Here is a 204471-nt window from a genome sequence, read left to right on the forward strand (position 1 = left end):
TTCACACCCAAGGAACAACAGACGGCGTTGAAGGGGTATCTTAAAACCCACGGAATAGCCGGGCAGAGAGGTTACGACCCCAAGACATTCATCGCCAGAATCAAACCGAAAGTCTTAGAGCTCATCAGTCAACAAAAAAAGCCTATCAAAGTGAAGTTTATCTTTACTTGCGGGTTTATAAAAGAGGATCCGGCTACAGCTCAGATCGAAGAAGAACTGGGATATTTTCATACAGAAAAGCCCGAGATTGTGACAGAGTCGACTGATCTCTCTGATTTGTTCGATACGATGACAAATTATTTACTCGGATTAGTTGAGCTGTTCCAGAAGCAAGGCTCCGGATGGCAGTTTGACCAAGTGGAATACTTTGACATCAACATAGATCCCTTTGAACCGCTTTCTGGGTCTTCCTATATTCCGCTGCCGCCGAAACTAGCGTCTAAGAAGGCGATCATCAATGTTAAGAACGAGAATGATCACGAATGTTTCAAGTGGGCAGTAACCTCTGCTGTGTATCCTAGGGAGAAAGATCCTCAAAGGTTCAGTAAACAAATGATAGAGAACTCTGAGAAATTCGACTGGTCAGGGATAGAGTTCCCCGTCTCACTAAAACAGATTGACAAGTTCGAGAAACAGAACCAGTATACGGTTAATGTGTTTGGATACGAAACCAAAATATATCCATTGAGAATCAGTGAGAAGGATCCAGATAATGCGATCAACTTACTTCTCATCTCGGATGATGAGACGAATCATTACTGCTGGATAAAGAATATGATGAGATTAGTATCTACTCAAATTGATGAGTTTCATCATACTCGTTTTTTATGCTGTAGATGTCTGAACTCGTTTCGGTGCAAACAATCATTAGAAAAACATTCTGAATGCTGCGGCAATCATGAAGCGGTTGGAATAGAGATGCCTAAGATAGATAAGGATGGAAATCTACCCCACATTAAATTCAAAAACTACAACAGAAAAATGCGTGTCCCCTTTGTTGTCTATGCCGACTTTGAGAGCTTCACAGAGAATATAGACACATGCTCCCCAGATGGGAGTAAAAGCTTCACTAAGCAATACCAGAAACACAAACCGTCTGGTTTCTGCTATCTCATCAAGTGTTTCGACGGAGATATATCCCCACCCGAGCTTGTACGATACACAGCTGAATCTCCAGACGAAGATATCCCACAGCTTTTCGTAGAGTCTTTGGAGTCAGACATTAAGAAAATTTACGATAAGTTCAGGTTCCCTAAGAAGGTGAAAATGACTCCGAAGGACAAAATCGCCTATAACGACGCCACTCACTGCCACATCTGTGAGGGTGGATTAGGGGAAGACAAGGTTTTAGACCATTGCCACCTTACAGGGAAGTACAGAGGTGCTGCTCACAACGCATGCAACTTAGATCACAAAATTCCAAAGTTCTTTCCTGTTATCTTTCACAATCTGTCTGGGTACGACAGCCATCTATTTATCAAGAACCTTGGTACATCGGAAGGTAAAATAAACTGTATACCTAATAACGAGGAAAAGTATATTTCTTTCACAAAACAGATTGTAGTCGACAGTTTCACGAACAAGGAGGGCAACAAGATTGATGTTAAACGTGATATCAGATTTATCGACAGTTTCAGGTTTATGTCGGCCAGTCTCGACAGTCTAGTGGGTAATATGTCAAGGGAGTGCTTCAAAAACCTGGCGGAGTACTATGAGGGGGAGGAGCTCCAGCTGTTGTTGAGGAAGGGTGTTTTCCCTTACGACTGGTTCGACGGCTTTAGCAAGCTCGACGCAACACAGCTCCCACAGAGAGAGGCATTCCACTCCAAACTTAACGACACCGACATATCGGAGGAGGATCACCTGCACGTGCGGAGAGTGTGGGAGGTCTTTGGGATGGGGACCATGAGGGATTACCACAATCTGTACCTAGAGTCGGATGTGTTGCTTTTAGCTGACGTTTTCGAGAACTTTAGGGACGTTTGTCTCAAGAATTACGGTCTGGACCCCGCTTGGTACTACACAGCGCCAGGGTTGGCTTGGGATGCAGCGTTGAAGACCACCAAGGTGAGGCTAGAGCTTCTAACGGACTATGACATGTTGCTCATGATTGAGAAGGGCATCCGTGGGGGTGTCTCCATGATAAGCAACAGACATGGGGAGGCAAATAACCCTTACATGAAGGAGTATGACCCTGACCTACCCACAAAATATATCACCTACCTTGATGCTAACAATTTGTATGGCTGGGCGATGAGCAACCCTTTACCGACTCACGGTTTCAGGTGGATGGGTGACCAAGAGATGTCAGGTTGGAGAGACCGCCCATGCATTCTGGAGGTTGACTTGGAGTACCCTCACCACCTACATGACTTACACAACGATTACCCACTAGCCCCGGAATCTATCGGGCTAGGTAATGTGGACAAGTTGGTCCCCAACCTTAACGACAAGACAAAGTACGTTATCCACCATGAGACTCTGAGACTTTATGTGAGTTTTGGGCTAAAAGTCACTAAGATTCACAGGGGTGTCACTTTTGAGGAGTCTGCTTGGCTGGGGCCCTACATTGACTTGAACACCGATCTGAGAGCCAAGGCGACAAACGATTTTGAGAAAGATTTTTTCAAGTTAATGAACAACTCCGTCTTTGGTAAGACTATGGAGAACATTAGGAACAGGGTGGACATTCGGTTGGTGACGGACGAGAAGCAGGCCAAGAAGCTCATATCAAAGCCGAACTATCAACATCGCACCATCTTTTGCGAGAATCTAGCCGCCATCCACATGAAGAAGACAAAGCTGATCTTCAACAAGCCTGTCTACTTGGGCATGTCCATTCTGGACCTGAGTAAGACGCTCATGTACGATTTCCACTACAACTTCGTCAAGCCCAAGTACGGTGAGGATGCAAAGCTCTTATTCACTGATACTGACAGCCTGATGTATGAGATCGAGACGAAAGACTTTTACGAGGACATCAGCGGGGATGTGAGGTCCACGTTCGACACCAGCAACTTTCCGAAGGGTCACCCATCTGGTATTGAGGTGGGTGTGAACAAGAAAGTCATCGGAATGTTTAAAGATGAGGCTGGGGGTCAGCAAATCACAGAATTTGTAGGACTGAGGGCCAAACTTTACTCGTACAAGATGGATGAAGGTAAAGAAGAAAAGAAATGCAAGGGCGTCAAGAGAGCAGTCGTCAAGAAGAGCATCGGTTTCGATGACTACAAGGATTGCTTATTTGGTAAGAAACCTCAGATGAGACTTATGAATGTCATCAGAAGTCATAAGCATGATGTTTACACTGAAACGGTGAACAAGGTCGCTCTATCTCATGAGGATGATAAACGGGTCATCTGTGATGATGGTATTCACACCTTCGCTCACGGTCATTTCAGAACGCTATTAGGTGGTGGCTCAGTATCTTCAGGGACGACTTGAAGTTCTTCCCTAACGAACGACCTCCTTGGAGCGCCTTCGGAGAGGTAGTACAACACAGGCTGTCCAACTGAAACAACACTGCGTGATAGATCAAACACTTTTAAACTCCAAATAGGATCTGTGGCTCGTCTGCGTTCACCTCCTTCCTCTTCTCCAGGAGCTAACAGATATCTAACTCTAACCCCTGGTGGTAGTCTAACTTCATCAAGTCCAACAGGCCGCTTATACGTTGGAGGGTCAATATCAACCTCTTTCAAACCAATAGATTTTGCAGGCTCTTTGCCAGTAATTCTTATGGGTTGACTATTCAGAGTTTTCAAAACATCTGGCAATCGTTTCACCCAAACTCTAGACCGATCATCGCTAATCATTTCTTGAGCATACTGATGAGAAAACAACCTCTCCGCCAGTGTTCTATTGGCGCGTTCGACAAAAGCCTGTGCGCGATGGTTCCCAGCTTCGCTTCGCTGGATGGTAACCCCCTTCTTTTTCATAATCTTCGTTACCTCTCCCCTAAATTCTGTCCCCGGGTCGACAATCACCGTATGAGGCCATTTAAGTTTTCTGGAGTATATCTTTTCAAACCCTCTAGCAATTCCACTCGAATCCTTGGTAGTCAGTGCTTCTGCATCTTTATATCTCGAGGCAATATCAATCACGACCAACGCGTAACGGTAGGTTTTTCTGCCTACGTTATCGTGGGGCATAAACAACAGATCGGCTTGGTGAATCTGATTAGGTTTATTCACAGTCCAATGCGGTCTGGGGACATACTTTGGGGCTGGGAGGTAGATCTGCCACAACGCCTGTTTTTCAAGCCACCTCTTAGCCTCGGCTTCACTGACTTTAGCGACACTAGCTAACTTAGAAATAGCTGAATACCCTTTCCAGTATCCATCGGTGGAATAGTATATTTTTGATAACCTGCTTTCGTTACTCATTTAAAGATTATCTCTCTTTTCTTAAAATAAAAGATGGCACAAGCGATATCAGAAAAAATTAACCCAAACAGGATCCCACGGGAACCCTTCGGCCTGAAAGCGGAATCGTCGCTGAATCGGATTACATTCAATCCCTCATCAGCAAGTCCTGGAGAAACCCTCTATATAAATATTCCAAAACTTGCTGAAAATGTAGTGATTGTTCCAGGTAGTGTATCCTTACTATTTGACTTAGACGTCGCAGGACACGCGAATAATACTCTCGTCAACAACGTTGGCCGGAACCTAGTGTCAAGACTCAAGATTCTTTTCGGTGGAGAAACACTACAGGATACTCAAAGATACGATCTCTTCCAAACCTATCACGACTTATACTTACAAGCTGAAGATCGTGAGGATAGAATAAAACAAGGTATCTCCTCTGAAAACATGAGGAAGCTCAGGACAAATGCAGGTGACAAAGCGACATCAGATGCTAAGGAAGTAGCTCTTGCAGCGGTTCACAACACCAAGTACTGCATTCCACTCGACCATCCTATTCTCGGCGAGCATGGGGTCTTTTATCCAAAGGCGTTACCTCATCCGCTAATCTTTGAAATTACTCTAGCCCCAGTTTCCGACGTCGTTGTTTATGCTGACACGGTCAAGACTCCAACGTACACAATCACAAACCTCGAGTTGGAATATGCTTGCATCTCAAGTGAATACTTGGCTCGTGAGGCGTTGTCGGCTTATCAGGTTGGTAGAGGATTCTTTTACGAGAACGTCATTCTCCACAAAACGTTCACCATCTCCAAACCTAATGATGGTGTCATAAACGAGCACATTAATCTGCCGAGGAGGTCAATGACAGGGATATTGTGCCTGTTCACAGAGAGCTACACCGGAGGAGCAAGGGATTCCGAAAAGTTTGTCAATCCAAGCATCACATCGATCAACATTAATGTGGATGGCATGCCAAACCGTCTCTACTCCAAGGGGATGACACCGCCGGACCTCTGGGAGTCGGTAAAGAAACGTTTCGGTAGAGAGGGTGTTAAGCAAAAGGATTTTTACGCTAATAACAAGTTTGCTCTGTGGGTCGACTTGAGGGCACATCCAGATAACAGCATTCACGGAGGAGGTCTGGTCTTGAACAACACGCGGGACGGAGTAAAACTAGAAATGAAACGGAAAGTTGGAGGAACGGGAAACATCACCTGCTACATGTTTGTAGTAGCCGACGCGTTGATGGAGGTTATGAACTCGAATTTGAGAGCAATCATGTATTAAAAAGGACTTGTGTGATAATACAAAAAGAATGGAAGAATTACGGGAAAAAGTTCCTTTTCATTGTATTATCACAGGACCTACTAATTGTGGGAAGACAAAGTACCTCACGGAACAGCTCCGAGGGCCGTTCCGGCATGTGTTTGAATACATTGTGTTGATTTGTCCGACTTATGCGAAAAACAAGTCCTATCGTAGATTTGCTCACGGAGATAAACGTTTCTTGGTATTATCGCCGGATGCTAGTAACACCGATGAGATTAACGAGTTACTAACAGATTGTGCGGTGCTATTTTCTGGTACAAATACGTTACTCGTTTTGGATGACTGTGCTGTATCGAAAGATCTAAAGCAACGCTCGAACAAGTTTATCAATCTAGCGTTCTCAGGGAGACACGAAGGATTATCAGTGTGGGTATTGACGCAACAATTAACATCCATAGCAAAGCCCTTCCGTGATAACGTCGCCTGTGTGGTTACATTCCATAATCCATCTCAAATCGGTACCAAAACACTGTTTGAAGATTATGGGGGTGACTTAGACGTCGAGACTCGTAAAAAGTTTGTAGAACTGCTGAAAACTGAAAAGTATTCCAGACTCTGTTTCTGCCTACGACATCCATTCCAACGTTATTTGGAGATTCCTGCCACGCGGTGAGAGCTCGAGGGGCTGACCCCTCGAAGTGGTTTAAAAACATCTTGGTCTACTTACAAAATAAGATGGCAAGCATTGAGGATTATATGGAAGAGGAGCCTAAGTCTAAGGGGAGCTCGAAGGGTGAGCCTCTCGAAGACGATGTTGAAGTCAAACGAGAATCGCTGGCTATTCTCGCATCTCTTGGGACTACGAAGGAATTTCTTGGTGTGGACATGAGTTTAGGGGATATCAAGAAGCTCTCGGCGAAAGACGTCGAAAAGTACTTTGTTCGCTACCAGACTGTCTTAGGCAAACAAGTTACTGATGGATTAGTAGAATCAGCACTTCAAGTGGTGTCTCAAGTCATTTCCTACGTGGTTCCTGTAGATGACACCGAAGCGCTTAGCAAAGACTTACAGAACGACGAGTTGGTTAAACGCGAATTGTCAAACTTTGCAGGTCTCTTGGTATTGAAGGGAGGAAGGATGGTAGCACTTGCTAGTGCCCTCTTTCGGGTCGCTAAGCATGTTAAACTAACACCTTCACAGGAGACTTCCAACAAACTTCAAGAAGTTTCAAGCACAACTGAGCAAACTCTTGACCACACCTGAGCACACCTAAGCAAGCTCTTGAGCACACCTGAGCACGTCTAAGCAAGCTCTTGAGCACAACTGGGCAAGCTCTTGAGCACACCTGAGCAAGCTCTTGAGCATGATGTGATTTAAAGATTCTTTATCCAGAGTAAAGAATCATGTCTGACGAAAATCAAGAGGTTGAGCAAATCACAAAGGACCCTCCCCCCAGGAAGAAGAGTGCCGCTAAGGAGAAAGATCCTATAAAAGTCGCTTCTGGTAAGAGAGTTGCCGAATATAATAGGAGGTGTAGAGAAGCACTTGCTAGGGAGATGAAACGCGAGGCGGAGGCGAGTTCAGAAGACGCTGCACGAGCAGAGACACCCCACCAAGAGGGAGCTCGAGGGGATAGCCTCTCGGACGCTTGGATTCCAGAGCTATCGTTTACAACTGTACTGGCTCTAGTCGGAATAGGGCTCACCGCATTGGATATGTATATGCGTTTTTACAAAAAGACGCCTAAGATCAACGCCAACGAGACTGAAACTTTCGAGAGGCCTGCCGCCCGAGGGGCTAGCCTCCCGAACGCGACGCCAAAAATAGGAATGTTGTGATTTAAAGATTATCTGAATCTGTAATAAATAAAATCATGTCAACTGAAAACAAACTTGTGAAAACGATCACCGACTCAGCAGTCATCATCGGATTAGCCGCCGGTATGGGTTATGTTGCTAAAAAGGCTATGAAAGAGTCATTCATCAGCGACCCTTCGTCAAGTGTTACAAACTACGCTAAATGGGTTGCTGTCCTGTCCGGTAGTATGTATCTGAAAGATTATCTGGAAACACAAAAGATTTTGCCAAAACCGCTGTAGGTGACTTAAAGATCTTATAGATTGATTAATAAATGGCGAGTATAGCATTTATGATTGGTGGAGCTATTCTTAATGCGACGGCATTCGTTGGAGGGAGTTACCTAGCGAGATACTTATCTTCTGACGCTACTCATGTTGATAAAGAAAAAATAAGACACGATAAAGCGCTTGAAAAGTATCAACAAGCAATGGGTGATTGGCAGAAAAAACGACAGGAATATCAGGATTGGTTGGGGGAAGAATATAATAATAAACTTCGTGCAGACCAGAATGATAAGGAGACCGATCAGGCTTTCAAACTATACGCTCAAACACATCCAGATTTTGATTTGAAAGAGCCTGAGCTCTCAGATTACTACAGACCAAGTAGCAACCAAAAGATGGGAGAGATGGCATATGTTGGAGGTGGAATGTTAGCTCTTGGCTATGTAGCGAGTAGGTGGATATGAGCCGGCACGACTTAAAGATTTCTTATTTTCAAACAAAATAAGAAATGGATATAGATTTTGATCCCACAACAGAAGAAGGTAGAGAAGATTTGAATACTACCGTGGACGAAGAATATGATTCTCTTCTTCCAAACGATGATGAGGGAGTAGAACCATGGATTAAAAGGATCTCAACTAGATTCGGTAGAGCTACAAGCCACGTGATAGGGAGGTTGCGTGATTTATGGAAAACACGAAACCCTGGGAAGGCTGTCCCCGAGTACATGGAGTTACAGAATATGGGGGGTTCTTCTTCAACGGACGCACTTAGGGTAGACCTTTTGTTATCGAAATATCCAGATCTTGATGAAAATTTAGTTCAGATTTCAACGGATGAAAGAGGGAAACAATTCATTTCCTTCTATTCTGCGAGAAAAGGTGGTTGGACTAGACCAGAAAGGTTGTATAATGAGGATAGAACGGTGCGGAAGAGTGTTGACGACAAAATCAGATCCGGAAAGTACAAGCAAATTCAGATTCAACTCGATGAACTAGACGCTACAGGTAATACACTCAGAGAAGAAGAAGAGAGAAACACCGAGCAAATGAGAAAAAATAATGAGGAACGAAGTGAAACAACTAACCAAGAAAGACTAAGAGCTATAGATCGTAAAAATGAAGAGCTCAGCGAAAGAAATTCTGTCATAGATGAGACTTTGGAAGAGAATCAATTGGAGAGAGAAAATCTTGAAGAGAGAATGCCGTTGAAAGATCGTGTCAAAGCGATTTTTAAGAAATACGGATTTACAGTCGCTGCTGTCGTTACCGCTGTGGGTGTTGTTATCGGTGTTATCGTCTCTAACCTGAAGACGGGTTTGACAAGTGTTGTAAAAGGCGTTGGAGACGGTCTTAAAACAATAGGCAAGAAATTAGGAGAAATACTCCCAGGAATGGTTGGTGCGATAGCTAGTTTCATCTTTAGAACGGCAGGTGAAGTTGTTGGCTTTTTAGCTAAAAACGCATGGCTTCTCATCGTCGCTGTCGTCCTGTATTTCGTAGAACGATTTAAAAGGAGACGGAAATCATAACAAATGGTATTACTCTACATTGAAGGGAACGTTGGTGACTTTACCGTCTATTTAGAACACCCTATTGAAAAGCCGCGGTTTATCGCGCTGCGAGGATGTGCGTTTCATAATCGTTGTAACAGTCTCTCAAGCGAGGGAACGGTCTCCAACGGTGAGAACATTATCCTTAGGATCCCCGCGGGGCAGTATACGATCGAGACGCTAAAACGTCAAATAGATGGGGGTATGCGTCTTGGTGAAAAGTCAGTCTCTATTAGAGACTCGTCACTCGAAGTTCATCGGAACGTCGTGTTGAATGAGCCGCTCGCCTGCCTGTTAGGACTCAAGACCAGGGAGCTGGAAGCAAACACTCGCCACGAGATAAAGATGATAGGTCACGAGGCTATTTTTATCCACTGCGATCTTGTGAACGCGTCCGACTCCCTCCAACAAGGGGCGCCCTCACAAATCCTAGCAAGTGTAGAACTTGATGAAGGAAAGATATACCTCAATCCAAGCGATCCGGTACGGATTAGTACCACATCAGTCGGTTACGTGAGTAGTCTCCGTCTTAGTATAAAGGGCGGTGACGGAAACACAATAGAGCGCGGTCTCTACCCGATACGTCTAATCTTAGAAATTACTTAAAGAATAAACTCTCCCCATAATAAAGCTATGGAAGAGTACAACTCGATCTACCCGAACGTACCCCGAGGGGTCAGCCCCTCGGGTGATAACTTCAGACTCCAAAAGACCCACGATGTTTTGGGAAGTTTGGAGCAAGAAGTTAAACATTACGAGAACGTGAGGAAAAAGTATAAACGAGGGCAGAGCGTGTTTTCAAAGTTAAGTGTGGTCTTAGGACTCTTATCCGTCATTCTTGGGTCTAGTGGTTTGGGGACTTCTCTGTCAGGTTTGGGCATCATCGTTGGAGTTCCGTTGGGTGCTTTGGCTGGTGTTTTCGGTCTCACCTCTGTAGGCTGTGCGGCGGTTTCTAAACGGCTGTCGCAAAAAGTCTCCAAGCACGACCAAACAGCGGCGATGGCAAAGGCAAAAGTAAATAGCATACGCGACCTGGTCTCTAAAGCTTTAAAAGACAACAAAATATCAGACGAAGAGTTCTCTTTAATCTTGAACGAGTTGGACAAGTTTGAGGCTCTAAAGCTCCAGATCCGTCAAAAGTCGGTAAGAGAGGACGAAAAAAACGTAAACATTACCAAGCTGAGGGAAACAGTAAGAGAAGAGATTTTGAAAGACCTGGCGAGTCGACCCGCTCGGTGAAATTTCTGTACGAGAGAACTCCCGTCGGATGGATCTATGAATTGAGATGCGTAAAGGACTGATTTAAAAACATCTTATATGTCATATAAGATGAAATTTACAGAATTTGTGAAAAGGTACCCCTACTACTCACGCTTAAGGTTCTCTGCCGACGAGCACGGCAATGCGCAATTCGTTTTCAATGGGGACGAATACGATCCATTCGACAAGAATGGGAATCTAGTCAAAACGTTATATCACTTCCCTGGTAATAGCTGGAAACCCGAGAATATCCAGGATTTTCTAGTCGCCGACGACACACAAGCATACAAGGAAACGATCCAGCAACTGTTTGGGTTCCCAAAACAATACAGACTAGACGCGCGTGCAGAGTACAAGATATTGCCGTTGGACGAAAACCCTACGAGAAATAATTACGTCTCTTTTGATGTTTTTATAACACCAAAGGTGAAGACACACTTTGTTTTTAGGGACATATTCACCGACAGCTTGCTAGTATTCAGAACAGCAAAGGAGGCTAGTAGGTGGCTCGACGCCCCGAACCTCAGTTATTGGAGTCAAGCCTTAAATTTTGCTATGTTTTGCGCGACTGCTGGATGTGGTGTGACGCGTGACATGATTGACGGCTCTCAAGTGGGGTCATTCTACAGATTTCACATCATTTTCACTATCAGACGAATATTAAACGAGCTACAATGCCCTCTTCCAAAAGATAGGCTCTTTAGTTGGAATAAAAACTTCTACAGCGAAGCGGCTTACCAAAAACTAAGAACAGAATTCCGAACTGGTGACGATTTCCGGTTCCTCGGACCGATAAATCATGGGTTAGGGAACGTTTATAATTATGATTATCACGGCTTGTCATCTTCTAACGACAAGTATAAGCCTTATGACACCATTGATCAATTACACGACGAATGGGACGCTGCCAAAAGCGACCACGAACACATGAATCACTTTGAGATCGAATACCTGAAAGATCTTAGAACTGGGTTTCAGTATGAGTGGTTCTTTCCGGAAAAATCAATGGGGTTAACCAAAGCTGGGTTGTCTAGGATAAACCAGAGCATCGAAGCCTTTGTTTACTGTATTCTAGGCGCGCAAGTTCAGACCCGGTCGTCAATCGTTGGTGATAGCGGTTCAGCTCAGGAAACGAAACAGGTCTTTTCGAAACTCTTTGAAAGCGCGGTGGTGGAAAACAGTATATCGAAAAGTATACAACGGTATCAGTTTGCTTTACAACAGGCGAGACAAAAACTAGACCTGGCTTTCGCCCTCGGCTGTTGGTTAAGTCCATCGTATCTTGTGATAAATAACAACACTTCGATCGCTGGCTATAATAACAAGTTACAAAAAGCCACCACAGATATGAAACTGGGGTTGAATCCGATAAATAACGAGATAAAAACGATCCCAAAACATAATATGGGTCATTCAAAGATTGTGTTACCTCATACCGAGTCAGTCACGGCTCACAAACCGGAACCGGAGGCGAAAACTAACCCAAAGCCGGACGTGATTAAACCCACGAACACACAGCACGAAACTAACCTTGCCACGATCACAGCCTTTACGGCTGGTTTAGCTTGGTATCTATTCCGGTAACATGCGGGGTGCATGTGGACGGATGTGACGTACCGCAAGAAGACAATACCTGTTCACGTGCCAAACAATAGACTGCATACCAGACCACCCTGGCGACCGCGAACTCCCAATGTAAATACAAAACCTATTTTCAGAATCGCTAGTTGTTAGGGCGATTAGGAATGTATGTGTTTTGTAACGTGAGACGCGTTACAAAACTGAGTGGGTCAATGCTAATTTCCGTTACACGTTCTGCAATGGTGCTTTTGTCTATCGTGTTCGCATATTTGAGACCCTCCGCATAACTTACAAAAGGGTCTCTGTTTGCCGTGTTCACACATCCCTTTCCCCTTGCAGTCTTTACAGACATATCTTGCTCGTCTGTGCTCACAAATGCTACCGCCGTTACATTCTCTGCACCGCGTTTTTCTCCGGTTGTGAGGGCAGATTTGCGATCCGTGACAATCTTTGCAATAATATTTCACTCTGCCATGAAGACACTTATAATCCGTTGTTCGCTTTACGGGGGATACTTTCGGGTCTTTCACCGTTTGGTTCTCCATTTCTATCAAACCGGTCATGTCCTTAAATCACTTTTCAATCCAACACGCGATACCCGCCTTCTAGCCGGTCAGCGTCTACCTGGCGAAGCATTCTCCCAACATTTCCTTCTCTTGCTCATCCATGCACCAATCCCAAAACCTGTCCGGATGCCAAGCTACTGGCATTAGTTCGTCCTCCAGCTTTCTACGGAATCTCACCTTGTGTAGCTTCTCCGGGAGCTCCTCATGCACGAGACCCCACCTCCACGCCGCACGTAGCACCGCGACAATTTCGTGTAGACCCAAAAACCGCGCGTAGTTCATATGTACAATGAGATCGGTCGCGCCCCACTCCAAGCACAACCTCACAATCTCGAGGTTTCCAGATTCGGTGGCCGGTGTTATAGCATAGTCCGGGTCAAACTCGCTGAAGTTTTCTCTCAGCAACTCTAGAACCTCAACGTGACCGTTGTACGCCGCCTCGGCGGTGAACCAACCAAGCTCCTCGTCGAGGCCAAAATGATCTAAATCTATCAGCAGCCTAACAACCTCCACCTGACCCCTCTCCGCCGCGACGCCCATAGCCTCTATCCAGGCGCACATGTCATCACAATACTCATCCATCACCTTCAAAACCTCTACGTGCCCGCCTTTCGCGGCCATGGACGCTGGATATACGAAGTCACAGGCGCCCGACTCACAACACATCTTAACGATCTCGGTGTGGCCGTTCATTGCGGCCCTGACCATCGGCTTTTCGAAATCCGTCGCACCCCAACTCTTACACAACCTCACGGTCTCGACGCACCCCTCCCACGCCGCGCGCTCCATAACGGCGTCAAAGTCTGCGGCTCCCCACCTCGCTAAGGTGGCGGCTTGATCCTCCACGGTGAGATTTGTAAGACTTCCAGCACTTTGCATATCCATTTTGTTATTACATCCACGTCTTTAAACCACTTTTTTCGAATTTTTTTAGACGTGTTAATTCACATCTACTCCGAACTGACAGTTTTCTGGAAATCCTGATTTCTCTGGAAATCAGGAAATATCATACCACACCAGGCGTACCCAGGACTGTGGCCACTTCTCTCGCTTTCCTACTGATGGTTAACTCGGAGACGCCCGTCCTTTCGGAGAATTTTTTAAGTGTAATATCGACCCCCTTTAGCCGTACCCAGTAATAGGTTAAAGCGACCGCAAAGGATTGTGGGCGAGCGCGATTCAACTCAGACGAGCGGTTCTTAGATCTGTAGTAGAGCTGGACCACCTCTCCCTTCTGTGCGGGGGACGCCGAGAATCTATCCATCACATCGCGAATGTGGTCCACGACGGTGGGAGACGTTCCGTGTAGTAAGTAATCTTTAGGCGCGTTAATACTAAAGATTTTTAGACCCTTAAGGCAACTCTTCCTGCTCAATCCAAAAGTTTCCATCAAGGTTTTCGGTGTCTGACACTTACCGGACATCTTGTAGGCGTAGTAGATACACGCAAAGACGATCGCCTTCCGTGGGTCGCCGCGAAAAATCTGGCCTTTCGTCACCTGAGTGTATATCTCGTTAGCTTTGGATACAATTACCCCGCTAAAACCCATGTTCTCCACATCCTTGTCAATATTTCTATCCTCAGACCTACGTACCTGGACCCGACTTAGGTCCGAAGACCGTTTGCCGTCGGAATGTCCGTAAAAACCCCACTCCCTTTCGTGTGCGATCACGCGCTGCATCTGTTCCCCGCACTCTAAGCAACTAGTGACCCCGTCTTCTGTGACTAGGTCGTCATGATTGCAAAGGGTGTTACTACTATCCTCGTCTCCCAAGGAGGCTCTACTAGTCTCGTATTCGGTGAGGGCTCGGTCAAACAGTGCAAATTCCGGTATGAGGGTGGGGACGTCAATCTCAGGCACCGGTCCGCCGGGGATATTATATGGTGGTGGTGACCGATCTTCAACCGTGCGTTCAACTGTTCGTTCCTCCATTTTATTAAACTGTTCATGTCTTTAAACCACTTTTCAAAGGCTTTTCAGATGTGAAGCTGAGAGGCTATCCCCTCGAGCTCCCCCTAGGTGGGGTCTAAAGTCTCCACACCACATCTGTGGACTAGTATCTCACCCATCTTTTTTCACCATACCGTGGCATGGAGACTAACATTGCTAAAACACCGAGGACAATTGTCGCCGCTCCGGCCACAAACCCAACGGGGTCGAAGCTTCCGTATTCTGAGTCTTCATAGTAATCAGCGTCACAACAGCAGTGTTCAGGCCCCGCATCCGCAGTGTTACTCACATTCACCTCCAGCACCGGACAACCGCCGGCTGTAGCCGCATCGTTTTTAATCTTCACCTCCGTCTTTAATGTCATTTTATCTATGACCCCATTCGTCTTTAGACCAGAATAGCCTCCCGAGCTCCTCCTAGGTGCGACACGTGACAAAGTGATTGACAGGTGGGCTTGGCTATCACGTGACAAAGTGATTGACAGGTTTTTGACAAAGTGATTGATAGGTTTTTTACAAAGTGATTGACAGGTTCTTGACAAAGTGATTGACAGGTTTTCGACAAAATGATTGACAGGTTTTTTACAAAGTGATTGACAGGTGGGCTTGGCTATCACGTGACAAAGTGATTGACAGGTGGGCTTGGTCGTGCAAGAGATCTCTGGCAAACTCGCGCATGCGCAGGTCGCGAGGCTTGGCGGAGGTGCGCGGAGACTTTTGCGCCATCCTGGAATGAAATTTGGGGAGATCAAAAAGTTGCGCCAGCTGCGCCAAAACCCTACTACTACAGAGCGTGCAAAACGTTCGGCTTCGCTGCCAGAAATTGTATGATCAGCATTAATGCATGTTAGTAGAAGCAGGGAGTTGGTTAGAAGGTACTTTAACCCATCACAATACCCGTTATTTGAATGTTCATTGTTATTTATTAGTTAGTAGCAATAGTTGAGGTAGCGAAATAGAAACGATAATTCAAAAAAGGAAGGGAGACTCCTTTTTTAGCCTAGTTTCAACGTTAACTTCCCTGCTAGCAGAGGCCTCTTTTCTCTGTCATTTGCTGGGCTGATCTAGCTTTTCGCTAAAGGGGGGGGGGGGGGGGCTGGCTCAGTGATGCAGGGGGGAGGGGGTAATTTTTTTGTTACATATGGCTTTCTGGCAGCCCAACAAAGGGAGGGGGGGGGGGGGTTCAACCCCCTAGATCCGCAACTAAAAAGGAGAAAAGATTGAACGAAAGACTCTATCGATTATAGCGACCATGCTCCCGAGAGGTACTTTGATATTAGCGAACAAACAACTTTTTGCGTTGAAAACGTCTGCGTTTTTTTAATTAATTGTTGTTTTTCGTTGTAACCTCATGAGAAAATTAGTATCGTTATAACTATCTATGCTCATAGGCATAATTTTGGACTCAACATTTTGCGTTAGAGTGGCCGTGAAGTGATAAACACTCATCAAGGACGTTCTATTGACCAAAGATGGTCAGAACCATGAACTTGCTCTTTCAATTCGAATATAGTTTACGGTGCCCCTTGTAAATCAAATGACAAAACCTGCAGGTGTTCCATAGCCGTAGCAGACCTCGAAATATTGGGGGGGGGGGGGGGCACGATACAGAAACATTAAGTAATAAATGGGTGTCACAGCCACGCGTGTTTTGTCAGTGTTCTACGTTCTAAAATACAGAATCATATTGTATATTCATATTCAAAATATAACAACCATAAATACCATCGTTATTGATCTTCGTATCATTTTTTCAAACACTGAAATTTTTAAATTCAAAAAGATCATTTTCTGCCTTAAAATGCTCGGTGAATAAGGACGGTCCAGTCTCAGCTGAAAATTAGAAGGTCCGCGAAATTTATCAGACATAACAGACAGACAGGAGGAGCCGAGGCTAGCTGTGTGTACCGTTTGCAGGGACTGGGTCTGCGCCGGTGAAGGACTGGGTCCAAGCTGGTGAAAGTCCTCCATCTTGGCAAAGAAACAAACGTGCGGTGACACACACGTCTAGTTTTTACCTAATTTAACTTCATTCTAGTTCTGCTGCACACCTGAAGTAAATCAAGATGTTTAACCAAGCATTGAACATTGCAAGGAGAGGTATTTTCAGACGGACTATGACGACAGGACGTATGCCAGAGCAGATCGGCGAAGGAGGCAAGGATATGGTGAGAACACAAACTGGCCATGAGTCAGCAGTCACTTTCCTCCTCACTCTCCTTGTGATTATATGGCCTACTTGTCAGAAATATTTTAACCTAAAACGACAATAACCTTGGAAATTGGTCTTTTTCACACACTTTTGTTATTTTGATTACATACTAGTGTACATAGTGAAAGTTACTCTTGGCTTTGCCAAGCCATCTTGTTTAGGTACGGTAATACGAGCAGCAAAATCACAACTTTTATGGCAGCATTGCTCCGAAAAAAGTTCGTAAGTGAAGTTTTTTTAATTTTTTTTTTTTTGCAAGTTAAAATAGTTTGCTACAGAAAGTAGAAGATGGTTCTACTTTTTGCAGCAAAACTCGGAGATGCTGCCCGTATTTCTACAACAACCAAACTTGTCTTGCAGCAAAGTGACGTTAGAAATACACAAGCAGTTGCATTAGCGTTTGTGATTGGCTGAACGAAAGTCACACTGAACGAAAGTCACACATCATTGTCACGCAGAAAGTAGATGGCGGACCATCAGCAGGAATCGGTCTATCCTTTGCTGTGACAAAAGTTGGTTTGCCAGTAGTATAACAAACAACATTGCTTTCAAACTTTGCTGCTCTTATTACTGTACCTTTAGACGCGAGTTTTAGAAATAGTTGTACAGTTAGTTAACGTACAGTAGTAAGGTATCCGCACCTCAATTTCTCTGTTCAAAACGGAATTGACTCTTAGGAAAATCACTAATTGCACAAATAAACACCTCCCTTGAATAATCTCCTTGCCTACAGTACTGTAAGGGGAAAAAATTGAATATTAGCCTCCCCTGAATAAGCACCACTCCGATGTTCGATTTTAGTTTCAAACTCATTCGTCTTGTGACAAGCAATTCAAAATTCATGTATCATGAAATTCTGATAAGACAAATTTACATTGAATTGTTTGATTGCCCAATAATACATGCTAATGGTATCTCAACTCAAGCTATCCCAAAGTATGTATAGAAATGAAGGGCATCCTCTATCTAATCACCTCAATTTTATGATGCAATTTCTTTTTTTCTCAATGCACCATAAAGCATATTGAAATCCAGATTCAGCTGTAGTGGTATTGTTTTTATGAATACATATGGTTGCTAGCATTGCTGCAGTGGTATTGTTTACATGAATGCATAGGGTTGCTAGCATTGCTGTAGTGGTATTGTTTTTATGAATACATATGGTTGCTAGCATTGCTGTAGTGGTATTGTTTACATGAATACATTGGGTTGCTAGCATTGCTGTAGTGGTAATGTTTACATGAATGCATAGGGTTGCTAGCATTGCTGTAGTGGTAATGTTTTCATGAACACATAGGGTTGCTAGCATTGCTGTAGTGGATATTGTTTAAAAAAAACATTGGGTTGCTAGCATTGCTGTAGTAGTAATGTTTTCATGAATACATATGATTGCTAGCATTGCTGTAGTGGATATTGTTTAAAAAAACACATTGGGATGCTAGCATTGATGTAGTGGTAATGTTTTCATGAATACATAGGGTTGCTAGCATTGCTGTAGTGGTAATGTTTTCATGACTACATAGCGTTGCTAGCATTGCTGTAGTGGATATTGTTTTTAAAAAAAAACATTGGGTTGCTAGCATTGCTGTAGTGGTAATGTTTACATAAATGCATAGGGTTGCTAGCATTGCTGTAGTGGTAATGTTTTCATGAATACATAGGGTTGCTAGCATTGCTGTAGTGGTAATGTTTTCATGAATACATAGGGTTGCTAGCATTGCTGTAGTGGTAATGTTTACATAAATGCATAGGGTTGCTAGCATTGCTGTAGTGGATATTGTTTAAAAAAAAAATTGGGTTGCTAGCATTGCTGTAGTAGTATTGCTTTCATGAATACATAGGGTTGCTAGCATTGCTGTAGTGGTATTGCTTTCATGATTACATAGCGTTGCTAGCAATTCTGTAGGTGTATTGTTTACATGAATACATAGGGTTGCTAGCATTGCTGTAGTGGTATTGTTTACATGAATACATAGGGTTGCTAGCATTGCTGTAGTGATATTGTTTACATGAATACATTGGGTTGCTAGCATTGCTGTAGTGGTATTGTTTACATGAATACATAGGGTTGCTAGCATTGCTGTAGTGGTATTGTTTACATGAATACATAGGGTTGCTAGCATTGCTGTAGTGATATTGTTTACATGAATACATTGGGTTGCTAGCATTGCTGTAGTGATATTGTTTTCATGAATACATAGGGTTGCTAGCATTGCTGTAGTGGTATTGTTTTCATGAAAGCATGGGTCGTTAGAGTCGCTCCAGCAAAAAAAAAGAGTTATAACAATGCTTATTTCAGTTCAAACACGGAAGAAAAGTCGATATTTAGAAAATATATATATGTATATATATCACAACAATTGTATTAGTAACCAGGCTTTATCACATTATTCAATTTTGCATGCGTAGATGATACTACTTTCGGTTTGCATTTCTTACTCTATAATCTTTGCAAAGAATGGATGCTCCATGATTTCTTTAGGCAGAGAATGTTTACCTAATTTCCCTCTGTAAAACTATGTATCAATTTCCGATATTTTGAGAATTTAAGAAATTAAAATAAAAAATAACATTGTGCGAAAATTTTATTATTTGGAAGAATAGAAAACGCATTACTTTGTAGGCACCCTATAATGTTATAAAGCTACATTTATCATCGCAGATACTTCGGCAGGTAAGATTATATAATTTCACCGCCTGATGATGTCATCAAAATTTAGGGATTCATAATCAATGATTCTATGCCTATATTCATTCCATTTAACAAATGTTTGGCGGTTTATAACGTCTTAAAGTTTCCTAGCAACAGCCCTCAGAGAAATGTCCTAACACCCTTGAGTAATTGAATTTTTTGTCTAATAGACTCCTGCACACCAGTTGGGGGCTTTTGTGTTTATAGCCATTGGCCTGCTTGGTCCTGGAATTTGGATGATGCTAACAAGACCAAAGCCTTCTCAAGAGCACTGAAGGATCCCCATCTCAAGCATAAGAACTCTTCTAATGTGCAGAAGGATAACTTGAATAACTAACTGAAGACTTGTGACTTGTATGCAACCATTTGCTTTGTAATAGCTTGTATAAATGTTCAATATAATACAAGTCTTTTTCTAATCTGTAATGTAAAGAGTGAATAAATATTGTTCATTTGGTGAAAACACTGCTGTTGGATTACTACAGGGCATTACCATGGGGATCCTGTGGTTTATGTTTACATGGCATTACCATGGGGGTCTTGTGGTGTATGTTTACATGGCATTACCATGGCAGGACCCCCATGGCTTTACCATGGGGGTCCTGTGGTCTGTTTACATGACATTACCATGGGGGTTCTGTGGTGTATGTTCACAGGGCATTGCCATGGGGGTCTGGTGTATGTTCACAGGGCATTACCATGGGGAACCTGTGGTGTATGTTTACATGGTGTTACCATGGGGGTCCTGTGGTGTATGTTTACATGGCATTACCATGGGGATCCTGTGGTGTATGTGACTGGTACTGGTAGGGAGGAGTGAGCCCAGGCAAACCCCAGGAACAGTAAATTAACTCACTAGTAAGCAGACGAGGTACTGGTAGGGAGAAGTGAGCGAGAGGTCATTGCTATTCAGAAGGGAAAGGGCATTTAGGCTCACAAATTTTATATTCTCCCTTTTTTAAGAAAATTGCAGATTTTTTTTCATTGGCATACCTCAGAGCTGCCTGTTTTATTTTTTTTAACAATTCTTTGGTGTTACCTTACAAAATAATGGTCATTGTCATGAGTAAGCTTGTTAAAGTAAACAGGGCTCTTTTTACATTAAAATATCCTCAGATCAATAGCAAGGAAGGTTTAGTACATTCTGAGATTGTTTTTTTGTTTTCCAGCGTCTTTCCTAATAAAATATTTATTTTCAGATTTTTAAATTGTCACAAACCTAGTACACACCAGAAGATTTATGAACACATATATTAAATAAGGGTTTTACTAGGCCCCAGTGGCAGGCAGAACTGCCAGTAGGCGTCGCTCGCTGCCTAAAACGCCTGCAAGGGAGGCTAAACTGCCAGCTATTTTTCACTGAGCAATAAAAAAAAAAGTTGATTTAAGTGTTATTTGAGCAAATAAATTCCACCCCCTACTTATCAAGCGCCACTGCCTACTCTGAAACATAATAAAACCCTGGTTTATCTTGTGATTTTCAAATACAAACTCTTCTTCAAGGGTAAAGACTAATATTATTCTCATTATACAATGATTATTACCCCTCAATTTTGGTTCTTCATCTCAAAGATTTCTTGTGTGTAGTGAGGAAAACAAAGATGTCTTTATTCCCTTTGAATGTTCAGGGTTTTGTGGTTTGTCACTATTCCCCATGGTAGACAATGTGATCCTTTTTTGGGAGTAGGACTATCTTTCTTTAGGTATTGGGGGAGGAGCCAACTGTAACTTGAAGTTCTCATCCTGGAAAATACTGCGAGAATATTGTGATCTTGATCCATAGTTCAAAGTTATGGCACCATCGTCTCTTGATCGAGAGAGCTCAGACAGAATTGCCAGCTGAAAAAAAATTCAAGTCTAGATCAAGGAGCACAAAAAAGGCAGCCAGCATCCAATAATTATATATGGAGGGCTTTTATTATCGTTCCTGGATTTTTTTGTGCAACATTTTTGGTGTAAACAAAAGTAATATAACTCTTGGTATACACAGTTATAGTTCCTCCTGGAAGTTGCTATTATTGAGTGCCTTGAGATATGATCTAATAGCCTTCAACGACTGTATGTTGGTTCCAACAATTATCACTTCCATTAGGCATGCTGTTTAAACAACAAAAGATTACACATTTTTTGTATTTGCACTTACCCGAGAAGGCGTTTTGTTGAGTCTCCTGAAGCGTGAGATGTTCTCGAACTGCTGACTTGAGAGACCTTGAGATTTGTCAGGCTAGAAGCAAAGTCAACAACCAAAAAATGGTGGTAAACAGCAGCAACATTGAGAGGTCAGGAATGTTAGCACAAGCGACATCCTCACCCTTGACACCATATAACCATTAGCGACATCCTTACCCTTGACCCCATATCACCACTAGCGACACCCTTACCCTTGACCCCCTATCACCACTAGTGATATCCTCACCCTTGACCCCATATAACCACTAGCGACATCCTCACCCTTGACCCCATATCTCCACTAGCGACATCCTTACCCTTGACCCCATATCACCACTAGCGACATCCTTACCCTTGACCCCATATAACCACTAGCAACATCCTCACCCTTGACCCCATATCACCACTAGCAACATCCTCAGCCTTGACCCCATATAACCACTAGCAACATCCTCACCCTTGACCCCATATAACCACTAGCGACATCCTTACCCCTGACCCCATATCACCACTAGCAACATCCTCACCCTTGACCCCATATAACCACTAGCAACATCCTCACCCTTGACCCCATATAACCACTAGCGACATCCTCACCCTTAACCCCATATAACCACTAGCAACATCCTCACCCTTGACCCCATATAACCACTAGCGACATCCTTACCCTTGATCCTATATCACCACTAGCGACATCCTTACCCTTGACCCCATATCACCACTAGCACCACCGTGTCTGTTAAATCTTGAAGGTGCACTCTTCCTACTAGACTGGTTGCTATGTTGACAAAATGGACAGATCACTGTCGTGGTGACATCACTTGTTCCGGTTAGACATTCAGTGTGGAACATATGGCCACACCTAGAACAAAGTGAATCAGGAAGACATGCATAAAACACAATATGAGCCACTGAGGGCAGGGTATATGTAACATATGACTACACCTAGGGCACATATGAGTCGTGTTAATTGCCCTGTTTGCACAAGATCAGTGCTTACCTTAGTATGGCTACTTTTTCTTAGTCATGTTTATTGCCCTGTTTACACGAGATCAGTGCTTACCTTAGTATGGCTACTTATCCTTAGTCATGTAAATTGCCCTGTTTGTGCGAGATCAGTGCTTACCTTAGTATGGCTACTGTTCCTTAGTCATGTTAAATGCTCTGTTTGCACGAGATCAGTGCTTACCTTAGTATGGCTACTTTTCCTGTCTTCCTGGCATCGCTGCTGGAGCTGTGGTGACACATGCCGCACACAGTGGAGACTGGGGCAAGGCCTCGGTTACGATTGGATCTAAGGGCGCTCATAGACGAGTGCAGATCCTTGGCTAGAAGTTGATTGGTGGTTTTCAACAATGTCTGGCCAATAAGTGAATACATCAAGTTACAGAAATGAAGACCGACATAAAATGGGGCAAATAATTTCATTCAAACAAATTTAGTTTTGCTAAAAGTAGCATAGAAGGGTTAGCCTATAAATGCAAAATAATATTTTACCAATGACTATATAAACACGTTTCAACTGCTACAGGATCTACAGAGGATTTTGTTATGAACTGTAAACACAAGGTTAGAACACCGCCCACTTGGTGAAAAAAAAACTACTCACCGACTCATAGTTGTAGGTATTTAACATCCCCAGAATGAGCTCCTTAATTTCACCAAACTTCCTTGTGCTATACGTAGGGTCCTACACAAGACACATTCTCTCAGTTACTTCTATAGAAGCTGTAGTCATAGCTAAAAACACGTGTCTGGGGATGGTCTCTCAGTTACTGTTCTTCTATAGAAGCGGTAGTCAGCTAAAAACATGTGTTTGGGGATGGTCTCTCAGTTACTGTTCTTCTATAGAAGCTGTAGTCATAGCTAAAAACATGTGTTTGGGGATGGTCTCTCAGTTACTTCTATAGAAGCTGTAGTCATAGCTAAAAACACTTGTCTGGGGATGGTCTCTCAGTTACTTCTATAGAAGCTGTAGTCATAGCTAAAAACACTTGTCTGGGGATGGTCTCTCAGTTACTTCTATAGAAGCTGTAGTCATAGCTAAAAACACTTGTCTGGGGATGGTCTCTCAGTTACTGTTCTTCTATAGAAGCTGTAGTCATAGCTAAAAACATGTGTCTGGGGATGGTCTCTCAGTTACTGTTCTTCTATAGAAGCTGTAGTCATAGCTAAAAACACTTGTCTGGGGATGGTCTCGCAGTTACTGTTCTTCTATAGAAGCTGTAGTCATAGCTAAAAACACTTGTCTGGGGATGGTCTCTTAGTTACTTTTATAGAAGATGTAGTCATAGCTAAAAACACTTGTCTGGGGATATTCTCTCAGTTACTGTTCTTCTATAGAAGCTGTAGTCAGCTAAAAACACGTGTCTGGGGATGGTCTCTCAGTTACTGTTCTTCTATAGAAGCTGTAGTCATAGCTAAAAACACTTGTCTGGGGATGGTCTCTCAGTTACTTTAATAGAAGATGTAGTCATAGCTAAAAACACGTGTCTGGGGATGGTCTCTCAGTTACTGTTCTTCTATAGAAGCTGTAGTCAGCTAAAAACACGTGTCTGGGGATGGTCTCTCAGTTACTGTTCTTCTATAGAAGATGTAGTCAGCTAAAAACACGTGTCTGGGGATGGTCTCTCAGTTACTTTAATAGAAGATGTAGTCAGCTAAAAACACGTGTCTGGGGATGGTCTCTCAGTTACTGTTCTTCTATAGAAGCTGTAGTCAGCTAAAAACACGTGTCTGGGGATGGTCTCTCAGTTACTGTTCTTCTATAGAAGCTGTAGTCATAGCTAAAAACACGTGTCTGGGGATGGTCTCTCAGTTACTGTTCTTCTATAGAAGATGTAGTCAGCTAAAAACACGTGTCTGGGGATGGTCTCTCAGTTACTGTTCTTCTATAGAAGCTGTAGTCATAGCTAAAAACACGTGTCTGGGGATGGTCTCTCAGTTACTGTTCTTCTATAGAAGCTGTAGTCATAGCTAAAAACACTTGTCTGGGGATGGTCTCTCAGTTACTGTTCTTCTATAGAAGCGGTAGTCATAGCTAAAAACATTTGCCTTGGGATGGTCTCTCAGTTACTGTTCTTCTATAGAAGCTGTAGTCATAGCTAAAAACACTTGTCTGGGGATGGTCTCTCAGTTACTGTTCTTCTATAGAAGCTGTAGTCATAGCTAAAAACACTTGTCTGGGGATGGTCTCTCAGTTACTGTTCTTCTATAGAAGCTGTAGTCATAGCTAAAAACACGTGTCTGGGGATGGTCTCTCAGTTACTGTTCTTCTATAGAAGCTGTAGTCAGCTAAAAACACGTGTCTGGGGATGGTCTCTCAGTTACTGTTCTTCTATAGAAACTGTAGTCAGCTAAAAACACGTGTCTGGGGATGGTCTCTCAGTTACTGTTCTTCTATAGAAGCTGTAGTCAGCTAAAAACACGTGTCTGGGGATGGTCTCTCAGTTACTGTTCTTCTATAGAAGCTGTAGTCATAGCTAAAAACACGTGTCTGGGGATGGTCTCTCAGTTACTGTTCTTCTATAGAAGATGTAGTCAGCTGAAAACACGTGTCTGGGGATGGTCTCTCAGTTACTGTTCTTCTATAGAAGCTGTAGTCATAGCTAAAAACATGTGTCTGGGGATGGTATCTCAGTTACTGTTCTTCTATAGAAGCTGTAGTCATAGCTAAAAACACTTGTCTGGGGATGGTCTCTCAGTTACTGTTCTTCTATAGAAGCTGTAGTCATAGCTAAAAACACGTGTCTGGGGATGGTCTCTTAGTTGCTGTTCTTCTATAGAAGCTGTAGTCATAGCTAAAAACACGTGTCTGGGGATGGTCTCTCAGTTACTGTTCTTCTATAGAAGCTGTAGTCAGCTAAAAACACGTGTCTGGGGATGGTCTCTCAGTTACTGTTCTTCTATAGAAGCTGTAGTCATAGCTAAAAACATGTGTTTGGGGATGGTCTCTCAGTTACTGTTCTTCTATAGAAGCTGTAGTCATAGCTAAAAACACTTGTCTGGGGATGGTCTCTCAGTTACTGTTCTTCTATAGAAGCTGTAGTCAGCTAAAAACACGTGTCTGGGGATGGTCTCTCAGTTACTGTTCTTCTATAGAAGCTGTAGTCAGCTAAAAACACGTGTCTGGGGATGGTCTCTTAGTTGCTGTTCTTCTATAGAAGCTGTAGTCATAGCTAAAAACACTTGTCTGGGGATGGTCTCTCAGTTACTGTTCTTCTATAGAAGCTGTAGTCAGCTAAAAACACGTGTCTGGGGATGGTCTCTCAGTTACTGTTCTTCTATAGAAGCTGTAGTCAGCTAAAAACACGTGTCTGGGGATGGTCTCTCAGTTACTGTTCTTCTATAGAAGCTGTAGTCATAGCTAAAAACATGTGTTTGGGGATGGTCTCTCAGTTACTGTTCTTCTATAGAAGCTGTAGTCAGCTAAAAACACGTGTCTGGGGATGGTCTCTCAGTTACTGTTCTTCTATAGAAGCTGTAGTCATAGCTAAAAACACTTGTCTGGGGATGGTCTCTCAGTTACTTTAATAGAAGATGTAGTCATAGCTAAAAACACGTGTCTGGGGATGGTCTCTCAGTTACTTTAATAGAAGATGTAGTCATAGCTAAAAACACGTGTCTGGGGATGGTCTCTCAGTTACTGTTCTTCTATAGAAGCTGTAGTCATAGCTAAAAACACTTGTCTGGGGATGGTCTCTCAGTTACTTTAATAGAAGATGTAGTCATAGCTAAAAACACGTGTCTGGGGATGGTCTCTCAGTTACTGTTCTTCTATAGAAGATGTAGTCATAGCTAAAAACACTTGTCTGGGGATGGTCTCTCAGTTACTGTTCTTCTATAGAAGATGTAGTCATAGCTAAAAACACGTGTCTGGGGATGGTCTCTCAGTTACTGTTCTTCTATAGAAGCTGTAGTCATAGCTAAAAACACCCTGTCTGGGGATGGTCTCTCAGTTACTTTAATAGAAGATGTAGTCATAGCTAAAAACACGTGTCTGGGGATGGTCTCTCAGTTACTTTAATAGAAGATGTAGTCATAGCTAAAAACACGTGTCTGGGGATGGTCTCTCAGTTACTGTTCTTCTATAGAAGCTGTAGTCAGCTAAAAACACGTGTCTGGGGATGGTCTCTCAGTTACTGTTCTTCTATAGAAGCTGTAGTCATAGCTAAAAACATGTGTTTGGGGATGGTCTCTCAGTTACTGTTCTTCTATAGAAGCTGTAGTCAGCTAAAAACACGTGTCTGGGGATGGTCTCTCAGTTACTGTTCTTCTATAGAAGCTGTAGTCATAGCTAAAAACACTTGTCTGGGGATGGTCTCTCAGTTACTTTAATAGAAGATGTAGTCATAGCTAAAAACACGTGTCTGGGGATGGTCTCTCAGTTACTGTTCTTCTATAGAAGATGTAGTCATAGCTAAAAACACTTGTCTGGGGATGGTCTCTCAGTTACTGTTCTTCTATAGAAGATGTAGTCATAGCTAAAAACACGTGTCTGGGGATGGTCTCTCAGTTACTGTTCTTCTATAGAAGCTGTAGTCATAGCTAAAAACACTTGTCTGGGGATGGTCTCTCAGTTACCTTAATAGAAGATGTAGTCATAGCTAAAAACACGTGTCTGGGGATGGTCTCTCAGTTACTTTAATAGAAGATGTAGTCATAGCTAAAAACACGTGTCTGGGGATGGTCTCTCAGTTACTGTTCTTCTATAGAAGCTGTAGTCATAGCTAAAAACACGTGTCTGGGGATGGTCTCTCAGTTACTGTTCTTCTATAGAAGATGTAGTCATAGCTAAAAACACGTGTCTGGGGATGGTCTCTCAGTTACTGTTCTTCTATAGAAGCTGTAGTCATAGCTAAAAACACCCTGTCTGGGGATGGTCTCTCAGTTACTTTAATAGAAGATGTAGTCATAGCTAAAAACACGTGTCTGGGGATGGTCTCTCAGTTACTTTAATAGAAGATGTAGTCATAGCTAAAAACACGTGTCTGGGGATGGTCTCTCAGTTACTGTTCTTCTATAGAAGCTGTAGTCAGCTAAAAACACGTGTCTGGGGATGGTCTCTCAGTTACTGTTCTTCTATAGAAGCTGTAGTCATAGCTAAAAACATGTGTTTGGGGATGGTCTCTCAGTTACTGTTCTTCTATAGAAGCTGTAGTCAGCTAAAAACACGTGTCTGGGGATGGTCTCTCAGTTACTGTTCTTCTATAGAAGCTGTAGTCATAGCTAAAAACACTTGTCTGGGGATGGTCTCTCAGTTACTTTAATAGAAGATGTAGTCATAGCTAAAAACACGTGTCTGGGGATGGTCTCTCAGTTACTGTTCTTCTATAGAAGATGTAGTCATAGCTAAAAACACTTGTCTGGGGATGGTCTCTCAGTTACTGTTCTTCTATAGAAGATGTAGTCATAGCTAAAAACACGTGTCTGGGGATGGTCTCTCAGTTACTGTTCTTCTATAGAAGCTGTAGTCATAGCTAAAAACACTTGTCTGGGGATGGTCTCTCAGTTACCTTAATAGAAGATGTAGTCATAGCTAAAAACACGTGTCTGGGGATGGTCTCTCAGTTACTTTAATAGAAGATGTAGTCATAGCTAAAAACACGTGTCTGGGGATGGTCTCTCAGTTACTGTTCTTCTATAGAAGCTGTAGTCATAGCTAAAAACACGTGTCTGGGGATGGTCTCTCAGTTACTGTTCTTTTATAGAAGCTGTAGTCATAGCTAAAAACACGTGTCTGGGGATGGTCTCTCAGTTACTGTTCTTCTATAGAAGATGTAGTCATAGCTAAAAACATTTGCCTGGGGATGGTCTCTCAGTTACTGTTCTTCTATAGAAGCTGTAGTCATAGCTAAAAACACGTGTCTGGGGATGGTCTCTCAGTTACTGTTCTTCTATAGAAGATGTAGTCATAGCTAAAAACATTTGCCTGGGGATGGTCTCTCAGTTACTTCTATGGAAGCTGTAGTCATAGCTAAAACACTTGTCTGGGGATGGGGAAAACTATTGTGCTATTCTGACTCTCCCTCGCTAGAAAGGGTCCTCAAGAAAAAAGTCAGGAGGAATGGGTGATAATGTATTATGCCTCCTCTCCAATGGATATGATCTTCTAGGGTGCGTCTCAAATACAAATATAGTCAAGCTTTATATACTTCAGAGATGAAAATCTATACCATCTGGGGAAATATTTAATTGAATACTCTTTGTCAATATGATATACATAGACATACCTGCATTATCTTCTGGAGGATTGCTGGGAGGGCTATGTATCCCATCATGCCATTCATGACATGCCGTGTAAGATCTTTGAATGCTGCAAGTAATGGCAAGATGACTCATTCATGTCTTCTTCAAAACAAGTAATCAACGCTTTGTGTCTGTAGGGTTTTACTTTCTAAGACAACTCATTCACGTTTTGTGTCTGAGGTGTCAGGTTTACCTTTGAACTCCTCGCTGGATGTGTCTTTCCACTTCCTCTGAGGGGCCATGACAGTCTCGAGCAGCGGAAACCACAGTGCCTGCGCAATGTCAACAAGTTGTGTGTTTTTATCAATCGAAGAAAAGAGAAAGAGAAATAAAAGTGTGTTTCTGCGTTCTAACCTTGTCTTTCTTGTTCCTTACTATCCATATATTGTATATGTAATATGTAAATTTGTTTGTGATAAAAGCACAATACCTCTCGATCCGACTCGTCCATTCGCGCTGAGTTCCTCTGACACAACTGAGTGATCACAACCATCACAGACCACAGTTCTGTGCTACATATGCGCACTTCTGTAATGACACAATACAACTTGTGATTAACACGTGATACCGATCACATACACTCTCACACAGATAATGATCACATACACTCTTATACATGTACACTGTGTTACAAACAACAGCTTGTGATGTTACACAATAATCACCAAAATAACAGGATTTACACAAGATAAAGATCACAAGCATTCTTATACATATGCACTTCTGTCACAGCACAGTACAACACGTGATAATTATGGGATTAACATGTAATAATGATCACCAGCTTTAAGTTAGTTCTAACCATTAAAACTTCGGCTTTTTTCGAAAGCTTCAACATTTTTCATCACCTTTTCCTTGAGTTTCTGAAAAAAACAAGATGATTTCTAAGTTGAAACACAGTATAACAGTATTTAGTATTCCTGTCACATGAAATACCTGCACCATTTAATAACACATTTCTTTGATTGCATACATACATGCACGGGGTACAGAATAAACATTGGCATATAGGGAAAGGGGGCTAGAGAGGGAATTTGATATGAGCATCTGCCATTAACATGAATCGGTAAAGGGGAGGGAGAGGGAGGGAGTATAGCACAGGTACTAGCATACCTCTAGCAGTAACTGGAAGGCCCCCTGCACGTCTCCCGCTTTCTCCAGCAGATAAGCAGTAGCATACGTCAGACCGCGCCCACGGACCATCTACAGCAAAAACAATATAGCTTCATCCAACAATTCCCTACCCTCTTTTTCAGCCATAGCTCTGTACATTCAGTTCATCACAAAACAATAAACATTTCCTTACTGGGATTCAAATTGTGTGAGCACTAATATATGCAACCGACAACAAACTTGTTGAACAGTTTAAAATCTCGTGTATCCCGTGCATTATCCCCAATGTTTATAAATAGCGCTTAAGAATTTGAAACCACCAACCACCCCTCCTCCCTGAATCCACCACCCACCCCTTCCCCTGAAACCACTACACACCCCTCCCCCCAGCTTTTGCCCCCTCCCCCCACTTATGGGACCACTCTGCCACCCCTGATCTTCAATCTCCATACAATAAACCAATCTTAATCCAATGAACCGATCAAGTGCCTGAATAAAAACTAACTTATCAAAGGAAAAATCAACACCAGCAGTGAAACCACAACAAATACCTTGTGTAGGGTGTTTTAAAAAAAAAATACCGTAAAGTTAGAAAACTCACCGACAATGTTTCTTCTATACGATAGTTGTCTGCCGTGCGCAAATAGTTGTATACTATCTCATCAGTCTCGTAGTTACACATCAGCTCAATGTACCGCTCATGGATGTTTGCATCTGGTGAAAACTCTGGCTTAGACATCAGGGTTCTAGGCCAAATAAGGCATAAAAAAGTAGAACATTAGACATAAAGTTTAGAGCAAGAACAAACAAAATCATGTATAGTGAATTGGATATAATGCTATGTAATATTATGTTTGAGATTTGCTTTTACACTTCAATGAAAAAAAGAGTTGCGCTGTATTTACCTGCCATCAAACACTCCCTTGAGAAATTCATATTGCACGGATGGATTGGTCTATGAGATATAAAAAGATGAGACTGATGGATTAGTCTATGAGATATAACAAGTCACGTGAGACTGATGGATTGGTCTATGAGATATAACATCTCACATAAGACTGATGGATTGGTCTATGAGATATAACATGTCACGTGAGACTGATGGATTGGTCTATGAGATATAACAAGTCACGTGAGACTGATGGGTTAGTCTACGAGATATAACATGTCACATGAGACTGATGGATTGGTCTATGAGATATAACATGTCACGTGAGACAGATGGATTGGTCTATATATCAAGTCACTTGAGACTGATGGATTGGTCTATGAGATATAACATGTCACGTGAGACTGATGGATTGGTGTATATGAGATATAACATGTCACGTGAGACTGATGGATTGGTGTATATGAGATATAACATGTCACGTGAGACTGTTGGATTGGTCTATGAGATATAACATGTCACGTGAGACTGATGAATTGGTCTATGAGATATAACATGTCACGTGAGACTGATGGATTGGTCTATGAGATATAACAAGTCACCTGAGACTGATGGATTAGTCTATGAGATATAACATGTCACGTTAGACTGATGGATTGGTCTATGAGATATAACATGTCACATGAGACTGATGGATTGGTCTATGAGATATAACATGTCAGGTGAGACTGATGGATTGGTCTATGAGATATTGTCACGTGAGACTGTTGGATTGGTCCATGAGATATAACATGTCACGTGAGACTGATGGATTGGTCTATGAGATATAACATGTCACGTGAGACTGATGGATTGGTCTATGAGATATAACAAGTCACTTGAGACTGATGGATTGGTCTACGAGATATAACATGTCACGTGAGACTGATGGATTGGTCTATGAGATATAACAAGACACTTGAGACTTGGTGTACCTGGCATACCTGAGGTGGTCCACGTTGAGTGATGTATTTGACTAATCCTCTTACCTCAAGGCGTGCCACCACGGTCACTAGGGTATCTGGGAAGTCGAAGATGATGAGGTTGGCAGACATAGTGCAGCTAACACTGACCAATTCCTGAGAAGGAATAATAGTATGTCAGAATTATAATGAGCCTTCCATGTTGTGGTGATATGGTTTATGTAAGTTTTGTTGTCTGCGTCACAAATCATGATTCCAAAGATTACATTAGATTCCATTGGATAAGACGAGAGAAACTATTTCATGGTAACTGAAGAACTGTTGAATTATTGCTTGTAGAAGCTGACAAATGAATTGTCAAAGTTGATTTTCTCATTTGCAATTCCAATATAGCTAAAAAGAGAATCTTGATGTCAAGAGGTTGTCAAAGTGAAGATGAGTCCTGGCTGCAATGTTCAATAAAGTTTAATTTTCAAACATACAGGTGTGCACAGCAGTCTATTTTGCTCACATTTCAGTATCTCTTTCTCCACTAAAAGAAGGCATTTTCATGGTAAAGGTGTTAATATGATGACAGTTTGCTTACTAGAGCAAAGGAATTTCATTTGATATGACTTTTATGGAGTAAGAATGTGATCCTTTCCCAGTCGGGTTTCCTTTAAAATGCCCAAGGCTTCTCACAGTAATTTATTCTCCGACGTAAGCAATGCAATATTCAATGAGCAATGTTCTTATAAATGTGTTACAAATGTGGCCAGAAGTGATGATCAACTATGATCATATGTGTTCTGAAATCTCGTGATTGATGGACATCATATGTGTTAGGACTGAATATGACTAAGTAAATTGGTAAGGCAAGTTAAAAGGAGGAACGGTCCACTAAGACGACCGTTCCACATGTAGACATTCAATAATGACCTGTAAAGCATCAAGAGCAGCTGCTTTGACTTCTTCTCGCTCCAGATCAGTGTAGGCATCATCTGTCATTGCTGTATGGATATACAAAAACGCTTGTTCCTACAGACACATATTAACATGGTTAGAACCTCTAGCACATAAGCCCAGTACAGCCAACTTTTCCTTGGTGATTTAGTATCAATGACAGCTAGAGACTGTTAACAAGAGGGGTTAAATTCAATCATTTATTTGTGTTGGAAAATTTTTACATCTATTAACGAGGCCTACTAGTAAATTGTAGTTCTAAGACCAATAACTGTGATTGGTTTTGACAATTTTTAATATTTAGAATTCAATAAGTTATCCATATTTTCCTGCACTCAGACAAGTACCATGATTTTTTTTATACTGGACCGTTATTGGGAATCGCTAATTGCCGGCGTATTTTGAAATAGGTGTACATACATACCCTGCGAGCTGGATCCCTCAAGTAACATGACAAGATCTTGGGGAATTGTCTTGTCTTTTCATACAGCAACTCACACACACGATAGCTTTAATTAAAACCACAAAGTCTTATTAAGAACTTTTTTGATTTCATAAGGCACAAACCAATGGGTCTCAATGTAATAACTTACAATTTTGCATTTTCAGCCAAGACAAGGATCCGCTCATCATCGAAATGGTTAAGACCACCAGCAGCAAGAAGTTCCAGCAATGCCTAAAGAGAGAACAAGATACAAAAGATATAGATACAAGGCCTGCCATGTACATCACAAGACCTGTCACATATATTACAAGACCTGTCACATATATTACAAGACCTGTCACATACATTACAAGACCTGTCACATGCATCACAAAACCTGCCACATACATTACAAGACCTGTCACATATATTACAAGACCTGTCACATATATTACAAGACCTGTCACATGCATCACAAAACCTGCCACATACATTACAAGACCTGTCACGTACATTACAAGACCTGTCACGTACATTACAAGACCTGCCATGTACATTACAAGACCTGTCACATACATCACAAGACTTGTCACATACATTACAAGACCTGTCACGTACATTACAAGACCTGTCACGTACATTACAAGACCTGTCACATGCATCACAAAACCTGCCACATACATTACAAGACCTGTCACGTACATTACAAGACCTGTCACATACATTACAAGACCTGCCATGTACATTACAAGACCTGTCACATACATTACAAGACCTGTCACATGCATCACGAAACCTGCCACATACATTACAAGACCTGTCACGTACATTACAAGACCTGCCATGTACATTACAAGACCTGTCACATACATCACAACACCTGTCACATATATTACAAGACCTGTCACATGCATCACAAAACCTGCCACATACATTACAAGACCTGTCACGTACATTACAAGACCTGTCACGTACATTACAAGACCTGCCATGTACATTACAAGACCTATCACATACATCACAAGACCTGTCACATACATTACAAGACCTGTCACGTACATTACAAGACCTGTCACGTACATTACAAGACCTGTCACATACATTACAAGACCTGCCACATACATTACAAGACCTGCCACGTACATTACAAGACCTGTCATGTACATCACAAGACCTGTCACGTACATTACAAGACCTGTCACGTACATCACAAGACCTGTCACGTACATTACAAGACCTGTCACGTACATCACAAGACCTGTCACGTACATCACAAGACCTGTCACGTACATTACAAGACCTGCCACATACATTACAAGACCTGTCACATACATTACAAGACCTGTCACGTACAATACATGACCTGCCACATACATTACAAGACCTGTCACATGCATCACAAAACCTGCCACATACATTACATGATCCGTCAAGTACCTGCTGTCTCTCTTCATGACGTGAGTCATCATCTGGATTAGCCAGATACTCAAGAACCTGACAGAAAAGCATGTGTAGCATGATGACGAAACCATTATGCTGGTAAAGTTATGAAGATGATGGTATAACAATGCTGATGCTGCAATGGGTAACTCCAGAAAATATCAGTACCCGAATAATGGGCGGCATTTTGGAATTCCGAAAGCACGGGGGTTTGGCAGTTTTGGAATTCCGAAAGTAGGGGGTTTGGCAGTTTTGGAATTCCGAAAGTAGGGGGTTTGGCAGTTTTGGAATTCCGAAAGTACGGGGGTTTGGCAAGAAAGCACGGGGGTTTGGCAGTTTTGGAATTCCGAAAGTAGGGGGTTTGGCAGTTTTGGAATTCCGAAAGTAGGGGGTTTGGCAATTTTGGAATTCCGAAAGTAGGGGGTTTGGCAGTTTTGGAATTCCGAAAGTAGGGGGTTTGGCAGTTTTGGAATTCCGAAAGTACGGGGGTTTGGCAAGAAAGCACGGGGGTTTGGCAGTTTTGGAATTCCGAAAGTAGGGGGTTTGGCAGTTTTGGAATTCCGAAAGTAGGGGGTTTGGCAATTTTGGAATTCCGAAAGTAGGGGGTTTGGCAGTTTTGGAATTCCGAAAGTAGGGGGTTTGGCAGTTTTGGAATTCCGAAAGTAGGGGGTTTGGCAGTTTTGGAATTCCGAAAGCACGGGGAGGTTGCAAAGCATAGAACTCCTGGGGTGTGGGAGGTTGAGATGGAAATCGGAACGCAATATGCATCTTACAGAGTCTTGAACTTACTAGTTTGAAGTCGCAGGAAGAAACTAATTAGCATCCAAGGGTAATAAAGTGGTTTGGAATCTTTCTTGTTTTTATCTCTGATTTGTTTACGAAAGCTTCAACAATTAAACCGTATCCTTGGAAAGAGTGGATGGGAAGCAATGCCTGGGACTATTTTTATCTTGATTGGGATACCTACATATATTGTCTTCTCCTGTGGGATTGGCGGCACGTAAGGCGCCAATGTTTTGTTATTCAAAAAGAAAAGCTTAACTGCGAAGACTGCATAGATTGCTGTTTAAATCTCTATGTGTCTTTGCCATAACATATGACTAGACTGGTTTAGAAACGAAATATATACTATTAATAAGACTGAAGCAATGTCTATCAATCTCTCATGTCAGGGCTCAAAATAAGGGTTAGCCTGCATAGCCACGGTTTGTTTGTTTAATGTAGCAGCCGTAGGCCGTCTTGCTTTCGGGCAAGCTTGCATTGTTAAAAATAAAACAAGTTTTAGTTTGTAGCTCGTTCGATTTTAAATTATAAAAAAAAAAGATTTCCGGAGGGCAGGGGGGGGGGGGGGGGAGGGGGAGGGCTGAGCATTTTGGATTTTCCAGAAGCATATGGGTGGTAAAAAATACAAGGCCTCCTTTTGTGGGGGTACGGATATTTTCTGGAATTATCCAATAGAAGAAGTCATTATTAAAAAAAATAATCATCAACTTTAGCTATGTTAACATTTGTGGTGTTATTGAATGGTACCTGTTCAAAAAGTATTTTGTCTACTTGGAAAGAATCATGCTTCGCCAACTGACGTGCAAGGAATGTGAACAAGCTCCCCACTTGCTTGGGCTGAAAGAAAAAAAATAAGCGAATACTTCCAAGGGGCTATCAAATAAAGAATATATTCTTGTGAAAGACTCACCGAAAAGCCAGTTCCCTGAACCATTACTTCTAGAAGAATGTTCACTACGTACTGACGTCCTGCCACTCCACTTGGTCGCCTGGAAGACATAATAAGAAGTCATGTAACACACTACAATGAGGGTCAGATTTCACATATTACAATCAGCTAACATTGATCATAGTTTGGCCAAATAACAACTGCAACATTCCCCTTGCATTAGACAAAAACTGTTCTCATGTGATGACTTTGTATTCAGTGAATTAAATCAGTTTAATTCCAAAGTTCCTCAAAGGTGGGAAAACACTTAAATGCTGACTACACTTTTGGTTTTTGCACTGTTACTATACAGTGGGTACTTCTGAAGTGCCAAATTGAAGTACTGTACCTACCCAATAGAAGTACCTATTAGACAAATCAAAATTTAATAGAAGTACCAGGATAGACATTTGGTCGAAATTTATATTCAGCACTTCAGATACCCTGGGTACCAGAGGCTATGTAAAGTATGTCAAAATTTTTTATGTATGAACTGGTTTTATAGTTGGAACAAGAGAAGATGACAGAGGAGCGGTACCTGAAGTCTTGGTCAAATTCATTTTCCTCAAATGCCTGTAGATGAAAGCAGGTATTAAGCATATGTTCTCTACAACAAAATGACAAAATGCAGAAAATGTGGGGCATTAAGGTCTTTTTACTGAAAAAAAATACAGAGACAGGTTAGTTGGCCCTTTTGAAGTCACTGACTCTGGTGCTGTTGTAATGGTTTTATTTTGAACAGTGGAAATTGTCGTTTTAAGCACATCAAGTGGATTTAGTTCACTACACTACATACAATATGAGTAAGTAAAGTGTGAAAACTTCCTATAATTTTTCACACTTACCATGGAAAGGACGTTCAGAAACTCTTGAGTATTAAACTGGAGCAGCGTGCGCACATAGGGGTAGGGGCTTTCAGCTGAAACACAAGAAACATTAGCAACATGTGTCTGGTAACATCTTCCACTAGTAATGCTGGTCGTGATGACATAACATGTGTCTGGTAACATCTTCCACTTAGTAATGCTGGTCGTGATGACATAACATGTGTCTGGTAACATCTTCCACTAGTAATGCTGGTCGTGATGACATAACATGTGTCTGGTAACATCTTCCACTAGTAATGCTGGTCGTGATGACATAACATGTGTCTGGTAACATCTTCCACTAGTAATGCTGGTCGTGATGACATAAAATGTGTCTGGTAACATCTTCCACTAGTAATGCTGGTCGTGATGACATAAAATGTGTCTGGTAACATCTTCCACTAGTAATGCTGGTCGTGATGACATAACATGTGTCTGGTAACATCTTCCACTAGTAATGCTGGTCGTGATGACATAACAAACCAAGCCTCCTACCCTGTGTGCGAATTATGTATATAGATGGACTCTGTGTGGGCATTATGCGTACTGCAAGGCCACTTATGTGTATTGTAAATGAGCACTCTCATCAAGGGAGGCCACTGCAAGACGGTTATTGCATCCTTAGTGCTTCTTTTAGGTCCCATCGATGGGATTAGTGCAGTGCAACTTGAAAAGATGGGATTTTCTTTAAACACAGTATTTGTTTAAGTAATTTATAGACTGACAATTTGTACTGGAAGTCCTTTCTGTATCCAAAAAGTCTCTTCCTACCTTACCAGCTAAAACAAAACAACAAAGGTGGGTGCAAGTAAGCCAGGACTTACTTTCAAAAGCATCGCGTGTGTTGGCAGCTGTCACACAGTTAAAAACCTAGAAAAATGATAAAGAATTTGTTTTCGTGTTGCATGCTCAAACAACTTAAATAAAGTAACTCGAACCCTCGGTAACTTGAATGTTACCCAAACTAAAAACTATCAATCTGTTTATATCATATAGACAGTGATATGCCGACTATCCATAAAGGTTTGTCTTTTTTAAGGTCAACTTTGACCTTGCTTGTGTGACTATATCTGTGGAATCTCTACAAAAGGGGGTGGCTAGCCCCCCCCCCAGGAAATAATGTTACCTGTGACTTCACTTGTGTGACTATATCTTGTGGAATCTCTACAAAAGGGGGTGGCTTGTCCCCCCCCCAGGAAATAATGTTACCTGTGACTTCACTTGTGTGACTATATCTTGTGGAATCTCTACAAAAGGGGGTGGCTTGCCCCCCCCCCCCCCCCCCAGGAAATAATGTTACCTGTGACTTCACTTGTGTGACTATATCTTGTGGAATCTCTACAAAAGGGGGTGGCTAGCCCCCCCTCCCCCCTAGGAAATAATGTTACCTGTGACTTCACTTGTGTGACTATATCTTGTGGAATCTCTACAAAAGGGGGTGGCTAGCCCCCCCCCTAGGAAATAATGTTACCTGTGACTTCACTTGTGTAACTATATCTTGTGGAATCTCTACAAAAGGGGGTGGCTAGCCCCCCCCCCCCCCCCCTAGGAAATAATGTTACCTGTGACTTCACTTGTGTTACTATATCTTGTTGAATTTCCCCAACAGGATAGGCTCTGCCGGCCAGACAGCAACTGATGTACACCAAGAGTCTGTATCCAAGAGCCTGGTCAGTGTCTGAATCAAATAATCAACATGCTAGCTTACACAATCAATACAATGTTAGGTCACAGGTCATGCACTCACCCCATGTGAGGTAACCCAATCAACACATGTTAGGTAACATAATCACCACATGTTGGTCACACAATCACCACATGTTAAATAACACAATCATCACATGTTGGATGATGCAATCAACACATGTTGGTCACACAATCACTAAATGTTAGGTCACACAATCGTCACATGTTGGTCACACAATCACCACATGTTAAATCACACAATCACCACATGTTGGTCACACAATCATCACATGTTGGTCACACAATCACCACATGTTAAATCACACAATCATCACATGTTGGTCACACAATCGCCACATGTTAAATCACACAATCACCACATGTTGGATCATGCAATCAACACATGTTGGGTCACACAATCATCGCTTTTTTCTCACACAATCAATAAAATGCTAGGTCACACAACCACCACATATTGGGTCATGCAATCAACACATATCAGGTCACACAATCAACACATGTTTGGTCACACAATCACTACATGCTAGGTCACGCAATCGCCACATGTTAGGTCACACAATCACCACATGTTAGGTCATGCAATCGCCACATGTTGGGTCACACAATCACCACATGTTGGGTCACACAATCAACACATGTTACGTCACACAATCAACACATATTAGGTCACGCAATCACCACATGTTACGTCACACAATCACCACATGTTGTTCACGCAATAGCCACATGTTAGGTCACACAATCGCAAAATGTTAGGTCACACAATCGCCACATGTTAGGTTATGCAATCAAAACATGTTAGGTCACACAATCAACACATGTTAGGTCACACAATCAACACATGTTAGGTCACGCAATCACCACATGTTAGGTCACACAATCATCACATATTAGGTCACACAATCACCACATGTTGGGTAACACAATCACCACATGTTAGGTCATGCAATCGCCACATGTTGGGTCACGCAATCGCCACATGTTAGGTCACACAATCGCCACATGTTGGGTCATGCAGGTAAAGTAAAAAGTCCTAGACTCACATTCTTCAGACAGCTCACAGAGGAACTTGATAAAAGGTGGTTGATAAGAACAGATATATTACAAGTGAGGATCCACTAAGCGGTTCAAAAGGCTTTCACTTACAAGTCTATACAATGTATTATGACAATGGCACATTACCATTCAGAGGCTTGTCTGAGTTGATTGAGCTTTTGAGCACTGCCAGGAGTTCCTGATAAAATACAACATCTATCATTACTTACTGTTCATCTTCTTGTAACATGGGAATTTTTCAGAGGAAATTTGTTTTGAGGTTTTCATGTCTAGGGCTGAGCAATGGATAGAATAGTAGATGTACCTCTAAAGGCGTGGTGTAGTCCCTCATGCCGCGGTTATAGACATACAAGATAGCATCGTACAAGCAATGTGACCAGCACAACTTCACCATCTGTGGATAATACAAACATGGATGTAATCCTCTTTGGTTGAGATACACCGTAGGTGGAAAGATAGGGAGGGGTCAGTAGGTGGGTAATTATTAGTTGGTAAGGTTATTGAGTAGAAGGCATATACACCATGGTTTATCAGGTCAGGGCTTCTGGATTTACTCGCTTGTGCGGAAGCGCGTAATTTGGCTTTTTCTGAGTAATCCGCGTAATCTACAAATTTCCGCGTAATCCCACGTAATTGGGCAAAAGACAAAACATTTAATTGCACAGCTGATGTGTTCTTTTAGGGTTTTTACCTCTATTTCTCGTAAAAAAAAGAGTTATTCTTTGAAAGAGTGCGATATTTTGAACTATATTTTGAAAACAAATAAAATGACTAGGCATTCTTTGCTAAACCGCGAAGGCCTGGGACTAATAATAAAATACCTTTTTTAATTGTCTGGTGGCTAGGAGCCAATGAAAACTCGCCTAAGATATTTTCACGCAAAAAATTAACCTTTTCAAGTTATTTCGTGCTTTCCTTAGGTACAAAATTTAGTTTGGGCATAACAGTTGATATTCCGTGTAATTTAGCGCGTAATTCAGTAAAGAATCCCGCAAAAGTTTGATTTTTAAAGAAAAATGTATTGCAAAATCCTGCGTAATTTAGCGCGTAATGATTGATTTTGTGCATAATTTAGCAAAGAATCCCGCGTAATTTTGAGTTTTTTTCGCGTAATACCAGAAGCTCTGTCAGGTTTAGAAGGGGTTTATACCTGATGTATGTCCAGGTTCATCACATCTAGATGAAGGAGGCAAGCTTCTACTTCCTTGAGTCTTCCCATTTCTTGGTAATGCTCTATGACATTTCAGCAAAACTATGAATAATATAGCAGGCTGTAGGTTTAACACTACTACTGTACAAATCCAATAAAGGCATGGAAAACAATGCCAAGCAAGGTGCATTAGGTATAAATTGGCCAGTGCCGCAAGATGATATTGATAAAAAAAAAACAGCAACATGTAATGGTGGACACATGTTAGGAAGGGAATAATATACAAAGGATACCTTAACAATGATGGATGAAGGGGAGTAAAAATTAGACAATCATAAGAGCGCTATAAAATATGGCACACAAAATTGTGGGTTTACAGACGAAACATCTGCCTGCACAAATAGGCCATTCTTATTGACGGCTTCATGATTCTGGAATTATTTCTCTATGTTTGGGTCATTATTGCAAGGTCTCTAATATAAAGGTAATGAATCCCTGAGCATTGTAACAGCTAATAAGTGAATATAATTTTGACTGTTACTTGTAGTTTGTTGCTGGCTTTTGAATTGCCCACAATTGTACAATAACAATGACAATGACAATGACAATGACAATGACAATGACAATGACAATGACAATGACAATGACAATGACAATGACAATAACAATAACAATAATAATAATAATATGATAATGACTATAAAAAGCTTACCTATAAAATCCTTCATCACTATAGGACTCAGTGATGTCAGTCTGCAACAAATTTTTTTGCACAAAAAATAGAACAGTTAATAGCATTGCCTTTTTAGGTTCAGTTTCGAAGCATTGGCCTCTGTTATTTGTATTCAACAACCCAGGGAAAAGCAAAGATAGAGTTTCTGCTAGCATAAAACAGTCTCTATAATTAAAACTACACATGTATCAAATAGGCACTGCCAACTGCATGATTTCATGGTCCAATTTTATACAGCTAGCATATTCATGTTATTTTGTGCCATCTAAATGTTAAATTATTACTACTAAAGAGTAGTTATCTGCATTGTAACAGGTTGTCAAATATATTACTGACCTGTCAGAGAGAATGTAGGGCTGCAAACATTCCAGGAAAACTGTCTTCCCAATTGAATCCTCACAGAATTTATAGTAGATATCCCGAAATAACAAGTCCCTAGAGATAAACAAACAAATGACCATCACACAGAATAATAAAATATAAAAGTATATTGCTTACGTTTTTTGTATAGCAAGGGTGAGGTGTATAAGAATTACTTACGTTTTTTGTATAGCCAGAGTGAGGCATATAAGAATTACTTACGTTTTTTAAATAGCCAGTATGAGGTGTATAAGAATTACTTACGCTTTTTGTATAGCCAGGGTGAGGTGTATAAGAATAACTTACGTTTTTTGTATAGCCAGGGTGAGGCGCATAAGAATTACAAACGCTTTTTGTATAGCCAGGGTGAGGTGTATAAGAATTACTTACGTATTTTGTATAGCCAGGGTGAGGCGTATAAGAATTACTTACGTTTTTTGTATAGCCAGGGTGAGGTGTATAAGAATTACTTACATTTTTTGTATAGCCAGGGTGAGGCGTATAAGAATTACTTACGTTTTTTTGTATAGCCAGGGTGAGGCGCATAAGAATTACTTACGCTTTTTGTATAGCCAGGGTAAGGTGTATAAGAATTACTTACGTTTTTTATATAGCCAGGGTGAGGCGCATAAGAATTACTTATGTTTTTTGTATAGCCAGGGTGAGGCGTATAAGAGTTACTTACGTTTTTTAAATAGCCAGGGTGAGGTGTATAAGAATTACTTACGCTTTTTGTATAGCCAGGGTGAGGTGTATAAGAATAACTTACGTTTTTTGTATAGCCAGGGTGAGGCGCATAAGAATTATAAACGCTTTTTGTATAGCCAGGGTGAGGTGTATAAGAATTACTTACGTATTTTGTATAGCCAGGGTGAGGCGTATAAGAATTACTTACGTTTTTTGTATAGCCAGGGTGAGGTGTATAAGAATTACTTACGTTTTTTGTATAGCCAGGGTGAGGCGCATAAGAATTACTTACGCTTTTTGTATAGCCAGGGTGAGGTGTATAAGAATTACTTATGTTTTTTATATAGCCAGGGTGAGGCGCATAAGAATTACATACGCTTTTTGTATAGCCAGGGTGAGGCGTATAAGAATTACTTACGTTTTTTGTATAGCCAGGGTGAGGCGTATAAGAATTACTTACGTTTTTTATATAGCCAGGGTGAGGCGCATAAGAATTACTTATGTTTCTTGTATAGCCAGGGTGAGGCGTATAAGAGTTACTTACGTTTTTTGTATAGCCAGGGTGAGGCGCATAAGAATTACATACGCTTTTTGTATAGCCAGGGTGAGGTGTATACGAATTACTAACGTTTTTTGAATAGCCAAGGTGTAATGAATGAAGACTGGGACAGTGTCCTACAACAAAACAAGAGGGAAAGACCCCAAAGGCAAGTTAACAAGTGTCAGAAAACATGGTTAGCAATAAGATAATTGTCCTTGTGTTCAGTATAGACAATGGTTTCAGTACTGTGTGCATATATTATGGTTTCAGTTGATGACTACACACCTCAAAGTACTTTATTTGCAGTGTTCTTTCCCCTGATTTAGGGCAATTGTTAAATACAACAATATCAGCATATGCAACCAGAAGTTCTTCCATCTAAATGTAAAGCAAAACCATGAAGTCAGGACTTAGTCTTACAAGACTTACTGATAAAACCTTTAGTGCTAAAAGAGTTACATACTTCAGTAGCAACTTGATACCTTCTGGATTCTATACTTCCAACCAAACCTAAGAGAGAAGAAAGGTCAAGGATTAAGATAAAGATATAAGGCCAAAGTTCCCATGGTTTGGGACTTACCGACAACAGCTTTGGCAGTTCCATTATAGAATGACAAAGCCAAGTCTAATGCTTCAGTGAATCGATTAAGTCGGACAAGCAATGAAAGCCTCTGTTAAGAAAAATAACATAAATTATTGCAATTACAGAAAAAAGGAAAATTTATATATTGTTAAACTTACATCTGTCCAGGTTCGCATGGTGAGCACATGAATTGCCTGAAAGAAGAGAGCACACTTAAAATTATTTCTTGTTCCATCTTTTAATATCTCCCAAATGACCCTTAACTAATTTAACATACTGTGATAATTGTAAGCTGCAACAAGAAAGTAATAATCTCTGGATGAAACAATTGTCAACAGCTTTTAATTTTGTTTCTTTATAAAAGCATGGGAGATGTATTATAATATAATTAAGGAAATTCACTTCTCCCTATCTAACATATGATGAAAATACCAACATTACCTTTCTTCCAAGTACAAGCATCTGTCCATTGAACACAGCTATTGTCTGGTAACAAGCATGCTCACTAGCAGCCACCTGTAACCGAAAGCTCTATTTAAAAGGCCAACTGGAGCAATGATATGTACCTTCAAAGCTCTATTCAAGAGGCCAACTGGAGCAATGATATGTACCTTCAAAGCTCTATTCAAGAGGCCAACTAGAACAAGTACATGTACCTTCAAAGCCCTATTCAAATGGGCAACTGGAGAAAGCACATGTACCTTTGAAGCCCTATTCAAAAGGGCAACTGGAGCAAGTACATGTACCTTCAAAACCCTATTCAAAAGGGCAACTGGATCAAGTATATGTACCTTTAAAGCCCTATTCAAAAGGCCAACTGGAGCAAGTACATGTACCTTTGAAGCCATATTCAAAAGGCCAACTGGAGCAAGTACATGTACCTTTGAAGCCCTATTCAAAAGGGCAACTGGAGCAAGTACATGTACCTTCAAAACCCTATTCAAAAGGGCAACTGGATCAAGTATATGTACCTTTAAAGCCCTATTCAAAAGGCCAACTGGAGCAAGTACATGTACCTTTAACACTCTATTCAAAAAGGCAACTGGAGCATGTAAGTATACCTCAAAAGCTCTATTCAAGAGGGCAACTGGAGCAAGTACATGTACCTTCAAAGTTCTATTCAAGAGGGCAACTGGATCAAGTACATGTACCTTCAAAGCCCTATTCAAAAAGGCACTTGGAGCAAATACATGTACCTTTAAAGCTCTATTTAAAAGACCAACTGAAGCAAGTAAGTATACCTTTAAAGCCCTATTCAAAAGGCCAACTAGAGCAAGTACATGTACCTTTAACGCTCTATTCAAAAGACCAACTGGAGCAAGTACATGTACCTTTAAAGCTCTATTCAAAAGACCAACTGAAGCAAGTAAGTATACCTTTAAAGCCCTATTCAAAAGGGCAACTGGAGCAAGTAAATGTACCTTCAAAGCCCTATTCAAAAGGCCAACTGGAGCAAGTACATGTACCTTCAAAGCTATATTTAAAACGGCAACTGAGGCAAGTAAGTGTACCTTCAAAGCTGTATTTAAAAGAGCAAAGCTCTATTTAACTTACCAAAGCTTTGCTAACATTTCCACCAGTTGACAATGACTTGAAATAGCTGCTGCTGTATACCAACTGGACACTGCTTAAATCTACTATCTAAAAAAAGAAAACTAGTTATTACAGTATTGGTTCTGTTATGTAAACATGTGTTTAGCCAGACCAATTCAAAATTACCTTTTTTATTTGGTTTGACTGTTCAAAAAATTTTAGCACACTCACATAACATATAGGAACACAAACCTCAAGTTCTTCCATTGATCGAACGTCCAATACATGAAGCCTTTCTAGAGAGTCTATGGCAGCCATCACATGCGGGTTGAGCCACTACAACCACAAGTACGGTTTGGAGCAAACACATTTATCAACAATGAATTGAAAAGTACCACACTACAATCACACAGCAATGAACAGTGACTTACAAAAAATGGACTTTGCTCTAGTAAATTTAATTTTATTGCAGGTAAAACTGCAGATTGACAGGACTTTGTGCCCCTTTGTTCAATTTCACTATGTTTCCATGAATGAAGGTGATCTCATTGAGATCTTACGAGTTAGGTCACACTGATGTACTCACATTTAGAGCAATCAGTTTGTAGTCCACCTCTACCCTCTGAAGGAACATGAACTTGACATCTTTTTCACTACGGCAATGAGCCTTTGAAATAGATAAAAAAAATAGATTAACAAGATAATTATTATATTATCCACATTGGCTCACATGGCCTATCAGCCTGAATGGAATCAATAAATAAACAGGATATATTCCATACCTCAGGGTAACAATAAGCCGTTGCAAAAAATTAATGATCCATAAGCCAGACATTCCCAGTCATTGCCATTTTGCCTAAAATCTCTAGGCATAAAATGTGTTTGGCTTCATCTTGATGGGACAATGTCAGTCAGCCACAACCTCAGTTTTAGCCATCACAGGTGGCCCAGTGTGTTAGTGTGACAGTTCATGGGGCCTCTAACCTATACTAAGACAAGCTTCCTGGTCGAGACATGGGTAGTATGTGTCTCTCTTGTTTTTCGGTACTAATTTAAACTTATTGAACATATGTGAGCTTATTAGCAGCTTGTTCTCCTCAGTTCCAGGATGAGCCATTAGGGTTTTAAATATGAAATGCTTAGAACAAGGTTGATACTGTTTACCATAATGCTAAATAAAAACTATCATATATTTTATAATAGATATTCATAAATCTCAATTTTTTTTTTGGATACAAATGCACCTTGCCCTGAGAACAACAACATACCTGATAAAAGTAAATACAACCCCCTCTGCCAAATGCCAGCACCTAAAAAAAAGCCATCTTATTATGACATGTATAAAGCTCTTATTGAGCAAGTGTGCAGGCCGTACAGTAACTTAAGACACAATAACTTTTCCATCATTTAAAAGCCCAAGAGTGTAGCACTTCGAGAATTGTTTTGTTCGTGAGCGAGCAGTAGGGAGATGAAAGACTACTAAATCAACCAATGAGAGTACACACAGCATCATAGCTGTTTGATAACATATATAATATAATATAATATAATATAATATAATATAATATAATATAATATAATATAATATAATATAATATAATATAATATAATATAATATAATATAATATAATATAATATAATATAATATAATATAATATAATATAATATAATATAATATAATATAATATAATATAATATAATATAATATAATATAATATAATATAATATAATATAATATAATATAATATAATATAATATAATAGAGAAGATAATCATCATGCTGACGTCAATATTACCACACAGTATTGTTGCTAATGTTTTAACTGCCAAAAAAACCTGTCGGTTTGCTAAGTAAAATGCCTCAGTAGTAAGCTACAGGCTATTCATAATTTTCAGATTTCTATGTCTCATGCGTGCTTCCAGTAGGTAATGTAACAATGAATATCACAGCATTTTCAGCCATAAACATTTACTGCCCTGTGTTTAGACGAATTTCAACAAATCAAGTCACCTAATACTGTATATAACACAAAATCATATTTCACACAAAGATATTTACCGGGTCAATGACTTTATGAGAGGCCACCTGGATGATGGCGAATTGCCAGGAGAGGAGAGGCAGGGAGTCTGATGGACCCTGCGAAACATGCACACTGCGTGTTAATACACTTTATCATCTTATTATCTACAAATATCAAGTATCTAGAAAACTCATACTAAAAAACATACCTGTAAGCGATGTGTGAATAACACCTCCATTGTTGGTTTAAGAGTCAAAACAAGAACCTGTAGTAAATAGAAGGAGATGCTTCGCACAAAAAAAAAAGAAAATGTATCAAGAGAAAGCATTGTATAGCCTGTAAACAACTGATTCTTTTGAGTACAGCTAGTGGCATACAGTACACTAAGAACAGCATAAGAACATTACTGTATATTATGGTTTTTATAAGAGACATATTTTGCACATTGCATACTGTAGGGAAGAACGGCCATTGACTGGCAAAAAAAACACAAAGCAACAATCAGCTTTTGGCCTCACAGTCTAGATTGAATCATAGACCAATCGGCCTCAAGGTCTAATTGATAAAAACATTGTGTAACAGGGCTGTCAGTTTGTCACTACCTAAAAGTGGGGTACAGGCAAGTAGAGGGAGAGGTCCAGGGGGCATATCCCCTTCCCCTTCCCAAATTCGCTATGCTTCATGTTTATTTTAAATTCTAGCTATGAAGTCACAATATACACTAAAAAACTTCTAAAATTTAAGGATCAGAGACATTGTGGAAATAAAAATGCAAACTGCCCATTTGTAGCATGGCAAGAAGAAGGCGTAAGCTCTTAGAACCTTTGTGAGAGTTGCGAGGGCCAGCATGGAGAACTCGTACATAGGGTGGTCCTTCATTCCTTGATGCATATGCAAGGGAGCAAGAGTGCAGACTTCTCCTCGGCTGGGAATGAAAAAGATCTGAGTATCTCAGTCCTGGGGAGTACTTTAAATGCTTCATGATACACTACTCAATTATAAACCTAGTTTCAATCAAATCAACTTGTTTTGTTCAGTCTGTGTTGCCATGTGTAGTTGTGCTATTTGATATTTTAGGAAAAATACTGCACTAAACTCTCAATGACTTGACAGTACCTTCCAGAAAAAAGACATGTTGATTCATAGCTCCTGACGCCAATCAACCTCCTATCAGGCATTCAATAGAAGACATTGCAGAAAAACAACATAAGTGTCAGCAGAAAGTGTTATTTTGGGAGGAGAATTTCTTTAAATCATATTTTAAAAACAGTTTTTTTTGGGGGGGGGGGGGGTGGCATGCGTAAGCCCTTTCTCTCTCACACTCCATGCTGCTAATGCCAAATACAGTATGAATAGTTTTTTTTGTCTCAATCAGTTCAACCTGACTCAAATACATAATACTATCGATATATGATGTAATGATAAAATGATATAACATGATATGCTATGTCAATGACAGAACCACTCACTTGAAGCTAAGCACAAACACAGATATAACATGATATGTCAATGACAGAACCACTCACTTGAAGCTAAGCACAAACACAGATATAACATGATATGTCAATGACAGAACCACTCACTTGAAGCTAAGCACAAACACAGATATAACATGATATGTCAATGACAGAACCACTCACTTGAAGCTAAGCACAAACACAGATCCGCCACTGTAACTACAGAAGGCAACAGTTGGGTCATCTGTGAACTGAACATTAAAAAAAAATAACAAACAGTCAAAAGAAAAAAAAATATATTTTTTTTGTGCTTTGCCTGCACAATTTTTGAATGCGCCTGATTGAATAAACAAAAAAGTTGCATGTGTATTTGTGTTGGGCCTTATAGGAAGCATCAGCTATAATAATACCCTAACATGAAGAACAGCAGAGCCAATAGGATGTGCATCTAAGATAGTCCTTAGGAAGCATCAACTATAATAATACCCTAACATGAAGAACAGCAGAGCCAATAGGATGTGCATCTAAGATAGTCCTTAGCAACTTGCCAGACTGAAGATCCCACATACATATCTGAAAAATTACAATAATAAACAAGATTAGAATAAAACCTTAAATGATTGATATCTAATTGTTATTTTGTCAACTACCCCCTACAAAGTAGAGAGCACCGTAGCATACAAGTAGACATAGAATAACAGCACTCTATCATCAGGGCTTCTGGAATTACGTGGAAAAAACTATCTCAGGACCCGAAATTATCCCCAAAAGTACCCCAACTGATCCCGGGACCCGAAACAATCCCCAAGAGTCCCCGAAATGAACCCCAAGGAATTGCAAAAATGGACAAACAAAAGGAATGTGGAAGGATTGGCTTTCAGTTTTAAAAACATATGAAACATTAGCGTCATTTTTGTTACTATCCAGAAATTTGAATTAACTAAAACCATAGTATTAAGATTTTTATATACGACTGCGCGGGAAATACAGCTTTCGACAGCTTGGTTAAGTCAGCAATTGGGGTCAAATAAAGATTCCCGTGATGGTAATTTGAAGAACCAGGCGTGAATAAATAATTTATACATAACAAGCCATAAACGAATGTCTCCACAGATTAGACATGCATCTGCTTTCCCGTAGGAAAATGTTTTTTTGTGTTCGGTGAATGAAAGACCTATCATAAAGAGAGATAGAGAGAAATCATGCAGTGGTGTACGCACTACTACATAAGGAAATTCAAAACTCACATATTGCTTTCAACAAAAGCCACATCTCTTAATATTTTGCAACGGTAGTAAAAGGGTTGTCCGAGTGCATTACTCAGTGAGCTTTTGTCATTCCATCCATTCCATCTTCTCGGCCAAACCGGCTGTCGGTAAATATTCGCTCGTGTGAACATGGATTTTGTGGTGTAAAACACATTTGGTTGTCAAATGAATATAGATTTTTAGGGGTGATGTTTACCGGAAACGAGATTTATATTGTCAGAGTCATGTGTTGGAACTGCAAATGTTTCGAAAGTCAAAAGTTTGGCTGTTCTGAGCAAGGCTGTGCTTTGGCTGTGCTATGCTTATGTTGTACTCCTTTCAGTAGCAATTAAAAGTTGTGTATTTGTTTTGGACTCTGTTTATGGGTTTACCGCCGGGGCAATGTAATAAATGAAGTATTGTAATGGAATTTAAGTTTTTTATGTAATGTTATTTAGAAATAGATTCGCTGTCAACCCTTAATTATGCTTTAAGAATTGGAAGTGCTTTCTTCTGCTTTCCCTTTGTCCATTACCGAAATTCTGTGGGGTTGATTTCAGGGACTCCTCGGTATCGTTTCGGGTCCCGGGATCAGTTGAGGTACTTTTGGGGATAATTTCGGGTCCTGGGATTGTTTTGGGTCCTGGGATCATTTCGGGTCCTGTACAGGATTCTTTGCTAAATTACGCGCTAAATTACGCGGAAAATCAATCATCAAGTGCTAAATTACGCTGGATTCTGAAATACATTTTTCTTTAAAAATCAAAGGGATTCTTCACTAAGTTAAGTGCTAAATTACACGGAATATCAATTGCTACGCCCAAACTACATTATTTTGTACCGAAGGAAAGCACGAAATTACTTGAAAAGGTTTTTTTTTCGCGAAAATATCTTAGGCAAGTTTTCATTGGATCCTAGCCACCAGCCAATTAAAAAAGGTATTTTATTATTAGTCCCAGGCCTTCGCAGCAAAGAACGCCTAGTCATGTTATTAATTTCCGAAATTCAGTTCAAAATATCGCACTCTTACGAAGAATATCTGTCTTTTTTTACGAGAAATAGAGGTAAAAACCCTAAAACAAAACACATCAGCTGTGCACTTTAATGTTTTGTCTTTCAAAATTTAGCCAAATGACGCAGGATTATGCAGAAATTTGTTGATTACGCGGAGAAAGCCAAATTATGCACTTCCGCACAAGCGCGTAATCCCTAAGAGTACACAAGCGTGTAATTCCCTGTATCACGTACCTGCCCCCTTGCATGTCCACAAGCGTGTAATTCCCTGTATCATGTACCTACCCCCTTGCATGTCCACAAGCGTGTAATTCCCTGTATCATGTACCTGCCCCCTTGCATGTCCACAAGCGTGTAATTCCCTGTATCATGTACCTGCCCCCTTGCATGTCCACAAGCGTGTAATTCCCTGTATCACGTACCTGCCCCCTTGCATGTCCACAAGCGTGTAATTCCCTGTATCACGTACCTGCCCCCTTGCATGTCCACAAGCGTGTAATTCCCTGTATCACGTACCTGCCCCCTTGCATGTCCACAAGCGTGTAATTCCCTGTATCACGTACCTGCCCCCTTGCATGTCCACAAGCGTGTAATTCCCTGTATCACGTAAATGCCCCCTTGCATGTCCACAAGCGTGTAATTCCCTGTATCATGTACCTGCCCCCTTGCATGTCCACAAGGCGTGTAATTCCCTGTATCATGTGCCTACCCCCTTGCATGTCCACAAGCGCGTAATTCCCTGTATCATGTACCTACCCCCTTGCATGTCCACAAGGCGTGTAATTCCCTGTATCATGTACCTACCCCCTTGCATGTCCACAAGGCGTGTAATTCCCTGTATCACGTACCTACCCCCTTGCATGTCCACAAGCAAGTAATTCCCTGTATCACGTACCTACCCCCTTGCATGTCCACAAGCGTGTAATTCCCTGTATCATGTACCTACCCCCTTGCATGTCCACAAGCGTGTAATTCCCTGTATCATGTACCTACCCCCTTGCATGTCCACAAGGCGTGTAATGCCCTGTATCATGTACCTGCCCCCTTGCATGTCCACAAGCGTGTAATTCCCTGTATCATGTACCTGCCCCCTTGCATGTAGCGCGTAATTCCCTGTATCACGTACCTGCCCCCTTGCATGTCCACAAGCGTGTAATTCCCTGTATCATGTACCTGCCCCCTTGCATGTCCACAAGGCGTGTAATTCCCTGTATCATGTACCTGCCCCCTTGCATGTCCACAAGCGTGTAATTCCCTGTATCATGTACCTACCCCCTTGCATGTCCACAAGGCGTGTAATTCCCTGTATCATGTACCTACCCCCTTGCATGTCCACAAGCGTGTAATTCCCTGTATCATGTACCTACCCCCTTGCATGTCCACAAGGCGTGTAATTCCCTGTATCATGTACCTGCCCCCTTGCATGTCCACAAGCGTGTAATGCCCTGTATCATGTACCTGCCCCCTTGCATGTCCACAAGGCGTGTAATTCCCTGTATCATGTACCTGCCTCCTTGCATGTCCACAAGCGTGTAATTCCCTGTATCATGTACCTGCCCCCTTGCATGTCCACAAGCGTGTAATGCCCTGTATCATGTACCTGCCCCCTTGCATGTCCACAAGGCGTGTAATTCCCTGTATCATGTACCTGCCTCCTTGCATGTCCACAAGCGTGTAATTCCCTGTATCATGTACCTGCCTCCTTGCATGTCCACAAGGCGTGTAATTCCCTGTATCATGTACCTACCCCCTTGCATGTCCACAAGCGTGTAATTCCCTGTATCATGTACCTGCCCCCTTGCATGTCCACAAGCGTGTAATTCCCTGTATCATGTACCTACCCCCTTGCATGTCCACAAGCGTGTAATTCCCTGTATCATGTACCTACGCCCTTGCATGTCCACAAGCGTGTAATTCCCTGTATCATGTACCTACCCCCTTGCATGTCCACAAGGCGTGTAATTCCCTGTATCATGTACCTGCCCCCTTGCATGTCCACAAGCGTGTAATGCCCTGTATCATGTACCTGCCCCCTTGCATGTCCACAAGGCGTGTAATTCCCTGTATCATGTACCTGCCTCCTTGCATGTCCACAAGCGTGTAATTCCCTGTATCATGTACCTGCCCCCTTGCATGTCCACAAGCGTGTAATGCCCTGTATCATGTACCTGCCCCCTTGCATGTCCACAAGGCGTGTAATTCCCTGTATCATGTACCTGCCTCCTTGCATGTCCACAAGCGTGTAATTCCCTGTATCATGTACCTGCCTCCTTGCATGTCCACAAGGCGTGTAATTCCCTGTATCATGTACCTACCCCCTTGCATGTCCACAAGCGTGTAATTCCCTGTATCATGTACCTGCCCCCTTGCATGTCCACAAGCGTGTAATTCCCTGTATCATGTACCTGCCCCCTTGCATGTCCACAAGCATGTAATTCCCTGTATCATGTACCTACCCCCTTGCATGTCCACAAGGCGTGTAATTCCCTGTATCATGTACCTACCCCCTTGCATGTCCACAAGGCGTGTAATTCCCTGTATCATGTACCTGCCCCCTTGCATGTCCACAAGCGTGTAATTCCCTGTATCATGTACCTACCCCCTTGCATGTCCACAAGGCGTGTAATTCCCTGTATCATGTACCTACCCCCTTGCATGTCCACAAGCGTGTAATTCCCTGTATCATGTACCTACCCCCTTGCATGTCCACAAGGCGTGTAATTCCCTGTATCATGTACCTACCCCCTTGCATGTCCACAAGCGTGTAATTCCCTGTATCATGTACCTACCCCCTTGCATGTCCACAAGCGTGTAATTCCCTGTATCATGTACCTACCCCCTTGCATGTCCACAAGCGTGTAATTCCCTGTATCATGTACCTACCCTCTTGCATGTCCACAAGCGTGTAATTCCCTGTATCATGTACCTACCCCCTTGCATGTCCACAAGGCGTGTAATTCCCTGTATCATGTACCTACCCCCTTGCATGTCCACAAGGCGTGTAATTCCCTGTATCATGTACCTACCCCCTTGCATGTCCACAAGCGTGTAATTCCCTGTATCATGTACCTACCCCCTTGCATGTCCACAAGCGTGTAATTCCCTGTATCATGTACCTACCCCCTTGCATGTCCACAAGCATGTAATTCCCTGTATCACGTACCTGCCCCCTTGCATGTCCACAAGCGTGTAATTCCCTGTATCACGTACCTGCCCCCTTGCATGTCCACAAGCGTGTAATTCCCTGTATCATGTACCTGCCCTCTTGCATGTCCACAAGCGTGTAATTCCCTGTATCATGTACCTACCCCCTTGCAAGTCCACAAGGCGTGTAATTCCCTGTATCATGTACCTACCCCCTTGCATGTCCACAAGGCGTGTAATTCCCTGTATCACGTACCTGCCCCCTTGCATGTCCACAAGCGTGTAATTCCCTGTATCATGTACCTGCCCCCTTGCATGTCCACAAGTGCATAATTCCCTGTATCATGTACCTGCCCCCTTGCATGTCCACAAGCGTGTAATGCCCTGTATCATGTACCTGCCCCCTTGCATGTCCACAAGGCGTGTAATTCCCTGTATCATGTACCTGCCTCCTTGCATGTCCACAAGGCGTGTAATTCCCTGTATCATGTACCTGCCCCCTTGCATGTCCACAAGCGTGTAATTCCCTGTATCATGTACCTACCCCCTTGCATGTCCACAAGGCGTGTAATTCCCTGTATCATGTACCTACCCCTTGCATGTCCACAAGCGTGTAATTCCCTGTATCATGTACCTACCCCCTTGCATGTCCACAAGGCGTGTAATTCCCTGTATCATGTACCTGCCCCCTTGCATGTCCACAAGCGTGTAATGCCCTGTATCATGTACCTGCCCCCTTGCATGTCCACAAGGCGTGTAATTCCCTGTATCATGTACCTGCCTCCTTGCATGTCCACAAGCGTGTAATTCCCTGTATCATGTACCTGCCCCCTTGCATGTCCACAAGCGTGTAATGCCCTGTATCATGTACCTGCCCCCTTGCATGTCCACAAGGCGTGTAATTCCCTGTATCATGTACCTGCCTCCTTGCATGTCCACAAGCGTGTAATTCCCTGTATCATGTACCTGCCTCCTTGCATGTCCACAAGGAGTGTAATTCCCTGTATCATGTACCTACCCCCTTGCATGTCCACAAGCGTGTAATTACCTGTATCATGTACCTGCCCCCTTGCATGTCCACAAGGCGTGTAATTCCCTGTATCATGTACCTGCCCCCTTGCATGTCCACAAGCGTGTAATTCCCTGTATCATGTACCTGCCCCCTTGCATGTCCACAAGCGTGTAATTCCCTGTATCACGTACCTGCCCCCTTGCATGTCCACAAGCGTGTAATTCCCTGTATCATGTACCTACCCCCTTGCATGTCCACAAGCGTGTAATTCCCTGTATCATGTACCTACCCCCTTGCATGTCCACAAGCGTGTAATTCCCTGTATCATGTACCTACCCTCTTGCATGTCCACAAGCGTGTAATTCCCTGTATCATGTACCTACCCCCTTGCATGTCCACAAGCGTGTAATTCCCTGTATCATGTACCTACCCTCTTGCATGTCCACAAGCGTGTAATTCCCTGTATCATGTACCTACCCCCTTGCATGTCCACAAGGCGTGTAATTCCCTGTATCATGTACCTACCCCCTTGCATGTCCACAAGGCGTGTAATTCCCTGTATCATGTACCTGCCCCCTTGCATGTCCACAAGCGTGTAATTCCCTGTATCATGTACCTACCCCCTTGCATGTCCACAAGGCGTGTAATTCCCTGTATCATGTACCTACCCCCTTGCATGTCCACAAGCGTGTAATTCCCTGTATCATGTACCTACCCCCTTGCATGTCCACAAGGCGTGTAATTCCCTGTATCATGTACCTACCCCCTTGCATGTCCACAAGCGTGTAATTCCCTGTATCATGTACCTACCCCCTTGCATGTCCACAAGCGTGTAATTCCCTGTATCATGTACCTGCCCCCTTGCATGTCCACAAGCGTGTAATTCCCTGTATCATGTACCTACCCCCTTGCATGTCCACAAGCGTGTAATTCCCTGTATCATGTACCTACCCCCTTGCATGTCCACAAGCGTGTAATTCCCTGTATCACGTACCTGCCCCCTTGCATGTCCACAAGGCGTGTAATTCCCTGTATCATGTACCTACCCCCTTGCATGTCCACAAGGCGTGTAATTCCCTGTATCATGTACCTACCCCCTTGCATGTCCACAAGGCGTGTAATTCCCTGTATCATGTACCTACCCCCTTGCATGTCCACAAGCGTGTAATTCCCTGTATCATGTACCTACCCCCTTGCATGTCCACAAGCGTGTAATTCCCTGTATCATGTACCTACCCCCTTGCATGTCCACAAGCGTGTAATTCCCTGTATCACGTACCTGCCCCCTTGCATGTCCACAAGCGTGTAATTCCCTGTATCACGTACCTGCCCCCTTGCATGTCCACAAGCGTGTAATTCCCTGTATCATGTACCTGCCCTCTTGCATGTCCACAAGCGTGTAATTCCCTGTATCATGTACCTACCCCCTTGCATGTCCACAAGGCGTGTAATTCCCTGTATCATGTACCTACCCCCTTGCATGTCCACAAGGCGTGTAATTCCCTGTATCATGTACCTGCCCCCTTGCATGTCCACAAGCGTGTAATTCCCTGTATCACGTACCTGCCCCCTTGCATGTCCACAAGCGTGTAATTCCCTGTATCATGTACCTACCCCCTTGCATGTCCACAAGGCGTGTAATTCCCTGTATCATGTACCTGCCCCCTTGCATGTCCACAAGCGTGTAATTCCCTGTATCACGTACCTGCCCCCTTGCATGTCCACAAGGCGTGTAATTCCCTGTATCATGTACCTACCCCCTTGCATGTCCACAAGGCGTGTAATTCCCTGTATCACGTACCTGCCCCCTTGCATGTAGCGTGTAATTCCCTGTATCATGTACCTGCCCCCTTGCATGTCCACAAGCGTGTAATTCCCTGTATCATGTACCTACCCTCTTGCATGTCCACAAGCGTGTAATTCCCTGTATCATGTACCTGCCCCCTTGCATGTCCACAAGCGTGTAATTCCCTGTATCATGTACCTACCCCCTTGCATGTCCACAAGCGTGTAATTCCCTGTATCATGTTCCTGCCCCCTTGCATGTCCACAAGCGTGTAATTCCCTGTATCATGTACCTGCCCCCTTGCATGTCCACAAGCGTGTAATTCCCTGTATCATGTACCTAGCCCCTTGCATGTCCACAAGCGTGTAATTCCCTGTATCATGTTCCTGCCCCCTTGCATGTCCACAAGCGTGTAATTCCCTGTATCATGTACCTGCCCCCTTGCATGTCCACAAGCGTGTAATTCCCTGTATCAAGTACCTACCCCCTTGCATGTCCACAAGCGTGTAATTCCCTGTATCACGTACCTGCCCCCTTGCATGTCCACAAGCGTGTAATTCCCTGTATCATGTACCTGCCCCCTTGCATGTCCACAAGCGTGTAATTCCCTGTATCATGTACCTGCCCCCTTGCATCTCCACAAGCGCGTAATTCCCTGTATCATGTACCTGCCCCCTTGCATGTCCACAAGCGTGTAATGCCCTGTATCACGTACCTGCCCCCTTGCATCTCCACAAGCGTGTAATTCCCTGTATCATGTACCTACCCCCTTGCATGTCCACAAGCGTGTAATTCCCTGTATCACGTACCTGCCCCCTTGCATGTCCACAAGCGTGTAATTCCCTGTATTATGTACCTGCCCCCTTGCATGTCCACAAGCGTGTAATTCCCTGTATCATGTACCTGCCCCCTTGCATCTCCACAAGCGCGTAATTCCCTGTATCATGTACCTGCCCCCTTGCATGTCCACAAGCGTGTAATGCCCTGTATCACGTACCTGCCCCCTTGCATCTCCACAAGCGTGTAATTCCCTGTATCATGTACCTACCCCCTTGCATGTCCAAAAGCGTGTAATTCCCTGTATCAAGCACCTGCCCCCTTGCATGTCCACAAGCCTGTAATTCCCTGTATCATGTACCTACCCCCTTGCATGTCCAAAAGCGTGTAATTCCCTGTATCATGTACCTACCCCCTTGCATGTCCACAAAGCGCGTAATTCCCTGTATCATGTACCTACCCCCTTGCATGTCCACAAAGCGCGTAATTCCCTGTATCATGTACCTGCCCCCTTGCATGTCCACAAGCGTGTAATTCCCTGTATCATGTACCTGCCCCCTTGCATGTCCACAAGTGCATAATTCCCTGTATCATGTACCTGCCCCCTTGCATGTCCACAAAGCGCGTAATTCCCTGTATCATGTACCTGCCCCCTTGCATGTCCACAAGAGCGTGTAATTCCCTGTATCATGTACCTGCCCCCTTGCATGTCCACAAGCGTGTAATTCCCTGTATCATGTACCTGCCCCCTTGCATGTCCACAAGTGTGTAATTCCCTGTATCATGTACCTGCCCCCTTGCATGTCCACAAGGCGTGTAATTCCCTGTATCATGTACCTGCCCCCTTGCATGTCCACAAGAGCGTGTAATTCCCTGTATCATGTACCTGCCCCCTTGCATGTCCACAAGCGTGTAATTCCCTGTATCATGTACCTGCCCCCTTGCATGTCCACAAGCGTGTAATTCCCTGTATCACGTACCTGCCCCCTTGCATGTCCACAAGCGTGTAATTCCCTGTATCATGTACCTGCCCCTGTGCATGTCCACAAGGCGTGTAATTCCCTGTATCATGTACCTGCCCCCTTGCATGTCCACAAGCGTGTAATTCCCTGTATCATGTACCTACCCCCTTGCATGTCCACAAGGCGTGTAATTCCCTGTATCACGTACCTGCCCCCTTGCATGTCCACAAGCGTGTAATTCCCTGTATCATGTACCTACCCCCTTGCATGTCCACAAGCGTGTAATTCCCTGTATCACGTACCTGCCCCCTTGCATGTCCACAAGCGTGTAATTCCCTGTATCATGTACCTGCCCCCTTGCATGTCCACAAGTGTGTAATTCCCTGTATCATGTACCTGCCCCCTTGCATGTCCACAAGTGTGTAATTCCCTGTATCATGTACCTGCCCCTTGCATGTCCACAAGGCGTGTAATTCCCTGTATCACGTACCTACCCCCTTGCATGTCCACAAGGCGTGTAATTCCCTGTATCATGTACCTACCCCCTTGCATGTCCACAAGCGTGTAATTCCCTGTATCATGTACCTGCCCCCTTGCATGTCCACAAGTGTGTAATTCCCTGTATCATGTACCTGCCCCCTTGCATGTCCACAAGGCGTGTAATTCCCTGTATCAAGCACCTGCCCCCTTGCATGTCCACAAGCGCGTAATTCCCTGTATCATGTACCTGCCCCCTTGCATGTCCACAAGGCGTGTAATTCCCTGTATCAAGCACCTGCCCCCTTGCATGTCCACAAGCGTGTAATTCCCTGTATCATGTACCTGCCCCCTTGCATGTCCACAAGGCGTGTAATTCCCTGTATCATGTACCTGCCCCCTTGCGTGTCCACAAGCGTGTAATTCCCTGTATCACGTACCTGCCCCCTTGCATGTCCACAAGCGTGTAATTCCCTGTATCACGTACCTGCCCCCTTGCATGTCCACAAGCGTGTAATTCCCTGTATCACGTACCTGCCCCCTTGCATGTCCACAAGCGTGTAATTCCCTGTATCATGTACCTGCCCCCTTGCATGTCCACAAGGCGTGTAATTCCCTGTATCATGTACCTACCCCCTTGCATGTCCACAAGCGTGTAATTCCCTGTATCATGTACCTACCCCCTTGCATGTCCACAAGGCGTGTAATTCCCAGTATCATGTACCTGCCCCCTTGCATGTCCACAAAGCGCGTAATTCCCTGTATCATGTACCTGCCCTCTTGCATGTCCACAAGCGCGTAATTCCCTGTATCATGTACCTACCCCCTTGCATGTCCACAAGCGTGTAATTCCTTGTATCATGTACCTACCCCCTTGCATGTCCACAAGCGTGTAATTCCCTGTATCATGTACCTGCCCCCTTGCATGTCCACAAGCGTGTAATTCCCTGTATCATGTACCTACCCTCTTGCATGTCCACAAGGCGTGTAATTCCCTGTATCAAGCACCTGCCCCCTTGCATGTCCACAAGCGCGTAATTCCCTGTATCATGTACCTGCCCCCTTGCATGTCCACAAGGCGTGTAATTCCCTGTATCAAGCACCTGCCCCCTTGCATGTCCACAAGCGTGTAATTCCCTGTATCATGTACCTGCCCCCTTGCATGTCCACAAGGCGTGTAATTCCCTGTATCATGTACCTGCCCCCTTGCGTGTCCACAAGCGTGTAATTCCCTGTATCACGTACCTGCCCCCTTGCATGTCCACAAGCGTGTAATTCCCTGTATCACGTACCTGCCCCCTTGCATGTCCACAAGCGTGTAATTCCCTGTATCACTACCTGCCCCCTTGCATGTCCACAAGCGTGTAATTCCCTGTATCATGTACCTGCCCCCTTGCATGTCCACAAGGCGTGTAATTCCCTGTATCATGTACCTACCCCCTTGCATGTCCACAAGCGTGTAATTCCCTGTATCATGTACCTACCCCCTTGCATGTCCACAAGGCGTGTAATTCCCTGTATCATGTACCTGCCCCCTTGCATGTCCACAAAGCGCGTAATTCCCTGTATCATGTACCTGCCCTCTTGCATGTCCACAAGCGCGTAATTCCCTGTATCATGTACCTACCCCCTTGCATGTCCACAAGCGTGTAATTCCCTGTATCATGTACCTACCCCCTTGCATGTCCACAAGCGTGTAATTCCCTGTATCATGTACCTGCCCCCTTGCATGTCCACAAGCGTGTAATTCCCTGTATCATGTATCTACCCTCTTGCATGTCCACAAGCGCGTAATTCCCTGTATCATGTACCTGCCCCCTTGCATGTCCACAAGCGTGTAATTCCCTGTATCATGTACCTGCCCCCTTGCATGTCCACAAGGCGTGTAATTCCCTGTATCATGTACCTGCCCCCTTGCATGTCCACAAGCGTGTAATTCCCTGTATCATGTACCTACCCCCTTGCATGTCCACAAGCGTGTAATTCCCTGTATCATGTACCTGCCCCCTTGCATGTCCACAAGGCGTGTAATTCCCTGTATCATGTACCTGCCCTCTTGCATGTCCACAAAGCGCGTAATTCCCTGTATCACGTACCTGCCCTCTTGCATGTCCACAAGCGCGTAATTCCATGTATCATGTACCTACCCCCTTGCATGTCCACAAGGCGTGTAATGCCCTGTATCATGTACCTGCCCCCTTGCATGTCCACAAGGCGTGTAATTCCCTGTATCATGTACCTGCCCCCTTGCATGTCCACAAGCGCGTAATTCCCTGTATCATGTACCTGCCCCCTTGCATGTCCACAAGCGTGTAATTCCCTGTATCATGTACCTGCCCCCTTGCATGTCCACAAGCGTGTAATTCCCTGTATCATGTACCTGCCCCCTTGCATGTCCACAAGGCGTGTAATTCCCTGTATCATGTACCTGCCCTCTTGCATGTCCACAAAGCGCGTAATTCCCTGTATCACGTACCTGCCCTCTTGCATGTCCACAAGCGCGTAATTCCCTGTATCATGTACCTACCCCCTTGCATGTCCACAAGGCGTGTAATGCCCTGTATCATGTACCTGCCCCCTTGCATGTCCACAAGGCGTGTAATTCCCTGTATCATGTACCTGCCCCCTTGCATGTCCACAAGCGCGTAATTCCCTGTATCATGTACCTGCCCCCTTGCATGTCCACAAGCGTGTAATTCCCTGTATCATGTACCTGCCCCCTTGCATGTCCACAAGCATGTAATTCCCTGTATCATGTACCTGCCCCCTTGCATGTCCACAAGCGTGTAATTCCCTGTATCATGTACCTACCCCCTTGCATGTCCACAAGGCGTGTAATTCCCTGTATCATGTACCTGCCCCCTTGCATGTCCACAAGGCGTGTAATTCCCTGTATCATGTACCTGCCCCCTTGCATGTCCACAAGGCGTGTAATTCCCTGTATCATGTACCTGCCCCCTTGCATGTCCACAAGCATGTAATTCCCTGTATCATGTACCTGCCCCCTTGCATGTCCACAAGTGCGTAATTCCCTGTATCATGTACCTGCCCCCTTGCATGTCCACAAGCGTGTAATTCCCTGTATCATGTACCTGCCCCCTTGCATGTCCACAAGGCGTGTAATTCCCTGTATCATGTACCTACCCCCTTGCATGTCCACAAGCGTGTAATTCCCTGTATCATGTACCTACCCCCTTGCATGTCCACAAGGCGTGTAATTCCCTGTATCATGTACCTGCCCCCTTGCATGTCCACAAAGCGCGTAATTCCCTGTATCATGTACCTACCCCCTTGCATGTCCACAAGCGTGTAATTCCCTGTATCATGTACCTACCCCCTTGCATGTCCACAAGCGTGTAATTCCCTGTATCATGTACCTGCCCCCTTGCATGTCCACAAGCGTGTAATTCCCTGTATCATGTACCTACCCTCTTGCATGTCCACAAGCGCGTAATTCCCTGTATCATGTACCTGCCCCCTTGCATGTCCACAAGCGTGTAATTCCCTGTATCATGTACCTGCCCCCTTGCATGTCCACAAGGCGTGTAATTCCCTGTATCATGTACCTGCCCTTTTGCATGTCCACAAAGCGCGTAATTCCCTGTATCACGTACCTGCCCTCTTGCATGTCCACAAGCGCGTAATTCCCTGTATCATGTACCTACCCCCTTGCATGTCCACAAGGCGTGTAATGCCCTGTATCATGTACCTGCCCCCTTGCATGTCCACAAGGCGTGTAATTCCCTGTATCATGTACCTGCCCCCTTGCATGTCCACAAGCGCGTAATTCCCTGTATCATGTACCTGCCCCCTTGCATGTCCACAAGCGTGTAATTCCCTGTATCATGTACCTGCCCCCTTGCATGTCCACAAGCATGTAATTCCCTGTATCATGTACCTGCCCCCTTGCATGTCCACAAGCGTGTAATTCCCTGTATCATGTACCTACCCCCTTGCATGTCCACAAGGCGTGTAATTCCCTGTATCATGTACCTGCCCCCTTGCATGTCCACAAGGCGTGTAATTCCCTGTATCATGTACCTGCCCCCTTGCATGTCCACAAGGCGTGTAATTCCCTGTATCATGTACCTGCCCCCTTGCATGTCCACAAGCATGTAATTCCCTGTATCATGTACCTGCCCCCTTGCATGTCCACAAGTGCGTAATTCCCTGTATCATGTACCTGCCCCCTTGCATGTCCACAAGGCGTGTAATTCCCTGTATCATGTACCTGCCTCCTTGCATGTCCACAAGCGTGTAATTCCCTGTATCATGTACCTGCCCCCTTGCATGTCCACAAGCGTGTAATGCCCTGTATCATGTACCTGCCCCCTTGCATGTCCACAAGGCGTGTAATTCCCTGTATCATGTACCTGCCTCCTTGCATGTCCACAAGCGTGTAATTCCCTGTATCATGTACCTGCCTCCTTGCATGTCCACAAGGAGTGTAATTCCCTGTATCATGTACCTACCCCCTTGCATGTCCACAAGCGTGTAATTACCTGTATCATGTACCTGCCCCCTTGCATGTCCACAAGGCGTGTAATTCCCTGTATCATGTACCTGCCCCCTTGCATGTCCACAAGCGTGTAATTCCCTGTATCATGTACCTGCCCCCTTGCATGTCCACAAGCGTGTAATTCCCTGTATCACGTACCTGCCCCCTTGCATGTCCACAAGCGTGTAATTCCCTGTATCATGTACCTACCCCCTTGCATGTCCACAAGCGTGTAATTCCCTGTATCATGTACCTACCCCCTTGCATGTCCACAAGCGTGTAATTCCCTGTATCATGTACCTACCCTCTTGCATGTCCACAAGCGTGTAATTCCCTGTATCATGTACCTACCCCCTTGCATGTCCACAAGCGTGTAATTCCCTGTATCATGTACCTACCCTCTTGCATGTCCACAAGCGTGTAATTCCCTGTATCATGTACCTACCCCCTTGCATGTCCACAAGGCGTGTAATTCCCTGTATCATGTACCTACCCCCTTGCATGTCCACAAGGCGTGTAATTCCCTGTATCATGTACCTGCCCCCTTGCATGTCCACAAGCGTGTAATTCCCTGTATCATGTACCTACCCCCTTGCATGTCCACAAGGCGTGTAATTCCCTGTATCATGTACCTACCCCCTTGCATGTCCACAAGCGTGTAATTCCCTGTATCATGTACCTACCCCCTTGCATGTCCACAAGGCGTGTAATTCCCTGTATCATGTACCTACCCCCTTGCATGTCCACAAGCGTGTAATTCCCTGTATCATGTACCTACCCCCTTGCATGTCCACAAGCGTGTAATTCCCTGTATCATGTACCTGCCCCCTTGCATGTCCACAAGCGTGTAATTCCCTGTATCATGTACCTACCCCCTTGCATGTCCACAAGCGTGTAATTCCCTGTATCATGTACCTACCCCCTTGCATGTCCACAAGCGTGTAATTCCCTGTATCACGTACCTGCCCCCTTGCATGTCCACAAGGCGTGTAATTCCCTGTATCATGTACCTACCCCCTTGCATGTCCACAAGGCGTGTAATTCCCTGTATCATGTACCTACCCCCTTGCATGTCCACAAGGCGTGTAATTCCCTGTATCATGTACCTACCCCCTTGCATGTCCACAAGCGTGTAATTCCCTGTATCATGTACCTACCCCCTTGCATGTCCACAAGCGTGTAATTCCCTGTATCATGTACCTACCCCCTTGCATGTCCACAAGCGTGTAATTCCCTGTATCACGTACCTGCCCCCTTGCATGTCCACAAGCGTGTAATTCCCTGTATCACGTACCTGCCCCCTTGCATGTCCACAAGCGTGTAATTCCCTGTATCATGTACCTGCCCTCTTGCATGTCCACAAGCGTGTAATTCCCTGTATCATGTACCTACCCCCTTGCATGTCCACAAGGCGTGTAATTCCCTGTATCATGTACCTACCCCCTTGCATGTCCACAAGGCGTGTAATTCCCTGTATCATGTACCTGCCCCCTTGCATGTCCACAAGCGTGTAATTCCCTGTATCACGTACCTGCCCCCTTGCATGTCCACAAGCGTGTAATTCCCTGTATCATGTACCTACCCCCTTGCATGTCCACAAGGCGTGTAATTCCCTGTATCATGTACCTGCCCCCTTGCATGTCCACAAGCGTGTAATTCCCTGTATCACGTACCTGCCCCCTTGCATGTCCACAAGGCGTGTAATTCCCTGTATCATGTACCTACCCCCTTGCATGTCCACAAGGCGTGTAATTCCCTGTATCACGTACCTGCCCCCTTGCATGTAGCGTGTAATTCCCTGTATCATGTACCTGCCCCCTTGCATGTCCACAAGCGTGTAATTCCCTGTATCATGTACCTGCCCCCTTGCATGTCCACAAGCGTGTAATTCCCTGTATCATGTACCTACCCCCTTGCATGTCCACAAGCGTGTAATTCCCTGTATCATGTTCCTGCCCCCTTGCATGTCCACAAGCGTGTAATTCCCTGTATCATGTACCTGCCCCCTTGCATGTCCACAAGCGTGTAATTCCCTGTATCATGTACCTAGCCCCTTGCATGTCCACAAGCGTGTAATTCCCTGTATCATGTTCCTGCCCCCTTGCATGTCCACAAGCGTGTAATTCCCTGTATCATGTACCTGCCCCCTTGCATGTCCACAAGCGTGTAATTCCCTGTATCAAGTACCTACCCCCTTGCATGTCCACAAGCGTGTAATTCCCTGTATCACGTACCTGCCCCCTTGCATGTCCACAAGCGTGTAATTCCCTGTATCATGTACCTGCCCCCTTGCATGTCCACAAGCGTGTAATTCCCTGTATCATGTACCTGCCCCCTTGCATCTCCACAAGCGCGTAATTCCCTGTATCATGTACCTGCCCCCTTGCATGTCCACAAGCGTGTAATGCCCTGTATCACGTACCTGCCCCCTTGCATCTCCACAAGCGTGTAATTCCCTGTATCATGTACCTACCCCCTTGCATGTCCACAAGCGTGTAATTCCCTGTATCACGTACCTGCCCCCTTGCATGTCCACAAGCGTGTAATTCCCTGTATTATGTACCTGCCCCCTTGCATGTCCACAAGCGTGTAATTCCCTGTATCATGTACCTGCCCCCTTGCATCTCCACAAGCGCGTAATTCCCTGTATCATGTACCTGCCCCCTTGCATGTCCACAAGCGTGTAATGCCCTGTATCACGTACCTGCCCCCTTGCATCTCCACAAGCGTGTAATTCCCTGTATCATGTACCTACCCCCTTGCATGTCCAAAAGCGTGTAATTCCCTGTATCAAGCACCTGCCCCCTTGCATGTCCACAAGCCTGTAATTCCCTGTATCATGTACCTACCCCCTTGCATGTCCAAAAGCGTGTAATTCCCTGTATCATGTACCTACCCCCTTGCATGTCCACAAAGCGCGTAATTCCCTGTATCATGTACCTACCCCCTTGCATGTCCACAAAGCGCGTAATTCCCTGTATCATGTACCTGCCCCCTTGCATGTCCACAAGCGTGTAATTCCCTGTATCATGTACCTGCCCCCTTGCATGTCCACAAGTGCATAATTCCCTGTATCATGTACCTGCCCCCTTGCATGTCCACAAAGCGCGTAATTCCCTGTATCATGTACCTGCCCCCTTGCATGTCCACAAGAGCGTGTAATTCCCTGTATCATGTACCTGCCCCCTTGCATGTCCACAAGCGTGTAATTCCCTGTATCATGTACCTGCCCCCTTGCATGTCCACAAGTGTGTAATTCCCTGTATCATGTACCTGCCCCCTTGCATGTCCACAAGGCGTGTAATTCCCTGTATCATGTACCTGCCCCCTTGCATGTCCACAAGAGCGTGTAATTCCCTGTATCATGTACCTGCCCCCTTGCATGTCCACAAGCGTGTAATTCCCTGTATCATGTACCTGCCCCCTTGCATGTCCACAAGCGTGTAATTCCCTGTATCACGTACCTGCCCCCTTGCATGTCCACAAGCGTGTAATTCCCTGTATCATGTACCTGTCCCTGTGCATGTCCACAAGGCGTGTAATTCCCTGTATCATGTACCTGCCCCCTTGCATGTCCACAAGCGTGTAATTCCCTGTATCATGTACCTACCCCCTTGCATGTCCACAAGGCGTGTAATTCCCTGTATCACGTACCTGCCCCCTTGCATGTCCACAAGCGTGTAATTCCCTGTATCATGTACCTACCCCCTTGCATGTCCACAAGCGTGTAATTCCCTGTATCACGTACCTGCCCCCTTGCATGTCCACAAGCGTGTAATTCCCTGTATCATGTACCTGCCCCCTTGCATGTCCACAAGTGTGTAATTCCCTGTATCATGTACCTGCCCCCTTGCATGTCCACAAGTGTGTAATTCCCTGTATCATGTACCTGCCCCTTGCATGTCCACAAGGCGTGTAATTCCCTGTATCACGTACCTACCCCCTTGCATGTCCACAAGGCGTGTAATTCCCTGTATCATGTACCTACCCCCTTGCATGTCCACAAGCGTGTAATTCCCTGTATCATGTACCTGCCCCCTTGCATGTCCACAAGTGTGTAATTCCCTGTATCATGTACCTGCCCCCTTGCATGTCCACAAGGCGTGTAATTCCCTGTATCAAGCACCTGCCCCCTTGCATGTCCACAAGCGCGTAATTCCCTGTATCATGTACCTGCCCCCTTGCATGTCCACAAGGCGTGTAATTCCCTGTATCAAGCACCTGCCCCCTTGCATGTCCACAAGCGTGTAATTCCCTGTATCATGTACCTGCCCCCTTGCATGTCCACAAGGCGTGTAATTCCCTGTATCATGTACCTGCCCCCTTGCATGTCCACAAGTGCGTAATTCCCTGTATCACGTACCTGCCCCCTTGCATGTCCACAAGCGTGTAATTCCCTGTATCACGTACCTGCCCCCTTGCATGTCCACAAGCGTGTAATTCCCTGTATCACGTACCTGCCCCCTTGCATGTCCACAAGCGTGTAATTCCCTGTATCATGTACCTGCCCCCTTGCATGTCCACAAGGCGTGTAATTCCCTGTATCATGTACCTACCCCCTTGCATGTCCACAAGCGTGTAATTCCCTGTATCATGTACCTGCCCCCTTGCATGTCCACAAGCTTGTAATTCCCTGTATCATGTACCTGCCCCCTTGCGTGTCAACAAGCGTGTAATTCCCTGTATCATGTACCTGCCTCCTTGCATGTCCACAAGCGCGTAATTCCCTGTATCATGTACCTGCCCCCTTGCATGTCCACAAGCTTGTAATTCCCTGTATCATGTACCTGCCCCCTTGCATGTCCACAAGCGCATAATTCCCTGTATCATGTACCTGCCCCGTTGCATGTCCACAAGCGCATAATTCCCTGTATCATGTACTTGCCCCCTTGCATGTCCACAAGCGTGTAATTCCCTGTATCATGTACCTACCCCCTTGCATGTCCACAAGGCGTGTAATGCCCTGTATCATGTACCTGCCCCCTTGCATGTCCACAAGGCGTGTAATTCCCTGTATCATGTACCTGCCCCCTTGCATGTCCACAAGCGCATAATTCCCTGTATCATGTACCTGCCCCCTTGCATGTCCACAAGCTTGTAATTCCCTGTATCATGTACCTGCCCCCTTGCGTGTCAACAAGCGTGTAATTCCCTGTATCATGTACCTGCCTCCTTGCATGTCCACAAGCGCGTAATTCCCTGTATCATGTACCTGCCCCCTTGCGTGTCAACAAGCGTGTAATTCCCTGTATCATGTACCTACCCCCTTGCATGTCCACAAGGCGTGTAATGCCCTGTATCATGTACCTGCCCCCTTGCATGTCCACAAGCGCGTAATTCCCTGTATCATGTACCTGCCCCCTTGCATGTCCACAAGGCGTGTAATGCCCTGTATCATGTACCTGCCCCCTTGCATGTCCACAAGGCGTGTAATTCCCTGTATCATGTACCTGCCCCCTTGCATGTCCACAAGCGCATAATTCCCTGTATCACGTACCTGCCCCCTTGCGTGTCCACAAGTGCGTAATTCCTTGTATCATGTACCTGCCCCCTTGCATGTCCACAAGGCGTGTAATTCCCTGTATCATGTACCTGCCCCCTTGCATGTCCACAAAGCGCGTAATTCCCTGTATCATGTACCTACCCCCTTGCATGTCCACAAGGCGTGTAATGCCCTGTATCATGTACCTGCCCCCTTGCATGTCCACAAGGCGTGTAATTCCCTGTATCATGTACCTGCCCCCTTGCATGTCCACAAAGCGCGTAATTCCCTGTATCATGTACCTGCCCCCTTGCATGTCCACAAGCGCGTAATTCCCTGTATCATGTACCTGCCCCCTTGCATGTCCACAAGCGTGTAATTCCCTGTATCATGTACCTGCCCCCTTGCATGTAGCGCGTAATTCCCTGTATCATGTACCTGCCCTCTTGCATGTCCACAAGCGCGTAATTCCCTGTATCATGTACCTGCCCCCTTGCATGTCCACAAAGCGCGTAATTCCCTGTATCATGTACCTGCCCTCTTGCATGTCCACAAGGCGTGTAATTCCCTGTATCATGTACCTGCCCCCTTGCATGTCCACAAGCGCGTAATTCCCTGTATCATGTACCTGCCCCCTTGCATGTCCACAAAGCGCGTAATTCCCTGTATCATGTACCTGCCCTCTTGCATGTCCACAAGCGTGTAATGCCCTGTATCATGTACCTGCCCCCTTGCATGTCCACAAGCGTGTAATTCCCTGTATCATGTACCTGCCCCCTTGCATGTCCACAAGCGCATAATTACCTGTATCATGTACCTGCCCCCTTGCATGTCCACAAGGCGTGTAATTCCCTGTATCACGTACCTGCCCCCTTGCATGTCCACAAGCGCATAATTCCCTGTATCATGTACCTACCCCCTTGCATGTCCACAAGCGCATAATTCCCTGTATCATGTACCTGCCCCCTTGCATGTCCACAAGCGTGTAATTCCCTGTATCATGTTCCTGCCCCCTTGCATGTCCACAAGCGTGTAATTCCCTGTATCACGTACCTACCCTCTTGCATGTCCACAAGCGTGTAATTCCCTGTATCATGTACCTGCCCCCTTGCATGTCCACAAGCGCGTAATTCCCTGTATCATGTACCTGCCCCCTTGCATGTCCACAAGCGTGTAATTCCCTGTATCATGTACCTGCCCCCTTGCATGTCCACAAGGCGTGTAATTCCCTGTATCATGTACCTGCCCCCTTGCATGTCCACAAGCGTGTAATTCCCTGTATCATGTACCTGCCCCCTTGCATGTCCACAAGCGTGTAATTCCCTGTATCATGTACCTACCCCCTTGCATGTCCACAAACGTGTAATTCCCTGTATCATGTACCTGCCCCCTTGCATGTCCACAAGCGTGTAATTCCCTGTATCATGTACCTGCCCCCTTGCATGTCCACAAGCGTGTAATTCCCTGTATCATGTACCTGCCCCCTTGCATGTCCACAAGCGTGTAATTCCCTGTATCATGTACCTGCCCCCTTGCATGTCCACAAGCGTGTAATTCCCTGTATCATGTACCTACCCCTGTGCATGTCCACAAGCGTGTAATTCCCTGTATCACGTACCTACCCCCTTGCATGTCCACAAGCGCATAATTCCCTGTATCATGTACCTACCCCCTTGCATGTCCACAAGCGCATAATTCCCTGTATCATGTACCTGCCCCCTTGCATGTCCACAAGCGTGTAATTCCCTGTATCATGTACCTGCCCCCTTGCATGTCCACAAGCGTGTAATTCCCTGTATCACGTACCTACCCTCTTGCATGTCCACAAGGCGTGTAATTCCCTGTATCATGTACCTGCCCCCTTGCATGTCCACAAGCGTGTAATTCCCTGTATCATGTACCTGCCCCCTTGCATGTCCACAAGCGTGTAATTCCCTGTATCATGTACCTACCCCCTTGCATGTCCACAAGCGTGTAATTCCCTGTATCATGTACCTGCCCCCTTGCATGTCCACAAGCGTGTAATTCCCTGTATCATGTACCTGCCCCCTTGCATGTCCACAAGCGTGTAATTCCCTGTATCATGTACCTGCCCCCTTGCATGTCCACAAGCGTGTAATTCCCTGTATCATGTACCTGCCCCCTTGCATGTCCACAAGCGTGTAATTCCCTGTATCATGTACCTGCCCCCTTGCATGTCCACAAGCGTGTAATTCCCTGTATCACGTACCTGCCCCCTTGCATGTCCACAAGCGTGTAATTCCCTGTATCATGTACCTGCCCCCTTGCATGTCCACAAGCGTGTAATTCCCTGTATCACGTACCTGCCCCCTTGCGTGTCAACAAGCGTGTAATTCCCTGTATCATGTACCTGCCCCCTTGCATGTCCACAAGCGTGTAATTCCCTGTATCATGTACCTACCCCCTTGCATGTCCACAAGCGTGTAATTCCCTGTATCATGTACCTACCCTCTTGCATGTCCACAAGCGTGTAATTCCCTGTATCATGTACCTACCCCCTTGCATGTCCACAAAGCGCGTAATTCCCTGTATTATGTACCTGCCCCCTTGCATGTCCACAAGCGCATAATTCCCTGTATCACGTACCTGCCCCCTTGCATGTCCACAAGCGTGTAATTCCCTGTATCATGTACCTACCCTCTTGCATGTCCACAAGGCGTGTAATTCCCTGTATCACACACCTGCCCCCTTGATGTCCACAAGGCGTGTAATTCCCTGTATCATGTACCTGCCCCCTTGCATGTCCACAAGCGCATAATTCCCTGTATCACGTACCTGCCCTCTTGCATGTCCACAAGCGTGTAATTCCCTGTATCATGTACCTGCCCCCTTGCATGTCCACAAGCGTGTAATTCCCTGTATCATGTACCTGCCCCCTTGCATGTCCACAAGCGTGTAATTCCCTGTATCATGTACCTACCCCTGTGCATGTCCACAAGCGTGTAATTCCCTGTATCATGTACCTACCCCTGTGCATGTCCACAAGCGTGTAATTCCCTGTATCATGTACCTACCCCTGTGCATGTCCACAAGGCGTGTAATTCCCTGTATCATGTACCTACCCTCTTGCATGTCCACAAGGCGTGTAATTCCCTGTATCACACACCTGCCCCCTTGATGTCCACAAGGCGTGTAATTCCATGTATCATGTACCTGCCCCCTTGCATGTCCACAAGCGCATAATTCCCTGTATCACGTACCTGCCCTCTTGCATGTCCACAAGCGTGTAATTCCCTGTATCATGTACCTGCCCCCTTGCATGTCCACAAGCGTGTAATTCCCTGTATCATGTACCTGCCCCCTTGCATGTCCACAAGCGCATAATTCCCTGTATCATGTACCTACCCCTGTGCATGTCCACAAGCGTGTAATTCCCTGTATCATGTACCTACCCCTGTGCATGTCCACAAGCGTGTAATTCCCTGTATCATGTACCTACCCCTGTGCATGTCCACAAGGCGTGTAATTCCCTGTATCATGTACCTGCCCCCTTGCATGTCCACAAGTGCGTAATTCCCTGTATCATGTACCTGCCCCCTTGCATGTCCACAAGGCGTGTAATTCCCTGTATCATGTACCTGCCCCCTTGCATGTCCACAAGCGTGTAATTCCCTGTATCATGTACCTGCCCCCTTGCATGTCCACAAGCGTGTAATTCCCTGTATCATGTACCTACCCTCTTGCATGTCCACAAGCGTGTAATTCCCTGTATCATGTACCTGCCCCCTTGCATGTCCACAAGCGCGTAATTCCCTGTATCATGTACCTGCCCCCTTGCATGTCCACAAGCGTGTAATTCCCTGTATCACGTACCTGCCCTCTTGCATGTCCACAAGCGTGTAATTCCCTGTATCATGTACCTGCCCCCTTGCATGTCCACAAGCGTGTAATTCCCTGTATCATGTACCTACCCCCTTGCATGTCCACAAGCGTGTAATTCCCTGTATCACGTACCTGCCCCCTTGCATGTCCACAAGCGTGTAATGCCCTGTATCATGTACCTGCCCCCTTGCATGTCCACAAGCGTGTAATTCCCTGTATCATGTACCTGCCCCCTTGCATGTCCACAAGGCGTGTAATTCCCTGTATCATGTACCTGCCCCCTTGCATGTCCACAAGCGTGTAATTCCCTGTATCATGTACCTGCCCCCTTGCATATCCACAAGGCGCGTAATTCCCTGTATCACGTACCTACCCCCTTGCATGTCCACAAGCGTGTAATTCCCTGTATCATGTACCTGCCCCCTTGCATGTCCACAAGCGTGTAATTCCCTGTATCACGTACCTGCCCCCTTGCATGTCCACAAGCGTGTAATTCCCTGTATCATGTACCTACCCTCTTGCATGTCCACAAGGCGTGTAATTCCCTGTATCATGTACCTGCCCCCTTGCATGTCCACAAGCGTGTAATGCCCTGTATCATGTACCTGCCCCCTTGCATGTCCACAAGGCGTGTAATTCCCTGTATCATGTACCTGCCCCCTTGCATGTCCACAAGCGCGTAATTCCCTGTATCATGTACCTGCCCCCTTGCATGTCCACAAGCGTGTAATTCCCTGTATCATGTACCTGCCCCCTTGCATGTCCACAAGCGTGTAATTCCCTGTATCATGTACCTGCCCCCTTGCATGTCCACAAGCGTGTAATTCCCTGTATCATGTACCTGCCCCCTTGCATGTCCACAAGGCGTGTAATTCCCTGTATCATGTACCTGCCCCCTTGCATGTCCACAAGCGTGTAATTCCCTGTATCATGTACCTGCCCCCTTGCATATCCACAAGGCGCGTAATTCCCTGTATCACGTACCTGCCCTCTTGCATGTCCACAAGCGTGTAATTCCCTGTATCATGTACCTGCCCCCTTGCATGTCCACAAGGCGTGTAATTCCCTGTATCACGTACCTGCCCTCTTGCATGTCCACAAGCGTGTAATTCCCTGTATCATGTACCTGCCCCCTTGCATGTCCACAAGGCGTGTAATTCCCTGTATCATGTACCTGCCCCCTTGCATGTCCACAAGCGTGTAATTCCCTGTATCATGTACCTACCCTCTTGCATGTCCACAAGCGTGTAATTCCCTGTATCACGTACCTACCCTCTTGCATGTCCACAAGCGTGTAATTCCCTGTATCATGTACCTACCCTCTTGCATGTCCACAAGCGTGTAATTCCCTGTATCATGTACCTGCCCCCTTGCATGTCCACAAGGCGTGTAATTCCCTGTATCATGTACCTGCCCCCTTGCATGTCCACAAGCGTGTAATTCCCTGTATCATGTACCTACCCTCTTGCATGTCCACAAGCGTGTAATTCCCTGTATCACGTACCTACCCTCTTGCATGTCCACAAGCGTGTAATTCCCTGTATCATGTACCTACCCTCTTGCATGTCCACAAGCGTGTAATTCCCTGTATCATGTACCTACCCCCTTGCATGTCCACAAGCGTGTAATTCCCTGTATCATGTACCTACCCTCTTGCATGTCCACAAGCGTGTAATTCCCTGTATCATGTACCTACCCCCTTGCATGTCCACAAGCGTGTAATTCCCTGTATCATGTACCTGCCCCCTTGCATGTAGCGCGTAATTCCCTGTATCATGTACCTGCCCTCTTGCATGTCCACAAGCGCGTAATTCCCTGTATCATGTACCTGCCCCCTTGCATGTCCACAAAGCGCGTAATTCCCTGTATCATGTACCTGCCCTCTTGCATGTCCACAAGGCGTGTAATTCCCTGTATCATGTACCTGCCCCCTTGCATGTCCACAAGCGCGTAATTCCCTGTATCATGTACCTGCCCCCTTGCATGTCCACAAAGCGCGTAATTCCCTGTATCATGTACCTGCCCTCTTGCATGTCCACAAGCGTGTAATGCCCTGTATCATGTACCTGCCCCCTTGCATGTCCACAAGCGTGTAATTCCCTGTATCATGTACCTGCCCCCTTGCATGTCCACAAGCGCATAATTACCTGTATCATGTACCTGCCCCCTTGCATGTCCACAAGGCGTGTAATTCCCTGTATCACGTACCTGCCCCCTTGCATGTCCACAAGCGCATAATTCCCTGTATCATGTACCTACCCCCTTGCATGTCCACAAGCGCATAATTCCCTGTATCATGTACCTGCCCCCTTGCATGTCCACAAGCGTGTAATTCCCTGTATCATGTTCCTGCCCCCTTGCATGTCCACAAGCGTGTAATTCCCTGTATCACGTACCTACCCTCTTGCATGTCCACAAGCGTGTAATTCCCTGTATCATGTACCTGCCCCCTTGCATGTCCACAAGCGCGTAATTCCCTGTATCATGTACCTGCCCCCTTGCATGTCCACAAGCGTGTAATTCCCTGTATCATGTACCTGCCCCCTTGCATGTCCACAAGGCGTGTAATTCCCTGTATCATGTACCTGCCCCCTTGCATGTCCACAAGCGTGTAATTCCCTGTATCATGTACCTGCCCCCTTGCATGTCCACAAGCGTGTAATTCCCTGTATCATGTACCTACCCCCTTGCATGTCCACAAACGTGTAATTCCCTGTATCATGTACCTGCCCCCTTGCATGTCCACAAGCGTGTAATTCCCTGTATCATGTACCTGCCCCCTTGCATGTCCACAAGCGTGTAATTCCCTGTATCATGTACCTGCCCCCTTGCATGTCCACAAGCGTGTAATTCCCTGTATCATGTACCTGCCCCCTTGCATGTCCACAAGCGTGTAATTCCCTGTATCATGTACCTACCCCTGTGCATGTCCACAAGCGTGTAATTCCCTGTATCACGTACCTACCCCCTTGCATGTCCACAAGCGCATAATTCCCTGTATCATGTACCTACCCCCTTGCATGTCCACAAGCGCATAATTCCCTGTATCATGTACCTGCCCCCTTGCATGTCCACAAGCGTGTAATTCCCTGTATCATGTACCTGCCCCCTTGCATGTCCACAAGCGTGTAATTCCCTGTATCACGTACCTACCCTCTTGCATGTCCACAAGCGTGTAATTCCCTGTATCATGTACCTGCCCCCTTGCATGTCCACAAGCGCGTAATTCCCTGTATCATGTACCTGCCCCCTTGCATGTCCACAAGCGCGTAATTCCCTGTATCATGTACCTGCCCCCTTGCATGTCCACAAGGCGTGTAATTCCCTGTATCATGTACCTGCCCCCTTGCATGTCCACAAGCGTGTAATTCCCTGTATCATGTACCTGCCCCCTTGCATGTCCACAAGCGTGTAATTCCCTGTATCATGTACCTACCCCCTTGCATGTCCACAAGCGTGTAATTCCCTGTATCATGTACCTGCCCCCTTGCATGTCCACAAGCGTGTAATTCCCTGTATCATGTACCTGCCCCCTTGCATGTCCACAAGCGTGTAATTCCCTGTATCATGTACCTGCCCCCTTGCATGTCCACAAGCGTGTAATTCCCTGTATCATGTACCTGCCCCCTTGCATGTCCACAAGCGTGTAATTCCCTGTATCATGTACCTGCCCCCTTGCATGTCCACAAGCGTGTAATTCCCTGTATCACGTACCTGCCCCCTTGCATGTCCACAAGCGTGTAATTCCCTGTATCATGTACCTGCCCCCTTGCATGTCCACAAGCGTGTAATTCCCTGTATCACGTACCTGCCCCCTTGCGTGTCAACAAGCGTGTAATTCCCTGTATCATGTACCTGCCCCCTTGCATGTCCACAAGCGTGTAATTCCCTGTATCATGTACCTACCCCCTTGCATGTCCACAAGCGTGTAATTCCCTGTATCATGTACCTACCCTCTTGCATGTCCACAAGCGTGTAATTCCCTGTATCATGTACCTACCCCCTTGCATGTCCACAAAGCGCGTAATTCCCTGTATCATGTACCTGCCCCCTTGCATGTCCACAAGCGCATAATTCCCTGTATCACGTACCTGCCCCCTTGCATGTCCACAAGCGTGTAATTCCCTGTATCATGTACCTACCCTCTTGCATGTCCACAAGGCGTGTAATTCCCTGTATCACACACCTGCCCCCTTGATGTCCACAAGGCGTGTAATTCCCTGTATCATGTACCTGCCCCCTTGCATGTCCACAAGCGCATAATTCCCTGTATCACGTACCTGCCCTCTTGCATGTCCACAAGCGTGTAATTCCCTGTATCATGTACCTGCCCCCTTGCATGTCCACAAGCGTGTAATTCCCTGTATCATGTACCTGCCCCCTTGCATGTCCACAAGCGTGTAATTCCCTGTATCATGTACCTACCCCTGTGCATGTCCACAAGCGTGTAATTCCCTGTATCATGTACCTACCCCTGTGCATGTCCACAAGCGTGTAATTCCCTGTATCATGTACCTACCCCTGTGCATGTCCACAAGGCGTGTAATTCCCTGTATCATGTACCTACCCTCTTGCATGTCCACAAGGCGTGTAATTCCCTGTATCACACACCTGCCCCCTTGATGTCCACAAGGCGTGTAATTCCATGTATCATGTACCTGCCCCCTTGCATGTCCACAAGCGCATAATTCCCTGTATCACGTACCTGCCCTCTTGCATGTCCACAAGCGTGTAATTCCCTGTATCATGTACCTGCCCCCTTGCATGTCCACAAGCGTGTAATTCCCTGTATCATGTACCTGCCCCCTTGCATGTCCACAAGCGCATAATTCCCTGTATCATGTACCTACCCCTGTGCATGTCCACAAGCGTGTAATTCCCTGTATCATGTACCTACCCCTGTGCATGTCCACAAGCGTGTAATTCCCTGTATCATGTACCTACCCCTGTGCATGTCCACAAGGCGTGTAATTCCCTGTATCATGTACCTGCCCCCTTGCATGTCTACAAGTGCGTAATTCCCTGTATCATGTACCTGCCCCCTTGCATGTCCACAAGGCGTGTAATTCCCTGTATCATGTACCTGCCCCCTTGCATGTCCACAAGCGTGTAATTCCCTGTATCATGTACCTGCCCCCTTGCATGTCCACAAGCGTGTAATTCCCTGTATCATGTACCTACCCTCTTGCATGTCCACAAGCGTGTAATTCCCTGTATCATGTACCTGCCCCCTTGCATGTCCACAAGCGCGTAATTCCCTGTATCATGTACCTGCCCCCTTGCATGTCCACAAGCGTGTAATTCCCTGTATCACGTACCTGCCCTCTTGCATGTCCACAAGCGTGTAATTCCCTGTATCATGTACCTGCCCCCTTGCATGTCCACAAGCGTGTAATTCCCTGTATCATGTACCTACCCCCTTGCATGTCCACAAGCGTGTAATTCCCTGTATCACGTACCTGCCCCCTTGCATGTCCACAAGCGTGTAATGCCCTGTATCATGTACCTGCCCCCTTGCATGTCCACAAGCGTGTAATTCCCTGTATCATGTACCTGCCCCCTTGCATGTCCACAAGGCGTGTAATTCCCTGTATCATGTACCTGCCCCCTTGCATGTCCACAAGCGTGTAATTCCCTGTATCATGTACCTGCCCCCTTGCATATCCACAAGGCGCGTAATTCCCTGTATCACGTACCTACCCCCTTGCATGTCCACAAGCGTGTAATTCCCTGTATCATGTACCTGCCCCCTTGCATGTCCACAAGCGTGTAATTCCCTGTATCACGTACCTGCCCCCTTGCATGTCCACAAGCGTGTAATTCCCTGTATCATGTACCTACCCTCTTGCATGTCCACAAGGCGTGTAATTCCCTGTATCATGTACCTGCCCCCTTGCATGTCCACAAGCGTGTAATGCCCTGTATCATGTACCTGCCCCCTTGCATGTCCACAAGGCGTGTAATTCCCTGTATCATGTACCTGCCCCCTTGCATGTCCACAAGCGCGTAATTCCCTGTATCATGTACCTGCCCCCTTGCATGTCCACAAGCGTGTAATTCCCTGTATCATGTACCTGCCCCCTTGCATGTCCACAAGCGTGTAATTCCCTGTATCATGTACCTGCCCCCTTGCATGTCCACAAGCGTGTAATTCCCTGTATCATGTACCTGCCCCCTTGCATGTCCACAAGGCGTGTAATTCCCTGTATCATGTACCTGCCCCCTTGCATGTCCACAAGCGTGTAATTCCCTGTATCATGTACCTGCCCCCTTGCATATCCACAAGGCGCGTAATTCCCTGTATCACGTACCTGCCCTCTTGCATGTCCACAAGCGTGTAATTCCCTGTATCATGTACCTGCCCCCTTGCATGTCCACAAGGCGTGTAATTCCCTGTATCACGTACCTGCCCTCTTGCATGTCCACAAGCGTGTAATTCCCTGTATCATGTACCTGCCCCCTTGCATGTCCACAAGGCGTGTAATTCCCTGTATCATGTACCTGCCCCCTTGCATGTCCACAAGCGTGTAATTCCCTGTATCATGTACCTACCCTCTTGCATGTCCACAAGCGTGTAATTCCCTGTATCACGTACCTACCCTCTTGCATGTCCACAAGCGTGTAATTCCCTGTATCATGTACCTACCCTCTTGCATGTCCACAAGCGTGTAATTCCCTGTATCATGTACCTGCCCCCTTGCATGTCCACAAGGCGTGTAATTCCCTGTATCATGTACCTGCCCCCTTGCATGTCCACAAGCGTGTAATTCCCTGTATCATGTACCTACCCTCTTGCATGTCCACAAGCGTGTAATTCCCTGTATCACGTACCTACCCTCTTGCATGTCCACAAGCGTGTAATTCCCTGTATCATGTACCTACCCTCTTGCATGTCCACAAGCGTGTAATTCCCTGTATCATGTACCTACCCCCTTGCATGTCCACAAGCGTGTAATTCCCTGTATCATGTACCTACCCTCTTGCATGTCCACAAGCGTGTAATTCCCTGTATCATGTACCTACCCCCTTGCATGTCCACAAGCGTGTAATTCCCTGTATCATGTACCTGCCCCCTTGCATGTCCACAAGCGTGTAATTCCCTGTATCATGTACCTGCCCCCTTGCATGTCCACAAGCGTGTAATTCCCTGTATCATGTACCTGCCCCCTTGCATGTCCACAAGCGTGTAATTCCCTGTATCATGTACCTGCCCCCTTGCATGTCCACAAGGCGTGTAATTCCCTGTATCATGTACCTGCCCCCTTGCATGTCCACAAGCGCGTAATTCCCTGTATCATGTACCTGCCCCCTTGCATGTAGCGCGTAATTCCCTGTATCACGTACCTGCCCCCTTGCATGTCCACAAGCGTGTAATTCCCTGTATCATGTACCTGCCCCCTTGCATGTCCACAAGTGCGTAATTCCCTGTATCATGTACCTGCCCCCTTGCATGTCCACAAGTGCGTAATTCCCTGTATCATGTACCTGCCCCCTTGCATGTCCACAAGCGTGTAATTCCCTGTATCATGTACCTGCCCCCTTGCATGTCCACAAGTGCGTAATTCCCTGTATCATGTACCTGCCCCCTTGCATGTAGCGCGTAATTCCCTGTATCACGTACCTGCCCCCTTGCGTGTCAACAAGCGTGTAATTCCCTGTATCATGTACCTGCCCCCTTGCATGTCCACAAGGCGTGTAATTCCCTGTATCATGTACCTGCCCCCTTGCATGTCCACAAGCGTGTAATTCCCTGTATCATGTACCTGCCTCCTTGCATGTCCACAAGCGTGTAATTCCCTGTATCATGTACCTGCCCCCTTGCATGTCCACAAGCGTGTAATTCCCTGTATCACGTACCTGCCCCCTTGCGTGTCCACAAAGTAGCCTAGTGCAATCTTTGTTTATCCCAAGAGCCGTCACAGCACCATATTCAGAACCTTAAATTAACAGAAATAATTCCTATAATGTCATGTAATCAAATCCACGAAACATGAGTAAGGTTAATTTTTACTCCTTTATGCCGACAGTTAACCAAAAACAAATAAACAATATGATTTATAAGGAATTCAAATCTTGTGACAGAGATTGTTAGTTTTATATTAACACATTCAGGAAGGGGATTTTTTAAATAATAAAATCAATAATGCACTCTAGGGGGGTATGCTTGAGCTTATTTGACTGTAAAAAAAAGTCTTACCAGTTACTGTATTTCCGAGAACAAGTTTTAATGTCTGCTGGGGGTCTGGAAAAAAAACATTAAATATTACTACATCTAAATCTTGACAAGTCTGATGAATCACACTTCCTTCTTCAAAATTGAAAATAGTAAAAAAATAAACTGCGTTGCATCAAACTGCATCAATAAATGTGCTTAGTCTGATTAAATTATGTAGAGCTCTTAGCAAGTCAAGTACTGTTTTGGCTCCACAAGAACATAAGTACATATTATAGAGTACACATTCAAAGCATCAGACAACATTAAATAATTAACTATTGTTAAAATGAAAATGCACTCACCAAATATTAGGATCACTCCATGAGATGTACCGATTGCAATTACAGAGGATACAGCCTAAGAACAACATTTAATTAAAATGAGTTATAAAAGATGAGTTATCAGATGACACAGGCCTGTAGCCAGGATTTTGAGCGGGGTGGTTCGTTTTTCCATTTCAGCAGACCAAATTTCCAGTATACCCCTCGCCTTATTACATTAGGCAATCAATACTTCAAATAAATTCACTCTTGTATTTAAAATGTTATTAATAGGGTGCTTTTTAATATATAGCAATAATAATAATAATAAAGATAATTATTCTAAAAAGATTTATATAGTCATTTTAAAGACATATTGATGTAGACGGTATATCCAGCCAAACTTTACATTTGTTTGTCTGCTCTGAGCAGACCTTCGAGCCAGGTGGGGGGATCTGAGAAGGTCAGGAACAAAGCCATGGGGTAAATGCATTTCCCTTACCCTTCCCCGAGTCCCCCCCACCCCCTTCACCCTCAGCATATCCTGGCTATGCACCTAAATATAACATGCAAAAGGGACATGAGACTAGGACATGTAGTTACCATTGCTGTGGGCAAGCCAGCATCAACTTTGGACTGTTGGCATAAAAACACATACTCTTAGGTAAGCTAACACAAACACCAGCACCAACATATATAAGTTAGTAGCCAGCATCAACTTTGGACTGTTGGCATAAAAACACATACTCTTAGGTAAGCTAACACAAACACCAGCACCAACATATATAAGTTAGTATTCTCTTATACGTACAGCAGCAGAAGCCATTTGAGCAGAGACATTCTTCAGGATGATTTGTCTAAGGATGGGGCCGTGCTTATTGTGCTTCGTCTTCTTGTCACTGCTACAAAAGGTATAGAAAAAATATGTTGGAAATCAAATGCAATCAAACACAACTGAATGATCAGATTGTAATGTGTTTAGTAAGAAAACAAAATCAAATGCTTAAAAAAAGTTAGGAATTAGAATGCACTTGGTTTCTTTTTGTAGTCATAAATCACATATCGGTATATCCCAAATTATGAATGACCATGTCACCATCAACTTGCAATTCAACAAAGGTAAACTGCCAAAATTTGTGACGACTCACGCGAAAACGTACCTTAGGGTTTTCCGCGAGTTTGGCCAAACTCGCGCCCGCGCCTTGACAACGGGAAGCCTCGCGACTTGCTAAACACAACTCGCAGGTTGTATCTTATGAACGACACGGAATAGCGACCAGCAAGTTGATCCTTAGTCAGCTCCGATTTTTCGAAAGGACGATTTTTTTTACGCAGCACAGAGCGACAGTTTTATCTAGAATTTGTGTCGTTACAGCTTTTTTAGAAGAGTACCCAAGCACCTTGACAAACATTCACAGATCGTACTTGCTTTCGAATCGCACAGAAATAAATATGAAATAGTTAGTCTGGCAATTTAAGGACAATTTTGTGTAAGTTACTAGAGATAAGTAGTGTATTCGGGGAATAAGGACGACAGTTTTTTAAAGTCTTTTCGGTGACTGCTTAGGGTTACCGAAGCCTGATATCAAACTATCACTGATCGTTCTAGCGCTACTGAAAATTAAAAGAAATATGTCATTACGTTGTGTTGTAATTTGGCGGAACAATTTGGTGTAAGTAACGTAGGAATTCGTAATAATGCATAAGGAGAAGGGTAACAAAGGAGAAATGCATTTCGGAACTCGTATCGGTTTCGAGCTTCACCTATCACGAAGATCTCTATTCCAAATGAGATCTTTGTTATATATTATTATCCCCTAAAAAGATTCCCCGATATGTGAGCTTTCTTTTGCAATAAACATTGTCGCAATCACTACATTGCTCCATTAGATGGAGCCGAAAGCAAACCAAGGAAGCGTCGTTGTTCAAGTGTTTTTGTTGAAGAACAACGATATGTTTATATGTCGGTGGCGAATAAATCACGCGGGTTTACCTTCGCTCAAAAAATCGCGTATCAAATAGATACAACAAAAAAGATTGTCGCAATCGCTACATTGCTCCAGACGAACGCACCTTAAGAAGCATCGTTGTTCGAGTGTATACGTAGAAAAATTACTTTACTATGACTAGATTAAATAAAATTTTATTTATGATTCTATATATTTAAACCATGGCTTCTAGCGAACCAACCATGGCTTCGAGCAAAACACCTTCCGACTGATGTCAAACTGTCAGAGTCGATATCGAGCTATCCCTCAAGAGGCGATTGGTAATAGCGCTATTGTCTTGATGTAGCATCGTAGCGACTTTGCAGTTCGATTCCCTTGCTAGCACTCGAGATCTCAACAAAACCTAACTCAAATACTTGCATTATTGTGTCTGATTACTATTCAGATGTTTACTTCTATCCTAAGAGAGGCTTTTTCTAACGTATAGACCTCAGTAGATGTCTATCGCGTTTCACCGACTTTGAAAATCGAAAGATTCAGCCATTTTGCCAATTGTTACGTTATGTGCTCGCGACTCAACAACGAAAGGCTCACGCCCATTTTGCAAAAGCTCGCGCCTGACTCGCGGAACGCTCGCGCCTATCTCGCGGAACGCTTGCGCCTATCTCGCGGAATGCTCGCGCTTATTTCGCGGAATGCTCGCGCCCGTTTCGCGGAACGCTCGCGCCCGTTTCGCGGGTTAATTCGCGGAATTGAGAAGCTCTAAGGTACGTTTTAGCGTGAGTCGTCACATTTATCACTATATGTGACCCGGCAAGGAAAAAGTACACTAGAGAAAAAGCGTTCGGGCTATGAACGAAAAATATCGTTCGACGGATTATGCAGAACGATTTTACGATATTCAAAACGATATCAGGTTTCTACTAGAAACGATCTCCGATTTTCGAGATCGTTTGTCCAAAGGCATGATCGTTTTTCTGAAGAGTTGACAATCAAAAGCGAGATCGTTTTTCTGATTTGGCTTCACAAAGACAAGAACTTCTTTCGGGATTTGAAAAACATTTTTCAGTGCGAGAAAAACCCCGAAGGCAAAAACATTCTTACAATTTTGAAAATCATTACCAAAATGACAATATTCCCTCTTTTGAGAAATGCTTGGTTTGCTAATTTTAATTTTGAGCTATATTTGAGCTTACGTGACATTAAAAGCAACAAGTTGTTGTTTTGTAAAGACAAGTAAATAAGCCCACTCCCTTTCTTAGTTTGCATATGGCCCATAACCAATTTGAACACTTTACCTATCGCGATGATCATAATGGCAAATTAAAGCTCAGAGATAGGAGATCTTTTTGAGGGTCGTGTTATTGATGCACGAATTCATTAGCAAGCGCAAAGCCGTTATAGTAAAGTTGTGGTCCCCATTTCATTGTCTTGACAAGACAAGAAAATATTTTTAGAGAACGACCTTCCAAACTTTAGAACGTTTTTTCGAATTTGAAGGGAACAAACTTCCAAATTTAAAAAACGTTCTTCCGATTGTGGCCCGGGAACAAGATCGTTTATGAACGATATAACGAAGCAACATCGTTCCCTCATTATTAACAATATTGTTCCCTCATTATAGAAAAAGCGTTCTTTGATCTTCCAGATTTGCCGTGTAAGTTTTCCTTTGCCAGGTCACATATACAAATATAGAATAAAACAAGCACTCTCTAACCTAAACAAAACCAAGTTTTGGATTTCATTCAATCGACTAAGGAAAAGTGACACATTTGATTATTGAACATACAGTAATTGAAACCAGTCATTTGGTGCCATTGAAATAAATCTTGATTGAAACAAATAACCAATTCAGTTTGAGTCATTGTGTCTAGAAGTAAATGTCTGTTAAGTTACTTCTAGTGACTAGGAACTTATAGACATTACTACGTAAGAATTAAAAATCTATCATTATGTATATCATGATGATCGTCGACCTTAAATCTAAGTTGATGGGAGAGGAGAGCGCTTCCCCGTGGAGGATGGACGCAAGCTCTGGGTCGCTCTCGAGGCTCATGGCATCGTCATCTTTCTGTTCACCAGAATGAATTATACGTCAGTAGAATGAAAGTAGTATGAGGGAAAGGATGAGTGAAAGTGAATAAAACAAAACAAATATCACATACCTCGTTGAGTATGCTCTCTAGTGTTGGAATATCATCAACCACTGGCAGATCACTCTCAATATCAGCCTGGAATATGCGGCGTGCAAACCACCAATATTCATATATAACTCATTTCACTATCAATAACACAACTTATTCCTTATTGGTTGCATAATCTTCTATATTCTAAAACCTACAAAATAAGTACGCATCATTCTAGTAGTACCGTGTCGATGAGAGGTTGCGCTCGAAAGGAGCCCGCGTTTCCTCTTGTGCTATCAGTCGTAAACGCCGCATCCAGTGAACTTAAGGACTCAAGATCCTCCGCAGCAGAGAGCAAACCGGCTAGAGCGGTCTCATCCGCAATGCTGGCGTCGGCCATCGTGGAAAAGCACCTCTCTAATAACCTTCAAATGTTTTGATCGTCTTCACTTGAGATCCACCATATTGTTTGCACCAGTCCTTCGCGGCATTTCTATACACAGGAATCATCGAGACTGTATTGAAGCTCCCACAGAACGTGCGCAACATGAAATATTCTGTTCCTTTAGAAAACTTGTAAACTTTCTTTTTTTTTTTTTTTTCATTAACCATGTTAATGGATTAACTCAAAAGATCACAAATGAGTGGCGAAAACCTGATGTGTAACTTAGTTACACATCAGAGCTCAGCTCAGAATATTTCCTTTTTTGGAAACACAAAAGATTATGACGTCATCATTCAAGCCCCTCGCCTTTCACCGCCGGGAAGATATATTTTTCGCTTTAAAAGCTTTTTCCCGTCGATTTTTTCAATTTTAAAGCAGCCAGTGTGTTAGGTCATCTTTCCAAGATATCTCGTGCAAGACTTCAAAGCGATGGAGTAAAAATATGGAAGATGGTGAGTATTTATGTTTGACCGATTTCGAACCCAAACACATGTAGAAATTTGACAAGATATCTCTACAATAATTTCTCTGGGCTTAGAAAAAATTATGGGTAATGTAGCTTTCGAAATCGGTATGTCTCTATATGGGACACGACGCCAGTTGCTGGGACGTTTGGTTTCTTTAAACAATATCGTGTTGAGCTCTGCACATCACCTACACTGTCAAGTGGACTGCTTCGTTTGATAGCTAGCCTAGCCGTATTTATAGCTATAATTTTTTTTATTTTTCTGGCTGATTTTATAACCAGAAATCTTATACAGCTCTGCCAAAGTTTATTATTAAATAGCTAAATTGAGTAAAAATAAAATAAAATTAGTGTGTGTGGCTGTAGTTTCAGTTGGCTCCTCTGCATTAAGGCCATCATAAATAATAAGCTACTGTTCTCTATAAATCAAATTGAAAAGAAGCCCTTTTCTCTTTTCTTAATATAATTGTTACAATTTATTTCAGATATTGAACATGGCAAAGAAGATGTAGATAAGTAAATATATAAGGATGGACAGAGAGATCATTGAATTTTCTCATTTGTATTCCACTCTTAGGGATAAAAAAAACTTATACTATTCTTTTTTTTTATATTTGTTTTATTTGTTCAAGCTATGTGTTATTGGCTATTACACTTTTTGAAAGTCTGTCAAGAAAATAGGGTATGAGATTATATGGCTTTCAACGTTAATGAAGATTTGCACCCCGGCCTCTGCTACGGCCCTGCCCCTGGTCCATGGACCCCTTGTTGAAAATAGGTTTTCTAGTAATAACATGTTTTCAAGTGAGGGAAGGGTTTTCTACTTCTAGTATGATCCGAGTATAAATCAAGATCATGGATGAAGGTTGGTTAAAAAGTTTCTATGTATTAAATCCCCAGAGCTTCGTGTTTTTTTAATTCACACTACAACATAATATAAGACACAGCATAATGTGCATTCAAAAGGTGCAATGGGCTTTTTAAATGAGAGAGGGGATCTATGATCATTTCACATCACTTTTATGTATGGTGCTTGATTGTGAAAATTGTATTATTGGACAAATTGTTTCCATTTTTCTCCCATTTACTCTGACTGAAAATTTTCTACCAGAAAGAATTCAAATCATTAGAATTCTGTTGGAGTAAAATTGTTTAGGAGAAGAATGAAAAGCTCATGAAAATGATTTGTTTTCAAGACATTGCATTATACTTATGCTGTAAAAACATTTACAACATAACATGTGTCCACTGCATTTTCTTTAGGATTGAACATTTTGCCAACAGGCTTGTGTATTTTGGGGGTGGCAAGTTTCCATCCTTTTTGGGTATATGAAATTTTGAGCTCTGTTGGACCATTCCATAAATAACTGAATACTGCCCCCCTTCCAACCCACCCCTGGGCAATTATGCCTCTAACCTTCAAGGCATATAAATTGGAAGTGCTGTTATCGACCTTGACCTACAAATGATGAATTGAGAGCCAGCAAGCTAGAAGTGCTGTTATCGACCATACAAATGATGATTTTTTTTTTCGATTTAAAGGCATCATTAATTTTATGGTTTGCATGTCGTTATCGTATCAAGCTTGACATTTGCGTTTGGTAAAGGTTTTCAGACCACCAAAAAGCTAGTCATTTCTTATTGAAGGGCGGTCAAAAACTATCTTTTTCAATATGATACCTATTACCGCAGAGGGGGAGGGGACTTCAAATCTGTTCGTTAGAAAATAACCTTTCGCACCTTAAAGAAATTAAAACTGGAGGAATATAGTCATACTTTTTTCTGTACAAGTATAAAGTAAAAAATGAGCCAATAAAAATAATCATAATAACAATAACAGCAGTCATCATCCTCCATTCTGAGCTAAATCTGTTGGGACACAACAAAGAGCACAATAAGTGTTTAGCAAACACAGTAGTTGTCAGTGCCGTAGCACTGAATTATGAGGGGGAGGGGGTGGCATTGAATATTGGGGACCCAGTTGGAAGTCCTGTTTTCCTGATTGAAACTGTAAGGGGGATATGCCCCCAGTGCCCCACCCTCGGACAGAAAGGTGTTTCATCCCTTTCTTTTCACTCCTTTGTCTTCAGGTCCCTGGTTATATGATATTATGAAATTCAAGTAGCTTCTAGGTCTAGCTCGATTCTATAAGAAAAGTATAAAATCTTTGGGTGACAAAAGTTGGTTGCACAGCACTTACATGGAGCAAGGCATCTTGGCCCGGTGAAGCCAAATGCGCATGCGCAGGTCCCCGGTCGTATGCAGCGACCACCGTTAAAACAAGAGTCTTTGCAAATGGCTAAAACAAACCAAGCGAGCTAGGTTCACTTTGCATATGGCTAAAACAAACCAAGAGAGCTAGATTCACTTTGCAAATGGCTAAAACAAACCAAGCGAGCTAGGTTCACTTTGCTTGAAAACCTGATTATAGTTGTTCGCATATGGGCATAACGTATGGCAGTTTGTTTCTGTGAGCAGCTGGAATAATTCATTCAGCCCTGGATCGGCCACTAAAAGGGAAATTGTTATTTTCAAGACGAACCTTTCTCACACATTTTGCCATAATATCCTGACTGGCAGGAGCACTGGTTTGGTCGCACACACCTGCCGCCGTGAAGACAAGGGAACATGCAGACTGGTAACTGGCAGCGGACTCCCGTCCAAAAGCGGCTATCACAAAGACAAACGTTGGGCTTGACACATCTGCCTCCATTTAGGCACGTGCTTCTACATACGGGAAATTCGCACTGCTCACCAACAAACCATTGCGAGCACTTGCAAGTGTTTTTGGCGATACAAAGGCCGCCATTTCTACATCCGGGAGAGCAGGTGACTGCAGGTAGAAGACATCATTATTCGCGTACAATCATGTGGTCATTCTAAATAACTTGTTACTTTTCTTTGACCATTTGTTTGTGCCCTACATTCATACTGTAGTTTTGAATTATTTTGCCAAGCTAACGCATATTGCATTTTGATACTATTCCATTCCATTTTGGCAGTTGTATTTTCCTTTTTTTAGTAGCTTCGATGATTTATATTGTTCACCCAGATTCAAGTTTACGCGGTCCCAGGGAGTCCGTATCAGCGAGATTCCAATCAAACCAGTTTAATTTTTGAACAGATGGTCAAAAAAATTGCGTAGATATCCTTGAATTAATAATTTTCAAGATGTTTCTATCTTTTTTATAACAGGAGGAATATCCTAGCTTTAGCACTCACCTATTTCACATCTGTGACCTGTATATCCAGGCAAGCAGTTGCAGAGGTAGGGTCCGACACAGCTTCCTCCATTTAGACAACTCACCATACACTTCATGTGCTCACAGCGCCACCCTTCGAAGCCACGAAGACAGCGGCAGGTATTGGAGCCCACGCAGTAGCCGCCATTCACACAGGAAGGCTTACAGACAGGCGTAAGGCACAGCGGACCTTCGTACCCGGCACGGCACTTGCATACATCTGGGCGGACGCACTCACCACCGTTATAGCATCCATTCCTGCAGAAGGCCCGCCTGCATCCGATGCCGTAGTAACCTTTAGGGCATCTGCAGGTACGCGGGGCCACGCAAGTCATGCCGTAGGGGCATGGATGGCCCAGACTTCATTTGTACGTGTGACCCCACATGGACGGGAACCTATTGCGACTCACGGGTTGACTGGTGTTTAAGTAGCCCATGCAAATACGGGAAATGCGTCAATTACGCAGGTTCCCATGGGTGTATGTGTGATTCTGGCTTTACTGGTAAACTCTGCGAGAATGCTCAAGACCCATGTGCTCTTCATCCGTGTGTAAATGGAGACTGTATCTCGAGTAATGATACATTTCGCTGTGTCTGTAGCGAAGGGTACACAGGTGATCGCTGTGAAACTGTAGTCGACATGTGCATATCCGCACCGTGCCATAATGGAACGTGTATCAACTACGGCTCTTCTTATATCTGTGATTGCTTTAACAGCTACACTGGTCATTTATGCGAAACACTGATTGACGCCTGTCACTCAAACCCCTGTAATGACGGGACATGTATTCAACAGACTGGATCATTTTATTGTGAATGTCTCGCGGGGTACACAGGGCAATCGTGTGATACGATGATTGACGCCTGTCAATCAAACCCATGTAATGACGGGACATGTATTCAACAGACTGGATCATTTTATTGTGAATGTCTCACGGGGTACACAGGGCAATCGTGTGATACGATGATTGACGCCTGTCAATCAAACCCTTGCGTCCATGGCACATGTATTCCTGACGGCTCCTCGTTCCGGTGCTCTTGTGATGCTAAACATGTCGGCGAAAAATGTAACATCGTGGTCAACGTTTGCCTGTCAAATCCTTGTGCCCATGGTATATGCATTCCAGATGCCTCATCGTACAGTTGCATGTGTGAATTCATGTATTCTGGTAAAAATTGCGACATCATTGTCGATCCTTGTAGCGCTAATCCATGTGGGAATCACGGAATGTGTGTCCCACGTGACTCCACCTATTATTGCGCCTGCGATGTAGGTTTTACGGGTGATCGTTGCGAGGCGGATATCGATGAGTGCGGTGCCTCTACGCCCTGCTTCCCTGGAGTCCTCTGCTCCAATGTCCTGGGTGGCTTCCGGTGTGCCGAGTGCCCGTTTGGTTTTATGGGAAATGGCACTCACTGCTCTAGTAAGTATGATAACTAATACTTTGAAACACTACTTCTCATGATTTATACAAGATTTTCGTCTATTTTCATTTGTGTATTTATACATCGTGTATGTCATCTCTGTCCAGGTAAACTTCAACACGTTCGTGCTCACCTGAACGCTGAAGGAGGAAGAAAATCTTCCATTTTCAGACATGTTTTTTTAATTGTAGAAGTGTACCTTGTCTTTCACTTTAGGAGCTCATCGTGCACCAATTGAAGAGAGCAAAACGCATTGACCATGTGCACACGGGCTACTAGCACAAGGATCAACCCTGATGTCGCATTTTGTACCAGTAAACCCTTTATGACAAATGCACTCAAACGAGGAGTCGTCACGCACTAAGCAGTTTCCATGGATACAAGGATTTGAATAGCACGTGTTCATTGCATGCTCACATCTAGTTCCTTTGAACCCTACTGTACATCGACAAGTATAAGTACTACTAGTACTGACGCACACACCGTTTAAACAGGGATTGCTCAGGCAGTGGTTGATGACGACCTTACATCGAAGACCCGTATATCCCTCGGTACAGACACAAAAGGGGTCTCCACGGCGTGTCATACAAATCCCGTGAGGGGCGCAGGGATCCGGCAGGCAGGCGTTCTTTTTGTGACATCGCAGCCCCCCATATCCACGCTTGCAAACGCACCGAAATCCCTGCTGCGTGTTGACACACCAGCCATTCTCCACCACGCATGGCTTAAGCTTGCAGTAATCCATTCGCCGGTCACACTCAGCACCATAATAGCCAAAATCGCATTGGCAAAATAGAGCATCTCTGCGTGTAACACAATGTCCATGTCTACACGGAGCGTCACCACACCGCTTGGTGATACTACAATTTGCTCCCTCGTATCCGGGCGTGCACTCGCACGAGTGGGCTAGTCCTGACTTGGTACAACTTCCACCATTAAGACAAGGACTGGGCTCGCAAGGATCTGTCATGTTGCACGATTTCCCCAAGTACCCGGCACTACATTCACAGCGCACGACTCCATTAGAACTTACACAAGCACCATGGACACAAGCTAGACGCATGCACGGGTCAGCAGTCGTACACAGGCGTCCTATGTATCCTTCAAAACATTGACAAGTAAAGCTATCATTCCTTGGCCTGCACGTCCCGTGAACACAAGGATTCGACTCGCAAGGGTCCATCGCTTGCTCAGAACATCTAGCACATCTATGGCCATCAAGGGTGACCATGCAGTTGCCATGGATACAATGAGAGAATTGACAGACGTTATTCGTCAAGTTAGATTTATCGCCACAGTGGCGTTGTCCGCACTTGCATTCGTACAATTTATTCGTGCCGTTTCCATGACAAGAGTTATTGATACATGGTGATGTGCTTGTCCCGTTACATGTTACATTTAATCCGCATATCACATAACCCACATGTAATACACATGAAGCATTGATAGGAACATTGAACTTCATCTGCACTTTATCATTAAATCCACTAGTGAAATTCACGCAATGAAACGTCGAATTAACACCAACACATTTAACACATGAAGAAGTTTTCAAGAGAAAACTGACCTTCGTAGATCCTGCATGTAATTCACTTAGACTTTCTGCGCAAATAATGGTCGCATTGAGCACATCGCTTAGCTCTGCACCTGTAAACCAATTACACAAACCGACTATGACAATACATGCTTGATTTCTGTAGCCTGGTGTTGAATAACATGGGTACAGCGCTGTGTTACGTATTGGCTGAGTACAGGTGTTGCAACAGATGTGTGTATGGGTGGCGTTGTGCGTCGTAGAGCCATTGACAAAAAGGCACAAAGGAGGATCTTGATTACTGTTGCAATAACAAATAGTCCAAAAGGTAGCGTCATTAAGTATTTTATCATAAGGCTCGGCCTTGGCGTCATCAGGTCCACTGAGGCCTTTTCGATACTCGTGATAAAGTTCTACCGTAATTGTAACGTTATCCATGCAAGTTCTATTTCCGCGCGGAGTCGAAGCACACATGTAGTGCTCAAAACGTTCACCTGTGTTTCCTACATGACCTACGCATCTCCAATGGGTTCCATTTGATGTTTTTACACATTCACCAAAACCACAGCTATCCCAGGCACATAGGCTTAGCTTTATTTCGCAATTGCGCCCAGTGTAGAGTCGGTTCCACTTACAGTGGTATAACGTAAAATTCTCTCGCCCGATACAAACTCCCTGCACGCATGGTCTATGTTCGCACGCAGATATCTTAACATCACACGATGCTCCTGAATACCCCTTCCAGCACTTACAAGATGAGTTGTGTCCATTACCCACACATTCTCCATTCACACAGCTAGTCGGTTTGCAAGCAGACTCCACAACAGCACAGGTAGGGCCCGTGTAACCACTGAAACACTCACATGTAAATGAAGAGTTCGATTCTGTACAGTTTCCATTTATACAAGGGTTTGGGAGGCATAAGGGAGTTCCAGTTTCACAATGTGTTCCCGTAAATCCCTCCTTACATATGCACATGTAGGTGGTTCGAGTGAGCTCTTTGCATAGGCCACGCCCACAGGGATTTGATTGACAGGTGCCAGTGTGGCAGTTTGGCACGTGTATCCAGTTATGTCTCGAATTGTCCGGATTGCATTGCAGGCACGGCGAAAAAGATGAAGTTTCATTACTTTTGTAACATCTTCTGTTGATCTGGCATTTTCCCTTCTGAAATGATAAAAAACTTACTTTTTACCTCCGAAATAATTTCATCAACCATGTAGCACATAAAACCTAACATATTAAAAAGAGCTACTTATGGAAAAAAACTGCTTATACAGCGGCATAGCCAGGATTTTTAACATGAGGAGGCCCAAAAGGGACTTTCAAGGCATTTTCTCATATATTTTAAATAATGTCTCATGCATTTACTGTATTTTTGGCTGCTGGGTACGCCCTTTTTATATGCGCTCAAAGTTGTTACATCATAATAAAATCACTGTGAGATATGTTCGTTGCAAATTGATATTAAAATCTCTTGAAACTCCCACATATCGTCTTCAAGACAAGCCCGACTCGATATGTGTACAAACCTTAACATAGCAGCGCCCTGCTGTTTCACACCGTAAACACGCTCCATCATAAATAATATAATTTGCAGCTTTGCTCCAGAGCTTTCCGTCATTCGTGATGCGGACTTGAAAACCGTGCAACACACGTGGCCGGGCTAGAAGACTGGGGATAGGGCAAATGACTCCACGGTAGCTCTGGAATGACGCCTTGGATAAAAACGCGTGTTTCTTCAAGGATACCTTGCTGTTGTTTCTAAACTTGACGAAAAATAAAAAGTAAGTCAATAAATCAGTTCAAAAACCAGAACGTTTTTTTTTCTTTAACTATAAGAAAATCATGTACAAAGCTTAAATGTCTACGAGCTGTGGCCAAATGCACGCCAGGTCAAATGAGTCAGAAGTCCTTATCAGCAGGGGGGGGTAGCCTTCACACAGGCGCTAGTGTGTGAGCCGAGTAAGTTTGTTGTGAACGCTAGGGAGAAATCTAAGTGATTTTGTTGTGGACGCTTAGGAGAAATCCCCTCGCGATAACGATAGCGAGGGGATTTCGACTGCGTGCGAAGCTAGTCCAGACCTGGGACCCTCTTTGCGCTCGACATTTCACCCGAGCCAGAATGTCGAGCGCAAAGAGAGTCCCAGGTCTGGACCACGTGCGAAGCACGCCCGGGTGCGCTCGGCCCTAAGCCCTTCCGACTGAAACCGCGCGCCACAGGGCTTCTGAACACTTGAAAGGCTAAAACTCCGAAGCAGCACAAAGAGAGCCTGTTCGCAGGCCACAGGGGTGGGGAGATATGTATCTCGGAACTAGGGTAGAGGTTAAAAGTATAAAGAGTACTTCACCATCATCGTTGATATAATACCGATAACTATAAGAAGCAGGAAAGCATGACGAAAGTTACTGGTAGGTATACACTTATTTCAAAATAGGTTGCACTAGAGAATCCATGTGTCTTAACCCGCATTGTCTATGGGTAACGTAGATCGATTCCTGGTCCCTGAAAACCATGTGAATGTTTATAGGCGACTAAACAAGAACATCTTTCCAGCTTGGAAATGTTTTTTGCTTATTTTTTTTTAATAACCAACTTCGGGTTACGACTCATGGATATTCCAGGTGCAACATTATTTGAAAAAGGCGTATATCAGTAGCTTTCTGTTGTTCAAATTGATTGTTTTTTAATTAACATACTAATGACGTACTAGAATCTGTCGTACGGAGCAGATGAGCTTTCTGTTATTAAAGAAGCCTTTGCCCGTCAATTGGAAGCGTTTGCAGTAGTAATACCGCAGGTCACACAAGCCTTCCCGCGTCACGCCATACAACACTGGAGCTTCACGCTTGGGAATGGAGCAGTCCTCTGCCTTATAGCCTGCAAGTGCAGGGCATGCTCAAAATGATATAGGATGTGTTCAAGGCAAATGGATTGCGTCAAGGAATGTACACGTGTATCCTAGACCTGACCTCTGCTGGCTCAATGGCTCACCTCGCCTGCAGACACATGCCCCCTTCACACACTTTCCATGGCCGCTGCACTGGTTTGGACACATGGCTTCAAGAACGCGCGACTGAGGCATCGACACACCTGCTTTGCTTAGTTCCCAGGCGCTCGCGTTTTTGATCACGTGTTCCTCGCATATATTCTCCAGCACGTTGAGGTAGCCTCGAGCGAGGGATGAGATACCTGTAGCCTGGACCAAAGCAAACACTTTTTAAAAAAATAATAAACAGGCCTAAATTGCGAATAACGCAATTAATATTCCTTTCAGTAGACCAATATAGGGATGTCACTACAATCATGGGTCCACCATCACTCAGAGATAGTTAACATAGATACACTATAGACTTAGACATAGATACACTATAGACTTAGACATAGATACACTATAGACTTAGACATAGATACACTATAGACTTAGACATAGATACACTATAGACTTAGACATAGATGCACTATACACTTAGACATAGATACACTATAGACTTAGACATAGATACACTATAGACTTAGACATAGATACACTATAGACTTAGACATAGATACACTATAGACTTAGACATAGATACACTATAGACTTAGACATAGATACACTATAGACTTTGACATAGATACACTATACACTTAGACATAGATACACTATAGACTTAGACATAGATACACTATAGACTTAGACATAGATACACTATACACTTAGACATAGATACACTATAGACTTAGACATAGATACACTATAGACTTAGACATTGATACACTATACACTTAGACATAGATACACTATAGACTTAGACATAGATACACTATACACTTAGACATAGATACGCTATAGACTTAGACATGGATACACTATAGACTTAGACATAGATACACTATAGACTTAGACATGGATACTCTATAGACTTAGACATAGATACACTATAGACTTAGACATAGATACACTATACACTTAGACATAGATACACTATAGACTTACGCGAACGCCCTGGATACAGATGCTTTGTAGCACGTGGACCAGCTTCACACCTAGAAACCTCTTGCACGTGCGCACCATAGCTGGCATACCAAGAAACCTCTTGCAGTGACCCGCAACAGCTAGATACCCAAGCAGAGATTCTCCAACAGCCACTCGCCCCAGGGCCACGCGTGCACGGGAGTCACGTGGTGTAGGCTCACGCATAAGTATATCCGGTCTGTGATTCACACGTCGCTCAGACCTTATAAGGGCTTCTTGACCTTGTACACGTGTCGTGATTGGCCACTCAAGGTTGAGGCTGGGTTTCCTGACGTCACGTCTGCCGCGGCAGGGCAGGGCGCACTGGGCGGACTCACAGCTCATGTCATCCCTGCTGACCTTGCGTAGTGCGCATGTGCAGTAAGGTATGGGGGCCGGATGGTCAGCGGAAGAAGACTCATCCGGGGTATACGCAAAGAGACTGTCACGTGGTGCGACTCTATCATATCACAAGAAAAAGGCATTTAATGTTTTTTTATAACGATGACACTCTGTTCCTATTTTTTTAAATCTGTTTATAACATTCTGGAATAATAAAGTAATTAACTCCCTTCTTCTTGGGATGAAGCTCTTGTCGTCAAATGGTTGGGTTGCCTGTGGTTGTATGACGTTCCAGTTCTCACCTCCAAAACAAACTGTTGTTTTTCAGGGAGTTTGAGGAATCCAGGTCTCCTGACGTCATTGTGCATAAACCAATCACGTGACCGTAATCTTGGCCTGGGGATTGGATGTACGTGTTGATGCCCCACTCGTGAGCGTCCACACGGACACTTGCTCCGGACGGAAAATACACCTGTCCAAAAATATGCTTCATAGCTAAGTTTCATAGAAAATTAACGAAAAGTGAAACAGAAAGTGAAAAGTTCCCAAGCATGCATAATAATAGACCCTGGGCAAATCCCAGTGCAAGCACATCGGCCCGCCCCGCTTTGGCACACCATGGTATACAAACGGCAGGGTCCAGGTTTGCTGGACCAAACGCTGGCTATTTTAGCCAGCAATGCACGGGGCTTAGCACGGGGCTTAATGAAACCAGTTTATAATTTATTTCTTGTTGATCCCCAGCCCTTGCCTTCATCTTCCCTATAACTCACTGTAAATCGCTTTCCGTGACTAGCTTCCGCGATCTCGATTCCTTTGGTTAAAGGCAGCATAGACCTGATAGCGATCTGAAGGCTGGTCTTTGTAACCTCTCCCTGACACATATCCATTACTATGACGTCATCAAGCTCCCGGATGGCGACAGCGCAAGCGCAGAATGAACTATTTCCCTCCGCGCATGACCACGTTTCAGCTTGAACCTGAATGGTCAAAACAAGAAAAATACTAAAATAATCTTAAATAATCACTGTTGAACTTTTTATAAATCCCTTGGTTATATTTGGCATACCTCGAATCTGCGTTTTGGGGATTTGTACATCAGAAAAATTCCCTGAGATGCAAAGTGTAAAAACCTGAGGAAAAAAAAACGATATCTTTTCAACCCTTCTATCCTCCAAATTGGTTTAGTCATGTAGAGCTGTCCCTGAATTAGCCAATAAGCAGCCCATTCTTAGAGGACTGCGCCGAGAGGGCCGTCAAATACTATCCTTATCCCATATGATGCCTATTACTGCGTACCACTTCCCAGCAATTCTCAATTTCCCAAGAGTGGACAGAACCATGAACAAATCTGAATATACTGTGCTGTACATGTTACTAAGTGATCATTTAGCTATTAAGAATTCAACACAATGAGAAACTTATCATAGCTTGGCAAGTTATCAGGCAAATAAAAAACTTGTTTAACTTAACATGGCTTTGGTGTGAATGCAGCATTAGAAACGCGCCTGATAAGAAAAATGAATCATTTATCGTCGTATAAAAGTTTACTCACTTGTCAGAAAGCGTGTGGATGTGCGAATCAGCAAATAACTGGCATCGTATAGTAGTAGTAGCAGTGGGCTTGTCTTTTACCAGAACCTGACAGACAATATGCATTTTTATGGACGCTTTTCGATGAGTAAAAAAAATTAGATACTCACGAATACATCTGGAGGGTCATGAGAAAGCCACAGGGGAGAACTGGTCTTTACTTCGCCGGTAATGACACGGCTTGACCGGTCGCCATCGGCAATAAAATCTGATATTGCCTTGATCTTGAGCACGTGATGACCACAGCCCATGTTATTGCATGGTTCAGGGGTGAATATCACACGGCATGCTGAAAGGGCGATGTCGGTAGTGGAGCTGATGGGATCCCTTTGGTCTGGAACTAAATGCAACTTACTATTTCTCACTGCAACCCAGTAGTGTAAGAATGTCAATCAAACACTCCCTTGATATTACGAGGTTTCGGTAAAAAGGGATAAGATTTTTTTTGCTTGAATTTCCTCTGAAAACCAGTTTCTTGTAAAATAGAACATAGCTACTTTAATTAGATATATCCGAGATTATAGCTTGATATACGTTTTGTTGCAAGAGGTGACAGATTGTACCTACTGGCAGGGTGAACAGAGACACCCATATCGTACAGTTTGGCTGAGCGACGGGGCAAATAAGCGGGACTGTTAGTGTAAATGTGACGTCATGTTCCCTTTGATCCTCAGAAACCACCAGGTACAGCGGCTCAACCTGATCATAAGAACAATACGGCAACAAATGTGAAACCAGTGCCACCATCACGCATCGATCAAACCGATCGATCTTAGTCATACATCTCAGTCAAACCTCAATCACATATCAGTCGTACCAGTTGTCACCTATCTTCCATAACCAAATCACTTATCGCCCATACCTCGGTCCCACGTCGTCCATACTTCGGTCCCACATCGTCCATACCTCGGTCCCACATCGTCCATACCTCGGTCCCACATCGTCCATACCTCGGTCCTACGTCGTCCATACCTCGGTCCCACGCAGTCCATACTTCGGTCCCACATCGTTCATACCTCGGTTCCACATCGTTCATTCCTCGGCCTCACATCGGTCAAACCTCGGTCCCACATCGTCCATACCCTGGTCCCACATCGTCCATACCTTGGTCCCACATCGTCCATACCTAGGTCCCACGTCGTCCATACCTCGGTTCCAAATCGTCCACTCCTCGGTCATACCTTGGTCACATATCGTCTATGCCACAGTCAAACTTCGTCCATATCTCGGGCACACATTGGGCATACATTGGTCAGACAACGGGCGCATCTTAGTCACACATGTATCATACCTTAAACAGATATCACCCACAACACCTCATCCCACATGGGTCACGCCTCGATCCCACACATGAGTCAAACGCCGGTCATAACTCAGTAACACGCTAGTCACACTTTCTGACTTTTGAGACACCTTGGGTGATTAGTTAGTCATAAATGTGACATGCCACCATTTTTTTCTAAAATAAGACATTAACTTCTAGCTTGACAAGTTTCCGATTTAATATAAATTGTTGAGCTGTGACAATTCTGGGCAATGTCTTAAGCTTCATAAATTCCCGACATTACCTTAATGCCGATGTAGAAAAGGTCGCTTTTTATTGCGGGACTGATGAGATCTGGTGTGTCCACGAAGTAGGATTTAACTTCACATTGGACCTAGGAAATGGCCACTTTTATATGTTAATTTCTGTAATCACATCTGTTCTCCCTTTTCCCGGTATAGATAAATACGTCCACCTCTCGTCGATAATACCACCTCCCCTCGGCGATACAACCCCTATTCGTAGAGGGACATGCCACCTCTCGGAATTACAACCCCTATCCTTAAAGGGCCAAGTCCATTCTATCTCTTCCCTAAGAGAATCATTTCGATACTACCCCTCCCCTCAGAGGAGCATGTCGATACTACCCCTCCCCTCAGAGGAGCATGTCGATACTACCTCTCTCCTCAGAGAAGCATGTCGATACTACCCCTCCCATCAGAGAAGCATTTGATACTACCCTTCCCCTTCAGAGGAGGATGTCGATACTACCCCTCCCCTCAGAGGAGCATGTCGATACTACCACTCCCCTCAGAGGAGCGTGTCGATACTACCCCTCCCCTCAGAGAAGCATGTGATACTACCCCTCCCCTTCAGAGGAGGATGTCGATACTACCCCCTCCCTAAAGGACAAGGAAGATACCAATACTACCCCTCCACTGAGAGGTGCGTGTCGATACTACCCCTCCCCTCAGAGGCGCGTGTCGATACTACCCCTCCCCTCAGAGGTGCGTGTCGATACTACCCCTTCCCTCAGAGGAGCATGTCGATACTACCCCTCCCCTCAGAGGAGCATGTCGATACTACCCCTCCCCTCAGAGAAGCATGTCGATACTACCCCTCCCCTCAGGGGCGCGTGTCGATACTACCCCTCCCCTCAGAGAAGCATATCGATACTACCCCTCCCCTCAGAGGAGCGTGTCGAGACTACCCCTCCCCTCAGAGAAGCATGTCGATACTACCCCTCCCCTCAGAGGCGCGTGTCGATACTACCCCTCCCCTCAGAGAAGCATGTCGATACTACCCCTCCCCTCAGAGGTGCGTGTCGATACTACCCCTCCCCTCAGAGGAGCATGCCGATACTACCCCTCCCCTCAGAGGAGCATGTCGAGACTGCCCCTCACCCCAACAGAAGCAAGTCGATACTGTTCATTCGTAACTTACTCTCAATGTTACTTCTTTACCAAGACAAGAGAATTGTCATATTTACGTACCGTATCACCTATTTCAAAGTCCGCCGAGTCGTAATCGATGATAGCGTTCTTCTTATTGGTCGACGTGGATTGTAAAACTAGCTGCACTCGACCAGACTCTCGACCAATAGCACGCATGCTCTTATACCACGTGACCATGAAAGAGACGCGAAAATGGCCGACCTCGCCGACGTCATATGAACACTTGAGTAAGATGGACGAGCTGGCCCGCGGTGCGTCGGGGTGAAGGGCGGGGCTGACACGGGGGGTGCTTGTCAGTCTAGGGTACGGCCCGCGCACTGAAACACAAGACTTCAGATGATATGGTTTTTGTAATAGGAAGGATAGTGTTGGATGCGTGATTAGAAAACTTATTAGTGCAAGACGCAATAACTGCATTTGCCCACTATAGAGAACTACAGGGGAAAAAACATATATAACGTCTTTGAGCTGTCATCGATTTTGCTTATAAGTCAGAGAGGATTAATCAAGCTTAACCAAGTTCTCTCGGCTTTTTATCTGTTTACCTTTGCATTTAGGAGCAAAGCCAATCTTCCCAGGTCCGCACGGAATTCGTAGCCCTGCAAATTGAATAGTACACATTATTTCAATTTTCAATACAGGGTGTTGATCATTTTACCAAACCAGCCATTCTCCCTTACATCTTTGCGTGCGTATTTGTTTCGGAAATTTAGCTTATCTGCAAATTTAGCTTATTTGCGCCTTATAAAGGTCAGTTCCTTTCCATCTCACCTCTCCCACACGTCCTAAAGGCACGCATATCGTTACAGATTATTGGGTGTCCTGTGGTACCTTAGTCTCCTTCGCAGCCCCCAGCGGTCGGAGTCACAAAGCGCTCCCCGCCCGTGGGAGCGGAGGAGACTAGTGGTACCTCGAAAATAAAGGACTAGGATTAGACTTTTCGCAGATTTCGCACCGCCGTATTAAAAAGCTCCTCGAATGAATAAAATCTGGATTGTTAATTCTAGATCAAGGGATCATGGGAGTGGATGACGTTATTCTATTAGTCTTAAAAATTTTAGTGTTGAAAATTTTGATCGAAAGTCGCATACCCTCTCAGAGTTATAATTGCCCTAGCAACGTGCTGAAAGAGACACGTGCATGGTCCTTTAATCACTCCCAGAACATACCTGAGGCACAATAGCCGACGTGGCATTCTTCTGTCGCTCGCAGGTAATAGACAAGAAAGTCAGCGCAGTTGCTCACATTCACCGCTATCTCCCACAAACAGCATACACGATCTTGCCTAGCGGTTTTCCACGCCACACACAGAGACCCCTGGCTGTCTTCGCCAAACTGTGGGATGATAGCTTCCGGCTTCAACCATATTTGGAAACGGGTCCCACAAGAATTGACCGCTGGACAGTAGGTGGGTATCTGCGCCGGAAGTCCGTTCAGCTTAAATCTGTACCAGCCCTCCCGGAGCTGACTGTCGCAGATTGGAGCAGGCGGGTGGGGGGGACTTCTGATGCTTCTCAGGGGTTCGTCCAAAACTCTGTGTCCACTCGGCAGGCATTGAGGCTTTTCTAAAGACAATTATCTTACTTTTTTATCACTTCCAGTTGAGGGTCAAAGCAACTTTTATTACTAAGTATTTTGTTCATACATGTAGAACCTGGCTTTCTAATTTGGGGACTAATTCCTTGTCTTCTAGGGCAGGAACGTTAAGGCCCTACTCTCAACGCACTTCATTTACCCGTATAGGGGAATTTCTGGGATTGCTGGCCCATGGTACCATTTTCAGTAACAGAGCTTACACATTTATGCAAGACAGCTTGGGGCATCCTGCAGCTATATTGATAAGTTATTTCAGTGCTTTTTTCTCTAGCTGGATGGTCTTAAGTTATGGGGGACTTGCGCTAAGAGATCACGTGACCTTTCTGAGTGGCAAATTCAAACAAAAACAATCACAGAAATGACCTTCGCCCGTCACACCAGATAAAGATGAAAAAAATATTTTAATGAAACTAAACCCTTTCTGAAATAAAAATCTGTCTTTTTTGCAAGCGCTAAATAAGTTGCTTTTTGTTGCTGTTATTTTGCCGCTAAAAGCCTGAGCGCGCTAGTTTGCCGTTTGCCACCCAAACAGTCACGTGATCTCTTAGCGCAAGTCCCCTATTGCCGAGGGAGGCCAAAAGTCTGTCCCGTCGGAGTCGGTTAACCCCTCTAAATAAGCGAAAGACTTTCTGACGCTTATTGTTATGTGCCCTAACGTCCAAAGGGGTCCAAGGGCGTGGATCCAAGGGCGTGGTGGGGGTGAATGTCATAAGTGCCAAGAGAGGTACGTACACGAAAGAAGTTTATTTAACGTTACCTGACCTTTTATGGCAATAAGTTTATTGAGCCACGCCAAGATACCATGAGTGATGCTGGTGTAAACAGCTTGCTTCATGTCCAGAGCGCAACTCCGGCCCCACGAAAACACACCGAGTAACATCAACATGTTGCTGTCATTAGCTACGAGGGGGCTTCCACCGTCTACACTGCATGCTAGGCCGTCAGAGCAGATCATGTTCGCATAGACTTGACCCTTGTAACCTGCCGTACTGTTGCAGTCTTCGGTATGCGACAAAGACACTTTGTCTACATGTAAGATAGAGTAAGGCGTCGGACTGCCGGACCTGTGGCCCCAACCTGTCACTGTCAATGTCGTGATTCTCGAGCTTATTAAATTGTCACGGGGCAGCCATAGTTTACGCGCCAACAAAACTCGCTCGCTTTCTATCGAAAGCATTGGACTGCGAGCCAAGAATATGGCGGCCAAATCACCGTCCAATGTTTTCCCATTAAAATGTGGATATGTAAGGACCTCGAGTACAGGGATAGTATCCTCGCCTGGAGTTGAGATGTCAACGTGGTGGTTACCGATACGAACTGTGAGCGCCAACTCGAAATTCGTGAAACCGTCATCCGTCTTGACCCTAGATATAAAAGGACTTGAGGACTGCTTTAGGCAAGACGCGGCAGTAACGACCCAACGTGGACTCACAAGCGCTCCACTGCACTGGAGCTCAGGAATATACGCATGCCAAGGGAATGAAGCTCTCTCGGCTACTGTGCTCCTTCGACGGATAGATCGCTTTGCTGGCTGCCTTTTAACACTTCCGTGCACGTCTTGACAAGATGACAAGAGAATGAAGAGAAGCAAAAACACCATCAGGACGCTAGAAATCTTCATAACAAAGCTCGAAGGCGTGATTCGAGGGATAGTTGGCAAAGACATCTGAACCCCGCGCGCTTCGCTCTTGACTTGATCCACTTTGAAAGGCTTTATCTCAGGGAGGCATCTATGCTTGCCGACGGAAATGAGTCTAATATCTAGTGGTAATAGCGCGCACGTCAGTAACAGACATAACAATGATGACTTTGTCACATTATAGTTTACAAACTCACAGTGTCTCCAGGGATCGAAATACAAGTACTTCTCCTGCCAATCTTTCGTCTTCTCACAAGGCAGCAACGACAATTTACTGCATGCTGCTAGAGAGTGAACAACTGCTAATTTGTTACAGATGTTATTTATGTATATACGTATGTCGTTAGATCAAGATTTGACAATATCGGGTGTCGTTATATCGAGTATCGTTATATCGAGTGTCGTTATATTGAGTATCGTTATATCGAGTGTCGTTATATCATGCATCGTGATATTGAGTGTCGTTATATCGAGTATCGTTTTATCGAGTGTCATAATATCGAGCATCGTTATATCTTGAGTATCGTTATACTGAACAACGTTATATCGACTGCCGTAATATCGAGGTTCCACTGTACTATCCTTGGTACCAAAAACTCCAAGCTTTTCACTTCAAAAGAGCTTTGAGCTTTAGAGCCTCTGGTAGCCAGGGTAATGGGAGCTTTGCGTAATGGGAACTTCAATATTTTGCTTCATTAATATTTTCGTGCCCAGCGGCTCTTGCACTCGGGATCTGGGTACGAATTTACCTACATCTTCCAACACTGACAATTTTATCAAAATAAACAAAACGTGAAAGGCTTTTCATATACGCACATTGATATGTTTAATGAAAGGTTCAGCTATAAGACGTTAGGGTGTGAAAATATTTCTAGAAATTACTAACCTACTAAGCCATGACGGTCGCGACAGCACAACCTCTTACGGTGGTACGGTGGTGGTGCGGAAGGTAAAGTAGTTATAAAGTACTCCCGTCAAACACTAGCGTGGCGGGAGATGGAGCAAAGGAACTTCAACCCCCCCCCCCCCCCCCCCCCCCCCCCCGTGGCATCACCGACCGCTAACAGCTAACCCCCCTCCATTCTAGTCATTCTAGCCTGTGTGAATTACCCTCGCTTTTTCAGATTTCGAAGTGCAAGTGCTAGAAGGGCCAAAACTATGAACATCAAGTACAGATGTACTAATAATTTTCACGGCGATTATCACAAATTGAAGTTTAGATAGAAAAGTAATACAACTGTGCAATAAAGGGAAATTGGAAAGCTCAATAAACTATAAACTACAATAGTTCCTTTTGTTCAGACTGAAGGGAGCTCGTACAGGTGTTCTCGTAATTTCGGCTAGATTGGATATGTGGATTGTCAAATTCATACAAATTTGGGACGGACTATCTCTGACGCTCGATTACGAAATTCATAACAAACGTTCCGAACAAGCCAAGAACTCTAGAAAAAAAATCGAACAAGCGAAGCTTTGGTTAAAAGGCACAGCCAAACTTTAGAATAAAAAAAAGACTGGGGAATAAAATCAAGTGTATTTTAACAATTTTCTTTTTAGAGTGTGTAATAGACCTTGCGCAAAATAAACACTATGACCGTGTATTGTCCATTTTATTCAGAATTTGTGGCAATTTCCGTTTGACCACATAACTTTTGCATCACAAAGTGCGAAATCCTTCTATCACATTAACCGATTATAATTCTTTCAGTTACAGCTATTGATTCACGCACTACTGACAACAAGTAAAATCCTTTATTCCGTAATTATTTATCACTACACACGAATTAATTTCTTTATAGTTTCCCGTAAACGTCACTAAACATTGATTCAACTGATTAGATGTGCTGAGCATGAATAGAAAATGCTGTCAAACGGAAGGACATCGCGGCACCCAGTGATGAAGCCAGTGCTTTTGTGACACATTAATCTTTATCTCACATTAAACTTCCCATCACGAATACCATTTTAATAAAACAGGCAGAGTTTGTCACTAGCTTTTCAGAGTAAAGTATCTCCTTTTATCTGAACAATGTTTACTGGAGAGCTTTGTTTCCTCTAAGTGCAAGAATTAAAAGGTCTCAAACTAATTTAGCTTCTAGACGCTGATTTGCCAAATTTGCGGATGCTAAGTAAACAGTGCTCAATCCTTTTGAAAACATTTCTCGTTTTGGTGACATCTACAACGTCCAGTGATCGACTGGGCTCCTCCCTTCAGTCATGTCCCGTAATTGAACGAAAGCATTCTTTTGTTGTTGACTTGTCAGTAGGTTAGCCTATCACGACGAGTTATCTAGATGTCCTGGGCCCTATATGACATTCTCACACATAATACTAAAATAGTGCCAACCACATTGAGAACTCGTCCGGACTTGATTCACTAAGGGCCAGCTCTGGTATCAACATGGAGTCTCTCGATAGTGTTTCGCCGATCAAAGGGGACGGATCCACTTTAGCGTTCTCTGCGGATCAAGTCGCTTGCGTATGCGACGCGCTTCGGCAGGCCGGAGATATCGAAAGGCTCTCTCGATTTCTGTGGTCCCTCCCCCCAGACGATCTACTGAATGGAAGCGAAAGCGTGCTCAAAGCAAGAGCCATAGTCTCGTTCCACCGTGGCCGCTACCGCGAAGTTTACAATATCCTCGAGACTAATGAATTTGACCCATCGTCACACGAACTTTTGCAGTGTCTTTGGTACAAGGCCCACTACAGCGAAGCGGAAAAATTACGTGGACGATCACTAGGTGCTGTTGATAAATATCGAATCCGAAGAAAGTTCCCCTTGCCTCGGACTATTTGGGACGGCGAAGAGACCGTTTACTGTTTTAAGGAGAAAGCACGTGCGGCGCTAAAGGACTGCTACGAGCAGAATAAATACCCTACGCCGCAGGAAAAGAGATTGATTGCAAAACAGACGAACCTTACGCTTAAGCAAGTGAGTAACTGGTTCAAGAATCGACGACAACGCGATCGCATCCCTTCTAACAAAAGGTAAGACATGATAAAGTGGCAGAAATTATTATCTATTGTCAAGTATACTTCAAACTGTTTAAACCATTATCTCTGCTCTGTTACCACTAATAGTTCGGCGCTGGAAGCCATGCAATTGCTGCAGTCAAGTGGATTCCCGTTAAAATGCTGAAACGAACGCTGTTTGTTTGTAGCGTAACACATTCTGTCCGTAATCCCAACAAGGCTTCCGTTCTCAAATAAACTTGATAAGGCTCTTTAGAAGTATGGACTTTGCTTTTGTTTTGGAGTATCGGGTGACTCCTAAATGCTTTGCGCTTTTATTATTCACACTTTATAGAAGCGACAATTAGGGGACGAGAACTTCGCCTCTTGCCTAGCTCGTGTTTCCACCCACAAGTAATGAGCGCGATGTACAGCCAATTCTGAATGAATGGAAATCACTGAAAAAGGCAACGGTCATCCTTAAATATCGTAGAGACAAACTCTTTTACTCTGCTTTCCTGTTACTTTTAAAAGTGTGTGTAAACAGAAATGGAACGGACCGTTTTTGCGTGTAGTGATTTTGCTCTCGTAGCTTACTTGTCTGACTGTTTAAACTTCCGCGGCCATTACTCTAACCATAAATGTAAACTAATATTTACTAATGGTTTCTCTTATGTTTTTGTTCTGAAGTTCATCCGGTACTCTGCGGAGAAACTCCACGATAGATGCGAGTTCCCCGCCTTTGATGAACGCATCTTTTGAACACGACGCTCACCATGTCATGCTGCCATCATTGATGAAGACCGAGGAAAGCCTTATGAACGCTAGTCTGTTTACCCCAGTGTCTCTTACGGACCCGTCCGTCCCTGTACCGTCGCAAATCATTGTGTGCAGCGCCGAACATTCAATACCTTCCTCTGACAACTTGGCACAGGAGAGTGGACACGGAGTTGTAAAGAAGGAAGAGATACTACAGTAAAGTGTGCAGAAAGAATTGCCGTATGAGGCTTTCATGATGACGTTACGTATTATATTTGTGCGATTTTGAGGTCAAAGAGAAAAACAGTGTGGGATAATGTCATCCGCGAAAGGATGTGGTTAAGCTTCTGTGCTGTAAATGCTACCCCGCCTTACCAGGTCTATTAGAAACATAATAATGCCTGCGTGTGAAAGCATGCCATTAGCAGAGATGGACTCTCAGAAACACGAACATAGGGGAGAAAATGCGTTATAGTTGTTTGATATACTACTTTTTACGAGAGGAAAGACCCAATGATTCCCATTTACAGAACAATCCAAAACAAATTGATAAAGGATATAGGATAACAAATCGAATTTGTAATTATGACCAACTTTGGCAAGAAATTGTAAATCAGCATTGTATTTATATTACCAAAGAATTTTTATTAATAGATAGCGGGCAGTGAAGATTGATAAATAGTGTGCTAATTCAACTGAGTATTTCTCTTATCAGGATACGTATGATAAATATTTTTAAAATCAACCTTTCTAAAGCCTGCTAGCTTTATTACACAATGCATGTAATCTCTAGTGTTGTTGTTGGTAATTCGAGGGCTGCTTTTATTCAAAGCTAGAGTGTTTTCTGTGGGATCTTCAGATAAACTACTCCTCCCCGCTTGGTGTGTAAAAACCTGAGGAGTCGTACCTACACTTTCTATATTAGCAAAACAAATCCCGAGTACCAAAAAAAAAAAAGCCATAATTTATAAGATCGATTTTCAAAAATATTTTGGGGAGCGTGCCTATTGTGGTTGACAATTTCTGACAATACCACAGGAAACCCAATATACGAAAATGAATAGCTGCTTGAGTTGGTAGTTCCTTCACCCCGAAAATTCCTTTGTTTTCACCAGCCCTGTGAGCATACAAAAAAGAGGTTCAAAGCAAAACCTCAAAAGTCCGTAACCCGAAGGGACCTTTCTGACCTTCATTTCTTTATCTGAACGTGCACACGCAAGGCCATTGGGGGGAAATCTGAATATGTTTGTGAGAAATTCGGGCTGTGTTCTCTTGCGGCTAAAAAAAAAGAAAGGAAACGTTAGGGATCTAGAGAGGCAAATACATTGTTTAACCGTACTTACCAGCACATACCCTCAAAAGGAGGACGGAGTAAATAATAAAACAAATTATAAAAACGTAAACAACAACTTGACATGTGTACGCGCGCAAGTCTTTGCGTGATTTTGAGCTTCTAAGAATGAGTCCCCGAATCCCTGAAAGGGATTCCATGTATGGTTTTAAGGAACATTTTCCTATAAAAAGTGAGCGCGCATAACCTTCCTAACCCATTCCAGTGTTATAGAGCCAAAATTTCATTGCTTTGCTGGCCACAACATGCAAGTGTTTACTGCCTTGTACGTGCTCGTGTCGCGTAACATTCATTTCCGTCAGCGAGGCAAGCGAGTCTCTAAAGCTTTTCAAACTTCCAACCAACTATGTACAATAGACAGAGATTTCTGGGTAAACGATGATTTTCAAGCGCACTAGCGTCAAATACCAAAATTGCCTTGCTCATCATCGTTGTTGAACACCAAAACTAAAACAGGGACTAAGAAACTTTATGCTGGCATAGATAATTTTAGTTCAATCTTATAAGATTGAAGAATTAAATATTTGAATAAACTAATAAATAAATAAACGTTAGACATTTGGCTGGACCAAAAGCAAATATTTTCAAAGGGAGTAAACAAACTCGTCGCATTCTCGTTCCACAAGTAGCCCAGGCTCACGGCGAGTTAGCCTGCTTGCAGGCGTTTACCCGGTGTTTTTTTCGCTATGCGTTAAGTCGTGGTCGCCATATTGTTTTTGGCCGCGCTAGCTTGGCGAAGGGCCAGAAAAAAAAAAAAAAAAAAAAAAAAACGAGAAAACATAGCAAAAAAAAACACCGGCTAAACGCCTGCAAGGCTCACGGCGAGTGTAGGTGATTACAGAGTTTGGTATGAAAGCGAAATGAGCTTCGTAAGAACCTGAGGTTCGTAAGATAATACAACGTCTAAACTATTTTTAAGTCACAATATTTATTTCAATACAGAATATTAATTTCAACAAGATTTGTAACATCCAATATTTCGAGTGAGCCTGGGCTACCTGTGCTCGTTCCCGGCTTCCTTGTTCCCCCAGCACATTCTTGCGACCAGCGATTTTCTTCGCGGGCTCAACTGTGGGAGGAACGCCTTGGCATATTGCAACTTTCTCTCTCCTCAAAGAGCAGAGAAAAAACCGTGGCAAAGAGGAGATTTTTGACCGTCTAATTGTTACAGAAATGTGGATCAGACAAGAGTACATGCCAGAGAAAGCAAGATATGAAGCGCCTTACGAGATTGATATCGAACGCCCTCATAAATGTGATAAAATTCGGATCACGCTAGCACAAAGCCCCGCCGCTATCGGTACCACTGTATGGGACGGGAGTATCGCTTTGGCGAAAATGTTCGACACCAACCCTGAATACCCACCAGAACGATTACGAGAAAGCAGTGTACTCGAGCTAGGAGCAGGCTGTGGACTTGTTGGAATTTATTTGTGTCTGTTAGGAGCAAGAACGACTGTCTTGACTGATTTGAAATGCTGTGTTTCAAACCTAGAGAACAACATTGACCTAAATGTACCCAAAGGACAGCAATACGATATAAACGCACTGGAGTATACTTGGGGTACAGACACAAGTAAACTAACTCGGCATGGCTTGTACGACCTTGTTGTTGCTGCAGAAGTTCTGTATGATGAAAAGGACTCTGTGGTTTTGGCAAAATCTATTGCACGAGTTGTTCACTCAAAGTCTAAAGTGTTTGTCTCCATGGGTAGAAACCGACTTGGTGAAAAAGCGTTTGTATTAGAGATGATAAAACAGGGGTTTAATGTATCTGAGGTAAGATAAACAAAACAAGGTAGACAAAGCTTTCCTGTGGCAGATTTCATAACAAGCAACTGTACTTTTGCCATGGGTTCCCTGGGCCGGATTCAGGAGCTCCAATTAGAGCCAAAGAAGGATTTTTACCCCTGACTCCATGGTTCCAGAGGCTGAAAGACTGTTTCATCCAGCCCTAATGAATTATAAAAAAGTAGAAAGAAGTGTCTGCCTATGGTATATCACAGCCATTTTTTGTTATCTCAAATCAGATTTTGACCCAACACTGAATATATATGTTTCAATAACTTTATTTGTTTCCAGGTTTCAAGAGACAACCTTCACCCAAAGTTTCAAGACAGCATCATCAAAGTCATTATGTTTGAAAAAGAATAAACACACACATTTTGAAATTTGTTGCAGTCTGATAATAGTAGATGTTCCAGTAACTGTTTGTACTATAGGTCACATTAAAATTTCTCACAATTTCCCAATATAGTTGTTGCAATTGTATAAGAATATCCTGGTTTAGTATCTTCTCAGGTATGCCTGGGACTTTGAACATTGAGTGATTAGCATAATCAATCCCCTATAGGTATTTGCTTTGTAAATAGGAAACAAGATTTGGCCATTTTTCATCCTACAAGAAATGTGAAAGCATCCATTTCAATATCCGTGAAACATGATTTAAAGATGTTCAAAGGCCATTTTTCTGTCCGTGAAACATGAAAAGCCATTTTGCCCAGTCTGTGAAATGTGATTCATACCCCCCTTCACCAGCCTCTACATGCTTATGTATTGATTTAGATAAACTTGTTCATCTCTGAGTGTGCTATCTCTAAACTGTAGGTTTTCTTATCAGCTGTTGTTGTATTATTTCTTAAATCTTATCAGGATCAAGAATAAGCCAACATTGTTTTTGCTTTTCAATCAATCAACTAATCAATCATTTTATTTTTATTTGTAAATATATAGGACTTGCATGAAACCTGTGATACTGAAATAATTTTCAATTTTTCCAGTCAAAACCATTATCACAATTTTTACACTTTTCATGCCAAATTGGTACCGTGCGCTCCTAAATGGATTCCCTAAAAGAATCGGCGTCAAAATTTATCCGTGAATTTTGTCTTACTCATGTTTTTTTTCTCAAGTCTCCACCCCTCCCCCATTCTGCAGCCGCTAGTCTGTATCGTGGGCTCACAAAGGGAAGTGAAACTGTGACGAGATATCGTGGCTCTATCTCGGTTGTATCCCAAGGAACAGCAACTTTGCAACAGAACTTTACATTTCGACCACCAAGATTGACGCTGAAGAAAATTTTGTCTCAACAAACAGAATTTCGGGGTAATAGCTGACGAAATGCAGGAGTGTTTCCATCCGATGTGAGGAATTTGAGGCAACTTCTTTGTCGGCCGGCCGGTGTGCCATCTCCACTTCACAACACTCTCTGTCTCAGACATAAAGGCATATTTGTTCAGCTTTTGCCGTCATTTGTGTGTGCTGTTCGAGTTACTCCAGGCCGTACCTGAATCACATTTCCATGTTAAATCATGGCAAGAGGACAACGGTAGCGCAGGACACCCGAAATAAGTTTTGGAGTTTAGGCTGATGAATGCTTCATTGACTTTCAGTCAAAATACACATTCAGGGTCCATGGGGGCCTGAGGGAACAGGCACCGATCACGATCTTTACATTGTTAAAAATTCGTTAAGTCCTCGTCAATTTTAATTCTATTATCGAAGTGTATAATTATTGCGGCTTTCAAAAATGAGGCTAAGCTTGAAACGTATTTTCAAAGTAGCTCTTTTAGCCTTCACCTGCTTGATGGTCTACATGATTGCGAATCTCGGAAATATCAGAGATCATGATAACTCAGAACACTCACCGTCGGGGGCTGCTAATCTGGGACCTTTAAAGAACATTGAGGATTTTTGGACACCAGAAAAAACCAAAACAATAATTACAGGTCCGGGTGAAAATGGTGAACCCGTGGAGACAAAAGCTGAGGATGAATCGAAGAAAGATGCGGCATACTCCGAGTTTGGATTCAATCAATTTGTCAGTGATCAGATATCTTTGGAGAGGACTATCTCTGACACACGACATCAAGCGTAAGAACAAATTATGATTTATGAATAATAATCAAAAGTTGCCCATGCTTTGCCTTGATAGCAAAGTTGATTAATAATTGATTATTGTAGATAACAATAGGGCTTTAGCTGATTTTGAGCTGTTATCTGATCTTTCTTTGTAAGTGGATGGATTATATGAATGAATCACTTATATTTTGAAGATTAAAGCTAGATTGGATTGTTTTTTTTTATAGGAGCACCATAATTCAAAGAGATGAAGTGAATTAGTATTTTTAAATTAGTGAGCTTTCAGTACTTTTGGCGAGCTTTGTTGAAAATAATATACACCTATTTCAATAAATGTTGTCAGTGCAAATGGCGATTGGCAAATGGCAGTTCTACTACCTAAAGTAACCATGCGTCTCGAAGAATATGGATAAATCAAAGTAATTATCCATTAAAGGTTACCAATGCTTGGCTCTGACATTGCTGGACTTTATTTAACACCTTTAATTTTACGAATAATTAGTACCCAAAAGCCATTTACCATTTGCCATTCGCGTTTTGCACTGACAACCTTTTGTAAAATAGGTTTTTGGAAAATCGGGAATTGGAGATACAAACGCAATCATTTTACCCTAGGTGGGGAATTCCTGTTACAGTCTCCTAGGGAGAGTGGGGTGGTAGCTCACTGGTACATGTTGTGCTCTTTAGCATGTCTCGTCTCTTTAGGGTTCAAGCCTGGTCCAGGTCAACTTTGAAGGTTTAAAACTTGGAACTTGGGTCTTTATGTTTCTGAAGTCCCTGTGCAGTATGCTGTATTACCAGGTCACCAGAGGTGTTGAATGAAAGGCATATAAAGGCACTCTGCTTAAATACTATTTTCTGCCAATGGAACACAAAATTGTTGGTTATTGTTGAGAAGGGAAAAATGGATAACCAAGAAAAAAACGGGGGTGTAGAAGAAAAACAATAATGCCAATGAACTTAGAGTTGACCTTGGAACACAGTGGTGAGAGGGACCACTGGGTGATAGTGACAGTGCTTACACCTTAACTCACACTTACTGTCGGCTTATTGTATGACACCCTGGCAAGTAAAGTCACTCACATGTGAAGGGCATTTGTGTCATCCATGTCTTGTAATTTTAAATTTGCACTAATTTTTTTTCAGATGCAAACAGCGCTCCTACCCTATAAACCTTCCAAAAGCTAGTGTTGTGATTGTGTTTCACAATGAAGGCTGGTCCACACTAATGCGCACTGTTCACACTGTGCTGCTTAGGTCGCCACCACACATGCTACAGGAGATAGTGATGGTGGATGACTTTAGCAACAAAGGTATGGTTTACTTTTGTAAGCAATGCTGAGCAGTTAATCAGTTATTAGTAAGTAGGTTGAATATTTATTTTGCAGATAAATACTGGTAATTATTAAGGAAACATTTCTTGCTTAGGTCCTCTTACACGAGTGCAAGATACACGGGTGACATCACAGCATGTCATGAACAAACATGTGGTTTATATGTTGGAATTTTATGATAAGAATTTTGTTCATTGCTGAATTACTTTGTGTTATAACATTATAAGTAAGGCAGTACACAATTTATGGGTATCCCCCCTAAAAGACCCCTTAAACTGCAACGTTATTTCTCTTTTTTAGATTTTTTAAAGCAAAAATTAGATGACTATACAAAGAAGCTTGGGAAAATTAAAATTGTAAGGACAAAAGAGCGAGTTGGTCTGATAAAAGCAAGAGTTATTGGAGCTAACAATGCTGTTGGAGAAGTGGTGATATTCCTGGATGCACACTGTGAATGTAACAAAGGGTGGCTGCCACCTCTACTGGAGAGAATAGCACTGAATAGACGTACAGCGGTGTGCCCTACTATAGATTTTATTGATCATAAAACATTCCAGTACAAACCTATGGACCCTTATATAAGGGGGACGTTCAACTGGAGATTTGATTACAAGGAGAGAGCTGTGCGACCAGAAGAGATGGCAAAGAGAAGAGATCCGACTCAAGAAGTGAAGTAAGACAAATCAATCCACATCATTTTGGTAATCTTAGGTTCCTCTTAACCATTCCTATAGTGCAAAACACTAACATGGCAGCCAAGTCAAATAATATTGGCCAAACAGCCTCTGTGAATTAATATTTTGATTGACATGTACATACTCGGAGCACCCTTTTGTAGGGGTAGCGATGGGTAAATCCGTGACTTGCAGAGACCACGATGCCAAGATTCCCAGACTTTGCGAAATTTTCGTGAGACTTTTGAAATTTCGAGGTACCCATCACTACCCCTTTTTGTATGTTTTGGGGTGTAGAAAGTTTACTTTAGAAAAAAAATATGTTTGGTTCTGCCATCATGCTGGTGGAGTGTTTTTAATGCCTTAGAAGACTTTTTAGCATAATACTGCAGCTTTCTGTCCCTATTCTACCAGATCCCGACTAATGGCAGGGGAGTTATTTCCCATCATGCTGCTTTTTGTGATAATTCCCATATTGTCTCTCAGATCACCAGTAATGGCTGGAGGGCTGTTTGCAATTAACAGAGAGTTCTTTAGTGAGCTTGGCCAGTATGATCCTGGAATGTTTATCTGGGGAGGTGAACAGTATGAGATTTCATTTAAGGTGAGAGTATTTTTTTACTGTAGACAGAGAAATTTATCTGATGTTCCTGGTTTGATACAAATGCCATTGTATTGCAGATTGGAAATATTTAAGCCTGCTCTCAGTCAATAGCACATGAGGCAGCGTGTTGCCTGGTCGGGTCATTTGTTGCCGCGTTTTAAGACTAATTCTCCAAATGTCGGTAAAACTTCTCTTTTTTCACAGATCTTGTGTTGATTTACTTACCATTTTTATCTGGTCTGGTCATTTTCCATTTTTTGCTTTCAAATCTGACACTTCTGACTTCGCAACTGATAGGCTATTAATTATAAGGTTACAAGTAGGTTAACCAATCAGCATTAAAGATAGACCACCAATGTAAGTGGGCTCACTGTATCCTCCTATGCCCCTCTGCCTTGAAGTATTTTTTAGCAAATACCAAGCACGTGAACAGGGTTACCTTGGTCACCATTGGTATGTCATTTCGCATTGAAAGACCATTATCTTTTTCCATCTTTATCTTATCTTTATCTTTTTTCCATGTGATACGTTTAGCTGCACACACCCCTCAGCAGTTCTTTTCTTTCTATGTGGTCACCTAGCAAACATCCCTCTGTCCACATTCTTTTTGTACAGTTATGGCAATGCGGCGGCCAGCTTGAAAACATTCCTTGCTCTCGAGTTGGGCATGTGTACAGGCACCATGTTCCGTACACCTACCCAAAACATGATGCAACCCTGGTCAACTTTAGACGAGTAGCCGAGGTATGGATGGATGAGTATAAAGACTGGCTGTACGACAAGCGGCCTGAAATCAAGAGTGTGGATTATGGAGATATCAGCGATCGCATTGCTCTCCGTAAACGGTTGAAATGCAAGAGCTTCAAGTGGTACCTGGAGAACGTTGCTAATGACACGGTCAAGACCAAGTATGAGCCACTGAGGGCCAATGGGCATGTATGTACCCCTCTAGGCGTCATGTCGATCAACCACTCCTTTAGATTAGTTTACAATTGAAACTATAACTGTTTATTTTCAAGAACTTCAAAATAACCACCCATGTTTGAAGTTTAATACCTTATTAACAATATTTTATAGAAAGTATCTCAGTTACTTGCTTGAATTAGCCGATGGAAATGGATTTTTTGAGTAACTCGGTATTTTGCGGGAGCGGAAAGTGATGTTCATTTGCACGCTTGTAGTACTGATGGTAGATGGTTTAGTCCGTGTGTAAAGCATGTACTAAAACCTAAAAGAACTATCTATCTCCATCCCTCGATATGAGACGTTCAAAACAAACCACTGTAACGTATTTATCTGAAAAAATTACTGTGGTTTTGAGTAATCTGTGAAGTCTCGCTCAATGACTTCCGTCAGTCAAATGCCTTAAAGAAGGCCAATCACGCCGCCATTTTATGCTACCGCCCAATGTCGAGTCACACAAAGAATCCATTTCCATCGGCTAATTCAAGCGAGTAACCAAGATATTTTTAATCAAATATCGTCAATAACATATCAGACTTCATTCGTATATTGTTATTTTGAATTTTCCTTCGAACAAACCGCTGTATTTTCAATGATAAACAAAAACAAAAGGTTGGGTGATTAAGATTACCTAAACTGTTGTCATTGGACTCCCAATCACATCATCTCTCAACGCTGACCATATATTCTGTTACAAATTTAAAACTGACAGACGGAAGTGAGAAGGGGTTTTAGCATTATTTTGGAAACGTTGGCGAGAGTTCTTGCAATACTCAAAATCACAGGAAAGATCCTTTTAATGAACTTGGGAGGTATTCTTATTTTGAGAAGGTTTGAAAACAGTGCAAGCGCTTCCTGTGATTTTTTCCCTTTTTTTTAATTCTGAGATTATGTGCCTGTTTTCAGGTCCGTAATCAAGGGAAAAACATGTGTTTGGACTCAATGGGCCGAAAGGACGGGCATGTTGGGCTAGCGTCCTGCCATAATATGGGCGGTAACCAGGTGGGAACTGTTGTTGTTGTTTGTCCTGTGTGCATCCAATCCAGATGGTTCGTCGAGAGGAGCCTGTGTTTGGATGACGTCATCGCGTATAATCAGCAAGATAAAAAAAAAAGAGAGAGAGTCGTGCCGCGCGATAATTGTGTTTATCTTAAGCGATTTTTGTTAAATTTTATTTCTGTTTTTTATATGACACAGCTTTAACACACCTTTATCTTGAAGTTTTTAACGTCTACTTTAATTTATTTTAGAATCGTCCGTTGAAAACAATTCGTGTTTTTTTTCAAAATTGAAAAATCAAAATTTGTCGCAAATAATTCCACGTTTACAGTAGTGAATCAAGTACAAAGTATTTTTAATAATAAAAGGCTGTTAGTTGGTCAACAATTCCTATCGATTTATCAGCTACTGTGATTTCTTATCTACAACTCTCATGGTGTCCATTTCTTTGGGAACGGCGCTTTAAAAGAATGCTTTTGTCACCGTCACCTCTGAAGAGTTTTAGCTATGGGTTTCAATACCTTTTCAATAGGTAAACGTGCACATTAAGATGTCTTTAGTTCGCTGGTTACTTGTCTTGCACATGGTCCAATATACGACGATAGGGTGCAAAGCGCTCGGTAGGCACTGCAATAACCACGCGTACATGGTAGCGACACGCCTGTAGGGCCACGCCTGGTACCACGGCACTTCCTGGGCCTCCACCACCATCACCACCACGTATGCCAGGCAGCACAAGATGTAAACAAACACCAAGGTCAGCACCACCTGCATTAGCTCCAGCTCCCATTCGCTTACTGGACACCAGATAATGTTGCGCTTGCGTCGCTTGGTAACCACTACGTCCAGGGGGGCGGGCGGGAGGTGCCCGATGGTCCGATTAACGTTGCGCTTGGGGCTTGGTAGTGGTACTGCTTGGTCCGCGCGGTTTAGTTCCTCCTCCTCGCCTCTAGCTTGGGGTGAAGTTGGTTCGTCGCACAGCTCTTGTGGCGTCGTGTGACACGCGGCCGTGGCATAAGCTGTTATCACGATCGCGCTCGGTGCTATGTAAGAGAGAAATAGTAACGCAAACGTATACCCTTGCCGGGCAGTGCTATCCATCCCTAGCACGCACAACGCCGGCTCGCAGATCGATTCAGGGCTCACGACGCTTGCCATAGCCGCAGGGATAGCCAAGATGACGCCCCATAACCACGAGAGGATCACAGTGGTACGCGCTGCGCGGCTCGAGAGGGCCCGCACCAGGTTAGGCTTGACTAGCGTAAGGCATCGATACAATGCGAGCTCAGCCAGGCTGTATGTCAAGACGGCTGTGCAGCACACAGGTACCGTGCTCAACAAGCGACACATTACTCCGCCTAGGGGCCATGACGAGTACCACTGCGCGTAGAATAATACCGGGTAAGATAGCGTTAGTAGCAACTCAGTAATGACCAGGTTTAGCACTAGTGAGTACGTGAGAGGAAGACGTCCGCGATGCCTCCACATGACTCGCGCGACTGCAGTGTTACACAGAACGGACGCCATCATGATGAGCGTCACCATTCCTGTGCGTAGGACACGCGACGCACCAGGCTCCATGTAGCCAACAGGGCACGCGAACGAGGAGTTGTTTGTCAACATCGCTTCTTGAGTCGTTACGTCTTGCGTTTCTGATTCGAGATGTTAATAGCTAAGTCTTTGCAAGTGGCGCGTTGTACGTCTCTTCGCCTTTTGCCTGCGTCTTATACAATACCATTATTTCCATTATACTTATTTCAATACCAGCGCGGTGTGTCATTGGTGGCTTCATAACGCCACGTTTAAGCTTGGTTTGCGTGAGAATCCCTTGCCGCTCGGTTATGAATTGGATTTGTAAAAAGTGAAAGTATTTAGTTGAGTGGCGTAAGCACTAAGCGAAAGCGCTGAAAGGAAGAAATATGTTCAATTATTTTACTCCGGAGATGCTTATTCCGCACGAGCGGAGTTATGACAAGGCTGTTGTTCTCTTCATTATTCACTGGGTATTGGTTTAGATGTGTGGTAGCTTGAAACTTATAGCAGTATTAATTGGATGCGTGGCTTAGAATTCCATGATCGCGTGACGCGGTGACTAACCACCCATTTATCTGATCGCGTGATGCATATGACGGTATTTTCTGTTACCAATGATGATATGATAGCCGGTCCCAGACCATTCTTAATTGGTCACGACGTTCACGAGAGCCACTCAGGGGCTGAGCCAGGATTTCTCTAAGCACTGGCTCGCCTAATCACGCAAACACTTTTAACATTTTAACTCGTAGCTGGAACAAGCGAACACCTAATGGCTTCAAGAGTATAAAGGCTGTAAAAGTATTTGTTTCCCGTTTTTTCCCCAAAGATCTAAAACGCTATTCAGTCTTCATTTTCGCCGTGCGTTGCAATCGCTGATGAGTCCACTTGAGAAGACGGTGCTCTTTGAAAAAGCACACACCATGCTGTGAATTTATGAAATTTTAACTTTTAATTAGTGACATAAGTTAGTATTTTACAAAACTGTGGTTCGAAAAAGTGGAAATAATTAAATCGATAGAGTTTGATTTGAACTTGAGAAGACGGTGCTCTTTGAAAAAGCACACACCATGCCGTGAATTTATGAAATTTTAACTTTTAATTAGTGACAAGTATTTTACAAAACTGTGGATCGAAAAAGTGGAAATAATTAAATCGTTAGAGTTTGATTTGATTGCATTTTTTTCATTCTATTAGCTAGAATCTTTTTTTGGAATTTCTATGAGGCTTCGATTAAGAACCATTGCGTTATTTCCTTGACGATTTTTACACTTCACAAAACTATGGGGTTCTTCCCCATTGGGGCAATGTGCTAATTGTTTTCAAAAATTACAAAATTAAAAAAAATAATTTTCGCGATCGTTTTTGTCTCTAGAAAATTCCTAAAATGATAAAAACAATCTTATTGAGCACAACATATTCTGATATGAGGGGTTGTTTTTGTCAGGCGTTCCAGTATACTTACATCCGGGAGTTGCGCACGGACGAGACTTGCTTTGATGTCCATGAGAGCTTTCCTGGGGCAAAGGTGCACTTCTTCCCCTGCCACGAAATGAAAGGAAACCAAGAATTCCTTTTCACTGAGGTAGGAAGGCGGTGACTCCCAAGGATTCACCACATTGGGGTTGGGGTTACATGGTTAGAGGAGAATAGGCCCTTTGTCCTTATAGGCCTTTTTGAGTTTATCGTAAAATAAAACTAAAAACTGCAAACATTTGCAACTAAGAAGTCACGTGACTTTTTGGATGGCAAACCCCGACACAACCTCCGCGCGCTCACTCGCGCTCCGATATTTAGCGCTAAATTTCTTTGTGCATGCCCCTATTGTATCTCCATTAACTAGAGAACGGGCCAAATTTTCTACCCTGCTGTTCGTGACGTTTGGCACATAATTGTCTTGATCCGTATTGCGTGACAAGATTGTTTTGTTTTTGTTTTAAATATTAAAAACTCGTCATTAAAAATACTGCATTTTTGATACTTTAGAAGTTTGATAAGTCTGTTTCCATGGTAGGGTGGCTTGACTTATAGCGTGATTCAAACGGACATCTACTGAAATAGAGAGCTTATCAGTAGAGGGACTGAAAGCCTGTGATAACACGTCACGCCAGTCAGATCAACGGATCGCTGTAGTTCACTTCAGATTCCAGTCACTTCAATGTTTTCGTTTATTTGAAACCCTTCATTTGAATTTCAGGACAAGCACATCAAACACCCAGTCTCTGGCCAATGTATGTCTGTCAGTAACAACCAAGATTATCCAATCATGGAGCGATGTGCCAACACACCTGACCAAATATGGGAATTGCAGCTTTCCGACATGTCTTTCGTGCCTCCTTTGTACAGAAAATTTCAGAGTGGACCGATTAGCGATTCTTAAAATTTCAAAAATATTATAGCATAAACATATATATTATAGTATATTTTACTACTATGCTAAACAGTATTTACATTTGTAATCTAGGAAATTCTTTACAAAATATTTCAAAGATTCAAAGAACCTTTTCAGATAGATGTTTGTATCTCAGGCTTCAGGCTTTACTGTAATTGACTAGCTTTGAGTCAACTTCTTTACGGGGACTCCGGGACTAGCACAAAATAGAGAACTTAATAAATTAATTTGGTAATTCTTTGTGTTTATTTATTATTCGGTGGTGTTAGAAGTCACGACCATATAACGCCTCGTTACGAGTCCGTGGGCCTTCTTCCGAGTGTGACGTGATGCCTGGCAACGGCAAGCAACGAGGGCTTTAAATGATATTTCCCTACCCAAAATCTCCTATGCTTTTATTTTCTTATAGATAGGATACTGTATAAATTCACCGTAGCCTTAAAACCATGGTAAAAATAATAGATCGATGGGAGTTTCTTTCACAGTCGTTGGCAGCTTATTATTGTAGGCCTCTATTCATTTATTACGTACAAGCATCAATAACAATAAAGGAATTTGAAATTCAGCACTGGGCCTAGCTAAATTTAGTTTTAGTTTTTTTTAGGAGTTTTAGGTTTTTTTAGATATATATAAATGGGCACAAACGGTAAATTGCGCATTTCTTAAGCGAACTGTTGAATTAGTCTCGCTAGATAAATTAGCTCTTTTCTAGAAACCATTAGTCTTTCCCCCTGACGTAAATATATTCATTCTTTAGGGTCATTAAAAATTCATATGAGGCGAGATTTGCATAACACGGCTAAAAGTGTTTCACATTGTGTATGCATTTATCTGACGTTCGGCAAGGAAAATTATAGTGATACGCAGTTTTTAAGCAAACACTTCCCAATGTAGTTTAACTGCCTTAAAAAAGGCCAAACAATTATTTTCGTTTTTAAGAAGAAGCAGGTGGATTTCAAATTGTTTCATTCATGAAAGAACAAACTGACTGGCGAAGTCTTTTTCAGAAGGTTAGCGATTCTTGCTAATGGTGTTGCAACTATTTTGGATTTGGAGTGATTGTGGTTAATTTTCGTTGCAGGCTTGTGTGTTTTTATTTCTACTGGTGCCCTGTGTGTGTAGTGTTGAGCTAAAAACTACTCCTAAAGGTACGTATACGAGGGAATAAGAATAGTCTGCTCGATGGAGGACTTGCGAACCCCACACCTGTCGCGATAGAGAAAATCCGGGTAAATTATCGTAAAACCGTGTGTTAGTAAATAATACTCACTTAAATTCGTAAAACAATAAATACGAGGACACAAGTTTGTAAATGTCCTTTGTGATGATTCAGTAGAAGCAACTTCTCGTGGGTATATCCGTACAACTTCGGAAATACTGTTTTTGGACAAACCTGTTTTGATGTTTATCAAGTCAAGTCGCCAAGTTAGCCGATTGAAGAAAGCTCGCAAGGATCGAAAAAACGCAGTCCAAGAGAGTCGGCCTTGTAAACCCATGAGCAAATCTAGGATTTAGGAATAGATTGGTACAGATCAAAACACTCTACATACTTTTATTATCTTTTTAGGAGGCTTTTTGACGCGTTTGCATTTTCCGAGGCGACAGATCAGACCCAATGTAATGATTTTGTTTTCTTGAGAATTAAATTTATTTTATTTCTAGTACAAGTAGCAATACTAAATAGAGAACCAGTTCAAAACTGGGTATATCCAGCATTTAAAGGTTATATTTTTCAAATCCCCCTTCTTAATTGTCAAAGTGTGCGTTATAATATTGACCAAAGCCTTATCAATTCTAGTTTCCGGCTTGTTGTTATGTTCTGTCGATATTATTTCATTTTCTTTTTACACTATCTAACATTGCCTATATCGTGCGGTCAAATAGGCGTTCTTTAAATCTGGCCACAGCTTGTTTTTTTTGCAATAGAATCTGATGAAACCTTGGTGTCTAGAACAAGCGGCAATTACGATGCTAAGGCGCTGAATAAATAGAGCCATATTGACGGCGGCTTTTGGGGAAATCAAACTCGTTTCCTACTGGCTAGCTGTTAGAAAGGAATTCCAAAACAGGTGCCGTCTTGAATCGATTCCGTTATTTTTGGATGAGCTGGAACCTCTTCTTCATATAAACTTCGTACGAATAAAATTTATATTTAAAAGCAGCCTATGAGCATTGTTTGTAGCTATGAACGAAGCAATCATCTTTTTAACCAATTGACCCTAATTTTTTTAACTGACAAAGAATTACAGACCGGAAACCTATACCTCTCCCTATTTTAAGTTTCTTACAACTCATTTTTTAAATCGCCTTTATTTTTCTTGTTGTCAAAGTGGACGATGAAGTTTTTCGGGTCCGTAGAAGATCATTCGCGGAAATTGGAAATCCGGGGGGGGGGGGGGGGGGGGTTCGCCGGAACGCCCAGGGATTTCCAGAGGGGAGGGGTGTAAAATACCCTTTTTCCTTAACAGTTACTGTATTTATTTTTTTCCAGGGGGTTGGAAATTCCAGAGGGTGGGGGGGTCATACCTCCGACCCTCTCAATAGTGGGGTATGGATATTCTCTGGAACTACACGATATAAGCGAAATCGTGCAGATTTTACAAGTTTTTGCATTGTTAATCATATTTTAAGTCCAAGCGCATGAGCATGGCATTATCCCAAACCGAGGGTCCTACTGTTCGTAAATCCTTCATATATGGTTAACTAAAGTAATGATTAGTGTTAGAGTTATGGTTAGGGTAAGGGACATTATAGTGAACGAATGACCTACCGAGCTATTCGTAAATCCTTCATATATGGTTAACTAAAGTAATGATTAGTGTTAGAGTTATGGTTAAGGTAAGGGACATTATAGTGAACGAATGACCTACCGAGCTATTCGTAAATCCTTCATATATGGTTAACTAAAGTAATGATTAGTGTTAGAGTTATGGTTAGGGTAAGGGACATTATAGTGAACGAATGACCTACTGAGCTATTCGTAAATCCTTCATATATGGTTAACTAAAGTAATGATTAGTGTTAGAGTTATGGTTAGGGTTAGGGACATTATAGTGAACGAATGACCTACCGAGCTATTCGTAAATCCTTCATATATGGTTAACTAAAGTAATGATTAGGGTTAGAGTTATGGTTAGGGTTAGGGACATTATAGTGAACGAGCTATTCGTTAATTCAGCATTCCAACTACAAACAAGGTAATCAAATTGTTTATGTATTTACCTTCAGAATGCCCGAACATCACTAAGACGAATGAGGTGGAAGGGAAGTTCCATTCGCCGGGTGGGGCTGGAGGCTACCCTAATAACTCGGACTGCCTGTGGCAGATCCAAGCGTCACTCGCTGCCACCGTACAGATCATCTTTGAGGACTTCGACTTAGAACTGAGCAAAACATGCTTCCATTACGATTCAGTCAAGGTATTTATATGTTTACATTACTGTAGCATATTCATGAATAATATTGGGGCTATTTACTCTATAATACTATATTGGCGAGATTTATAATTACATATTGACCAACACGACAGGAGCAAAAAATGGCAAATTGTAAGGTCGTGTTAGCCTATATTCGCTTGATTATTTGCATAGATGTTCCTTGTGTAATATAAAACAAAATAAGCTTTATTGTTTTTTGGTAAATAATCCGTTCTTGAGATATTGCAAATTGTAAGACTCTTGCTTGTCTGAAATTGCCCAATTTGGGCGAAATTGCTACTTTTTTCATGATTTATGGCAACTTTGCTCAATCATATCTCAAGAACGGATCATCTACCAAAAAAAACACTAAAGCTTATTTTGTTTTATATTATGCAAGGAACCTCTAGGCAAAATGTAACCTAACACAACCTTACAATTTTAATTTTGCCATTTTTTGCTCCTGTCGTCCAACACTCAATAATGCTATATTATGAACTCCATAATAATACTAGCCTGTATACAGACCGTAATTCCTCTGTTTACAAACCACATAAAAATATATTGGCAAGATTTATAATTGCATATTGGCCAACTCCATTATACTATTGGCATACCCTTAAGAATATCCCTGCGTTCTGATTGGTTAAATAGCTTCTTCGAATGATGGTACCACTATCATTTTTGCAGCCAATTTCCACAAAAATATAGTATAATGAAAAGAAGACTGGTGAAACTAAAGTCACTAAGAGAATTAGAAAGATATAGCAAATTAGAAAGATATAGCACAAAACTCGTTGAAGACTCTGCTACACAATGATATCACGTTGACTCGTATCTGTATGGTCTAGGTAACTCAGAACTGCGGCGGATCTTGGGTGGACGTCGATCAAGACGCTTACTGTGGTAACCGAACCCGATTTAACGTAACGTCGTCCTGCGGATGGGTGAGGATCCGCTTCAAGTCGGACGAGTCTATCACCGGCCGGGGGTTTAACGCCACTTACAGGATCATCCGGGACAGGAGTGAGTACCTATACCACGCCCTACTGATAAAAGGGAAACGTGAAGTCCCTAGCAAGCAGTGATAGCATTCATGTCGCTGTTTGCACAACACTGTTGTCAAGCGAGTGATATCTAAAGAATAGTGTTTCTATCATTGCCAAGTGTTTCGACTCCGTTGTCATTAACCCCGTGACACCGTGTTGGGAGGTGAGGTCGCTGGGGAGAAGAAGTGGGAGATACTACTTCCCCCCCCCTTATTTTTTCTCGTACCTAGTCCCCTCATCGCGCGTATTACTCCGAGAACTGAAACTCCGGGTGTCTTTTATATGACGTCTGCGAAGAAGGGTCACTGAAACGAGCCGTCCAATTTTGCGATCTAATTTGACTGTCCAATCGCTGACTCAAAAGAGGGATATAATTCCGTGCGTACTTTTACTATTTATAAACAACACTTTACCATATCATTGATGATCAAGCTCATTCCCCTCAGTTTTCCCTTCTTTTTTCTTTGTTTAATCGATTAATCAAACTTTATCTTCGCTAACAGAGCCGCCTGTGATCACGTGTCTCGGCCCCGACTGTAACAAGACGCAGCACGAGATCGCCGAGAGTGATGTTCGCCTGGACTGCGTGGCGGAGGGTTACCCCTTGCCCATAGTGGAGTGGAGTAGGGTCGGGGGGGTCATGCCGAACTACCGTCAGCTGTCTAATGGCAGTGTGGTGCTCAAGCAGGTCAAGATGACCGACACTGGCGTGTACCAGTGCCAGGCCAATAATTCGCAGGGAGGAGACATCGACCGGCTCAGCCTTCACGTAGCAGGTAAGTAACACGTGACTTGTCATGGCGTGACGTCTTGTGCTGCCTTCACGTGGTAATTAAGGAGCACGGGACTTGTCGTGGCGTAACGTCACGTGGCAGGTAAGTAACACGTGACTTGTCGTGGCGTAACGTCACGTGGCAGGTAAGTAACACGTGACTTGTCGTGGCGTAACGTCACGTGGCAGGTAAGTAACCCGGGACTTGTCGTGGCGTAACGTTTTGTGCTGTGGTATTCTTGTGGTTTTTATTTTTTAATATACTAAAGGCGACTCTTCTAATGATGACTTTGGTTTGATTTAAATATTGAAATATCATACCTTTATCCATAGACCATCCATACTTTAGCAATTTAATAGAGAGTTATGATGGCACGGGATTTTAAAGTTATTGACTTGGTGTGGTTTTCCTTCTCAAAGTTCTAAGGAAAACAAAATATAGCTGATGCTTTATGAGACATCTGACTCCTTGCAAGTTATTTTAAAATAACTTGCAAGGAGTCAGATGAAGAATGGTGGTAAAACATAGATGGAAAGAGTAAAGCAACGTGTAGACATGTGGTGGACATATGGTGCTGCTGCGCCGATTTGTTTTCGCAGTTGTTTCTTATATTGTTTTATCAAGTCGATGCGATGTTTGTTTTTTTCTAGAAAAATGCACCTGCCCCAAGCGCATCCTGACGAACTGGTATGAGCTTCCGCCGTACACACGCACGGACGCGGCCAGGAAGGAGAACAGCCTTTTCCGTGTCCTCATCCGTACGATCTTCCAGACTTGCTGCGGAAACTGCACCGGCGGGCACGGTCCCTCTGAGATCATCTTTGATGGCGCGAACTCCACCAAAATGTCCTTCATTGAAACCAGAAAGGAAGAAAACCTCAACCAGAAGGATACCATTTCCTTCCCTATCCCTGGTAACGCCGATGACACCACGTACCAGAACACCCTACGCTTCCTTCCGCTCGTCACGTCCCCTGGCATCGCGTTTGTCGTGGTGAATGACGAGCCGGGAACCTCTGCGAACGCCGTCTTCACATCTGTGCTGGGTGGATGGCCCGTACTTGTGCTGACGCTTATTATGGCGCTGCTATCTGGAATGATCATGTGGGCTCTGGTGAGTACTGCATGCCCGCCTTTTAAGTAATCGTGAGTGTCTCGGCATTGATCGTTAGTGTCTCGGCATTGATCGTGAGTGTCGCGGCATTGATCGTGAGTGTCGCGGAATTGATCGTGAGTGTCTCTGCATTGATCGTGAGTGTCTCGGCATTGATCGTGAGTGTCTCGGCATTGATCGTGAGTGTCTCGGCATTGATCGTGAGTGTCGCGGCATTGATCGTGAGTGTCGCAGCATTGATCGTGAGTGTCGCGGCATTGATCGTGAGTGTCGCGGCATTGATCGTGAGTGTCGCGGCATTGATCGTGAGTGTCCCGGCATTGATCGTGAGTGTCTCGGCATTAATCGCGAGTGTCTCGGCATTGATCGTGAGTGTCGCGGCATTGATCGTGAGTGTCGCGGAATTGATCGTGAGTGTCTCTGCATTGATCGTGAGTGTCTCGGCATTGATCGTGAGTGTCGCGGCATTGATCGTGAGTGTCGCGGCATTTATCGTGAGTGTCGCGGCATTGATCGTGAGTGTCTCTGCATTGATCGTGAGTGTCGCGGCATTGATCGTGAGTGTCGCAGCATTGATCGTGAGTGTCGCTGCATTGATGTGAGTGTCTCGCATTGATCGTGAGTGTCGCGGCATTGATCGTGAGTGTCGCGGAATTGATCGTGAGTGTCTCTGCATTGATCGTGAGTGTCTCGGCATTGATCGTGAGTGTCGCGGCATTGATCGTGAGTGTCGCGGCATTTATCGTGAGTGTCGCGGCATTGATCGTGAGTGTCTCTGCATTGATCGTGAGTGTCGCGGCATTGATCGTGAGTGTCGCAGCATTGATCGTGAGTGTCGCTGCATTGATGTGAGTGTCTCGCATTGATCGTGAGTGTCGCGGCATTGATCGTGAGTGTCGCGGAATTGATCGTGAGTGTCTCTGCATTGATCGTGAGTGTCTCGGCATTGATCGTGAGTGTCGCGGCATTGATCGTGAGTGTCGCGGCATTTATCGTGAGTGTCGCGGCATTGATCGTGAGTGTCTCTGCATTGATCGTGAGTGTCGCGGCATTGATCGTGAGTGTCGCAGCATTGATCGTGAGTGTCGCTGCATTGATGTGAGTGTCTCGCATTGATCGTGAGGGTCTCGGCATTGTTCATTAGTGCCCCAGCATTTATTGTGAGATGCCTAGGCATTGATTGATTGATCTCAGTATTGATCTTGCGCTTTACTTTGTAGGACACGTGGAACAATCCAGATGAGTTTCCGCGCTCGTTTATAAAAGGCAGCGGCGAGGGCTTCTGGTGGGCTTTTGTTACTATGACAACAGTCGGGTAAGTTGATTAGAATATGGATTAAATGATGGAGGCAGTGATAGTGTCGTAAGACACGATGATAATAATGATGATGACGGTGATAGTGACGTAAGACACGATGATAATAATGATGATGACGGTGATAGTGACGTAAGACACGATGATAATAATGATGAAGACGGTGATAGTGACGTAAGACACGATGATAATAATGATGATGACGGTGATAGTGACGTAAGACACGATGATAATAATGATGATGACGGTGATAGTGACGTAAGACACGATGATAATAATGATGATGACGGTGATAGTGACGTAAGACACGATGAATATAATGATGAAGACGGTGATAGTGACGTAAGACACGATGATAATAATGATGATGACGGTGATAGTGTCGTAAGACACGATGATAATAATGATGAAGACGGTGATAGTGACGTAAGACACGATGAATATAATGATGAAGACGGTGATAGTGTCGTAAGACACGATGAATATAATGATGAAGACGGTGATAGTGACGTAAGACACGATGATAATAATGATGAAGACGGTGATAGTGACGTAAGACACGATGAATATAATGATGAAGACGGTGATAGTGACGTAAGACACGATGATAATAATGATGAAGACGGTGATAGTGACGTAAGACACGATGATAATAATGATGAAGACGGTGATAGTGACGTAAGACACGATGAATATAATGATGAAGACGGTGATAGTGACGTAAGACACGATGATAATAATGATGATGACGGTGATAGTGACGTAAGACACGATGATAATAATGATGATGACGGTGATAGTGACGTAAGACACGATGATAATAATGATGAAGACGGTGATAGTGACGTAAGACACGATGAATATAATGATGAAGACGGTGATAGTGACGTAAGACACGATGATAATAATGATGAAGACGGTGATAGTGACGTAAGACACGATGATAATAATGATGAAGACGGTGATAGTGACGTAAGACACGATGAATATAATGATGAAGACGGTGATAGTGACGTAAGACACGATGATAATAATGATGATGACGGTGATAGTGACGTAAGACACGATGATAATAATGATGATGACGGTGATAGTGACGTAAGACACGATGATAATAATGATGAAGACGGTGATAGTGTCGTAAGACACGATGAATATAATGATGAAGACGGTGATAGTGACGTAAGACACGATGATAATAATGAAGATGACGGTGATAGTGACGTAAGACACGATGATAATAATGATGATGACGGTGATAGTGACGTAAGACACGATGATAATAATGATGATGACGGTGATAGTGACGTAAGACACGATGATAATAATGATGATGACGGTGATAGTGACGTAAGACACGATGATAATAATGATGATGACGGTGATAGTGACGTAAGACACGATGATAATAATGATGATGACGGTGATAGTGACGTAAGACACGATGATAATAATGATGATGACGGTGATAGTGACGTAAGACACGATGAATATAATGATGAAGACGGTGATAGTGACGTAAGACACGATGATAATAATGATGATGACGGTGATAGTGACGTAAGACACGATGATAATAATGATGATGACGGTGATAGTGACGTAAGACACGATGAATATAATGATGAAGACGGTGATAGTGACGTAAGACACGATGATAATAATGATGATGACGGTGATAGTGTCGTAAGACACGATGATAATAATGATGAAGACGGTGATAGTGACGTAAGAAACGATGAATATAATGATGAAGACGGTGATAGTGTCGTAAGACACGATGAATATAATGATGAAGACGGTGATAGTGACGTAAGACACGATGATAATAATGATGAAGACGGTGATAGTGACGTAAGACACGATGATAATAATGATGAAGACGGTGATAGTGACGTAAGACACGATGAATATAATGATGAAGACGGTGATAGTGACGTAAGACACGATGATAATAATGATGAAGACGGTGATAGTGACGTAAGACACGATGATAATAATGATGAAGACGGTGATAGTGACGTAAGACACGATGAATATAATGATGAAGACGGTGATAGTGACGTAAGACACGATGATAATAATGATGAAGACGGTGATAGTGACGTAAGACACGATGATAATAATGATGAAGACGGTGATAGTGACGTAAGACACGATGATAATAATGATGAAGACGGTGATAGTGACGTAAGACACGATGATAATAATGATGAAGACGGTGATAGTGTCGTAAGACACGATGATAATAATGATGATGACGGTGATAGTGACGTAAGACACGATGAATATAATGATGAAGACGGTGATAGTGACGTAAGACACGATGAATATAATGATGAAGACGGTGATAGTGACGTAAGACACGATGATAATAATGATGAAGACGGTGATAGTGACGTAAGACACGATGAATATAATGATGAAGACGGTGATAGTGACGTAAGACACGATGATAATAATGATGAAGACGGTGATAGTGACGTAAGACACGATAATAATAATGATGAAGACGGTGATAGTGACGTAAGACACGATGATAATAATGATGATGACGGTGATAGTGTCGTAAGACACGATGATAATAATGATGAAGACGGTGATAGTGACGTAAGACACGATGATAATAATGATGAAGACGGTGATAGTGTCGTAAGACACGATGATAATAATGATGAAGACGGTGATAGTGACGTAAGACACGATGATAATAATGATGAAGACGGTGATAGTGACGTAAGACACGATGATAATAATGATGAAGACGGTGATAGTGACGTAAGACACGATGATTATGACGGTGATAGTGTCGTAAGACACGATGATTATAATGATGATAACGGTGATAGTGACGTAAGACACGATGATTATGACGGTGATAGTGACGTAAGACATGGTGATTATAATGATAATGACAGTGAAAGTGACGTTATATCAATCAATGACTATGATGATGACTAATTGTGTTAATTCCTAGTTATGGAGATCGGGCTCCTCGTGGATTCTTCGCGCGTATATTTGCTATTATCTGGGTCCTTGTTGGTCTGGTCATTACCTCTATCTTTACCGGAGTCGTGACCACCTCACTCACAGCCATTACCCTGAGTACGGACACGAGGTTATACGGCACTCAGGTAAGCCATTATCCTGAGCACGGAAACGAGGTTATACGGCACTCAGGTAAGCAACCCTCTCCCCCCCCCCCCCCCCCTGAGTACGGAGACGAGGTTATACGGCACTAAGGTAATCCATCCCCCCTTAGTACGGACACAAGGTTATACGCCACTCAGGTAAGCCATCCCCCCTTAGTACGGACACGAGGTTCTATGACACTCAGGTAAACCATCCCCCTGAGTACGGACACGAGGTTGTATGGCGCTCAGGTAAGCGATCCCCCTGAGTACGGACACGAGGTTATACGGCACTCAGGTAAGCGATTCCCCTGAGTACGGACACGAGGTTATGTGGCACTCAGGTAAGCGATCCCCCTGAGTACGGACACGAGGTTATACGGCAGTCACGTGAGTCTGCTTCACAGGCGAGAGCCGTGAGAATTAACTTTACTAGATATCGAGCCAAATGGTTAAGTTTATTATAACTATTAATTGTGATGGTAATTATCTTTTAATATAGATAGTAGCAATAATAAACTTATATATGACGCTAAGCATAATGAAATTTAGACCCAATATCTTTTCTTTTTCAGGTTGTGGCGATCCAAAACTCGACAGAATACCGTCTTGGGATACAGAAGAACGCACAAATGAAAGGTACGTGCTTTCTTTGCTCAAGGGAATGTCTGCAAAAAGGTGCAAAATGTAGCAAAGAGCACTTGAGACAGTATAGTGCATAGACCTAGTTACCAGAGATAGATGCATATAGGGATAGACCTAGTTACCAGAGAGAGATGCATATAGGGACAGACCTAGTTACCAGAGAGAGATGCATATAGGGATAGACCTAGTTACCAGAGAGAGATGCATATAGGGATAGACCTAGTTACCAGAGATAGATGCATGGATAGACCTAGTTACCAGAGAGAGATGCATATAGGGATAGACCTAGTTACCAGAGAGAGATGCATATAGGGATAGACCTAGTTACCAGAGAGAGATGCATATAGGGATAGACCTAGTTACCAGAGATAGATGCATATAGGGATAGACCTAGTTACCAGAGAGAGATACATATAGGGATAAACCTAGTTACCAGAGAGATGCATATAGGGATAGACCTAGTTACCAGAGAGAGATGCATATAGGGATAGACCTAGTTACCAGAGAGAGATGCTTATAGGGATAGACCTAGTTACCAGAGAGAGATACATATAGGGATAGACCTAGTTACCAGAGAGAGATGCATATAGGGATAGACCTAGTTACCAGAGATATATGCATATAGGGATAGACCTAGTTACCAAAGAGAGATGCATATAGGGATAGACCTAGTTACCGGAGAGAGATGCATATAGGGATAGACCTAGTTACCAGAGATATATGCATATAGGGATAGACCTAGTTACCAGAGAGAGATGCATATAGGGATAGACCTAGTTACCAGATGGAGATGCATATAGGGATAGACCTAGTTACCAGAGATATATGCATATAGGGATAGACCTAGTTACCAGAGAGAGATGCATATAGGGATAAACCTAGTTACCAAAGAGAGATGCATATAGGGATAGACCTAGGTACCGGAGAGAGATGCATATAGGGATAGACCTAGTTACCAGAGATATATGCATATAGGGATAGACCTAGTTACCAGAGAGAGATGCATATAGGGATAGACCTAGTAACCAGAGAGAGATGCATATAGGGATAGACCTAGTTACCGGAGAGAGATGCATATAGGGATAGACCTAGTTACCAGAGAGAGATACATATAGGGATAGACCTAGTAACCAGAGAGAGATGCATATAGGGATAGACCTAGTTACCAGAGAGAGATGCATATAGGGATAGACCTAGTTACCAGAGAGAGATGCATATAGGGATAGACCTAGTTACCAGAGAAAGATGCATATAGGGATAGACCTAGTTACCAGAGAGAGATGCATATAGGGATAGACCTAGTTACCAGAGAGAGATGCATATAGGGATAGAGCTAGTTACCAGAGAAAGATGCATATAGGGACAGACCTAGTTACCAGAGAGAGATGCATATAGGGATAGAGCTAGTTACCAGAGAGAGATGCATATAGGGATAGACCTAGTTACCAGAGAGAGATGCATATAGGGATAGACCTAGTTACCAGAGAGAGATGCATATAGGGATAGACCTAGTTACCAGAGAGAGATGCATATAGGGATTGACCTAGTTACCAGAGATAGATGCATATAGGGATAGAGCTAGTTACCAGAGAGAGATACATATAGGGATAGACCTAGTTACCAGAGAAAGATGCATATAGGGATAGACCTAGTTACCAGAGAGAGATGCATATAGGGATTGACCTAGTTACCAGAGATAGATGCATATAGGGATAGAGCTAGTTACCAGAGAGAGATACATATAGGGATAGACCTAGTTACCAGAGAAAGATGCATATAGGGATAGACCTAGTTACCAGAGAGAGATGCATATAGGGATAGACCTAGTTACCAGAGAGAGATGCATATAGGGATAGACCTAGTTACCAGAGAGAGATGCATATAGGGATAAACCTAGTTACCAGAGATAGATGCATATAGGGATAGACCTAGTTACCAGAGAGAGATGCATATAGGGATAGACCTAGTTACCAGAGAGAGATGCATATAGGGATAAACCTAGTTACCAGAGAGAGATGCATATAGGGATAAACCTAGTTACCAGAGAGAGATGCATATAGGGATAGACCTAGTTACCAGAGAGAGATGCATATAGGGATAGACCTAGTTACCAGAGAGAGATGCATATAGGGATAGACCTAGTTACCAGAGAGAGATGCATATAGGGATAGACCTAGTTACCAGAGAGAGATGCATATAGGGATAGACCTAGTTACCAGAGAGAGATGCATATAGGGATAGACCTAGTTACCAAAGAGAGATGCATATAGGGACAGACCTAGTTACCAGAGAGAGATGCATATAGGGATAAACCTAGTTACCGGAGAGAGATGCATATAGGGATAGACCTAGTTACCGGAGAGAGATACATATAGGGATAGACCTAGTTACCAGAGAGAGATGCATATAGGGATAGACCTAGTTACCAAAGAGAGATGCATATAGGGATAGAGCTAGTTACCAGAGAGAGATGCATATAGGGATAGACCTAGTTACCAGAGAGAGATGCATATAGGGATAGACCTAGTTACCGGAGAGAGATACATATAGGGATAGACCTAGTTACCAGAGAGAGATGCATATAGGGATAAACCTAGTTACCAAAGAGAGATGCATATAGGGATAGACCTAGTTACCGGAGAGAGATGCATATAGGGATAGACCTAGTTACCAGAGATATATGCATATAGGGATAGACCTAGTTACCAGAGAGAGATACATATAGGGATAGACCTAGTTACCAAAGAGAGATGCATATAGGGACAGACCTAGTTACCAGAGAGAGATGCATATAGGGATAAACCTAGTTACCAGAGATAGATGCATGGATAGACCTAGTTTCCAGAGAGAGATGCATATAGGGATAGACCTAGTTACCAGAGATAGATGCATGGATAGACCTAGTTACCAGAGAGAGATGCATATAGGGATAGACCTAGTTACCAGAGAGAGATGCATGGATAGACCTAGTTACCAGAGAGAGATACATATAGGGATAAACCTAGTTACCAAAGAGAGATACATATAGGGATAGACCTAGTTACCAGAGAGAGATACATATAGGGATAGACCTAGTTACCAGAGAGAGATGCATATAGGGATAGACCTAGTTACCAAAGAGAGATGCATATAGGGACAGACCTAGTTACCAGAGAGAGATGCATATAGGGATAAACCTAGTTACCGGAGAGAGATGCATATAGGGATAGACCTAGTTACCGGAGAGAGATGCATATAGGGATAGACCTAGTTACCAGAGATATATGCATATAGGGATAGACCTAGTTACCAGAGAGAGATACATATAGGGATAGACCTAGTTACCAGAGAGAGATGCATATAGGGATAAACCTAGTTACCAAAGAGAGATGCATATAGGGATAGACCTAGTTACCGGAGAGAGATGCATATAGGGATAGACCTAGTTACCAGAGATATATGCATATAGGGATAGACCTAGTTACCAGAGAGAGATACATATAGGGATAGACCTAGTTACCAGAGAGAGATGCATATAGGGATAAACCTAGTTACCAAAGAGAGATGCATATAGGGATAGACCTAGTTACCGGAGAGAGATGCATATAGGGATAGACCTAGTTACCAGAGAGAGATGCATATAGGGATAGACCTAGTAACCAGAGAGAGATGCATATAGGGATAGACCTAGTTACCGGAGAGAGATGCATATAGGGATAGACCTAGTTACCAGAGATATATGCATATAGGGATAGACCTAGTTACCAGAGAGAGATGCATATAGGGATAGACCTAGTAACCAGAGAGAGATGCATATAGGGATAGACCTAGTTACCAGAGAGAGATACATATAGGGATAGACCTAGTTACCAGAGAGAGATGCATATAGGGATAGACCTAGTTACCAGAGAGAGATGCATATAGGGATAGAGCTAGTTACCAGAGAGAGATGCATATAGGGATAGACCTAGTTACCAGAGAGAGATGCATATGTTTTGGAAAGCAAGGGGGATGGGGTGGGGAAAAGACTGTCCCCTGAGTATAAACCTGGGGCAACACCCATTTTTAGAGGAACGCCCTATGTTTTCTGATGAATTCTTTATAAGTTCGTTACCATAGAGTCGTTCGATTCAGTATCGTGAAATCCATATTTATGTTTATTTTCCATGTGATGTGACCCTCCAGCCGAATTGACGCTCGATGCCATGGCCCAACACCTCAAAGCACGTAAGTCCAAAGGTGCTCTGGTGGATACGTATGTTGCTGCTGAGGTGCCTACATTCACAGAGGCGTTCAAAAACCAGGAGTTCCGAGTTAGTCAGATGCTCGATCACTCTTCTAACTACGGCATCGTGTTTGGAGACGAGAATGGGCCACTTTCAGAGGACAGTTTCCAGAAATGTGTACATGACTATGTGCTAGTGAACAAGGCCGAGATATCGAAGAAAGTAGAGTCGAGAGTAGAGGCGCTTGACGTGAGTAGATCAAAGAATGATTCTTCTTTCTGTCATGTAATGTTGTGTTACTAAAATGATAAGATTGAGGAGATTCAAAAGTTTAATCAAGTTTTTAGTATTATATGATACCTTTTATTCCTGACATCTCCTTATGAGCTTTATGCTAAGAACGTCATGAATTAAGATCTTCTGTTAATTATAACCTGCTTAAATGCTTTAGTAATGTGGACAATCTTATATGTCTCAACAGTATCTTTATGAATAGGGTTTCGCTGTTAATAAGAAACTTATTTGTCTCTAGTATGAATCAATTTTGTAAATCGTAATTCTGTTTTCTCTCAGAAACCTAAAGAGAGTGCTGCGGTGGAGAAGTCGTCTGGTTTGTTCGACGCCAGCTCGCCCCTTTTCACCAATGCGGTCTACAGCAGTCTTGGCATGCTTCTATTTCTGGCCGCTTGCGGGATCACCTGGGATTACGGCTACATGAGGCACTGGCGTAAGAAATCCGAGTTAGGTGAGCTGATACCCCCCCTTACACCCTATACCCTGATACCCCTCCCTTACACCCTATACCCTGATACCCCTACCTTACACCCTATACCCTGATACCCCTCCCTTAAACCCTATACCCTGATACCCCTCCCTTACACCCTATACCCTGATACCCCCCCTTACCCCCTTTAATCTTTAATTAGGATAATTGCCCCTAGCAAGCTAATCCGGCAATGAGCGGTCGACGACCAAGGACCAATGGATAAAAAAAAAATAAAAAAAAAAAAAAAAAAAAAAAAAAAAAGCTGACTACAACAACAGAATAAATAAATAAATAATAATAAATAATACATAAATAAACAGTACAATCAAGTAATAATAATGATACACAAAAAACACATTAAAAACAAATAAATAAAGCATACGATCATTGCAGGATTAGCTCGCTAGGCAAGGCCGCACGAAATTGTGTTACAGTTGATATATTGTTAAAGCATGATTGAGACAGTGAGTTCCAAACTGGAACAGATCTTACATAGAACGAAAACTTGTAACAATTTACTGCTGGTGTTGGATGGTCAAACTGGAAACAATGACGGGCACTAGTCCTAGTAGCATAATTGAAGTGTCTCAGCTTAATGTCAGTGGGAAAGTCAATGTTTACGTGATGAAAATTAACATTGTAAAATAAAGAAATATCATTTACCACTCTACGATTTTGTAACGATTGCCATCCTAGTTGGGCAATCATGTTTGAAACACTACTATCTCTACGATAATCGTTTGTGACAAAGCGGGCAGCGCGGCGTTGAATTGACTCGACACAGTTGATGTCCTTTTGAGTGTGTGGAGACCACGCTGGGGAGGCATATTCAGCTGCAGGACGCACAAGACTAATGTAGGCTTTCTCCTTGACCTCAGCGGGACATGATGATAAGTTCCTCTGGAGAATGTTTAGCACCCTGTTCGCTTTCTTCTTGATCTCGTCACACTGTTTGGACCAGTTAAGACTGGGCGTGATGTAAATGCCTAAGTACTTTTGAAACCGCACACCTTCCAGAACCTATACCCCCTTACACCCTATACCCTGATACCCCTCCCTTACACCCTATACCCTGATACCCCTCCCTTACACCCTACACTCTGATACCCCTCCCTTACACCCTATACCCTGATACCCCCCTTACACCCTACACTCTGATACCCCTCCCTTACACCCTATACCCTGATACCCCTCCCTTACACCCTATACCCTGATACCCCTCCCTTACACCCTATACCCTGATACCCCTCCCTTACACCCTGTACCCTGATACCCCCTTACACCCTATACCCTGATACCCCTCCCTTATACCCTATACCCTGATACCCCTCCCTTACACCCTATACCCTGATACCCCTCCCTTACACCCTATACCCTGATACCCCTCCCTTACACCCTATACCCCCTTACACCCTATACCCTGATACCCCTCCCTTACACCCTACACTCTGATACTCCTCCCTTACACCCTATACCCTGATACCCCTCCCTTACACCCTACACTCTGATACTCCTCCCTTACACCCTATACCCTGATACCCCTCCCTTACACCCTATACCCTGATACCCCTCTCTTACACCCTACACTCTGATACCCCTCCCTTACACCCTATACCCCCTTACACCCTATACCCTGATACCCCTACCTTACACCCTATACCCTGATACCCCTCCCTTACACCCTATACCCTGATACCCCTCCCTTACACCCTATACCCCCTTACACCCTATACCCTGATACCCCTCCCTTACACCCTACACTCTGATACTCCTCCCTTACACCCTATACCCTGATACCCCTCCCTTACACCCTACACTCTGATACTCCTCCCTTACACCCTATACCCTGATACCCCTCCCTTACACCCTATACCCTGATACCCCTCTCTTACACCCTACACTCTGATACCCCCTTACACCCTATACCCTGATACCCCCCCTTACACCCTATACCCTTATACTCTTCCCTTACACCCTATACCTTGATACCCCTCCCTTACACCCTATACCCTGATACCCCCCCCTTACACCCTATACCCTGATACCCCCTTACACCCTATACCCTGATACCCCTCCCTTACACCCTGTACCCTGATACCCCTCCCTTACACCCTATACCCCCTTACACCCTATACCCTTATACTCTTCCCTTACACCCTATACCTTGATACCCCTCCCTTACACCCTATACCCTGATACCCCCCCCCTTACACCCTATACCCTGATACCCCCTTACACCCTATACCCTGATACCCCTCCCCTTACACCCTATACCCTGATACCCCTCCCTTACACCCTATACCCTGATACCCTATACCCTGATACCCCTCCCTTACACCCTATACCCTGATACCCCCCCCTTACACCCTATACCCTGATACCCCTCTCTTACACCCTATACCCTGATACCCCCCTTACACCCTATACCCTGATACTCCCCCCTTACACCCTATACCCTGATACCCCCCTTACACCCTATACCCTGATACCCCTCCCTTACACCCTATACCCTGATACCCCTCCCTTACACCCTATACCCAGATACCCCTCCCTTACACCCTATACCCTGATACCCCTCCCTTACACCCTATACCCCGATACCCCTCCCTTACACCCTATACCCTGATACCCCTCCCTTACACCCTATACCCCCTTACACTCTATACCCTGATACCCCTCCCTTACACCCTATACCCTGATACCCCTCCCTTACACCCTGTACCCTGATACCCCCCTTACACCCTATACCCTGATACCCATCCCTTACACCCTATACCCTGATACCCATCCCTTACACCCTATACCCTGATACCCCTCCCTTACACCCTATACACTGATACCCCTCCCTTACACCCTATACCCTGATACCCCCTTACACCCTATACCCTGATACCCCTCCCTTACACCCTGTACCCTGATACCCCTCCCTTACACCCTATACCCCATTACACCCTATACCCTGATACCCCTCCCTTACACCCTATACCCTGATACCCCTCCCTTACACCCTATACCCTGATACCCCCCCCTTACACCCTATACCCTGATACCCCTCCCTTACACCCTATACCCTTATACTCTTCCCTTATACCCTATACCTTGATACCCCTCCCTTACACCCTATACCCTGATACCCCTCCCTTACACCCTATACCCCGATACCCCTCCCTTACACCCTATACCCCCTTACACCCTATATCCTGATACCCTCTCTTACAACCAATACCCCTACACCCTATATATTTATTTCTTTTAAACCGTCGTGCTCGCTCTTCCCGTGCTATTTTTTTTTTTAGAAAATACGACAGCCATTAATTGATATGCAAATAAGCAATACGATAAATGAGCATCGCTTTGGAAAGGCTTTGCCTTTCGCTTTTGTCGAAAATGGCCGCCAAAGCAATGTACAAAGTCGCACAAGGTTTCCAATGTTGTTAACCAAGCATCAGACATTTATTCTGGGTGGTTATTTTGAAGGTTTCTTGTAAATAAACCATTATATTTTAAGTTGTAAACCATAACAAAGGCTGGTTGATCGACATTCTCTAACCATTTTCTCGTTCTGCAGAAGAGCTTGAGATGCTCGGAGGGCCTGGTTACGAGGTGGCCAAGCGTAACATGGATATGATGGACGCCATGATGAGGGAGGTCCAGGAGTTCTACGATAACTGGAACCGTCGGCTGGATGAGATTACCGTACGGCACGACGAAGAGCAGAAAGTCCTCGCCAAGCACCACAAGTAGCTTGCCATGCGCCTGTGTTACACGCACCCCACACTAGTCGCACCATACCCATCTGAATAGCATCGTGAGCACCTAATGGGACCAGACGGTATTTACCGATAAGAAAAATTCTGACAGAAAGCCACCGTGTTAGGTTAGCAGCAAGGAACACCTTAGACGCACCGTAGGCACAATGTAGAGGTCCTGATGGGTGCCACTTGCAAGAGGCTTTACTCCTTGATGTTAGAGTAAAGAGAATATCCAGAAGAAAGGCATAGTGCAGCTAAAAAGCACTGGACTTAGTCGACCTATGATCCGTTATACTCATCCAAGGTGATGGATTGAAGCAAGGAAGTATGAATAGGGATACCCAAATCGGAGTAGAGAAAGTGGAGACCCCTTAATTGATTGTGGTTCTAAATTAAGTGTTACCTTGGACTCCTAGACACTTTTAAAATCGGGGAAAGAATGTTAAAGTGTGGTACGTGCTGTGCTTTTGGAGATTATGTACATGAACAGTGAGTAGTAAAAATTCAAATGCACACATAAAAATATTTAGATAAACCATAACTTCTTAAGCACTCAGCGCGTATTCAGAAGAGTAGAATTCGAGTGAAAAATGATTCTGTAATTCGTAGTAATACATAGCATAGAGGTGGGTTCTACCTCGTTATTTAAGTATTTATTTGTCGCAAAAATGCACAGGCATGAACCAAAGATTCCATTTACCTACGTCCAATACAATATCGGTACGGCACGTCCTACCAAAGATAACATACCTGATGATACGAAATCGCAAGCCAATTGCAATAAAGTATTTGCCTGACGTAGCATTTGGGAACACGCCTTCTAAAGTAGGCATTTTTGAGTTGCGCAACAGGACAAGGAGAGGGTTCATGAAATCCCACATTATACCGTCTTTCTTAGTGTTATTGAAGTTATCATCATCGAGTTATGTATTTTCAACGATAAATTCTATACGCTCTACATTTGATCACCTATGTTTCAGGGATGATGAGTGGGGCTTATCGCGTTAGTCTGTATGCCACTCGTCTCTTCTACTGACTTCATGTAGTTGCGCCCCATGGGAAACCCCACTAATCATGTTCCACAAAGTCAAGTGTTTTTGTAAATAAAGATTTTGATTTTGACACGTACATCTGTCTATAAATAATATCGATGACAGTGGACACTCGGGGCGTAGCGGTTAGCGTGTCGTGACACTCGGGGCGTAGCGGTTAGCATGTGGGGACACTCGGGGCGTAGCGGTTAGCGTGTCAAGACACTCGGGGCGTAGCGGTTAGCGTGTCAAGACACTCGAGGTGTAGCGGTTAGCGTGTCGGGACACTTGGCGCGTAGCGGTTAGCGTGTGCTGGCACTCGAGGTGTAGTGGTTAGCGTGTGGGGACACTCGGGGCCTCGCGGTTAGCGTGTCGGGACACTCGGGGTGTAGCGGTTAGCGTGTCGGGACACTCTGGGTGTAGCAGTTAGCGTGTCGGGGCGTAGCGGTTATCGTATGGGGACACTCGGGGCGTAGCGGTTACGTGTCGGCACACTCGGGGCGTAGCGGTTAGCGTGTCAAGACACTCGGGTGTAGCGGTTAGCGTGTCGGGACACTCGGGGCGTAGCGGTTAGCGTGTCGGCACACTCGGGCCGTAGCGGTTAGCGTGTCGGGACACTCGGGGTGTAGCGGTTAGCGTGTCAAGACACTCGAGGTGTAGCGGTTAGCGTGTGGGCACACTCGGGGCGTAGCGGTTAGCGTGTCGGGACACTCGGGGCGTAGCGGTTAGCGTGTTAGGACACTCGGGGCGTAGCGGTTAGCGTGTCGGCACACTCGGGGCGTAGCGGTTAGCGTGTCGGGACACTCGGGGCGTAGCGGTTAGCGTGTCGGGACACTCGGGGCGAAGCGGTTAGCGTGGGCACACTCGGGGCGTAGCGGTTAGCATGTGGTAACACTCGAGGCGTAGCGGTTAGTGTGTCGTGTGTCGGCACACTCGGGGCGTAGCGGTTAGCGTGTCGGGACACTCGGGGTGTAGCGGTTAGCGTGTCGGGACACTTGGGGCGTAGCGGTTAGCATGTGATGGCACTTGAGGTGTAGCGGTTAGCGTGTGGGGACACTCGGGGCCTTGCGGTTAGCGTGTCGGGACACTCGGGGTGTAGCGGTTAGCGTGTCGGGACACTCTGGGTGTAGCAGTTAGCGTGTCGGGGCGTAGCGGTTGTCGTGTGGGGACACTCGGGGCGTAGCGGTTAGCGTGTCGGCACACTCGGGGCGTAGCGGTTAGCGTGTCGGGACACTCGGGGTGTAGCGGTTAGCGTGTCAAGACACTCGAGGTGTAGCGGTTAGCGTGTCGGCACACTCGGGGCGTAGCGGTTAGCGTGTCGGGACACTCGGGGCGTAGCGGTTAGCTTGTCGGGACACTCGGGGCGTAGCGGTTAGCGTGGGCACACTCGGGGCGTAGCGGTTAGCATGTGGTAACACTCGAGGCGTAGCGGTTAGTGTGTCGGGACACTCGGGGCGTAGCGGTCAGTGTGTCGGGCATAGCGGTTAGCATATGGTGACACTCGAGGCGTAGCGGTTAGCGTGTCGGGGCGTAGCGGTTAGCGTGTCAAGACACTGGAGGTGTAGCGGTTAGCGTGTGGGGACACTAGGGGCGTAGCGGTTAGCGTGTCAACACACTCGAGGTGTAGCGGTTAGCATGTGGGGATACTTTGGGCGTAGCGATTAGCGTATCGGGACACTCGGGGTGTAGCGGTTAACGTGCCAAAACACTCGGGGCGTAGCGGTAAGCGTGTCGGGACACTCGGGGCGTAGCGGTTAGCATGTGGGGTTACTCGGGGCGTAGCGGTTAGCATGTGGGGTTACTCGGGGCGTAGCGGTTAGCATGTGGGGTTACTCGGGGCTTAGCGGTTAGAGTGTCAAGACACTCGGGGTGTAGCAGTTAGCGTGTCGGGACATTTAGGGTGTTGCGGTTAGCGTGTCGGGACACTCGGGGCGTAGCGATTAGCATGTGGGGTTACTCGGGGTGTAGCGGTTAACGTGCCAAAACACTAGGGGCGTAGCGGTTAGCGTGTCGGGACACTCGGGGCGTAGCGGTTAGCATGTGGGGTTACTCGGGGCGTAGAGGTTAGCATGTGGGGTTACTCGGGGCGTAGCGGTTAGAGTGTCGAGACACTCGGGGTGTAGCGGTTAGGGTGTCGGGACACTTAGGGTGTTGCGGTTAGCGTGTCGGGACACTCGGGGCGTAGCGATTAGCATGTGGGGTTACTCGGGGCGTAGCGATTAGCGTGCCGGGACACTCTGGGTGTAGCGGTTAACGTGCCAAAACACTCGTGGCGTAGCGGTTAGCGTGTCGGGACACTCGGGGCGTAGCGGTTAGCATGTGGGGTTACTCGGGGCGTAGCGGTTAGCATGTGGGGTTACTCGGGGCGTAGCGGTTAGCATGTGGGGTTACTCGGGGCGTAGCGGTTAGAGTGTCAAGACACTTGGGGTGTAGCGGTTAGCGTGTCAGGACACTTAGGGTGTTGCGGTCAGCGTTTCGGGACACTCGGGGCGTAGCGGTTAGCATGTGGAGTTACTCGGGGCGTAGCGGTTAGCGTGTCGTGACACTCGGGGCGTAGCGGTTAGCGTTTCGGGACACTCGGGGCGTAGCGGTTAGCGTGTCGTGTTACTCGGGGCGTAGCGGTTAGCGTGTCGTGTCACTCGGGGCGTAGCGGTTAGCGTGTCGTGAAACTCGGGGCGTAGCGGTTAGCGTGTCGTGACACTCGGGGCGTAGCGGTTAGCGTGTCGTGACACTCAGGGTGTAGCGGTTAGCGTGTCGTGACACTCGGGGCGTAGTGGTTAGCGTGTCGTGACACTCGGGGCGTAGCGGTTAGCGTGTCGTGACACTCGGGGCGTGTCGTGACACTCGGGGCGTAGCGGTTAGCGTGTCGTGACACTCGGGGCTTAGCGGTTAGCGTGTCGTGACACTCGGGGCGTAGCGGTTAGAGTGTCAAGACACTCGGGGTGTAGCGGTTAGCGTGTCGTGACACTCGGGGCGTAGCGGTTAGCGTGTCAAGACACTCGGGGCGTAGCGGTTAGCATGTGGGGATACTTGGGACGTAGCGGTTAGCGTGTCGTGACACTCGGGGCGTAGCGGTTAGCGTGTCGTGACACTCGGGGCGTAGCGGTTAGCGTGTCGTGACACTCGGGGCGTAGCGGTTAGCATGTGGGGAGACTTGGGGCGTAGCGGTTAGCGTGTCGGGACACTCGGGGCGTAGCGGTTAGCGTGTCGGGACACTCGGGGCGTAGCGGTTAGCGTGTCGGGACACTCTGTCGGTATGGTCTGCTGCATGATTTTTCTCGCCAAAAAGTTTTATTGTGTGAGTGACTTGTAATGCTTATGCAGCTGTTAACGAGTGACACAAAAACGCGTTATGTTACTTTAACACCAGCTCCTAGCCCTTGAGTGACACCAACTTCTAGCCCTTGCGTGACACCAGATGCTAGCCCTTGCGTAAAACCAGCTCCTAGCCCTTGCGTGACACCAGGTGCTAGCCTGTGCGTAACACCAGCTCCTAGCCCTTGCGTGATACCAGGTGCTAGACCTTGCGTGACACCAGGTGCTAGACCTTGCGTGATACCAGGTGCTAGACCTTGCGTGACACCAGGTGCTAGACCTTGCGTGACACCAGCTCCTAGCCCTTGCGTGATACCAGCTGCTAGACCTTGCGTGACACCAGCTCTTAGCCCTTGCGTGGTACCAGATGCTAGCCCTTGCGTGACACCAGGTGCTAGAATTTGCGTGACACCAGCTCCTAGCCCTTGCGTGATACCAGGTGCGTGACCTGCACGCTTATACAGTTGCTGGACAGCTTTATATAAATTACCCACCCACGCTCTCATGTATGAGTCATCTTTAAAACTAAGATAAGACTTCTACAAATCTACAAATCTATTGACTAAAACCTATGGATAATGATAACCCAATAAATATTATAGGAACGAGAAAAAATGGCTGTATGTGGCCTAATGGTTTCTGGTAAAAAGTCTGGTTAAAGTAATAGAATCCGCCAAGAAAAGAAAAACAAATCGTTGAAGTTCGAAATAACAGAGGTTAAAACCCCGTGGGGGGACCCTCCAGAACTGTGGACGGTGGTGATTATCCTATCTTCTAGAGCTATCCCTTGGGGGTTGCTAAACGATTTTTTTCGATCTATCTCTTAGGGTATAAAATTCGACCAATTGCTATTCCTTCTTAGGGGGTGCTTACCGATTTTTCCGATACTGCTATCTCTTAGGGCTTAAGATTCCTTCGACCACACCCAATGTGCTATCTTTTAGGGGTAAGAATAGTTTTTGACCACACCCAAAGTGATATCTCTATATAGGGTTGTACCCCACAGGGGTTAAATATACTAAACTGAATTTGCTTCAAAAGTTCCAGTTATCAAGGGTCTTTATCAGGATTAAACTGTTAAAACTAATTTTCATGCTTATTTCTAATGTTTACACTTTATAAGAATACTAAACATCGTCTAATTGTCAACTGACAAACTTTAAGTAAGTTTTCAATGATGGTGCAATATAAAATCTAATACATCGAATACTATAATACTGATATTTATCTAACCATTAATAAACAAGAATTTTATGTGTTTCTATTGAGCCACTGACTGACACGAGACCAATGAATCTATCTGCTAAATTGATTTTTAGCCTGGTCACTGTGCATTTTTTGTAAAAAATAAATAACTTCTTAATTTCTTTGTCGATGTCTTCTTGCTTCTTGTCTTAACTTTGCGACACTCGAATATCTTTGCGATTGTGAAACTACAAAGTCCCAATGCATATTCTAAATCCCAGTTTTTCTTTAAAAAAAACGCATATTCCCCTCCGCACGATTTCAAGAAATGTTTCGGGACTTTGTAAAAGGGCCTTCTAAACAGAAGCCCGTCTTTGAAACTGCCATTGGCCCTATAGGACCTAGGAACCACAAAGTTATAATAAAATCTAAATATATATATTAATTATGTGACCATATCATCTTACTACCAGAGTCTATTGACAAATCTAAATAAGCTAAATGGCTCTTTTATATTCTTCTTGTGAGCTGTTCGCTCACCACCATTTTCTGTCTCCTCTTTTAGTTTCCTTAGCAACTTGATTTCACGAAGGTGCTTTGCGCGTAGGCTGACGCAAAGTTTTCGGCAGTTCACGTAATACTCCTCCACCACACTTCGCATGAGCTCTCGCTCCTCCTCGTAATGCCTACGAATAGCTGTTGGAGCCATCGGCAACAGACCGGTTTTACTGTAGTCTGAAAAAGAAACTCTTTCAATGACTTAGGGCTAAATGAAATGTGTAAGAGCTAATGATCGCAACTTCTCTAATGACCGCAACTTCTCGTTGAGACCTGGGCACTTCTCTGACCACGCTAGTGGGGTGAAATAGGATAACGATCAGCCTGATTTGAACCGTTGGAATCTGATTTAGATCCAAGTATTGTATCAAGGAAACCATCAAGAATAATTCACATATTTAGTTATATAAAGGAAACCATCAAGAATTATTTACATATTTCTTTATATAAAATAATGTTACGCTTAAGTTTATGATGGGACAGTTGGTCTGAATGGTGGAATAAAATAAATAACTTCCCCCAAGAGAGCATGAACTCATGCCCTCTTGCGTTTACCTCTAATAAAAATTCCTAATAGAAAAGAAAACACCGAATTGCTGCATAATGAAAATTAAATTGTTAGAGGGTTTTTAACCATGGATTGTAAAAATGACGATGGAAGAAACAAATAAATAATACATTATGGTAAAAAAGTCAACCAACAAACAAGAATGAACGAAATTTCTGGTTCTCCGTACCATATCGCTTGGGGTCAGGAGTGCGTCTGCTTCTAGCAAGGAGCTCGTACAGTAGGCAGATGACCGTAAGTATTCCGAGTGCTCCGGCTGACCACGTCGCAGCCTGTCGGAACATTTCCGACTCTTCATCGAACAGCCCTGACGTCATTTCCTCTGCAGTACCTTCGCTCATCCCCTGTGAATACAAAACAACGATCGGCAACCCAACACAGGGGCATGGGATGTATTTTAGTAGTGAATGGGGGAGGGGGTCTAAGCTCCTCCATTTAAAGTGCAAATACAACATCAATAGGAATAGCGGCCTGGAGGTACTATCAACATCAATAGGGATAGCTTCCTGGAGGTCCCATCAAAAACAATAGGAATAGCGGCCTGGAGGTACTAACAACATCAATAGGGATAGCGGCCTTGAGGTCCCAATAACATCAATAGGGATAGCGGCTTGGAGGTCTCATCAACATCAATAGGGATAGCGGCCTGGAGTTACTATCAACATCACTAGGGATAGCGGCCTGGAGGTACTAACAACATCAATAGGGATAGCGGCCTTGAGGTCCCAATAACATCAATAGGGATAGCGGCTTGGAGGTCTCATCAACATCAATAGGGATAGCGGCCTGGAGTTACTATCAACATCACTAGGGATAGCGGCCTGGAGGTCCCATCAACATCAATAGGGATAGCGGTCTTTGGGTCTCAACAACATCAACACACCTCAAGCTGCTTGACATTATCAGTGATGGATTTGAACACTTGTGCTCTCTCCTCTTTCATAAAAGACGCAAAGCAGACTCGGAGCTTGACCGCCTCCCCTGACAGGACCACCCCATATGAAGACGGGTGGCTGATGATTTTGCTAATCTTGAACATCTGGTCACCAAACAGGTCTTGCCTGCTACCGACCGTGTACGAATCGATCAGAGCTCCCTGTACGCTTCGGCGTTTGAGTGCCGTGTAAACATCCATAAGATTCTGGTAGGTGGTGCCTGTAGGAAATAGAACGAAAATAAAGAGATGAAACCGTGGGCTTATATCAGACACGTAGGAAATAGAACGAACATGGAAAGATGAAACCGTTGGCTTATATCAGACATGAAGGGAATAGAACGAACATGAAGAGATAAATCGGTGGGCGTATATCGGTGATAAAGGGAATAGAACGAACATGAAGAGATGAATCGGTGGGCGTATATCGGTGATGAAGGGAATAGAACGAACATGAAGAAATGAATCGGTGGGCGTATATCGGTAATGAAGGGAATAGAACGAACATGAAGAGATGAATCGGTGGGCGTATATCGGTGATGAAGGGAATAGAAGGAACATGAAGAGATGAATCGGTGGGCGTATATCGGTGATGAAGGGAATAGAAGGAACATGAAGAGATGAATCGGTGGGCGTATATCGGTGATGAAGGGAATAGAACAAACATGAAGAGATGAATCGGTGGGCGTATATCGGTGATGAAGGGAATACAGGGGCGTGGCCAGGGCGTGGTCGAGGGGGCCCGGCCTCCTCCTTCTAGCAGCCAAAATACAGTAAATGTATGAGACATACAGACAATACAGGAGGAAATGCCTTGAAAGGGTAGTTTGGGCCCCATTTCTCTAATACCATGAATTATTCTAAGTTCATTGTAATGCTAGTTTAAATCGAAACCGATTGCAAAATAACTTATATAAATCGAAGGTCGAAAATTGGAAAAAAAAGCGTTCGACAACTTATAACGGATATCAAGACGCTCCATTTGTTGATTAAAATCACTTTTGAATATTTATCTATCAAAGATAAATGCAAACTAACCTGGCTCAAATCTCGCGTTCATACGGATCCCCAGGCGATACTCGGACGAGTTTGTAATGGCGGCAATCTGAAAGTGTTATTTCACATTCAAAATGTACAAGTCACATTACATACAACTGAGCACGCTTTTTTTCAATTTGTCTATTTCAAGCGTGAAAATACTAAAAACAAACGTAGTAACAGCATCGTGGGGAAACGACAGAGGAAAAAGTTTTTTTCTGCATATGTTGTTCTTACACAATTAGTCTAGTCATATTGTGAGTGCACTCTAGATATATAGACTAGTCGGCATTTAAGTAAGTTCTCATCAAACTGATGGCCCCTCATCATTCAGACGATTGATTGGCAGGGCTAGGGCTGTGATTATGACGTCATCTACTGATTGATTGGCTGGGCTAGGGCTGTGGTTATGACGTCATCTACTGATTGATTGGCTGGGCTAGGGCTGTGGTTATGACGTCATCTACTGATTGATTGGCTGGGCTAGGGCTGTGGTTATGACGTCATCTACTGATTGATTGGCTGGGCTAGGGCTGTGGTTATGACGTCATCTACTGATTGATTGGCTGGGCTAGGGCTGTGGTTATGACGTCATCTACTGATTGATTGGCTGGGCTAGGGCTGTGGTTATGACGTCATCTACTGATTGATTGGCTGGGCTAGGGCTGTGGTTATGACGTCATCTACTGATTGATTGGCTGGGCTAGGGCTGTGGTTATGACGTCATCTACCGAGCTCGGAGTTTATGCTGTTTGTGCTGTTTTGATTAGCAGAGGCTGGTTCTATTTGAACTGACGAAGTATCTTACACAAAGTACGTTGATAATTTTTTAAACAAACGGTTCGCCATAGTCTTAGTGACGTACCTTTGTACCATAGACCATCGTCTTTGAGCCCACTATCTCTGCGGTCAGTGATGTCGTGATAAAAGACATTAACAGCGCCACAATCACAAGGCCACACGTGATCCATACGATTGCAAAAAGCTTGGAGTGGTAGCCTTTGGGGAAGCGGTCCCCATACCTGCAACAAACAAAACGCGATGATGTGTAACGTGAATAAGGGGTACGAAGGTGGTAAAGCAGGAAGGCAGACAAGGATGGCATAAAGGCAGGCAGGTACATAAGAAGTCATAAAAAGAAGGAGAACTGACCCTAGATGTTGTCAAGGAAATCAAAGCAAACCACTAGGTGGGTTGGCGGAAAGGTTGATGGGTAGGTAAAGAGGTAAGAGCTTTGAGTAGGGATATGGAAAGGCTATAGGTGGATGGGTAGGTAAGGAGGTAACAGCTTTGAGTAGGGATATGGGAAGGCTATAGGTGGGTGGGTAGGTAAAGAGGTAAGAGCTTTGAGTAGGGATATGAGGGGGAGGCTATAGGTGGGTGGGTAGATGGTTAGGTAGGTAAGTATGTATGGGATTAGAGTAGGGAGATGGGTAGGTCCCCTTACCCCAATGTTGTCATGGTGATGAAAGCCCACCACATCCCCTCCATTGGTCCTCTGAAAGGTGATCTCGGAAACATATCGGAATTAAACCAGCAGTCCTGTGCAAGAGTAGCGAAAATTTAAACAATGTCCCATAAGAAACTATTGCCAACGAATTAAATGAAGCTCTTTTCATTGCCAACACCAACATTTCAAAACATGTCCTTAGAGTACTCACCAATATCCACATGAAGATCCCAGAAAAAAACGCGGAAACAAAGACAAAAACACACATTGGCCACAAATCCAACACGGAGTATACAAGCATCCTGGCGGTCGTCCCTGGGAGAGGGGTCACCGACATAAACACAACCCCCCCTGACTTGACCATGGGCACGAAGCCAAACCCTCCGTACTCTTTCTGGTCCATTCTACCGTACACCGGGTAGCTAAGGGCCGTTTGGTTCACAATTGAGCGCTTGACGACCATTTCGCTCGGTTTTTGAGCGTAAGTTTCGTTCCCCGAGCGGGTGAAGTTGATAAAAGTGTAACCAAATTCCTGACAGTACCCACAGCACTGTTCAGTCACTGATTGCAGGATTACAGGAAAGATTCCAGTAGTGTTGACGTCATTGTACGGCGGGTTTACCCACCAATTGGTGTACATGGTTGCATGGCAGTTACACGTTTCTGTTGAGCATATAGCACATTGAATTATGCTGTGTTGGTGGGCCAACTATGACATTATATTTTTCAAGGGCTTGATAATACCCTTTAAATCCCTTTTCCGCACGCGCAGAATACATCATAAAGCATTCATTTTCACCAGCTACATCAAGCGAGTAAGCGACATACTTATTATTGTTATCAAGGTATCAGACTTGATCATGGAAGTTATTTAAAGTTACTCCGCAAATGTAACTATTACCAACGGAGTGGCTGAGAAGTACTCTTTGAAGGTCTGCCTTCCTAAAATATTCTAGAAACTAAAGTGAACGATGGTTGTCTCCGGCATTTCTTCATAGATATATTGGTATTCAGGTGACTTTCTATATCTATATCTACATCTACATCTACATCTACATCTACATCTACATCTACATCTACACCTACACCTACACCTACACCTACACCTACACCTACACCTACACCTACACCTACACCTACACCTACACCTACACCTACACCTATGTCTATGTCTATGTCTATGTCTATGTCTATGTCTATGTCTATGTCTATGTCTATGTCTATGTCTATATCTATATCTATCTATACGATTCGATAGCTTACCTCCATATATCAGCTGACTAAGAGGTCCGTCCCCTTTGCTCGTGAAAGCTAGCACTTGTATCGCATAGACGGTATAAGATAGCTTACCTCCATATATCAGCTGAGTAAGAGGTCCGTCCCCTTTGCTCGTGAAAGCTAGCACTTGTATCGCATAGACGGTATAAGATAGCTTACCTCCATATATCAGCTGACTAAGAGGTCCGTCCCCTTTGCTTGTGAAAGCTAGCACTTGTATCGCATAGACGGTATAAGCATGTAGCCCACTTATCACGACGCTTAGCGTCATCGCATTCACTATTATCTTCTCTTTCTTTTTCAAAAACACCTCATTTGGGTTTCGTACAGCCCAGTAATACACCTTGTAGCCCAGTAGGATACCATGCACGTAATACTCATCGCTGATTGGCTGCCAACTGACACGCAATGCCGTCGGGCTTGTCTTGTTGCTAGGAATCACTTCCTCGGGAGGCCAGCTTGGAACTGAAAAATACAAAACATTTTATAATATGATAAACGCTTTTAAGCGTTTAAGCTTTTAAGCTTTAAAAAGCTTATTGGCAGCTGGTATAAAATACATTTAATCAGGAAACCACCAACATCGTCATCATCGATCACCGCCAACATCGTCATCATCAATCATCACCTTCATTGTCATTACCATCATCATCAAAATCAATGCCATCGCCATCGCCATCGCCATCGCCATCGCCATCGCCACCACCACCGTATTTTTCGTCGTCTGCGCCTTACCGTCCTCGCCGGTTCTGACGATCTCCTCCTCGCTCACCGCTCCGTAGCCGACCTTTGTGAATCCCATAACACGAAAGCCATACCACGAGTATTTGAGCAGGCCGGTCACCTCCGCCTCTAGGACGCTAGGACCGTACTCCAACGCACGATAGCTATCCTGCGAAGCGTTCATTGGTCGGTACAATACACGGTAGCCAAATAGAACCCCGTGGACGAACTCTATTGGGATGTGCTGCCAGTGTAGGTGAAGACTCGTTGAGCTAGTGTTGAAAAGGCGAAGCATCTTGGGTGGTCTACTTGGCCCTGTAAATAATTGTTTTTTTTTTTATATTATTACGTGGCGACACAAAACGTGGCGCATTCTAATTGATACTCTTACGATTCTTCTTTGGCAAGAACTGCACAAAGGGTTGAGTTTGTTATCATGATTGTCTGAAAAACCCTATCTAGATCATCTCCATCCAATAAAGCTCCAGCGCTAAAACAATTGTACACCTTTAAATGAATAAACAAATTGTACACATATATAGAATCACAAACAGTAGCATTACCGAAGGTTTGGGGGGATTGTGGTGGGAAGGTATACATATAATATGAAACTATGCAAAATCAGATGAATCCTTGCAGGAGAAACTACCACGAATAGAGGTGCGCACCGCTTGCACCCCATCTTATCCCAGCGCCTGACCAACTCACTGTTCTCTGCCGTCTTCACAATTAACGGTTCCGACCCCGGACCATCACCCTTTGACGTAAACGCGACCACACTGACGTCATATACGGTAAAATGAGTTAGGTTCGTCACTTCCGTGGCGGTGGTGTCGGCGTTGGTGCGATGTTCGGAGAAACTGCCATTGCTTCCAGACACTCTGTACAAAATCTTGTATCCAAGGATAATTCCATTTGCGTGATCCTTAGGAACTGGACTCCATTGAATTAGCAGGCTTGTGGATGATGTATTGGCGGCAGTTATGTTTTCCGGAGGGAAGCTGGGCACTGAAAGGTAAAACAAAAGGCGCCATAAAATTTGCAACTACGATTTTTTAGACTCTTTCATATATCGTGCTAATGAAGGTTTTGTAATATGTAAAACGTTTTGTGTACGTCTCGATCTCAGCGCTTAGCACGTCCCGTATATATCTTTTATGTCCCGTATCTTTTACTTTGCAATAGCTTTCTTGAATCCGCCGCGATGGAAATGGATTCTTCCACTTGGTACTTTTGCTTTATGACAAAATGGCGACTGACAGAGGCTCTAAAAATCAAGAACACGATGGCTATCATGCATCCTACATACCGTCCTCATTTGTCGTCACAAAGACGCTCTTAAGCGGTGTTCCTTCGCCAGCTTTGTTGAATCCCGCCACCTGGATCGCGTACGTGACAAATTTCTCCAGCCCTTCAAGATCAGCTGACTGGTCCCCAGGCCCCACATCAATCTCGGACCACAAGTCCGGGTCGGCAGGCCCGGCAGTTCGGTAGAACACACGGTATCCTAGTAACTCTCCGTTCCAGTACTTCTCGGGCAGTGGATGCCACGTGATGCGCAGGCTCGTTGAACTTGTGGGTTCAGCGGTCTTAATGACTGGCGCTCGTCCGGGAACTAAGGGAAAGAAAAAGATGCATCAACTTCTGGCGGAAGATGAAGTGGTGGGTTAGATACGCTACTCATATAAACTATGATAAAGCTGTAAGATCTCACAGATCTTACAGAATGCCCTGAACAGACTATAAAGAAAAAAAGCTTATTATCACTTCATTTCTCAAAACTTTCAAAGCCTAGAATACATTATTCAAAACCACTTTGACCACTTTGAGAAATTCCCCCATGCTGTTTACCAAAAAACAACTGGCTGTGTGCCAGAAATGTCTAAACAATGTCGCACATGATGGAAAATACCAGCGGGAATACCTTCAGATTACATGTTACGTAAGATACACGTTAACCTATTTTTAACGGAGCCCCTGCGGAGCATAGTCATAGAGAAATGGTATAAAACTATGCGACGATGTTTTTTTGGTCACCGCGCGCACACGTTGCGATAATTTCGCAACACGTCTCCCCAGTAGAAAAATTCGAAATGAATACACTTTTGCACTATACGGGATTCTTTATAAAACCCAGACGGTTACGGTTAAAACCTACGAAATCCCCCTTCGGGGTTTTGCCTTAAATGCTGTTCTCCAAAATTTTTCAGGGGGAATGTGCTTAATGTATAGTGTTTCAATGTATAGAGTTTTAATTCAGAAGAGAATAAAATAAAAACATTTTGCTGTATTTATTAAATTTTCCTGAAAACATCCTCCCTTCCACTGGAAGCCTTTCCTAATAAACAACAACAATAACAAAAATGTATGTGCTACCTATTTCAAAATATGTTCTGCTATCAATAAATACAAGTGAATCGTCAAATTTCGCCTGAATGTTGGAAATTGTAAAAAACTTATGCGATAAGATTACTTGTCATCCTTATTCTTGCAAATGATTATACCCGTAAGCAGTGATTGGTTTTACTGCCATTCGCTATTTGCACTGACAAAGTTTATTGAAATAAGTGTATGGCTCAAACTGAATGCATGCTGGCTCCGGTTTTAGGCTGTGCCTAAATATATCTGATAGTTTTTGTTTATATGTCATACGACCTAGCCAACCATCTGAGTACTGACGGACGAACAGACTGGCAGATAGACTGACAAGCAGACAGAAGGACGGACGGACGGATATACATACATGACGACAGGAAGTTAAAATGCTTTATTTGACAACATAAACAGGAGAACTGAGGAGAATTGAGACAGGAGAATTAAGGCACTAGTATCGTATTGAGTCTTTTTTCTCCCTCTATTTTTAATTTCGATGTCCCCAAAATCTCAAAATATTTTTCTCCTATTTCCTTTGTACCCATACCACGACAAATGTAGAGCATCATATTTCTTTTTCTCCAATTTCCATTTCCATCCCAGACGAAAGTAGATGATTATATTTCTTTTGATTTACTAGGATGCTTAGATCAGATATTTTCAATAACAGACCGAAATTAATATCTTTGTACCCTCTCTATTTTTAGACTTTATATAATAAGACTTTGGTTTAAGGGCAAATGTGAAAAAAAATTTCTCTATTACAAGTCTTTAATGAGACTTTGATTTGAGGGCAAATGTGAAAAAAAAGGCATTGGCAAATAAATATCTTGTGTTTAATGAAAAACACAAAACTGATTTCTCTATGTAAAGGCCTATAAGAACAGTCGATGCATGCAAAACTCGCCTTACAATATGTTATATTCTGTAATATTGTTCTTTTGTTCACTGTGGTGTACCAAGTTATTCCTGATAGTACAATATCAGCTTATTACAAAATAATATAACAATTAAATTTTTAACAAGTTAAGTTTTTTACCACCCACATCCCCAACCATCAACCCCCAGATGTAGAAGGGTGTCGTAGAGTCAACATGACCAGTAGCACTGTCTTTTTTTAAATCGATCTGTCATTTCATGAGAGGGGATAGCAAATACTTAAAAGTCAAAACGTGAATGAATCTCGAGACCTCGATCGGTGGGTTCTGATATTTCTCCGCCTGCTTAACCCGCATTTCGGCCACCACAATGGCACTGTTTTGCAAAGGGAACAAAGAATCAACACGAGTCCCAAACTGACCAAGATATGGAACAGAATGACCCATGAAGCGTGCATCTTTTGGCCAATTGTAACGTTTGTTATGTTGCTATATGTGAGGATTATACTGGTAATGGTCACGTTATTATTGACAAAGCCCACATTGGCCGGAGTCTCGACTATATTATTGATTAAGCTGGCATTAACTGAGCTCTGGGCGGTATTATTGATCCCATTTGTGGAGAAATCGATTTTTAACTCCGCGTCCTTACCGTCTTCACTCGTAAAGGCGAGCACTTGCCGACTCCACGGACCCAGGCCCTTCTCGTTATAGGCAGCCACGGTGATCGTGTACCGAGTGAACTTGCGCAGGTTCGCAATCGTTATATTCCTGACGCCCTTCGTAATATCAAGCATGCCCTGCGCGCTGCCATTGCTTGTACCCAGGCTCGCGCTCCTGTTGTGGATCTGATATTGGACTTTGTACCCGAGTAGTTTGCCGTGTGCTTGCTTGTGGGGCAAGGCCTCCCAGCTAATTGACATGTCAGTTGGTGATTGGCTCCATGTGGTAATGTTTGAGGGTGCGCCGCTTGGCACTATTGGAAAAAGCCATATATGGTGTGGTCAGCATCATTACGTCACGTGTCACGTGCTCAGGCGGGCAATAGAAGGACTGCTATAAAATAGCAGTACAGTATCCCTTCAGAAGAAGGACAGTTGCACAAAGCTTGTATGATCACTCAAGACACGAACCATAAGCTCATCAACAACGTAACTTAAACAACTATAAACTAAACATACTAAATCTACATGCGAAACCGAACTCTCTTGTAATGCAACGTACTCGTTGCACAAATAAAGGAACCTGCGATTTAAAGCGCTCCGTGAAAATGCTTCTTACCATCTGTATCCGTATAAGCGCACACAGGGCCAGCCGCCAGCCCATCCCCCCTCCGGCTGAACGGTATAATCCGCACACAGTAGTAATGGTACTTGTCCAGCCCGTGGAGGGTAGTGTGGGTAGCATTTTTGCCCTGTAGGACCTTGTTGTAGAAGTTACCCTCTTCATCAAGGAACCTGACGCGATAGCCTTCTACAGAATCCAGCCTGCTCTTCGCATGGGGGGTCCAGCGTACCATGAGGCTAGTGGAGCTTGTGTTATATACCGTAATGCCCACAGGCGGGTTCCAGGGAACTAAAGAAATCAATAAATGTCAGGGTGTGGTCAGGGGTGTTTGGGAGGGAAGGGGAGGGGTAGAATCCAATTTTCCCTTTTTTTATGCGGTGTCCAGCGTACCATGAGGCTAGTGGAGCTTGTGATGTATACCCACAGGGGGGTGCCAGGGAACTATGGAAATTAATTTATCAGGAGTTGCTTGACTGGATAAAAGACTGAGGAACAGGCCCCTTTGATTGGCTACTACGTACTTAACCTCAAGACCCAAACCTGAAACGCGGTGATAGGCGTAACCCACCGTCGTTGCTGGTGATGAAGTAGGCATTGGCTGGCATCTGGTAGAGCATGTGTCTTCTTTGCAGAGCGTCTTGCAGCTTGAGTGCACCGCTGAACCCATCATAGCCATACATGAACTCAATCATGCATTGAATACCACTAGAAACCAAAAGCGCGATCAACGATATACAACGCTCACATTTTTTCAATTTCAAGTTCACTTGTTTATTGAATTAGTCTATTTTTTTGTTTATACATTGTTTGTTTTATTTTTTGTTTTTATTTTCGTTTAGAACTTATTGACCTTACCCAGCTTCTTCGTCGAAATCGCAAAACTTTACTACAACGTCTTCAAGAGAGGTGTCTTTGCCATAAATACGACGAGCCTGTCGGGAATCCCAAACCGCTTCTGTTAGATACTTTCATTATTTCTAAGAGTCCCGATTGCTTAGCATTGCCATTCATTATACCGCTACGATGTTACGCGTGCTTTCACTACTGGTTGATTAGTGGAGTGCTACACGCTCTCTCATTGGTTGACAAATGGGGCGCTTCGAAACAAGGCAACACTTTACATTATTTGTTTCAACATTGTCCTTGTTTTATTTGGCCACACGGAAATTCGGTCAATAAAGGGTATTGTTACTGGTTTTATTCAGTTGTTTGTGCTTGAGATTTTTGGGAGATAATGGCATTGCTTCTCTAGTGATGAAAATGGTCCCTTTCATCGCCCATACACCGTTTCGTGTGCGTTTTTCACTGTAACCGCAATAACAAGCAATTGAGAAACGCGAACTGGTCGTGGCTTAGATAAAATAATGGTTTAGTGATGTAACTTACATTCCATGCGATCTTACTGGCGAGCTTCTGGAAGTCCTTGCTGCCCCTCGTGTAAAGAGTGGCTTTAAACTTCTCTCCGGGAAAATTCACGTTCGTAAAAAAAGTTATATCTAAAATAAAAATGAAAGTATCATCAAACCACCGTGATGCCATTGACTACGGATAGGCAGTAATTGAGGAAACTTTGGACAAAAATAGGGGCATGAAAAGCGTCTGGAATACTTGGAATATTCGTGACATTGCCTACCTGGGCACTTATTCGTGTTACAACTCGAAGATTCCACAGGGCGACCCAGTGATGAGCAATTCTTCCCGCCGTGCTGAGGACTGGGGTTATCACAGTACCGTCTTCTCACCATTCTTCCTCCGCCACATGTGGCCGAGCAGGGACTAAAGGGAGCCCATGGGCCGTAGGCGCCATTGACTGGACAGGGATTGGTGTTACACTGCCGAGACTCCCTTGCGGGACCTAGCAGGGAACAGCCCTCGCCACCCGCGAAAGGAACAGGATTCGTGCAACTTCTTGTCCGGTAATGTACGCCGCCATCGCATTCCCGCGTGCAATTACCGAAATCAGTCCACTCAGAAAAACCTCCGTGAATCGGGCAAGGTTGTGTGTTGCACACTCTAATCTCCAAAGCTGGCCCGAGGCGAGTACAATTCAACCCTTCCCCAACTGGGGACGGGCTGTCACATGATCTATTTCTTGATTGAGTACCTCCCCCACAACTTAAACTGCAGCGAGTGAACGCACTCCAGTTTCCATAGAAACCATCAATGGGACATAACTTAGGAAAGCAGGGCACTTCCTCTGTGTTTGGTCCAAGGAACTCACTACAATTTCTACCGCCATACTGTGGAGCTGGTTCTGAGCATGCTCGGGATCTGGTGCTGAGTCCTCTCCCACACGTGACGGAGCATGGAGAGAACTCGGTCCAGCTTGTGTACCCACCGTCTACAGGGCACGGGCTGGTGTTACACTCTATAGTGTCCACAGGGTTCCCGATCACAGTGCAGTTAACACCACCATACTGCGGTGCAGGGTTTGTACACGACCTTGTCCTGTGCCGTGTACCACCCCCACAGGTTTTGCTACACGGTGTATACTCGGACCACTGGGTGTAATTACCATTGATAGGACATGGGCGCAGATTACAGGGTGTGGTCTCGCTAAAGGCCCCTGTGCAGTTTAGTCCGCCGTGCTGTGGAGGGGGACTGGTACATAGGCGGCGGCGAGTTCGGGATCCCTGTGCGCATGTCACGCTGCATGACGTAAAGTCACTCCACTCAGCAAAGCCACCATCCACTAAAACACCAAGTTGCATTGAAATTTAAAATGCGTACGGAATTGTGGATTTACATGCGTAATGGTTTTAACAGGATTTATGAAAAAACGCAAAAAACGGAAAAGCCTAGGACAGAGTATTTATCTGAAATATAATAAAAATACTGAATACGGATACTATTGTACAATACAGAAGTATAGCAAGAACATTTTCTCTTGTACGCGCGTTGAACCAGCACTTCCACTTTCACCAACACCCGTAAAAATGCAAAGAATACGTGCGAACAGGCCAGTTGTATCAAAATCCTGAGGTACGCACGTGCGAACCGGCCTTTTTATCAAAATCCTGATGTACGCACGTACGAACCGGCCTATTAATCAAAATCTTGACGTACGCACGTGCGAACCGGCCTATTTATCAAAATCTTGATGTACGCACGTGCAAACATATAAAGAGAGAGAGAGCCCTATAGTATCGATATTGTTTCGGTATGAGGAGCTAAACTATTGAGTTTCGGAGAGCCCACGAACCTGCTCTTGCGTTCTGAACATAGCAAATCTCCTCCTTGGGAAGCACCCGCAGCCATACGGCCAACTCGTCGATAGTTACTCTACAGTTTTTTAGGAAGCCGTAGTTCGCCCCGAGCACTAGTCGACCCTGAGGCGGTGCTGAAAGCAGACTGTCTAGCATCGCAGTCTCCGTCCGGACCATGTCCGGTGCTGTCCGACAATTGATCAATAAATCCACATACTTCGCTTCTTTGTTCCATATCAAGGAGACGTGCACCCAGTCTTTGTGCCTCCAGGGAGCCTCGACTTTGCGCGACACATTCCTTGTGTTGACGCTTAGCCCTATCTTGTTTCGCCTGGCGTACAAAGTCGTCCCAATGGAGAATCTGTTGGTAGAGATCTGTAGCACCACGACAGTACTGGTAAGCTCAGAAATTTCTAGCTTCACCCAGAAAGAGATTGTGAACCCTGTTTTGCATCGGTTTGGTTCACTTATACACGTCTTGGAAAATTCACCTAAATCAGCTCCAGTACTCGGAGCGCCATCCAATTGCAAGGCATCTTTGCTGACCCCTGGAACAGTGATGGCACCCCCCAACACTTTGCTGTCACTGTTGCCCTGCAGATCTTGTAGTCGCTTGTAGCGGTCTATTGTGTCAAGTGACCAATAAAAACGAGCGGATTTAAACCATGGGTCATCCCCTAAAAGTAAACAAATTCACAGGTTTTTAAGACGAGACCTACCACAAAAACGAAACAAAATTGAAAATTTTTATTTTTAAAAACTGTCATAAAACTAACTAGAATTGAAATCTTTTTTTAAGAGCGCTGACACCCCACTAGGGGTTCAAGCAAAAAAAAAAACTCCCATTAAAGATGCTAAAAAAAATGTCTTCGCATTTTACTTACTCACCCCCACCCCCCACCTGGATGCTTTTAGATTTCCCCCGTATTTGTAAGGCTGTGATTTGACAATGACTATCAGGCTAAATCAATGTTGAAGTTTGTGGCAAACCACTAAATCGCATATGAGGTTATTTGTGTAGTAGGTACTATACAGCGAATTATGTACTAATGATTCTAATAACATAGCATTAGAGATATCCCCTTAAGGCTTTCATTTAGATATTTGAACGGGATTAGATTAAATCTTTATATGTTTTCATAAAGAAAACAAACGAGATTTATTCCAATATTTTTGCTTCTTTGTCGTTTTTGAACAATTTTCTTCTTTGCCAAAAGGTCAAATACGGTATACAGATGATGAAATATAGATTTTCATGTGAAAAATATTATAAAATAAAAAAATGTGGTAAGAAAGTGTGAAAAAGATATTTGTAATTTCATCACTTATGCATCTTTTAAAAACAAAAATAAACAAAACCTCCATTACGCTATTGACAGCCTAAATGCCTAAGTCTGGCCACCAAAGCATCTATAGGAGTTTGTGATTAATGAGGCAGATTTTGAGAAAAATGTGTACACATTACAAATTCGAGTAACAAGACCACAAAACCTCGTTTTGTAAGAGATCAATGTCAGGCCTTTAAATGAATTATTTTACACTGTTCTTTGTTTTATGTTTATGACAATAATTTAAATTTTGTTGCATCACAGCATTTTTCATTTTCGTTTATTGCAATTTTTGTTTTTTTCATTCTGATGTGTATATCCTCTGTTCTTAAGTCTCATTTGCAAGATTATCTGATTATCTGTAGATTTACTTTTAAAGCTTTCACTGATTACAGCACAACAATATCATTCCTGTCAGAGAGCAAGAAATATTGCATTTCCACAGGGGGCCTAGGCACGTGTTGTGAGATCGAGGTCAAATAAGAGACTGCGACAAATTAAAGAGAGAACACCATGCTTGCACATAAAATTGCTTTTTCTGTAAATTAAACGGGATAGAGCAAAAAGTATTTGAAAAAGTGTACCAAGACCCCAATTGATTCTAGTATTTTTAGCGCAAGCAAGGACTCGTTTTGCACCTTTTTCTAAGCAAGCAAATTAAAAACCAAGGTTCCAGCAACTTTTTACGAGAAAGAAATGGCGATTATTAGAGCTGAACCATGTTTATAAAGGAAATCGCCAATATAGATGTTCACTCTGGTATAACATGGCGTGTTTCAAAAGATAAAACCTTCTAATGAAGTAACTTTGTTGTTGCACTTCAGATGTGTGAAAGTTTACGATCATGAAGAAGATTAAAAAGATACGGCTGTATTAATTGTTTTAAATTAAATGGCTCTAATTCGGCGTAGGAGGTCTAGTAGTTGCAAAATGCTTTTCAAGGTCTAAGCACCACATAATAAGAAAATCGAAACAGAACTTGTTTATTCTTCAAGTCATTTGTTCTCTCGTGTTTGCAATGCTGTCAAAAACTTACCTAGCTTAGAATACCCCGGTTGGATCTGAAAGAAAACATTTGGAATATTTCTGTCATCAAATGTCAAAAGAAGATTGCAATTTGGATCTACTCACTTGCGTCAAAAGCACAAGAAGAGTCCACCATATTACCCCCATAATATCCTCCTAAAGCCGTGCCCTGTATTTTCTTCATTCAGACTTTCCAAGCAACACTCTCCAAGCTAAAAGGATTCCGCATATTTCTGATACTGCAGGAACGTGACATCGTCAAAGCACACGCGCTTTTTTTGAGCTCCTAAAACCATATATAAGCAACATTTAATTATTGATTGGCTGGGAACCCATGTTACGATTATCGACAAAATCCCATAACAGGTTGCTTGCGTTGTGGAACTAACTAGAAGTAATAACATGAAAATACAAGCGGCGTAACATAAATCAATTTTGCCTTGCGACTTCAGTTTCCGTTATTTTTGCAACTTTGATTTAAAGACCGGTGATAAACATTCATTGAGAATGTGGGTACCTGGTGAGATATCGTCTACAAGAAACACATTAGGATTTTGAGGATTTCCCAGCTCGTCTTGACTTTATTTACATCTTTTACTACTTTAAATGCAAACACCAAGATCAAGCTATTCTCTCTATCCAAATCTCTGGGAACAAAGGCTACTTAACCATCGGATCACGGTGCATTAAGATAACGGTGCTGCCGGAGACCTTGATAATGGTAATGGGAAAAACCACTATCTAAGGAAAGAGATAGCGATCGTGTTTCGCACCCAATCAAGCACCTTTGATTTTTGTAATTTAGTGTTGTGAACCGTTAATGGACTCTAAACCTCTCAACGGATACAGAGCTATTAAAAGATTTAGTAACAATAGGAACAGTGTTTTCCGGTGTTGCTTACAAAACTCTCTTATGAAGAAAACCTCTCACGGTTACGATCTCAATATGATAAAGCTCCTCCTATCAGTAGCAATCTAAGACCTATGAAGTTCAAAGTTATATTTATTTTTTAATTGTTTACTGTTTAGAAAGCTTCGCGAGACTGCGTGACAGCGGGTAGCTATTATTAATAGTATCATTACCTATAGTCCTATCAACTTGAATTGGAAGCAAGCATAATTCAACTATGGTAATGAAGCTACATTGAAAGTGTTAGTAAATGTGATAAGAATCTACACTCTCCTCACGCGAAAAAGGCAAAACCTCGCTTTCTTCTGGGTATTAATAAATGTATTTGTCATCATAACGATAGCCCAGCAGTCGAAAGTGACAGAGGAAATATGATATATGGCAAATACTCAAAAATACTAATGCCATCCCCTCCCCCCCCCTCCTGTGCCTGTGTGATATGGTTTGACGTCTGTCTGTTGTGATGCTTATCGGCTTTATCAAATTTGTACAAATCCAGCATGAGTAAGATTATTTTCTGGTGAAAGTGATACTACTCGATACATTTTGCCCCCTCACTTCGATGGCTACCATCGCACGAAAGTTTGACGTGGACAGAATAACAAACAATAAGTACAAAACACAACATGACAGGTATCTGGTTGTAAGTTTGTTGTTTGTGGCTGACTTTTACTAATTACAATAACACAAATCAAAACTCCATGCCTGATTGTCCAAGGACATTGGGGTTTAAAGAGCAACACAAGGAGTTATATATACTAACCATTTTTTGCTGTGTACCATTACCCATTCACCCCAAACTTTTTTAAGCAGCGGGTTGTAGCGCCCGTAAATGTAATAATTACCCGCAAATGTAAGAAACCAGCAAATGTAATAAGGTTTTACCTACAATTGTAATAGACCTGCAAATGTAATAAGGTTTTACCCGCAAATGTAATAAGGTTATGAATGAAATGAAAGTGGTCAATTTTTATATCGGATAATTTTTCTATCGTGCCATAATTTATAACAGTTTCGAAGGGTTAAATAACGCAACTATTCTAAAATATTTATAAACATTCTAAAATATTTTAGAAATTTCACGAACAAGAAAAGATAGCTCTAAGGTCTTCGACAACTACCGCTATTAGGAATAAGATAGACTATTGTAAATGTGGTGAAATTTGCGATAAACTTTATGATGTATATACTATCCGCGAACTTGCTATTTTTTTGTTTATTATTTTTCTATTTTTTGCTTTATTGGTTATTGCTACACAATTGCAGAGAAAAGAAACAAGCGGTCGTAGGGGCGTGATCAAAAGCCATATAACTGAAAACATTGTGAACTAATTTTTTTTTTTTTAATTTTTTTATTTAAAATCAGATCGTGTTAGTTACGGACGGATCATTAGAAAATCTAAAAAACTCTGATTGTGTGTTGCAGGTTTTCGAATATAATTGTCGAGCGGATTTTTTTCCGGCATGCACGTTTTTACTTTTTTATTTTATTTTATTTTATTTTATTTTTGGGGTAGGGGGTGGGGAGGGGGGGGGCGCTGGGACACGTTTCACTAATATAGAATCTGCAACACTCCACCAGATTTTCCACAGGTAGCCCAAGCTCTTTATTTGTCCCTAATGATATTTACGGTAGGGCAAAAAACAAATTAGTGAAAAACAAAAAAAAAAACTACTTTTTGAAAAGACGTGTTTAGTCTACTGTTGTGTTAATGATTACTTTTTGCTTTTAAGTTCTTTGGCCGTATTAAAGCGCCTTTTTCAAGATTCAAGATGCGCCTTTTTTAAGATTTTACAATTTGAACTTTAACCAGAACGAAGTGAAAGGTAGGAAAGTTGGTTTGGACAACTCACGTTCCGTCCTCAAAAGCACACTTCCTTCCTTAATCGCGCTCAAATCACGGCGACATCCTCACAGATAGCTGGAGTCCAACCAGCCCAAACCTCAGCGCCACACGATTTTCCATTTCAGAGGAATCCGGCAGAATATTCGTCTTTTGTCGCCGTAATATGCTTGCCAACAATGAATTTGGCAACTGTCTTCCTTCTTCCCCCTTCCCCTTCTCTCGCTTTTTTTGCTCGCCACAGGAATCCCGAAAACCGAAATTTCTGAATTAACCCACTGGAGAGCCGGCTCGCAGGCTAGCAATCAAGTAGAGTTAGAGAGACAGCAAAGTATTGTGTGCATTACACGAGTAGGTTAAAAAGTCAAGTAGAGTTAGAGAGGCAGCAAAATATTGTGTGCGTTACACGAGTAGGTTAAAAAGTCAAGTTGATTAAATGGGACAGGCATATCTGCTGCGCGTTTCAGATCTACCGGAAGCTCGACCGTGTCTGCGGTCAGAGATATCATGACATCATAAGTAACTTGATACTCGATGTCCGTACTCTCGGGACAAATAGCCACATTCGATCTTCCTGTCCCAATACTTATTGAATCCTCGCAAGAGAGAAGACGTGCGACTTCAATTCAACAAGTCAGCATCAGACAGAATGGAGAGGTTTAAATGTAGCAGAAGAAATCAGACGTGGATGTGTTGTTTGTTTTTAGTTTGCAATTTATCATTTCTAGTACCATCACAAGGTAAGACAACCCTTGGTTGGTCAGGATTGACCACGCAGTTGGCAGACCGTCTCTATTCTCAGGGTTCTCCGGTTTTCCTCCCTCCACAAAACCAACAATTTCGATCTTAGCTGTGATCCGTGGTCAGACATGAGTTGTATGGCGGCTGAGGCGCCTTTCCATGCCTTCAACTCAACCACGTATGAATTTGCGCTCTCGTAATTCAGCATCTAGCTGCAATGAGAGTTATAAGCTATCCCTCCATTAATTATTTACTTACTTACTTACTTATTTACTTACTTACTTATTTATTTATTCATTTATTGCTCGGAAGGAGCGCAGCGACCGGAGGGCAAGTCTAATCTTGGTATCGCATACAATTTTTTGTGTCCACACCACAGGCTTCCCAGCCGGTATTTTTATTTCATGCAGATCAGCGGTCTTTTAGCGCATGCGCGAGTTTCATAAAGTGGATGCGATTTTTCGTGTCCACACGCACCACAGGCTTCCCAGTCGGCTGATTTGTATTTTGATTTCATGCTGATCATGTTCGTCCCGTCCTCCGAGCATTCACTTTCTATTAGAAACTTCTAGTTTATTTATTCATGAGTCGCGTAGCAGCGGCTTTTATATGAACACAATGTTTATGGTTCCTTTGGCATGCTGCAGTAGTGATTTAGCTTCGCTGTAGGAAGGCTACACATCTTGATTACTGTACATTTGTCAATTTCCTTAGCTCATAATATCAATAGGAGATGATTTTTAATTTTCGTCTTGGTTAATCTGTTTTGGGGCTATGCCCTGAGGTATCTACCGGCCTCCGGGAAAATCGTATAATAATAAATAAATAATAAATAAATAAAAATAAATAAATATACATTGCCTTTGAGTATGCCGCCGAAATTTTATGCCACTTTTTTATGCAATTTTCGCAAAAAGTATAAACGGTAACAAAATGTACGCAATTGATATTTCAATGCTGATTTCCGCAAATGTAATCCTGTTCACTGCGCGATTTCAGCTCCCGCTCGCGAAATGGCCGAAAACTAAACAGCTGTACTGGCAAAGCAATATAAGTCTCAGAAAACAAAAAGATCTTATAAGTTCCACACCATCGTTGTTCTATGGCAGGTTTCGTGCTTGCCTTATTCTCATGTTATCCTTCATTGCCCTATAGCGGACGAAGATGTTCGAATCTCGAACTCAGAAGGTTTTGACGCGCTTGTTGGCGCTCTGAGCGGGACGTTGGACCTCAATGAACCGGGTAAGAGATGGCGCAAGTCGCCATTCAGAAGAAAAGGGCAGAAGAAAAAGAGAGGGGAATGGAGGGTCTAGAACAGTGGGTAGGGAGGGCTAAACCAAGGGAGGGACTGGTGCCCCCTTTTGAGGTACATTTTATAAATGTTTGTGAGCTCAACTATCAACTCTACAGATGAACATCCCGCCATATGTTTTTAATATTAGTGATCCTGGCTTTTGGATACGAGGGACGGCATGAAAGGGGAATATTAGAGGGAGAAAAAGAGTTCTTTTTTGTGCCACTCCACCTTGGAAGTGTTTAGTGTAGAAGTGTAGACTTCTTCTGCATAGTAAAGTGTACAGGGGAAAGAAACGGGTTTTTGTTACTAAAGTACTTCTGTTGGGACCAGTGTGAGATCTTTGCAGGACGTTTTCTTTTTCATTTAGAAATGAAAACAAAGTCAAAAAAAAAAAAAACACCTGACATGTGCCTACCTAATTTGCATACATTTCCAGCAAAAGACAAAACATCGAGCTCGAGCGAATCACTAAAAAGCATACTCGGACTGGAAGAAACAGCTGACCAGGCACATCGCAGACGCAGAAGCATTGTTATCAGAAATGGCCCTAGTGGAAGGTTGTCTGTTCAAGGTCTCACAGCCAGTCAGAGCTGTGACGGGATCACTGTGTCGTGGCTTCCACCCAGCGTTCCTTACAGGTTACCGAAAATCTTGTTCATTTTTGGGGGCTAGCGAGGGGGGGGGGGGGGGGGGGGATTCAAGGGCGCTTATTTGAAGGGGGCGTGTTTTTTTTTAAACTAAAATCGGTTCTGTATGAATAGCAGTAATTCATATTCATGCAAGATCAAAGTAACAATAATAAGAGTGAATAATAAGGTAATGAATATTTTAAAAACCTCGAGTTTAAATTGTATATATCAAGATAACAACACAACACAACAAAACACAATACAACACAATACAACACAACACAACAACAGAACACAACACAACACAATACAACACGACACAATACAACACAACACAACACAACACAACACAATACAACACAACACAACACAACACAACACAACACAACACAACACAACACAATACAATACAATACAATAAACTTTATTTAACGAGGGTAACATAACTTTTCACAGTTTTTTAACCCATGGTCCTCCTAAACTATACTATACTAGCTCTAAATTTAGAAATAATACTATAATAGTAATATCCCCCCTACTCGATTCTAACACATTTTTTAATCCTTATCTCCTTTCTAGCTCGATGTATGAATACACTAACTCAGAATTCAAGTACTATAACATATACCGGAGTACATCGTTTTTCAACGACGTCACAGGTATGCAGCCCTACGCCACGGGTCAGCACGAGGAGGCGCTCAGGCGCGTACAGGTCACTTCCTGGACGGACCGCTACCCTGTTGCTATGACAACCTGGTTCTATGCTGTCACTGTTGTGGATGGTAGCGGCCAGGAAGGCAAACAAGTCACAGCTCAAAAGGTTAATGAATAGTCCAAGGGTTAATTGTTGTCCCTGTCCATCACCCTGGACTCAAGGCGTTAATCTGCATCTAGTGGAAGCCCTTTCTTTTCGTTCAGTTACCCGACTCTTTACTTGCCCTCCTTTGTGGCGGCTTCAGGCGCGTGCATGTTGCGCGCGCACCCCCCTTGGCGGCCAAAAAGAGGGTAATTTCTTATTATGGAATCTTTAAATACTATGCTTTTTCCACATGATACCTATGGCCGTTCCCTACCCCTCAGCCATTCCTAGCTACGCGCCTGCGGCTTCTTGTCCTTTGTTCGGACGTGCTGAGAGTTAGTGTGAATTTTCTTACAAACCATACTCATCCAAACAGTTAAATTTCTATCGAAAGGGGTTTATTTTTGGTTTAGTATTTCATTACCGAACCCTAGAATTACTTGCACTTACACCCTCACCCTCGCCACAATCCGCTTAGCACCTCTTTTGTCACCCCAGGTTACTCTCGTCACCTAACACCTTCCACCCTTTTCACCAAATTCGCCACCCTATATTGTAATTCCCGTAGAAAACTAGTACTCCTGCTCCCCTAAACATGTCCGATACTCTTTGATTTGTATTTATACCCTGCAAAGGCCTCCAGGTTACTATTCGTCTCTTCCCCAACTCCCCTTATCAGGTCCTCTTGCCTCTTGCCATGTCAAACTTCTTGTATGAACAACGCCATATTCCCATAAGCGCGTTTCTCTCTTTCGCTGCGACGCTTGTCGCCTCAACCTTGACCCACTCCCCATGTCAAGCTTCTTGTATGAAACTCTCCCGATTTGTCCCACTACGCCACACTATCATAAGCGCATTTCCTTTTGCTGCCACACTTGGTAGCTTGTTTTTTCATCCTTGCCCCACTCCCCTTAACATGGTCTTCCATCCCAGGTCCAGCGTATCCCCGCCGTGCAAAAGGAGGGCAGCCCTGTTATTATGATGCCCTCACTTCTCCAAGGCCGGGTTCTCCACCACAGCATGGCGTATAATCCCAACAGGAACGAGTATTTCGTGGCCTTTGATCTCGATATTAACGGCGACAACCGACCGGACCGCCTGTATGGAGTAAGACTCAATCCGTCAGGAGTCATTATGGATAAAACGATACTGAATTTCACGGCAAATATCCCTGGATGGGTTGGCGGTATGCATTATAGTAGCATTATATGATACCTTTTTTAGCTAAGAAGACATTGTAGTTTAGTAACAAAGTGTAAAGGACGGAGATGCGGGTAACCACAATTGTCATACTAAACGCATGTCATAGTATAAAAGAATGATTTCGGTTGTTGATCCGCTACATGAATTAACTGCAGCGGGATTTATCGAGAAGAGAAGGAGGGTGCGACAACATAAGTATATCAATTATTCTTCCGTCGTGTATTCTTATATATTTCATCGTACTGTAAACTTGATTTTTATAAAGGTATTTGTAGCATAGCTCCTTGTTACCTTCTAAAATTCCACTATGCCCGCTGGACATTTGCACTAAGGAGGCATAAATACAGTGCGAGCCTCGGTTTCAGGCGAACGGTTCGCAAATACCAACGAGGCCCCTCAACGAGGCCAAAGAAAGTGAGCTCTTGTTAATATTCTTTTTTAGGTGAGCAAGGCTGGCCTTCAGCTGTATTTAATCCACGCCACAATGAGTTCTTCGTGTTGTTTCACTTCCGGTCTATGAGGCACTTCTTCCGGAAGTTCGTCATACTTGGTCAGCGGGTGATGTCAGCCAAGACGGAGAGAGCGGCAGCTCCAACGCTTGTTGTCAAGGCCACGTCTAATAATGGCAAAAAGAAAGCGGACGCCAAGGAACCCAAACTTCTATACAACCCTCAAACGGGTAAGAAGATGTCGCCTTATCTGAGGCACGCTTTCAATTTGTCAACTTTTTACGTGCCCTTTTACACACGATTTTCGCGTTTTTACTCTTAATGTGCGAAATGCGAAAATAATTTTCCCTTTTATAGCCTTTTTATCTTCTTTTAAATCGTGTTTATCTCTTCTTTCCCTCTCTTTCTTTTTCTCTTTCCATTTTTTTCTTTTATTTTCTTACTTGTTTTATTTCCTTCTCTTTCTTCTTCTTTCCGTAATCAGCATTAATCATCATTTAATAACTAGATGATGAAACGTGAAAGAATAGTAATCGAACGCGTTATCCATTTTAGGTGGGTACGTAGCGTCGGTGATAATAGCAATGCCCAAGAAGGATGTCGCATCCTTGTTTCTGGACAGAGATGGCCGTATGCAGGCCTCCGCTCAGATCTGCAGCTTCAAGGGCCACGCTTACGAACACAACCTCTTCCTGGACTCCAAACGCAATGAGTTTTTCTTCACGTGTTTAGTCGAGACCCGCGGAGCGAAAATGCTCAACGTCAAGGTTAGTTATACTCACGAATACAGTAATAGGTATGACGTTATATAGAATGATTCTAAGTAGTGATGATTAGGAAGATAAACATTATCATGACGTGATAAGAAGCTCAGAGAAAAGTTTGAAATTTACTGCTAAATTGAGGTTCTTTCCGGCTTTATTCTACTACACTGCATTCCAGATAGGAAAGACGTCATAGTATTCTGTAGCATCTAGTGCCATCAGTACATCCCATAACTTCTGGAGTAAAAAAAGTTGGCTAAACGATTACTTCAAGCGAGGGTTTACCTTGCGTAATACGACAAATAAGACGGTGCTTATATGATATATGTTGCAATTGTCCTATGCGCAGATGCAGAACCGCCATGTTATTGACACATCGTAAGATAGGAGACAATGATGCATGTTTTTGTTTGGTGACGCAGATGGAGAACAAGCCGTACGTTCTGGTTATGACGAAGAAAAACGCTACTGGGGGTCACGCGTCCAACATACCCAACCCAGAGACAAAAAACATGGTCAGCTTCACTACAAAGCGAGATGGTCACGTGGAAGGCTATTATAGCGAGAAGAAAGATAGGTAAGACGCGTCACGCAAATAAGGATAGGTAAGACGCGTCACGCAATAAGGATAGGTAAGACGCGTCACGCAATAAGGATAGGTCAAACGCGTCTCGCAAATAAGGATAGGTAAGACGCATCAAGCAATAAAGATAGGTATGGCGCGCACGCAATAAGGATAGTTATGACGCGTCTCGCAAATAAAGATAGGTATGACGCGTCACGCAAGAAGGATAGGAACAGTAGTATAAGGATAGGTACAGTGGTATAAAATAGATATTAGTAGGATTATCACGAGAGATACGTAGGTTAGGCTTGTAAAGTTCATTTCGATGGCATGCTACTCGTCTAGTTCATGATAAGTAGTACAGATTTTCAACCATTTTGGAATTGTTTCATGGCAGGCTGATGCTTTTCTGGGAAGACAATGTAAATGGCCGACATGTCATACGAAAAGCGATTGTTGGGCTTTCTACCAAGTTCTTCGCTCGTGAGGTCAGCCAAGAAGTTTGCACCGTCACCAAGGAAGTACGCACCCCTGTCCCCCTACCCCTCCCCTTGTCGGGATCACATTACTTACTCTGGCAGGAGAGGGATCGCACATCTTGGAGCATTGGAGGCCAACTGCTGAAAGGAAGCTTCAATCTTGCTAACCGAGAACAAAGGTACGTGGCTTCATAGCTTTCTTTTGGGGGGAACATTATCTCCGGGAAAGGCATATTTGCGCTTGGTGTGTGACACCAACTTAAAAAAACTATCTTGCTATCCGAGAGTCATTGGCTTCGCTCTTTAGACGACGAACTTGATGCGAACAGAAAAATTGGACTAAGGAGACCCAGTCTTATTCCCTCTCTCATCTGCGCAGTGCTCCATGGTATTAACGCCGCATCGTGTTTTTCAGGTTCCCTGTGGTTGTACATAACATGCGCTCTGATATGGGATTTGTCGTTTGGCAAGAAGTCTTTGGTAACCAAGTCAAGCTTGTAGGTAGACACTTCCAGTACTCATCGTCTTATACGTGCACGCCGCAATGCACGGGTGATCAGCAGTGCTACCAGCAAAACACATGCGCAAAACCGATAAGTGAGTATTGCAGTAGCTACCAGACTTCCATTCCTAATCCCTGGAGTATTCATTCGTCTTGTGAACTCTAACTTTTGACTGATTGCGGTTCAACGATTGAATACCCCATTCCCTCTAAAAGGCGAAGAGGAAAAGGGCCCTAGAGATGAGGTTGACAACCATTTTTGTGACGTCATAGCTCTTCCCATTCCTCTATTTTTTCCCCACATTTTATTTTTTGCTGAGCTCGAATTTTGTGTACACAGCTACTCAGTCGCATTTTCGCTTCTCGATAGAGCTTTCATTCCTCTTTCTAAACATTCATTTTGTGTAATGTTGTTTTTTGTCAACCATGGTTTTGTAACGTCACAGCTGGCTGCTCCTCAAGGCCTTGTAGTCACGTGTGCAAAACGTTGCCAGATGGGAGATATAGTTGCGCATGCCCAAAGTACATGCACCTCGCCGCTGATGGAAAGACGTGCACAGGAGGACTCGGTAAGCTGATTTTGCTCCTGCTCTTATTGAACCATAATTACGTACAACTCTTTGAACCAATAATTTAAAGATTACAGGTTTTCAGAAAAGGCTTATGTATATAAAATGTATAAAGACTAAATAAAAAGAGTCGGCACGATCTGTGAAGGGTAGCTTTCGCAACACGAGTCTTGGAATCTCTGAGACAAGATGCCATTGCCTTTACAGAAAGGTTGTTCCGAAGCGACACGCAAATACGATTGACAGTCATTCCACTTGTCCGTCATGACAGTCGTCCCACTTGTCCGTCATGACAGTCGTCCCACTTGTCCATCATGACAGTCGTCCCACTTGTCCGTCATGACAGTCGTCCCACTTGTCCGTCATGACAGTCGTCCCACGTGTCCGTCATGACAGTCGTCCCACTTGTTTGTCATGACAGTCGTACCACTTTCATATTGTTTGTTCGGAATGTCAAGTATAGTATATTAATTCAAACTACATCTTTTATGATGACATTTACATGGATTCCGATTTTTCCCACACGTAGAGCCGTGCTTCGGCAGAACTCCACTCAAGGACTCGAGTAACAATAATCTGTTTTGCGGGCGTGGTGCGGGACGGCGGGACTGTCCTGCGGGATCGTTCTGTCACATCCACCCTACAGACCGTTTTGCCGTCTGTTGTAAAGGTACAAATTTGCATGTATAGCGAATCATTCGATCTCTATCTTATAGATTAATTCCCCCAGAGCGACATCGACGAATGACAAGACACACACTCTAAGTTTGGCACAGAGAGAAGTTTATTTGCAAAGTGCACAAATCAAATATAAAAATAACACAAAATATGGCAAATAAAACTTCTTTGCCCCCAAACCAGGGTGTAGTGCATAACAGGGTATATGGGTGTAGTGCATATTAAGGTATATGGGTGTGGTGCATAACAGGGTAAATGGGTGTAGTGCATAACAGTGTATATGGGTGTAGTACATAACAGGGTATATGGGTGTAGTGCATAACATGGTATATGGGTGTAGTGCATAACATGGTATAAGGGTGTAGTGTATATTAAGGTATATGGGTGTAGTACATAACAGGGTATATGGGTGTAGTGCATAACATGGTATATGGGTGTAGTGCATAACAGGGTATATGGGTGTAGTGTATAACAGGGTATATGGGTGTAGTGCATAACAGGGTATATGGGTGTAGTGTATAACAGGGTATATGGGTGTAGTGCATAACAGGGTATATGAGTGTAGTGTATATTAAGGTATATGGGTGTAGTGTATAACAGGGTATATGGGTGTAGAGCATAACAGGGTATATGGGTGTAGTGTATAACAGGGTATATGGGTGTAGTGTATAACAGGGTATATGGGTGTAGTGCATAACAGGGTATATGAGTGTAGTGTATATTAAGGTATATGGGTGTAGTGTATAACAGGGTATATGGGTGTAGAGCATAACAGGGTATATGGGTGTAGAGCATAACAGGGTATATGGGTGTAGTGCATAACAGGGTATATGGGTGTAGTGTATATTAAGGTTTATGGGTGTAGTGTATATTAAGGTATATGGGTGTAGTGTATAACAGGGTATATGGGTGTAGTGCATAACAGGGTATATGGGTGTAGTGCATAACAGTGTATATAGGTGTAGTGCATAACAGGGTATATGGGTACAGTGTATAACAGGGTATATGGGTGTAGTGTATAACAGGGTATATGGGTGTAGTGCATAACATGGTATAAGGGTGTAGTGTATATTAAGGTATATGGGTGTAGAGCATAACAGGGTATATGGGTGTAGTGCATAACAGGGTATATGGGTGTAGTGCATAACAGGGTATATGGGTGTAGTGCATAACAGGGTATATGGGTGTAGTGTATAACAGGGTATATGGGTGTAGTGTAAAACAGGGTATATGGGTGTAGTATATAACAGGGTATATGGGTGTAGTGTATAACAGGGTTTATGGGTGTAGTGTATAACAGGGTATATGGGTATAGTGTATAACAGGGTATATGGGTGTAGTGCATAACAGTGTATATGGGTGTAGTGTATAACAGGGTATATGGGTGTAGTGTATAACAGGGTATATGGGTGTAGCGTATAACAGGGTATATGGGTGTAGTGTATAACAGGGTATATGGGTGTAGTGTATAACAGGGTATATGGGTGTAGTGTATAACAGGGTATATGGGTGTAGTGTATATCAGGGTATATGGGTGTAGTGTATATTAAGGTATATGGGTGTAGTGTATATTAAGGTATATGGGTGTAGTGTATAACAGGGTATATGGGTGTAGCGTATAACAGGGTATATGGGTGTAGTGTATAACAGGGTATATGGGTGTAGTGTATAACAGGGTATATGGGTGTAGTGTATAACAGGGTATATGGGTGTAGTGTATATTAAGGTATATGGGTGTAGTGTATATTAAGGTATATGGGTGTAGTGTATAACAGGGTATATGGGTGTAGTACATAACAGGGTATATGGGTGTAGTGCATAACAGGGTATATGTGTGTAGTGCATAACAGGGTATATGGGTGTAGTGCATAAAAGGGTATATGGGTGTAGTGCATAACAGGGTATATGGGTGTAGTGTATAACAGGGTATATGGGTGTAGTGCATAACAGGGTATATGGTATAAGGCACGAAGCCTGACTTTATTCTGCAAAATCTTCTAACGCAATCATTCTTCGCAGATCTCCTCTCGAGTTACACGATCCTGATTCCCTCCAATGGGATTGTTTGGCAAGCGTCTGTCAATCCTGGTCAGCGGATGGCTGCGCTGCGTCGCCTGCCAATCACTCAAGGGATTATGGTGGTAGCCATGGCGCACGATCCTGTGGATAAGCGTGTGTACTGGAGTGACGTCGGCGCTCAGAAGATCAGCCGCGCATATCTTGACGGAAGAGGCGAGGAGACGATTATCACGTGAGTACATGGAATGGTTGATAAACCATAAGGGCACCTGCAGTGTATCAGCTAACTAATAAATACTGTTGTCCGTGGCATCATTTTGTTTCGTCGATATACCTAGGTCCCGTTTCGTGGTATTACTTTTCTTGGTCCCGTTCTGTTGCACACGGCATCAACATGCCAGTGATTTAACTTGTCTTGGCCGATATTCCGAAGTGATGTGCTCTTTATGGCTCATCTGGATAGAGAACGCAACACATATTTCCACGCGTCTATTCTCAGGTCACGGCCATAACGTTCCCATCTTCTTGTCTTTCACCATAGAACTGATATTGTTGTACCGGATGGAATGGCACTTGACACAGTGGAACGCAGGATTTACTGGACTGATATCGGTCGCAAGCGTATAGAGAGAGCCCACTTTGACGGATCACACAGGGAAGAGCTGGAAAGAGCGGGACTCGACAATCCCCGAGGGATCGTCCTCGCTCGGGCGCGCAGGTCAGCAACAAAGACGAATGTATATGATAATTTATAAGCTTTAATGCAGTTGTGACTGTTAATGATAATAGATGTGATATTATTGTTCTTTTTGTTGAGAATGGCGCCGATAATGGCGAGGACGATGAAATCATTTGTTTTTATTATAGCACTTTATTGCGACACATTTAAGTGACTTTCATAGATAAGTTTTAGTGCATTCTGATGGTATGTAATTGTATGATAACAATACAGGCACATGTAGTGGTGACTTCTAGGGATAAGTTTTAGTGCATTCTGAATGTTTGCATGATTATAATATAGGCAAATGTATTGGACCGACTGGGGCGCCAACCCGAGGATTGAACGCGCTTCAATGGACGGTGGACAGAGGAAGACTATTGTCAGCGGAGCACTGGGGTGGCCGAATGGGATCGCTTTGGACGAACCGTTATCGCAACTCTACTGGGCCGACGCCAAACTTGATAAAATTGAGACCAGCGATCTTGAGGTACAAATAATACTTTTTGCAATCGACAAAAATCGATTCGATGGATTGCTGAGTATTAACCGTCATTCCTTTCGGTCGGTCAGTCATTAGAGTGACCGACCGAAAGGAATGACGGACTGATTGCAAGACTATGTGATTGTCTGTGACTAATATTCTATATCTAAATGCATTTTTAGGGTAGAAACAGAAGGGTTCTTGTTGGTGGCGGCGTTGCCAGCCATCCATTCTCTATCGTTATAATCAAGAACCGGTAATCTATTGATTATTATTTGTTTTATTTTTTTATTTTCTGGAGATGAATGGTTACTGGTGTAACCGAGTGTGTTTCCAGGTTGTTTTGGAGCGATTGGGAGAGAAGTGGTGTTGTTAGCGTGGATAAACACACCGGGAAAGACGAGGAATTGATAGTCGAGGGAATGCCACAACCCAAAGGCATCGCGGTGTTCCTCCCCACAGACCCAGGTAATTACGTCACCAGGTTTCGTAAAACGCGCGGAGCTCTCACTTCCCTTATTATCATATCTGTCCATTGCACACACTTTTTAAAATTGTCCTGAAACAGCAACTTTGAGCCGGAGACGTTTGGGAGGTGCTGGTTATTATTGTACACTAGCAAGTGTGAACTGCGTTAAGCAAGTCCAGTCAACCAATTAACATGACAATTGGTGTCCGTCTAGTATCTTTGTCCTGTCCGGATCCTGGACCACCCGATGATGGAAGTCGTCACCCCTTGCCACGTCCGTCGGGTGACTATGCTTCCGGTACGAGCATCTTCTTCTCGTGTAACCCGGACTTCGTGCAGATTGGAGAGAGCAAACGAGTCTGCAAGAGCGACGGAAAGTGGTCTGGAGAACCTGTGCGATGCTCAGGTAAATGATGGTGATGATGATAGTGATGGTGATGGTGATGGTAATGGTAATGGTAATGGTGTTGGTGTTGGTGAAGGTGATGGTGATGGTGATGGTGATGGTGATGGTGATGGTGATGGTGGTGGTGGTGATGGTGATGGTGATGGTGATGGTGGTGGTGATGGTGATGGTGATGGTGATGGTGATGGTGATGGTGATGGTGATGGTGATGGTGATGGTGATGGTGGTAATAGTGGTAATGGTGTTGGTGATTGTGGTGGTGTTGGCGATGGTGATGGTGATGGTGATGGTGATGGTGATGGTGATGGTGGTAATAGTGGTAATGGTGTTGGTGATTGTGGTGGTGTTGGCGATGGTGATGGTGATGGTGATGGTGTTGGGATGGTGATGGTGATGGTGATGGTGATGGTGTTGGTGATGGTGATGGTGATGGTGATGGTGATGGTGATGGTGATGGTGATGGTGATGGTGATGGTGATGGTGATGGTGATGGTGATGGTGATGGTGATGGTGATGGTGATGGTGATGGTGATGGTGATGGTGATGGTGGTAATGGTGTCGGTGATTGTGATGGTGATGGTGATGGTGGTAATGGTGGTAATGATGTTGGTGATTGTGGTGGTGTTGGCGATGGTGATGGTGGTAATGGTGATGGTAATGGTAATGATGATGGTAATGGTGATGGTGATGGTGATGGTGGTAATGGTGTCGGTGATTGTGATGGTGATGGTGGTAATGGTGGTAATGGTGTTGGTGATTGTGGTGGTGTTGGCGATGGTGATGACGATAGTGATGGTGATGGTGATGGTGATGATGATAGTGATGGTGATGGTGATGGTGATGGTGATGGTGATGGTGATGGTGTTGGTGATGGTGATGGTGATGGTGATGGTGGTAATGGTGGTAATGGTGTTGGTGATTGTGGTGGTGTTGGCGATGGTGATGGTGGTAATGGTGATGGTGATGGTGATGGTGATGGTGTTGGTGATGGTGATGGTGATGGTGATGGTGATGGTGGTAATGGTGTCGGTGATGGTGTTGGTGATGGTGATGGTGATGGTGATGGTGATGGTGATGGTGATGGTGATGGTGGTAATGGTGTTGGTGATTGTGGTGGTGATGGTGATGGTGATGGTGATGGTGGTAATGGTGTCGGTGATTGTGATGGTGATGGTGGTAATGGTGGTAATGGTGGTAATGGTGTTGGTGATTGTGGTGGTGATGGTGATGGTGATGGTGATGGTGATGGTGATGATAATGGTGTTGGTGATGGTGATGGTGATGGTGATGGTGATGGTGATGGCGTTGGTGATTGTGGTGGTGATGGTGATGGTGATGGTGATGGTGATGACCTTACTACTACTGCTGCTGTTATTCCTATCATTTAGTCTTCAAACTCGCATGTGCTAGCTGGTCTTACTACTGTTTGATACCTTCCAGCTCGCCCAGTATTTACCGCGACGCCAAAGAACACAACGGTCTCAGAGGGTGACAGTCCTCTCCTCAAGTGCTCAGCCTACGCAGAAGGCAGGCTAATGGCGGGGGAGAGGAGGGTTAAATGGTTCAAGAACGGGATCGAGATTCCGAGTTTATCTGAAGGCCACTATTTCACAGCATCTGAAGGGCATTTGGTTTTTCTCGTGGCTCATTACTCGGACCGCGGCATGTACACCTGCAAAGCCACTACTCCCGCGGCGACTATCGAGGCCAGTGCCTACCTCAGCGTGCGAGGAATTGTTAGATTGCCGGGTAAGCCAGTAACTGCCTGACGGGTAAGCAAGTAACCCTGACGGGTAAGCTAGTAAGCCTGACGGGTAAGCCTGTCACCCTGACGGGTAAGCCAGTAAACCTGACAGGTAAGCCAGGAACCCTGACGGGTTAGCCAGTAACCCTGACGGGTAAGCCAGTAACCCTGACAGGTAAGCCAGGAACCCTGACAGGTAAGCCAGTAACCCTGACAGGTAAGCCAGGAACCCTGACAGGTAAGCCAGGAACCCTGACAGGTAAGCCAGTAATCCTGACGGGTGAGCAAGTAACCCTGACGGGTAAGCCAGTAACTTTGACGGGTAAGCCAGTAACCCTGACGGGTAAGCCAGTAACCCTGGCGGGTAAGCCAGTAACCCTGATGGGTAAGCCAGTTAGCCTGACGGGTAAGCTAGTAACCCTGACGGGTAAGCTAGTAACCCTGACGGGTAAGCTAGTAACCCTGACGGTTAAGCCAGTCACCCTGACGGGTAAGCCAGTCACTCTGACGGTTAAGCCAGTCACCCTCACGGGTAAGCCAGTAAGCCTGACGGGTTAGCCAGTAACCCTGACGGGTAAGCCAGTAACCCTGACGGGTAAGCCAGTAACCCAGACGGGTAAGCCAGTCACCCTGACGGGTAAGCCAGTAACCCTGACGGGTAAGCTAGTAACCCTGACGGGTAAGCTAGTAAGCCTGACGGGTAAGCCAGTAACCCTGACGGGTAAGCCAGTAACCCTGACGGGTAAGCCAGTAACTCTGACGGGTAAGCCAGTCACCCTGACGGGTAAGCCAGTAACCCTGACGGGTAAGCCAGGAAGCCTGACGGGTAAGCCAGTCACCCTGACGGATAATCAATTTTTTGAAAAGAAAACATTCTGTGAATAAACCCAAATGAGAGCCGAGAGAAGTATGTTTGCTAAACTCTTTTTTTTCTGTTTGCCACTAGAATGCGGTAACCCTCGCTTTGAGACGCGCTTACGTATTATTGGCGGACGGCAGGCGGGGAAAGGTGCGCACCCCTGGCAGGCCATGCTGTGGAACAAGGCGAAGAAAAAGCACTTTTGCGGCGCGACTCTCATCACCAACAGATGGCTCATTACTGCAGCTCACTGCGTATACGGTAAGCTTGCGTTACATACGTTATTTGTGACTTACTTTGTAAGTAAGGTGACTTAAATTGGTTTCATATTGCGAGGGGACTGGTACTTGATATAATGTGAACGTATTGCGTCAATTGATATGTGACCGTATTGCGTTACTTGATATAATGTCACCGTATTGCGTTACTTGATATAATGTGACCGTATTGCGTTACTTGACATAATATGACCGTATTGCGTTACTTGATATAATGTGACCGTATTGCGTTACTTGATATAATGTGACCGCATTGCCTTACTTGACATAATATGACCGTATTGCGTTACTTGATATAATGTGATCGTATTGCGTTACCTCATATGATGATGTGACCGTATTGCGTTATTACTTGATAAAATATGACCGTATTACGTTACTTGATATAATGTGACCGTATTGCGTTACTTGATATAATGTCACCGTATTGCGTTACTTGATATAATGTGACCGTATTGCGTTACTTGACATAATATGACCGTATTGCGTTACTTGATATAATGTGACCGTATTGCGTTACTTGATATAATGTGACCGTATTGCGTTATTACTTGATAAAATATGACCGTATTACGTTACTTGATATAATGTGGTCGTATTGCGTTACCTCATATGATGATGTGACCGTATTGCGTTACCTCATATGATGTAACCGTATTACTTGGTATAATGTGACAGTTTTGCAATACCTGATGTGATCGTATTGCGTTGCATTTTCCAGCCCCAGGTACCATGATGCCTTCGCTGATCAAGGTCCGTCTCGGCAAGCACATTCGTCAGAAGATCGAAAAAACCGAGCAGTCGTACGACGCTGAAATGTACAAGATCCACCCGCATTACTCTCCCGATTCGTACGACTCTGACATAGCGCTTATTCGTCTCGCTCAACCGGTCACCTTCACGGATTACGTCAAGCCTATCTGCCTCCCAAGTGCAGCGTCGGACTACGCTCAGCTCCAGGCTAACGTGTCGGGGACTATCAGCGGCTGGGGCAAGCGCAAACTGTGGCGCGACAGAGTGGCGAATCGCCTGCACGAGGCCACTGTACCTATTGTGGATATACAGACGTGCCGCAAGGCCCACCCGGATTATATCGTCACCGCTAATATGTTCTGTGCGGGATTTGAAAATAGCAGCAGGGGCGACGCCTGTCAGGGCGACTCCGGAGGTCCATTCTCTGTAGACAATCCCCTACCGGCCACCCCTAAAGGACAACATCGCCACGTGCTGCTTGGGGTGATCTCATGGGGGGATGGGTGCGGCAAGTTTGGCAAATACGGAGTATACACGCGTCTGTTTAATTTTATAGACTGGATTTTGAATGAGATAGATTGAATATGGTTAAGCGTCAAAGACAGCGCCGTAGCAGGGGGATGGGGCGTGGAACTATTTTTATATAAAAGCCCCGTTTTCAGAATTTCTTCTGCTGCGATCAAGTAAAACTGGTCTTTAGTAACAAGGTAACACTAATACGCTGAGGTTTGCATTTCAGAATAGATCAATAAAGGGGTCAGTTAAAAGTTACATCCACCGTCACCATTGTTTCTTAGTATTAGATTAGTAAGAAAGAGACCCTTTCAGGCAGCAAGTGGTTCGATTATCAACAGCCAGAAAGAGCAAAATCTATGAAACATAAATAATGATTATATAAAAATATCGTTTGTGCTTTGTGGTGTGATATCATTACTATTCGTTTAGTTTAGGACTGCCTCAAGTCAGCCGTTTTTATTTTTCCTAATACAAGCGCGCGATCTAATGGGCATTTTCCTAGTTAGCGAAGCAAACGAAAATAAGCGCGAGCCGATTTCTTAAAAGCCGAACAACGGACTTTGAGAAAGTCTAGGGTTCAATATACTCATAACCCAGTGCGCAAGAGATTGCGCAGCGTGCTTGCGTACCCGCTTGGCCGCTAACAAATGGTCATTTATTATTAAAGGATCGTAATATATCTTATCCTAATTCTTTTCCATATGATACCCCCCCCCCCTTTCCTGGGTACGCGCCTGTGGTATCTTGTTGGAGCGTGTTGGAGCAGGTTAATAGTCAACAGCAAGGCATTTGGTATATATATGTCTTGTTGAAGCGGGTTAATAGTCAACAGCAAGGCATCTGCTCAATATGTCTTGTTGGAGCGGGTTAATAGTCAACAGCAAGGCATCTGCTCGATATGTCTTGTTGGAGCGGGTTAATAGTCAACAGCAAGGCATTTGCTATATATATGTCTTGTTGGAGCGGGTTAATAGTCAACAGCAAGGCATCTGCTCAATATGTCTTGTTGGAGCGGGTTAATAGTCAACAACAATGCATTTGCTATATATATATGTCTTGTTGGAGAGGGTTAATAGTCAACAGCACGGCATTTGCTCAATATGTCTTGTTGGAGCGGGTTAATAGTCAACAACAATGCATTTGCTATATATATATGTCTTGTTGGAGCGGGTTAATAGTCAACAACAATGCATTTGCTATATATATATGTCTTGTTGGAGCGGGTTAATAGTCAACAGCAAGGCATTTGCTATATATATGTCTTGTTGGAGCGGGTTAATAGTCAACAGCAAGGCATTTGCTATATATATGTCTTGTTGGAGCGGGTTAATAGTCAACAGCAAGGCATCTGCTCAATATGTCTTGTTGGAGCGGGTTAATAGTCAACACCAATGCATTTGCTCAATATGTCTTGTTGGAGCGGGTTAATAGTCAACAACAATGCATTTGCTATATATATATGTCTTGTTGGAGCGGGTTAATAGTCAACAACAATGCATTTGCTATATATATGTCTTGTTGGAGCGGGTTAATAGTCAACAGCAAGGCATCTGCTCAATATGTCTTGTTGGAGCGGGTTAATAGTCAACAGCAAGGCATTTGCTATATATATGTCTTGTTGGAGCGGGTTAATAGTCAACAGCAAGGCATTTGCTCAATATGTCTTGTTGGAGCGGGTTAATAGTCAACAGCAAGGCATCTGCTCAATATGTCTTGTTGGAGCGGGTTAATAGTCAACAGCAAGGCATTTGCTATATATATGTCTTGTTGGAGCGGGTTAATAGTCAACAGCAAGGCATTTGCTATATATATGTCTTGTTGGAGCGTGTTAATATCCAACAGCAAGGCATCTGCTCAATATGTCTTGTTGGAGCGGGTTAATAGTCAACAGCAAGGCATTTGCTATATATATGTCTTGTTAGAGCGTGTTAATATCCAACAGCAAGGCATCTGCTCAATATGTCTTGTTGGAGCGGGTTAATAGTCAACAGCAAGGCATTTGCTATATATATGTCTTGTTGGAGCGGGTTAATAGTCAATATGTCTTGTTGGAGCGGGTTAATAGTCAACACCAATGCATTTGCTCAATATGTCTTGTTGGAGCGGGTTAATAGTCAACAACAATGCATTTGCTATATATATATGTCTTGTTGGAGCGGGTTAATAGTCAACAACAATGCATTTGCTATATATATATGTCTTGTTGGAGCGGGTTAATAGTCAACAACAATGCATTTGCTATATATATATGTCTTGTTGGAGCGGGTTAATAGTCAACAGCAAGGCATTTGCTATATATATGTCTTGTTGGAGCGGGTTAATAGTCAACAGCACGGCATTTGCTATATATATGTCTTGTTGGAGCGGGTTAATAGTCAACAGCAAGGCATTTGCTCTATATGTCTTGTTGGAGCGGGTTAATAGTCAACAGCAAGGCATTTGCTCAATATGTCTTGTTGGAGCGGGTTAATAGTCAACAGCAAGGCATTTGCTATATATATGTCTTGTTGGAGCGGGTTAATAGTCAACAGCAAGGCATTTGCTATATATATGTCTTGTTGGAGCGGGTTAATAGTCAACAGCAAGGCATCTGCTCAATATGTCTTGTTGGAGCGGGTTAATAGTCAACAGCAAGGCATTTGCTATATATATGTCTTGTTGGAGCGGGTTAATAGTCAACAGCAAGGCATTTGCTCAATATGTCTTGTTGGAGCGGGTTAATAGTCAACAGCAAGGCATCTGCTCAATATGTCTTGTTGGAGCGGGTTAATAGTCAACAGCAAGGCATCTGCTCGATATGTCTTGTTGGAGCGGGTTAATAGTCAACAGCAAGGCATTTGCTATATATATGTCTTGTTGGAGCGTGTTAATATCCAACAGCAAGGCATCTGCTCAATATGTCTTGTTGGAGCGGGTTAATAGTCAACAGCAAGGCATTTGCTATATATATGTCTTGTTGGAGCGGGTTAATAGTCAACAGCAAGGCATCTGCTCAATATGTCTTGTTGGAGCGGGTTAATAGTCAACAGCAAGGCATTTGCTATATATATGTCTTGTTGGAGCGGGTTAATAGTCAACAGCAAGGCATCTGCTCAATATGTCTTGTTGGAGCGGGTTAATAGTCAACAGCAAGGCATTTGCTATATATATATGTCTTGTTGGAGCGGGTTAATAGTCAACAGCAAGGCATCTGCTCTATATGTCTTGTTGGAGCGGGTTAATAGTCAACAGCAAGGCATTTGCTATATATATGTCTTGTTGGAGCGGGTTAATAGTCAACAGCACGGCATTTGCTCAATATGTCTTGTTGGAGCGGGTTAATAGTCAACAGCACGGCATTTGCTCAATATGTCTTGTTGGAGCGGGTTAATAGTCAACAGCAATGCATTTGCTCAATATGTCTTGTTGGAGCGGGTTAATAGTCAACAGCAAGGCATTTGCTATATATATGTCTTGTTGGAGCGGGTTAATATCCAACAGCAAGGCATCTGCTCAATATGTCTTGTTGGAGCGGGTTAATAGTCAACAGCAAGGCATTTGCTATATATATGTCTTGTTGGAGCGGGTTAATAGTCAACAGCAAGGCATCTGCTCGATATGTCTTGTTGGAGCGGGTTAATAGTCAACAGCAAGGCATTTGCTATATATATGTCTTGTTGGAGCGGGTTAATAGTCAACAGCAAGGCATCTGCTCAATATGTCTTGTTGGAGCGGGTTAATAGTCAACAACAATGCATTTGCTATATATATATGTCTTGTTGGAGAGGGTTAATAGTCAACAGCACGGCATTTGCTCAATATGTCTTGTTGGAGCGGGTTAATAGTCAACAACAATGCATTTGCTATATATATATGTCTTGTTGGAGCGGGTTAATAGTCAACAACAATGCATTTGCTATATATATATGTCTTGTTGGAGCGGGTTAATAGTCAACAGCAAGGCATTTGCTATATATATGTCTTGTTGGAGCGGGTTAATAGTCAACAGCAAGGCATTTGCTATATATATGTCTTGTTGGAGCGGGTTAATAGTCAACAGCAAGGCATCTGCTCAATATGTCTTGTTGGAGCGGGTTAATAGTCAACACCAATGCATTTGCTCAATATGTCTTGTTGGAGCGGGTTAATAGTCAACAACAATGCATTTGCTATATATATATGTCTTGTTGGAGCGGGTTAATAGTCAACAACAATGCATTTGCTATATATATGTCTTGTTGGAGCGGGTTAATAGTCAACAGCAAGGCATCTGCTCAATATGTCTTGTTGGAGCGGGTTAATAGTCAACAGCAAGGCATTTGCTATATATATGTCTTGTTGGAGCGGGTTAATAGTCAACAGCAAGGCATTTGCTCAATATGTCTTGTTGGAGCGGGTTAATAGTCAACAGCAAGGCATCTGCTCAATATGTCTTGTTGGAGCGGGTTAATAGTCAACAGCAAGGCATTTGCTATATATATGTCTTGTTGGAGCGGGTTAATAGTCAACAGCAAGGCATTTGCTATATATATGTCTTGTTGGAGCGTGTTAATATCCAACAGCAAGGCATCTGCTCAATATGTCTTGTTGGAGCGGGTTAATAGTCAACAGCAAGGCATTTGCTATATATATGTCTTGTTAGAGCGTGTTAATATCCAACAGCAAGGCATCTGCTCAATATGTCTTGTTGGAGCGGGTTAATAGTCAACAGCAAGGCATTTGCTATATATATGTCTTGTTGGAGCGGGTTAATAGTCAATATGTCTTGTTGGAGCGGGTTAATAGTCAACACCAATGCATTTGCTCAATATGTCTTGTTGGAGCGGGTTAATAGTCAACAACAATGCATTTGCTATATATATATGTCTTGTTGGAGCGGGTTAATAGTCAACAACAATGCATTTGCTATATATATATGTCTTGTTGGAGCGGGTTAATAGTCAACAACAATGCATTTGCTATATATATATGTCTTGTTGGAGCGGGTTAATAGTCAACAGCAAGGCATTTGCTATATATATGTCTTGTTGGAGCGGGTTAATAGTCAACAGCACGGCATTTGCTATATATATGTCTTGTTGGAGCGGGTTAATAGTCAACAGCAAGGCATTTGCTCTATATGTCTTGTTGGAGCGGGTTAATAGTCAACAGCAAGGCATTTGCTGTTAATAGTCAACAGCAAGGCATTTGCTATATATATGTCTTGTTGGAGCGGGTTAATAGTCAACAGCAAGGCATTTGCTATATATATGTCTTGTTGGAGCGGGTTAATAGTCAACAGCAAGGCATCTGCTCAATATGTCTTGTTGGAGCGGGTTAATAGTCAACAGCAAGGCATTTGCTATATATATGTCTTGTTGGAGCGGGTTAATAGTCAACAGCAAGGCATTTGCTCAATATGTCTTGTTGGAGCGGGTTAATAGTCAACAGCAAGGCATCTGCTCAATATGTCTTGTTGGAGCGGGTTAATAGTCAACAGCAAGGCATCTGCTCGATATGTCTTGTTGGAGCGGGTTAATAGTCAACAGCAAGGCATTTGCTATATATATGTCTTGTTGGAGCGTGTTAATATCCAACAGCAAGGCATCTGCTCAATATGTCTTGTTGGAGCGGGTTAATAGTCAACAGCAAGGCATTTGCTATATATATGTCTTGTTGGAGCGGGTTAATAGTCAACAGCAAGGCATCTGCTCAATATGTCTTGTTGGAGCGGGTTAATAGTCAACAGCAAGGCATCTGCTCAATATGTCTTGTTGGAGCGGGTTAATAGTCAACAGCAAGGCATTTGCTTAATATGTCTTGTTGGAGCGGGTTAATAGTCAACAGCAAGGCATTTGCTATATATATGTCTTGTTGGAGCGGGTTAACAGTCAACAGCAAGGCATCTGCTCAATATGTCTTGTTGGAGCGGGTTAATAGTCAACAGCAAGGCATTTGCTCAATATGTCTTGTTGGAGCGGGTTAATAGTCAACAGCAAGGCATTTGCTATATATATGTCTTGTTGGAGCGGGTTAATATCCAACAGCAAGGCATCTGCTCTATATGTCTTGTTGGAGCGGGTTAATAGTCAACAGCAAGGCATCTGCTCAATATGTCTTGTTGGAGCGGGTTAATAGTCAACAGCAAGGCATTTGCTATATATATGTCTTGTTGGAGCGGGTTAATAGTCAACAGCAAGGCATCTGCTCAATATGTCTTGTTGGAGCGGGTTAATAGTCAACAGCAAGGCATTTGCTATATATATATGTCTTGTTGGAGCGGGTTAATAGTCAACAGCAAGGCATCTGCTCTATATGTCTTGTTGGAGCGGGTTAATAGTCAACAGCAAGGCATTTGCTATATATATGTCTTGTTGGAGCGGGTTAATAGTCAACAGCACGGCATTTGCTCAATATGTCTTGTTGGAGCGGGTTAATAGTCAACAGCACGGCATTTGTTCAATATGTCTTGTTGGAGCGGGTTAATAGTCAACAGCAATGCATTTGCTCAATATGTCTTGTTGGAGCGGGTTAATAGTCAACAGCAAGGCATTTGCTATATATATGTCTTGTTGGAGCGGGTTAATATCCAACAGCAAGGCATCTGCTCAATATGTCTTGTTGGAGCGGGTTAATAGTCAACAGCAAGGCATTTGCTATATATATGTCTTGTTGGAGCGGGTTAATAGTCAACAGCAAGGCATCTGCTCAATATGTCTTGTTGGAGCAGGTTAATAGTCAACAGCAAGGCATTTGGTATATATATGTCTTGTTGGAGCGGGTTAATAGTCAACAGCAAGGCATCTGCTCAATATGTCTTGTTGGAGAGGGTTAATAGTCAACAGCACGGCATTTGCTCAATATGTCTTGTTGGAGCAGGTTAATAGTCAACAGCAAGGCATCTGCTCAATATGTCTTGTTGGAGCGGGTTAATAGTCAACAGCAAGGCATTTGCTATATATATATATGTCTTGTTGGAGCGGGTTAATAGTCAACAGCAAGGCATTTGCTATATATATGTCTTGTTGGAGCGGGTTAATAGTCAACAGCACGGCATTTGCTCAATATGTCTTGTTGGAGCGGGTTAACAGTCAACAGCAAGGCATCTGCTCAATATGTCTTGTTGGAGCGGGTTAATAGTCAACACCAATGCATTTGCTCAATATGTCTTGTTGGAGCGGGTTAATAGTCAACAACAATGCATTTGCTATATATATATGTCTTGTTGGAGCGGGTTAATAGTCAACAACAATGCATTTGCTATATATATATGTCTTGTTGGAGCGGGTTAATAGTCAACAACAATGCATTTGCTATATATATATGTCTTGTTGGAGCAGGTTAATAGTCAACAGCAAGGCATTTGCTATATATATGTCTTGTTGGAGCGGGTTAATAGTCAACAGCAAGGCATTTGCTCTATATGTCTTGTTGGAGCGGGTTAATAGTCAACAGCAAGGCATTTGCTCAATATGTCTTGTTGGAGCGGGTTAATAGTCAACAGCAAGGCATTTGCTCAATATGTCTTGTTGGAGCGGGTTAATAGTCAACAGCAAGGCATCTGCTCAATATGTCTTGTTGGAGCGGGTTAATAGTCAACAGCAAGGCATTTGCTATATATATGTCTTGTTGGAGCGGGTTAATAGTCAACAGCAATGCATTTGCTATATATATATATGTCTTGTTGGAGCGGGTTAATAGTCAACACCAATGCATTTGCTATATATATGTCTTGTTGGAGCGGGTTAATAGTCAACACCAATACATTTGCTCAATATGTCTTGTTGGAGCGGGTTAATATCCAACAGCAAGGCATCTGCTCAATATGTCTTGTTGGAGCGGGTTAATAGTCAACAGCAAGGCATTTGCTATATATATGTCTTGTTGGAGCGGGTTAATAGTCAAACAGAAAGGCATTTGCTATATATATATGTCTTGTTGGAGAGGGTTAATAGTCAACAGCATGGCATTTGCTCAATATGTCTTGTTGGAGCGGGTTAATAGTCAACAGCACGGCATTTGCTCAATATGTCTTGTTGGAGCGGGTTAATAATCAACAGCAAGGCATCTGCTCAATATGTCTTGTTGGAGCGGGTTAATAATCAACAGCAAGGCATTTGCTCAATATGTCTTGTTGGAGCGGGTTAATAGTCAACAGCACGGCATTTGCTCAATATGTCTTGTTGGAGCGGGTTAATAGTCAACAGCAAGGCATCTGCTCAATATGTCTTGTTGGAGCGGGTTAATAGTCAACAGCACGGCATTTGCTATATATATATATGTCTTGTTGGAGCGGGTTAATAGTCAACAGCACGGCATCTGCTCAATATGTCTTGTTGGAGCGGGTTAATAGTCAACAGCACGGCATTTGCTCAATATGTCTTGTTGGAGCGGGTTAATAGTCAACAGCACGGCATTTGCTATATATATATATGTCTTGTTGGAGCGGGTTAATAGTCAACAGCACGGCATTTGCTCAATATGTCTTGTTGGAGCGGGTTAATAGTCAACAGCACGGCATCTGCTCAATATGTCTTGTTGGAGCGGGTTAATAGTCAACAGCAAGGCATTTGCTATATATATGTCTTGTTGGAGCGGGTTAATAGTCAACAGCAAGGCATCTGCTCAATATGTCTTGTTGGAGCGGGTTAACAGTCAACAGCAAGGCATCTGCTCAATATGTCTTGTTGGAGCGGGTTAATAGTCAACAACAATGCATTTGCTATATATATATGTCTTGTTGGAGCGGGTTAATAGTCAACAGCACGGCATTTGCTCAATATGTCTTGTTGGAGCGGGTTAATAGTCAACAGCAAGGCATTTGCTATATATATGTCTTGTTGGAGCGGGTTAATAGTCAACAGCAAGGCATCTGCTCAATATGTCTTGTTGGAGCGGGTTAATAGTCAACAACAATGCATTTGCTATATATATATGTCTTGTTGGAGCGGGTTAATAGTCAACACCACGGCATTTGCTCAATATGTCTTGTTGGAGCGGGTTAATAGTCAACAGCAAGGCATCTGCTCAATATGTCTTGTTGGAGCGGGTTAATAGTCAACAGCAATGCATTTGCTCAATATGTCTTGTTGGAGCGGGTTAATAGTCAACAGCAAGGCATCTGCTCAATATGTCTTGTTGGAGCGGGTTAATAGTCAACAGCAATGCATTTGCTCAATATGTCTTGTTGGAGCGGGTTAATAGTCAACACCAATGCATTTGCTATATATATATGTCTTGTTGGAGCGGGTTAATAGTCAACAGCACGGCATTTGCTCAATATGTCTTGTTGGAGCGGGTTAATAGTCAACAGCAAGGCATCTGCTCAATATGTCTTGTTGGAGCGGGTTAATAGTCAACAGCAAGGCATTTGCTCAATTTGTCTTGTTGGAGCGGGTTAATAGTTAACAGCACGGCATTTGCTATATATATGTCTTGTTGGAGCGGATTAATAGTCAACAGCAAGGCATTTGCTATATATATGTCTTGTTGGAGCGGGTTAATAGTCAACAGCAAGGCATTTGCTCTATATGTCTTGTTGGAGCGGGTTAATAGTCAACAGCACGGCATCTGCTCAATATGTCTTGTTGGAGCGGGTTAATAGTCAACAGCAAGGCATTTGCTATATATATGTCTTGTTGGAGCGGGTTAATAGTCAACAGCAATGCATTTGCTATATATATGTCTTGTTGGAGCGGGTTAATAGTCAACAGCAAGGCATTTGCTCTATATGTCTTGTTTGAGCGGGTTAATAGTCAACAGCAAGGCATTTGCTATATATATGTCTTGTTGGAGCGGGTTAATAGTCAACAGCAAGGCATTTGCTCTATATGTCTTGTTGGAGCGGTTAATAGTCAACAGCAAGGCATCTGCTCAATATGTCTTGTTGGAGCGGGTTAATAGTCAACAGCAAGGCATCTGCTCAATATGTCTTGTTGGAGCGGGTTAATAGTCAACAGCAAGGCATTTGCTCTATATGTCTTGTTGGAGCGGGTTAATAGTCAACAGCACGGCATTTGCTCTATATGTCTTGTTGGAGCGGGTTAATATCCAACAGCAAGGCATTTGCTATATATATGTCTTGTTGGAGCGGGTTAATAGTCAACAGCAAGGCATCTGATCAATATGTCTTGTTGGAGCGGGTTAATAGTCAACAGCACGGCATTTGCTCAATATGTCTTGTTGGAGCGGGTTAATAGTCAACAGCACGGCATTAGCTCAATATGTCTTGTTGGAGCGGGTTAATAGTCAACAGCAAGGCATTTGCTCAATATGTCTTGTTGGAGCGGGTTAATAGTCAACAGCAAGGCATCTGCTCTATATGTCTTGTTGGAGCGGGTTAATAGTCAACAGCAATGCATTTGCTATATATATGTCTTGTTGGAGCGGGTTAATTGTCAACAGCAAGGCATTTGCTCTATATGTCTTGTTGGAGCGGGTTAACAGTCAACAGCAAGGCATCTGCTCAATATGTCTTGTTGGAGCGGGTTAATAGTCAACAGCAAGGCATTTGCTATATATATGTCTTGTTGGAGCGGGTTAATAGTCAACAGCACGGCATTTGCTCAATATGTCTTGTTGGAGCGGGTTAATAGTCAACAGCAAGGCATTTGCTCTATATGTCTTGTTGGAGCGGGTTAATAGTCAACAGCACGGCATTTGCTCTATATGTCTTGTTGGAGCGGGTTAACAGTCAACAGCAAGGCATCTGCTCAATATGTCTTGTTGGAGCGGGTTAATAGTCAACAGCAAGGCATTTGCTATATATATGTCTTGTTGGAGCGGGTTAATAGTCAACAGCAAGGCATTTGCTATATATATGTCTTGTTGGAGCGGGTTAATAGTCAACAGCAAGGCATTTGCTCTATATGTCTTGTTGGAGCGGGTTAATAGTCAACAGCACGGCATCTGCTCAATATGTCTTGTTGGAGCGGGTTAATAGTCAACAGCAAGGCATTTGCTATATATATATGTCTTGTTGGAGCGGGTTAATAGTCAACAGCAATGCATTTGCTATATATATGTCTTGTTGGAGCGGGTTAATAGTCAACAGCAAGGCATTTGCTCTATATGTCTTGTTGGAGCGGGTTAATAGTCAACAGCAAGGCATTTGCTATATATATGTCTTGTTGGAGCGGGTTAATAGTCAACAGCAAGGCATTTGCTCTATATGTCTTGTTGGAGCGGGTTAATAGTCAACAGCAAGGCATTTGCTATATATATGTCTTGTTGGAGCGGGTTAATAGTCAACAGCACGGCATTTGCTATATATATGTCTTGTTGGAGCGGGTTAATAGTCAACAGCAAGGCATTTGCTCTATATGTCTTGTTGGAGCGGGTTAATAGTCAACAGCACGGCATCTGCTCAATATGTCTTGTTGGAGCGGGTTAATATCCAACAGCAAGGCATTCGCTATATATATGTCTTGTTGGAGCGGGTTAATAGTCAACAGCAAGGCATTTGCTATATATATGTCTTGTTGGAGCGGGTTAATAGTCAACAGCAATGCATTTGCTATATATATGTCTTGTTGGAGCGGGTTAATAGTCAAGAGCAAGGCATTTGCTCTATATGTCTTGTTGGAGCGGGTTAATAGTCAACAGCACGGCATCTGCTCAATATGTCTTGTTGGAGCGGGTTAATAGTCAACAGCAAGGCATTTGCTATATATGTCTTGTTGGAGCGGGTTAATAGTCAACAGCAAGGCATTTGCTCAATATGTCTTGTTGGAGCGGGTTAATAGTCAACAGCAAGGCATCTGCTCAATATGTCTTGTTGGAGCGGGTTAATAGTCAACACCAATGCATTTGCTCAATATGTCTTGTTGGAGCGGGTTAATAGTCAACAACAATGCATTTGCTATATATATATGTCTTGTTGGAGCGGGTTAATAGTCAACAGCACGGCATTTGCTTAATATGTCTTGTTGGAGCGGGTTAATAGTCAACAGCAATGCATTTGCTCAATATGTCTTGTTGGAGCGGGTTAACAGTCAACAGCAAGGCATCTGCTCAATATGTCTTGTTGGAGCGGGTTAATAGTCAACAGCAAGGCATTTGCTATATATATGTCTTGTTGGAGCGGGTTAATAGTCAACAGCAAGGCATTTGCTATATATGTCTTGTTGGAGCGGGTTAAAAGTCAACAGCAAGGCATCTGCTCAATATGTCTTGTTGGAGCGGGTTAATAGTCAACAGCAAGGCATTTGCTCAATATGTCTTGTTGGAGCGGGTTAATAGTCAACAGCACGGCATTTGCTATATATATGTCTTGTTGGAGCGGGTTAATATCCAACAGCAAGGCATTTGCTCTATATGTCTTGTTGGAGCGGGTTAATAGTCAACAGCAAGGCATCTGCTCAATATGTCTTGTTGGAGCGGGTTAATAGTCAACAGCAAGGCATCTGCTCAATATGTCTTGTTGGAGCGGGTTAATAGTCAACAGCAAGGCATCTGCTCAATATGTCTTGTTGGAGCGGGTTAATAGTCAACAGCAAGGCATTTGCTATATATATGTCTTGTTGGAGCGGGTTAATATCCAACAGCAAGGCATCTGCTCAATATGTCCTGTTGGAGCGGGTTAATAGTCAACAGCAAGGCATCTGCTCAATATGTCTTGTTGGAGCGGGTTAATAGTCAACAGCAAGGCATCTGCTCAATATGTCTTGTTGGAGCGGGTTAATAGTCAACAGCAAGGCATCTGCTCAATATGTCTTGTTGGAGCGGGTTAATAGTCAACAGCAAGGCATTTGCTATATATATGTCTTGTTGGAGCGGGTTAATAGTCAACAGCACGGCATTTGCTCTATATGTCTTGTTGGAGCGGGTTAATAGTCAACAGCAAGGCATTTGCTATATATATGTCTTGTTGGAGCGGGTTAATATCCAACAGCAAGGCATCTGCTCAATATGTCTTGTTGGAGCGGGTTAATAGGCAACAGCAAGGCATTTGCTATATATATGTCTTGTTGGAGCGGGTTAATAGTCAACAGCACGGCATCTGCTCAATATGTCTTGTTGGAGCGGGTTAATAGTCAACAGCACGGCATTTGCTCTATATGTCTTGTTGGAGCGGGTTAATAGTCAACAGCAAGGCATTTGCTATATATATGTCTTGTTGGAGCGGGTTAATATCCAACAGCAAGGCATCTGCTCAATATGTCTTGTTGGAGCGGGTTAATAGTCAACAGCAAGGCATCTGCTCAATATGTCTTGTTGGAGCGGGTTAATAGTCAACAGCAAGGCATTTGCTATAAATATGTCTTGTTGGAGCGGGTTAATAGTCAACAGCACGGCATTTGCTCTATATGTCTTGTTGGAGCGGGTTAATAGTCAACAGCAAGGCATTTGCTATATATATGTCTTGTTGGAGCGGGTTAAAAGTCAACAGCAAGGCATCTGCTCAGTATGTCTTGTTGGAGCGGGTTAATAGTCAACAGCACGGCATTTGCTCAATATGTCTTGTTGGAGCGGGTTAATAGTCAACAGCACGGCATTTGCTCAATATGTCTTGTTGGAGCGGGTTAATAGTCAACAGCAAGGCATTTGCTATATATATGTCTTGTTGGAGCGGGTTAATAGTCAACAGCAAGGCATTTGCTATATATATGTCTTGTTGGAGCGGGTTAATAGTCAACAGCAAGGCATTTGCTATATATGTCTTGTTGGAGCGGGTTAAAAGTCAACAGCAAGGCATCTGCTCAATATGTCTTGTTGGAGCGGGTTAATAGTCAACAGCAAGGCATTTGCTCAATATGTCTTGTTGGAGCGGGTTAATAGTCAACAGCACGGCATTTGCTATATATATGTCTTGTTGGAGCGGGTTAATATCCAACAGCAAGGCATTTGCTCTATATGTCTTGTTGGAGCGGGTTAATAGTCAACAGCAAGGCATCTGCTCAATATGTCTTGTTGGAGCGGGTTAATAGTCAACAGCAAGGCATCTGCTCAATATGTCTTGTTGGAGCGGGTTAATAGTCAACAGCAAGGCATCTGCTCAATATGTCTTGTTGGAGCGGGTTAATAGTCAACAGCAAGGCATTTGCTATATATATGTCTTGTTGGAGCGGGTTAATATCCAACAGCAAGGCATCTGCTCAATATGTCCTGTTGGAGCGGGTTAATAGTCAACAGCAAGGCATCTGCTCAATATGTCTTGTTGGAGCGGGTTAATAGTCAACAGCAAGGCATCTGCTCAATATGTCTTGTTGGAGCGGGTTAATAGTCAACAGCAAGGCATCTGCTCAATATGTCTTGTTGGAGCGGGTTAATAGTCAACAGCAAGGCATTTGCTATATATATGTCTTGTTGGAGCGGGTTAATAGTCAACAGCACGGCATTTGCTCTATATGTCTTGTTGGAGCGGGTTAATAGTCAACAGCAAGGCATTTGCTATATATATGTCTTGTTGGAGCGGGTTAATATCCAACAGCAAGGCATCTGCTCAATATGTCTTGTTGGAGCGGGTTAATAGGCAACAGCAAGGCATTTGCTATATATATGTCTTGTTGGAGCGGGTTAATAGTCAACAGCACGGCATCTGCTCAATATGTCTTGTTGGAGCGGGTTAATAGTCAACAGCACGGCATTTGCTCTATATGTCTTGTTGGAGCGGGTTAATAGTCAACAGCAAGGCATTTGCTATATATATGTCTTGTTGGAGCGGGTTAATATCCAACAGCAAGGCATCTGCTCAATATGTCTTGTTGGAGCGGGTTAATAGTCAACAGCAAGGCATCTGCTCAATATGTCTTGTTGGAGCGGGTTAATAGTCAACAGCAAGGCATTTGCTATAAATATGTCTTGTTGGAGCGGGTTAATAGTCAACAGCACGGCATTTGCTCTATATGTCTTGTTGGAGCGGGTTAATAGTCAACAGCAAGGCATTTGCTATATATATGTCTTGTTGGAGCGGGTTAAAAGTCAACAGCAAGGCATCTGCTCAGTATGTCTTGTTGGAGCGGGTTAATAGTCAACAGCACGGCATTTGCTCAATATGTCTTGTTGGAGCGGGTTAATAGTCAACAGCACGGCATTTGCTCAATATGTCTTGTTGGAGCGGGTTAATAGTCAACAGCAAGGCATTTGCTATATATATGTCTTGTTGGAGCGGGTTAATAGTCAACAGCAAGGCATCTGCTCTATATGTCTTGTTGGAGCGGGTTAATAGTCAACAGCAATGCATTTGCTATATATATATATGTCTTGTTGGAGCGGGTTAATAGTCAACACCACGGCATTTGCTCAATATGTCTTGTTGGAGCGGGTTAATAGTCAACAGCAAGGCATCTGCTCAATATGTCTTGTTGGAGCGGGTTAATAGTCAACAGCAATGCATTTGCTCAATATGTCTTGTTGGAGCGGGTTAATAGTCAACAGCACGGCATTTGCTATATATATGTCTTGTTGGAGCGGGTTAATAGTCAACAGCAAGGCATTTGCTATATATATGTCTTGTTGGAGCGGGTTAATAGTCAACAGCAAGGCATTTGCTCTATATGTCTTGTTGGAGCGGGTTAATAGTCAACAGCACGGCATCTGCTCAATATGTCTTGTTGGAGCGGGTTAATAGTCAACAGCAAGGCATTTGCTATATATATGTCTTGTTGGAGCGGGTTAATAGTCAACAGCAATGCATTTGCTATATATATGTCTTGTTGGAGCGGGTTAATAGTCAACAGCAAGGCATTTGCTCTATATGTCTTGTTGGAGCGGGTTAATAGTCAACAGCAAGGCATTTGCTATATATATGTCTTGTTGGAGCGGGTTAATAGTCAACAGCAAGGCATTTGCTATATATATGTCTTGTTGGAGCGGGTTAATAGTCAACAGCACGGCATTTGCTATATATATGTCTTGTTGGAGCGGGTTAATAGTCAACAGCAAGGCATTTGCTCTATATGTCTTGTTGGAGCGGGTTAATAGTCAACAGCACGGCATCTGCTCAATATGTCTTGTTGGAGCGGGTTAATATCCAACAGCAAGGCATTCGCTATATATATGTCTTGTTGGAGCGGGTTAATAGTCAACAGCAAGGCATTTGCTATATATATGTCTTGTTGGAGCGGGTTAATAGTCAACAGCAATGCATTTGCTATATATATGTCTTGTTGGAGCGGGTTAATAGTCAACAGCAAGGCATTTGCTCTATATGTCTTGTTGGAGCGGGTTAATAGTCAACAGCACGGCATCTGCTCAATATGTCTTGTTGGAGCGGGTTAATAGTCAACAGCAAGGCATTTGCTATATATATGTCTTGTTGGAGCGGGTTAATAGTCAACAGCAAGGCATTTGCTCAATATGTCTTGTTGGAGCGGGTTAATAGTCAACAGCAAGGCATCTGCTCAATATGTCTTGTTGGAGCGGGTTAATAGTCAACACCAATGCATTTGCTCAATATGTCTTGTTGGAGCGGGTTAATAGTCAACAACAATGCATTTGCTATATATATATGTCTTGTTGGAGCGGGTTAATAGTCAACAGCACGGCATTTGCTCAATATGTCTTGTTGGAGCGGGTTAATAGTCAACAGCAATGCATTTGCTCAATATGTCTTGTTGGAGCGGGTTAACAGTCAACAGCAAGGCATCTGCTCAATATGTCTTGTTGGAGCGGGTTAATAGTCAACAGCAAGGCATTTGCTATATATATGTCTTGTTGGAGCGGGTTAATAGTCAACAGCAAGGCATTTGCTATATATATATGTCTTGTTGGAGAGGGTTAATAGTCAACAGCACGGCATTTGCTCAATATGTCTTGTTGGAGCGGGTTAATAATCAACAGCAAGGCATTTGCTCAATATGTCTTGTTGGGGCGGGTTTATAGTTAACAACAATGCATTTGCTCAATATGTCTTGTTGGAGCGGGTTAATAGTCAACAGCAAGGCATTTGCTATATATATATGTCTTGTTGGAGAGGGTTAATAGTCAACAGCACGGCATTTGCTCAATATGTCTTGTTGGAGCGGGTTAATAGTCAACAGCAAGGCATCTGCTCTATATGTCTTGTTGGAGCGGGTTAATAGTCAACAGCAAGGCATTTGCTATATATATGTCTTGTTGGAGCGGGTTAATATCCAACAGCAAGGCATCTGCTCAATATGTCTTGTTGGAGCGGGTTAATAGTCAACAGCAAGGCATCTGCTCAATATGTCTTGTTGGAGCGGGTTAATAGTCAACAGCAAGGCATTTGCTATATATATGTCTTGTTGGAGCGGGTTAATAGTCAACAGCAAGGCATCTGCTCAATATGTCTTGTTGGAGCGGGTTAATAGTCAACAGCAAGGCATTTGCTATATATATATGTCTTGTTGGAGCGGGTTAATAGTCAACAGCAAGGCATCTGCTCTATATGTCTTGTTGGAGCGGGTTAATAGTCAACAGCAAGGCATTTGCCATATATATGTCTTGTTGGAGCGGGTTAATAGTCAACAGCACGGCATTTGCTCAATATGTCTTGTTGGAGCGGGTTAATAGTCAACAGCACGGCATTTGCTCAATATGTCTTGTTGGAGCGGGTTAATAGTCAACAGCAATGCATTTGCTCAATATGTCTTGTTGGAGCGGGTTAATAGTCAACAGCAAGGCATTTGTTATATATATGTCTTGTTGGAGCGGGTTAATAGTCAACAGCAAGGCATTTGCTATATATATGTCTTGTTGGAGCGGGTTAATAGTCAACAGCACGTCATTTGCTCAATATGTCTTGTTGGAGCGGGTTAATAGTCAACAGCAAGGCATTTGCTATATATATATGTCTTGTTGGAGAGGGTTAATAGTCAACAGCACGGCATTTGCTCAATATGTCTTGTTGGAGCGGGTTAATAATCAACAGCAAGGCATTTGCTCAATATGTCTTGTTGGGGCGGGTTAATAGTTAACAACAATGCATTTGCTCAATATGTCTTGTTGGAGCGGGTTAATAGTCAACAGCAAGGCATTTGCTATATATATATGTCTTGTTGGAGAGGGTTAATAGTCAACAGCACGGCATTTGCTCAATATGTCTTGTTGGAGCGGGTTAATAGTCAACAGCAAGGCATCTTCTCTATATGTCTTGTTGGAGCGGGTTAATAGTCAACAGCAAGGCATTTGCTATATATATGTCTTGTTGGAGCGGGTTAATATCCAACAGCAAGGCATCTGCTCAATATGTCTTGTTGGAGCGGGTTAATAGTCAACAGCAAGGCATCTGCTCAATATGTCTTGTTGGAGCGGGTTAATAGTCAACAGCACGTCATTTGCTCAATATGTCTTGTTGGAGCGGGTTAATAATCAACAGCAAGGCATTTGCTATATATATGTCTTGTTGGAGCGGGTTAATAGTCAACAGCAAGGCATTTGCTATATATATGTCTTGTTGGAGCGGGTTAATAGTCAACAGCAAGGCATTTGCTATATATATATGTCTTGTTGGAGAGGGTTAATAGTCAACAGCACGGCATTTGCTCAATATGTCTTGTTGGAGCGGGTTAATAATCAACAGCAAGGCATTTGCTCAATATGTCTTGTTGGGGCGGGTTAATAGTTAACAACAATGCATTTGCTCAATATGTCTTGTTGGAGCGGGTTAATAGTCAACAGCAAGGCATCTGCTCAATATGTCTTGTTGGAGCGGGTTAATAGTCAACAGCAATGCATTTGCTCAATATGTCTTGTTGGAGCGGGTTAATAGTCAACAGCAAGGCATTTGCTATATATATGTCTTGTTGGAGCGGGTTAATAGTCAACAGCACGTCATTTGCTCAATATGTCTTGTTGGAGCGGGTTAATAATCAACAGCAAGGCATTTGCTATATATATGTCTTGTTGGAGCGGGTTAATAGTCAACAGCAAGGCATTTGCTATATATATGTCTTGTTGGAGCGGGTTAATAGTCAACAGCAAGGCATTTGCTATATATATATGTCTTGTTGGAGAGGGTTAATAGTCAACAGCACGGCATTTGCTCAATATGTCTTGTTGGAGCGGGTTAATAATCAACAGCAAGGCATTTGCTCAATATGTCTTGTTGGGGCGGGTTAATAGTTAACAACAATGCATTTGCTCAATATGTCTTGTTGGAGTGGGTTAATAGTCAACAGCAAGGCATTTGCTATATATATATGTCTTGTTGGAGAGGGTTAATAGTCAACAGCACGGCATTTGCTCAATATGTCTTGTTGGAGCGGGTTAATAGTCAACAGCAAGGCATCTGCTCTATATGTCTTGTTGGAGCGGGTTAATAGTCAACAGCAAGGCATTTGCTATATATATGTCTTGTTGGAGCGGGTTAATATCCAACAGCAAGGCATCTGCTCAATATGTCTTGTTGGAGCGGGTTAATAGTCAACAGCAAGGCATCTGCTCAATATGTCTTGTTGGAGCGGGTTAATAGTCAACAGCAAGGCATTTGCTATATATATGTCTTGTTGGAGCGGGTTAATAGTCAACAGCAAGGCATCTGCTCAATATGTCTTGTTGGAGCGGGTTAATAGTCAACAGCACGTCATTTGCTCAATATGTCTTGTTGGAGCGGGTTAATAGTCAACAGCAAGGCATTTGCTATATATATATGTCTTGTTGGAGAGGGTTAATAGTCAACAGCACGGCATTTGCTCAATATGTCTTGTTGGAGCGGGTTAATAATCAACAGCAAGGCATTTGCTCAATATGTCTTGTTGGGGCGGGTTAATAGTTAACAACAATGCATTTGCTCAATATGTCTTGTTGGAGCGGGTTAATAGTCAACAGCAAGGCATTTGCTATATATATATGTCTTGTTGGAGAGGGTTAATAGTCAACAGCACGGCATTTGCTCAATATGTCTTGTTGGAGCGGGTTAATAGTCAACAGCAAGGCATCTGCTCTATATGTCTTGTTGGAGCGGGTTAATAGTCAACAGCAAGGCATTTGCTATATATATGTCTTGTTGGAGCGGGTTAATATCCAACAGCAAGGCATCTGCTCAATATGTCTTGTTGGAGCGGGTTAATAGTCAACAGCAAGGCATCTGCTCAATATGTCTTGTTGGAGCGGGTTAATAGTCAACAGCACGTCATTTGCTCAATATGTCTTGTTGGAGCGGGTTAATAGTCAACAGCAAGGCATTTGCTATATATATGTCTTGTTGGAGCGGGTTAATAGTCAACAGCACGGCATATGCTCAATATGTCTT

The 204471-nt window shown here is 43.6% G+C and overlaps 13 protein-coding genes and 1 long non-coding RNA gene across 20 annotated transcripts; 7 read left to right on the plus strand and 7 right to left on the minus strand.

Annotated features, from left to right (window-relative positions):
* Positions 1–13687: 13687 nt before the first annotated feature.
* Positions 13688–14614, minus strand: LOC125561100 (transcription initiation factor IIB-1-like). The gene has a single exon (XM_048724384.1). The coding sequence runs from the start codon at positions 14612–14614 to the stop codon at positions 13688–13690; it is 927 nt and encodes a 308-aa protein (XP_048580341.1).
* A 1766-nt stretch (positions 14615–16380) lies between these two features.
* Positions 16381–19998, plus strand: LOC116611524. The gene is made up of 2 exons (XR_004293529.2): positions 16381–16799; positions 19706–19998. It is a non-coding gene; the product is annotated as an uncharacterized LOC116611524 (long non-coding RNA).
* Positions 19999–20518: 520 nt separating this feature from the next.
* LOC5501878 (vacuolar protein sorting-associated protein 8 homolog) lies at positions 20519–86476 on the minus strand. 2 transcript variants are annotated; one of them, XM_048724379.1, is made up of 52 exons: positions 86164–86476; positions 85959–86024; positions 85770–85864; positions 82656–82746; positions 82448–82480; positions 81887–81941; positions 81567–81611; positions 81227–81306; positions 49614–49700; positions 49311–49378; positions 48787–48837; positions 48493–48595; positions 47879–47935; positions 47709–47786; positions 46918–46959; positions 46236–46316; positions 45902–45985; positions 45671–45757; positions 44558–44632; positions 44275–44310; positions 44114–44204; positions 43997–44043; positions 43819–43911; positions 43621–43667; positions 42282–42380; positions 41925–41965; positions 41213–41295; positions 40367–40456; positions 40189–40240; positions 38862–38977; positions 38124–38169; positions 37279–37352; positions 36972–37006; positions 36416–36494; positions 36253–36342; positions 34720–34776; positions 33452–33534; positions 33283–33367; positions 32835–32933; positions 31983–32072; positions 30971–31020; positions 30667–30811; positions 30066–30155; positions 29755–29815; positions 29383–29480; positions 29146–29224; positions 28937–29019; positions 23314–23394; positions 22894–23063; positions 22407–22566; positions 21679–21759; positions 20519–21374 (listed from the first exon to the last, which is right to left on the minus strand). In XM_048724379.1, exons 1-52 carry the CDS (start codon positions 86317–86319, stop codon positions 21225–21227), a joined length of 4215 nt encoding a protein of 1404 aa, XP_048580336.1. In that variant the 5' UTR covers positions 86320–86476; the 3' UTR covers positions 20519–21224. The 2 variants fall into 2 exon arrangements, with proteins under 2 accessions (XP_048580336.1, XP_048580337.1); XM_048724380.1 differs by lacking the exons at positions 81227–81306; positions 81567–81611; positions 81887–81941; ... (3 more) ...; positions 85959–86024; positions 86164–86476 and adding an exon at positions 60745–60760.
* A 2119-nt stretch (positions 86477–88595) lies between these two features.
* On the minus strand, positions 88596–90407 carry LOC5498946 (von Willebrand factor D and EGF domain-containing protein). Its single transcript, XM_048724383.1, has 4 exons — positions 90053–90407; positions 89373–89663; positions 89031–89129; positions 88596–88699 (listed from the first exon to the last, which is right to left on the minus strand). The coding sequence occupies exons 1-4, from the start codon at positions 90405–90407 to the stop codon at positions 88677–88679; spliced, it is 768 nt and encodes a 255-aa protein (XP_048580340.1). The 3' UTR covers positions 88596–88676.
* An 11-nt stretch (positions 90408–90418) lies between these two features.
* On the plus strand, positions 90419–91856 carry LOC5501886 (fibropellin-1). 2 transcript variants are annotated; one of them, XM_001623082.3, is made up of 2 exons: positions 90419–91496; positions 91714–91856. In XM_001623082.3, the coding sequence occupies exons 1-2, from the start codon at positions 90419–90421 to the stop codon at positions 91752–91754; spliced, it is 1119 nt and encodes a 372-aa protein (XP_001623132.2). In that variant the 3' UTR covers positions 91755–91856. The 2 variants fall into 2 exon arrangements, with proteins under 2 accessions (XP_001623132.2, XP_048580339.1); XM_048724382.1 differs by having other exon boundaries at positions 91605–91735.
* Positions 90972–105203, minus strand: LOC116609348 (von Willebrand factor D and EGF domain-containing protein). Of its 2 annotated transcripts, XM_048724377.1 has the most exons (17): positions 105115–105203; positions 104041–105039; positions 102852–103247; positions 102228–102281; positions 101722–101999; positions 100533–100622; positions 99528–99663; positions 99075–99304; positions 98927–99012; positions 98441–98504; positions 98145–98351; positions 97674–97843; positions 97012–97489; positions 96027–96231; positions 95743–95912; positions 94564–94800; positions 90972–94198 (listed from the first exon to the last, which is right to left on the minus strand). In XM_048724377.1, the coding sequence occupies exons 2-17, from the start codon at positions 104942–104944 to the stop codon at positions 91718–91720; spliced, it is 6186 nt and encodes a 2061-aa protein (XP_048580334.1). In that variant the 5' UTR covers positions 104945–105039; positions 105115–105203; the 3' UTR covers positions 90972–91717. The 2 variants fall into 2 exon arrangements, 1 of the variants encoding a protein (XP_048580334.1); XR_007307120.1 differs by having other exon boundaries at positions 94162–94198; positions 94564–94795; positions 104041–105187.
* A 2039-nt stretch (positions 105204–107242) lies between these two features.
* LOC5501880 (homeobox protein SIX6) lies at positions 107243–110031 on the plus strand. The gene is made up of 2 exons (XM_001623084.3): positions 107243–107905; positions 108560–110031. Exons 1-2 carry the CDS (start codon positions 107319–107321, stop codon positions 108846–108848), a joined length of 876 nt encoding a protein of 291 aa, XP_001623134.2. The 5' UTR covers positions 107243–107318; the 3' UTR covers positions 108849–110031.
* Positions 110032–111034: 1003 nt separating this feature from the next.
* LOC116609352 (protein N-lysine methyltransferase METTL21A) lies at positions 111035–112150 on the plus strand. Its single transcript, XM_032370185.2, has 2 exons — positions 111035–111758; positions 112062–112150. The coding sequence occupies exons 1-2, from the start codon at positions 111153–111155 to the stop codon at positions 112131–112133; spliced, it is 678 nt and encodes a 225-aa protein (XP_032226076.1). The 5' UTR covers positions 111035–111152; the 3' UTR covers positions 112134–112150.
* Positions 112151–112918: 768 nt separating this feature from the next.
* On the plus strand, positions 112919–122574 carry LOC5501881 (polypeptide N-acetylgalactosaminyltransferase 1). The gene is made up of 8 exons (XM_032370183.2): positions 112919–113852; positions 114987–115153; positions 115475–115847; positions 116335–116452; positions 117068–117388; positions 118322–118417; positions 121395–121532; positions 122145–122574. The coding sequence occupies exons 1-8, from the start codon at positions 113509–113511 to the stop codon at positions 122325–122327; spliced, it is 1740 nt and encodes a 579-aa protein (XP_032226074.1). The 5' UTR covers positions 112919–113508; the 3' UTR covers positions 122328–122574.
* On the minus strand, positions 118571–121395 carry LOC116609351 (RYamide receptor). The gene has a single exon (XM_032370184.2). It carries the CDS (start codon positions 120035–120037, stop codon positions 118940–118942), a length of 1098 nt encoding a protein of 365 aa, XP_032226075.1. The 5' UTR covers positions 120038–121395; the 3' UTR covers positions 118571–118939.
* Positions 122575–123133: 559 nt separating the features above from the next.
* Positions 123134–143633, plus strand: LOC5501882. The gene is made up of 12 exons (XM_048724381.1): positions 123134–123349; positions 123421–123487; positions 125568–125758; positions 126607–126781; positions 127308–127580; positions 128228–128691; positions 129912–130006; positions 132984–133140; positions 133713–133776; positions 137947–138236; positions 138561–138732; positions 142322–143633. Exons 1-12 carry the CDS (start codon positions 123311–123313, stop codon positions 142495–142497), a joined length of 2163 nt encoding a protein of 720 aa, XP_048580338.1. The 5' UTR covers positions 123134–123310; the 3' UTR covers positions 142498–143633.
* A 3253-nt stretch (positions 143634–146886) lies between these two features.
* LOC116609347 (DNA-binding protein Rfx5-like) lies at positions 146887–147357 on the minus strand. Its single transcript, XM_032370176.1, has one exon. The coding sequence runs from the start codon at positions 147355–147357 to the stop codon at positions 146887–146889; it is 471 nt and encodes a 156-aa protein (XP_032226067.1).
* Positions 147358–147892: 535 nt separating this feature from the next.
* LOC5501884 lies at positions 147893–167783 on the minus strand. 4 transcript variants are annotated; one of them, XM_032370179.2, is made up of 22 exons: positions 167448–167783; positions 164789–164969; positions 164694–164718; positions 162326–163006; positions 160757–161815; positions 160510–160619; positions 159979–160055; positions 159692–159828; positions 159118–159411; positions 158489–158812; positions 155895–156200; positions 155294–155593; positions 154598–154900; positions 154055–154327; positions 153848–153967; positions 152796–153247; positions 152582–152676; positions 152000–152156; positions 151135–151201; positions 150046–150317; positions 149332–149506; positions 147893–148771 (listed from the first exon to the last, which is right to left on the minus strand). In XM_032370179.2, exons 2-22 carry the CDS (start codon positions 164828–164830, stop codon positions 148503–148505), a joined length of 5538 nt encoding a protein of 1845 aa, XP_032226070.1. In that variant the 5' UTR covers positions 164831–164969; positions 167448–167783; the 3' UTR covers positions 147893–148502. The 4 variants fall into 4 exon arrangements, with proteins under 4 accessions (XP_032226070.1, XP_032226069.1, XP_032226071.1 ...); XM_032370178.2 differs by lacking the exon at positions 167448–167783 and adding an exon at positions 165201–165494; XM_032370180.2 differs by lacking the exon at positions 167448–167783 and adding an exon at positions 165201–165493 and having other exon boundaries at positions 153935–153967.
* Positions 167784–167970: 187 nt separating this feature from the next.
* On the plus strand, positions 167971–184755 carry LOC5501890. Its single transcript, XM_048724378.1, has 21 exons — positions 167971–168177; positions 169334–169420; positions 169912–170113; positions 170684–170924; positions 171837–172089; positions 172549–172785; positions 173111–173322; positions 173742–173896; positions 174282–174542; positions 174779–174960; positions 175312–175434; positions 175964–176104; positions 178132–178363; positions 178673–178849; positions 179153–179339; positions 179516–179589; positions 179671–179801; positions 180017–180208; positions 181649–181957; positions 182899–183072; positions 183811–184755. Exons 1-21 carry the CDS (start codon positions 168087–168089, stop codon positions 184422–184424), a joined length of 4275 nt encoding a protein of 1424 aa, XP_048580335.1. The 5' UTR covers positions 167971–168086; the 3' UTR covers positions 184425–184755.
* The last annotated feature ends 19716 nt before the right edge of the window (positions 184756–204471 follow it).

This window comes from Nematostella vectensis, chromosome 2 (genome assembly GCF_932526225.1).
Source record: "Nematostella vectensis chromosome 2, jaNemVect1.1, whole genome shotgun sequence".
NCBI lineage: Eukaryota > Metazoa > Cnidaria > Anthozoa > Actiniaria > Edwardsiidae > Nematostella > Nematostella vectensis.

Bases quoted from the DNA above. Each gene is read 5' to 3' on its own strand.
- LOC125561100 (XM_048724384.1), bottom strand. From the start codon at position 14,614: ATGGAGGAACGAACAGTTGAACGCACGGTTGAAGATCGGTCACCACCA.
- LOC5501878 (XM_048724379.1), bottom strand. From the start codon at position 86,319: ATGGCCGACGCCAGCATTGCGGATGAGACCGCTCTAGCCGGTTTGCTC. The intron at 40,457-41,212 runs GTATAAACCCCT...TATTATCCACAG, and splicing joins TGAACCTGGACATACATCAG to ATGGTGAAGTTGTGCTGGTC. The intron at 30,156-30,666 runs GTGAGTTTTCTA...TTTTTGCTGTAG, and splicing joins GTATAGAAGAAACATTGTCG to ATGGTCCGTGGGCGCGGTCT.
- LOC5498946 (XM_048724383.1), bottom strand. From the start codon at position 90,407: ATGACTTGCGTGGCCCCGCGTACCTGCAGATGCCCTAAAGGTTACTAC. The intron at 89,130-89,372 runs GTTCGTCTTGAA...GGTTTGTTTTAG, and splicing joins TGGCAAAATGTGTGAGAAAG to CCATTTGCAAAGACTCTTGT. The intron at 88,700-89,030 runs GTAAGTGCTGTG...GTGTCCCAACAG, and splicing joins GCCAAGATGCCTTGCTCCAT to ATTTAGCTCAGAATGGAGGA.
- LOC5501886 (XM_048724382.1), top strand. From the start codon at position 90,419: ATGGATGGCCCAGACTTCATTTGTACGTGTGACCCCACATGGACGGGA. The intron at 91,497-91,604 runs GTAAGTATGATA...ATCTCTGTCCAG, and splicing joins AAATGGCACTCACTGCTCTA to GTAAACTTCAACACGTTCGT.
- LOC116609348 (XM_048724377.1), bottom strand. From the start codon at position 104,944: ATGTCTTTGCCAACTATCCCTCGAATCACGCCTTCGAGCTTTGTTATG. The intron at 98,352-98,440 runs GTATGCCAAATA...TTGACCATTCAG, and splicing joins CCCCAAAACGCAGATTCGAG to GTTCAAGCTGAAACGTGGTC. The intron at 95,913-96,026 runs GTGAGCCATTGA...CTGCACTTGCAG, and splicing joins GGCATGTGTCTGCAGGCGAG to GCTATAAGGCAGAGGACTGC.
- LOC5501880 (XM_001623084.3), top strand. From the start codon at position 107,319: ATGGAGTCTCTCGATAGTGTTTCGCCGATCAAAGGGGACGGATCCACT. The intron at 107,906-108,559 runs GTAAGACATGAT...TTTGTTCTGAAG, and splicing joins CGCATCCCTTCTAACAAAAG to TTCATCCGGTACTCTGCGGA.
- LOC116609352 (XM_032370185.2), top strand. From the start codon at position 111,153: ATGTGGATCAGACAAGAGTACATGCCAGAGAAAGCAAGATATGAAGCG. The intron at 111,759-112,061 runs GTAAGATAAACA...ATTTGTTTCCAG, and splicing joins AGGGGTTTAATGTATCTGAG to GTTTCAAGAGACAACCTTCA.
- LOC5501881 (XM_032370183.2), top strand. From the start codon at position 113,509: ATGAGGCTAAGCTTGAAACGTATTTTCAAAGTAGCTCTTTTAGCCTTC. The intron at 113,853-114,986 runs GTAAGAACAAAT...ATTTTTTTTCAG, and splicing joins TCTGACACACGACATCAAGC to ATGCAAACAGCGCTCCTACC. The intron at 121,533-122,144 runs GTAGGAAGGCGG...TTTGAATTTCAG, and splicing joins AAGAATTCCTTTTCACTGAG to GACAAGCACATCAAACACCC.
- LOC116609351 (XM_032370184.2), bottom strand. From the start codon at position 120,037: ATGTTGACAAACAACTCCTCGTTCGCGTGCCCTGTTGGCTACATGGAG.
- LOC5501882 (XM_048724381.1), top strand. From the start codon at position 123,311: ATGAAAGAACAAACTGACTGGCGAAGTCTTTTTCAGAAG. The intron at 123,350-123,420 runs GTTAGCGATTCT...TTTTCGTTGCAG, and splicing joins GGCGAAGTCTTTTTCAGAAG to GCTTGTGTGTTTTTATTTCT. The intron at 133,777-137,946 runs GTACGTGCTTTC...GTGACCCTCCAG, and splicing joins GAAGAACGCACAAATGAAAG to CCGAATTGACGCTCGATGCC.
- LOC116609347 (XM_032370176.1), bottom strand. From the start codon at position 147,357: ATGAGAGCGTGGGTGGGTAATTTATATAAAGCTGTCCAGCAACTGTAT.
- LOC5501884 (XM_032370179.2), bottom strand. From the start codon at position 164,830: ATGGGGGTAATATGGTGGACTCTTCTTGTGCTTTTGACGCAA. The intron at 160,056-160,509 runs GTAAGTTACATC...GATTCCCGACAG, and splicing joins CCAGTAAGATCGCATGGAAT to GCTCGTCGTATTTATGGCAA. The intron at 148,772-149,331 runs GTACGGAGAACC...TTTCTTTTTCAG, and splicing joins TCCTGACCCCAAGCGATATG to ACTACAGTAAAACCGGTCTG.
- LOC5501890 (XM_048724378.1), top strand. From the start codon at position 168,087: ATGGAGAGGTTTAAATGTAGCAGAAGAAATCAGACGTGGATGTGTTGT. The intron at 179,802-180,016 runs GTAATTACGTCA...GTGTCCGTCTAG, and splicing joins GTTCCTCCCCACAGACCCAG to TATCTTTGTCCTGTCCGGAT. The intron at 180,209-181,648 runs GTAAATGATGGT...GATACCTTCCAG, and splicing joins AGAACCTGTGCGATGCTCAG to CTCGCCCAGTATTTACCGCG.